The following is a 288,358-nucleotide window of genomic DNA, read 5'->3' on the forward strand; positions in this document are numbered from 1 at the left end:
ACTCGCCTTCCCTCTTCCTCCTTTTCTTTTCTAAGAACCATAAAACATTACAGCTGGAGGACAGCTAACTAACCACATTGTCCAATAATCCTCATTCCACAGGAGGAAACTGAGGCCCCAAAAGGGGAAGGATTTGCCCAAAATTACCTGGTAAATTAATGCAGGGCTAGGAAAGAACTCAGACCTTCTGACAGTAGGTCTAGTGCTCTTCCCCTGTGCTATACTTTTCCCTTTCAAGATATTCTTCCTCTGACAGGAGATGAAATGAATTCTCCTGCCAGATCTTGCTTTGCCTGCATTTGAGGCTGCTAGGTCTTCCTCCCTCCATCCCTTTCCTCCCTTCGGCCCTCCCTCCCTCTCTCCCTTCCCTCCTTCCATTCTTTTCCTGCCTTGTTGTATGTAAAATATAGCAAAAGAATGCATAAAACACAATAAATCATAAAAACAAATAACAGAAGAAAAAATAAGAGTGAGATTATAAAATGGAGATGGGAATAAGGTTTAAAATGTGTATTATATTAAGCTAAAAACTTGCTACAAGTCCCAGATCTGCCTCCATGTTTTCTAAGAGTGAAGACATAATTCACATTATTCTTTATAATAGGTCAGTTACCTAGGATGACACAATTATTAATACTGAGACAAGATAGAAATACTCTTCAGTTCCCTTATAATCAAAATCTTTGAGGCGTTTTTGTTTCTGTTTTTGTTCCTTCAGGTTATTTGCTCTGGAACAGGCTGAAAAGATAGTCTTTAGGAGTTTAGTCGGTATTCACTGTCCTAGCCCAAGTCATAGGGTAGTAAACGCCCTCCTAAAACATATGAGAGTAACCTCTCTGCATGTCCAAAGGCTCAGTCATGGGCTACTGTCCTGTCACGTGCCTCTGACAGGTGAAAGTTGGATCATGGTAGGAAAGGGACTCACTGAGACTCAGGCCTTTTTAGTTTGGACCAATATTTATCAGAGGGATAGTAGGAGAGGGTCTGAGCGTTTCTTTGTAATTCAAGGAAGTTTATTCACCATTATATATTTCCATGCATCTCCTCTTTTCCACAAAAACAGATAATAAGGAGTAAATGCAATTTCCTAACAGCCAGGTCATTAATACATATATGGAGAGAGAGAGAGGGCAGAATCTTAATAATAATGTAAAAGTAACTCTAGGTTTTCCTTAACATGCAGGGTGCCCAATTGTCCTCCAGGGGTGCTTTGATCTTAATAGCAATAATGAGAAATTGCTTTCATTATCAAATAATATTCTTTAGGTTTTCATTTATATCTCAAATACATTTTTGTGCTACCAGATAATTCTGTGTGTTGAACATGCACAGGGGAATCTTATCAGAATACATGTGAATAAAGAAAACACAAGAGAGGTAGGAGCCCATTACTTCCTTGATCTCCTTTCCCAGACATGCCCCAAAGGCCAAGAAAAACTCATTCCCTGGACCTTCATTGTCCTTTGCTACTCCAAAAGTAAAAAGTCTTGGCTCACAAACTCAGAGGGCTTCAGGCAGAAATGAACTGCAGCGGGGAAGGCACACGCTCACAGTGTTGTAAAAACCCCAGAGTTAAACTGGACTTTTGAACACCTATTACATTCCCTTATTACATATTCTTAAATCAAATTTCTTCCTCTGAACTGTTGTGCACACTGCTCATTTAATTGAACTTTTGTAGGTATGTATTCTAGAATGTGAGTTTATTTTTACATAATTATTTGTGCATCTCTTATTTACACAAAATTTCGATATCTTCTATATTTCCCTCAATCCCCTCCAAGTATAATAAGGTGTTTTGGTCACTATGATGAGATGTTTTAGGACAGGTCTACTTAGGATGGTGTTTGAAGTGGCTCAGGTCCACCTCATCAGAGAAGGTACATGAGGAAATTATGACCTCCGTCTCTAAAGGAATTAACTGAATCAGAGTTCAAGGAAAAACAGGTTTGCCTACTTGAGGTCTGTCTTCCAGCTTAGAAATCTCTAGGTTTGTTGAAACAGCTATAGAACTCTGGGGTGATGTGGTTTTTTGTAGTCATTTGTTACAGCAGCCCTATGAAACTAAGATAGTCAAGAAATCATTATCCCTGACCTTAAGATCTATAATCTCCTACAAGGCAGAGCATGGCTAAGGGCTTAACAGCCGCGGTAACAAGCACTTCAAGAGTTTAGGAGGTGGGAGAGAGAGATCTTATTTGTGAATAGGTAAAGTCTCAAATAGGGAGTAGCTTGTGAATATCCAAAGAATGGACTGAATTCGACAGGGAGAAACGGGGGGTTTGGGAGAGAAGGGTATACCAAGCAGAGGGAATGATGGCACAAAGGAGCCAAAACTTAAGATGTTAAGAGGATGTGAAATGGTTCAGCTTGGTTAGACTCACCTGTGGAATAGAGGTCTAGACGATTAGGTTAAGTGTAAGATGGGCCCAGAAACAATGAATATATTTTAACATATTTCTGTACCAGAGAAATTTTGAGCTGGTATCATCCAGCCCAGTACTGTTATTTTATATATAGAAAAGGAAATGAAAGGATCAACATACTTTCCTCAAGATCTGATAGCCAGGTCTGGAATAGAGTCAGGACCAGATCTTTTGTTTAGCAGTCATTCATCTTTGCAATAAAGTTCTGTCTTTCAAATGCTCCTTCCTCTTTTCCGTCTTTCAAATGTTCCTTACCCTCTGACCTAATTTTGAAAATTTTACTACTAAATATCAATTAACTGTTATTTTTTGAGCCTCAGTTATTTATATTCAATATTAACTACCTACCTGGTTATGGTTTAGAAATACACACAATAAATCTTGTTATAAAAATTTCTAGTGGTGTTGCTGGGCACCCTCCCAACATTCCCTTGCATCTTTCCTAAGTTTCTATAGCCCCTCTGCAGGAAAAGAAAATCTAAGCAAATAGCCAGGTCTTAGTGTATGTTTTGTAATGTAAAATCAATGTAGACAAGGACACCACTTAAAATGTTTTATTTCTAATAGAAAAATAACCCATTATTTCACTACTCAGCTAACTCAGTTGACTTTTTTTAAATGAAATACAAATACGTCATAAAATTCAAATACTGTGGAAAAATAAACAGTAGGAACTCTCTTTAGTTGGCTCCCAGGTCTTTCCGCAAATATATACCTCACCAACAAATTGTCTTTCCCGAAAAAAAAAAAAGGGTACATTTGTAAATGTTTTTCTTAATGTATTGCTATACAACATATCTTGTGCCTTGTTTTTTAACTTTCCTTTCAAATACTTCTGGAAGCTCTTTGGGTATTGCAACCTACAGAACCATTTCTTTTTTTTTTTTGGCGCATGGGCTTAGTTGCTCCGTGGCATGTGGAATCTTCCCAGAGCAGGGCTCTAACCCATGTCTCCTGCCTTGGCAGGCGGATTCTTTACCACTGCACCACCTAGGAAGTCCCAGAACCATTTCTTTTTAAAAGTCTTTATAATATTCCATTATAAGGGTTAGCCCCCTATTATTTCCAGTGTTTTCTTATTACAAACAGTGCTGAACAACATCTTATACATATAACTAAAATGTCTTGTGAGTGTACCCACAGAGTAAGTTCCTAGGAGCGGAATTACTAGGAATTATCATGCTATTCCCCCCTAAAACTCCCTTAATATTTCCCCCACCCAACTGCAGTTAGAATCAAATTCATTTATCTTATCTTGATTTACCAGTCAGCCAAGACCTGGCGCCACCCCCCCACCCCCCACCCCCCACCCCTGCCAACCTGCCTCTCCAACCTATCAGTCACTCTTTCCTTACCACCTGGAGACACATCAGCCTTTCGTCCTCAGTCCTGCAAACTCATTCCTTACTCTAGGGCCTTTGTACTTGCTCTTCTTATAACAAAAGGTGGATGACTTTTTGTCACTGTGGTTTCAACTATTGACCTAAACCAAATAGACTGGTGGTTATTACTACAACAAAGATGGGTTTATTCCGGATCAACAGAGAATTGTAATTCTGGGTGTGCAACCATGGGAAACCACAGAGGAAGGGAAAGAGAATGCTCTTATAGAGGGGACAAGGACATGGGGAGGGCGTAGTTTAGAGAGCAGACAAGGAAGTGGGGAGGGCGTAATAAAGGAAGAGTCCATGGCTTTTCATTGCCTGAGTTGTTACCAGGAAAAAAGAGGAGTCTTTCTTCTTACTGCTGGGCTCTGCCATGGTATGTGGTGGCAGGGCAGGAGAGCTCCCCCTTCTGGTCTACCAACTCTATTTAATTGAGGTTTCCGTGTATTAATTTTTTACACAACTCATATAGTCACCTTCTCAGTGAAGCCTTTGGGGTTTACATGAACACTCCCATCTCTTCAGATGATGCTATTTAATTTCAATCTTAGGACACCACATTATATGAATTATTTTGTCTTCTCTGGAATGTGAGCTCCAAAAGAGCAGGAGTCCTGTCCCTCTTCTTCCCCTGACTCCCAAGAGCTCAGAAGAGCACAGGCTCATAGAATATCTGGTAAATGAATGGTCAAAGGATAAGTGTATTTAAAATAATTAAATAGGCTGCCAAATTGCTTTCTGGGTAAAGTCACTAGTTTCCATTACCACTGACAGTGTGTGTTCTGAATACCCTAAACCACACATAGTACTATCAAGAATCTACCATTTTTTACTATCAAGAATCTACCATTTTCTTGACTTTAAAGGTCGAGAAATAGGGACTTACCTCCCATTTTAAAGTAATTTTTCTTCAGACACTGTTGTTAAGAACAAATTGGATATTTGCTTTTAACATAACCCCAACTCCATCTTCAGAAAATAAACAGGTAATAACACACATTATTTGAATAAGAAACCCAGTAAGTAAATGAGAATTTCTCTTACTAGTTTAAAATTGATATGATGCCTAGTAAGAATGGTACTCATTTTAAAAATGGAATCCTTTTAAGGCAAAAGTAGGACTTCTGCGAGCAATATACAGCAAAACATTTGCTGTATTTTCTTACACTTGATTCCTTTCTCACTTCCCTCCTTTCTTTCACTTAATCACTTAACTTTACAAATATTTATTGACTACTCACAGGCCCACACATTTGCTAAAATCCTTCTCTCCTATCAGGCCACACCCACCTACCACCTGAAGACTACCAAATCTTCTCGCCTAGGCTTTACCTTCAAATTCATTCAGACTTGTACTGCAGAAGTCTCTTATATGACAACCCTTAAAGGGAGAGATGACGAAAGTCTGTACATGGAATGTGTGTGTGTGTATATATACATAGTTGTGCTGGATTTTTAAAACTCTTTATTATATAAAACTCTTTTTATTATACCCTCCTCATTTACAGAGATATTTTTCACAGTCACCACTTTTCAGTGGTTCCAAGCACCTGACTTTAAATGAAAATATCCTCTCTTTGGACTGCCTTGGAGGTGGAGAGGTGCAGAGAGAGAGAGAGAGAATTTTCTTCCTGGTCCTAATGTCCACTTAATTTTTAAAGCATAGGCTCCTTATTATTACTATATTTTAGGCTTACAATTACACGCATAGATTATCCGATGCCTCCATGTCTCATTTCACTTTTCCTAATTTGTGGGGAATGAGAGGAGGGATGGAAAGATTAAAAAAAAAAACTTTTCCCTCTGAGAAAAGAAAGAGGGGTGTATGAGGAAGCTGAGGTTAAAACATTGCTGTGAGACTAGGGGATCAGGAGGGGTCAATATTACTTTTAGCCCTCTCCTCAAACATGATTCTGTTCCATCTACCACCCGTACAGTAAATAAAGTGAATTTCTCATGCATACAAATAGTTTTTGCATTGGACCAGTTGGTCCAGTTCTCCTATCTGCTAACTTCCTTCACCCCCTTGTCTTAGTTCATTAACTCTACCCCTTCCCATACTCAAACCCTTCACCTAACCTCCCTCCCTCTTCTGGCTACTAGTCACTCTCGACTTTCTACTACCCTCGACCTCAGCATCCCCAGCCCGCACGAGATCGGGAAGCTCTGAGGACCAGGCCCCAGGTTAACATAAGTCAAAGCCAGAGGAGGTGAGTGACCTGGAGGGTGCGGCGGGAGCCAGAAGCCAGGAGCCAGGAGGTAGGAAGTGCGTTCCTTTCACGTGGGATTTCTGCGCAAATTTGACTGGAGTTATTGCGAGAGAGCTGGCAGGTTTACTATTTACCTCCAAGCTCGCCTTGGGGCTGCATTCGGTACTCGGAAACTTCATTCAAAAGCCAGGCTAGGCGGCCCACGAGGTCGGGGTTGGGGGTTGTGGATGACCTCGAGGCCACTTCCTCCCTCTCCGAGCCCTTCCTCCACTCCCTTAGTCACCTTCACATAAACAAAATTGCCCCTCCCCACCCCCACCACCGGGCTAGATAGGTCTCGCTTTCTCTCACTCTCTCTCGCAAAGGGTTAATTTGTCAGATCGCACGAGGGGGAGGAGATTTCCCCGTAGACAAGTAAAAAGGGTGATGGACAAACGTGCGGGCACTAAGACCGCAAGGCATTCATTTCCTCCTATGGTGGATGCGGACGCCGGGAGGAGGAGAGTCCCAGAGCTAGGAGCTGGGAGCAGAGGCACAGGCAATGCTCAACCCCGACTGTAGCTGAGAGAGGCCGGGGGAGACCGATTGCCGGAGACCGAGCGGCGAGGGGAAGACCTAGGGGGGTGGGTGGGGGAAGCAGACAGGAGAGCACTCGAAATCAAGCGCTTTACAGATCATTTTATTTTGTGTAGAGAACACGTAGCGACTCCGAAGATCAGCCCCAATGAACATGTCAGTGTTGACTTTACAAGAATATGAATTCGAAAAGCAATTCAACGAGAATGAAGCCATCCAGTGGATGCAGGAAAACTGGTAGGTGATGCTTCCGCGTGATACTGTTCCCGGGAGCCCTGCTGGTCTTCCCGGTGTGCCTTAATGTCGGTACTCCCTTTCTGGGGTGTGAATGGAGCGAGGAACCGAGCGGATCGCTGAGTTCCCGGGTCTGCATGAAGCGCGTGAGCCTGTGGGTGCCCCTGGGTGAACCGTGTCTACACATGCATCTTTAACATAGATTATATAACATAGAAGATATATGTGTACATAGAGTAGATGTCTGTGAGACAGGGAAGGCGGGAGAGATGCCACAGTCTCTACCTGTGCTACTCCTGGTTTTCCTCTAGATTTGGGTTTTCTTGCTTGGCTTCTCGCTGGCAGAGTGTGAAAGGCAGTGGAGGGAGGACCCAGTCTCCTGCTCCCTTTAACCCTCTCCCGACCGCCGTCCTCGCTCTCTGGTCCTCGCCCTCTCCCCATCCCTCCTGTCCTTCCTTTCTCCTTGCAGCTCTCCTACTTCACCGTTTTCCTCCTTGCTGCTCCCCAGCCGGATTCTCCTTTCCTGGACCCCTTTCCCCACGCGGATCTCTTTCCGGTTTCATAAAGAGAGGGAGGCGGGGAGTGGGGGAGGAGGGGACAATGAAAACTAATAAAAATGAATGAACCCGAGCGAGTGGAGCCACGCCATTATTAAGTTTGTTTTACGGAAACGCCTTTTGGACACACTCAGTTTTATTTCAGTGGGAAGCTGCTGATTGGAGTTGAAATACAGATTTAAAACCCCTGGGTCCGCAGAGTCCTTGGGGGCTCTTCCCCAGGCAAACTTCTAACCCGGGAAAGCATCTTTCGTGTTCACCGTGTTCCCTCCACCAGTCCTTTTGAAAATCCCTGTGTGGGAAGCGATCCTGTGTCACCTTGCAATATTTAACAGGGGAGGGCGTGTGTGCTCATCTCGCTTCTTCCCTGTAGACAGAGCTGCTGTGGCATTCTCTTACTCCCCCCCTTAACTCCAGGTCTGGCGATCAGTAAAGAGCAAGCACCCCCAAGCTGGGCAGTGGCTGGCAGCCTCCCAGGTGTTGGATGAGGCGGTTCAGCCGAGGGGGGCCTGCGGTAGCTGGGGGGATCCCGCCCGCCGCGTGCGCGAGCGCGTGCCCCTGGCGCCCTCACGACCTGCCTTCCCTCCCCCATCTCATCAATGGGAAACCGGAGATGCTGGCGCGCCAGGGGGCCGGGGCGGGTGGGTGCAACAGGGGAACCGGGGCATGGGGTTTCAACTTCTTTTTCTCCGGCCCCCAGAAGTCGCGACTAGTCTCGGGAGATCCGGCCGCCGCTCCCGCCTCTCTCCCGGAGGGCCCGCCCGGGACCAGCTGGCCATTTGCGGCCGCAGCCGGGCCCGCCGGGCCCGCCCCCTGCGCTGTGCGCGCCGGCTGGGCCCGGCCTGTTGGGGCGGGCGCGGCCGGCCCGCCGCACTCACACTCGCTGCGGCGTGGCTGGGGGCTTCCGCGGCCGCGGGGGCCGGAGGGCCGCAGCCGGAAGCCAGGAGGGGGACGCGATCCGCTCGGCAGGCCCGGACATGCGGCAGCACATGGGGCGCGGGGCCGGGGCCGAACCCGCCGAGGGTGGCTCCGGAAGACGGTTGTGCACCGGGAGGCTCGATCCTGTAGGAGTTTAGACATTGAAGACCTCGGCGCTCTGGGGAGCCAAGCCCCCTCGGGCCCCACCAAGGGGACCTTCTCCAGATGCACTTCCTCCTCCCGCGTCGGGGGCGGCGCTGAAGGCTGGGCGCGGGGCGGTGGCCCCGGGTGGCGAGCGCCGGGAGCGTGGCGAGCGCCGGGAGCGGCACGGCCGGCCAGCCGAGGTCTTTTCTGCGGCTGGTTGTCGTGTACGCTTGCCGCACAGCTCAGTCCATCTTCCTCTCCCGGTGGCCCTGTGCGCTCTGTGTTTTCTAACGTCCGCCCTGCGTCCAACTTGCTGCACCCTTGTTGAACCTGCTTCCCCTGGCGCCGGCTGCTCGGCTACATTCCCTGTGGGCCAGCCCCCCCTTGCACCTCCGCGGTGGATACTGCCTCTTACTCACTTGTTGCCTTTTCTCTGAGGCCACTTTCTGTGCCCCCTCCACCTCCAGGTACCATTTCCCGCCTCTTTTCTCCATTCACTCAACAAGTACACACTGAACCAGACAGGGCCTAGCTCTCTGGGGACTGAAAATGGCAAAAATGCGCCACTTTTATCTTCCCTTGTTGGGCTCTTGCCACTCTTTCCTCCTAGCTCTTTATCTGTACATTTCATCTGGCAGTATCTTTCCTGGCTTTTACTCACATGCATAAATATGTAAATGTGTCTGTGCTTCCCACTAGACACATCGTCTCTTCAGGGCATGGTTCCTGTCTCATTCCACTCTTGACTACACGGACCACTTCGAAGAGTGCATTGTACGTGGCAGATGCTGGGGAAAAGGCTTGTCTAGCGAGTTAAAATGATGATGGGTGTCCATTTTATTGCCAGCACTACCTGTTTAATACCTGAAGCTTAGCATACTTGGCCTCCCCTTGCGTTTTGAATACTATGTCACAGTCACACACTAGGGTTTCCCTTTCCTGACTTTTTCTCTCTTTGACCCTAATTGTCTTGCTTTCCGATTTTATCCCAGAGTGTGTGCATTTCTCTCAATATCCTTGGGTCCCAGTTTTATAAGCCTCCCCCAAAAACCTCAACAGCCAAAAAAGTCTTGAACCAGGTATATAAGAAAATGATGATTTCCTTTTCATTTCCCTTGTTAACAGGAGTAGGAACTCCATAGCCAAGGCTTGCACCATCTTGGGGGCAGGGGAAGTTTAGGAAACACAAGGTCTTGCCTTTCCCAGACGCATTAACTTAAAATGGCTTGAATAGCTTCTGGAGGAAAAACACAATGTTGTGAAGTTTCTACTCTGTTTTTTGACAAATCATTTTCAATTGTCCTTAAAAATCCCTTAGATATAGCCTCGAATGAAACTCAATTTAGAGAATTATAACTTATCTCTCAAAAATAAGTTACACTTACTGTCTTTTGAAGAATTGTGAGGAAGGGCAGGAGTGTTGTTTGGTCAGTATGCTGTCTGCACTACCTTTTGAGTATTTAAGAAGGCCTTTATTAAACTTATCCTATAATTCATATTCATTACCTTATTACATACTAGTGTGATGGGACCCTTTTTTTGGAGTGCTGTTTTTATAAACTAAAGGGTTCAACTGAGGCAAGTTTATCAAGTTAATTGCTGCTTAAACAATGATTAACCCTGTATTCATTGTTCTAGCCGCGGGATAAATACTACAGACCATTTTATTTTCTAGCAAATAGTTTCACGTATAATAGATTAGAAAAGCTATGGAAATGCAAAGTAATAAATATTATGCCTTTGAGAATCACCCTGAACCACATCTTGAAACTATATGTCAAGTTAAAAATATCCTGGATAATATTATCTGCTAATGAGAGTGTATTGCATGAGGTAGAGGAAAAACGCCTGTTTTTAGCTCCAACAGCATTTTTGAGTTGATTTTACACTGAAAAGCCCTTGTGATTTTACAGCATTGAAAATAGAGGCATTTTGTTCTTTTATGAGGTGTCTGGCCTTTACCTGTTATTTTCACGAATGGCTGACTTAATTTATAAGGGCTGCTAGCAAGGGAGCAAAATCGCCTAGTGATCGGTAAGGTGACATAAAATTCATTGAATGAGAAGAGCAGCTGGGCCCTGCCTTCTCTTTCAGCAGTCTGTCAGGTCTGCTAGCAGTGGTGGATGCTAGTTGCTCCAGTTGTAATTGTCTGGCCAATGATGATTATCTTCTGATGTCGGCTGACACGGTGTTCACCAATAGGAAAGCAGGAGGCCTGTGCTGACTGCTGTAACATTATGTATGTGAGGTGACGTCATCACAGGGCTTGCCTGGAACCTCACGAACCCCTCCCCCGCTCCGCTCTGGCATCCTCCACATCCAGCCTTTCAGTGCATTGTATATTTTTCTGACTTTTTCCCCTCCCTCCACTCGTGGTAATGGTTATAAGGGTTTTATCGTTTTTATCTTTTGACTTCTGTATTTTGGGGTCTATAAGATATTAGAACTAAATATTGTCTGGCTAAGGAAACTTTATCCACAAATTGGTTTTTACTAAAGAAAAACAGTAAAAGAAACACTTTATCAATAAAAGGAATTGTACATCTTTATGTTATTTCTTACATGTGAGGTTAGGAAGTAACATGTACAGTTTCAGTATGAAAAAAACATGAAAAGTATTATAAGCAAGTGTTAGATTTTTAGTCAAACTATAGCATCATAATGTCTATCAAGCTTTAGAATGCAGGCTGTTGTTTTTCCTGCAGTGACAGTTGCTTTGCATTGATCTTTAAAATCCTCCTTGTGACCTGTTACATGCTTTTGTAAGAAAAGTTACTGGAAAACAGTACAATCTGTGGTCATGAGACAGAAAAGGCCACAGTGTCTCATTTAATCAGTGACACAACAGCAAATACAAATTTGATCAGCTGTCTAGGAAACTACTGTGTCCACATTGTACTCAGTGTGTTGCTTGCCACTTATTTTAGACACAGTTCATATTAGCCTTAAGATTGAAAATCCTAAGCGTGAGAAGCTTAACATTTCATTCAGTAAACTTTAGAAAGCACTGAGATGTTGCCTAATATGTACTAGGTTAAGAATTAGAGCACTGAGAAAATGTATACAGAAGAAAATTGTGATTTATGTTATGATCCTGTAAAATAATGCAATGTGTAGGAACTGTAATCTGAGCTTTTATGTAGCTTTAAACGAACAATGCATATTCGTGCAGTCTTTGGTTTTTTAGGATTTCCAGGGATAATGCAAAATTATTTTATAATTATCCATCTCTGTATTTGCATTAGTCATAAATATTATGCATATGGTGGTAAAATGTTTACATAGGCCTTTTGTTAAATTGGGAGTAAATTTTGTGGTCTAGAGAAGGCTCCTTGGTGCTTTTAATGTTAGATAATAATTCTAAAAGTGTCAGGATCACATTGGAATTTAACTCAAAAGTCAATCCACTCCAGATCTAAGAGTTGCTTTGCATATTTCCTTTTAGGGAGAATCTGTTTAGTCAGTGGGAAAGTTTTTAGAGGGATGGAGACTTTGAAATACTTAGGAGAGCATAAAATAACCATCTAGCCTGTCTTAAGCCAACAAAGTAAAATGGAGTACAGCAAATCAATAATTCATCTTTGGTTCAATGATCTGGATATTTCAGGTCCAGTATTTTCTGAAATGAGTTATCCCAAAATTGTTGCCATGATTCACTTAATTGTTCATGTCTGGATACAGGTGAGCTGAGATGGCTTGTATTAATAGGAATCAGACAACAGTCCACAAACTTTGCCTTAGCTCTCTACCTTTATTCTTAGCTTCAAATCTGTCTGCTGCACTTACTTTCCATTTACCTTTGTTAGAAGAACACAGGCATTTACCTGGAAAAGTGTACCTCTGAAAAGTTACCTATACCGCAGATACTATTCCTATTGATAACCTAAGGAAATCTGAATGAAAATATAACATGGCTTTATTCCTTTATTTGTGTTCTGATTGTGTGTGTATACAGGCAGGTCCAGATGTGTAAAGTTGGCATAGTTACTCAGAGAACTTTAAAACATCAGCATCCTTAATTATATTTAATTTACAATAATTTTATTTTAGAGGTAGATTAATCCTTTTTTAGAAAAAGATTGCCCTGGAGTCAAAAATAGATTCGTAATTTTAAGTTCATTGAGCAAAAACCATCCCAAAGCACAGATCCTGGTACGTCATCTAAGTTCAAGCTTATAATTTTATAGTGATTCATTTCTGTACTGAGCACTCATGATTTTTAGTTATTAATCTTAGTATATTGGAATGACAGGTATTTTTAGAAACCCTTTTGTTTAGTCAGTCACCAACTATGAACTTTCTAAATTGTAGCTTTAAGCCTGTCTGCCCAAAATAACATACAAATGGAAAAGATTTACACTTATCTTTGCTGAGGTAAATAATTAGACACTGATTAGAATCAATTTTGGTGGATAGAAACTCATACAGTTTTCTAATGAGTTAATTCTCTTTCCTTTGGGATTTCATATTTTAGTTTTTTTCTTTCTAAAGGTTTTTTTGAGTTCCTAATTGTAATATGATAAGGAAAATATCATTGATATAATGAATTTTGGGTAGGGGGACCCCTACTGTTTTTAACCAAGTCTGTGATTGCATATTTTAAATATAATGTATATATAATATAGCATATATATAGTATATATGTGTGTGTGTATTACATAACTTTGTTTTCTTAAAGATAAATTTCAGATGTTTTAGCTCAACCCTTAATTTTATTAACATCCATCCTGGGACTTGCTTTGTTTTGTTTTTTTTAGTAATCCTTTGAATTCTGAGGCTGAATTTTTAAATTGACTGTTAACACTTAGTGGGCAGTACACAAAATCATTCTTTGAAGACTGACAAGATCAATGAAATGCATGTTTATCATTTATCTTTGTCAGGAGAGTATAGACATTTACTTAGAAAAAAATATGTTTATATATGTAAACACAAACGTATATATACATAAACATGTTAAAGTGCCTTTTTTAAAAAATGAAAACTGATACTCCATTAAAGACCATTTTTTGGGTAATTCCTGTTATTAGAAAAGCATCTTCCTTGGGAATTCCCTGATGGTCCAGTAGGACTCAGAGCTTTCACTGCCATGGGCCTGGGTTCAATCCCTGGTTGGGGAACTAAGATCCCACAAGCCACACAGCGTAGGGGGAAGAAAAAAGCATCTTCCTAATAAGCCAAATGTACTTCTCTGAAAATAGATCCTAATTTGACTATTTTGTCAATTGTTTAAAGCTAGTTAAATAATACAATTTTAGTGTCTTAAAACTGCAAAATTTGAACATTTAGTACTTGGATTTACCCCAATTATTAATAATTTTTAAAAAATCTTCAATATGGGTAATAGTAGGTGAAACCCTCAAGTTTTCCTGTCTTTTAGGCCCAATTGCCTGGCTCCTTCTATTTATAAAGGTGGTGTTAATACAATGTAAAAGTTTTTAAGATGCTAGACCTACTCCAACTGGTGTAATTGACTTTTTCAGGTGAAGTGGGTTCAGTGAAACTGAAAGCTTTGAAGTTGAGAATTTCATGATCTTGTTTTAGGAGGCTCAATGGGTTAAAAAAAAAAAAGTCTGATGAAAAGGTTTACTCCTGAAACTTTTTATTTTAATGTGTGAGACTTCTTCTCTTGAAGTCTAAGGATGCCTTAAGCATTTAAAAGCTGGTCTAGCAGTGGTGATCATTACAATGAGAGGGTAGGAAGCTCAATAAAAGGTTATTCTAAATATCATGGTCTGTAGTTTCTTCTCAATTTTATGACTTTGACATACATTTAATTTAAAGATCTTAGAAAGGAGGGTAGATTTTCTTTTCTTCATTCTGGAGTAATGATACTAATAGTTGATACATAGTTGTTTACTGATTGCAGGCATTCTTTTAAAATGTTTTATGTATGTTAATGGTTAAATCCTCTCAACCATCCTTTGATGTATTATCTTTTTGGTTTTACACAGCAGGAAATGAGGTGTAATGCGGTTAAACAAGTTGGAATTTGTATGTAGGGACAAAAAAAAAGAGAGAAATGGGCTCCAGCCTTGACTAAAGCTTGGTCGCCCAGGCCCCAATCATCCCCCTATTTGTATAAGAATAAATATTCAATTAATAAACTTATGCACTTGGAAACTTGGCAGCACTGTAAACAATGAAGGTAGCTGTGGTTTTAATCTAGGATCTCACAGTGTCTGTCTTCCGTTTTTCACTCGGTAGTTCCTGAACACTTAAGGCAAGAATAACTACAAAAAGCACTATTAATGTTATAATAAACATTGCACTATGCAGACATAAATACTTTAATCATTAAGAGTTATTATTTTCTGAATATTACTTGTTCAAAATCTATCAATACTTTTAATATTAATTGTAGAATATTAATTGTAGAAAGCCATGTCACCTTTAGTAATACTTCTATCATAAACTATTCCAGTTTTATCTCAAACAAGCCATGACACACGGATTTGCAACGTTTCTTACAAAGCATACTTTCTGTCCGCTTCTCTATGCCATGAGCCCTGTCCACTCAGCTCTAGGAGCTTCTATTTTTACCTGGTACTGCCCGTAGCCAGGCTTTTCTTCAGGCAGGTTTTGGTAGCTACTGGTAAATAGCCAACACCTGTTGACAGGGAAAAATAAATAAATATTATATATAATATACACACACACACATGCACATGGTTTGGAGATGTCTTTATTCTTTTTTTTTAATAAATTTATTTATTTATTGGTTGTGTTGGGTCTTCGTTGCTGTACATGGGCTTTCTCTAGTTGTGGTGAGCTGGGGCTACTCTTTGCAGTGCTCGGGCTTCTCATTGCCTTGGCTTCTCTTGTTGTGGAGCACGGGCTCTAGGCACATGGGCTCAGTAGTTGTGGCTCACGGGTTCTAGAGCACAAGCTCAGTAGTTGTAGCACACAGGCTTAGCTGTTCCACGGCATGTGGGATCTTCCCGGACCAGGGATCGAACCTGTGTCCCCTGCATTGGCAGTCGGATTCTTAACCACTGCACCACCTAGGAAGCCTCAAGACACCTTCATTCTTAAAGCTTAGCTCCTACAATGTGAAGAATTAAAGAGAAATATTTTTTGTTCCGTTTATTGGTTTTAAATCCTTCTCCTGATTTTAAAGTAAATATTATGGGACGAAAAACGAAAACACTAAAAAATATTCAGGAAAGAAAACACCTTTAATTCTTATCCAGAGGCAAGCACTATTATTTTGCCACATTTCCTTCAGCCTTGTTTCCAAGATTTTTATATACTCTAGATATTCAGCGCATGTCAGTGACAGATTGAGTTCTCTGTTACGTGCCAGGGACTGCTTTGGGCATTTTCATTCACCTACTGTCTCATTACAACTTTATATGTTGTTTTGTTTCCTCTTTACATTATAAATGTTTTTTAGTCACTAAAACCTCTCCATAAGTATAATTTTCAGTGGCTATTTAATATTGCATTGTTTTGACTTTTAGATAACCATTCCCTTACATGTTGAGTTGAACATGTTGTTTCTAATATTTTGCTATTAGAAATGGTCCTCTGGACGTTGTTGGAAGAGGTCATCAAGAGGATGTGGCCCCCAGCTGACAGCCAATCAAGGCTCCTCACCCCCTCCACTGCCCTTAGAATATACGTGTTGCCCGCCATTCCCACAGCCAGAGCCATTTCAGTGATGCAGCCTTGAGAGGGTAGTGTGTTATTGAGACCATCTGGATGGTATGCGGGGCTGAACCTCATTAAGGACAGGATACAAACTCTGAGTTCTGGAGGGCTGGAGGGAGGGTGCAGGAACTTACTCATCTTGCAGCCGCGCAAGACAAGCCCTGTAAGTAAATCCCCTTGCTTATTACCTACCAATCTGGAATGGCTGCCTTTTTCTTTGATCTCTTGCTGCCTTCCAGTGTAAGGGGGCCAGTTTCAAATTTTCACCGGGAACTCCTGGGATGCAAACCAACAGCTCTCCTTCTAGGCCTGGAGTTGGCACTGCAGTAGGCAGCCTGCACCCTCTTTGTGATGAGAGCACAGGTAAAGTTTGCCATGCTATTAGAGGTGTTTCATAACTAAGCTGTTTACTGATAAATACTTAACTCATCAGTATCCTGACCCACTGGGCCCTCATCAGCTGTAGAGTGATTCCCCTTTAAGACCTAGTGGCGTAGATACTTGAAATTTGTGATTTTAACACTAGCAGTTTTGACTTGGAGAATGATCCAATGGTCCAGGAAATGAAGCAGGTGTTTTGGTTTGGTTTGAGTTTGGGTTTTTTGCTGAAGTTAAATTTGAGAAGCATTCATTTGTCAAAGTAGTTATGTTTGCTTTCTTTTATTGTCTGGTAGGTAGGAAATCTTGGAGGTAGAAACTTACGTCCTTGTAAAAAAATGGCCCCACAAAGGAGTGCAACACTGGGTACTGACTATAAAAGTAAGAGAAGATTAAGAGGTTGAGGAACACTGTGATCCTTAATCAGAAAAAATAAGTGGTTTAATGGAATTTTCTAGGTTAAAGGAGTGTTCTTCAAACTTTTTTGCTGACATCAACCTAAAAGATGTTTGAAAAACTATGTACTGCCTTACACATTTAATATTTTTCTCTTTGTAAGTTGAAGTAAATTAATTTTTAGTAAATATTTCATGACTTGATAAGTTTATCTCTTTATTGAGTGATGCACAACAAATCTGAAATAAATGACATAACATTTTTATCCATGGTTTCGTTCATTGGTAGCTCCCCAAACAGTCCACATTCCACATCGATACATTTAAAAGACTCAGCTGTACTCATCCTATATTGTTTCTGGTTGTTCTGAATTCTGGACATCTCAACATTCAGAATATAGGGTCTAATCAGCAGGAAAGAAAAATGAAGATTATCGTTCTGCCTCACATCATTGTTCATTTTTACTTTGCTTTGGGGATGAGAAGGAGAGACATGGGTAGGCCGTCAAGTGTCTTAAACTATCTTTTCTTGACTGCGGAGAAAGTCATAGCTGGTAGCATTTTAGAATGTCATCTGCAGTCCACTGGTAATCCACATGGATACTTCTAAAAAATAAAAAATTAGAACTCTTATACTTTTGAACAATTAAATGTTACCTACTAGGAAACTCCTGAGAAATGTATTACAGCTTGCTAAAATTTGGCACTTATACATTAAAATGAGCAAGTCTATATTAGAAAGTACAGTGGGGGAGGGGGAGTCCTAATTTAGTATTCTGCTAAAAAGTCTGCCACATGGTGCTTTGGAACATTAGAAAGCTCCTATTGTACACGACATTCTGGAAATTTTAAGGATTCTCTGTTAGCCCTGAACCACCAGGTTTGTCTTGAGTCGTAGTTGGTTTTCAGTTACTGTTCCTGCATTCATATTTGCAGAAATATTTTTTTGGAACCTGTATTTTGTGATGACTGATACTGTTTGTGATTATACTGCTTTGGTTGGTACTTGGTTCTTCTCTCGTTCTTTGTGATTACTGGGTTCATTTTCTACTGACAAGAGGGTAGTTTGGGGTAAAAGAAAGTTTGAGGACCATACTCTATGTCCTCGCTCCTTAATCAGGTATTTGGGCTGGACTCACGTGGAGAGTTTCTTTTTCCTGAGAATACACATGCACAGGCTTTATCTCAGAGATTCAGAATTAACAGGTCCATGGAGGGGCCCAGGTACTGGAAAGATGTTCCCAGCTGATTCTGCCTTAGCGGGAGGGCCGCTGTGGCGAAGGCTGATTGCACCTCACATTCTTTGGGGCTGTCTTCTCAGATCATTGATTTCACAAACTGGATACCTCTTCCTCTTCTAGCCTCTTCTACCGTCTTCATTGGCTACACGGGACCAGGACATCACTCTGCCCCGCACCCTTCTCTCCCTCCTTACCTCTGATTCACTACCATGTCCTTTGTGATCTGGCCCTTAATTTCCTCTCAGTTCGTTTCCTCGGCCGTGGCCTCCTTCAGGCCCCCATTATGACTTTTTGTCTCCTGCCTCACTTTGCTACCTCCATCTCTCTCTTTTTTTTAAAATTTATTTATTTATTTATTTATTTTTGGCTGCGTTGGGTCTCTGTTGCTGCACGCGGGCTTTCTCTAACTGTGGCTAGCGGGGGCTACTCTTCAATGCGGTACGCGGACTTCTCATTGGGGTGGCTTCTCTTGTTGCGGAGCACGCGCTCTAGGCACTTTACCTCCATCTCTTGCCTTGCTTTCAGCGTTATCTAAGTCACAGGTCCCATCTTGTCACTCCTGTGGTTAAAACCTTCCATGGTTTCCCATTGTCTGTAGGATAAATCTGAATTCTTTTGCTTGATTTGAAGGCCATTCAAAATCTGGCTCCAGGTTATCCTCCTGGTGTTACCTATTGAAGTAGCCCTCCTCCCAGGCCTATTCAAATACAAATCCTTTCTCTTCCCCACCCATCAAAATCTGTTGTCCTTTCGTTGTGGAGTGCTGGCCCTGGGCTCATAAACAGATTAGTATTCTCTCTTCTGTGTTTGAAATCAGTGCCCATCGCAGAATTTGGCATATAGTTGCCCTCACTGTGTGTTGACTACATGAGTGCCGATATGCGTGAATACACACGGCTGTTTATTCACTCTCAGAGGTGTCTGATTTATAATCCAGGACCTCTTTGTAGTGTCCTTAAGTGAATTACTGGAGACTGTCTAGTGCCTTCTTGAAACAATAATAAAAATAATTTTTATTCATCTAATTTTCTTTTTAAGAGGAAAGATATTCATGTAGCACGACTGGTTTTTAGTGAACCCATGTTAACTGTTGGGGTTATTAGGCCTTTTCTAGGCGTCAAACCAACTACTCCAATCAGAAAGAAGTCAAAAGCTTGCCTAAAGTTGGGGGTGGGGTAGGGTGGGGTGGGGGGGTGGCGGAGCTGGGATTGTATGCACAATGGAAAAAAAAAATCGGGAAGAAAATAATATTGATACCAAAATGGTAAAAAGTAGTTGTATAAAGCGATGGTTATTATTTCTCTTATTGCTCTTCCAGTTTTCCATGATATTTTTATATTACATTCTGGGTATGTATGCATGGTGGGATTTTGCATATGGTCATATTTTTTCATTTTTTGTATTAACTATAGTGTACTTACTGTCTTCCTAGTAAAAGATCAGCTTCATTTTGTACTGGTGTATTATCTGATATAAGGTAATAAGCATTTTTTTTTAAACCAATGCACGTTTTAATAAACATTAAGCAACATAGTTAAACATAAAGGCATTTTGTGAGGACAGGGAACTGCACATTCTTATTTCAAATGAATACGCTTTCTCAGATTAAGGTAGAGGTGAGCCATACTGTTGATGTCACAATACATTTCCCTGTTTTTCTCCAGTTCTAAATTATATAGTTTAATTATCTTTTTTAGTAGGACAGGGTCCTGCTTTTTTAAGGGAGGGTGATAGACATTCATTTGACTTGAGCACGACAACGTTTACGTCTGGGTTTCAGGATTGTATCCAATAGAGCAAAGGTTCCCCAGGGACAATAGTCATCTAATCTAATAGCAATAAAAGATTAATCATAAACCTGTCTCTAGAGAGCAAAAAATGAATAAGATAATTGGCTCAGGGACCTCGTGGCACCTGGAAGCAGATGCTGCATACGTACCTGGGATACATCATTAACAAATACTCCAGCACTGCCGAATGCCTGGGAGATTGAGGCATCGAGTGCCTGGTTTAGAGGAGCTGGAAGGATTTTGTTATTCTCTGCGATGAAGGTTATAAAGGGCCAGTCTAGTCCAGAAGCCAGGCCGTGTGGAGCCAGAGAACCTGGTGTGTCTCATCTGGAAGGAAGTCCCAGGGATCTAGTTGGGAACCCAGTGACAGCTTTTTCAACGGACTGCTCTGCAGAGATCTTATCAGTTCTGGGCATTGCTTTGAACTCTCGCTTCTTCTGGACTTCCTCTTAGAGAGAAGAGAGAGACAAGGGATTGCAATGTGAGAACATGAGAAGTAGTGTTTAGTTTTTACAGTTAGCTGTGTCTAGGAAGACTCTCATTCCTTTTCCATACTAGTCTTTGCATTGTCTCAGCCAGCAAACAAAAGGGCACAGGAGCCGGGAAAGGGAGGGTGGAGGAGAATGGTTCCAAATCACACGGGATATAGTTTTAAAAAAATCTCTGTAATTGATTTAACAATGATCTTCTGGTTTTATCCTTCCTATAAATTTAGAAAAATTTCAGCTCTTAAGCTCCAGACAACTTAAATAAGTATTCTTTCTGGATACAAGAAAATAAGCAATAGGTTAGAAATATCCTAAAGGAGCAAAAAAGAAAATATTAAACATGAGGAAAATATTAGGTATATTGGACTCAATTTTTCTAAGATCATTACAAATACTATTTCCTCAAAAATAATATTTCTTGAAGTAAATTAAAAAATTTAACCTGCTAAATATTTATGACTTTCTTCTGTAACATCAGAAGAAAAGTTACGTTTATCTCTTTTTCAGGTAACTTTTTTAAGGGAAGGTTTTTCCTATTACAGAATTTTTTTTTTAACTTGAAAACTACCCTAAAATAAAGCATAAGAAATTATACATCGTTTCATATCCTAGAACAACACGTTTATGAGCCTAATACCAAAATTACAATTTACAAAGTGTGAAACATTCTGACCAGCACAATCTCTAAATATGCATATACAGTTCTGACCGGCAGAGAGTGAGGTCCATGTGATTGTAATTGACATTTTAAAACATTAAAACAGGAATTTTCACATTATAAACTTTTGATAAGTTTTTAAACATTCAAGCAGATTTTCACACAATTTAAATGCTTGATATATATTGACACTTTATTTTGAAAATAGGCTTCCATTTCAATGCTATATAATGTGAATATTATGATAATTTTAAAAATAAATCTTTATTAATTATTGGGCTTTTAAAAAAGTTGATCAAATGTTGATGCCAATCCTTCATTTAGTTCTGCTGAGAAAAGAAGTGGTCAACATTCTGTAACTGCTGTGTAGAATTGCATTGGGGGTATTTTATATGGATAATTCAGGCAAACCAGAGAGCTGGTTTTTTGAACTTGCATTATTACATAGAGAGAATAACACACAATGGGAAACTACATAGAATAAACTGGAAAAAAAAAAAAGGACTCTACCATGTTTTTGAGAATTGTAGCATGGCTAAGGAACAAAAAGCTAGGCCTCAGAAATCTACTGCGTCATCAGACTAAACTTTCTGTGGAGATTGTTTCTTCCCCACAAAGCATTTCATGTCCAGAGGCTCTTCTTTTCCCAGCCACGCTGAAGGGACCAGGGTATAGGGACTCAAGCTGATGAATTATGCTTGTCTTGCTTTCACACAGTGGAATATAGATTCTAACAAAAATTGGTGCAATTGGATACCCCTTTCAGGATTAAATTTTACTTAGTGGAAAGAATATATAGTCTCTTTTATGTTTATAGTGTATCTCATCTAGATGTGCTCTAAGAGATTTAAACTGTTTTCCTTAGGTAGTTACAATATAACAGCTCCAATTGTCTTGTTTATATGCAAAGTCTAGGACATTTGGAATGTAGTAGTTTTCCGAAGTATTGCTAATAAATTGTGTTTTCAGTGATTTGGGGCCAGATCATCAATAGCTTGCCAGTTGTCTTCGGTAGTTGGCTTAAATTGTTTTTTTTTCATGTGAAAATGAAAAGCAATACTCTTGTTTTCACATGAGTTCAGCTGAGTTTAAATATTTAATATTTCCACCCTATTTTCTGAAATTTATGTATGTATTGTTTTTCATCAAATTGTATGCACCTGGAGGCCTAGAATTAAGAGATATACATATAATCTTTACTTTTTTCTTAAGACTTTACTTATGTAGAGAAGTATTAGGATTCATCTTGATAAAGCAAAGATGGGTACTGTCACAGAAACATTTTTTAAAAGAATAAACTATCAATTGTAGTTTCTTCATTCAGTGGATAGGTCTGGTGCCAGTAACTTTGTTACATATTGTAGAAAGTTTAAAAACACAAATAAGCAAAAATAAGAAAGCAAATGTTACCTTGAGATAAACATTAACATTTTGGTGTAAATCTTTTTAAACATCTTTCTTGCCATCTCTCCATCTCTATGTTTTTAACAGTGTCTGTAGATTTTCTGATGATGCCCATTCTAAGCAGTGTAATGTTCTAGCTGACACTGGAAAAGCTTGAGGAGACATGTCCCTTTTCAATCAACATATTTTCTATCATTTCTAGAAGGAAAAAGAAAACCAGTAGCTTTAAAAGAGCAAAAGAACACAATAATTATCACTAAAATGGTTTTACGTTTGACCAATAGAATAAAAATGCAATAAATTTCAGATTATTTTCTTCATGGATTATGTCTTCTTTGGGTAATAACTCATCAGTTCGCTGTGCAGAACAAACCTGCCAATCAAGGAACTATGTTAAGATGCTTTTAACTGCAAGTGACACTATAATTAACTGTTGCTTAAAATGTAAAACATTTAAGGGTAAGTCTGATTAGAAGCCTCTGTAGTCTTTCAGTGATTTAATAATGTTCCAGCTTCTGTCGCAGTTTCTGTCTTGCCATCCTTAACGTATTTTCTTGGTGGTTCCAAGATGGCTGCCATTTCACCAAACATCTATCCTCACTCCAGCCTCCCAAGCAGAAGGGAAGGGGCATCAGCAAAGAAGCCTCCTATTAGTTCTCTTCTTTGCCCAGAAGATACCTCCAAGCCAACTGGCTTTTTTTTTTTTTAAGGTCTTTATTGGAATATAATTGCTTTACACTCTTGTACCAGCTTTTGAGGTACACCAAAGTGAATCAGCTGTATTTATACATATATCCCCATATCCCCTCCCTCCTGCTTTCCCTGTCCTGGCCCTCTAAGGCATCACGCATCATCGAGTTGATCTCCCTTTGTTATACAGCGACTTTCCACTAGCTATCTGTTTTACAGTTGGTAGTGTATATATGTCTATGCTACTCTCTCACTTCGTCCCAGCTTTCCCTTCACCCCCCACCCCCCCAACCCCATGTCCTTCAGTCCATTCTCTGCATCTGCATCCTTATTCTTGCCCTGTCACTGGGTTCATCAGTACCCTTTTTTTTTTTTTTTTTTTTTGTAAGATTCCGTACATATGAGTTAGCATACAGTATTTGTTTTTCTCTTTCTGGCTTACTTCACTCTGTATGACAGACTCTAGGTCTATCCACCTCATTGCATATAGCTCCATTTCATTCCTTTTTATGGCTGAGTCATATTCCATTGTATATATGTGCCACATCTTCTTTATCCATTCATCTGTTGATGGGTATTTAGGTTGCTTCCATGTCCTGGCGATTGTAAATAGTGCTGCAGTGAACATTATGGTACATGTTTCTTTTTGGATTATGGTTTTCTCTGGGTACCAACTTGCTTTTAATACGTTTATAAAAGGATTTGCTTCTATTATTGCTATAAGTTCGTCTCATAGGTCAGGCCTGGGTCACTTGCTTTGAGATGCTTATACCTTGTCTTTCAGGGCTGTGTGCCTTGCCCTCCAAACAATATCAGATGATTAAGTTTCCTGGTAGCAAAGGAAGGAATTGGGTTGGCTAGCTTATCCTCCACTGTGCTCGTAGTACAAGAACACACACTCTAAGAGGACAGAAAAGATTTAAATCTGCCTTGAAATTCATTTTGGTACATTTTACGTGACTCCACAAACAGCGTGGTCTTATTAAAAAGTGGACACATTGGCTTATTCATGCTGATGTTACATGTAAATTATTGTGTGAATTACTCCTTAATCTCTAAAGATAGAGCTGGAAATACTAACCTTCTAATGGAAGTGGAAGAATAATTCCTAAACAAAGTCCCAACAAAGGATTAAGAAAGAACAGTTCTACACATTGCATGATGTGAGAGTACTAAAACTTGACCCTACATTGACAAAGTGCTGGGATCACTGATATCAGAACGTATCACTCACCTTCAGTTGCTTGGTACATAAGCTCAATACAGATCTTCCCTAACCTTCCAAAGCATGGCACTACTTTGGAATAAGTAGTCATTATTGTCTCTGTTTGATCGCATAATACGTGCTAGTAATATCATACTGAGGGATTAGATGGTGACTCTAGGGCCATATTCTGCCAGGTTTGAAGCCTCATTCAGCCATTTACTATATCTGTAAACATGGGGAGGTTACATATCTTTTTTAAACCTTAGTTTCCTTATCTGTAAAATGTGGAAAATAATACCGACTTGATAGAGTTGTTGCCTTAATTAAACGAATTAACGTGTGTGAAGTATTCACTAATGCTATATGCTATATGTTTTAGGTATGTTATTATCATTGATGTTAAGTGTGTCAGTATTGAACATTTTACCCAATACGTTCACATTGTCTCATGGTTGCCTCCTTGCAACCCCCTGAGCTGGGAATTTTCATCCCCGTTTTATGGGTGAGAACATTATATACTTTTATGTCCCAAATCATGTTGTGAGTTCAACAGTGATTCAGTTTGTGTTTTTAGTTTAATTATAAATTTTACTTATAGTGTGAGCAGAAATTATAAAGTATGTGGAATTTACACATTCCTAGATTATATAGTCCATAAGATCACATTAGAAAGTATGAAGAAGAGAAAGGAATGTTTGGTTAATAGACAAGTATCCTTGCACTCAGTAGAAATAATTATGTTCATTCATTGCATTAATTTCTTGGGATTGATTTAGATGCTTAGATGCAGCAACTCTAGGGTGAGTAGAAATACAGGTAAAGGTCGTGGTATATTACATGATGGTTTCCTGTACTTTGACTATATTCTATACTTGTGAATTTTGCATCCATGACTAGTAAGTCTAACAGAGGGAAAGCAGATCCAGTCTGCTGAATATGTATCGACGGTAGTAATATCCAGCTCAGTGCAAGAGAGAACCTAAGGTCAATAGAAAATTCTCAGTGAGTCCAATCTGATTCAGTAGGGCCCTAGGCAAAAAGAGATACCATCTGGACCTTTAATGTTTTTGTTTTGATTTATGTTCAGAAGTAACAGCATTCATCATTAAGAAATATATTTAAAATGGCTGAACGGCTTTATATCCTGATATTTGAAATGGTTTTTATTTTCAGTTTGCATTGAAAGTAGTGTCATTTCACCTTATTTTTTGCCAAAGCATCTTGCAGAAGGACTAACCAGTTAACCAAGAAATTTTTTCTAGTTTAGCAAATTGTTTTGGCGGACTGCAGCTGTGGACTATTTAATAACAGGGTAAATTACATCATGATGGCCTCCTGCAGATCTAGAAATCAGGTAATGAGTGCATTCTCATCCAGTCTTTTTTTCTCTTTTTTTCTTTTTTAAAGGGAAAATTTTTCTATAATCAAAAGATATATCCATTGCAGAACAAAATGGAATTATAGTATGAGCCATTGTCCCTCTTTGCTGAGAATATTTTTTAAAATCCCGTTTTTATCAAAGATAGTTTACTCCATCAACCAAGATGCCTACGTCTAATAAAGGTTTAGATGATGATCAAGAGTCTTTTGAAATATTTCAGATGTGGATGCTGTAGGATGAGAAAATGACTGGTTGAGGCTATCATTAGGGGCATTAATGGAACCTGGAGTAGTTATTACCTTCCTGGGAATAGTGCTCAGAGAGCAAATTGGTCTGCTGGGATCACGTACTGCCTGCTTATGTGACAGCCTGCTCCTGGGCCTTGATAGCCTGAGTTCCTGTTTCCCTGTTTGTGTTCATTCTCACTCTTGACTAAGTCACACCCGGCAATTTGTGTTTTTGAGGCGGAGAAGCAGGTCAGAGGTGCCAGCTGAATACATAGATAAGCAGATGAAATCAGTGTATGAAACAGCATACTACTGTGTGACTCAGCACAGGGCTGCTGGAAGGTATCACCTGAATGTGTGAAAAGTCAGCATGGCTCCAAAGTCTCTTTTTTCCTCTTGTACTTAGGACCTGAAGAAAAGCAGGTTTCAGAGATCTGGGAGTGTTGGTTTTCATATGTTTCCCCTGCACTATATAGCATAAAGTTCAGATGTAAAGTCCCCATATTCCAGGGGACCTAGGTGCATTGTCTCACTGTAAAGACTAAAAAGCCCTTTGCAGAGTCCACAGTTAAAAAAAAAAAAATCAGCAGTAATTTTAAGTACTTTGGGACAATGCAAGTATTTATTTTGCAGGAATTGATTTCAAACCAAGCAAAGTCTGATCACATTTCTCAAGAAGAAAGGTAATCACTCACCTAAGCAACCCATATGAAGTATGGATTGTATTCCAGAAGGCTCTTCCTTTGCAGGGATGGATTGCTACTGTCTACCTCTGATCCACATTCTTTGTAGGAGGTACAGTTGATGCTCATTATTTGACTAGTTACGTTCTATAAAGTCACTGGAAACACTAAATTAGCAAATTCTGAATCATTGCTCCTAGAGGAAATGCAGGGTTAGGTTCCTGCAAGCCCCTGGTCATATTTTTGTCAGCCAATCAATCCACAATCTTGTTTTATGTGTTTCTGTTTAAAGACACCTTGTTACTATATTGTTGATTCATTAACATTAAACTCAGAGCCAACAGCACTATAACTCAGGCCTGAGTGAATCTTATGCAACACGTGAATTTCTCTGTAAAACACAGCCCAACCTTGTACTTAGGAGCACTAGACAGCGTTGCAGCACTGGGGGCCATTTTAAACAGTGAAATCACCAACAAAAAGCACAAAAATGCAGAAAATGTGACACTAAGTAGACTGTAAAAAAGGACACTTATTTACAGTATGAGAGTTGAAACAACAAGGCAGAGCATTGCCCTGTTTGACCTCAGCCTGGAACGCAAGCATCAGGCAGCTCAAATTAAATACCTCTCTGTGGATGACCACGCATGACCATGGAAGCACTGTGTGTTTAGTTTTGGGGGTGAAAAATAAATTTTAATGAGCAGGTGGATTTGCAATAATGAGGGTCAGCTGTATTCTGCTGTAGGCAGTAACATCCAAAGTTCAAGTGTTCACACTGTCCTGGACAACCCTAATTTATGATGGCAGCACTCACCTATGCCTAGCAGTGAAAATGCTTTTTCACAGAATGCTGAGAAGGCAAGTCTCTTCATACATATGGAGAACTTGTGTTTTCAGGTTTACATCACAAAGCATGACTTTAAAGCTGGAGATTTAAAATTTCATTAAAGGAGATAATTAAGGGGGAAAAAACCCAAAACTGTCATGGTTTTCTAAGGGAGAATCCAGAGAGAACTGGGGAGAGAAGGATGGATCATTGAAAACACACCTACACACACACACACACACACACACACACACAATGAATCCTTAGCAATTGCATTTATGAATGTGGAAGGTAATTGAATTGTGTTTGCTAGAAGTTGTGAGTAATACTTATTTGAAGACTTCTGGGCATTTATTAAGGATGTTAGCTAACAGTTATTGAGAGCCTATCCTGGGCCTAAGATGGACTTTGTGAACACTGACTCACTTAACCCTCCGTTTTACAAAATACACTTTGTGACGGGGCCTGCTCTGCAGCCAAGGAACCTCAGGCACAGAGAGGGTGAGTAACTCGCAAACGGTCCTACAGCTGGTCATCAGCAGAGATGCGTTCACAGCCAGGCAGGCTGGGTCCACCCACTAGGCTGTATTCCGTCTCCCACTTTGGCCTGCAACCCCAGCACTTACTGGGAACATCGCAGAAACCATTTCCAAAGGCAATATTTTAAGAGGGTAGGGATGGGTGGCAGACTGGGCTTCACTTTGTTAAGGAAGACCCAGGTCAACGGAAATATACTGTGTGAAATAGCAGTTTCCGAAACAATTGTGATCGTATCTTTTGGATTGGACTCTTATTCCAATAATTTACAGCAATGTATTGCTCATCTAACAAGCTAAAAATTCAGACAGAAAATGCTGATGCACTCTTGAAGAGTTTAATTTTTTTTTTTTTTTTGAGGATTCTCTTCTGTGTTCACTTATATTCTGGGCTCTCATCATATAGAGTTACAAAAGCAAAATTTGTACTGAAACATTAATCTTAACTACTAAACACTCCCTAACTGGACTTTCCACTTGGAATCAAGCACCAGATTTAGAATTTTGTGCCAAAAATACAAGAAAGAACTTCCTTAATTAGCCTGGTATTTGTCAGCACCTAAAGGCCTCAAAAAGTTTTATACATACCATGAAAACAGCCTTAAACATTGAAGTAGCCATTCTGTTCTTCTGCTGCTAAGAAAATAAGAACTCTACGTATATATTTTAAAAATAATGATGTCAGCAAGCTACTTGTATATCAAGAATAGACTGATGGAAAGGTCCTCTACCTGCGCCCTCCCCACCTCCCCCCAAAAAAACCAGGAAAACCTTTAATAGACACTTATATACCCATTAAAATTACATTACTAAGGAATATATCTTGACAATGTACATCATATATTGCTACAGGGATAAAACACCTGTCTACAAAACAGGCCAATTTGTAAAACACACACATTGTACACATGTGTACATACACACATATACACAGTTGGCGCTGTTTTAACTGTGTGTGTACCAAAATGCTAATCATGTTTGTCTTTCAAAGAGGGGATTGTGTTTTTACTCCAGGGAACCAAAAGCGTGTCTCAATGCACCTAATATTTTGCTACGGTAGAGACTTCCAGATGCCTTGGTCTTCAGCAGCTGTGCGCATTCAGGCTGATCAGTCTGTTCTTGGGTCAGGCCAGCTGGTAATTAGTAAAAGATCAGAGTGTGTGTGACATGCAGGAGACAGGCCAGAAGACAGAGAAGACAATGTCCTATGAGTGTTAGACCCTCTGTAAATATCTCAATCTATTTGAATTGCAGTCCATTCAGGAAGGCAACGTCCATGCAAAATACAGGTGCCTGCCATACAGCAGAGCAAATATTCAAGTGCTGGAATATAGGAATTATGGCAAATGAGAAAAGAAAATCACTATAATGGGATGTTTAGAAAAGCTCCGTGAAGGGGCAGGCGCCTTGGGAGCTTTTATTATAGTTGGACTGACACAAAGGAGAACTGGGAGTTTACTTTTAAGGTGGTAGCAAGAGAAAACTGCATGTTCTCTGATATGGCAGCCATGACTGTGTACAGAGGGCTGAGATTAAGAGGCAGTGTTCAGCTGCTCTCTGTTAGCCAGGACAAAAGTAGAAACACAAGAATTTAAGAGAGTTCTTGTTATCTGAAAAGAAGGACGGACATCTGGGCGTCTACTTATTGCTCAAGAGAGTTGGATGATTTTTCTGGCAGTAAGGTAAGGACAAACCAAGGTCCTAGACCAAAGACCTAGAGCAATCTTTGGAAGAAAGTAAGTGATACAGTGTCAAAGAACACTCTAGCCCAGAGGCCAGATTCACAGGGCCCAGGCCACTCCCTAATCTCACCAGATAGCAGGCTAGAATTCAGTCTCCAGGGGGATGGATAATGAATGCTGACAGTAGCTTCCCTGAAGATGGGCTCTGAGCCGGGCTTGGTTGATAAGCTGTCCCGGGAGCGCTGGGGCTCTGTGTCACTGACGGGAAGTGGCAGGTGCATTGCAAACCAGATCACTGGTTGGTAATTTGTTAGGAAGGTGGAGAAGCCTAATTGGTTGTCCTGCTCAGAGAAGACCACCCCTCCTGCCCACCTGCCCTGGTGGGCCAAACGGTGCAGGAGGACCACGTAGGATTGATTGTCCTCGGGAATTTATCTTGGCTTCTCTCCAGCGCATAGGTAAATGTTTGGTTTTCTTTTTTGAAGCACGCGTTACCTGGCAACCTTGTTTCATAAATCCGCCTGGTAATCCTGACAGGAATGCATTATAATTGTTATTTTATAATTGAGGAAACTGAGTCTCAAAGAGGTGATTAGCATACCTCTGCCCCACAGCGAGTGAGTGACTGACTTGGATACCTCTGCCCCACAGCGAGTGAGTGACTGACTTGGGATTAGAATTTGAGCATGCCTGGCACCTGAGACAGGAATCCATCCTCCTTCCAACCCACCACAGCCCCACATGTTAAGGAGAATGGCTAAAGCATGGACCTTCCATGTCTCTGATCTGGTCAAGCTGAGCTCATTCCTACCTATTCTGTTTCTTGCTTTGACATTAAAATGCAGGATTTGGTAAGCATCCTTAGTTGAGAGGAGACTCAGCCCTGCCTGACTGAGGTTTACTTGAGATTGTTGTGGGGAATGAAGTTGGATATATGCAGGTAGATTGGCAGCTTGGAAACCAGCCTGAGGAACTGGAGTAGGTCCAGTAGACAGGGAAAAAAAAAAACATGCAAATCAAGTTAGGAACATAATGCCCTCTTCTTTCACAAACTCAGATAATATTTAGGATGAGCTATATGCAATTGCCAATACTTTAAATATTTTGATCTATGAAATGATAGTATCATGGTTCAGCTAAAACAGGTTCCCTGGTATCGTTTTAATCACACCCACTTTCACCTGAGAGGATGTTGGAGAGGATATTGCCATTTTGAAAAATTGTTGTTTGTAGACACCAAGCAAACAATCTGTATTGCTTGTCCAACTGGTTAAAAGCCAGTTCTCTTTTTGCAGAATGAAGGTCAAACCTGCTGCACAAGTTTATATATATGATTAAGATAAACATTATAAAAGTTAAATGCGCAGAAAGGCCACACACTGCATTACTTTTCAGAAATCCTTCCTTTCGTCAAAAAGGAACAGCCTACCTGCCTGCCTTTCATCCTGTTTTCCGTTTTTCAGCAAATATTCATGGCATCTCTAGGGCAGACTTGTGATAGTGGAATTATCTAAAAGTGTTTACCTAGTGCCTGGGTCATAATACCCATGCTATAAATGCAATTTTCCTTTTCCCTTCGTAAAACCATGGCCTCAACTTTCCTTTCTGTGAATGTGTCATTAAAGAAGCAGCATATGAAAGCCTGGTACCTCTTTCTATTATTTTATTCTAATTTCATTCCTTTGTGGTAGAGAATATACCTTCTATGATTTCAGTCATTTAAAATAGTTTGAAATTTGCTTTATGGCCTAGCATATAGTCTATTCTGGGGATGCAGGCACACTGAGTTCCAGATCCACCTTTGCCACTTCATGGTTTGCTGAACTTGGACACATTCATTAATCTCCCTGGGCCTTCATTTCTCATTGTGAAACTGGGGTAATCAAATTGAGTTCTGGCCAGAATTAAACTAGACACGGTGTAAAAATTGCTTGCAAACATTCAGTATTTTATAAGCCATCCATAAAAGGTAGCTTTTACTAGCTTGTCTGTGAGCCACTTTTATTTTTGCCTGGCTCTCCACCTAACAACAGGGTTCCTAACCCAAGAGTTCTTTTTTGTTTGTTTTTGACTACTATATTTATTAACTATTTATAATTATTTTTGAAGTGATTGAAAACATGAGAGTAACTAAAAATAAAAAAATTGTTACAAAAAATAATAGTATACTATGTAAACACAAAAATCATATTTCACATATCAATTTTTGCCCCCAAAATCAAAATTTTCAATCTTGAAAATGGCCACACACATACAAATCATGATCAAATAATGAAAAAAAGTGGAAGCTTTTGTTGATCTACCAATAGGAATGTGCATTACAAAATCATAGAGCATCAGACCAACAATTCTTTTTAACTTCCCAGTGAGCATTCAGAAACATCGTGTCGCAGCTGTGCATGAAGCCTTTTCATTGCTCCCAAGTTGCCTATCCATTGACTCAAATTTCCCAACATGATATGCAAGATTCTTTGGAGTATGACCTGAACTCACCATTCTTGTCTTATAGTTCTCCCTTTTTTCTGTGAATAGCTTATGCCCATGGTAAACTGAAGCATTTCTTATGTCCCATGTGTATCCATACCATCCTTTTCCTTTTATTTCTGTCACCTGGAATATCTATCCCCTTTCCCTGCTTTGAAAACTTACCCAGAAAGCCCCACTTGATACTACCACCTTCATAGACACTTGGAAGTTTTTTGAAATGGTTTCAATCTTTGCCTTTAAACCCCGTAACTTCCATTTGATACTTGCATTTAAAGTCCCTAAACTCCTTTTTAGCTCTGGCAGATTTTCTCATGATAAAGTTATTTGTGACTTGTATTATCATCTTTGTAGCATTTTATACTAATTGATGATAAGATTTACCTTTCAATCAAGGCTGCTACAGTATACAAAAAAATCTGAGTCATTGTCCACAATTGATTCTGAAAGTGCTTCAAGAGTTGATTTGGGGAGTAGAAATAAAATTTAGTGAGTAAGAGAATTTGCAAATACAGAATCTGCAAAAATATTCTATTATCTAATTTTAGGTACACAAATGGTAGGATACAATACATAATGTTCTGTATCTTAATTTCATTTGACACTACAATTTAAACATATTTTATACACACTTACATATATTGTTTTTATTTCAGTGGAAAAGGAACTTCTGCATTGTATATTGTTGAAGCTGCATATAGTTTCATTATATGGGCATTTGTGTTGTTTCCAATCCTTTATTAGAGATACTGTATATCTGTACAATAAACATGGATCAAACTGCGATGGAAATGTCAATAGATATTGTCAAATTGCCCTCCATGATGGTGTACGTTAGACACTGCTACCACTATTATAAGAGGGGATGGCCTTTCACATATCAGCATTCTTTGCTGGTTGTAATGACTTGAATTATATTTTAATACCAATCTCGTATGTCAGAGGAACCATCTTACTAAGTTTTCCAATAAGGCATAAGAACCCTACTGAATAGAAAAGCAAGTTAAAACCTCAAAGGAGTCAGTGTGTGAGATATTCATGTTCCTTCCCTCTCTGTGTACCTATTTCCTAACCTTTTGATTTGGTACATGACTGACTGTATTAGGTTTTTCACATGAAGCCGTTTGTTATTTTCCACTCTAGTTATACTTTCTATGGAAAATAATGTTTCAAAAATCAGCACACATTGTAGCAACATATAGGCAACATGCATAATTTTAGTATTTTATTGTTGCAACAGCCTAGAGCAGATAATTTGAATGAATTTAAAATATCTGAAGCTTCACTACCATGAAGTTGATATACATTAAAGCTAGTTAAAGGGCATAGTCATGCAAATTATTCAATAAGATAGCATTTTTTATCTTTGCCTTCATGAAGTTTATATTTTAGTAGCAAGAGATAGATAATAAATAAGTGAACCATATATATTTCTGGTTTATATCTAGCGTGCCTGATGGTGATGTGTGCTATGGAGAAAAGCAAAGCAGGAAGGCCAGGATGGGGTTGGGGACAGTTGGAAGGTCCGGTTTGGCAGGGATGTTAGGAACGATAACATTTGAGTAAAGACTATAAGGAAGGTGAGCTATGCAGTTTCTGAAATGCCGAAATGAGGAAAGGGCCCAAGAAGAGGCTCCATCTGGCAGGAAAGAAGCATATCTGTCAAGGGGCCAGGGCAGCAGAAGCAGAGTGAGGGGACGAGTAAATGGAGAAGATTTCAGGCAGAGTCGAGAAGGAGCTAGGTTTTAAAATTTGATCACTGCCAGTGTATTGAGGGTATGGGAGAATAGACAGTCATATGTACTCTTGGTGGGACAATCAGTGACTACAATCTTGGAGAACTTCAGGCAATAACTGTCAAGACTTTTCAATGTGAATACATTTTGCCCATGACTGGGATTTCGTCCCTTGCATATATGTACAAAAAGACACAGGTGCAAGAATGTTCTTTGCAGCATTGTTTTTAATAGCAAATAATTGAAGGCAATATAAGTACTTTCCAATAGAGAACTAGTATAAGGAAGCATAGCACATTGAAGCCATGGAATATCACAGAACTGCAGAAAGAATGAGGTCAAGCTCCAAGTGCTGTGATGGGAAGATCCACTAGACACATTATTAAAGTGATAAAAACAATGGCATTTAATAGTGCATGCTCTGTGTGTGTGTTGGGGGGTGGGGGTATGTTTTGTGTGTATATGTTTGTGTGTTTGTGTATTTGTATTTAATAAATGGAACAGAGTAGTAAACAAACCCTTATTGTATTGTTTAAAAAAAGGATTTACATTTTATTTCAGTGTTTGCTTTAGGTACTAATTTCTCTCATTGTAAAAGAGGTCTTACAAATCAATAAGAAAGATAAGTAATAAAGTAGATAAAAACCATGAATAGAAAGTTCACAACAAAGGAAATGTTTCTTAACCATTTCTTTCAGGAGACATGAAAAAATACTTAAATGTACTCATAACTGAGGAAGAGTAGTAGAAAACAGCAATGAGATACCATTTTCATCTTTTAGATTATGAGAGATTAAAATTTTTGCACACTCTCAATGCTAGAGAGTGTGGGAAAATTTCTTGGTAGAAGGCTAGAAATTCCTGTACTTTTTGGAATCTGGTTTTGTTTTTTTGTTTTTAAGATTTATTTATTATTTTATTTATTTTTGGCTGCATTGGGTCTTCGTTGCTGCACGTGAGCTTTCTCTAGTTGTGGTGAGCGGGGGCTACTCTTCGTTGTGGTGTGCAGGTTTCTCAGTGCAGTGGCTTTGCTTGTTGTGGAGCACAGGCTCTAGGCATGTGGGCTTCAGTAGTTGCAGCATGCAGGCTCAGTAGTTGTGGCTCGAGGGCTCTAGAGCACAGGCTCAGCAGCTGTGGCGCATGGGCTTAGTTGCTTCGTGGCATGTGGAATCTTTGCAGAGCAGGGCTCGAACCCGTGTCCCTTGCATTGGCAGATGGATTCTTAACCACTGAGCCACCTAGGAAGTCCCTGGCAGGCAGATTCTTAACCACTGCGCCACCAGGGAAGTCCCTTGGAGTCAGTTTTGAGGGTAATTTTGCATTCTCTATGAGCTGTTAAAAAGACTGAGGTAGAGACCCCTGCTGATGTGAAAAGATCTCAAAGATACATTGCTGTAAGTGGAAAACATCAAGATGCACAGTAGTATTAAAAATGTGATTTAAAAAAAAAGTATATACGCATAGGGACTTCCCTAGTGGTCCAGTGATTAAGATGCTGTGCTTCCAATGCAGGGGGTGCATGTTCAATCCCTGGTCAGGGAACTAAGATCCTACATGACATGCTGTGCAGCCGAAAAAAAGTATATATGCATATATTAATACATATAAATATGCATAAAAATCTGAGAAGTAGAATTGTGAGTCAGTGGGAAAAGGAAGGAGACTTAGCTTTCATTTTGCACCCTTCCTGTATTACTTGACTTTCTTTTTTTAAACTCTGGGCATTTCTTATTTTTATAGTAAAAATTTAAATCTCACTTCTTTAAATTGAAAAATGTATCTTTTTTATATGATTAAGCAAAATAATTTAATCAATTTTAAATTGCCTTCATATATATTATTGACTGGCAATAAATTATAAATCCTGTGTATTATAAATCCCATGACAGTAGATTTGCCTGTCTTGCTCCCCTGGGTATGCTCTGGTACCTTGGCACGTAGTAGGGACTCCATGAAAGTTTACTGACTCAATGAATAAAGGAAAATAATTTTTAAATAAAGTGTTCAGTGTTCCAATACTAACATCATTCTGGCAGGTACATTATTGCCTCCATTTTATAGACAAAGGAGAGAAAAAACTGTTCAAATCACAATGTCAGTTGGAAGTGAATAGATAAAATAAAGCAATTGTGCAAAGTAAGTTTAGCATTAGAGCTGAGGCTAGGATTTTGTGAGTCATGACTAGTTTAACTTAGTGTATTATCCAACTTCTTTGACACTAACTGGAGAATGTTTGTCACATTTTGCCCTAGTTATTTTTTTTTTTACATATAAATTTATTGACTGTGCTGGGTCTTCATTGCTACACATGGGCTTTCTCTAGTTGTGGTGGGCGGGGGCTACTCTTCCTTGTGGTGCACGGGCTTCTCATTGCGGTGGCTTCTCTTGTTGCAGAGCATAGGCTCTAGGCACGTGAGCTTCAGTAGTTGTGTCACACAGGCTCAGTAGTTGTGGTGCATGGCCTTAGTTGTTCCATGGCATGTGGGATCTTCCTGGCCCAGGGATCAAACCCATGTCCCCTGCACTGGCAGGCGGATTCTTAACCACTACACCACCAAGGAAGTCCCTGTCCTAGTTCTTGATGAATGGTATTCCAGGATCCAGAAGGATGTTGAGAGTGTTTTTCTTCATCAGAGCTGTGTTTCTATCTCAGTAAACAGATCACAGTTGGAGAAAATGTGTAGGTTGATCCCATAGGTGGCACAAAATAAATTATATCGTTTGGTTTAAAATTTTTGTGATATTCAAAATGGGGTTACTTAAATTATGGACCATCTATACATTGGTCACTGTGTAGTCCTACATCTGTGTCTGTGGAGATGGATGAATATGTACTGACATGGAAAGATGTGCCCTTATATAATATAAAGTAAAATAGCAATGTATACTATGAATTTTCTTAATATAATATATATGTTAATAAAAGCACTAAATTGTAAATAAGTACAAGAAAACAATATAATAATTTTCTTAAGCTATATAGTAAAGCATAATTAACTGACTTGGCAAACTTAGTTTTCAGTGTAGTACATCCATGAACTTTGGATTACCTTTGTTTTTATGTATAAAGAAACTGAGTAATTACTGTTTAAATGTTTTGTCTAATCCTTCCTTTTCCTAGAAAAGGACTTATGATTAGATGTCAAAATATTAAGCACTGATCTCTGGTTCACTTCTTAACTTCATGAATATTTATTTCCTTCTTCCTTTCCTTTAAAAAATCTACTTAATTTAATGAAACAAAATGTCATTTAGGCTAATTCAACATGTATAACCCCATGGGGGTATTTTTATATCTTCCACAACAGATATATAATTCCTTGAGGTAGTTGGCACTCAGCAAATGCTTATTGAATTGCTGTTGGTTTTCTTTCTAAAGAAAGATAAAATATCTTTAAGAAATATATTACAAATCATGCAATCATCCCCACCAATACTGCGTAATATTGTTTGACATCTGGCTCTTTTTGCTACACACTGAATGTTCCAAGTTACTTTCCTATTATGCTTCAGTTAGCAGTAACTTAGGGGGGGAACAAGTGAGGCTGGTGTCAGGGAAGATGAAATGTTTGAGCCTTTCTCTCACGAACCTCTAACTCCTCCTGGGCTTTGGCCTTGCTGCAAAAAAGCCAGGGAGGCATGGCCTTTTGCTCTTGGACCATCCCCCTCTCCCAATCTTCCAAAAAACAGGTCCAAATGATGATTAGCCAATTTGTATAGGTTGTTACAAATCAGTTGAGTGAAGAAAGGGCATCTTTTACCAGTTTGGCCATGGCTTCCTGTAGCCACAAATATCCAGCCACAGGCTACCATATGAAAGAATTTTTTGAGGAATAATTTTGTGCTTTCAGTGTAGATGCTGTTTCATGATAGATTTTGTTTCAAGGCAGACATTTATTAATCAAATTCGTATTTAATTAACCAAGGAAGTATAAAACTAGCTGCTTAGAGAAACTAATTCAATTCTCCTGTCCTTTCCTGAAAATGAAGTATGTAATTTATCACACATGGAGCCCTTTTATTTCTCTCCATGAACACCAGGAAGATTTTAGACAGAGCACAGTCAGGCATGCAAGTGTCTTAGAAAAGCCCTTACTTTCATTACGCCCTCTGCATGGTTCTCTCTTTCAGGGACAATCACATCCTAATTCCAGGTCACTTGTTACCTAATCCTCTTTCCTAACATACCTCCCACTCTCGAAAACATTTTAACTTCCTGAATATTTAGATTTTACCGACTGTGGCAGATTAAATAACAACTACCCATCTCTTGCATTTTCAAGGTGGCTCAGATGGAATCTTCTTTTTCCAGTAGGTTCTGGTTTTCTTTTCTCTACCTCTTCTTGTTCTATCCTTTTTTTGAATCTTATTGAATAGATATTTAAAGAAAAGACAGCAGGCATATTTGGAGATATGCCCACTAAGTCACTATTCTTAAGAGAACATTTGTTCAATGTCTTTTTTTAGTGTTTGTGTGCTGTACTATTCCTGCACTGCTTTGTAGCCATTCTCATTATTTAGCATAGTTGGTTCTTAACATGACTTGCACTTCGCACATTGTAATCACCTGGGAAGCTTTTACAGTCACCCATGCAAAATCACCTTAGCATCTCTGGATGTGGAGGTTAGGGGGTTTAAAACCTTATGCTGGGAGATGAGGTAGTGAGAACCTGTGGTTTAGGAAGATATTGGAGACATGGAGGGCGGGAGGGGGTCCTGTTTATCTGCCCAAGTGATTCTGATTATTTAAAATCTGCCTGGAAAATGTAGCCATTCTGCCGTGGCACATTGAGCAATCTCTGGGTCTAGATATGAGTACATGAACCAAGACAACATAGGTCTCTCTTACTGTCTAAAAGAATGAAATTGTGTTAGAATAAAAATAACTATTCCAACAAATGTCTATAGCATAGTTAAATCCTGATCCTTGTACACGTTTTTACATTTTGATTGTGTAAAATAGTATCCAATTTGTAATAAAATGCATTTAAATAATTTCAGTAGATTTCAGAGTTATCTTTCTTGTTTTTTTCCATTATAAACAAAACTTTTTGCTAAAGATAGGAAAGTTTCCTATATTCTCAGGCTCCAGGGCTAAGCATTTTTGGTGCCTGTATTTTTAAATAATTTTTTAAATGATATGCCATGACTAGTAATGCACTAATAAATATGTGTGCCTAAATGTAAGAGGATTTCTAAAACCATGAAGTCATTAATCGGTGTATTAGGATTATGATTTAGTTCTAAACAAGCAATTATAATAATTTATCATCTGAAAACTTTTAAGAAGTAAAAGTTTTTGTCTATGTAAACAGGGTCAATATATACTTTTAAATTATGTTTTCAAGGAATTTTAAAAATATGTTACCAGTTGTGTCCAAAATTTGCTAAAATTTATTGGGGTTTATAAAGTAAATTAAGTGCCTATCATGTGCTTAAAATGTGTTATTCATTTAATTCTCAAAACAATGCTACCAGGAAGATATTCTTCATTTTACAGGTAAGGATGCTGGGCCTCAGTCACAGAATTAGTAGCTGCCCAAAGGGTAGGATTTTGACTCCGCCCTCTCCTTCTAGGCCTGTGTTGTTTCTACTTCTACCACATTTTTGGCTTTACAGCAGCCAGAATAACATTTCTCCTCCAAGGTTATTACAAATAAGGGACAGCTTCATAGCTGGAGAGCAGCGTAGCACGGGAGTCTCTGTCTTGGTCATTACTTTGCTGCTTCCCTTTTATTTCCATGCAGCTCCAAGCCCCCTCCTCCGCCCAGTGGTTGACAGTACAAGACAGAAGTTGGCAGCTGATAAGAAATTCAGGCAGTGTTTGGGTCTGATGACAGAGATAACCTAAAAAAATAACTGGAGGGAGGCAAACCAAATGTTAAACTTGACATTAAGAAATTGACACGGACGACACAGCGCCTGGGACTTTTTACGTTTCTTAACTTTTCTACATAAAAGAGGAATCGGTATTTTGAATAGACAAAGTCTGTGCCTTGGTATAAAATCGTGGTTGAAGAAAAATTATTTCTGTTTCATTGCAAATGAGGTGAAGAATGCTGTTAGGTCACTGGAGACAGCTAAGCCCTGTAAAGCTGCTTACTGTGCATTAAGAAACTACAAAGTAAGAAACAGCCCATTATTCCTTCTCTAGAGTTATTTCAGGAATGGCACTGGAAAGTTCAGTGGATCCTATTTTAAACAAAGATCTGTTAGTTTTGTTTAAATCTGTAAAATCATTCTTAAATTTTTCAAGATTATACTACTTTTCACTTCCTTTTTTACAAAGGAGCATAACATTTAAAGGTTTAATTTTTCAAAGCATCAAAAAGAAAACTGTCTTCTTTTTAAGAAAAAGATTTGCATGGAGGATAAAATGTGTCAACAGCTTATGAATCTTAAAGAAACAGTTATTTATTTTTTAATATTTTAATTTTAATTTTTTTTTTTTTTAATTTATTGGCTGTGTTGGGTCTTCGTTGCTGCATGCGGGCTTTCTCCAGTTGTGGAGAGCTGGGGCTACTCTTCATTGCGGTGCTTGGGCTTCTCAGTGCAGTGGCTTCTCTTGTTGTGGAGCATGGGCCCTAGGTGCGCAGGCTTCAGTAGTTGTGGCACACGGGCTCAATAGCTGTGGCTCGCAGGCTCTAGAGCGCAGGCTCAGTAGTTGTGGCATACGAGCTTAGTTGCTCAGTGGCATGTGGGATCTTCCCGGACCAGGGCTCGAAACCGTGTCCCCTGCATTGGCTGGAGGATTCTTAACCACTGTGCCACCAGCGAAGTCCAAAGAAGCATTTATTACACTTTATTTCCTTTATATGGCATCATTCACCTAACCACTCTTCTGGATTTTATATCAACAAATGAGTTTCTTTAAGAATTGCCACACTTACAGAGGATATTTTCTCTTGTTCTGCTATCATTAAACTTCATCCCACTGTCTAATAACTATCTATTAAATTATCCCACTCACTCTCAAGGTTTAAAGCATTCAGGAGAGATAGTTAGGTGGTAAATGCTGTCATACTGTTTCAAAGATAAATGTTTTGTGTGAGAGATTAAGGTCTTAAATAAGGTCTCAGAATTGACACCAGCCACCTACTTTGTACAGAATGGTATCATGTCCACAAATTTACCATAATTATAGTTTACTATTATTATTATTAAATTTGAAGTCTTATCCATGGCACCAGGAAATTTTCTTAACATACATTCTGTTTGTAATTTTCTTCATATCTGTCAGTGCCCTGACCACGTAAAAGACCCAGGCTGATCATGACATAAAAATGGGTATATCAGAGAAGTAGTTTATCAACTACTGTGTCCTCCCTGCTCTCTCAGAGGCCAGTGTCTTTATTTATGGACGGGTCACATAGGTTTAAGAGCCTCATTTTGAGAGAGAAAAAACTTGTCTTTGCCAATTTGAAAAGGCAAATTTTGGAGAACCAAGTGTTCGTTTTGAAATAAGGTTTCTAGGACAGTGCAGTAAGTGCTTTCCCCTTCTGCATCTAAAAATTTCTGAAATATTTTTAGCCATCTAACACACACACACAATATAGTGACCTAGTTGTCATAATCCTCACTACTTACAAGTTTGCTCTGTGTTGACCAGCAGCATCACTGGGGAGCTTGCTGGAAATGCAGCACCTCAGGCTCCACCCCAGACCCACTGAATCAAAATCTGCTTTTTAACAAGATCTCCAGGTGTTTCATAGGTTCAAACATATGCAAAATTGAGAAGCTGATATCAGGAATCACTCACTGCCTGGAGGAAAAGCCAAACATGGCACTGGCTATATTTTCACTGAATAAATTATTTTTCTGTGCTTGAGAGAATCCTGCTCTTTTCTAGACAAGGGAGATCCTGAACTGGGTGGTTGAGAGGTGAGCTTTAGGCAGGTAAAGATTTTATAACCATAATAATGTGACAATAGCAGCTGTAAAATAATGCCAGGGAAATAATGGATGAGAATCCATTGTGACAGATGAGTTTTTTTCTCAGCAGTTTTCCTCTTTGAGGGTATCTTCAGTTAAAGATCTGCAAAGAGAAAGGTCCATAACAGGGATTGGGATGATGTAAAATGTGACCTTTCGGTAGTCTCTAAGGAAAACTGTTTCTTATCATAGTAATCCAAACAATATGAAGCTGTAAAAATATTTTTGGGGGGTGTGGTAGTGCCAAGAGCCAAAACAATAGGAGTCCACTATTTCGAATCGAATACTTCTCATGTGAATATTCATTTTACTGTAATCATGTATTAGATAAACCTCCCTTTTACCTCTAGGATTTCTCTACAGTTTAGAATTTAGAGATGTTCATATTTTCAGGTAATGACTTCTTATTGTTGACTGCTACAACTTCTCTAAGAAGATTAAAATTCATTAGCTGATGACTAAATGTGGCCAGCACAATCCATTAAGTTAATCTTCACAACACTCTTAGGCAACTAAGGGCTCATTATTTCCTTTTTGCTGATGAGGAAACTGAGAAACTAAGAGATGAAGTAATTTGCCAAAATCTGTACAGCTAGTAAGTGGCAGAAGCAAGTATTAAGTCCAGGATCTCTCATTCCAAAGTCTCTCCTCTTAATTATGACACTAGATTGCCTTCTAGACTTCATGGGCCAAGAGCACTGGCTCTTAGGGATGGGAAAGCATTTCAAATCTCGTTATTGCTCTACGTAGTAAAACCTTTTGGTAAATAATTACATATAAATCTTCGGACACACCCAAGCACCTGTCTTATCATTCACACCCAAATACTGGTCTCATGGGTGACTCATTACTATAATAATGGTATTGGAAGAACTCAAAACCTCTTTTCATGTGGAACTTTTGCAAATAAGAGGTATAGAAATTCAGCTAAGAATTTTAGTTTCATTTTAAAGATATATTTTATTTTTAAATTATCAATATATATTATTATCAAATAAGATTAAAGTGTAGAAAATGAAAGGCTCATACAGTGAATTAGTATCTAAAATCATTTAGATCATGTGAAGAATGATGTTTTAAGCATTCTGCTTTTGAAAATTTTTAAACATTTTTTTTAGCTTTTTAAAATACAAATTGGAAGACTTCTGAAAATATTTACTTAACTTTCCTTATTGTTGAGAAATCATCAGTTTTAGAAATTGGCTATTGGCGGGTGATGAGTGAGAGATTTCCTTTTGCCAGACAATACAGTGACATACAATAACATGGAAATTACCAGTATGTTTGGATATTTAGGAAGAATCATCAAAAACAAATCTAGATCAATCTATATAAGCAAAGAACACAAAACTTATGAGTTTAATTTTTGCTGCCTCTTATGTTTAAGTTTGGCAATTCAGGCAATGAGAATGTTGTATGAACTTGAGTGCATGTATTTTCAGGGTTATTTTGGAAGTGTATGGAATCAATGCAGAAAAGAAGAAACAGTTTCTACTCAGATTTTTACTTTTTAATAGCACAATTGCTCACTGGCTTCATGATGTGCTTGGTTTAAAGAAAAAAGTAAGAATTCAACTAAGAATGTGATTAGGAAGGTACTAAACTCTGGAAAATCTATAGGGAACAAATTCATTTATCAATTTTGGAGTGCTTATAACATGTTTTTCTATGTAGGTCTTTTCTAAGTGGAAATTTTTCTGTGTAGGCAGGTAAATGTCTAGTCTTAGGAAGACACTTTAATAGGGAAATAGCAGAAAGTGGTCCAGATAGAATTCAAAGCTATATCTGTTTTACTCCAAAATCTTCTGTTTCTAATAATTGTCTTTTTCTGTCTTGTCTTTGTCCTGATTTATGATCACAGATGTGGATAGACTGATCCACCTCTTTTCTAGAACCAAATCAGAAGGCTTTACTGTGGTAAACTGCTCAGCCTTGGTGACATCTTTCTCATCAGTGTCTAAGTAGGCGGCTGCCAGCCAGGATTCCCTTTGCCTGAACGTCCTGTATGTGTGGGTTTCTCACCTTACGGGATAGGTGTTGGGAATGCGTAGCTGGGAAACAGTCCTTTCTCGATGGCTTTTATTTTCCCTCTTTATCCCTCTTCATTCCCTCTTTATGTGGGGGGATGGATTATTTCTCTCCCTAGCTCGAAACCAAACTCTTTCCTTCTGAACCTTATTGGCATTTACTCTATACATACAAAACATGAAATAAGAGCGTGACATTTTTTGACCTTATCCACAGATTCAGGAGTGCCATTAAAGAATAATTGAACTAATGAAGTAATTGGGAGACTTGTATTACATCTTGTATATAAATAATATAATATAGTATAGTATAACATAGTATATATTTATAGAAAAAAATGTATTGTAGGGGACTTCCTAGGTGGCGCAGTGGTAAAGAGTCCGCCTGCCAATGCAGGGGACATGGGTTCAAGCCCTGCCCTGGGAAGATTCCACATGCCACGGAGCAACTAAGCCCGTGTGCCACAACTAAAAAAAAAAAAAAAAAAAAAAATGTATTGTAAAGATAAATGGAAAACAGCACTGGAATCTAGTTGGAACCACCTACACAGCTTCTCGCTATCTCTTCCCAGTTCCTCTGTCTGCCTGGTCTGCTGCCCAATCACACCTTTCCCCTCCACCTTGACGCCCCCCTCCCACCCACACTCCCCCTGCAGCTGGCATGGACCCTCATACATTGCAGCATGCTGGACACCAGCCTTCTAGGGGGAGGATTTTAACACACGCCTGGGAGCTGTGTTGAAAGCAACAGAGCAAGTCAGACCAAAAGGAGAGAGGGGACTGCCTAATGACAAGATAAGAAAGGTTTCAACAATTGACAGGTTCTGCCTTCTAAAATTAGTTCTTTTGAAGTGCTGGAATTTCCATCTTTACCAGTGTATTTCTTGGCAGACATCCTCTTGGTAGTGATTGCAGTTGTTCCATTTGGAATTAGTTCAGTTCTTCCTAAGCAAGGAGATGCTGTTTTAAAGACTTAGCTACAAATTGTGCTTTTGTTGGCGATGGTCACTCCTGGGCAACAACCAAGTGGGGTGACACTAACTGCATCCATCCTGGCTCACTATATGTCATTAAGATCCTTTCTGCAGATTAGGAATGGTGGAAGGTTGGAGAGAGAGCAGTGCCACAGCTGACTCTGGAGGCAGGACCTCTTGAGTCATCTGTACTCTCAGGGGTTCATCTCCCCACTGATGGTTATTCAGGTTCTCTTGGGGAAAAAAGGGTATTGATATAAAATGTTCTTGTTCATCATCCAAAAATTGGAAATGGACTAAGTATATATGATTTTAATGCCAGTATAATATTGTAGGTATATACTGTAAGCATCAAGCCAAGTTTATTGATTTACAGTGGAAGATAGTCTTTCCAGTATCTAAGATATTCATAACAACTCCCTGTGGCTCTCCATTTCTTGTAAACGTACCTACATAAGGATTATGGATTGGGGTGCAATCAAAATGCAGGGAACTATCTAATCTTGTGGATTATTTCACCTGTAATAGAAATGGACATACTGTGCATTACTAGTATTCGCAGATCATGGAGAATGCCCCTATATGACAGGTTAAGTATTTTGCTTTAAAATTGCTATGTTCAGTCTCTTGACAGTTTTTTTTCAAGACCACTCTTCTTGTGTTATGAAAGTCACTTATGTTCCTATTGTTATTGTTGTTTTCTTGATGGAAAACTAAACTTTCTGATACAGTTGTTGTTCAGACTTTAATGTGGATCCAAATCTCGCCTGAGGAATCCCGATCAAAGTGGACCCTTTTTTAGGAAGTCAGTCTGTAGAAAAACAGATTCTTAATCTTAGATGGAGCTGGTGGTGGTGGTGGTCACTACCCTTTGAGTAGCAAAGCTCTTAGTCATCCTGCGAAATGGCTGAGATTTCTTGGGGTGGGTTGTTTCTATGCAACCTAGTCCTTTTCTTCTGAGCTTGGTTTGAATTTACTCTATAAATGCAAAATATGAAATCAGAGCATTAAACTTTTTGACCTTATCCACAGATTCAGGGCTGCCATTAAAGAATAATTGAACTAATGAAGTAACTGGAAAACTCGTATTATATAACAATGTGTTATACTGCATAATATTATATTGTATTATATTTATAGAAACATTTATTGTAAAGATAAATGAAAAATGGCACTGGAGTCTAGTTTGCATGAAAATCTCACTTCTATTTATTTGAGCCTACCTGGATGAGATATGCTGTGTCTAGCAATGTCAAATGTTTTGTTTTTAATGATGTATCCTTATCAAATCCTGGGATTAGGAGTTTGATGTTCCTCACACAATACTATGGTCCAGCCTACAATAACTATTGACTTGCTAGGTACATAGTGCAGAGATAGGTTATTAATTAGCTTTTAATTGGTAGATTTAAGGGTCTAGGAAGTTGACAAAGGGATAAACCATTCTGTGTAGGCTAGGGGTGGAGGAGGGGAATATGTATGAAGGAGAATGAGCAAGTCATAATATTGATAATCTTTTTTAAAAGATTTAGCACGGGTATAATTAATAACTTTTTCAAAAGGTAAAACAACAATTTAAAGATGAGTTATGTTGAAGAATTCGTATGCGTAGTGTTGGTGATAACTGGAAAACGTGGCAACACAGCCAAAATCTCCCCGTCAAGTGATATGAAAAGGAATTAACTAGAAGTCAGCAATTATGTCTTTTACCTGTTCAGTATGAGTGAGAAACAAACCATGATCTATGTGAAGGAGGAAGGACCAGTCTGATTATAAAGAGAGCAAGCGTTCATTCTTACTGTTGGAGATTTGAACTCCCTGGTTATTAACTCATTTAACTATGTGTCCAAAAATTTCTGAGGCAGACCAAAAGAATAGACTGATTACATCAAATGGCAGTAATTCCACAGTTTAGACAGGCATAGATGGGAATGTAAGCAATGTTCATAAATTCTAGTTAGAATGGGAGCAAGATTGACCCTGTTAAATCCTGTTTAACAGGTCAGGCAAATTCCTATAACCCAAGACATTACTAACAGTTAGTGAGGGGCACGATGTCCTGGATGAAGTTCTTAGAGTGCAGAGATCCCAGAAACAAATGACATTTCTGCAGCTGGAAGATGGGCCAGCAGTCAGACATCAGACCACCCACCCATGTGTCTTATGCATTTTCAAGTGCCAGTTCTCGAGAGAGATGGAATGTCAGTCACGTGCTGCCAAATTTGTAGGAAAATTACAGCAGTCCTACCTCATCTGCAGGGGCCATGTTCCAAGACTCCCAGTGGATGCCTGAAAATGCAGATAGTACCAAACCCTATGTATACTACGTTTTTTCTTATACAAGCATTCATATGATAGAGTTTAATTTATAAATTAGGCACACTAAGGGATTTACAAGAATGACTAATAAAATCGAATAGTTATAACAATATACTGTAATAGAAGTTATGTGAATGTGGTCTCTCACACATATCTTAATGTACTATGCTCACCCTTGTGGTGATGTGAGATGATAAAATGCCTACATGATGAGATAAAGTAAAGTGAATGATGTAGACATTCTGAGGTAGCCCTGGGCTGCTACAGTATTGACCTTCTGATGATAGGTCAGAAGGAGGAGTATCTGCTTCGGGTGATCCTGAATCATGGAGCCATGACCATGATGTTGATGGTTGGGTGTTAGGAGTAGACCAAGTGGATGGCGGGGGATTCAGAGCAAGATGTGCTGGGATGGCACTGAAATGTCATCATGCTAACTCAGAATGGTGCGCACAACTTAAACTTCTGAATTGTCTATTTCTTGAATTTTCTACTTAATATTTTTGTAAAAAAACATATTTTGACCACATTTAACTGAAACTGTGGAAAGTGAAACTGCAGATAATGGGAGACTACTGTATTCGCACAGTGTGCATTACGGAGGACTTTGTTAAAAAGAAAAAACAAAAAAAAATACAGACTTTTTTACCTGGGTATAAAATTAGCAATGCAGTTAATACTCTTAAAACATAAGCATGGGGATCAGAAGCATTTTGATTTTTGGAGTCTAGTCTCAATGCTGTTAAACACAGGCCTGGGAAATAGTAAGAAGAGGGAAACTCAGCTGTGAAGCATGTGACAAGTTCCAGCGTCATCCTCTACACTTTACTTGGGTCTTGTGAGCTCCAAGCCAATTTTCTCATCTGTAAACTGATAAGATAACATCATTCAGATAGAGTGGGAGCACCCTTCACTTAGTGATGAGTTTTTAAAAAAAAAATAAAACAGCCATGCAAGAAATTTGCAGAAAATAGTTAAACTCACAGTCCAAACTATGTGCATACAACAGCTTCCTCTTTCTCTGGGGATGAAATTCTCCAGAGCAGGTAAGCTACTTCCCAGGTAAGTGAGTGTCGCCAGCTCTGTAATACTGTGTCACAACCCACTGAGAAGTTCATTCCCCACTTGCCCTAGCAGAAACAGTAATTCTGGGAATGTGATAACTTATTTTGTGATTAAAAAGTGTTTAAAAATAAAGTTGTGGAAGTATCCTTTGGAATATGAAAAATTCTTCTTTCTATTTCTATTAGAGAGAAGAGATACTCATTTCAGAATCAGTCATTTTGTGCTATCTGTATGACAAAGGAGGCTCCCACCAGTGAGGAGAGAGAAAAGTGCTTCTCTAATCTTACCAAGTTTCCATTTTGGTTGTCTGCCAACTCCACTGGACTATGGGAACACAAAGGGCACTGGCATTTGATGAAAGCTGGAAAGAGACCATAGTAGACCATAGTACCACCAGTAATAAGTGGGCAGACACGGACCGGTGACAGTCGTGGCTTACAGAGCACTTTCCCAGAGCCCTTGCCACCGCTGCTGCTGCTGCTGGTCGTTGAGTCACTGGAAAAAATGTGGGCCGTTTGGGGGCATGTTGCTAGTTCAGAAGTGGACAAAAGGAAGATGATGAGACGCGCAGGACCAACTTATGAAAAAGCTGGGACGCGTAGGTCCTGCAGCAGGGCTAAGCTATCTCTCTATATGCTAGTCATTCTCTTTCAGTGTACAGTCTCCCACACCAGCTGAATGTCTCATGTTTGTAAAGGTTTTTGCCTGAAATTCCAAAGCATCACAAAGTTCTTTTAGATTAACAAGACATGAATTAATACTATACTAGTAGAATTCAAATACTTCTGCAGGGATCAAAGTAGCTCTCCAGATAAGGACCAGTGCCCTCCACGTGGGTAATTATCAGTCATTTGTAGTGCCTCTTCACATCTTCCACGCCCTGCACTGCCCTTCTTCTGATCATCTGATAGACTCTTTTCTGAGTAGGTGGCCCCAGGGAAACACTGTTTCTGTTGTATTCTTCAGGTGCATTGTGAGTATCCTGCAGATGTGCTGGGGCTGAATATTAGAGTTACCTGGGCAGCTTTTTAAAAATACCAATGATCCTTACCCCAGACAAATCAGACTCTGTAGGAGGCAGTTCTCAAATACTGTATTTTTTAAACCTCTCTAGGGGATTCTCACATGCCCCCAGGGCTTAGAACCATGCAGCTTTCAAGAATTAGAAATGAGGGACTTCCCTGGCGGTCCAGGGGTTAAGACGCTGCACTCCCAATGTAGGGGACAGGAGTTCAATCCCTGGTCAGGGCAATAAGATCCCTCATGCCCGGAGATACAGCCAAATAAAATGAAATTATTAAAAAAAATTTTTTTAAGTAGGAATTAAAAATGACAAGTCAGTCATTCATTCATGTCTCAGGGTGAATCAGTTCCCATGGACAGAGTTTTTCCAGAACCAAGAAGTATGAGAATGAGTGAATGAGAAATTTTAATAGTGGTGAGCCTTAAAAAAAGCAAACATTTTAACAGTCTGTAAATTTTGGGACAACAGAACTTAAGTCAATATTTGTCCAGTCTAAATTGTAAGCTCTTCAACTGGTTGCAAACCACTTACAGAAAAAGAGCCTAAGGCTTTGCCTTCTTGGGACCAAGAGCGGGATATTGCTGTTATATACTCTCAGTAAGTTTTCGTTAAATGTCCCTTTACCTGTTAGTTGTTAAGATCCTAATAAAAGGTTATCTAAGAAACTTTAGAAGAACTAGTCACTCTGGAAGAGTTTACTCTGGTATTTTTATCGTGTCCCAGAGGTGACCTTTAGCACAGTATTATTTGTGTTTTTTTAAACTTTAGGTGCTTCTTGAAGACTAAGATATTCATTAAAAAATATTATCTTTGGTTGCAATTAACAAGTATTCACTGAAGGCACTTGGGCACCATGAACATGCTGAGTATCATCCAGATATTGCTAAGACTTTGAGTATCTGTTGATAACCTTAAGAATTCACACACAAAAATATTGTCTCTTGGTTGCACGTAAAAAGTGCTCAGCATTGAAGGCAAAAAAAAAAAAAATCCAAAAAAAATTAAAAAGAACTAGACCCTCAGAGTCAACGTTTGTGTTCTCTTTAGCAGAGTAAGTGGTAGAGATTGATACTTGAGTGCAGAAAAACGTAGAAGTGAGGAGCAGGAAACAGCTAATCATTGTCATTGCAGACATAAAGACAGTACAGGCTTCCTCTGGCTTTATCTTCCTGTGGAAAGAAAAAAGGGGGCGGTGTGGAGGGGAGACCCAACTTCTCCACCTTTCTGTGAAAGGCAAAGTCAAGTTTGGGGCTTATAGAACAGTGCTAGCCCTATCTCCACAGTGGCGTGGGGAATTAAGGACACAGGGAAAGCACTCACTGAGGGAAAGAGCACCTGAGTCAGCCCCACCTGTGGCAGCCAGGGACTAGGGGAGTCACAGGTAATTACCACATGCTAGGACTATAGGGATACCAAGCAAATGGGGGCGACGGAACCCTCGGAACCACCCCCGAAGGTGCTTAATATTAATTTAAGGGGCAGGTTAGGTCAGGTGTTCTGTCACAGAAGGGAAGCCCTGTCAAACACTTAGATATGACAAGACAGTTTGTAACCATTGGTAAGTTTGGAGATTCTTTGCCATGACAATGCAGCCACAGTAGAGACTGTTGCAGTTATGTCAAAGATTGTTACCTGCTGACTGACAGGTGTAGACAAAGGTGACTAGGAAAGGGGGCCAGAGTTAAAGCTGAAAAAAAATCTCAGACAAAGTTCACTTCCACTTAACATTCCTAAGTTAAAACACTGTTCATGGAGCTGGCACAGGGAGATCAGCTCGATGCTTTGTGACGACCTAAAGGGGTGGGATAGGGAGGGAGGGAGGGAGGCTCAAAAGAAGGGGGGGATGTGGGAATATATGTATACATATAGCTGATTCACTTTGCTGTACAGCAGAAACGAACATAATACTGTAAAGCAATTATACTCCAATGAAGATTTAAAACTTAAAAAAAAAAATCCTGGATTTATGTTTGGAATGAGGGCAGGAGACCAAGCATTAAAGTATGCTTTTCTTTAAAAAAAAAAAAAAAAATAGGAGTTGGGTCAACTATATAACCATTCTCTTCTTTGCTTCCAAATCACTTCCAAAAAGAGACAAAAGAGTTGACATATAAGAGGAAAAGTCCAGATCCGTCAGAGCAAAAGGAAAATTTTTATGTGCGTGGTTGTTCTCTAAAAATGTACCTGTGGGCCAAAAAGGAAAATAAAAAAGGTCATCTTTAACAAGCAAAAATACTTTGGAAAGAAGACAGATTTAAATAAGGGAAAATGTTACTGAGGTCACCATGATTATCTATACGTGTCTGCCCATCTCTGAAAAGTAAAATATTGACAGCCCAGAGCCCCAAGGGGATAAAAATGTATATTCAATTCTCATTCAAATAAAAATGCATTAGGCTTAGGTCCAGAGAACATTCTTGAATTTGATTTTTTTTTTTAGCTTCCTAAATTTAACCAGCTGAAATTCTTAAAACCAGGCTTTCATAAAAACAAAAATTTTTTTCATTTTGTTGGTTATTTTCTTAATTTAAAAAATATACACAAAAAGCAAGTCCCTATAATCTCACTTTTTTCCCCTAGAATTCATAAGTTAAGGTTTCCCTATCCTCTCACCTTGAGAGATTAATACCTTTTTTCCTTGAGAGAGAATACTTTTTTCTAGACTACTAGAGATATGTATCTGTATTTATCCATCCATGTATCTATATCAGTATCTATAATTATAATGATTTAACTTGATGCAAACCTTCATTAAAAAGATAGAAACTTGTGTCTTGGTTTAGGTAGCCTGCTAGGTCTTCGTTGTTCTTTGTAGCCTTTCTCTAGCGGCGGTGCACAGACTTCTCATTGCGGTGGCTTCTCTTGTTATGGAACATGGGCTCTAGGCTCGCAGGCTTCAGTAGTTGTAGCACGCGGGCTCAGTAGTTGTGGCTCGAGGGCTCTAGAGCACAGGCTCAGTAGCTGTGGTGCATGGGCTTAGTTACTTCGTGGCATGTGGGATCTTCACGTACAAGGGATTGAACCCGTGTCCCCTGCATCAGGTGGATTCTTAACCACTGCACCACCAGGGAAGTCCCATAGGTAGTCTATTGATATTATTATGTATTTAGCTTTATCTCCTTAATCTGTGATAGTTTCTGGATTATAAGGCAGTTAAGTGTAGTTGATTGAAGGCAGATGCTTGGGGAGCAGATGCCTTGAGGCAGTGTAAAGGACCAAAGAGCAGTTTAGGACTCCATCCTTATCTCAAAGCTTTCCCCACCCTGCCTGGTCCTGCCCACACAATGACCGTTTCTCAGCCCCTTACACAAACTAAACTCTAGTTTTCAGTCTTTCCAGTATGCAGTTCCTTCTCCCTGGAACGTCCTTCCATTATTCTCAAAGGCCAGCTCTTTCTCATTTATGTGATCCCAAATTATGTGCCAGCTCTACTGAGATATTCTCATTCTCCAACTAAAAGAACTTCCCACCCTCAAACATGGTCTCTCCCAGGATTCTTTTGTTTTCTTTCGAAACACACCATAGTGGGTTATTTTTTTTTCATCTATTGATTAGCATCTCTCTCCCCAACTCAACAGAATAAGCTCTGTGAGGCTCACAGAGGTGCCCATCTTTTTCAGTACTGTGTATCCTGCATTTCACATAGGGGCTGGCAGATAATTGGTGTCCAATAAGTATTTGTGGAATTGATGAACTGTATATATCGTTAGCACAAATCCACAAACATATAACTAGCTTGCTTTACAACCATGAGGTTGTAACGAAAGAGAAGGCTGCTGTTTGATTGCTTTTTATTAGTCATGTTTTACCAAATTAAAAGTTACTAGTAAATTTCTAGTAGTAGCTTTGTCAGTAGTAAATTACAGAGCATGCTGTGTTACTAAAATGGGTTACCACCCTTGAGAAACCCAAGCAGCAAGGGATAAGAATCTCTCCATGCATTTCTATAATGACTTGGCAGAAGCTGTGGGATGGAGGAAAGAATTGTACTCACTATAATCATAGATCTGCTACCTTTTAGTCATTTATTAGTAACTTCTTTCCTTAAGAGCCTTGAAGAGCCTCTGTTTTCTTACCTGTGAAAGGCAATCATTTTGTCTCATAGGAATAAGGTAGATGATAACGTGACATACAGTTAAAATCTGCCGTAACATAGAAATGGATCTGCCTGGTCTTGTTATTTTGAAATCAGTGAAAAGGGGAGCACAAGCAGCTGGCTGCCTAGGAATTCCAGGCATCTGTGAGCCCATTGCCAACTGCGTTAGTTCCACAAATTTGTTATTGTCTCAGAGTGGGTTGCCCAGGAATCTGTGTAATGCTAGTAAAAGTGTTTTGTGAATTGCAAAGTGCCAAATAAATTTATGGTGTCGTTACTATTATTATTATATGGTTAAAAAATAGATTCTATTAATAAATAAGAGAAATCTATGTATAGTGACTGTCAGCTTTTACCTTTTAAATTTAGATAGACTTACTAGAAGCATAAGCTTAACTGACGTGGATGTAATGAGATCTCCAGTAAGGTCCAAATCTCTTGTAAAAGCTTGGACAATGCCAATGCTTCATAATGTCAACTAGCAGGACCCTACAGGGTCTTCCCAGCCCCCACACCCTCTGCTTCAGCTCCTCTCTGAAGTACCAAGATAATAGCATCTGATACACATTTCCTGAGTTGTTTTACAGATGCTAAAACCACCACCAAGTGAAAGAAATGAACCACTTGATGACCATGAGCGCATAGCCCTCATACCTACTGGCACCTAAGGATTGCTATTGTTGACCCCTGTGACACCGCCCTGTTACCTCACCATCAGCCAATCAGAAAATTGTGCGTGAGCTGATCACTTACCCTCGAACACCCCTCCCTCATCTTCCTTTAAAAGTGCTTTGCTGAAACCCATGGGGAGCTCGGGCTTTTTGAGCGGTGGCTGCCCTGGACTCCTTGTTTGGCACCTCATAGTAAACACTGCACCTTCCTTCACAACAACCTGGGGTCAGTACATTGTTTTGACTGCACACAAGCAAGTGGACCCAAGTTTGGTTCAGTAACAAGTGTGAAAATGTCCTCCTCGCCAGGTAGTAGAGGTGAGTTTGTTTGTTCCATTTCAGATTGACTTTGCCCTCTGCTTTCCAACTTCCCCCCAAGAAATTAGTCACAGTGGTGAACTTTTTAAGAGGAAACAGCCGTGTACTGCAAAATCACTAAAGGCAACCAGCCAGTAATCCTGGTTTATAATCAACCAAGGTAGATTTAATCCAGGCTCAGAGTCAAGGAATCACTGAATTCTAGTGCTGGAAGGAACTAATATTAACCCAAAAGTTCTCTTGATTTTCAGTCTTCTAAGGAAATGAAAGATTAGTTTTATTATATTTCTTGACCTATAAATAATGCCAGACCATAAAATTTCCAAAGGTGCCGTTTTCTCTGCCAAACTTTCACCTGTGTACTTATTACTGTGGCGCCCTTGGCCTTTCAGCCAAGAAAGAAAGGGCGTAATTCTGCGTTTGTGTGAGTTCCACAGCTCTTTAAATGACAGTCCCAGAAGACTGGATATTTCTGTGACAAGGTTTTCTTTTCAGACCTTTGTTTCTTCTCCCGTCCCACCTTTTCCTTACCAACCCCACCCCACCCCCACCCACCCCTCGCTTATCTCTGCACTATTAGGGTGTAGGTGGACAGCGTGTGGTTGTTATTTAGCTCCTAATTTTGTTAATTTAGCCTTAAACAGCAGTTTTACAAATGAACTAACATTTGAGAACCTGAAACACAAAGGTGACATGAAACTCAGAAAACTACAGTTGACCTTTAGTCAACTACTTGGAGGATAAAAGAATGTTATTCAGGGAGGAAACTTGTTTAGTGTGGTTATTGGGTCCAGCTGGAATAATTAGAGTGTTACCGAGTCCAAGCTTGCTCTGCTCGCCACACAACAGGCCAGTGAATCGTAGACGAGGTGTTGAGGCAAGGAATACGGCCTCCCGGCAGACAGAGATGGCAAACTAGTGTCTCCAAAAAACCATCTTATCGGGGTCTGGATGTCAGTTTCTTTCATAGTTTCAGAGAGGGAGGGATGGGGAAGTAAAGTAAGAAGGGTAGAATAGAGAGGGAGAGGCTGTGAGGAAATAAAGTGAAAGGGTCATTAGTCTTGCAAAACTTCTCTGGTAGTTATTCTGGGTAAATAAGAAAATATTCACAAGACTTCCCTGGTGGTCCAGTGTTTAAGACTCTGCGCTTGCCCTGCAGGGCACACGGGTTCAATCCCTAGTCTCCTGGTCAGGGAACTAAGATCCTGCATACCGAGCTGCAAACTGATGGGAAGACTGCATCTTCAGTCTTTCATTCAGTTTATGAGGAAGTGCTGATGGCTCTTAATTTAGGTGAGTGTGTGTGTCTATCAATCAATGACATACATAATCAGTCCTAGCTTTGTTTATGGCAGGAAAAGCTTTCCTTATTACGACTTATGAAACCCCACAACTCAGATTGGGACTTGAACCAACGGTCTTTTATTTGAGATCACACACCTGATCTCAAGACTTAATGAAGCTCAGGTTCTTTACGTCTCCTTGCAGAAAGAATTCAGCAAGAGACAAAGTGATAAGTAAGAGTGGATTTATTTAGAGAGATACACATTCCATAGACAGAATGCGGTCCATCTCAAAAGGCGAGAATGGCCCCAGGAGAAACACACTCCACAGACAAGAGTGTGGGCCATCTCAGGAGGCGAGAGACCTTGAAATATGGGGGTGGTTAGTTTTTATGGGCTGCATAATTTGATAGGCTAATTAATGAGTGGGAGGATTAGTTCACCTATTTTGGAGAAGAGGTGCAGATTTCCAGGAACTGGGCCACCGCCTACTTTTGGCCTTTTACGGTCAACCTTGGAGCTGTCAGGGTGCCTGTGGGTGTGTCATTTAGCATATGCTAATGTATTATAATGAGTGTATAGTGAGGCTCAAGGTCTACTGGAAGTCAGATCTTCCACCATCTTGGACTTAATGCGTTCTAACCAGTTTGTCGAATCCTCAATGGCTGTGTCATTCTTTGAAAGGTTGTGCCCTGCCCTCTTCCCTCCTAGTTCACTTACACATTCCTCATGTCTTCAATAAGGCATTCAATATGAAGCAAACACTTTATTAAAAACAAACCTATTGTTGTGGGAATTCTACCCAGAACCATTAGCACAGCCTTTAACGTTACAATCAATTGAACTTAAATATAAAACTCAAGGCATTATAGTTATGTGTCTATTCCTACTGCAGGATTCCCAGCTCCAGAGAAAACATCTGAGGGCATTCATGACCTGTCAAAAAGCGAAATGGGAATCTGAGATACTTATATAGAAAATTGAGACCAAAATAACACTTGGAATTTCAAATATGAATCCTATGAGACAACATTAACAGAGAAACAAACAAGGGTTGAGCTACATTTTCTGAATGGGTACACCTCAGTCTGAATGTGCAGTCCCTGATCACTGCTTTGAGAAACCCACTATAGATATCTTTCACATTAACCCAGACTTAATCATCTGTATTATCATTAATCAATATAGTGATTAAATTAATATCCTAACAACATATCCAAGTTTAGAAGAAAAATTCATTTTTCAGCTAGACTCACTGTGTTACATCTAAATGAAGTTCTTCTTGTGGTATTAATGAAGGTAGAAATTAATTCTTTGAAAACCTCATACCAAATTATCGTCAGCTTTCCCTTTTCCCAGCTCCGCTGGATGATTCTAAGCAGATCTAATATGTTGACCCTCTGCTTATCTTTGAGGATCTTCTCGAAACATTAAATTGCCTCTGGTGCCCAGCGGGGATCAGACCTGTGCCGAGGATAGGAGGATTACTTTACTGTTCTTCCAGCTGACCTTGACTGAGGTGGATTACGAGAAGAGGAGGAAGGGAAGAGGATGTTGTTCTACTGCGGTCCCTCCACTGCTTGGCTTCTTTTCCAGTCATGCCTTTACCTGCTGCTGAGTTTATCCATTTTTAAATTTTGAATTTTTAGTGCCTTCCCTTCTTCCTTGGGCTACTACCCTGCTACCCTAAACTGTCCTTATACTGAGTTTCTTTACATGTGTTTCTGACTCCTCGGATTTGCTAATCCAGTTACAATTTTTGGCCTCCATGATGTTGACCTTGGCTTTGGAGTGAGGACAGTTTGATCCCAGAACACCACTGCTTACTAGTCGTGCAAGCTTCGGCAAGTTAGTTATTTCACCTTGCTGAGTTTCCTCATCTGTAGGTAGGGATGGTACACAAACCTATTGTAGCTGGTGCGGATATTGAAGGAGAAATCTACATCAAGTTCCTAGCACAGTGCCTGAAGAGTCCTAAGTAACCTGGACTCTGGTCACGTTCAAACATCTCATTTGTTTCACATCCCCAGATTATTTTCAGTGCTTCCTCGATAGCCTGAAGGTGATTCTCTCATCTTCACCCAGCCGTACATCCACATAATAAAGGGGTGTCCTGGGTTCTATTTTCCAGGTCTGTTCCTGGATATAAATGAAAGACCCTACATGTTTAGCCTGGAATTCAAGGCCCTGCTCAGTTCTGTCCCCAAGCTCCCTCTTCTGCCTTATCTCCCACATTGTTACCGTACGCAGGTTTGTGTGGCCCGTGTACTGCGAGGCCAAACAAACCAAAATAGAGAAAGGTTTATTGCAGGGCCAACCAAAGAGAAAAAATTCCCTCATGGTTTTGGGGGAGAAGTTTTTATAGGCAAAATTTGGGGGGAGGGCTGCAGGGTGACTTTCTAGCGATCGGTTGGTGGTGAGGTAATAGGGGTGGTCCAGGAATCTTATGCTCAGCCTGAAGTTACCATCTTTCACCTGGGGTGGGGGGGTGGAGGTGGTGAAGGGGGGCTTAATTCCTGCAGAGGAGCTCAGAGATATTATTATGCACATCCCTTGAGGAGGAACAAGGATCCTGCTTGAATAGCTGCACTGTGATTTCTTGACTGTTCCTCCTCTGTGTCTGTATTCCCTATTTCCCTTACTGGTAGCCATTTGATCTGCCTTTGGAACTCGGGGAAGGTCTAGGAGGCGGATGCCTTTATGCTGCAGATAAGAAATGGGGCACCCGGAAAGGCTTTTGTGCCCAGGAGCGCCCCACGGGGTCCTGCTCGGTTTCATCATTACTTTCAAATGTCCAACACATTTACCAAACTGGAATAGTCCTCACTCTCTGGATAAACACTGTCTAGCCCATGTTTCACACTGCTCCTTCATTCGGGAATGTCCCATTCCTGGTCTTCCCTGTTTCCTATCCTGCCGAGGTGCGAGTCCTACCAGAGGTCATGTTCTCTTTATAGCTTCGTAATCCCTCCATCAGCTGACCTAGCACAATTCCTTTTATGGCTTTCCTATGACCGACCGTGTTCTTTCATGTGTGATAGTCACTACTAACTAGTTAGTAGACTCCGAGGGCAGGAAGTGGTTTAATGCCTCTGTTGCCCACTGTGCTTAAAACGGGGCTTCGCAATTGGTAGGTCTCAGCGATGGAGTCCTGAAGGAAGGAATATATTGTGGGGAGCAGAACCAGATATCGATTGTGCAAATATATTCTGATTGTTTCAAACATTTATTTTCATATATTTCTATTCACTGTGCGAGAGGCCTTCCCTGCCCACCACAGTTGACAGAGCCCTGCCACTCCTGGCCCACTCGCTGTGCTTTAATTTTCCACATGACAATGTATCACTGTGACTGAGCTGTAGAGCCTCCAGTTAGTTTCTGTCTCCCTCTGGAATGTAGGCTTCATGAGCTCAACGGCTTCATCTTCTCGATACTTAGAATCTTCAGCAAGAACTCAGTATTTTCTGAACAAGTGAATGGATAACTGAAATAATCATAGGCTCTACTCTGCTAACGTATGGATAGCATCGGTTCTAATTTTCTAAAGGTATAAAAACAGGCTTTCTAATAACTCGTTTTTGAGGTTTAGATCTTAAGTTTTCAGAGCAATGTTAAGAAGTGGAAGCCCTTTCGGGAATGGTGTTGAGAGGCGTTCAACATGGTCGTGAGTTTGACACACCATCGTAGGCTATCCTGCGATACAGCCTCTCACAAAAATTGGCTGTCTCGAACCCCTGGTAGAATTACTTTTATACCAAGAAGGTTGAGAAAACCACCAAAATCCGTATGTGGCATGTGCTGAGGAGTTCATGCTATGAGACTGGAAAGTTCTTAGGAGGTTACCTAAACATGTCAGCAGGGCCTGTGGTGGGTCCACGTGTGATAAATAGGTCTGTGACAGGATCGAGCTCACTTTCCTTATTGAGGAGCAGAAAATCCTGGTCAAAGTGTGAAAGGCACAAGCTTAGAACCAGAAAGCGTTTTTTAAAAAAAAGCTTTTCTGCGTAATTAAAAACAACCCTAAAAGACTTGTCCTATTAAAAAAAGAAAAAAGTAACTATGCTAAATAACTGAGATGAGATTTCAAAAGTGTAGTCAGAGCCCAGAAACATTTTAGTTTAATTAAGAAGAGTTAAACTCACCAATCTTAATTTTCTTCTTTCAATACCAAAAGAGTATGTTGGGAAATAACTACTTCTCTCCAGCACAGGACTTCCCTCCCCAGGCAGATGTTGGAGTTAAGTCAAGGGTTACACGGAATAAAAGGTCAGAAGATGAAGAGGTGATGTTGCCACACCCTTTCCTCCCGTCCCCACTTTCATCTCAGGCTCCTGTGATCCTCTAAGCCCCATCTTCCTAAAGCATCTCACCCCACCTCTTTTTGCCCAAGTGTGATATCACGCAGTGCTTTGCATACAAATTCAATTCCTGTTCACAGCGTACAGAGTGTAGCATGTTGCAAGGAAATGGAAGTGCTTTTGCTATGCTTTCAAAGTAGGATGAGGCTGTCCTTGAGGTTTGAGGTTTATCTGTACTGCAGCTGGCACCCAGGGGACTTTAGTAAATATTTGAAGAAGTGAATGAACCATGCACAGAGGAGGCAGCCCAGAGGCCACTTCAGGTCAGCGTGGAACACTCTTTATCAACACTTCCCTGACTTGATAGCTCAGGACACTTGACCCTCTCTTTGCTTTGACCTTTTTTCCATGACCCTCCTTGGTTTTCCACTTATCTTTTGGCTGTCTCTTCTTATTCTTTCCTGCTTGTTTTTCACCTCCCCCTTAAATGGTGATAACACCCTCCCAGTTAGGCTCTACCCTGATCCTCAGAATATTCCCCTGGATGACCTCATCCAGGTTCGTGACTTCCACCATCACCATGCAAATGTGGGTGACTTCCAAATAGATATCTTTGGATATCAGATCAGCCCAGATATTTCTAAGTCCCACACCCTATGGGTCTCTTTCACTTTCTACCAGTAAGTCACACATTCTTATTAACTATCTATTAGTAAATACTAGAATACCACTTCTTTACCACCCACAAAACTAATACCAGCTACCAAGTCACACACACCAGAAACCTAAGAACCACCACCTACCCTCCCTTTTGCCTTTCTCCTGACATTAAATTAGTTACTAAGACCTACCTCCTCTGTTGAATTCATTTCAATTCACATAGGGAATGATTACTCTAATGGGTTACCATCTTCCAGATGATGTTCGTCTGGCTTCACCAGTTCTGGCTTCTTAATGAGAACTGCAGTTACCTGGGCTGTCCACCTCCATCAGGTTACACTACCCCAGGTGTCCGCCATGTGACCATGGCTGGGCGAACTTTCTAAAACACAATTTTTTAAAAAAGATTTATTTATTTTAATTTTGGTTGTGTTGCTTTTCCTCTGCTGTGCGCAGGCTTTCTCTAGCTGCAGAGAGCGGAGGCTGCTCTTTGTCGATGTGCGCAGGCTTCTCATTGAGGTGGCTTCTTGTTGTGGAGCTTGGGCTCTAGGTGCGTGGGCTTCAGTAGTTGCAACGTGAGAGCTCAGCAGTTGTGGCACGCGGGCTCTGGAGCACAGGCTCAATAGTTGTGGCCCACGGGCTTAGTTGCTCCGTGGCATGTGGGATCTTCCCCGACCAGGGATTGAACCTGTGTCCCCTCCATTAGCAGCTGAATTCTTACCCACTGCACCACCAGGGAAATCCCAGAGCTTTCTAAAAATTTTATTTAACTCTGCCCCTCCTGCCTCAAGCCTCAGTGGCCCCCTATGCCTTCAGGATCAAACGTTCAAACTAGTCCCATGTAGACAGAAAAGTTATTCAGGATACTACCTCCTAATTCTCCAACCTCATTTACTACTCTGGTGCCCTGGTCGGTCCAGACTCCTTGTCCAGTTTCCAACACACCTCACTGAGCACTTGTCCCCGCCGTGCTTCCTGCCTGAGCACCTTTTCTCCTGTTCTTTAGCTGTTCTACAATTTTAAAACTGATGCATTCTGCAAGAGAGTTTAGTTTCACTTCTGCCCTCCTTTTTATGCCTTCTCCTGTGCTCTTCATACCTCTCTGAATATTTGGAAGGAACTGGAAAATTGTTGTTTCCTTGTGTCTCTCACCAACCTGAGCAGTCTGAGGATTTTTATCTCCGGCATCTAGAACAGTATAGACCAGTGTTTCCCAAAGTGGGATCCCCAGGCCTTCCCATGTCAGAATCATTTAGCCATTGTCAATATTCACACCCTGGGGCCCTTCACTCCCCTGTAGGACCTAGAAAATCACAATTTCTGGGGTTTTTTTTTAAACAGAGTCCCCAGGTAATTTTTATGAGTATATGTATTCAACAAATATTTTTAACTGAACAAATCAGCAGGAGCCTTTGAGCATATTTTTTAATTCACATACACTGTAGTAACTTGGATTTGTTGCTGATAATTCTATAAAAACTCATCCTGTATATAAAAGAGCATTTAATTTCCTAGAGAAAAGTTTGCCTCTGTGTCATAAAATGAACTGGGGATTTGGAAGTCCTGTGGCCAACTCTAAACAATTTAATAAACAATTTGAACAGTTCAAATTAAATAATCCGCACAACTGGATTTAAGCAGCCCAGGTGACTCCTCTAGTTCTTTCGGTGAGCGCTTGGTCTCACCTCTCTGGAACTCAGTTTCTCTCTGTGCAAATTCAAACCACTGGGCATAGCTCCAGACGGCTTACAGGAGTTTGAAAATCATTATGGCAGATATGTTGTGTGTTTCATCATTTTCAGTTCAACGTCCAAGGTAGCCCCTATACATAATATGAAATCAGTGCTTAGGAGACTTCCTTAACTATAGAAGATTATTTATATACAAAGAGAGTAAAAAAACAGTGCAGCTGGAGCTTCTGTACATGACTGGGAGTGAGAAGTCTCCAGTGATCTTTTAAACTCACGTACTATCTCCTTGAACAGAAATATGTACTTACTGATGTTTATAGGCATTTAAGTGCCAATATAATACTCATGTACAAATCTAACTTTGCTGTCTTTGGTATTGTGCAAGGATTTATAGTCATGTGCATATAAACTAGTCTGAAAATCCTGGAGCCTGCCAGACACGTTGCACCTTTGAATAAGTATAGCTGTTGTGAACTTTAGCCCACATGTTTGCTTAAAGAGAACTATCCAATCCCTGGTGGCTGATGCTTTTGGCTGGTTTGTGCAGTGCTTATTGTGTAACTGTAATTCACCTCAAATTGCCCACAAAACATTTTGTCCTTCTGTTTTTCTGGATAGTCATTCCCTTGGGCCAAGGGAATGTCGATTCTGCTTTAGCATTCAGGACTTGGTCATTTTTAATACTTGACCAATCAAGTTCAACTAAGTGAGAGTAATTGTGGTCAAAATGCCTAGGCAGGATGTAGAGAGTTTTGGGGTTTTATCTTCCTGCTGTTTTTTGGTAACAACGCAATAGATCAGGTTGCCCAGTATTTTTTATAGAAGGAGACTTGACAAATGTCACTATATAAACATTTACATTTTGGAGGTAATGGCTTCCTGTTCCCACACATTATTAAATCACTGCAGCAGTCCATATATTTCAGTAGCAAAGAACTCTGTACATTATATTCAGAGAAGTTTGAATAGAAATTCAGGGTATTGATTAAGAGTATGTTGGGAACTAACAGAAAAATCAAAAAGAACCTTAACTAAGTATGGAGATTTCCTTGTTTCATTCAACAAAAGTCCAGAGCACGCCATCTGTTGACGAAGCAGCCCAGTGACGCCATCTGGAAACCAAGCTCATTTCATCTTTCTGTGCCTCCGACTTTCTCTCTCATGGGTATAAGATGGCTGCCACCAGGCATCCAGTCTCTGACAAGGCAGGAGAGAGAAGAGCAGGGGAGCGAAACCCCAAAACGTATGTCAGCTAAATCAAGCAAGCTTCCCTAGAAGTCCCATCTGTCCACTTCTACTTACACATCATTGCCAGAACTCTATCACATGACTACCCCTAGACCAATCACTGGAAGGGAGCCAGGGAGAAGGGTATTGCGATTGGCAGTGTAGTCATACCGCCATCCTTAGACAGCCTCCTTAAGGATCCAGTCCACTGAATCTAGGATTCCAACCAAAGGACATCTATGGAGCACATCGTTTACTATGTCCTGGTGTCGTGCCATCTCTTGAGAGACTTGGGGACTTTCCAGGAGATGACAGTGGGGACACTCTCCTGTCATCTGGTCAGAAGTGAGAACAATCCAGGATAGGTGTGCCTCACTTGAGAAAATACGTAATACAATAACAAGATTTGATCTTTACAAGTAATCATTAAATTTCTCTTCCGTAGGAAAGCTCCCTAAACTTTTTCAAAATACACTTTAGTTTATAACAATTTATACAGTTTTCTGGGAGTAAATCTGTTGCATAAAGCAAGATAAACCTGTGCTTTCAAAAGGTTTATTTTACCTTTGAGTCATGGATATACAGTTCATAACAGAATCTTGGTAATCAGTCACACACTGATTGTATTTTCACAAATGTGTTCCACATGAACTTAGCACTTTACAAGTTCTGCGTTGTTGGTCGGGAAGATGGTCGAGTGTTTTCTTAGTCTGAAACTGACATTATCGCGCACCGCTGGTTGACACAGGAGGGAGCATAACTTCACAGCTAAGATCACGATAAGCACCAAAACCAGGAGGACATACGACGCTTTGCTAGGTTCCCTATACTCACAGATGGGTAGAGTAAAAGTAATTGGCAGAAGTCGCTTGACTAACCTCATATACCCAGACATTGAACATTAGACCATATGATCAGCTCCTACGAAGTGACTCCCCAGCTGAGAATGTTCAGACTGGGGACCTCCGGTATCTGCATCGTACACTCCTGCCTTAGCCTCGGCTCCAAGCCCTGCCCTTATCTAAAACCTGTGCTACTCACTCAAGACTTACTCAAGCTCCTGCTTTGATCTTATCAGCGAGAAACCTCTGTGTATCACAAGCAAAAGCACGTTAACGTCATTCATTTAAACTCTTCAGTGGCTTCCTATTGCTCTTAGAATTAAAAAGAAATGTTTTAACACATAGTCTAGAAGAGCCCTGATAATCTTGTTTCTACATATTTCTTGGACCATCAACTCAAAACTCTCAAAACCTACTCTTAGGAGTTGACAGTCAAGCACACTATATTCCTTATAGTTGTTTGAATGTGCTTTTTCTCTTTTGCTTCAGTCTCTGCCCATGCTGCTTCCACTCACTTACTCCTCTTGTCTAAATCTGGGTGAGACTGCATCCTATAAGGAGTGTTTCCTTATTATCTATTCTTCCACTTTCCCATTCCCCTTTCTACTACCTCCCAAAGACTTTGAAGTCTCCAAGGTGCTGGGGAGTGTGTCTGTTTTGTTAACTCTCCTCAATGGCTTGCACACAGTCAGTGCTTGATAAATATTTACTGAATTGCAATATGAAAGAATGAGTGAATCAGAACTCTCCTTACTCTTAGCCCAGATAAACTCTTACGATAAGCCAAAAGGCTTTGTAAATTTTTATTAATTAGGAGGTAAATGAATATCTTTGATCTGTTATTAGACTAAACCATCGTCCTCCAAGCAATTCCCAAAAAAGTATATCTTTCAACTGAAGTAGCACATTACTTATGAAGAGAAAGTTCCTAGGTTTCAGTTATCTGTTTAAAGGGCAAAGAATTTTAGATTAATGTGTTTGTTAAATGCTCACAGAAATGAGAAACTTAGTGAGATGTAGGCTTACCTTCTCATCCTCTGAGTCCTAGAGCAGCTGCAGTGCAGTGTCCTGTCTCTGTTAACTCGGAGTACAAAAGATTGTCTGCCACTCTTCCTTTCTTTTAGTTCTCCTCTCTTGTCAAAGTCTCTGCTAGTTGCAATGCACCGATTTTTGGTTTTGTAAATGTGATATTAGCCGGAAGTTTATTTGATTGTAAGATGTAATGCACATCAAAATCAATTATATTTGTGTTATCTTTGAGGTAAGAAATCAAGGAACCCGGAGGGATGGTGGTGACTGAAGACCAGGAGCTCAATAATCACGATGATCTTGACGTAGATCAAGCTCAAGTCTGAAAGTCTCATGAGTCGTATTGAAGTGCAGACTTTCTTAGGGTTATTTTTTGTTCTTAGTCTGTTCAGGCTGCTATAACAAAATACCACAGACTGAGTTGCTTAAGTAACAAAGTTTTCTCACAATTCCGGAGGCTGGAAAGTCCCAGATCAGAACACTGGCAGATTCAGTGTCAGGAAAGGGCCTTCTCCTAGACAGTCGTCTTCTCTCTTTAACCTCACTCAGAGCTTTCTTTTATAAGGGGACTAACGTTACCTAATCCAAGCTCACTCTGCTTGCCGCATGACAGGCCAATGAATCGGAGACAAGGTGTTGAGGCAAGGAATATGACTTTATTCGGAAAGCTGGCAGACTGAGAAGATGGCAGACTAGTGTCTCCTAAAAACCATCTTATTGGGGTCTGGATGCCCGTTTCTTTTATGCAATCAGAGTGGGAGAGGTGGTGGGGAATTAAGTAAAAAGGCAGAAAGGCTGTGAGGAAGAAAAGGGCCATCGGTCTTGCAAACTATCTCAGGGAATGACCAGCCTCTGTGAAGGGATGTGTTAATTTCTTCTTTTCTGCAGCCATTCACAGGTGGGCAGGGCAGATTATCTCCCTGTGAGCTGAACAGAGGCACTTTAGTTTAATATTGAGGCAGAGGGGCAGGGTTCCCTGAGGCAGGCCATCATGTATGATTATAATAACACAAGCAGCAAAAAGCAAAGGTTAAAGTCAGAGATTAAAGAAACAGATTGAACATGGAGTCCGATTTAGCTCTTCCCTGTTACAAAAGTGCCTAGTTAGAAAATATATACCTGTATATGGATGTTAGAAGACCAGCACCTCTTAAGTCCGCATAAACTTATTCCATATTATCAGGAATCAAGTTAGAAGGTGAGAGAAAATTGGCATCTACTCTCCCACCACCTTCCATAGAAACACTTCTTTCAAAGGCCTCCCAAGCCACCAAAGGGGCTGTTACTGGAAATTCCAAGCCTCCCTCCTTTTTTTTTGGCACACGGGCTTAGTTGCTCCGTGGCATGTGGGATCTTCCTGGAGCTGGGATCGAACCCGTGACCTCTGCATTGTCAGGCGGATTCTTAACCACTGCGCCACCTAGGAAGCCCCTCTCCCTCCTTTTTTGATTCTGCCCTCCTCTCTCCCAACTCAGACTAGGATCTGACGTTTTTTGTTTAAGACTTTCACTTTGGCCAGGTTTCTCAGTCTCTATTTCTCACTCCCAGTCTCTAGCTCTCCTCTCTCACTCAAAGTAAAACTTATATTGTTTTTATTTTTTTATTATGAAAATAATAAGTATATCCTCTTTTAAAATATGTCGCATAAAAACACAAGTAGAAAATAAAACTTACCCATAAACCAACCATCTCAACATACCTTTTTAATAAGGAGTAAATAACGAAAATTAACTTTTAATCCATCCCTTTCTTTAGAGAGAACTAAATTCTATAAAGATGTGAAGATATCTTTCGTGACATTAGAAAGGATGAACTAGGGAAATACAGAGTTTTTTAAAAAGTAAGTTGTAAATTTTTGGCCTTTAAAGAAATAGCTATACCTTATATTTGAAGTGTTATGGTGACTTCCTAAAATTGGGATTAGGTTATAGTGTATATAGTGTTATTACTTGGTCGAAAATTTAAAACCTAACTGCAGCTCACTGAAGCTCTGGGATAAAAAGCCTAATTTTTTTTTTTAATGGAAATAGATAGTTGCTACAGTATATTTTAAAAGAAATTCACTTAGTTCCTTTTTTAGTTTTAAAGTCATATTTTATTCATTTTATTTGCCTCTTTTTCTAAAGTTTTGATTTCCATAGTACCATTGGGCTTTGCTTCTCATATGTAGGTTTAGAGAAATATACATTAAAAAGTCACTTGTGTCCTACATCCCCCTGCTGACTCAGGAAGAAAACTGAAAACTTATTTCCTTGTCCTTGTCAGGAATTATTATCCCTTTTTTTGTTACTTGGACCTAAAACCAGTTTGCCAGTGAAGCAGTGTGCTTGTAGAAAATCAAATTCTGTCTCTAGTTGGGGAATAATCCTGTCAGATTTTGAAGAACCAGCCTTTGATTTTGTATATCCAGGTTCGGGTTTGCAGGAGGAAATCCTGAAAGAACACTACACATCTTCTTTATGAGAAAGATTAAAGAAATTTATCTCTAGTGTCAAGCTACTTTAGATCTGTCTTAATTTAAGATTCTACCATGGTACCTCGTCATCTTTTGTCTACAGACTAATTTAATTCACAAGAGATCAGAAACTCAGAAGTTTGGGGATTTCTTAGGAACTCAGATTTACAATTATAATTACCCCCTAAGTAAAACGTTGTTTGCTTATACAAATTAATAAACTTTCTTTACGATAGTCTAGATACTTTTATGCTCATTCTTCCTGAATGATATTTATGACTATGCAAACATAGCTGTATTTATCTATAGATGAAAAGATACTGAAGGAAGCAGAATTATTGTTCAGATAAACACTTAGAGATACACACTCAAAGGATATCTCAGGGTACAGAAATTTCCAAAGGCAAAATTGGCAGAACCTGGTAAACGTAAACAAGGAAGACAGTTCTTGCCCGGGTTTTCTCTGCCTTACACAGCTTTTCTCAGAGTGGTTCACTTCCTTACTATAATATAAGTCTTTTGCTCAAATTTACCTTCTCAATGTGTCTGCCCGGATGACCTTATTTAAATTGTGGTGTGTCCCTCACTTCCTGCCGCATTTTCTCCTCATACTGCTTTACTTTCTCTTCTTTCCATCATATGTATAATTTTGTAACATACCTTATTATTTTCATTTTCTTATGTATTGTCTGTCTCCAGACGTGTAACCTCCATGAGCGCGGGCTTTTTTGTCTGTTTTGTTCACTGATGTATTCCCAGAGCCTAGAACTGTGCTTGGCACACGGTAGGTGCTTGATTAAGTACTTCTCGATTGAATAATCAGGGGTTCCAACTGGAGTTGGAAAAGAATATGGAAATTTTATTTCTCTGTGTGGCTATTTGTGCTGTCAAAATGTACAACTTTTCTTCCTTGGGGAAGCTATGAAGACCAGACATAAGTTTTCAGTATACATATGCCATATAAATTTCAGTGAATAAATTGTTGGATTTGGTCAATTTATACCCCACAGATTATCAAATTAATGAGAAAAAAAAAAAAAGGAGTCATCATCTTGACGTCCTTTAGGTAAAACCTCTGCCTGTTTGCTTTATCGTATGCAGTTATGGATAGGAATTCTTGACTTCAGTGCCCATGTACAGTCAGGCAAGCCTGCTTTTGCCCGTGGTCATATGGATGCCGTGTCTTTAATGAGAATATTATAGACTGATGGACCTCACAGTGGACCTATTCAAAGGGTTTGTAGGTGGGAGAAAGATTTAATTCTAAAAATAGAGGTTAGATTTCGGCATCACATGCTGCTCTTGAGATTAAAAATCTCATTGGAGCTACTTTGTACTGAGAACTGCTTGTCCAGTCTCTGCCGCTTGACTGTTCTGATGAGTGCAGCTCTAGCCCAGCTGCTCATTTCTCTGCCCCAAGCAGCCAGGAGGAGCCAAGTGAGGAGGAGATTGATGAGAAAAGGAGCCTCCCAAAGCCCTTTCTTAATTTCAGTCCTTTTTGACTTATGAGTAGACTCCCTTGGATGTTCCCTTTTTGCGTAAAGCTCTAAAGGACCTCATAGGCAAAAGGCAGGACTAGAGGTTGAAAACCAGTGACCTAGGATCATCAGCTGTTGTGGCCCAAAGCTCAAGGTGCACTAACGGTCAAATAGCTGATGGCTGTTTGCTCGTGATCAGTCAGGGTCACCCAAAGCCAGGTATGTAGAATTGAGGGCAGATTCTTGGTCAGTAGCTGGTTTGGAATAATCAGATTGTGCCACAGCTGTATCCTGCAGTTACCCTCTGAATGTCTGCTGACATCCAAGAAATGAGGCCAATTTTACAAATCTGGGTTAGATCTGACCTTTACCTTATGACCAAGTTTGCTTTCACCTCTCGCCACCAACGCAGAAGCAACATCACAGCACGGTTGTATCCACCCATGTGGCTGCATGGCCAATCTGATTTCAGCTCAGCCTTGCTGCAATCAACATTTTTGATTGTGAAAATGCTGTAAGTTGTGCAAAGAATGAGCATTGTACAATATTAATATCCTAACATTCCATGGGCCTTTTAACTGCAGTGTAAATCAGCCAAATGGTCAAATTCAACTCTTCCCTTTACTGGTAGCCTAGTAATTACATGACCATAAAAGGATCCGTTTTTTCCTCCCACCATAAATAGGTCAGGAGAAAAGAAGGGTATCTATCCATAACATTAAAAAATTTTTCTTTTTAGAAATACCTAATTTAGTAGCCTTATTTATAGCCATTTTTAATTGTTATTGTTTCTAAACATACTTTTAGGTGGACCAGTACTTTACAGCTCAGTTCAAGAGTGACCTCTGTGTGCCATCTAAGAAACTTATGTCCTGTGTCCTGTCTAGGACTTTTTATAAGAATAAAGGAGTCCGAATTATTGTTCCACAATGTTACCTCTCTTCATTCTCAAGCTGAGATAGCTGAATGAGGTGTTTTCATAAAAGCTCTTGTATATGACAAACTTGGACAGTGCAGTTTTGCTTGTTTATTCTTTTTAAAGTACTCACAAAAAGCTAATGTCAAATCCACAGATGTTCCCTTATCATGTGTGCCTTTAAAATGACTAAACAGGACTTGAAATACCTTTTACCACAGAGACCCAACCAGTCTGATTTTTGCCGTTTGAGTCTCTTCTTATAACGTCTATTTTTTTCCCCTGATAATAAGCAATTGCATTGGGTACCATGTATTGAGGACTTAAAATGTGGCAGATGCTGCCAGGTACAGTATTTTGATGATTTACCACACACCTGAGAAGGCGGTGTTATTTTACAGACCTATAAATTTATGTGTGAAGTATAAAGAATTAAGTGCTATAATAGGCAGGCAAAAGGTGTATAGAAAGTGCAGAGGTGATGAAGGAGGGGTTAATCCAGTTGACCTAGAAGCAGTCGGGGAATATCTTCACGAAGATATACAAAATGACAAGGATGGGTTGGAAGGGCATTCAAGGTAGTGAGAATGGCATGTGTAAAGAAAGACAAGGTGGGGCAAAGGGATGTGATGTCTTTTGCAAATCACAGTATGGCTGTAGCATAGGATGTTCCACAGGAAGGTATAGGACATGATTTCAGAGTAGACAGAGGTAAGATCATTTGAATCACATGAAAGCATTTAGACATAGTTTGGGCGACAACGTCAAGTCTATTAAAATTCCTCTAGAGCCTATAACTTATGGCATTAATGACATTCCTGTTTAAATAAATAGGGTAGTTGGAAAATATAAAGTACTTTCTTTGGATGATTTAATGTTTACATTTTCTTAGATACAGTCATGTACATGTTTCCTCAATAATTTTTCAATACTAAATTTTAGGATCTGAAAGCACAGGAATATGGCATGTCCTTTTGGACAGCTAGAACGACAGAGTAAATCAGCCCAAGTGGGAAGACACAAAGGCAGAAAATTATGTGTTATGCCAAAGATTACAAAGAAATCGCATGGAAAATTGTGTAATATGCCAAAGTACCTTCAACTATTAAGTGACCCAGGGAATGTGCCTGTTAGCATACAAAAAAAAGTAGGCAAACATCAGATTGGAAAAGGAGTCAGCTTCTAGCACGCAGTGGCTTTTTGAGATGTATTCTCTGGAGACTTTGACCTCTTAAGCAAGGGCACTATTTTTTAGTTTCTCTCCTTCAATTTAGTTCTCTCTATTAAAATCAATAGCCCTATGAATATGAGTTAAAGGAAGGAATACTTACTTGAAGAACAAGTGGATTCCAAGAGTAAGTGATTATTTATGTTTGTGAATGTCAGAAAGAATGATGGGGAGTTGGAAAAAGTGGTGGTACACCATTGTTGAAAGAACCAGCTCAGAAGTATATAACATTCTGGATAAGAACCCAATGTAGTGGTTAAGGGCACAGAACTGACACTGGCTGCCTGGGTTTAAATCTCAGCACTGTCACTTAAAGGCTCTGGATTCTTGTATAAGTTATTGTTTAACTTTGTTCCTTAGTTTCTTGGTCTGCAAAATGGATGTGCTCGTGGGTTCTCTGAAATATACAATGTCTCATTTACATAACAGGTCCCGGAAACACTAAGAACAGCGCCTAGAATGTATTAAGTGCTCAGTTAAACAGGTTATTATCACTTAGACCAAACTGAAAAACATCCTATTTTAGTGGTCTGGAGCAGTGCACAGCATTTCCAAGCCAGTGTTCAACTTTGTGTCTATTGTAGAGCAGTAAACTCATGTACTAGAGATTTACTGTAGATGCTCAGTAAATACTTTAAAATGTTATAGCATGTGGGCATCTAGAATTTCTCAGATTGGTTCAAAAATGCTTTAGACTGAAGGATGCATCTTGAATAAACACTTGCCAAATCTTATTGTTTTACTTTTTTGAGGGGGAGGGGTGCAGGACCTTTATGTCTAAACATAGCTACGTAAAAAATATTCTTCCAAATCTTGTAGCTAAGTTGGTCTTGACTAATAAGAAAAGAAAATAGTAAAAGCAAAGGCTGAGGTTTACTATCAGAGTGATGGCTATCAATACAGCTCTGCATGTCACCGTGAATAATCTCAAGGACACAGTGTCCCTCTTAATGCACATTCCCAAGGGGAATGCTCTTGGGAATATGGGAAGACACATTAACCTTCCAGCTTTCAAAGAAACCATGAGTCAGATACACACTCTTCTCCTTAAGCATTTTTACTTCCTTCTGAAACTGTCTGATTGAAGAAAAGGATGCTCTGGGCATTGCTATTTTAAGAATTTCTTTTCTCAGAACCCATGCTTGATAAATCCCAGCTGTACCTTAGTCATGTCTCAGGATTCACCTGCCATGAAAGTGAAGAAGAAATTATTCTTGTCTCACAACCTAGTAGTAAAAAGAAACTTTAGAAATGGAACAAATTCCCCTTTCAGTTTCTGGAGACATAGGAGCTGTGCTCTTGATTTCTGTGTTTGTCTGATACACCTTGAGATTTTTCTATTAAACATTTTCCCAAGAGGAATTTTTACCATAGTTCCTAGCTTTGATTCTAGTAACTAAAGGGGGTTAAAAAAAAAAAAAAAGCAAAGTGAAAGTCTCTGTGGGAACCGATGAAAACAGATATAAAGATAAAAAGCTCCTAAACCAACACTGGCCACTCTCTGGCAGGTTTCATTCTCGTTCCCCTTGCGGAAACTGATGACACACGCATAGTCGAGAGCAGCTTCCTGCCCAACTCTGTTCAGCTTGGTACACAATCACCAGAGGAGGGTCAGTGTCTCCCAACATGGCAGAAGTGCAGGGTACAAAAGGCCTGAGGGTGGCCAATAAAAATAATCAAATAATGTGCTCTAAGATTTAGAAAACAATGCAGTTGATTTTGCTCATTGCAATTGGCATCCTTGAGCCTATAACACCTACTTTTCTTGTATAGTTCTGAGATTTACGAAGCAGAGTTACTTTTAAAAAGCTTGCGTCACAGAAACCTTTCTTGTTATCAAATTGTCATACTTTGATTTATTAGAGATTGGCTAAGAACATGTAAGATCAATATTAGAGGTGTAGGTCGTGACAGTCTGGTGTATTTTTACAACGTCGCTTGCCTGGAGAGATTATAAAATGCAGTCTGAATGATCTTGGCAAGGGAAGCATCGCAACAGGTATACGGTTTGTAAGAACTGATCACTCCAGGCTTCACAGGGCAGCTGGACCATGATTCCATTGTAGGCAGAAATGAACCTAATTCTAGAATAGTGAAGGGAAATAGTCCTCCAAATTGATGGTTTTGTCTTATTTTCGATTTTAAATGAAACTGCTGATTTGAAACCAGGCGTTTACTCTGTTTACTCTGAGCTTGGAATTGGTTCGAAGCAATTCAGCCTGAGTGTATCTGAAAGCATAAATGATGTCATTTTAACCAATGGACATGTTTTTTGAAGCTGTATCACATTCAACACACACTCTCTTGTGTTTTCTGATTTCTCTTTTCTTAATCTCTTTCTTTATACTTCTCTTGTCCAGGGTTTCTCGACCTTGGCGCTGTTGACATTTGGGGTGATAATTCTTTGTTGTGAAGAGCTGTCCTGTGCAGCGTGCAGGCCCTCTACACACTTGATGTCAGTAGCCAGTCCTCCTCCAGTTGTGCGGATGTCTCCAGACATTGCCAGATATCCTCTGAGGGGCAAAATCATCACCCCCTCTGAGAACCACGGGGGTAGGTGAAAAGAAAAGAAGTCCACAGATATAGCCTTGGGAGCCCTCCAAACTGCCAAGATTTGGGAGATGAAGAAGGAGCCAGCAAAGGAGAATGAAAAAAAGAGCAGATGGTGAAGTTGGAGAAGAAATAAGAGAATATAGTGTCCCAGGAACCAAGCGAAGCTAGTGTCACAGAAAAGAGGGGGTTGCCATCTGTGTCACATGTTGCTGTTCAGTAGGCCTCTCGAGAGGAAGACTCCTTCTTTAGGGATTTAACACAAGAGTGATAAAGTATAGAACAAATGGGTTGCTGCAAACAGGAAAATGTGCTTGATGGAGCCTATAGCATATATTTTAAGATTGAAATTCAGAGGATGGCCACAAATCAAATAATCTCTGTTGTTGAAAAATAGTATAAATTGGCACTTTAGAACCTGTGACCATTGGGATAAATTGAATGCATACTAATAATTTCTAACAAACTGTATTTCAGTAGAAATCCTAAGCTTTGGTGCCGGGTCCATGCTAAGTCATATGTTACTAATACGAGTTCAAGTACTGGTATTTGTGAATTTATATATTTATGAGTGGCTTCTGGATAGTCCATAACAGTGGACTCTCAGCCCCTTGAATTCTAAAATGCTTTCTTGAGTTGGAGAGAAGAGACGCCTTTTCATCTAGTAAACCAAGATGAAAGGTGAAGGATTTGCAATCTGTCGGGGATTCCTCTCTATGTCACAATAGAAAAAGGGCTTTAGACCATCCTATTCTTCAGGGTAATTCATATGGGAAGATGAATAATAGTCCCTCCAAGCTGTCCATGCCTTCATCCCTGGAATTTGTAGCTATGTTACCTTCCAGAGCAAAAGAGACTGCAGATATGAGTAAGTTAAGGAATTTGAGATAAGGAGATTATTCTGGAATATCCGGGCAGGCCCCAAAAGGCAAGGAAACAAGATGTCCCCCAGAAGCTCCAGAAGGAATGCAGCCCTGGGAACACCTTGATTTTAACGCCACAAGACTCATTTCAGACTTCTGACCATCAGAACTATAAGATAATATATTCATGTTGTTTTAAACCACTAAATTTTGGGGAATTTGTTTCTGCAGCAGTGGAAAAGTAATACAATCCAATTCATAAGGCAGGTTTTCCTCATGACCAGCCTTCTCAAAGCTCGTGCCTATAGGCCTTATCTTAGGTCACTGAATGAGCACTCAGATTTTGAAGTAGCAGTGTGAATACCCTAATCAAAATCTTGGCATATTATTATTTTCAAGAGCAAGATGAAATAGTCTTTGCTTGGATAATTGGGTGCTATCTCATGGGTGAAAAAATGTCTGAAGCAATTTGTCATTGCTTCTTCTTCTCATTGCTAGTTTTTACTCAGGCTTCATTTCTTATGTAAATGTGATCTGGTGACCAAAAAAAAGTGTCCATGACTTACACCATGAACTAACTCATCATTGCTGAGCTGTTTTCTCCCTAATCCAGAAATAGTGTTTGGGGATATTTTCTCATTGCTTCCCCAATACCCTTTCAAAATTTACATCCAGGAGAAAATGAGTGCAATGGTATATTTAATCACCCAGTAGTTAGCATGAAAGTATGTAATTTTTTCCTTGATAGTATCTTCCATCTTCTTTAAAGTTGTCTGAAGCAATGAATGTCAACTAAAATTCTTTATAAATAAGAGGAGGTAGTTAACAGAACAGAAATGGATCATCTATCAGTTCAGTTTGCCCTTGAATATAGAGAAAGTGCTCTCAGATTTGGGTACGTTTATGCTTATTTATACAGTTATCTGTGCAGCTGTCATTTTGATTTAAATCTGGGAACATTTTATGTCTGAATTGGACTTAATCTTGTAAACCTGAAATCCGGTTTCCATTCCATTGTGAATAATCATATGCCTTTTATAGTGTTTTTTCACTTCTGGTTTTAGTCTCCAGCTCTCAGATAAATCTATTATCTACAGAACATTAGGGCTTCTGCAGGATAAAGACAAACAGCAAACAGATTTTTATATTTGACTCTGATCTTATTTTTATAATTTTAATGTTTTATATTAATTTTATATTTCTATGGTCAGCAGGCCATTGGAGTGGATGACAAGATTTTATTTTTAAGCTTGCAGTCTTGACACAAGCCCGTAATTATACATCATACAACCTCTGGTCCAAGAAAATCTCATATTCAGGGGGAAAAAATCACTAATACCTCATTTATATTACATAGTAGATTTTAAGCCTGTAGGAGGTAAAGTTTAATCTGGTGATGGGTGTCACTTAACTGCTCTTATTTAATAGGAGCCATTTCAGAATTATAGTATGCTTTCTATATTATCTTTATTATTATATTTAAAAATAATCAACAAGTGAGCATTTCTTCATTGGAAATTCAGATGAAAGCTTTCTGTTTCTTAGAACAAAGGGCATTTCTTTAAGGGCATTAGCACAATGAAACTGAATTGCTGATGAAACTTTCTGGATTCTCTTTCTGCATGTTGCCTCTCCTATTCAGAACGTACTGGTTTTTTGTTTGTTTTTTAATGGCCGCGAGAGTTTGAATGACTAGCACCAGTAGCTGATGTACTATATAAGACAGTTACCTGAAAATTGTAACTTGAAGTGACAGTCATTACCAAAGAGTCAGGATGAGAATGTTGAGAGCAGTACTCTCAAAACAAAACAGAAGCTAGAAATTATTTCGTGAATGCAGAGCTCTTTATAAGTTTGCTTTGAGATGGGAGATTTGTCTAAGACCACTGATACATTTTTAGCTAAAGTTTTATTCAGAGGTTGTGGCAAGCTTTACTCTTTTTTTTTTCTTTTCCACATTTCTTCTATTTATTTATTATTTTGGGGGGGGGGTACACCAGGTTCAATCATCTGTTTTTATACACATATCCCCGTATTCCCTCCCTTCCTTGACTCCCCCCCTCGAGTCCCCCCCACCCTCCCCGCCCCAGTCCTCTAAGGCATCTTCCATCCTCGAGTTGGACTCCCTTTGTTATACAACAACTTCCCACTGACTATCTATTTTACAGTTGGTAGTATATATAGTTTTACTCTTTTTAAGGGGATTAGAAACATCTGTCAAAGAATTCTTTCTTTCTTTGATTTATTATCCTCAGATTCTAACTTTGATGTTGATTCTTCCTGATCCGTTAGGTTCAACCATGCTTTCCAAAACAAAAATATTCTTGTATCTCTCGAGGATGCAATACTTTAGGATTGAAATTGACCTTTATTCTATGTGACAATTCAGGACACAGCCTGACTGACATAATGCCATGATTAGCCTAGCCATTTTCTAAACTTTTCTCAGAACAGGAGAATATTCATTCTTAGATAAAAATTTAAAGAAGGTCCCATCTGATAATTCCTGTGAAGAGCAGCAACTCATTGAAGAAGATCCTTCCGTTCATATGTGTGCTTCAGTAACTCCTGCAGCTACGGATGCTAACAGTGTAGGTTGTGGGGAATATGCCAGAATGTTTTGACTTGGAGCAGTTAGAATCAAACTTCAGCCACATCTGCCTTTTAGAATAGAAGTAATTAATGCCAAGTTTCTCTGTGAGCATATCTTTTTTTTGTTGTTCTGGCCCCTCCCAGCTCTAAGACTTCAGTGCTCTCCATGGTCCATCTCTCTTTCTGGAATCACTATCCGTCATTCTTCCTCCTCGCATCCAAGTTATATAATGTTATGTGCATGAGTGAATCTATTCTTTTTTTTTTTTTTTTTTTTTAAAGAGGAAAGAAAAGAAAACTAAGCCACAAATTTGAGTACTGTACTTGAATTATTAGTAGTAACAAATTATTGGCCACCTACCTTACAACCTATTGCAAACTTGAGCTATGCAGTCCTAACTCTGCTGCAGTTTTCAGAACTCTGCACACTGACTTTCCCCTACGTTTATTTCCAAACTGGCTTTCCCTGCTCCAAAGCATCTGCCTGATCTGATACACTCCTGGCCTAGCTCACGCCTAACACCACCACTTCTTCCCAGCCAAGATCACTTGCCTCCGTCTACCATCCAAAGCCTTAAGGGTCCACATGAAGGCACTAACACACATTTTTTCCTGTCTTTCTAACCAGATTAGCAGAGGCAGAATTTACTCCCATACTGCAAATGAAAAAGGTCATTAAATTTTGAAAGGATGGATGGATGGATGTCAGCATTTTTCAACAACTGAAAGTATCTAGAGAAACAAAGATAATTAATTGGTATCTGGCCAATTTAAGTATTAGAGAGGTGGCATTTTTTATGGGGTGTGTGTGTGTGTTTACACATTTTGAAAGTATTTTCTCCACAATGATCTTATTTCCAATTGTAAAAAGAACGTTAACAAGAAAACAGAAGTTTTCAAGATTTTTTAAAAGGTGGCAAGGGGGAAAAATATGTTGACAGAAAATGTACAAGCAACATACTACAACAGGTCTGTCCTAAGAGGTGTGTACTTTCCTGGAAAGGGACGTGGTAGCCATGTCATTGAATCCATTGTATTAATGTAACTCTACTTTGATGTGACCTAGTTTGACAATAGAAATACGGAATTACAAAACAATGGTTTTCTCACTTTAAACAAAGAGAACCTGTGATCTTCAAATTAGCATCTGAGGGGAAAGCAGAATGAGAAGCAGAGGTGTTTGCAACTCAAAGAAGCTCAGAAGTCACACATGATTTGCTGGGTCGAACATAACAGATTATAATAACACCCTTTTCTTTAGTCATGACTTGTCTTGCAATTATAAAGTCTCCATTCATTTGTATTAATTATGGACATATTCCATTATTATTCACAAAATTATTCTTTGTCAGAATTTCTGGGCACAGAGTTAATTCCCAGTTATAATTTACTTGTGAATAAAAACTGCCAAAAATTTTCCATTATTTTTAATATAGAAAATGCCTCTATGAAATCTTGGTGAAATTCTCAAGAAAGTGACACAGTCCAGCCCTGGCTAGAGCTCCAGGAGCATAACTTCAGGATCCCTCACCAGAAAACCTTCCTTTATACCTTATCAAATTTAAACTACCACACACATCCACTGAGTATCTTGTTGGCAAAAAGCAGTGTGTTTCCTTCAGTCTCTGGGTCTTGTTGACCTCAAACAAATAGATGACTAGATATTTCTCCAGCAAAGATGGGTTTATTGGGCATTAGCAGAGAATTGCAATTTGGGGTCTACAACCATGTTGGACCTTGTGCAAGTCACCACAGAGGAAGGGGAGGAGAAAGCACTTAGAGGGGAAAAGGAAGTGGGGAGAGCTTAGTAAATGAAGAGTCCTTGGCTTTTCATTGGCTGAGTTGTTGCCAGGAAAGAAGAGGAGTCTTTCTTCTTCTTCCTCTTGGGCTCCTCTGTGGTCATAGGGCAGGAGAGCTCCCCCTTCATGTCTCCGGACTCTCTCTAATTGAGGTTTCTGTTCATTGATTTTTACAATCTCCTATTCGTGTATGTCCTACAGTTACTTTCAGAACCTTGAAATCTGACTTGAATCAGCAACTGACCTAAAGGAGAAATTTTTTTTTTCTTTTTTCAAATTTCTCCAGTTTTATTTATACTCATTTGTGTGTGTGTACATTTACTTCAACACAGTTTATCACAAGCACAGGTTCATGTATTCACCACAACAGTTCATATAATAATACTTCTATCACCTTCATTTTCTAATTTTCAAAATAATAATTTAGTTTCTTATTATCTACCAAAGATGATTAGTTATTTTTCTTTAGTATATTTATACTCTTACCAATGTAATCATATTCATTTTTTTTCAGATCTTTATTGGAGTATAATTGCTTTACACTGTTGTGCCAGTTTCTGCTGTACAACAAAGTGAATCAGCTCTATTTATACATATATCCCCATATCCCCTCCCTCTTGAACCTCCCTCCCACCCTCCCTATGCCTCCCTATCCCTCCCCTCTAGGTCATCACCAATCATTGAGTTGATCTCCCTGTGTTAATGCAGTTGCTTCCCACTAGCCATCTATTTTACATTTGGTGGTATATAAATGTCAGTGCTACTCTCTCACTTCATCCCAGCTTCCCCTTCCCAGTAGTGGGACTGCTGGGTCATACGGTAGTTCTATTTTTAGTTTTTTAAGGAATCTCCATAGTGGATTTTCCATAGTGGCTGTATCATGTTACATTCCTACCAACAGTGCAGGAGGGTTCCCTTTGCTCCACAGCCTCACCAGCATTTATTGTTCCTAGATTTTTTGATGATGGCCATTCTGACTGGTGTGAGGTGATACCTCATTGTAGTTTTGATTTGCATTCCTCTAGTGATTAGTGATGTTGAGCATCTTTTCATATGTTTGTTGGCCATCTATATGTCTTCTTTGGAGAAATGTCTATTTCGGTCTTCCACCCATTTTTGGATGGGGTTGTTTGTTTTTTTTTTTTGATATTGAGCTGCATGAGCTGCTTGTATATTTTGGAGATTAATCCTTTGCCAGTTGCTTCATTTGCAAATATTTTCTGCCATTTGGAGGGTTGTCTTTGCTTCTTACTTATGGTTTCCTTTGCTGTGCAAAAAATTTTAAAGTTTCGTTAGGTCCCATTTGTTTATTTTTGTTTTTATTTCCATTACTGTAGGAGGTGGGTCAAAAAGAATCTTGGGGTTTCCCTGGTGGCACAGTGGTTAAGAATCTGCCTGCCAATGCAGGGGACACAGGTTCCATCCCTGCCCCAGGAAGATCCCACATGCCACGGAGCAACTAAGCCCATGTGTCACAACATTGAGCCTGCACTCTAGAGCCCGTGAGCTACACGTACTGAGCCCATGTGCCACAACTGCTTAAGCCTGCGTGCCTACAGCTCCTGCTCTGCAACAAGAGAAGCCATGGCAATGAGGAGCCAGTGCACCACAATGAAGAGTAGCCCCCACTCGCCACAACTAGAGAAAGCCCGTGTGTAGCAATGAAGACCCAATACAGCTAATAAATAGATAAATAAATAAATTTATTTAAAAAAAAAAAAAGGATCTTGCTGTCATTTACATCATAGAGTGTTCTGCCTATGTTTTCCTCTAAGAGTTTTATAGTGTCTGGCCTTACATTTAGGTCTTTGATCCATTTTGAGCTTATTTTTGTGTATGGTGCTAGGGAGTGTTCTAATTTCATTCTTTTACATGTAACTGTCCAGTTTTCCCAGCACCACTTATTGAAGAGACTGTCTTTTCTCCATTGTATATCCTTGCCTCCTTTGTCAAAGATAAGGAGACCATATGTACGTGGGTTTATCTCTGGGCTTTCTATCCTGTTTCATTGATCTACTTTCTGTTTTTGTGCCAGTACCATACTGTCTTGATGACTGTAGCTTTGTAGTATAGTCTGAAGTCAGGGAGCCTGATTCCTTAAAGGAGAAATTTTCAAAGAGATGTGGCCTTACTGAGTAACATACTTTCTCAGCTTCACACTCTTTGACTTAGAAGATGGAAACTTTCTCTTTTTTTTTTTAACCTACATGACTTTTTTTAAATAAATTTATTTATTTTTATTTTTTTATTTATTGGCTGTGTTGGGTCCTCATTGTTGCACACAGGCTTTCTGTAATTGTGGAGAGTGGGGGCTACTCTTCGTTGTGGTGTGTGGGCTTCTCATTGTGGTGGTTTCTCTTGTTACAGAGCACAGGCTCTAGGCCCATGGGCTTCAGTAGTTGCAGAGCATGGACTTATCAGTTGTGGCTCTTGGGCTTTAGAGCACAGGCTTAGTAGTTGTGGCACATGGGCTTAGGTGCTCTGCAGTACGTGGGAACTTTCCAGACCAGGGCTCGAACCTGTGTCCCCTGCATTGGCAGGCAGATTCTTTTTTCCTTTTTTTAAGAACTTTTATTGAGATACAATTGACATACAAGAAACTGCATATATTTAAAGTGTACAATTTGATATTTTTTTCTTATTAGTAATGTATATACAGCAATCCCAATCTCCCAGTTCACCCCCCCAACCCCCCCACTTTCCCCACTTGGCGTCCATATGTTTGTTCCCTACATCTGTGTGTCTATTTCTGGCAGGCAGCTTCTTAACCAGTGTGCTACCAGGAAAGCCCGAAGGTGAAACTTTCTATGTACCAGGTAGATCAGCCAAAGTAGGAGATGCTTTTAGGTCTCCTTTTCTTTTCTTCCCTTTACTTCCTCACAGCTTAAATTCCCCTTTCACAACTCCTTGTGTCTCACACATACAGAGTAGCCATTAAAACAAGGTCACTGACATAAAGGAGCTCAAGTCCTCTCCCCAAGGTGTTAATTAGTGATTATCCTATGTAAAATGCTACCCACATGAAAGTTCTACCACTCTCAAATAAACTTGTCTGACTTCCAAAGGAATACAAGTCACTTGGCAGAGATCTTGATGTCAGCGTTAGAGAGACTTGAGCTACTAAGTACTGGTTTCAGTGGTATCCCAGGAGTTCAAAAAATATATACATACCCTTTAAAAAATGTTATGTGACAGAACAATAAATACAAATCATAAGCAGCTACTCAGAATAGGTCAGAATAGAAAAAACATCTAGGAATGTTTTGGAACAAGGTATCATATTAAAGAAATCCAGCTCTCTAAGGATGAAGGATAAATCATTGTTTTGATTAATTATGGCCTAGTTATTATTCACATTCACTAATTATTTCATTATTCACATTGATATAAATAAAAGGAGAAAAGGAGGAAACACAAGCATGACAAACTCAAAGCATATCAGTATTTCGTTTGGGTGATCCTTATTTGGTTAGTTACTTCGTAATTATAGCTACAGAATCACCATCCTGAGAAGTATTTATTAAGTCCCTACAGTTAAAGCTTGTGCTATATGATTGTGCATTTAAGACTTACCAAATGAGAGTCCATACCATCTAGAAATTACTAGTTATCTGGTAATAGAACAATGTAGTGTTACCATTATACCCAGCTATGGAGACCTGTCAGAATATGAAGTATTATTGGATTACTGTTGAAGCTTAAGGGAAGTCATCTATCCACATTAAATAGTAAGTGGGCCGGCAGCAAGTTATTATTCATCTTGACTGTAATTGAACCTTTACCAAAGAGATCCTAGAATGGAAAGACAGTTTTAATCCATTTAAATCGCGCATTTGGCTAAAGAAAAATTTTCTTCCAAGTAAAATGGAAAAATCATAACACAACTATAAATGATAAATTTTGGTTACTTGAAGAGGTAAGAATTAATGCTTCCTTAGATGACTCCCTCTTTTAGAAGAAGCCTAAGCTTATTTTAAGTTAACACAAAGCATTATTTAACTTTATATTTTGTGCATTCACTTCTTTTTAATACAATTTTAAAGGTTACATTCCATTTACAGTTATTACAAAATATTGGCTCTAGTCCCCGTTTGTAAAATACAATCTTGTAGCCTATTTTATACCCAATAGTTTATTCCTCCCACACCTTTATCCTGCCCCACCCCGCCCCCCGGTAGCCACTGGTTTGTTCTTTATTCATTTAATTATTCATTCATTCATTCATTTATTCATTGGCTGCATTGGGTCTTCATTGCTGAGCGTAGGCTTTTTTCTAGTTGCGGCGAGGGGGCGCTACTCTTCCTTGTGGTGCAAGGGCTTCTCATTGTGGTGGCTTCTCTTGTTGCAGAAAATGGACTCTAGAGCACAGGCTCAGTAGTTGTGGCACACGGGCTTAGTTGCTCTGCCGCATGTGGAATCTTCCCAGCCCTGGGCTCAAACCCATGTCCTCTGCTTTGGCAGGCAGATTCTTAACTCTGTGCCACCAGGGAAGTCCCAGCTTCTTTTTTGTTATATTCATTACTTTGTTGTATCTTTTAGATTCCACATATAAGTGATATCATATAGTATTAGTCTTTCTTGTCTGACTTCTTTCACTTAGCATACTGCCTTCCAAGTCCACCCATTGTTGCCAAAGCATTATTTAAATTTCACCACTGTGGAAGATTTATATAAGATACAATAAGTAACTTATTTTTATTATAGCATTTATACTTAAACAAATATCAGGTCCTATTATTGACTGCCTGTGACCCAGATATAGCTTAGACAATTAATTTATGTTTATCCACCTGCTTGACCACAGCCATTAAAATTTTTGGTAGTTTTGACCAATATGCAGTGTGTGGCCACGTGACCCTGAGCAACCAATGTCATCAGCAGCCACCCCCTATTTCCTCTTCTGTAGAATGAGGAAATTTGTCCCTGGCAATTCTCAAATTCTGCACGTTTATATTGATTGACTTGGGTGTCCTAGCCATGGAATTGACGATTCTTAGAGAGATCTTTAGCAAACATGCAAAAAAGATAACAGTCCTTGCTGGGAAGCTAGCAGTACATTAGGACTAATTCTCATTCCAGAACTAAAGAAATTTGAGGAGGAAATACAAAGAGAAGGTTTTTATTCTTTTGTTGGTTCTTCAAGGCACATTGTTTTTCCTTTAGGCTAGAATGATAGGATCATGTATACATTCATTTAACTCGGTTCATAATTGTAAGTGATGTAATGAACTATAACCAAACTCAGAATTAGATCGAATAAGCAAAAGAAAGAATGATAAGTAATTGTAAGGAAGAGATTTCAGTGGTATATGGAGTGAGTTTGTTCTCCAGGAGGTGAAGAGGATTTGGATCAAAGTGTTCCACGCCCAGAAAATATGACGGTTGAAACAAAGGTGTAGAGATTTCTCTTCATCTTTTCACAGTTAAAGGATGTACCAAAAAGTTACATGATAGCCTTGCAATTCAGTAGGAGGGCTTAAGGAATTCTTATAACACAGCAGATACACCCTTCTTTCCTCCAAAAGTTTACCACAGGCCAGCAGGGACATCTGAGGCTACTTAACCTCTAAGCCAGGTTTCTTAGCCGTAACATGAAGATAATGTATTACCTGTATTAAGGATTATTGGGAGGAATAAGTGATAAATCTATTAGCACTATCTCTACCCACAGGACTCGCTCCCTAAATCATAATATTGTGATTATTGTCACTTATCATTACCTTTCTAATTTAGAATTTATACTTTTTTCATATTACTGTTGTCTACGTTAAGTTCATAAATTTTGTTTTTCTTAAGTCCTTGCTTATATGCATATAAATGCAGATAGTGATCCTGACTTTTAAAGTTATGCCGTACACTTGCAAACTTCAAAGTAGTAAAGTGATAAGTAAACTTATGGCCAAAAATACTCTCTTCTTAAAATGTTCCATAGTTAGTTTCCATAAAATTGTCTCACATCTCCACTTCTCTTTGAAATATAGAAATATTCTCTTTCTTTCTGGAGGAAGAGAATGGTTCATATGTCTTTTTCTGAATGTTTTATTCTTTAGTTATTAAGACATGACTGGGAAAGTACAACTGTTCATTTACTCAGTTAGTGTTTGCTCAGCCCCCATGTGCCCAGGTACATAATTATTTTCCTCTATTAGAAAATTTGATATGACAAGATCGTGATCATTCAACAAATATTTATTAAACACTTATTGTGTGTCAGGTCTTGTGTTTCCAAGAGTTTGCAACACTCAGTGGAAGTGATTTATTTGACCCTATTTACCAATTGATTTCGGGGAATCACTGCTTTATTTGGTGGTGTTCACAAAGTAGGTCACTTGCACTCACTGGAGGAGGAGTGATGTGCTTGTGTAAATAATAGGATCCCTCATGAGTCAGCAATACATGGCAGCACTTAGGGGAAAACATAAGTCTTTTACAAGTCATGCTCTTCAGATTAATGCATTTTGCTTTTTGTATTATATCTTGTAACTTATTTTTCAGCCTTTCCCTTTTAATCTAATTGAGTGAGGAATACCCATTTTATTTTGTTTTTAATTAATTAACTAATTAATTTGGTGGCACGTGGGCTTGCTTTGTTGCGGCACGCATGTGAGATCTGGTTCCCTGACCAGGGATCAAACCCGGGCACCCTGCATTGGGAGTGCAGAGTCTTAACCACTACACCACCAGGGAAGTTCCAGGAATATCCATTTTAAAGGAAACATTGCTTTATCATATCAGAAAGTATACTCAGATGTTTCACTTATGTATATGGAATGTTCATTTCTATGGAATCATAGTCTACAAAAGCTTTGTGTTTTTGTTCTTTACGGCATTATCAATGCTATTGTTCACTTCTCCTTGGTATAATAATCAACCAGCAGGACATGCAGATTCTATTTTATTTACTTAGACCTTGCTGACTAAAAGTCCCACCTAAACCTAACAAAAAGAGAAAAGGACTAATGAGCCCCTGTGTTCCATTATCTTTCTTGTTAATCTCGTGTTGTCTCTCCATTCTTAATATTGCTTGAGTTCTGTTTGTTTCCTGGAGTATTTTAAAACAAATCCAAGACATAATTTCACCCATAAATATTAACTGATAAGAGCTTTTAAGGTTATGACTGATAACGTTCGTTGCTGTGCGAGGGCTTTCTCTAGTTGTGACTACTCTTTGTTGTGGTACACAGGCTTCTCTTTGTGGCGGCTTCTCTTGTTGCAGAGCATGGGCTCTAGGCACACGGGCTTCAGTAGTTGCAGCACGTGGGCTCAGTAGTTGTGGCCCACGAGCTTAGTTGCTCCGCGGCACGTGGGATCTTCCCGGACCAGGGATCGAACCTGTGTCCCCTGCTTTGGTTTCAGGGGATTCTAACCACTGCACAACCAGGGAAGTCTGCAAATAATTCTTTTTTAAAAATTCATCTATCTAGAAAAATGGTACAGATCAACTAGTTTACAAGACAGAAATAGTGACACAGATGTAGAGAACAAACATATGGATACCAAGGGGGAAGGGGGGGAGGCGAGGGAGAGGATGAATTAGGAGGTTGCAGTATATACATTACTAATAAGAAAAAATATCAAATTGTACAATTTAAGTATATGCAGTTTATTGTATGTCAATTATATCTCAATAAAAGTTCTTAAAAAATTTTTAAAAATTCATCTATCTAAATGGTCCAACAAACTCTGAAAAATAATTCTCTCAGTGAAAATATTTCTCTTTGTACCTCAGTGCTATATTGTTGCAATATTTAGCCTTATAGAGCCCAAAAAGAAAATCTATCCTGATGTGGATTGGTTAATCCAGATGACCTCATTTGTGAGGAGAGGATTCAACAGCCACCATGTTGCCAAATGGACTAAACATTCTCTCTTCCATGAAGAGCGTACATTCCCAAGAATATGTTTTTGGTGCTTACCCAGAGGAGAGTGGTATAAAAGTTGATGAATAATGAATAAATATAAATTTCTAACGAATAAAAATAATTGCTTCAAGATCTTTGCTTCATAAGATGTTGGTTTCCTGTTTGTTCACAGGAAGAAATCTTTCCTGGTTTCTGCCTTGTATGCTGCCTTTATCTTCGGCGGTCGGCACCTAATGAACAAGCGGGCGAAGTTTGAACTGAGGAAGCCATTAGTGCTCTGGTCTCTGACCCTTGCAGTCTTCAGGTAGGTTTGTTTTTTTTTTTTTTTTTTTTCATTTTCCAAACAAAATCCATCTGTTTCATCAGAGTCAGCTGAAAAGAAGCAACAATTGAACATTTTATCCTACATCTCATATTTTTGCTTATTAAGGATGTAAAATAAACCCACAAGGAAGGCCATCTCCTTTCTTGTCCAAACTGTGCCTGCAGTAATTCAGTTTATGTCTTAGGACTAGAAGCAGGGCATCAATTCCATTATTTTTTGTTGTATAAATATAGATGAAAGGCTAAATGGAAAGCCACAGCAGTAAACTGTGGAAATGTACAGTAGAGTAGGGCTCAAATGTGGTGGGCATGCTGTCACTGCCTAGCACTTAATCAAAAATGCCTTTTGGGCATGTGACCTGTCTGTGTCAGTATCACTAGACCAGAGATTGTTTTTGTTCCACATCCTGCAAAGCATCTTCCACCCCTACTGCCTGAACTGACTCACAGACATATGCTTATGCAGCCAAATCTCCCTTTGCATCAGATAAAACTCATCATAGAGGCCTGGTCTCTCCAGGGACATCTGCCAGCCAGCATCCAGACACACTCCTGGAAGCCTGAAGGAACATTTCTAGTTTTGTAACATTTGGTGATTTGGCAGTCATAAAATGGATTAGCACACAACTGATATCCAAACAGGTGCCAGAACTTACCTGCAGTGCTAACAGAGGCACCTGTTCTATTTGTATTTTGCTTGACAAAACCAGCAAATTGATATCTAGGCTTGGGGTGTAGGGGAACAGGTATAGATACATATGCTACAGAATAAAAACCTATTCATTTTAATATTTAGGAGCATTTCTACTTTTTTCATATTACATATTAACTGCTCTACCACTAAGGAGAAATAGATGGTGTCGTTAAAAGCCTCATTAGTCACATAAGGCCCGTTAAAGATGATCATGCAGGAAGAAGATTTTCACAAACTCTGATCTGTACATTTCCATTAGGTTGACTCCCTACCTCTGAAACACTCATTTGCTTGCTACTACTGCATGCGCTCTTTATCTCAGTGCATTTTGTAAGGCACTACCTTTGAGGTATCGTGATTTGACTCCATCGTTGAAGACTCCCCTTTCAATATGTATCAGATCCTAAATCTCTAATGCAAAGCAGCATTTTCATTTTTATTTACATTGAAGGTTCACAGCATATGCCTCACCTAAAGTATTTTGATATTTGAGGAAAAAATTATTCTAATGATGCCTTTCAGCATTCTATAGATCTTTCAACATCCCCTGAACCTTTATCTTCTCTCTCTCTCTCTCTCTTTTTTTTTTAACCTTAACATATAGAAGCAGAGAAGAGAGTTCAAGGGCCCCCCATGCACCTGTTATCCTGCTTAAACAGTCATCAACACTGTTAATCTTGTTTCAGCTATATCCCTACCAACCTATCCCTTGTCCCCAAATTATTTGGAAGCAATACAGACTCAAATATTTCTGCATGAAATGATACCATTTCTAAAAGTTAAGCAGTCTTATTAAAAAATTGATCGCAATATCATTATTTCATCTAAATTAGTAATAATTCTTTGAGTGTTCCAATTTCTCCAATTGTCTCATAAATGGTTTTTTTTTCAATTTATGTTTAAGAATCCTGACCCAATTGACATATACACACTGCTATATATAAAATAGATAACTAATAAGGACCTGACAAAAAATAAACAATCCTAATCCAAATAGGCCCACACATTTCCGTTGGTTGATTTCTTTTCACATAGAGGTTTCTTGCTTCCTCTCTGTGTCCCTCCTCCCATTGCTAATCCCTCCTTTGGAGAATCCCGATCGTTTGCCTCTTAGAGTTTCCCCCAGACTAGATGTTACTGGCTGTGTTCTTCTCTCCCCTGTATTCTTTGTTAGTTGGTAGTTAGATCTAGAAATTTTATAATATGTAGGTTTAACATTTGACAGGACTTTTTATTAGAAGTTAGTGTAGCAAAGGCAGGATAAATGCTTGATTTTCTTTGGTCATATTTAGCAGTTTCAAAAAAAATAATTTGATTACTTAGCATGTGAATAATAATGGGTCTTTTCAGTATCGTTAATAATTCAGAGATTCATACTTTTTTACATGTGGGTGTTGAGATGGATTTGGATTTGTTGTATTGTGGTCCATTCTTTTTGATACTGCTATCCCATATTTGGCCAGTGGGAATGTCTTCACGTTGGCTTCTGAATCCTTTTCACGTGCACTGAGTAGTGCTCATAGCTTGATTTCATGTACGTGTGTGTATGTTTGTGTGTGCCTGTGGGGGTAGGGCAGGGATGACAAGCTGTTGCAGGCCAAGTATGTTGTGTATTCCTTGTCCAGAACTGGAATCTGTCATTTCTCAAAGGATTGCAATTTCTTTTGGGAAAGGGAGATAGTATTTAGAAATGACTAAGTACTAGGGGTGGTTGTTTTCGCTTAGTTCTTATTTCCAGGGTTTTCAGAGGGCAGAAATAGAAAATTATTTATTTTTTGAAAGAAATGTATCCAGAATTAGTCCTGATGCTTCAAATTCATATTTATGACTGGAGAGTTTTTACTTTATTAACTGATTTCTCCTTTCTCCTCTGCCAAAATCCAAGTTCCCAGTGTCAGCCAATAATTACTCATTTACCCCACAATGCATATGCAGGAGTCGTTAATACTACCATATCTTTTTTAGATTAACAAGTTCTTGTTTCATCTTCCTTTTCCTTAATTCTATTTGTTACTTTCTTCAGAGCCACGTTTTGTATAAAATTTTAAAAGCTGGAACTACACAAAAGTGTCCAAGCATGGACTGTCTAAGGTCTTGTAAAAATTGATCATAATATTCTAATCAGTTGGAAAACATTATTATGGAATTCTATGGTTGTATCAATTGAACATGGTCCCATGTTAGGAGAACTACTTTGAGGTTTATCTGTGCTTAAAGAATTCTGGTCAGCAGTGTATTGAATGAAAAAGGCTACACACAGAATGATTTTTTACGTAATGTTTATGTAAATTTTACTCCTAGACATAAATCATGGTGTTTGTTAATACATTTAAGTATTTGTAAAAGTATCTAAAAATACACTAGAAGAAAATAGACTCAATTCTTACATCTATGGAAAGGCAGAGGAGACAGGCTTTTATTGAATGCCTATTACTTATTGGAAAATAAAGCAGAAAAAATTTCAGAGCTTGTAGAGCTTGGTTCTAGTGGACTGGTAGTTTAGAAGCAAAGAGGATTTAAAATTTTTTGTGATGTGTTCTCTTATTCAAAACAAATGAAGCAAGCATAATGTTGACAACTCAGTTCTGGATATTGGGTATTTATTATTCTTTGTGCTTTTCTGCATTTAAAACATTTTCTAATATGTATACACACATGCATACACAATCTCATTCACAGCCTAGGGAATCTCAAATGATATTTGCTCTTTATTTTAAAATCCAAATAGCTTTTGAATGAAATAGACATAAAGCATCCAAAATAAGCTTTTCTCACAAACAGATGTTTTGATGGATATTAATAAAAAGTCTCCTATTTTGGTCGTGTAAGATAACTTCATTATTACAAGGATATGTTTTCATAGAAAATTTTGAATGGCTCTTACCTTACTAGAACTCACAAAGTTTTAAATCCACCTGGAAACAGTATCTAATATAGAAGTATACAAAGTCTTTACACAGGAGACATCCCTGCATTAGATGCTATGCAATTCAATAGGACACTAAGGACCAACCATCTCCACTCCCCATTCCTTACCACTAATAGGATATGATGTTATGGATTTGGAGAAAGAAGGAAAGAGAAAGAGAACCAAACTTTTCTGTTAGAGGAATTAGAAATGGGGGAGGGGTGGGGGCAGGGGTGAAGAACAGCAAGATTTTTCTCTTGGAAAATCACTGAAAAGGTTTTTTCATATATTTTACTGCTTAGAACTGATGTCTTTACCCCACCTTTTCAAGCTTGCCTATTAGCTCTTTACAGGAACTAGAGACCCAACTGTGGCTTATTTCTGGATACCCCAAACTGTGTTTACTCATGAACTGAGACAACTGGGTGGAAATTAAATCGGATATGTAGGCTCCCTAAGCAAAAAGAAAAACCCTCTCTCCTTACTGCTGTGCTTCAGAAAGAGGGGCAGGGGGTTGTAAAATTTGGTGAGCATTACCTGTAAAATGTTTCCTTTCTTTTTACATTTGGATGGTGACTGAATATGATAGCCGTCTTTATGCAGGCCAAATACAATGTAATTTACTGAAAGCTGTCATAAGTTTTGATGGAGTAGATAGAATATGGTCAAGTGAGGTCTCCCCTAGGCCTGCCATGGATTTATTTCATTGGAGAATGATCTCTCTGGGGTTTTCTTGACAATTTCTTCCCCTTACCCGCAAACCCTTCCTCCCCTTTTAGATCAGAGCCATCAGCTCCTGGTGTCCGCTTCCACCCAACCTAAGGATAAGCATTTCCTTATTTGATGAGATAATTCCAGGTGGCATTTGGCCCTAGATATTTGAATATTTCCTTAGGGTAAATTCTGAGAAAAATTCTGGTAATGTGAATTCGTAAGTGCTGTAAATGAGACTGTTGATGATGGCAAACAGCATCAAACCCGTCAAGGTGCCAACCATCCGTTCTGCCCAGACATGCTGAGTCGTTAAATCTTGTTGCTATGACATCTCAGCTGGGTTGCTTCAGTTGATTTGTAAAGGACCTTCTATGTATTGATTTAATAACTGCAAACCCTTCTAGATTGGGTGCAGACGTGCATGCTTCTGATTCAAGCAGCCTTTACCAGGTACCTGTCTGGCTGTCTTTTCTTCTCATTGGCAGCATAAGGAGCCTTCTTCTAGGTCTCTGGGCAGGTCAAAGCAGGTTGTCTAGTCAGTGCACATTAGAATAAGTTAATTACTTTGTGCTGTGTATTTATAGATGCCAGTATCACACCTGCTTCAAATTTGTTTACTCCTGTTTCCTGGTGATTCACTCTGGCCTCAATTGCTTTATGCTTTATTTGCTCAAAGCCAGATATCCTCACTTCACAGTATGACTTTTTGCCTTGTTATTAACCAGCAGTTTTCCCTGTTGAAACTCATTTTTATTTCCTGGCCATATTTTTATTCTGTCATTGAATTTCATCTTTGGCTTAAGTATAAAATATATTCAAGATGAATAGAAAATTACTCTTCGTAAGATTTTCATGAACAAAGAGCTTATATATAGCACAGGACACATTCAGAAAAGTATGTTTAATAGAGCAGAGCAGCAGATGAATGGTATGTGATCAAATCTACTGGTGGTCTTATACCCACATGCATCACTATTTAATATTGGAAGAATTATTTGCAAGTGCCTTACTTTTAAGAAACTGTTGTATAATAAAACCAACTGAAACTGTTCCGATGAGAAAAATATGACATTTTAAAAACCCATATTGAAGGAGTTAAGTATATTATTGACCTGTAAAATGACGAAACATTGAAAATGACAAATTTCAGAACTTAATTTATACTCAGGCACCTTGTATCTAGTGATTTGTTATATGGTTGCCAGAAGTGGTTCTTAATCCACAGAGAACAACATTACAGACAATAATTACAGTGATAGTAACGATATATAAAGGAAATGGATACATAAATTATAAATGACATAGGAGAAAGGCTCCTATTTTATCAATAACAGGGTTATAAATTTCACATTTTAAGATGTAGCATCAAAAGGGCAAAAAGTAACAAAGCAAAAGAAACTTCTAGAAAGCAAATGCTGAGTAGTAAAAAAGCAAGCTGACAGATAATGGTGGGAATGTGATGCTTGGTATGAAAAGTTTAATAACCCATAAAGTAACACAACATTGTACTTAGCAACACATGTGTAAAAACAAGGTTTAAAAAGTTCAGGCTACTGATTGTCTCTTTCTGGGGAGGCAGGGAGAGCGATGGGATCAGAGAGAGTCCAAAGGAGGCTTCCGCTAATTTTGCATGACTTTGTCATTACAAAAAAGTTAAATAAGAAAAAGATAGCTGTGTTTGATAAAAGTATGGATAGCAATTTTTTTAAGTTGAAAGCAAATGATGGAAATCAATTTTTTAAAAGAAAGCTAGCAATTATAATCATTTTATAAGATTCTGGCAAAATGCTGGTATACTTTACATAGAACAAGTTTATATCAAAACACAAACTTTTTGTCCTATTGATCCAAATACACACCCCAATAATGGCAGATTTATAGTTATAGTTAGAATTAAGAATGTTTTTTGTTTTCTATTTTCTGACAGTGACCTTGAGTTTAGTGTGTACGTGTAGCTGGAAGGATAATTTGGGGACCTTTCTTTTGGCGTTTAACGTGACACTAGTTGAATCACTTGACTCATTTTGAAAAACCAAGAGCAATAATAAAAGGAAATGGCAACTCTCCATCTTTTAAAGTGAGATGGAAACTATGAACTAGAATCTGTAATCCTGGTTTGCTCTGGGTAATAAAACTAGTATGCCCATTGTCTTGGTGTAATTATTAACAGCTCCCCTTTCACTCTGAAAAATGGTCCACTTTGAATGGTAAATGATGGTTAATCTGTTTATAACCCAATGGGGAATTGTGTTGCCTTAATAAAACAGAAAAAGGGAAAATTCCAACCATCATTCGTCAAATTGCCCTTAGCAAATCTTTATTTTCTAGTATTGACCTCTTCTCTGAAACTTGCTCTTCCGTCTATAACATTTCCAAACATTTGACATATCATCACTCATTTAAAATATCCACACAAGATCCCTTTTTGATAACCCTGTAAAATTTCTCAAACTTTGTCACTGTTTTCCTAGCGAACATCTTTAAGTCACTCAATATAAAAATAACTCTTACAACTGGTCACCAAGTTGTGAAATTCTTCTTAACTATCTCCAGTAGCTGTCTCATCTCTATTTCCATGCTGGACACTCCAGTTGCGGCCTTCATCACTTCACATCTTACGTATTACAAACCACCAATTCCTGTTTCCCAAATGTTTTCTCCATCCAAGCTCTACATACCCTATCATTTCCATGTTTAAACTTTAATTGAAATGCCTTTTTCTTTAGGTTGAAACTTAAACCTGTCTATAAAAAGTTGCAGTCTTTCTTTGACAGACCTTTCACCCCTGCCCTATGCAAACTTCCATTCAAGCCAACATGTCTCTGATCATTGCTCTTAAAACGAACATACTCTACCCAAGCTCATTTCTTGTCTTTGAACCCATCATCCCTCCTCTTTCTCCATTCTTCTTCCTTTTTTTTCTTTCTTTCAGTCTTATCCATCTTAACTTAGAATGGCTTCTCTATAAAGGCTTCTCTGAGGATTTCAGCTCATACCTCGTCCTTCCCCCACCTTGTCGCTCCTCACTATTTCACCGGGCTCTGCGCTGCCTTACCCGTGTACCCCCCCGGGGGGCCATGTGAGTTCCTTGGAGCCAGAATTGTGTCTGGCTGTTCCTGGAACACCTTGGCACACACACAGCTTCTGCATTAATGAATACGAATCTCACACTCAGCCACTTCTCCAGTCATAGGTAATCGATGTTTCATTCATTCCACTTGTTTTCCCTTTATATTTCTTACATCAACTACCACAGAGTGACCCCAATCCAGTCTTCATTTGTTAGCATCAGGCTTCACCTGTGCAAGTAGAGATGCGCTTCAGGAAATCTGGAATTACATCATGGAATTGGAGGAGCCCCCCAGAGGCCTGCAGAGCGCGACAGAGTGTGGGCTTTGTAACTCTCTGACCTCTCCTCTCCTCCCCTCCCCTCCCCTCTCTCAGGTCAGAGTGGCGGCTGTGCTTTTCCTCAAATATGCTAGCGAGGCTGCTGCCTCAGGGCTCTCACACTTGCCACGCCTTCTGCACAGGACATTCCTTGTGCAATATTCTAATGCCTTGTCCCTCGCCTCCTTCAGACCTTCGCTCAGATTTCTCCTTCCCACCTCCCTGTCTAAAGTCACAACAACCCACCCCCTCACTCCTCATCGTCCTTGCCTGCCTTAGTTTCCTCCTTGCCGTGCATCACCTTCCAGCCTACTATATGTATTGCTATTCTTATTCATTCTCTCTCTCCTACTCAACTCTGAACTCCACGAGGGCAGGGAATTTTGTCTGATTTTTTCTGTGTCTCTAGTGTCCAGGTAGGTGTTGAATAAATTGTTAGCTTTTCAAAATGAAAAAGGGAAATGAAGAGAAGAGGTTTGTAAACAATTGTTAGTAAGTTTCCTTGCCTTTTTTGGAAAGTCTTTCCAAAGAGGGAAATAGCATACTTTTTCTGCTTTTCCCTTGAATTCAGGGACAATGTGGATTTTCAACTATTTGCAGGAAAATAAAAATTAGATTGATTAACTAAGTGCATGATATTTTGCTTTAAAAATTTTTTTTAATGTCCATTATGAGGGAGAGTTCAGAGCGGCTGTAAGAGGAGCTTACAAAGAAAAGCCAGGAGAACTAACGTCACCCTGCTTTGCAGGTGGCACTTTGGGCTCTAGCCAGTGTGGGCAGGCTGGCCTCGCCCTCCTTCCCTGGGGATGGCACGGACCTGCAGGTCACTCTGCTGCTCCAGGTTTGCCTTCCAAATTAAGAAAAAAATCCACTCATGGTGTAATGATCTAGTCCAAATAGGAGGAGAGTGTATAGTTTGTTGTAAATGTAGTAAATTGTTAGAGGACACAGACTGTCCCCAATGTGATACATGAAGAGAGCTGCAGGTTAATATAAGTCCAGGCAGCAATGGCCTCTCCTGCTCCCAGAACTACGGTCCACTTGACAACCTTTGCTTCTTTACAGTTGGGAATGCTATCCAGTAGTCATTGTTTTATTAAATAATTTTTTCTAGTCATAACAGTGAGAATTCTCTGTTCATAAAACTGAAAACCACAGAAAAACACAATTGCAAAACCTTTCATCTCACTACCCACAGATATTTGCTATTAATATTTTGGTGCCTGCCCTTTCAATAATTTAATGTTAAGCTTGAGATTCTTTCATCATAATTTTAATCTCCATCATCCTATTAATATATTTGAGTTTAGACAAAAATAGGACTTCAGTAATATGTTTGTATCACAGGTGCTATAACAACTTAAAACAGTGACACATAAGGCATTTTTAATCATTTTACCAAAAGGAATTAGTATTTAAATAGCTGGAATAACATAGCTTTTCTGAAACTTGTGTGAGAAATAACGAGCATTCTCAGAGAGATTTCATAGTAATTTAGGATGTAATATAATAACTTCTGAAGCATTTGTTGAGGATTATTTTGAGTTAAGACTGAGTTAAGGATTACTTTGCTTATAAACTTTCGGTATTGCCTCACAAGTCCTTAAAGGATCCTTCTTATTTAGCAGGGTTTAAAAAAATATATACGATTTTGAACAAAAAAAAATTGAATCCTTAAAAGAATCTTTAGACCTAACTTTTAATAAAATTGCCTAATTGCATAATCTGGAATGCAGAAGACGATGTGACATCCATTATTAAGATGAAGTAACCACAGTAACCACAATTGTAGATTGGCTGAAGAAAACAAAATGAATAACATGGAAAAGTACTAGAAGTTTATTCTGGAGAGGCCTGTTCGCAAGCACAGAATTAACTGAAATATATGGAGAGAGAAAACTTCCTTCCTCTCATGGTCCACATATCCTCAAGGCATGGGGGTGGGTAGAGAACGATAGGAAAGACATGAGATTAGGGTTAAGTAAAGAAACATCGGTAAAACTCACCCTAGGGTTAACCACAGCTGTTAGATCAATGGAAATATAAAACAGCTATTGCAGGCCACTTCTGACCTCAGTCTTGAAAGTATCAGCAGTCCTTTCATGTGAGCTATCAATTTTTATTCTCTATTTCAACCAAGACCTACAAATAGTAACTGCTCATCTATATTTGATGATGCTCTGAAATTGACAGGCTGCCTACGTCCCACTTGATTTTGCATGTGAAAGAGGGGGGCCAGTTTTCTCCCTGGTAACCAGCAATTCTTTTCGTCTGTGCTACCAATAGATTGATTACTTTAATCGATCACTGGTCTTCCTTGGAACTTGTTTCCTACCATTTGTTTCCAAACCTTTGTGCATGGAAATTGGTGAGGGCTGTTGGATCCCTTCTTGTCATCACTTAGGACTGAATAGTCATGGGTGGTGGAGGCTGTGGTACCCAAGCAATCTTCACTGTCTTCATTGCTATCCACTGTTTTCTTTACAGAGTCCTGAGGTTTAGAAACGAAGCTGTATGATTCAAATGATTGATTTGGGGCATAATACTTTTTTTTTTTTTTAACATCTATATTTATTTATTATTTTTTTAGGGGGGTACACCAAGTTCAATCTGGGGCATAATACTTCATTGCTCTCACACTGCATTTTCCTAACATCGTAGTAAAGCAATAATTGTATTCTTTTCATTTCATTCCTAACGGTACTATGGTGGACAGAGAGGTGGCTTTTGTATTTTTTTTGTTCTGAGAAACAGATAAGCAGGGTGATTATAAAATAGCCGGGAGAGATTGTCCATTGTTCCTAGGTATTTGTGTTAACCCACAGCTGGAGCAGAAATCTTCAATACAGCTTATAGGATTGCCTATCATTTGAAGAAATTATGAATCATTAGCTATTCAGAGTTCTCTTGTGCAGAAGGCGGGATTTGGGTTCTCTGAAAAGGTTTAACTTTTGTTTATTTTTTATTTATTGGCTGCACTGAGTCTTCATTGCCGCACGTGGGCTTTCTGTAGTTGTAGAGAACGGGAGCTACTGTTCGTGACGGTGCACGGGCTTCTCATTGTGGTGGCTTCTCTTGTTGTAGAGCATGGGCTCTAGGCATGCAGGCTTCAGTAGTTGTGGTGCATGGGTTCAGTAGTTGTGGTGCTCGGGCTTAGTTGCTCCACAGCATGTGGGATCTTCCCAGATCAGAGCTCGAATCTGTGTCCCCTGCATTGGCAGGCAGATTCTTAACCACTGTGCCACCAGGGAAGCCCAAAAGGTTTAACTTTAAATTGGACTTTATACTAGCTTGGTCCCAAAAAAAAAAAAGAATCAAAAGGGTCCAGGACCAGGTTACAGAGATCAAGAAAGAAGGGCTGAGGAAGAAAAATCAGATTTCTGCCTTTAAAAAGAATATGATTAAAACTCTAGAATGTTTCCAATTTTGAACGGACAGTGTGGTCCAGGAGGTTGCATCTTAACTTCTCAAGACATTCTTGCCACCTCTTACATTTTTTGCTGAGAGCAAACACATCTTTTTTCACACCTAGCAATGAGGGAATCGCACTTGAGTGTTCTCTAATCTGCTGATTGACACCTCTTGGATGTAAACATATGAAATTTCCTGCACTCCTTAAGAATGTATCCCTAAATGCATAGAGGAGAACTAGGTTAAACTTTGAAGTCATTAAAAGTGAAAGCAAAGGCACATTTTCCTGCCTTGCATATTTCTTAAACTGGTAATATCTATTTTCTTCCATCTTTGCCTGACCTGTGAATTTTTTATTAACCTTCTTTCTGCTGTCCCTTTAGCATACATTCTATAATTCTTCCTTCACATTTACACGCACAAGCTAAGACTACAAATGGAATTGGATCTGAAGTTGGTTCTAAAGAAGAAAAGTCAGGGAATTCCATGGTGGTCCAATGGTTAGGACTCAGTGCTACCACTGCAGGGGGCCCGGGTTCAATCCCTGGCCAGGGAAGTAAGGTCCTGCAAGCCACGTGGCACGGCCAAAAATAAAAGAAGGAAAGTCAGATTTACTTCGGTGTTTCCAAAAGGCTGCCTTCTGTGGCCCCGGGAGGAAGGAACTTGTTCTCCTGCATCTCTAGCTCCAGCACAAAATGATTCACAATTATGTCTCAAGTATACATGTGGGTATGGATGGTGACTGGAAGGATAAGACATGTTATAAGCAATGAGTGGTACCCTTATGTGCGGAATGCTACTGGTGATGGGCACAAGAGGTCTGGTGGACAGAAATATGAATGGAGGGTGCTTCGCTTCTACTTCTGTTCCTACTGTCCAAAGGTTCCAATGTAGATAAACGATCAACAGTCAATCTTGCTGCTCAAAAGGAGCCCACAGCGAAAATATCACCCTGCTCCAAACACAGTCTACACCCCCCCTCCACCTCAACACACAAGATTCAGCAATGTTATGTGGAATTAAGGAAAAAAGGATAAGAGAATTTTGGTCTTTGCTCTTGTAATGCTGACCCCAATGATAGATACGTTCACTGGGTGTTCATCGGGTACCTGGCACTGTGCTAAACTCATATTGTCTCATCTAACTTGTACAGCTGCCTTGAGGTATATGCTTTCTCGTTTTACAAATGAGAAAACCAAGGCCCAGAGAGGGTTAAGTAATTTGCCCACATTTAACTCTAGTCAGTAAACCTAAAGCCTATTGTATTTTGCAAAGAACATCGTTGCAACATAGGAACCTATTGCCCCCTGGGTACCTACGTTACTGCTCCCTTCCTCCTCCTCCTTGTATTCATTACCGTGGCTGTGCTCATCATGCAGCCCAAGGCACTATACTTCTAACATCTATGACTTGCTGTCTTGATGCAACGATAACACATCAGAACAATGAGCAGCTTTTTTTTAAAGTTAATTAATTATTTTATTTATTTATGGCTGCGTTTGGGTCTTCGTTGCTGCATGTGGGTCTTCTCTACTTGCGGCGAATAGGGACTACTCTTCCTTGCAGTGCGCAGGCTTCTCATTGCGGTGGTTTCTCTTGTTGCAGAGCACAGGCGCTAGGTGCATGGGCTTCAGTAGTTGTGGCTTTCGGGCTTTAGAGTGCAGGCTCAGTAGTTGTGGCGCACGGGCTTAGTTGCTCCACAGCATGTGGGATCTTCCCGGACCAGAACTCAAACCTGTGTCCCCTGCATTGGCAGGTGGATTCTGAACCACTGCACCACCAGGGAGGTCCCATGAGCAGCTTTGAGGAGAAGAAAAGTTGGCCCAGCTGATGAAAAGTTCTCCTTGGGCAAGCATCTCATAATCCACAATGTTAGCAGCTACTGTCCTGACCTTCTGCCTGCATCTCAAAAAAAAAAAAAAAAGGCATAAGATCTATTAGGAGTGAATTCCAATTATTTAGAAATGTAGAAATGCAATATTGTTCATTTGTGAGACTGCCGGTGGAAATGGATGCCTGGTGTGTAGACAGCCTTGTGTAGTTTTATTCAGCCAGATGCATGTTTTCATATACCAACCAATGTGTCTATATTTCTTCATGAGGAGAAGACTGAACTATTCATTTTGTCTTTTTTAAGCATTTATCCTAATTAAATATATGGTTATCGCTTGAAATATTTATCAAAGTAACATCTGCTAGAAAGGGAAAAAATTGAATAACCCAAGTAAAGAAGATCTTACTGTTTTTAGAGGAAAAAGAAATCTGTTGCAAAGGTTCTGGTTATGTTAAATTGTAGAGTCTCTTCATTAAAACACCAATATACCCAAGTAAATCCTCATGCTTTCACTTGCTCTTCTGCACTCAGCATTTGGATAGAGTGTAATACTTGTTCTCATTTTGCTTCCCATAAAATATACAAGCCATGACACCCTGTTGTTGGCTTTGCTGAAAACAAACTCTGAACTTAGTTCCACTGCGCCCTTTGAGGAGGAATGTCTAAAGGGTATGGAAGCTTCGGCACCACTGCCTCTTGTTTTCTTGGAACTTCTGGCCAAAACCCTGTGAAATGTTTTATAAATCCTAAATAGACTTATAATTTAAAACACTCTTCAAAAATCAATAAAACCATGTGTTTTTAATCTTTATACAAAAAAGGAAAGACAGAACCAAAGTGACTAATTCTTAAGGACAAAATGAGCAGTCTTTCGACAAAATGAATGCAGTAGAAATCACTTTGATTAGAAGTATTTTGTACCAAAAGCCAACCAGAAAATAGGAGCTATTTTTAAAAATTAACTTCTCCTTTATCCCATCATAAGTTTTAAATTATTGGCTTTTTTTCTTTTTTTTTTTTAAGAACTTTTATTGAGATAGTTAACATACAATAAACTGCATATATTTAGAGTGTACAATTTGATTTTTTTTTCTTATTAGTAATGTATATATGGCAGTCCCAATCTCCCAGTTCATTCCCCCCCAACCCTCCCCGCTTTCCCCATTTGGTGTCCATATGTTTGTTCTCTACATCTGTGTCTCTATTTCTGCCCTGCAAACTGGTTGATTTGTACCATTTTTCTATATTCCGCATATATGTGTTAATACATGATATTTGTTTTTCTCTTTCTAACTCACTTCACTCTGTATGACAGTCTCCAGGTCCATCCATGTCTCTACAAATGTCCCAGTTTCATTGCTTTTTACAGCTGAGTAATATTCCATTGTATATATGTACCACATCTTTATCCATTCATCTGTCGGTGGACAGTTAGGTTGCTTCCATGTCCTGGCTATTGTAAATAGTGTTGCTATGAACATTGGAGTGCATGTGTCTTTTTGAATTATGGTGTTCTCTGGGTGTATGCCCAGCAGTGGGATTGCTGGGTCATATGGTAACTCTATTTTTAGTTTTGCAAGGAACCTCCATATTGTTCTCCACAGTGGCTGTATCAGTTGAGATTCCCACCAACAGTGCAAGAGGGTTCCCTTTTCTCCACACCCTCTTCCAGCATTTACTGTTTGTAGATTTTCTGATGATGCCCATTCTAACCGGTATCAGGTGATACCTCATTGTAGTTTGTTTTTTTTTTTAAGCTCTTTATTGGAATATAATTGCTTTACACTTTTTAACCAGCTTTTGAGGTACATGAAAGTGAATCAGCTGTATTTATACATATATCCCTATATCCCCTCCCTCCCTCATTGTAGTTTTGATTTGCATTTCTCTAATAGTGATGTTGAGCAGCTTTTCATGTGCCTCAGCCATCCGTATGTCTTCTTTGGAGAAATGCCTGTTTAGGTCTTCTGCCCATTTTTTGGTTGGGTTGTTTGTTTTTTTGATATGGAGCTGGATGAACTGTTTATATATTTTGGAGATGAATCCTTTGTTGATTCGTTTGCAAATATTTTCTCCCATTCTGAGGGTTGTCTTTTTGTCTTGCTTATAGTTTCCTTTGCTGTGCAGAAGCTTTGAAGTTTCATTAGGTCCCACTTATTTATTTTTGTTTTTATTTCCATTACTCTAGGGGGTGGATCAGAAAAGATCTCGCTGTGATTTATGTCGAAGAGTGTTCTTCCTACGTTTTCCTCTAGGAGTTTTATTGTGTCTGGCCTTACATTTAGGTCTTGAATCCATTTTGAGTTTATTTTTGTGTATGATGTTAGGGAGTATTCTAATTTCATTCTTTTCCATGTAGCTGTCCAGTTTTCCCAGCACCACTTATTGAAGAGGCTGCCTTTTCTCCATTGTATATCCTTGCCTCCTTTGTCGTAGATTAGTTGACCATAGTTTATCTCTGGGCTTTCTATCCTGTTCCATTGATCTACATTTCTGTTTTTGTGCCAGTACCATACTGTCTTGATCACTGTAGCCTTGTAGTATAGCCTGAAGTCAGGAAGCCTGATTCCACCAACTCCATCTTTCCTTCTCAAGATTGCTTTGGCTATTCGGGGTCTTTTGTGTTTCCATACAGATCGTAAAATTAAATTATTGTTTCTTAATGCAGTTTAAGTAACTACACAAACAAGGTAAGGGCAAGTATCTGCTGTGATGTTAATGACAGGTACACTAAGAAAGTCATTCAAGGATTACTGCAGAATTCGGGAGAGTGTCAGAGACAGCTGGGCTTGCAAACCTTCCAGAAGTCTTTTATTGTTTCCTGTATTGGATCAAGTCCAAAGCCAGAATAATTACCCTCTAGAACTGCCAAGTCTTCAGGCTGTTCAGATAACCCTGGTCTTGTAGTAGAAAAGAAATGTGAGCCAAGGTACAAGAATAGTGACTGAATTTTATAAAAAATATTTCTAAGGGAGCAGTTTTCTCAGAAGTGGTCCTTTTGCTTTGACTAATAGGATGCAAAGTAGAGAACCACCTGGACAAAAACACAGACAATAAAGAAGAGAGGAACTCAGACTCGTTATCCACTCCTAGGCTGCCCTAGTAATCCCAGAGCTAAGGAGTTCAACCAGGCTTCCTTGGCACTAATTCATGAAAGCCTTTGCTGGGGGAGGGGAACAGGAAGTTTGGGAAATGTTTATTGTTCTGAAAACTCTTTATTTTCCAAAATTTTAAAAAATTACCTTGATTTAAAGTAAACAGTTCCCCTCTGTGTAGAACAGAGAAGAAATGATAGGTTTTGCTCTAAATTTCCAAACCTAATAACCAGATCAGATGACATATGCCAGGTGCTCTATCTAAACTATCCTACTCATGCTCACAACAGAAAATACTGTCCTAGGGAGGTCACATTTTTTCAGATGGGATGAGTTCTTTGAATATTTCAATATGCTCAAATATTTCAGACCTTTCATAATTCAAAAGCATTTTCCCAGAGGAATAATTTCAAACACAACAAATAGATAGATATCTAATGGTAACATTTCATCATATCTTACTTTTGTTCCTTCATTTGAAAGTTCTTGGTTTCTGACTTGTTTCTCTGTGCTCTGCCCACCCCACCACCACTTAATGAATACTTGGATAGCATGTTCTAATTTACCAACGGTGACTGCTGAAGTAACAGCCCTGTAGTCGCCAGAATCACACTTAAGCTTCTGAGGTACCTAAACAAAAGTGGTTCAGAAGATAATAACCAAAGCTGTGAGTATTTCTGTTTCCCACTAATGTGGTGCTCCCACGGGCAACATTGTAAAAGTAGTTTAAATCAGTCGGGCCACCAGCTTTGAAATTGTGTGATTCTTGAGTGTATTTTCGATATAGGGAATTCATATTCCTTCAACTCTTACATATTAGGTACACCCTAATCAATATTGTATATACATCAGTACTTCACAGTGTCATGATCCAAATCTGTATAAAATGTAACTATGTCCCTATTTTGCAAAAGAAGGAACCGATGCTTAGAGTGATGAAGACATTTACCCGTGGACAGACAGCGTATAGGTGACAGGACCCCATTTAGTTGGTCTGACTCAAAAACCTGTGCTCTTTGCTCAATGCCATGCTGCTCACATAAACTGGGAAAATCAGAGATAAAGGTCCAAGATAGTTCAGATAGAGCACTAATTCCAGAAAGACTTTGTGAGTGGCTTATGTAAGAGGGGAATATGATTTTATGAGCCAGGGAAGGAGAAGAAACTACTGAGTTTCTCAAAATGTAACCACATGCATCAAAACATCTGGAATGTCTATTAAAAATTCCCATTTCTAGATCTTCCCCCAAAGCTATTAAATTGGAGCCTCTGGTGGTGGAGCTTAGAAATCTACATTTTTATTGACCTCCATGGTTTATGGTCATTAAAATTTCTGTGTAATTTCAGGATTATATGCCCCTGAGACATCAATCACCCTTTCCCCCACCCCCAAGTCCAGGAACACCCCCACCCACACACACACACATTAGCAGTAGAACAACTAAAGACCTTTAGGAGATGTTCTGCGGCTGAGAAGTCCAGTGCATGGTGAGCTGCTTTGCAGAGGTATCAGACTGTGACCCTGCCAACTCCATCATACTTGATCCTTACTCATGCATTTCATACTGTGCTTCTGACCTTTCTACAGACATTTCCTCCAGCACCATGGACTAGTCACTGGGTGCTTGCACCTGGGATAAAAGCAGTGTTCTGGTAACCTTTCACTCAGGGCATTACATCTCAATCGTCTTCCTGTTGAATCAGCTTCCTGGTCGGCCTAAAGGCATTTTGGCAGAGCCAGGGGAGGCAAAGCCAGCCCCACAGCCATGTCTCAGACCTCTGCGATGACTTCCCACAAGGGAAATGTCTCCATAATTCTGCCTTCTCCACCCCACCTCCCTCCACTCAACACGCACATATGATTTGCTAGATCTCGAGTTCCTGTTTCATTATCAGTCTGCATTTTTCTCTCTTGGCTGTCCCATCCCGACTCAGTGTTGTCTGAACCAGTTTTATGAAAAATGCTCATAGCCAGTCCTTTAACTCAGTAATTCCACTGCTGGGAATTTATCCCAAGCAAATAATGCCAAACGAGGAGAGGCTTCATGTATAAGGATGTTTATGGCAGCATTGTTGACACTTAAATTGGAAGCAATCTAGAGAGAAATGTAAAAAGAAGGGAGTGCAAGCATCCAGTGGAATAGTGATGCAGATATTAAATAGGGGGTTTGGGAGGACTGGGTAGCAACATGGAAAAATTGCTGATGATGAGTAAGGAATGTTCTAGGTAGGCTGCTCTACTTAGGTACTCTAAGCTCAACCATAATGGAAAGCGAGCAAGACTGGAAGGTAATAATAATTATGATCATTGTGTTATGTTGCTAGGATCATGACTAGTCTTTTCCTCTCTATTTCCTAAAGTATATATGCTGTAATTAAATTATTATTATTTTTTTTTAATAAAGCTCATCAAACTCTGCAATCAGGATGGCCTGATTACCTCCTATTCACGATGCTCAATATAGGGAATAACCTTTGACTTCAAGCTTCTCTGCTCAGGTGACATCTCTAATGGACCTCACAGCAGCCTCCTCACCCTCCCTCTGCAGCAGGGCTCAGTTGCACACCCCAGCTCTGACCACCAAAAGTCAAAATGTCCCAGGGCTCAGTTAGGGGCTCCCTTCTCTCTATTTCAGTTCTCTCCCTAAGTGATCTCATTGCATTCAGCCCATGTTTAAATATCAGAGGACTCTCAAATGAAGTGTCCAGCCCTGATCTCTTCCCTAAACCACAAACTTCCCTTCATCTAAAGGCTACTTCACCTTCACTTGGATATGCATATGATAGGCATCTCATATCTAATATATCTAAACAGAGCTCTGGATTTCCTCCTACCCACTCCCAACTATGACAGTTAATTAACTAACATGCAAATAAATTAAGTCAATTCCTCTCTGTCTCAGTACCTGACATCATTATCCACCCTTATTCACCAGGCCAGAAATCTTAGTCTTCTTCCTTGCTATTTGGCACCACCCACAGTGTTTCAGGGTGTCCTATCAGGTACACAGATTTGTCTGCTTCTTTCTGTTCATGTCTGCCGTGACCACATACCAGCCACCATCATCTTTCATTTGGAAATGAGAGATATAATAGCTGTTGAAATGTTCTCCCTGGGGGATTTCTTGTATAATGATGAATCACTGTCTTTTAATATTGTTCACAATTATACATTAGTCTTAATTACATTAACTATTAATGTTATGTTAATTAGTGTACCGTCTCTGACTGTATTATAGTCCATTCTTCACACAGCAGTCTGAGTTATCATTAAAAACATAAATCACATCATGTCACTCCCCTGCTTAAATACCACCAATGCCTACGCAGTGCGGTTAGAATAAAATAAATTTTATGGTTTTTATTATTCATTCTTAATATTACTATTACTGTAACCATATAAAATCCTCAAAGGCCCTCCAAGTGCTGGTCCCTACCCACCTGTTGAACTGCATTTCCCCCAGCCTCTGCTGCCGCCAGCCTCCCTGGCCTCATACCGCAAGCGCACTCAGCTCACTCCCACTTTGCCATCGTGTGTCCCTCTGCCTGCTGTGTTCTTCTCCAGGTCGTGGCCAGACTGCCTCCTTTTCATTAGCTCACGTCACCTCCTCTGAGAGGCCTTCTCTGAGCTCAGCAGATGGTCTTCCTGTCCCCCATCCTTAATCATTATCACCTCACCCAACTTTATTATTATAATGGCACTTGCCACTATCGGAAATCTTTCAGCTGTTTTTTATGTATTTGTTATCTGCACGCCGCCCCGCCCCCAACAGAATAGAGGCTGTGACACTAGGTTCCTTGTCTTTTTCTCTGTTTTAATCCTTTGAACCTAAAAAGAACTTGTACCTAAAAAGAATTTAGTATATAGTAGGCATAAAACAAGGTTTTGGAGTTTTTTTTGTTTTGTTTTTTGGTTTGTGGGGGTTTTTTGTTGTGTTGTTTTTTGTAAGCCTTTTTATTTGTGGTATATCATATATACAGAAAAATGTAAATGTAGAACTCAAGTTTTTTTTTTAACAACGTGAACTCACTTGTGTAATACCCACCCGGATCAAGATATAAAATACTACCAGTACCTCGGAAGCATCTCTCTGTGCCCCTTCCCAAGTATATTGCCCCAAAAGTAACTACTACTCTGATTTCTATCATCAGATTAATTTTGCCTGTATTTGAACTTCACATGAACAGAATCACGCAGTATATACCCTTGTGTGTCTGGAATCTTTCATTATCCTTGTGAAAAGCGTGTGTTTTACATGTAGCAGTACTGTATGGTACTTTATTCATTTTATTTTACTCTACTGTAGGTAGACACTTGGGTTGTTTTACCATGGAGAAATTACAAATGATGCTGCTGTGAACATTTGTATACCTGTCCTTTAGTGTGTACTATGTTGGCATTTCTGTTGCGTTTTTACCTAAAAGAGGAATTGCTTAGTCAGAAGGTTTGGCTTTAGTAAATTCTGCCAGTTTTCCAAAGAGTTTGTACCAATTTAAGTTTTCACCAAAAGCATGTGAAAATTCCAGTTGCTCCCCATCCTCACCAACCATTGATAGTGTCCATTTCTCTTAGCTTTAGCAATGCTGATGGGTAACTTAGTCATTGCTTCTTTTAAAATAAATCAGCTGCCTGGATGGATTAAATCTCTGCGAACATCTTTTTTTTTTCCTACTGCTGTTGTGTGTTTGTCAGCGAATCATAGGAACACTCACACTGTGAGGAATAAAAAGGTAGCTGTAGCTAGAATAGAAGAACTTTTTTAAATGAATAAACCCAGGTAGAAACAATCTGATAAAATTAAAATTTTCTAAAAGGATATCTGTGCTCTGCTTTTGCTCACATTGGTGCCAGATTCTTGTCTCAGAATTCAAGTAAGGTTTTCAAGTTCTACTAAAACTTTTCCAAAGTTATATTAAAACTTCTGTAAATTCTACAGCCAATGTGTGGGTGATTTTTGACTCACCCTCGTACGTGTAACAATACCAAGGGGTTCCTTAATTTGAAGTTTCTGTGGAGCAGCTAAGGGGGTTTGTGGATAATGGTTGAGTTCATTACGATTCTATATTTATACATCCTATCATATCTAGTTATATACAGTAAATTATAGAGAATCGTTCTGATTTCATCCTCATCCTCTCATGCTTCATAGCATTCGTGCCCCAAGACGTTGGTACTGATGTTTCTCTCTTTCCTTCAGCCACTCATCACTAATTCTTCATCTTCACTGATAAAGGGATTCGATTCAGAGCTTCAAGTGCTGAGTCATTATCAGGCAATTCCTTCTACTCCGTTTGGTGTTTATATTGACGGTGACCGTGTGATATTGGAGCTCAGTTTTATATTCTGCTCGTTCTAGATTACTATCTCTATGCTGTAATACTTCCATGCAGCACCACTATGCCTGTAATAATATTGATCAAGTTGGGTTTCATTCTGTCATCTCTTCATTGTTGGAAACTTTGATTTGTTTCTGGAAGTCATTTTACTGTTTTTATCAAAGTCACATGTTGCCTACGTTTGGACTTTTTTATTTGTCTTTGGTTACAGTATTTTAAATCATTAACTGGAAAATCCATCTAATTGGTGATTTGCCCAAGGTATAGGAGTTTGAACTGGGAGATGGATTTGGTACTCTTGATTTAGGTAACATTTTGGTTAGGTAACATTTTTCCCAGAATAACAAATTTTCCTGATATACTATCTGTCTCTCCACTTTAAAATGTAAGCTCCAAGAAACTTGAGACCTATCTATTGAGTTTCCTGTTGTATGCCCGGTACCTAATGTCTTCCTAAACTTCTAAACTTCTCCAGGCCCTAAAATTTCAGGACTCTCCTTCACCCAAAATAGCACCTGAAACATATATAACACTCAAGAATCTGTAGAGTTTTAAACTCAGAGTTTTGGTGGCCTGTGGGTTATGGGAAAGGAAAGGAGTCAGGACAAGGGAGAAGGCCAGAAAGGGAGGTTGGAAATGCCAAACACAAACCAACTGCCTCCCACTTGTGTTCTAGGCTCTATCTTTTCTTTTCCCTTCTCAAACATCAGATGGAAACTGGCCTCTTCTCCAGAAGAGAAAAAAGCCCTAGAACCTCAGGGCGCCATCTTCTTTGCTGGGATGGCTGGGAAGTCAGGGGCAGAGGTGGAGAGAATTACCCTTGTTCCTCAGGCTCACATTTGATAAGGAAGTGAGAAGACAGTGTCCCCTGAGGAAACAGAGGTCTGGAGAGTTCAACTGTGCATGATGAAGCCATTCAGAAAGTTCAATAGCCTGGTGATCTGTGACACAAGAGAAAGCAAAGTCCCCTAACTTTTGGAAAGCTTTGTTTTTATTACCCAATCCTACTTTTAATCATAACTACCATAGCATACAAATACCCATTGAGTTCCTATTATTCATAGGGCCCAGGGTAACTCACAGACCGAAACCACTTCCAGCCTTAGGTCCTAAAGACTTTTAAGATAATTTGTGAAAGCACACTTAATGATAGTTTAAACTTTTCCTGCCTTGAACGTTGAAAAAAAAAATTCCTCTGTGTGTGGGAAGCAAGAGGATTAGGACTGATGGAATGCCAAACCAGTCCCGGTGCAAAGTGTACCAAGTATCAGCTTCCATGTGGTATGAAACATACGAGATGGAGGTATTTCCATTCATTTGTGGTCCCAACCAAGTGCTTGCCTGGGCTTGGAATTTTTTCCAGTATTACAACAAGAAATCAGAGCTTTAATGCTGTCTGTATTTTTATGGTTGACGTTGTTGTTGTTTTCAATTGTTAATCTGTTAATAGTCAGATATGGTTTCTTATCTAAGAGACAAATACCAGGATGAGTCAAAAATGATCCACACTCCTGTTCTATTAAACCTTCTGTTGGCTGCACAGTCTTATCAGCACTTTCTGTTCAAGGCTACTGTCTCCCCAGTCACTGCTGTGCAGGTGTGAACATGTTACATCAGTGCATTTGTAACTGTGGTGCGAACAAACATGGATGTAGGATAGATTCTACAACCAGAGTGTGGATAATTTTTGACTCACTCTCGTATATACTTAGATGTCTTCTTTTTTGGAGAAGTTTTTGGAGTTTTATTTTTATTTATTTATTTTTTAAGAACTTTTATTGAGGTGTAATTGACATAGAATAAACTGCATATATTTAAAGTGTACAATTTGATATTTTTTTCTTATTAGTAATGTATATATGGTAATCCCAATCTCCCAATTCATCCCACCCCCTTCCCTCCCGCCCCAACTTTCCCCTCTTGGTGTCCATATGTTTGTTCTCTACATCTGTGTCTCTATTTCTGCCTTGCAAACCAGTTCATCTGTACCATTTTTCTAGACTCCACATATACGCATTAATATACAATATTTGTTTTTTTCTTTCTGACTTCCTTCACTCTGTATGACAGTCTCTAGGTCCATCCACGTCTCTACAAATGCCCCAATTTCGTTCCTTTTTACGGCTGAGTAGTATTCCATTGTATACATGTACCACATCCTCTTTATCCATTCATCTGTCGATGGACATTTAGGTTGCTTCCATGATCTGGCTATTGTAAATAGTGTTGCTATGAACATTGGGGTGCATGTGTCTTTTTGAATTATGGTGTTCTCTGGGTATATGGTTAGTAGTGGGATTGCTGGGTCATATGGCAATTCCATTTTTAGCTTTTTAAAGAGCATCCATACTGTTTTCCATAGTGGCTGTATCAATTTACATTCCCACCAACAATGCAAGAGGGTTCTCTCTTCTCCACACCCTCTCCAGCATTTATTGTTTGTAGATTTTCTAATGATGCCCATTCTAATCGGTGCGAGGTGACACAGATGTCTTCTTGAAAGTTAACCAGAATATTATCATTCAACTCTAACAGATTGACCTTAAAATTTTTTGTGTTTGAGGAAGAAAGAAATGCACCAAAATTAGCAGATCAGTAGGAGAGTATAAGCATGTTCCTAGCTCTTACAAATTCATAGAACATGGTTACTATGTGTTTGCCTCAACAGACCTTAGAGAGATTATAAATGAAAATGATGTATGCAGGAAGAAGAGAAGTAGGTGAGGGAGATTAAGAGGTACAAACGTCCAGCTGCAAAATAAATGAGTCAGCGGGATGAAACGTGCAGTGCAGGGAAAATGGTCAATAATTAGGTAATATCTTTGGTAACTAGACTTGTTGGGTTGATCATTTTGAAATGCAGAAATACTGAATCATTATGTTGTGTAACAAGAACTAACACAATGTTGTAGGTCAATTATACTTCAAAAATGAACTCCCAGAAAAAGAGATCAGATTTGTGGTCACCAGAGGTGGGGGTGGGAGGGGGGATTAGACGAAGGTGGTCCAAAGATACAAACTTCCAGTTATAAGATAAATAAGTACTAGGGATGTAACGTACAAAGTGATATATATAATTAACACTGCTGTGTGTTATATATGAACATTGTTAAGAGAGTAAATCCTAAGAGTGCTCCTCACAAGGAAAAAAAAAATTGTTTTCTATTTCTTTAATTTGATATCTGTATAAGATGGTGAATGTTCACGAAACTTGACTGTGGTCATCTCATGATGTAGATAAGTCAAGTCATCATGTTGTACACTTTAAACTTCAACAGTGCTGTACGCCAATTATATCTCAATAAAATTAGAAGAAAAAAATGATGTCAGGAAAAGATTTGTTGATGAGAGACTGTGGTGTTATCAATAACAATGTTTGACTGTTGGCTAGTGAGTAATTTTAATATCCATCAGCTTATGTGATCCTCATGACACCTTGTGATGTAGACAGAATATCAGACGATGCCATTTCCATTTTACAAAGGAAGTGAAAAGATTTATGGGACATTCCCTAAAGGACTCAGTACTTGGAGGACTCTGTCTGTGGGACACTAACTCTGTCAGATTTTCTTTGTCTAACACCAGGGTTACTCCCTGATAATACCGTAATACCTTAAACTTCTAGAGGATGCCTTAGTTACTAGAAATATTTTCATATATATTATCTCAATGTATATTATATTTTATTATTGATTAGCATTTTGTTAAGTCCTTCCTACACAAATAGTCTTACTGAGGGATGTGCATGTCTTGTTTAATTGGGTGAAGACAGATGAAATTTTGTATATAAAACTTTTCATAGGCATGATAATTAAAAGTAGTTGTTTTGGTCATCTCCACTTTTGCTGCTAGTAGGTAACAGACTTGTCTCCACTCAAAAATCTGAATTAATAGGAAAAATGAAAACAGACAGTAAGCAAGCCAAGGGTCTATAGAAGAGTTAAGGAACAGAGTGGATTTTTCTTCTTTCATTAGACCTGGTATACTCAAATATATCAAACTGTGCTTGTCCATGCTACGATTTTTGTTGTCAAAATTATTTTGTGATGAAATTGGGGCCACGAGTTCCTGTGGCCTCGTTGTACAGGACAATGGGAGGCTTGACTTTGGCCTTTGAGGTACAGGAGAGGGAAAACTTTCAGGCTTCCTTGGAGCCATGGGAAGTTCTTGAAATGGAAATGAGAGGATTCCCACAGCAGACTCTTTGGATAGTCACAAAGGTCAGAGTAGCCATGTCAACATATTGACATTTTTAAGAAAGGAGGTTCAGAATTGGCCACCAGTTCAGAGATTGTAAATGCTGCTTAGGATTTGTGGCTGGGGTTTCTTTTGGAGGAGCTGGTGAGCTCTGCAGTATTAGTCACTGCCAACCACTGCCAGTGTGACACTTTTGAAGAGTGACCCATCTGGGCACCATTTATAAGTACCTTACAGTTGAGGAGGTTGAGTTTCACCTGGAAGATAAATTCCCAGCAATTCCTTGGAATATCACTACAAAGAATTTTCACAGCTGTCACTTTTTAACCTGCGGGCTCAATGTTTTGAGATCACTGGTTAGCTGCTAAGATGTATGCTCTCTAGTAAGTCAGTAGCTATCATTGAAGGACTCAGTCAACATCTGTCTGTCTGTCTGTCCATCCCTCTAGTTTCATGATGGTGGCGATGAATTGATCTATGGGAGAACTACTGTATTTCTGATGCAAAAGACCCAAAGATGGGGAGGCTGGGTCTTCCGTTATCACATTATAAAGTTGCCAAAGAGCTCACCGGGTGTTTCAGGCCATGTGATCCTTTGAAAAATCTCCCAGAAATTTCCCTGGAGATTGGTATATCCCTATCTTTTAAAAAAAATATATTAACACAAGATATGATTTAGAAAGGAATATCTTTTCCTCTCCTACTATCTCTTTTCAGTGGTGTTTGATCTCTTAAACTCTTTTTAATAGGACTAAGGTATGGCACAGGGCCTATTACCTGGTAGGCACTTAAATATTTATGAAATGAGTATTGTTTAAATTTACTTTCTTTGGTATGTCTTGTGATTGTAGTTATTCAATTACGGTGAACAACGATGAAAATTTGAGAAAAAAAATAAGTCAGTAAGCTGCTTTAAAAGATTAAAAATTTATCTAATGGATTTTTAGATTAACAGCCCAAAGAAAGGAATGGGCATATAAAGAGCAGAGACTTATGACTTATGTTTCCTCCCTTTCTTATACTTATAATGTGATCTCACAGAAGTTTAGGGCTCAAATCCTAAAGGACATTCCTAGTCCCCAAATTTAAGGATGTGGAAAACTGAGGGTCATAGTGACTTTTTCTCCTCCCTCCCTCCCTTCTCTCCTTTTTTATTTTGTTTCAGTTTTGGGGTTGGGTTGGGGGAGAGACTGTTTATACAGATAATGTTATATACCATCATTCAAGTACTCTCCCAATGAAATTTTCATTAATCATCCCTCAGAAAAAAAAAAAGTTTGGTTTCCTCTTGCAGCTGTGAAACCTAGTTAAAACTGTGCAATGGAGTTAATACGTGAATGCTATTAGTCTTGGCACTGGAGTTACAGCTGTCCTAGTAATCTGGGAATATTCCAAAAGAGGCTGAGTTTTCTCAAAGGAACAAAGTTTTCTAGAAACAAGATGTTTAACCACTTTTGTGGTTCTGGTGAGTGTTTGGCTTCAACATTAATCTCTACTATGCCCACATTTATTTTCAGGTTCTTTTTAGTTCATATAAGTCTCTTACTTTAATTTTCTGCCATACTTAATTGGGGTCACTAATGGTAAGACGTTATCTCTTTGTTCCCATTGTGAAAGTCCAGAAACTAGCACATTGTTCTTTCCATATGTAGGTGACAGCCAATAAGCCTTAGTCATGGGCAAGTCTCCACTTGCTCAGGAATGAATTGGAGGGCATCCCATCAGTGGTTGAACTCAGGGAGAAGAGTTCTCATCTAGAACAGCAGTGATGCAGAGATAGGCAACTTTCTTCATCAGTTACCTGGGCAGCTTCGTCCACAGGTTCATGGAGTGGGGGGTGGAAGGCAGCCCGGAGGGTGAAGTCTCCAGGGTGTCCGTAACCCAACGCCAGGACTCATAGGTGCTTCCACATCTAAGATGCTGAGGAAGTTGGTTTGAGATGGGTTCTAGGCATTAGAATTGTTTTAGCATGCATCTTGGTGATTGTAATATCCAGTCAGGTTGAGAACCACTATCCTAAATGAAAGCCTACCAAGGAGTTCAGGGTCAGTGCTGGGTAAAGGGCAAAGCACTGGAGCTGTAGTCAGAAGATTCTGCTGCTTAGTAACTGTGTAACCTTGAGCCAGTCCCCTGCCTTCTCCATGCCTATTTCGCTTTGTCTATATAACCAGGATAGTGGTGCCCCATGAAGTTGTGAAAATCAAATTTCATATGTAGGAGCTCAATAAAGTCCTTGAAATGTGAAATAGCATGCCACCATCTAGTTAAGTACTTGTCAGCCAGCATTGAAGCTGGCAATATGTGGTCTGAGAGTCAGGACAAAATAGCAGTGGCCACCTTCCACTCTAGCCCTGATGGCGGGGGGAGGCTACTAGTCTTGCCAAGGAGGTGAAATTCCTCTATCTCAGATTAAAACATGATAACACTAGCTCAAGTAACATAAAAGAAAATCCTGCCTGTTTTATGAAACTATGTACAATCAATCAAAATTCTAAATTAAAACTAAACTGTTGTATAGAGCCAGGTGTTCGATTTCTTTGGGGGAATTCTCATTGAGATCCATTATGGTCCCCGTTGTCTTTGTTCTTGTTATTATTTTTAAGCTTGCCACTCCTCCTTACTCTCCACTCTGCCAGGCTGGTTTATATCAAGTTAGTGTTGCAAACTTGACCCAATATTTCTTTGCCTTGTCAGATACCTGGAGTAAGTGTGTTATATCCAAGTCGCACACTCCAGAAGCAGGGACTATACCCTGCAGGATTCTTTAAGCAGCAATTCAGATCCTTAAGGCTGCTGCTGCTGCCGCCGCCGCCGCCGCCGCTGCTTCTCCTCCTCCCTCCTCCTCCTCCCTCCTCCTCTTCCCCCTCCTCCTCCTCCTTTTTTCATGCTTAGGTTTACAAGTTAAGGTAATAAACAGATATATCAGAAAATTCATCAATACCAAACCACCCTACCAAACGTTTAATAAGAACATCTGTTTCAGACTGAAGTTTTCTGACTTATCGAGGGGATTTGTTGTGGGTGGAGAGAGCAGTCATCGAGTACGTGCCCGCCTTCTGTCTGTCTGTCAGGGAACCACATTATCCACTAACATAGCTTCTTTCATGAAGTCTTTAGCTCTGATAGCCGCCACATGCAACATGTAGCATTTACTTAGTCTAGGAGTTAGTGAATATCAGATACTATTTAACAGTAGATACCATTACAAGAAATGCAGTGGGAGCTACTCCATGTTTCAGGGTTTAATGATACTTCTCCAGAGGCTTTCTCTATCCTCCCATTCCTATTCTAAACTAGGTTCCGCTTTTCTATTCAGCATTTACCATGTATCTCAGTTTCAGTTATTTCTGTTCTTTTCATGGTTGTTGTTGGCCGGCTAATTCCCCTGTGGACTAAAAGCTCCATCTAACATCTGATCTCTGAGAAGCAAGGAGTTATTGTCTAAGTAACATTCAGATCTTTAAGGTATCTTTTCTTTTTTTTGCTGAAATGTAGCTGATATACAACATTGTGTTCGTTTCAGGTGTACAGCATAGTGATTCCGTTTGGGGTTGTTTCCTTTTGTTTGCTTGCAGATTATATTCCATTATAGGTTATTATAAGATATTGGATATAATTCCTTATGCTGTATAGTAACCCCCTGTTGCTTATCTATTTTAGTGTATATTAGCTTGTATCTGTTAAACCTATACTCCTAATTTATCACTCCCCACCTCCCACTCCCCTTTGGTAACCATAAATTTGTTTTCTCTGTCTGTGGGTCTGTATCTGTTTTGTATATAGATTCATTTATATTATTTTTTAGATTCCACATAGAAGTAATATTATATCCCATTTGTCTTTCTCTGACATTTCACTAAGCATAATATTCTCTAGGTCCATCCATGTTGCTGCAAATGCCAGTATTGCATTCTTTTTTATGGCTAAGGAATACTCCGGAGTGTGTGTGTGTGTGTGTGTGTGTGTGTGTACCACATCTTCTTAAGCCAGTCATCTGTTGATGGACACTTGGGTTGCTCCCATGTCTTGGCTATTGTAAATAGCACCACTGTGAACATTGCTGTGCATGTATCTTTTCAAATTAGAGTCTTCATTTTTTCCGGATATATAACCAGGAGTGGAATTGCTGGATCATGTGGTATGTTCTACGTTTTTAATTTTTTAAGGAAACTCCATACTGTTTTTAAGGTATCATTTTTTTTTTATTAACCAAAACCCCAAAGGTTATTTGACATCAGATTATAAATATTAGAAACTAGAATTTAAAGTTAGGTTTCTAGCAGCTCCTGAAAAAGAGCAATGCATGGATATTGTAAAACAAAATCGTAATAGGAATGATTGTTAAGAGTTTGAATGGTTTTCCTTCATAAATATTTTTATAAATAGCAGTCTGTGTATGCATAACCTTTTAAAAATGTATACAAATTGGATCAGACCATAAAATGTTCTGCTTCTTATATCTTTCACTTAATCATTTACCCTGGAGTTCTTCTATGTCAACATCTAAGGCAAATGTACCTGGTATATTTTATTGCTGTATTGTGTTCATTGTAATCTATTTAATCATTCTCGTGTCAATTACCTGGGTGAGACAAAAATTATCCACACTCTGGCTGTAGAGTTTACAAAAGTTTTAATATAGCCAGAGTATGGATAATTTTTGACGCATATGTTAGGACATTTACATTATGTCCTAACCATCTTTTCTATATTTTTTATTAATTTTTTTAATTGAGGTAACATTGGTTCATAACATAAGTTTCATGTGTACAATATTATATTTTCACTTCTGTATACCCTACAGCATGCTCACCACCAAAATTTTAGTGTCTGTCGCCATGGAGTTGATCCTCTATACCCATTTCACCCTCCCCCTCTGGTAACCTTTACTCTCTCTTCTGCATCTACATGATTTGGTTTGGTTTGGTTTATTCATTTATTTTTGTTGTTAGCTTTTTTATATTCTACATATGAGTGAAAGCATATGGTAGCTGTCTTTCTCAGTCTGAGTTATTTCACTTACCTTAATACCCTCAAGGTCCATCCATGTTGTCCCAAAAGATGTATGTATTTTTAATTTTGGTATATATATATAATATACAATTTTAGCCAAATGTTTCTTTTTTTTGAGAACTTTTATTGAGATACAATTGACATACAAGAAACTGCATATATTTAAAGTGTACAACTTGATTTTTTTTTCTTATAAGTAATGTATATATGGTAATCCCCATCTCCCAATTCACCCCCCCACCTTTCCCCACTTGGTGTCCATGTGTTTGCTCTCTACATCTGTGTCTCTATTTCTGCCTTGCAAACTGGTTGATTTGTACCATTTTTCTATATTCCACATATATGTATTAATATACAATATTTGTTTTTCTCTTCCTGACTCACTTCACTTTGTATGACAGTCTCTAGGTCCATCCATGTCTCTACAAATGTCCCAATTTCGTTCTTTTTACTAGCCTCCCATTTCTTGATCCACAAGAAACTTAAACTTTCAAATTGGAGATAGGCAATTAAATATACCAATCAAGATAGATGAGTCACCCCTAGAAATGATCAGTCAGTAAAAAGTCAAATTGTATAGTCTGAATTGTTGGTGAAAGAGGAGTACAGAAAGCAAATTTTTAAAAACTACGATGTATATCCCCATTTAACTGCTGATTTATTAGGCAAAAAAAAAAAACTTCACACTTTGATAGCTTGTTGTATTATTATTGGAAAATGTGTTTTTAGCAAAGACCAGATTAGACCAAACAAAAGCAGACATCTCTGCGAAGGATACCGGTCATCAAGTGTGGAAAGGTGGGCTGTCAGTAGAGACATGATACTGATATGGAGACGCCATCATGCCCTGTCACAAGCACTGCAATTTTTTGGTTGTTGTTAATTTGCTTTAACCTATTCTGGGATCATTGAGTAGTCTTCCTATTCTGGAAACTGTCAGAGTCTAGGACAGCTGTCAGAGTCTAAAACAGTCTAATGGCAGTGAAAGTTTGTTATCAGGAAAATCAGTGACCTCTCCTATGTTTATAAAGAGTTGCTACTGTTAGATCAGCCGTTCCCATGTTTTGACAACTGACAAAATCTCACACCTTTTTTTTTTTCCTTCTTTTTCTGATTATAGGATACAAGTGTAATGAAAGGTTTTTGTTTCTCAGGCCTGGAAGCAATTGCACCTTTGGTTATTGAGTTAGCAGGGAGTGGAGGGAGGGGGCTGGCACTTCATAATGAAAAGTCCTTGAGAAACCTTGTTTTATTTCCAAAATGCCTTACATTTAAGTTGAGGGTCAAGAAGGGAGCAATGCTAAAGTGGTTTTATCAACTATTAGTGTTCATGCAGAAATAATTGTATTATTGATGAATTATACCCCAGGCTCTTTCTTCACAGGGCAGAAGTTTGGAAGTCTTATAGTCATTGTTGAGATATTCCACTTTGACTTCCAGATGACACTAAAATTGGAAGGCTAGAATACAGAGTTGTTCCACTTTTTCTCAACTAAATGCATAGTCAGACCTCGTGATCAGAGCATGGGTTTGAAAGAAGATTAGCCATCTCTCTCAAGCTTTTTTAGTACTTATACTATGAATTGTTTCTGTCAGAATTTGAAATTTGTTTATATAATACATACATATTTATTTATTTACATGCTTATTGTCTCCTACAGTGAGCTGTAGAGACTCTCTCCCTGCCCCAGTGAGTACGAGTCAGTCTTTCTTCACCAGTCCCAGTGCCTGTGTGTCATCCGTGGGCTAATCAGGGATTAGTTGTATCTCAATCTCATACTAAAAAGTTACCAGCTAGTACCAATTGTGAGTATTTATTCAATGTATCCATTATAACTAGGTACCTATTTAAAAATATATTTTTTAAATTGTCAATCTAATATCTGCTTGCTTTAAAATAGTCGAACAATGCAGACGTGTGTATAGTACGAAATAGAAGTTCCCCACCCCCACCCTCCAAGGAGCACAGTAACAGTCCAGTGGGCATTCTTGGCACTTCCTTGAGTACATGCTGTGGCAAATGATTAATGATGATGAGTCAGGCTTCCTCTGGACCCGGAATCCAGAACATGTGGTTGAGAAGAAGCACCTTAGTTAATCAGGGCTGTGATCTCCTCCAGGTCTCCTTGCCATTTTGTGCCTAACATAGCTGAAGGGGGCAGAAACATCCACTTCACCCTCCACTCAGCTCTTCCATTAACTGTTATAATCAAAACCAGATTTTGGTAAGAAAAATGATGTATTGCTTTAAAAAAAAATAAAAGATGCTATTGTGACCTTAACAGCTGGAAAAGGCATGTGTTGTATTAAGTAGTCTCATCTGCCTTCATTCAACACAGTGGCCCAGACTGTTGGGCTCTTTGAGGCCCTAGATTTTGAATAACCTTTATCATCTGATCAAAAGATAAATTTCATATGAACCAGTTGCTTTTCTGTATCAACAGTCTCTCCTTCAAGATGTTCTATAGAAAATGTTCATTTCATATTCTATTGTGAACTTGCTGTCACTTCGTGAAAAGTTGGCTCATGAAATAAAGCACTTAATAACAGGAATAATCATCAGTGCAAATCAAATTCTCCATATATCAGTTTCCTTGACTTTTTAATTAACTAATTAATTGGCTGCATTGGGTTTTTGTCACTGTGCATGGGCTTTCTCCAGTTGCAGCAAGCGGGGGCTACTCTTCGTTGTGGTGCACAGACTTCTCAACGCAGTGGCGTCTCTTGTTGTGGAGCACAGGCTCTAGGTGCAAGGGCTTCAGTAGTTGCAGGGCGTGGGCTCAGTAGCTGTAGCATACGGGCTTAGTTGCTCTGCAGCATGTGGGATCTTCCCAGACCAGGATCGAACCCATGTCCCCTGCATTGGCAGGCGGATTCTTAACCACTGTGCCATTAGGGAAGTCCCTTGACTTTCGATTAGGGATAATTAGACTTAACTGCTCTTACCTGATAAAGTGAGGTGAGAGAGTTAAGTGATTTTCAACATTGAAGGACAGACCAAGAAAAGCAGCAATAATAACAACAATAAATAGTAATAAAATAATAGTAGTATAATAAAACCGTTTTATTCAGTGCCTGTATATAAAGGGTCTATGCTAACTAAATACCTTACTTATATTGTCCTACAAAATTCATAGAACTAATTTACAAGTTAGATGTTATTATTTCAGATGAATAAAGACTTAGAGAGGTTAAGTAATTTGTCCAGGCATTAAACTTCTAAGTGAGAGCACTGTGACTGGAATTTGCAACTCTAATCTATTGGTAGTGGCTTACAGTGGTTGGGAATGTTGATGCAATGTCCAGGCGTGGCCAGAAAGTGTGTCAGGATTGATTAGTAATGTCTGTCAAGGGTATGAGTAAGGACCAGGGGGGAGCAGAATATAAGCTGCAAATCTGTCTCGTGCATCGCATCAAGATGATGTAACTTAGGGAGGGAAAAGAATATTTTAAAGTATATTTTGGTGAAGTATCCCAGTCTAAGGACCCTGTACCCAGTTATAATAAAAAGCTGCATGGTTCCAAAGTGCACAATGGCTGAGATGTGCCAGGGGCAGAGCTGCTGGCTTCCCACGAATAACAATCATCCCGTTGGCCAAGCAGCTCCCCGACGGCTCCCCAGCAGTAGCATTGTCACATCACAACAAAGCGCCTTTGCCCTCAGACACACAGGCCCAATGGCTGGCACTGAGGGTTTCCCTGAAAAATGCACTGTCCTCTGTTTTGAGTCAGCCTTATTGTTCAGAGCTTAGGGAGTGAGGCTTATGTCCAGATACGGGACAATAATATGCACTACACTCTCGTTGCCAGTAATATTGCGGGTCACTGTGATACCTAAACTTTCAATTCTGCAGTGCTCTGAAATAACCTCCTCGTGCCCTAATCCTCAAAATTTGGATACCTATTTATCCCTGACTCAAATACCACCTCCTCTGAGGTCTTCCAGGACCAGCAGAAGCAGCCGGAGTTAGTGTATTAATTCTTGTCACCCCAGCATCTAGAACAGTGCCAATAAATATTTAACAAGTGAAAGAATTAATAGCTGTGCCAATACTTAAGAAATTGGATGTGGTTAAACTACAATGGGTTTTGAGACTCAGGAAGATAAAAAGGTAGTAATTATTCCAAAGTTACTTTCCTTGGATCTACTCTGATCATGTGCGAGGCACACACTCTGGCAGCAAAATATAGTAGAGGAAGGGCTCTGCTTCCTGGGTGTGGTGGGCTGGACTCAATGGGGAGAGATGTGATCTCTACACTGCGCTGATGGTTCAGAAAAGTCATAGATCTGGGGCTAAGAAGCAGAGACCAATACGTATTAAAAGTGTGTCACTTGTGTGTGTGTTTGCTTTTGTCTTGTACAAAAGTCACTAATAAATCTCCCGCTGGTCTATGAAAGGCAGATAACTGATACAGCAAGTAGTTCCCCAGCAGTATGTATGACTAGATGTATTTGATAGGCACAAAATGTTAACTAGTGTTCAAAAGTCTCCTGAAGTCTCTGGTATATTGTGTCTGCTGGGATGCTTTGGGGTGTAAATAATAAAAAGCAAAACTCCAAATGGCTTATACAGTAAGGAAGCTTTATCCCCACAACAAGAAGTCTTGTGATGGAGTCACTGAAAGATTGGTTAATTCAGCAGCTCAGTCACATCTTGAAGGAATATTTTGCCATCCTCTCTGGGTTACCTTTGTCCTCACGGTAGCTCCCTCCTGGTTGCAGGATGGCGGCAGCACTTCCAAGCAATACATGGTAATGAGTAAGGAAGCCTTTCCCAAAGAGGCCGCAGCAGCCCTCTCCTCACAACTCATTGGCTAGAACTGGGTCAGGGACCGTCTTAACAAATCACTGGTAAGGGAAATGGGATTACTAAAACTTGCTTAGGTAATTAGGATTTACTCCTAAATTGAAGATAAGGTCACCTTCCTTAGGGGAATCATGAGTTGGGAGAACCTGGACAAAATCAGGGTTCTTTTACCTGGAGAAGGAGGAAGGGACTTGGCCCTTGAATAGGCAACCAGAGTGTCTGCTCTGTATGCTCAGTGGGGATGATATATCACATTTCCACAGTACCTCCTATAGCAACAAATCAGCCCCCAGTTTGCCTATAATCTTAATTTGGTGATGGTGGCAACTTTTCATATGAAAACTTAGCCAACATCTGTTGAGGTAAAGATGAACCATAAAAAAATCAATTCAGGTAAGACCGACCGAAAAATCTCACTACCTGACGTTACCAATGAAATCCCACTCCCCGTTCCCAGATCGGGACAGCTCACTGACTGCAAAGGCTTAGGTCATTCCACCAGGAGGGGACATTTCTTTGAGATAAGAAAGTGAGAAGGAGCAGCCTTCAGGTGAACAAGGGGAAAAAGCTCCCTGAGACAAGGAGAAGGCAGAAAACTGGAAGGATCAGAAGTGCTGGCATGATTGGCTCACAGTGAGCGAGAAGAGAATGGCGGGAAGGAGGGACCATTCAGAGCCTTGAGGGTCCCCTTAGGGAGTTGGGGGTTACATTCTAAATGCAGCAGGGAGACACTGAAGGGTTAAACAGGATCTACAGCTGTAAAATCGTGCCAATAATCCTACCCAGGATCGTTTTATATGTTGGAAAGAGGCTGTTTAACGTAGGCTATATGGCATCAGAGAAGCTGCTTACAAAATCCCCAGTTAATAGGCAGTGCCCAGGAATTCAGTTTTGTTACCTTGGTTCTATGCAAAGTTGACCTTTAGTTCTTGCTGGTGGATGCATGTTTGTGGACAGGGTAGCCTTGTGGAATGACTTAGTCAGGAGCAACACTTAAGACATTTTAAATAAATGATAATACCTCTGAAAAGAATAAAACTCCTGTTTCCCTGTTGGGTGAGGTTGCTGCTAAACTAGTTGTTCACTAGTTTATCTCCTGACTGTTTTTAATTTTATTTTTTTAATTGGAGCATAGTTGAGTTACAATGTTGTGTTAGTTTCTGGTGTACAGTAAAGTGATTCAGTTATACATATATATACACATATAAAATTCTTTTTCATATTCTTTTCCGTTATGGTTTATCATAAGATACGGAATATAGTTCCCTGTACTATACAGTAGGACCTTGATTATTTTATCTATAGTAGTGTGTATCTGCTAATCCCAAACTCTTAATTTATCCCTCCCCCACCCCCTTTTCCCCTTCAGTACCCATAAGTTTGTTTTCTATGCTGACTTTTAAAACCTAAAAAAGGAATGCTCCCAGAAAAAGGATGGGTAAACACATCTCCCCCCATGGTCAGCCAGCTCTCCTTTTCATCATGCATGTGGCTTGTGAACTCTGGGACACACGCGTACAGGGTTCATTCCATGGTGGAGGCTGCGTGTTCCAGTTACCAAGTCCTTTTATACTTCACGTTATATCATTGAGCTGGACACACGCCAGAGCTCCCCTATTTCCTTAGCAGTTCCTTGAAAACAAATCTGTATGTCAGTTTACTTTTCGACAGTCTCACTTTTTCAACAATCCTTGAGCACCTATGCCTGTGTAGAGGCAAATACATTACAGGGCATTGAAGAACAGTGTTGGAGCCGTGTCAGTGCCTGGTTATGGGAGCTCAGGGGAGTGAACCTGGATGGACTTCGAGTGGTGGGGGGGTTGACAGTAGAGCCAAGCCTTCTTGCTGCGGCTTCTGTGAGAAAGATGGATTAGAGAGAGAGATTCAGGGAACAGAGCCAGGAGCTTAGGAGAATGATACAATTCCAAGAGTTTTCAGCCAAGCCCATCTCATCCCCAAGGGACAGTTCTAAGCGGAAACACAAAGGTTATCAGAGTTCTTAAGATCCTGCCCTGGATCCAGTCCCCTTTTCCATGACCTCTTTTTGGAACATTGATGAAGAATAAGTGGCATGGCCTTCAGAATAAGGCACTGAGAAGTTTTCTTACTCTTGTTTACAAAACATTTTTAAATGCTTCTGGGTAAATGCAAATGACTGGGATTCATCTCTACCTATTTCCTGCCAATGGCAGTCTTCTAAGAATGGTTAATGTCAGACGTGAAATTATTTTCCTGAATGTTGTTTCTTTTCTCTTTTCATTATGAAGTATATTCGGTGCTCTTCGAACTGGTGCTTATATGCTGTACATATTGATGACCAAAGGCCTGAAGCATTCAGTTTGTGACCAGGGTTTTTACAATGGACCTGTCACCAAATTCTGGGCTTATGCATTTGTGCTAAGCAAAGCACCCGAACTAGGTGAGTGTCTTCTCTCCTTCCATTTCCTCCTCCAACCCCCCACCCCTCTGCAGCTGCACACCCACAATATTTATTGAAAAATGAACAAAGAAATCATTTGAGTTCCTGTTTTACTGGTTGCAGGAAAGTTACAGTGAACGAATTTGCATTCTTCACTAACTTACACCGTTATTTTCTCTCCCCTCCTTCCCTCCCTTTAAATAATTGTACGTTGTGTGTATGAAGAACACAATAGTTTACATAGAACGTGCACGTATCCAAGCCTTGCTGAAAACACACTTCCAGGGGCTTATAACATCTACCCAGCCCCTTCTCTGAGGCCATTAACAGCTGAGCTAATATTAGAATATTGGGAAAAGTTAGCCACACAGCTATTTCCCAGTCCCATATCAAAGCATACTTTCAGCTCTGGAGTTTGGATGCAGACTAGGAAATTCAGCTTTCTGTTTGGATATCCTCATGTTCTCATTAACAAAATATTAAGGGTTAGTTTCTGGTGCTGTTTAATTTTAATCACTGAAGAAACAGGCCTTAGAGGAATGTTGTTCATCTTCTAGAAATGAATCCAAAATACTAGTGCTATATATGTGTGTGTGTGTGTGTGTGTGTGTGTATAGATGCCTAAGGCTTTTTCTTTCAACTCTTTAATAGTCTGGAATATGTGTGGCACAAGTTAGCAGAAACAGTGAAAAATTAAGTAGCAAGGGTTTGACACAGACACAGTTCCCCAGGAAAATATCTTTATTGCCTAAGAAAGGGATCCACCGGTGATAATAAGCTCTGAGTTCATCCATGAGCAGTGCTGACCAGCGTATCATAAACTGGTACATATCCTTAGGGGACACCTGTCTATCTTCTGGGTTTCTTAATGTTTTATCCAGAATTAAGAATTGGCTTATCTAGTTCAAAATTTTTATTTATAGATTGTATTCCGTCTCCTGTTTCTCCTAATAAGGGGGTTAGAGGTTGTCATTTCATTCTAAGCCACCTGCAGTATTACCTATCAAGTCTTTCTGAAAGGTGCCCCTTGTTTGTGTCTGTGTCTGTTCACACAGGATTTGATGTGTCTCCGATGTGAGCATCTGCCACCTACAGCCACTCTCCACAGCGGTCTCTAACCCGCTGCCTACAGAGTACTGACAATTGGTTTGAACTGTTGGTTTGACCACTGTCTTCCCAGGTCAAAGGCCAGGGAAGAATAGCAGGAAAAAACTTCTGTGCTCACACACAGAGCCTATGAAAACAGTCTTAGAGTGTAAAGCATTAGTATGGATTTATTCATTTATTCCTTTAATAAAATTTTTAAATTTATTTTTTATTGAAGTGTAGTTGATTTACAATGTTGTGTTAATTTCTGCTGTACAGCAAAGTGATTCAGTTATACATACATAAACATTCTTTTTTTTTAGTATATTCTTTTCCATTATGGTTTATCACAGGATATTGAATATAGTTCCCTGTGCTACACAGTAGGACCTTGTTGTTTATCCATTCTGTATATAATAGTTTGCATCTGCCAACCCCAAACTCGCACTCCATCCTTCCCTTGCCCCCCCTTCTCCTTGGCAACCACAAGTCTGTTCTCTATATCTCTGAGTCTGTTTCTGTTTGATAGATAAGTTCATTTGTGTTATATTTTAGATTCCACATATAAGTGATATTATATCGTATTTGTCTTTCTCTTTCTGACTTACTTCACTTAGTATGATAATCTCCAGTCATCCATGTTGCTGCAAACAGCAATATTTTGTTCTTTTTTTTATGGCTGAGTAGTATTCCATTGTATATATGTACCACATCTTCTTTATCTATTCATCTGTTGATGGACATTTAGGTTGTTTCCTTGTCTTGGCTATTGTGAATGGTATTGCTATGAACATAGAGGTGCATATATCTTTTTGAATTATAGTTTTGTCTGAATATATGCCTAGGGGTGGGATTACTAGATCATATGGAAGCTCTATTTTTAGTTTTTTAAGAAACCTGCATTCTGTTCTCCAAAGTGGCTGTACCAATTTACATTCCCACCAACAGTGTAGCAGGGTTCCCTTTTCTCCACATCCTCTCCAGCATTTGTTATTTGTAGATTTTTTAATGATGGCCATTCTGACTGCTGTGAGGTGGTATGTCATTGTGGTTTGATTTGTATTTCTCTAATAATTAGCAATGTTGAGCATCTTTTCATGAGCCTGTTGGTCATCTGTATGTCTCCTTTGGAGAAATGTCTGTTTATGTCTTCTGCCCATTTTTCAATTGGGTTTTGTTGTTGTTGTTGAGTTGTATGAGCTGTTTGTATGTTTTGGAGATTAAGCCATTGTGGTCACATCGTTTGCAAATATTTTCTCCCAGTCTATAGGTTGTCTTTTTGTTCTGTTTATGGTTTCCTTTGCTGTGCAAAAGCATATAAGTTTGATTAGGTCCCATTTGTTTATTTTTGCCTTTATTTCTATTGCCTTGGGAGAATGACCTAAGAAAACATTGGTATGATTTATGTCAGAGAATGTTTTGCCTATGTTCTCTTCTAAGAGTTTTATGGTGTCATGTCTTATATTTACATCTTTAAGCCATTTTGAGTTCATTTTTGTGTATGGTGTGAGCGTGTGTTCTCACTTCATTGCTTTACATGTGACTGTCCAACCTTCCCAACACCCCTTGCTGAAGAGACTGTCTCTTTCCCATTGTGTATTCTTGCCTTCTTTGTCAAAGATTAATTGACCATAGATGTGTGGGTCCCTTAATAAATTTATATTAAGCACCTAGCATGGGCCAGGCATTTAAAAAGGTTGAAATGGAATTGCTACTTTATCAAAAAAATAAATTTATAATATGAATTTTTTGAAGCAGGCCCCCAGGCCGCTATTTTTAATATCCGAATTAGGACCACTAGCTGCAAAGTCTTAGGCCAGAGAAGTATATGTGTTTTTTACAAATTTCAAAATTCTGTGAGGATATTTTAATTTTGTTTTCATGTCCAGATAAAAGAAAAGATTGTCTTGCCAGCTACACTTTTCACAGTGATTCTTTCTTCATTTAGAGTCATAGAGTCTCTGAGTCAGATCACTTTTCTTCAAACTGGTGTTGGTCTGAGAATGTGAGCATGTATTTTTTTCTCTTGGGGTTTTGTGATGTTTTCCTTTGAAATATTCATGCATTATTAACGTTAAAGAATTGTTCAAATTGAGAAATATCATATCCCCTTGACCTTTACTTTATTCCATATAATAAGTATCCTTATGAATCCCCCCATTTTGGTAAAGAATTGACTACAGATACATGAATACAATAAAGGCATGAAACTTGACTCCCCTTACATGCCACCCTGAACACCTTCACAATTTCCACCTCCCTTCCCTCAACAAGCGTTTTTGTTTTTTGTTTTTTTTTTAAATCAGAAAAGGTACCTCTATTCTTCTGGCCTTTAAGCCTGAAATTGCAAAGCAGCTACTTCAGTCTTTGCTTCTAGAAGTGCCTTTCCCTGCCAGGGCTGCTTGTCTGTGTTCTGAGTTTTATGCAGTTGCGTTTCAGGGGCTTGAGAATAAAAATAGTCCCTTCTACCTTCTGAAGGAATAATATATTGAAGAGCCACCCTGACCCGTGCATAGTGGTCATTTTCCTTCAAAGACATGAGTTGCCCTGTGCTGTCTGTCCTCCTAACTTCTACTCCAAATGGACACCAAAGTCAAGGTGGCGGACAAGTTGGGATTCATGGGTGAGAACTGTCAGTGCATCACTCAGAGGTACTTGTGCTATAATCCTCTGTCTTGTTGGAGTGTTGTTCATCCTGAGGCTGTTGGTGAATCACCTGTCTTGATTAATCTAGGCCCCAACATGCCACTCCCTCCTGCCCCCATGTAAACCTTGTAATCGGACACAATTCTCTTCCCTCTTGAGCCCAAAGGAGCTGTACTCTAGTCCCTTGTGCCATTGGCTTGATAGTTGTTTTCCCTGGAGAAGCCTCATTCGCCACAATAGTTTGTAGGTTGGGTATCAAACAATCCATTCCTTTACACTTCAAACATGGGATTGAAGTGTTGACAATGGGCCAAAGAGTTGAAAAAAAATTAAATCCTAAACTTGACACAGCTCTTTAACGAGGCTAGTGTGTGACACCAGTTCTTCCTGCGGTTTCAGATCCATTATACAGATATTTTCATGGTCTGAGTATCCTTTTTCAATTTTAAAATATGACTTATTCTCTCTCAGATATCCTGGAGGTCACTTGATAGCAGTCTTCCCAAGATAAACTGCTGAATCAAAACAGATCCAAAAAGCAGTTCACCTAATTTAGTGATCACGTATGTTTGGATGGTTTTTCATTCATTTGGAAAGTTAAATTCTTTCCCCATTTTTCACTCTTAGAAAACCTTGTCACTACTATTTAATTGAGAAAGCTTTATCTACTTGGATTATACAGAATTTTTCTTATTTTTAGCTTCCCAATTCTGCTTTTCAATTCTCTAAGATTCTGGACTCCCTATGTGCACTGGAAAGAAAAAAATCTTGTGAGGAAAAAAAGAACATTTCTTCCATGTTCAATAAAGAGACTGTTTCCTCCCCCCTCCCCCCAACCTGCGTGCCTGCAGTTTTCAATGAAGTGTTTTTTTATTGTGGAAAAACATACGTAAAATTTGCCATTTCTAAGTGTACAGGGCTGCAGCATTAAGGACATTTGCACTGTGGTGCAACCATCACCACCGGCCATCTCCAGCAGTTTTATCTTCCCCAACTGAAAACTCTGTGCCCGTTAAACACTAACATTCCCCCTTCACTGGACTCTTCATAGCAAGAAGGGCTTTCTGTTTCAGCAGAGAACAATGAGCTCATTTCAGTGAATTCCAGGGCTACAATCTACTAGAACAAGTGAGGGAAAGAGAGCCACCAACCTGCTTTGTGTGCCAAAATCTTGGAGCGACTACTGTTTGAATTATATTAAAACCTGCTGAGATTTTGTTTTGTTAAAACTTGGAAACATCTGCTCTGAGTCTAGGTCCTTGCTCAGTTGAGTGTGTCATTGTTTTTGAAACTCTGACTCAGCAGAGCTCCAGCTAACTCTGTGAAGAGGGGTGCATCCATCTGTAACAAGCCACACACACAGGGGCTCTCCGTCCCTCGGTGGCCATGCATGTGCTGGGGCTTCCAAATGCTCCTGAGCACGTGGGCAGAAGGCATAGTTCCGGAGGAACACTTAGGTATGTGATCACCGTGTCCTGCCTGCAGGCTGGCTCTTGACTGGAAATAGCTGAACCAAAGGTTAGAGAGACTATAGTAAAGAACGTGAACCAGAGGAAGCTAAAAAACGTGCCATGGCCGAAACATTCACGAGTCAGAAGTCTCACTGCTTATACCTGGCCAAAATTCTTTCCATGATGCTAATAGGACCTTTGGCCAAGAAACATCGGTTGGCCAACACTGCGTCCACAGTCCCTATCTTTTGTTTACATTTCTAGGTCACTCTGTAGCTTTTGACAGGCCTGGAAGTGCCATCCTCTTGGTGTGACTGGCTCATGACAAATTACTGGGTTATGAAGTGGTTTTCCCCAGAGGAAAAGTCCCTCCTAACTGCCAGAGTTGTGTGACTGTTTCATCTCAGCTGCAAATCAAAAGGATATCAAAAGAACCGTGAGAGGTCTCGGGGAGCTCTTTCTGGAACCCCACCCAAGGGAGACTGCCTTTCTCTGGGTTGGTGGCCTGCTTGGGAACAGTAATCTTGATACGGCACTGCAGCGCTACTCCTGAGAGGCTCAGGGCCATTATTGGAAGATCCTCACCTTCTTTATTTACTCCATCTGTCATCCTGCATATCTGTTCTGAGAAAAATTCTTATGTGTATCTAAATTAATTTCATTTGGAACATCTCATGACATATCCTTTGCCCCCACCTCCCTGTATTCAATGGAAACACCTAGTGTGTCTCAGATCAAGCCTGAGACCCCCACTCGGACAGGAAAAACACAAAGCTGTGTTCAATTCCAGATTTGTAGCTTTTATCTTAGCCCGTTCTAATATGGTCTGTGTTTTGTGCCCTTACCACTCTTCCCACACTGAAATCATTCTTTAGACAATAAAGTTTTAACATAAAAGTGATGATAGAGGTAAAAGTGAATCTAAAGAATCTGAAAGGATAAAATGCTCATTACTTTATGGCAAATGACTTTTATTACAATGTGTTTGAATATTGTGCAGGATTTATATTATTTTAGTTAATACTTAGAGATGCATAAAAAATCTCAATTACGAATGAATAAATTTGTTTTTAACAAACAGTTCCTTGGACTTCTACCTTCTGTCCACTGTGAACAAAGGTAGACTGGAATTACTGTGGCTACATTATAGTCTACAGAAGAGACGCCCAGAGTAGTAATTACACAGAAATAGTGGATCTTCGACAAGCACGCAAAAATAGCACAGTTTAACATATTAAGCACACCCCAGGTCTCCGAACACTAGTTGTGTCCCTTAAGCATACAAGTGAGTTACCATCACCATCAATCATTTTTAGTCTGTTTGACATTTATGGGCTTAATGTCAGGCATCTCACAATAGAGAAGAGGACTTCAAAGAAAATTTTATAAAAGGTTCAGAAATGCAGCAGCTGGAAACTTTCCTTTTCTGTTCTGAACAAATAAGAGGTAATAACGTTGGGGTATTTTTTTTTTTTCCATATTCCCTAGGTAGCAGGTAACTGACTTTATTTTTTATTGAAGAGCTGATTTACAATCTTATGTTAGTTTCAGGTACAGCAAAGTGATTCCGTTTTTTTTTAGTTTTTTTTTTTTTTTTTTTTTTTTTTTCAGATTTTTTTCCTTTATAAGTTATTGCAAGATATTGAATATAGTTCTGTGTGCTATACAGTAATCTTTGTTTATCTACTTTATATATAATAGTGTACCTGTTAATCCCATACTCCTAACTTAGCCCTCACCCTGCCCTCACTTTCCCGTTTGATAACCATAAGTTTGTTTCTATGTCTGTGAGTCTGTTTTTGTTTTGTAAATGAATTTATTTGTAGATATTTTATATTCCACTTACAAGTGATATCGTATAATATTTGACTTCACTTAGTATGGTATTCTCTAGGTCCATTCATGTTGCAAATGGCAATGTTTCATTCTTTTTTATGGTTGAGTAATAGTCCATTGTATATATATACCACATCTTTTTTATCCATTTCATCTGTTGATAGACACTTAGGTTGCTTATAGTGCTGCTATGAACACTGGGGTGCATGTATCTTTATGAATTACAGATTTTATCTTTTCAGGATATATACCCAGGAGCGAAATTGCTGGGTCATATGGTAGCTCTATTTTTACTTTTTTGAGGAACCTCCATACTGTTCTATAAAGGCTATACCAATTTACATTCCCACCAACAGTGTAGGAGAGTTCCCTTTTCTCCAAACTCTCTCCAGAATTTATTATTTATAGACTTTTTGATGATAGTCATTCTGATTGGTGTGAAGTGATACCTTATTGTTTTGTTTTGCACTGTAAGAAGTAATAATGTTTAACAATTCAGTAGGGAAATAAACTAATAGCTCCTGCTGAATGGAATAGGGCACCACCTGTATTATTCTAACCACAGCCATCAGAACCTCAGAAGTCTGCCAGCTATCTGACCTTCTTTTGTACCAGATGTTTTAGGGCATTCTTAAAGTATGAGGGTTGACATAAGAGTAAGTACTAATTCCCCTTGTGCTTAATTAAATTTCAGAATAAGAAGAGGGACCACCTAGATCTCCTTGTTATACAAAAAGAAGTCAAGTTCGAGTTCACCAAAGGTCATGAAGGATATTGTTTTTTCCCATATTTGAAAAACACAGAGATAGGAAAGAGGATGAAGCATCTGCCCACATAAATCCTGTTTCTGTCCCACATCCCAGTGTCTCTTCCCTTTTTTGTTGCTGTTGTTTGTACTTGTTAATGGAATTGGGTGTATTTGTTACTGTGCTTGCTCTTCATCCATTTTTATGTAAGTGTTCTAAAGTGTATCTTTCAGAGTCCCTAGACTTTTCAGAGAATCATTGCAGATAAATAGCATCTACCTACCTGAGCACCATTCTTGCTTCTATAATATAAATTCTCTACCTTAGAAACAGTGGTCTTTTGGATAGCCAAAATAGCTCAGATGGGGGAGCATTAGACTGAAAAAACAGTGGTCTTTTTCTTCAAGTGGATAATGTTAGTAAAATTTTCGATAGATCCTGGAAAGCTTTTTCAAAGTTAATTCCATAAAAATGTGTGTAATTCTCAGTTTTTTATCACTTGATTCATTGGTACCAAAATATTCCTATTATCCTCTTCACTAAACACAGTAGAAGATAATTTTTGTTCTCTTTTCCTGTCTTTGCCTTTAGTTTAAATTTTTAATTTTTATTTTATATTATAGTTGATTTACAATGTTGATTTTATCTTAGAGTATAGCGTGAGTTTCAGGTGTACAGCAAAGTGATTCGAATATAAATATACATATATCTATTCTTTTTCAGATTCTTTTCCCGAACTAGGTTATTACAGAGTATTGAGTAGATTTCCTGTGCTATACAGAAGGTCCTTGTTGATTATCTATTTTATATATAGTAGTGTGAATCTGTTAATCCTAAACTCCTAATTTATCCCTCTCCCTAAATTTCCCCTCTGGTAACCATAAGTTTGTTTTCAAAGTCTGTTTCTGTCTTGTAAATAAGTTCATTTGTATCATTTTTAGATTCCACATATAAGTGATACCATATGATATTTGTCTTTCTCTGTCTGACTCACTTCACTTAATATGATACTCTCTAGGTCCATCCGCGTTGCTGCAAATGGCATTATTTCATGTTTTCTTACGGCTGGGTAAAATTCCATTGTATATACATACCACATCTTTATCCATTCCTCTGTCAATGGACCGTTACATTGCTTCCATGTCTTGGCTATTGTAAATAGTGCTGCAATGAACATTGGGATGTATGTATCTTTTTGAATTATGGTTTTCTCCAGATATATGTCCAGGAGTGGGTTTGCTGAATCATATGGTAGTTCTATTTTTCATTTTTTAAGGAACCTCCATACTGTTCTCCGTAGTGGCTCTACTATTTACATTCCTACCAACAGTGTAGGAGGGTTCCCTTTTCTCCACACCCTTTCCAGCATTTATGGTTTGTAGACGTTTTTTAAAATTTTTCTTGGAGTATAGTTGATTTACAACGCAGTGTCAGTTTCAGGCGTACAGCAAAGTGAATCAGTTATACATATTCCACTTTTTTTTTTAAGATTCTTTTCCCACAGAGGCCGAGTATTGAGTAGAGTTCCCTGTGCTATAGAGCAGATCCTTATTAGTTATCTGTTTATAGTAGTGTGTATATGTCAATCCAATCTCCCAATTTATCCCCTGGTAACCATAAGTTTGTTTTCTACATCCATGAATCTACTGCTGTTTTGTAAGTAAGTTCCATACATACAATGGAATATTACTCAGCCATTAAAAAAGTACAAAATAATGCCATTTGCAGCAACACGGATGGACCTAGAGATTGTCATACTGAGTGAAGTCAGACACAGAAAGACAAATACCATATATCGCTTTTATGTAGAATCTTTTTAAAAAAAAAAAAAAGGCTATTGTTTGCAGATTTTTTGATGATGGCCATTCTGACTAGTGTGAGGTCATACCGCATTGTAGTTTTGATTTGCATTTCTCTTAATACTCAGCAATGTTGAGCATTTTTTTTCATGTGCTTTTTGGCCATCTATATGTCTTCTTTGGAGAAATGTCTGTTTAGATCTACTGCCCATTTTTCGATTGGGTTGGTTGTTATTTTGATATTGAGCTGCATGAGCTGTTTGTATATTTTGGAGATTAATCCCTGTTGATCATTTCAATTCCAAATATTTCTTCCCATTCTGTGGGTTATCTTTTCATTTTGTTTGTGGTTTCTTTGCTGTGCAAAAGCTTTTAAGTTTAATTAGGTCCTATTTGTTTATCATTGTTTTTAAATTTCCATTATTTTATTTCCATTTTATTTCTAGGAGATGGATCAAAAGAGACTTTGCTGTGATTTATATCAGAGTGTTCTGCCTATGTTTTCCTCTGAGTGTTATAGTATCCAGTCTTATATTCAGGTCTTTAATCCATTTTGAGTTTATTTTTGTATATAGTGCTAAAAAATGTTCTAGTGTCATTCTTTTACATGTAGCTGTTCAGTTTTCCCAGCACCACTTACTGAAGAGACTGTCTTTTCTTCATTGTATATTCTTGCATCCTTTGTCATAGATTAATTGACCATAGATGAATTAGTTTATTTCTGGGCTTTATATCCTGTTCCGTTGATTTTTGTGCCAGTACCATACTGTTATGATGGCTGTAGCTCTGTAGTATAGTCTGAAATCAGGGAGCCTTATTCCTCCATCTTCGTTTTTCTTTCTCAGGATTGTTTTTCCTATTCAGGGTCTTTTGTGTCTTCATACAAATTTTAAGATTTTTTGTTCTAGGTCTGTGAAAACTGCTCTTGGTAATTTAATAGGAGTAGCATTGATTCTGTAGATTGCCTTCAGTAGTATAGTCATTTTGACAATATTGATTTTTCCAATCCAAAAACATGGTATATCTTTCCAGCCGTTTGTGTCCTCTTCAGTTTCTTTCATCAGTGTCTTACAGTTTTTGGAGTACAGGTCTTTTGCCTCCTTAGGTAAGTTTATGCCTAGGTATTTTATTCTTTTTGATGCAATGGTAAATGGGGTTGTTTCTTGAATTTCTGATCTTTTGTTGTTAGTGTATAGAAATGCAAAAGATTTCTGTGTATTAATTTTGTAACCTGCAACTTTACCAAATTCATTGATGAACTCTAGTAGTTTTCTAGTAGCATCTTTAGGAGTTTTCTATGTATAGTATTATGTCACCTGCAAAAAGTGACAGTTTTACTTCTTTTCCAATTTAGATTCCTTTTATTTATTTTTTCCCTTTGTTTGCCATGGCTAGGACTTCCAAAACTATGTTGAATTAAAGTGGTGATGATGGGCATCCTTGTCTTGTTCCTGAGCTTAGAGGAAATGCTTTCAGCTTCTCACTGTTGAGTATGTTATTAGCTGTGGGTTTGTCATATACCATCTTTATTATGTTGAGGTATATTCCCTCTATACCCACTTTCTGAAGAGCTTTTATCATAAATGGGTGTTGAATTTTGTCAAAAACTTTTTCTATTGTGCTAATCATCTGGTTTTTATTCTTTTATTTGTTAATGTGGTGCATCACACTGGTTGATTTGCATGCATTGAAAAATCCTTGCACCCCTGGGGTAAATCCCACTTGATCATGGTATGTATGATCCTTTTAATATATTGTTGGATTTGGTTTACTGGTATTTTGTTTAGGATTTTTCTGTCTGTTAATCAGTGATAATAGGCCTGGAGAGAGAGAGAGAGAGTGTGTGTGTGTGTGGTATCTTTGTCTGGTTTTGATATCAGGATGATTGATGGTGGCCTCATAGAATGAATTTGGGAGTGTTCCTTCCTCTGCAACTTTTTTGGAATAATTTCAGAAGAATAAGTGTTACCTCTTCTCTAGATGTTTGATAGAAGACACCTGGGAAACCATTTGGTCCTGAACTTTTGTTTGTTGGAAGATTTTAATCACAGTTTCAATTTCAGTACTTCTGATTGGTCTGTTCTTATTTTCTATTTCTTCCTGGTTCCATCTTGGAAGTTTGTACCTTTCTAAGAATTTGTCCGTTTCTTCTAGGTTGTCCATTTTATTGGCATATAGTTGCTTGTAGTAGTCTCTTATGATCCTTTGTATTTCTGTGGTGTCATTTTTGACTTTTTTATTTCTAATTTCACTAATTTGAGCCCTCTCCCTTTTTTTTCCTGATGAGTTTGGCTAAAGGTTTATCAATTTTGTTTATCTTTCAAAGAATCAGCTTCTAGTTTCATTGATCTTTTCCATTGTTTTCTTCATCTCTATTTCATTTATTTCTGCTTTGATCTTTATGATTTCTTTCTGCTAACTTTGGGCTTTGTTTGTTCTTCTTTCTCTAATTGCTATAGGTGTAAGGTTAGGTTTATTTGAGATTTTTTTGTTTCCTGAGGTAAGATTGTATCACTATAAACTTCCCTCTTAAAACTGCTTTTGCTGCATCCCATAGGTTTTGGATCATGTGTTTTTGCTTTCAGTTGTCTCTAGGTATTTTTTTTTACTTCCTCTTTGATTTCTTCAGTGATCCATTGGTTGTTTAGTAACATTGTTTAGCCTCCACATGTTTGCTTTTTTTACATTTTTTTTTCTTGTAGTTGATTGCTAATCTCATAGTGCTGTGGTCAGAAAAGATGCTTGATATGATTCAATTTTCTTAAATTTACTGAGGCTTGCTTTGTGGCCCAGCATGTGATTATCCTGGAGGATATTCCATGTACACTTGAGAAGAATGTGTATTCTGCTGCTTTTGAATGGAATGCTCTATAAATATCAATTAAGTCCATCTGGTTTAATGTGTCATTTAAGGCCTGTGTTTCCTTATTGATTTTTGTGTCAATGAGCTGTCCATTGATGTAAGTGGGGTGTTAAAGTCCCCTGATATTATTGAGTTACTGTCAATTTCTCCCTTTATGGCTGTTAGTATTTGCCTTATATATTGAGGTGCCCCTATGTTGGGTGCATATTTACAATTTACAATTACAAATAACAAAACAATTAAATTGTATTGTAATAAAACAATTACAATAATTTACAATTATTATATCTTCTTGGCCTGATCCCTTGATCATTACGTAGTGTCCTTCCTTATCTCTTGTAACAGTCTTTAAAGTCTATCTTGTCTGATATGAGTATTGCTACTCCAGCTTTCTTTGGATTTCCATTTGCATGGAATATCTTTTTCCATCCCCTCACTTTCAGTGTGTATGTGTCCCTAAATGTGAAGTGGGTCTCTATTTATGTATATATACATCTTGTTTTATCCATTTATATATATCTTGTTTTGGTATCCATTCAGCCAGTCTATGTCTTTTGGTTGGAGCATTTAACCCATTTACATTTTAAGGTAGTTATCAATATGTATGTTCTTATTGCCATCTTGTTAATTGTTTTGGATTTGTTTTTGTAGGTCTTTTTTTCTTCCCTTCATCTTTTGTTCTCTTCTCTGTGATTTGATGACTATCATTAGAGTTCTGTTTGGATTGCTTTGTGTGTGTGTGTGTCTATTGCAGATTTTTGGTTTGCAGTTACCATGAGATTTTGACATAGCAATCTATGTATATATATAGTCTATATACATACACACACACACACACACACACACACACACACATTATATAATTTAAATTTGAGAGACCAGCAACTTAAAACAAATGCATTTCCAATATCCTGCATTTGTATTCTCTTCTTCTCATGATTACTCATTTTGACATCATATTTGTGTGTGGATATTTTCCTACCTTTACTGTATGTTTGCTTTTATCAGCGAGTTTTCCCATTCATAATTTTCCTGTTTCTGGTTGTGGCCTTTTCTTTTCCCCTAGCATTTGTTATAAAGCTGGTTTGGTGGTGCTGTATTCTCTTAACTTTTGCTTATCTGTAAAGCTTTTGATTTCTTCCTTGTATCTGAAAGAGAGCCTTGAGGGGTAGAGTATTCTTGGTTATAGTTTTTTCCCTTTCATCACTGTAAATATATCATGCCACTCCCTTCTGGCCTGCAGAGTTTCTGTTGAAAAATCGGCTGATAACCTTTGTATGTTTTTGTTGTTTTCCATTGTCACTTTTAATATTTTTTCTTTGTCTTTAATTTTTATCAGTTTGATTAGTATGTGTCTCAGTGTGTTCTTCCTCAGGTTTATCCTGTATGGGACTCTGTGCTTCCTGGACTTGAGTGAGTGTTTCTTTTTCTATGTTAGGGAAGTTTTAGGCGATAATCTCTTCAAGTAATTTCTCAGGCCCTTTCTCTCTCTCTTCTCCTCCTGGGAACCCTATAAAGTGAATGTTGGTGCATTTAATGTTGTCCAGAGATTGCTTAGACTGTCCTCATTTCTTTTCATCCTTTTTTTATTCTGTTCCACAATAGTGATTGCCACCAATCTGCCTTCCAGCCCACTTATTCATTCTTATGCCTCATTTATTCTGCTTGTGATCCCTTCTAGTGTATTTTTCATTTCAGTTATTGTATTGTTCATCCCTCTGTTCTTTAAAACTTCTAGCTCTTTATTAGACATTTTGTATCCCCTCAGTTTGTGCCTCCGTTCTTTTTCTGAGATCTTGGATCATCTTTACTATCACTAGTCTGAATTCTTTTTCAGGTAGCTTGCCTGTCTCCACTAAGTTATTGTTCTGGGTTTTATTTTGTTCCCTCATCTGGAACGTATTTCTCTGTCATCTCATTTTGTCTAATTTTTTGTGTCTGTGGTCTCTGTTCCTCAGGCTACAGAATTGTAATTCTTCTCAGTTCTGGTGTCTGCCCCCTGGTGGGTGAGGTTGATCCAGAGACTTATGTAGGCTTCCAGGTGGGAGGGGCTGGTGCATGCCCAGTGGTGGGTGGAGCCAGGTCTTGTCCCTGTTGTGGGCAGGGCCATGTCAAGGTGTGTGTTTAGAGGTGGCTATGAGCTCAGTACAACTTTAGGCACCCTGTCTGCTGATGGGTGGAGCCAGGTCTTGGTGCCAAAATGGCAACCTCTGGGAGAGCTCATGCCAATGAGTATTCCCAGGAGCATCTGCCATCAATGTCCTTGCTGCCACAGCCAACCCCTGCCTCCACAGGAGACTCTCCAAGACCAGTAGGTAAGTCTGGCCCAGGCTTTTATGGAATAAGTGCATTGCCCTGGGTCCCAGTGCACATGAAAACTTGTGTGCACCCTACAAGAATAAAGTCTCTGTTTCCCGTAGTCCTGCAGTCAACCCTTGCTGACCTTCAAAGCCAATTGCTCTGGTGGCTCCAATGCCAGACCCCCAAGATGGGGAGCCTGATGTGAGGCTCAGAGCTCTCACTTCTCTGGGAGAACCTCTGCAATATACTTTTCCAATTTGTGGGTCACCCACCCAGTGGGTATGGAATTTAATTATATCGGGAAAGCACACCTCCTACCATCTCATTGTGCCTTCTTCTTTGTCCATGGGTGTAAAATATTTTTTTTCAGTAGGTTCAAGTCTTTTTGTTGATGGTTGTTCAGCAGTTAGTTGTGATTTTGGTGTCTTCATGAGAGGAGGTGAGCTCAAGTCCTTCTCTGCCATCTTGTCTCTCATTCAGGAATAGCCTTTTGTTTAAACTTTACTTTTCTAACTTCCATATGTCAAGGCTTCACATTTTCTAGGGAGCTTACAAAGATATGTTTTTAAAGGGTACCTCTGTCATGTACCAAAGAAAAGTGGCTTTACTACTCCAGAGAGGCCTAAGAACATTTTGCTGGACATTTGAATTCTAATTCATTTCTCTTGATTAGTAAATATCACTTGAGTTTTCCAGGTGATATTTCCTAAAATGCATGGCCGAGTTGGAAATGGACAACATGGTTACTAGTGTCCCTTCCAAATAAAAAAATTAATATGATTTTGTGCAAAACACCTTTCTGAAAGTAACATTTACCAAGTGCTTACTATGTGCCAAGAGGGCATGTTGAGTATCCTATTTAATCCTCAGATAATTCCAAGCTATTATTATCCCCATCTTACAGATGAGGAAACTAGAAAATAGTGAAGATAAATACCTTGCCCAGGGTCACTGAGCTAGTTAATATCAATCCAGGATTCTAACCCAGTCCATCTCATTCTCAAGTACCAGTTCAAGACATCTACCTTCTTGCAGAGATGTAGATTATGATTATGATCAAAGGGGCTCATGTCCATTTTTCTCTTTGTCTTTCAGGAGATACAATATTCATTATTCTGAGGAAGCAGAAGCTGATCTTCCTGCACTGGTACCACCACATCACTGTGCTCCTGTACTCCTGGTACTCCTACAAGGACATGGTTGCCGGGGGTGGTTGGTTCATGACTATGAACTATGGCGTGCACTCTGTGATGTACTCTTACTATGCCTTGCGAGCAGCGGGTTTCCGAGTCTCCCGGAAGTTTGCCATGTTCATCACCTTGTCCCAGATCACTCAGATGCTGATGGGCTGTGTCATTAACTACCTGGTCTTCTACTGGATGCAGCAAGACCAGTGTCACTCTTACTTTCAGAACATCTTCTGGTCCTCACTCATGTACCTCAGCTATCTTGTGCTCTTCTGCCACTTCTTCTTTGAGGCCTACATTGGCAAGATGAGGAAAACAATGAAGGCTGACTAGTGTCGGAACTGAGGAGGAAGCCATAGCTCAGGGTCATCAAGAAAAATAACAGACAAAAGAAAATGGCACAAGGAATCACATATGGTGCAGCTAAAACAAAACAAGACATATGAGCAAACACACAACCCAAGGCAGCTTAGGGATAATTAGGTTGACTTAACCCAGTAAGTTTATGATCCTTTTTGGGTGAGGACTCACTGAGTACACCTCCATCTCAAAGGACTGCTGCTGGAAGACCCCATTCCCTCTTTATCTGTCAACTCTAGGGCAAATGAGAACAAAAGTGGGCCAGGGGCAGAGAGAAAGAGAAGGCAAACAAAAGCTATTAACAGTATATGGAAAAAAGTGTATTTACTAAGTGTTATATTTCTCTAAGGATCAAAGAAGTTTACTTAAAAAAACTGTGCGAGCACATACACACAATCCTTTCTAATCTTTTTTGACACTAAACTGGAGTCAACAGAAAAGATAAAAATGGAAGAGACACGGTGTATATCTAGAACAATAATGCTTTTGGAAAAATGAAAGCCTTTTTAAGAAAGGTTAATAGTTGTAGCCCCCATGAGAAAAGATGTCTTAATCAACTCCTGAGGAAACGGATATAAACAACTATATTTCAGCTCAGAGAAAGACTTGTCTCCCTCCATAGCACAGCCTCAGTCTAGTGAGTTTGCCAAAACCAAATGGGGCACAATATTTTTCCAGGGTTCTTCCTGGGAGGAAGGAAACAGTGCAGCCCAGTTCCTAAAGGGTCAGCTCCATCTCAGAGCATTTCTGATAGTTTAACTCAAACTTCTACCCCTAAATGAGGTAGGAAGCATTATCCTTTGTTCTGTTGCCTCAGGCTTTCAAACAGAAGAGTAATTACAGAATAGAAAAGATACACCTTAACAAAATGATTTGAAAAATGGACTCTGTATTACCTGTAAAAAGGTGCAGCCCGGTACCATTCTTAACCTGGGAAAGAGAAAAAGACAGTGGGAAAGGAGTGAGCCCGAAGATCGATATAATAGACAATAAGTACACCCCACCCTAGGTGACTTCATATTTTCTATATTTTTGTGAATTTCAAACAACCTGCAGGGCTCTTTTTGATCTTGGGTGAACACTGTGTTTCTGCATCATCTGCATTTGCTCCCTAAGGCAATGCAGAGGTGTTTAAAGTGCCCTCTGCTGGTCAAGTGGAGATACTTAGACAAACACTTCATGGCAAGTTTGGCTGAAACAGTTGACAACAAACGGCCCCTTATAGATTTATTCTTCAAATTTTAAATGATATAAATTACTCACCATACTTTTGGCCAAATCAGAAGACATTCTTCCTGCTTCAAGTCAGCTTCAGAAATTTTTTTAAAAGGGACTTTTGCTCTGGAATGCAGAAATTCAATTTATTAAGAGCCATATTCTATTAAAAAAAAAAGCTAGATAATATCTGTAATATTTCAGTCCTTTACAAGCCAAATAAATGTGTAAACGTTCCTAGTATTTCAAAGAAGCAATTATGTCAAGTTGTTCAATGTGATATAATAGTATTCTCATTGATTAAGCAGCTTAATGATTAGACAAAATAGATGAAAACATTAGGGGCTACTGCACTGCATAGATTAGACACGCAGAACCACACATATATGCACACAGATGTGGGGTCCACCGAACTTCAAAGCCCAAGTGAATAGGAACACGTTTTCTGGCTAGCAGAAAAAAAAGCTGTTGTTTCTCTTTCTTGCTTTATTTGAGAGTGTATGGAAAAGGGATTTTTCAAATTATTTTTATATTATTTTAGCTTTAATTGTGCTGTCATTTATGAAACAGAGCTGCTTTGCTTCTCTGTCAGAGATGACAAGGGCTTTCTCAGCATCTCATTTATGTGTGGAATTGAAAAGAATAAAGTTTTATTCCATTCTGTGTGAATGGTCTGAACCATGAACAAAGAATCCATGCAAACCACGTCATGACTGATGGGGTGGAGGGTGGGGGGTATGCAGGGGTGGGAAGCCCTTACATCTGTGTTAAATTATTGTGAACAGTCTGTGATGTCTTGACGTTGGTTCATAGATGATGATGGAGGAATGTATTGTTATTAGGGCGAAAACTGAAGAGCTGGAAAGGTAGGTCCTGCTATAACTAATAGATCCTTAAGACACAAATAATGTTACTTTGAGCTTTGAAACACACGATACTGTGCAATAAGCTTTTTTTCTTATAACAGAAAATGAGCAGAATAATTAAAATGAGAAGGCCAAATAACAGTTGACTTAAACTCTAACTGGTCCTTCAGTTAAACTCATCTGGTTGATGTAATTTAATTATTTAATCCATTGATTTATCAGAGATCCTTTAATGCAGGTTAGAGTAAGGACATGAGCATAGACCTTAAATAGACTCTAAATGATGCTTCCAAAGTACTTTCATCTTGATACAGGTTCATCCTTGTGTTCACTTGTGAAATAATTTAGAATTTTTGTTTACAGGTTGAATGTCTAATAGTTTTTAAATTAGCTAAATATATCTAAAGGCATTTCCGTTGTTTATCTCGGTAGGCAAAAAAACCATACCTTAAAAAAAAAATTGAAATTCTGGTATTTCAGCCTCAGTGTAATGGTTTTAACATCTCAGCTTAACTGCTTAATTACATCAAGATATGAGGCTGGACCACTAGCCCATGGAAAATCTGAAGCCTATCAGAGAACTGACTGCCACGTAGATAATCCTGCTGTCAGTTCACATTCCAGAAAAACTTGGGCAGGCAAGTTTTTGTAGCTGCCCCACTATGCTGCAGCAGATTATCTTTCTATTAAAGATTTTCCACTGCATTCCAATTGCAGTTTGGTGAAAACGTTCCTGGATTGAAAAAAAAAATTTTTTTTTTAACCGCATCTTCATACATAAATACATGCAATTTGATACACAAAGGTCTGAGCATCAACCTAAGTCTATGAGTTTGCAGTGAAAAACTTTCTAGTGAGAAACGCTCCATTCAGAGAGCAGGAGGTTTTATCTGCACCTTGTAGTTTTGCTCATGAGAAAAGAGCCATTACTATTATATATTCATATTCAACATCAGGCCAACGTGCCAAGTTAAAATCATGTATTGATTATTCCAGGGAATTTACTCCCATCCTTCTAATCATACTCTGCTATAAAAATGAGGGGGGGGGGGGGGGACAGGAACAACACATCTGTACGTGTTGCTGACCAGGAAAGAAAAGACTGATTATGTCCCTTTCACGTCTCTCTGCTAATGTAGCTCTGAGTCCAAAACTTCACTGAGTGGGGTTTTTGTAGAATTGAATGGAAGAACACTTCTGGGAAAGAGACCCACAGAATTTTTTTTTTTTCTAATCAGGTGTGCTATCTTTATCACAAGAGATAAACCTGTCACATAAGAATAACAAAGGGCTTGGAGTCACCTACACTGGAGTAGAATGTTCCAGAAGTCTGGTCTCGTTCCCAGACTTCTGGGTTACCTGGGTGAGACAAGCTCAGGTTGCTATCTTTATGATGAGAGAACAGCCTCTCCTGAGAAACAACGAAGCCAGCTCCAGCACATTCTGAGGATTTTGTTTGGTTGGTTGGTTGGTTGGTCTTTTGCTGGGTTTTTTTTTTTTCCAGTTTGGTTAATGAATGAATCTTTAACACAGTTGTTGGATTGGCCCTGTGCTGACTCAAGAGGGCTGTTAGGAGAGTAGAGAAGGTCAAACAGACCTCCTCCCGGAGTTAAGTGCTTTGAGTTGGGTGTGCATGGTCCACGTCTGTCTCATAGACACCTACTTCCCTGAAAAATGTTTCCATCCTGAGAAGTACAATTGTGTGAGAGTTTTATGATGAAAGTCTAGTGGTCCAGTCTTTTTGTTTTCGATAATAAATATTTTGCTATTGATTCGGGATGGTAGTAGAGCCTGCTTTCCTGCTGTGAGTCATTGTCTCCTATAGCTTAACTTGCTCTTCTGTCCCTTCTCTATTTATATACAAGACCCGATTCTTTGTGCCTCACACCCATCACCATCCAAAAGAAATTTCGCGAAGAATGCACTACAGGGTTTGGCCTGTGGCACGTACACATTGAAGTGAGAGCTGATAAAGCAGTGATACTCTATTTTGTGCTGACAGTCAGTATGAAGTGTTAGGTCCCAATCTTCCAATGAACCAACAGCCTCTGTATGCTGGTACCCAATACTTAAGCAAAACAAGCATCAGTGCAGTTATAGCATTTTCTTGAATGCCGGTTGTAACACACCAATTAGAAACATCCTTGAGTCATATCATAGAACCCATAGCTAAAGAGACCAGTTAGGTACACCAAAGAATATTCACAAGCCTGTTGAATCACCAAGTTACTTGCTGCATCCTCAGATACTCTGAAAATTCAGAGCTCACCGGAGGGGGAAGAATAAGCCCCAGTTTCCCTTCCTCCTGAATTACTCTTTTCTTTAAAAAAAAAAAAAAGGAGTGAAATAGAAGTTATTCTAGCACTAAAGAGATAGACATTGGGAACACACCCATGGCAGGGTTCAGGGGGGTCGGGGAGATGTTAAGAATGGCGTTTTGATTTTATGTTGGGCAGGCAAAAGTCTCGGCATCAAATACACTTCACCAGGAATCCAAACCCAAAACTACATTGCGGTAAACATCTCGTAAAACAGCTGGTTAAATTAAAGAAACTGGTCCTATAAATCAGGGTCAAGCCATATTTGCAACACATTTAAGCCAGGATTGCAAGGTCCTGATTCATGTTGGTACTGAAATGCTGTTTTTTTCTCAATGCTTGGTGGTGCTGCAGACTGTTTCTCGCAGTGGACAGAACCTACAATGCTCCAGAAGTAGCCCCGTAATGCTGCCCAAGCCCGTCCAATTCAGACAGGTCTGCTCTTGGCGTGTTCAGGCAGGAGGTTGCTTCCTGCTACCTTGAAAACCACTGGAAGATTCAGCCTCTGAGAGGCCCCAGCGCCTCTGTTCAGATAAAAGCCCGCCCATATAAGCCTCACAGAGCAAATCACAGCAATGTTGGAATTGTTATTTTCAAGTGCTTATTTCACAACATTAAAAGAAATATTTTTTTCTGGTATATTAAAATTAAAAATAAAACCATAACTTTTGATTTAAAAACCAAACTGTTTCCGGTTTCTTTTCTCTCTTGTTCTGGGCCGTTCAAAGGGGGCATCCAGGACACTAAGGGCTATTCAAAAATTTCACGAAGGCCACCCCACACTTGACTCCAATGTGCTCAAGAAACACAGGTGAGTCACTAAAACTCCCCAGTTTCCAGCACAGCCCAGGAATGACATGATCCAGATACTACTGATGAAAACCCCCCAGATGTCTGTTGCTCCCATAATGTTTCATGGGTGTAACACTTTACATGTTCTCCAGACCTAAGGGCACATCAGAGCATTCCACGTGGGGCAGATAGTCGAAGCCAGATCCCCATTTTACAGTTAAGGAAAATTTGTTCATTAGATCAAATGTAACAGAAGTAGAAGGAACTGAGATGTGAACATAATCTCCTTAACTTCAATTTCACTGTAGCCATTCAAATCTTTTGAAAAGAAGTAGAGCATAAATGAAATTCCAGTGCTCAGCACTGAACTAGGAAGCACTTGGCCATGTCACTGGACAAAGTGTTTCAGGACAAAATGTGTGTTGGGAAAAATAGAAAGCATAGCACCTCCCTCCTAGGAGGGCGCAGTACGTCACTTACACACCTGCCGGCTGCTAGCAAGGGGAATGCAGCCGGCTACTCCCCACGCCTAAAATTTCACCTTCAACTTCTAGTGTTCATGTTCTGTTGTACATGTTTTAGGTTAAATGGCTCGTGGCATCCTTCACGGTTTTCTCTACAATGTGTACAGCAGCAATGTCACTACAGCGTTTATATTTAAAACCAGGAAGCTGTTATCTGTGAAGGTTCTCCACAGCAAAATTACTATGAACATACCTCTCTTTTCACATCTCAGAATAAATTAAGACAGAACTTTCTATTTTATTTGTAAACCATTTAACGTATGTTCTTAACTCAGGGCAAAATGGGTGGGTGGGGAGAGGGAGACCTATACTGCACAGAAAGTTATCTTTATTAACTTCACCCCCCCCCCAAAAAAAAGGAAAGCAGAAGCAAACCTTAGGGGTGTTTCTCTTTTTGATAGCAGCCTCAGAACCCTAATGCAAACAGCTGCGCCATCAGGTAGCTTCTGATAGGAACACAGTCTCATCATACAAGCTTCAGAAATGAATACAGCGTACATTAAAACATACAAGCACTTTACATCACTGTCTAGCTAGCAAAAATGCTGTACTTATGTCACTTCAAGACCAAAACATATGCTATAGCAGGCTTCCTAGGAATGAAAAGAATGTGATCAGAATACAATATTTCAGCAGATGACCACTCTTGGCTGTTTTTTTCAAAATGAATGACATGAATTAGAGCCCCAGCGAGTGTCCTCAATCAATGGTCATCACAGTTAACATAACCAAAAGGGCTTCCCAACGGGTTGGTCCGTAGCTGATGAATCTCCAGCCCTGGTAGGTCAGGGGCAAGGTCTCAGTTATTGCCAAACACCCGTCCTGAGGCTAAGTGGGGAGGTCCTCCTGAGAAGCACTGGTGGGGACTTCATTGTTGGGGTAGGGGTGGGCTGCACAGAGCAACCCAACCCCCACCCCACCCCACCCCTCAAAACTGCACACCTACGCGTGCTCTCTGCCTCAGCCCATAATGCCTGCAACCGCGTGTCACCATAAGGACTCCAGGCAAGACAAGAAGTTCTGCATCAGATCGGATCAAATTCACTACCCCATTTCACCCTGTGACGTTGTACATTTTCTTTTCCTTTTCATTCTTCTTCATCTATATACTAGCTGAAAGACGTAACCATTGGTGGTTCCACGTTCCTTATATATGCGTGATAGAATACGTATTTATACAGAAAAGATAACATACACACGCTATTGCTATCGGAAAACAACTTTGCAGCCTAAGGGTTAAACACGCTGGGGCAGCCCCCTCCTGATACACCACCTGTGATCTCACTACTGGATTCTGCAATCTTTGGTATTTTCAGTCCCCCAGGGCGAAAACCCTGTGCTACAGTCTGGGCTTTCATACACAGCTTCCTTTTCTATCAACTACACTAATTCCTTTCATACTAGAGGGAAAAACTACCCCCCTGGGTGTTTCTCTGCTATGTTTTATTTATGAAAACTCCAGTGGGTGTTTCTTAAGGCGGCCAATATCTCTCTACAAAGAGAAGGCAAACAGTGTTAGCTATTCCTGCATTCCACCCTAGCTCATAGCTCTTTGGGCGTTACTATAAAATACCAGATCAGTTTTGCAAAATGAGCACTTTGTCTCCTCATTAGAAGCAGTTCTGATCTCAACCTGGTTTTAGAATAAGCAAATCAACACAACATAAACAAAACCTACTGCGCTTCCAAATTGACTTAGGCGGCCATGCCAATTCATTTCTTCATTTCCATGTAACCCGCATTTCCCCTGGACCCAACAGCCTGTAGAGGTAAATTGCTTGCTGGTTTGTAGCGTCCACTGATGCAGGATCTCTGATTTCTTGCCAAGTGCCTTGCATCTAATTCTGGAAATTGCCAAAGGGAGTGTCACAGCCTCTGTCAGGCATTTCTGTTATGTGGTCATTCCCACCCCACCTCCCAGCCATGCACACCTGGCCCAGCTGCTATTGCATCTCTCCACTGGGCCCTGAAATCTCTAGGCCTAGTCAGGTTTGGCGGTTCTCAGCAGGCAACCACCACTCCTCCGAGAGGCAGTGCGCCCTCCGCTCTGCAGCAGGGCAAGATGCCTGCTTCCCTTGGTTAGATGTGCTATGTGAGAAAATTGGCCCCCTTCTCTACTTAGGAGCCAGAAATGCATCCAGGAACCAAGGGATGGATTGGAGAAATGGCCATCACACTGCATCAGAATGTCCACTTCCCCTGCACGGGGCAAAGATTGTCCCTGGGTTGAGCTCATTGGACTTCGTTTCTCTTTTTACTTGGAAGGTCCTCAGCCCCACTGTAATTGGACTCCTATGGCCACCACATCTGCTTCCCAGACTTCCCCTGATACATCTGAGCCTAGCAGAGGACACAGGTGGAGTTTCTTTCCTAGAAGCCCGCCAGGTCTCCTCGGGGCTCCCCATTATGTCTCCAACACAGGTCCAGACATCTCTGAGACACACTTAAATTCAGCCCAGGCAGCCTGCCACATACATAAATAAATAATGAAATGCAAACATACTTGAAACAATTCCTTTCCTTTCTAGTGAAAATCAGCTTTTGAATTAGGCAAACTGCAAAAAGTCAAGATAATTTCTTAGGTTTGCTCTGTTTATTCCTGGCACATGGCCTTTCCATGTGCCCATTCATCTGCCTGGTAAGTAGAGGTTAGGGCACTTGTGTTGAGTTCTCATAGCCCTGGGCTTTCCTACCTCATGTGGCTTATCACCATGGTAAATAAATAGTTATTTGTGGACTGGTGAAAAATCTGTCTTCAATAGATTAAAAGATTTATAGAACAAAGAATCAAGTTCTCCTGTTCTCCCTGGCAACTCCACGACCTGGGAGAGGGCTAAATATTTGTTGAAAGGATGAGATACTGTTAGTATGCAGTTGTGGATGTAAACGGTGTTATTTTAGACCTCTGTGTTCTTTCTCCTCTGTGTGCTGTGTGTTCGCAAATGTTTGTGTGCTCTGGAAAAGTCCTTGCCCTTTTTCACTGTATACTTATTATAAACAGGCAGAACTGTGTTTTGAGCCATTAGATTATTTGCTTCTTCCAGTGGAAATTTTTAAGTCTCATGCAATATAGTGGTTGGATTAGCAAAATTTCTTGTCTAGGACTTCAGAAAATAAGCTCTGGAATCAAATGGCCCAGCTCTGCCATCTGCTGGGGGGTTGTTATTTGACTACCTTGTGCCTCAGTTTCCTCATCTTTGCAAAGGGTATAAGAATGGCAGCTACCACATAGAGTTATCATGAGGAATTAATGAAATAATCCATGTAAAGCCCTTAGCATAGTAACTGCTCAATAAATGTTAATTAATATTACTACTTCTACTGTTATTTCTTTCTTTCCCTCTCCTGGGTGGTAAATACATGAGCTTTTGTTTATTCTTCTCCGTGATGCTCCAGAAGTTTGCCTATAGAACTTCACTGTCTTATTATTATAACACATTCTATAAACAACAAAAGTATCTTTTCCAGGCTAAGAGAGAATGAGATGCTAGGTAAAAAAAAAATTTCAATTAGGACAAATGTAAAGTTCCTTCTGACATTTTTGTTGTGGTTTGGTTTTTGTTTGTTGCTTTTGATATTCATTCCTGAGCAGCCAAGACCCTTGAGAGGAAGAAAAAAATCTTTTACCTGAGCACCCACTATTTGGGCCCAGATATTATTCTAACTTGTCCTAAAAGATCATTTTTCTCCACAACTCACTTCTAGAATGAATGTTGTAGTAAAAAGAATTCTTGAGGAGAGAGAGGTGAATTCTTGTCCCGTATAGCTTTCATGTCAGTTCTTCAGCATAATGCAGTTGGAAGTTGCCAGGGCTCTCAGTACAACACAAATATCTGATTTTCAAACAGAATGGCCTTTCTGTATCATGGTTCTGACAGGTGAGTCTGTCAACAACAAACTGTGTTTTTTAATGACGCTTTCTAGTAAAAGAAACTTGACTCCAGAAACACAGATATCTCCCAAAGGATTATTATAGTTAAAAGACCCTAAAACTCTGGAATTTACATATAAAATTCAAAGCTAATTAAATATTGTCATTCAAAAGTAGTGAATGAAATACTGGTCACTAGAAGCATCATTAAATGTAGACCTATTCCTTTACTTTAAAACTCACAAATAAAAATTCAGTTTGTAAATGTCTGTAATGAGATCACAAAAGGAAAACTGTCCTGCTGAGAAGCCATATTTGTTTGTCTATTTGAAGTAGGTTAAATGTGTTTTGAGGTTTTAGGCTATGGATTTTGCTTTTAACTGTGGAAATTATTTAAACCTCATTTAATTTAGGTATAATGCCACTAAAAAGGGTTTTACTTGTCTAGAATTTTGGTGCACTTTACACTTCTGTATTAATCTGCATTTATGTTACAGTAACTGCATTTTAATTATAACAGCATGATGTTTCCAAAATTTCAATTCTAGTTGGTGGGTTTATCCAGTGTACAGCTCTGAAACTAGAATAAAGTCAGTATCCTGAACAAATAGGATGTTGGAGCCTGTTTACATTTCCTTTTTTGCCTGTTACATAAAAGTTGTTTATCAAGAAAAAGCCTTATTACATCTGAAAAGCTATTTTAGTTCTTATCAAAATGTCCCACATTTATATACATGTGTGTGTTATTAAAATGAATTTTCAGTTTTTTCTGTATTTTGAACTGCTCCTTAGAGCTTAATTCATAAGGAATTTTATTGAGCCTAACCACCCATTAAACCTTTTATTATGAGAACTTTTAAATGTATATAAAAGTAGAGAGAACAATATGATGAGCTCCCATAGTCTCAACACCTAGATTTTTAACATTTATAACATTCTGCCGTATCTACCATATTTATTTTAAAGCAAATCCTAGGCATTGTGACATTTCATTCTTAAATATTTCAAGAAGCATTGCTTTTTTTAAAAAAAAAAAGGCATTTTCTTACATAACCACAGTATTGATATTGTGATACTTAGCAAAATTAATAAGTTCTTATTACCATCTAATATCCCAGCCATTTTTCAAATTTCCTTGCCTACCCAAAATGTCAGTGAGCAGCTCCTTTTTTTTTTCCTATGCTGAGAAACTTATTAAAGAAACAGGGTCAATGGTCCTATGAAATCTCCCATGTTCTAGATTTTTCTAATTGTTAGCTGTGGCATCATTTAACGTATTTATCTGTCCCTTGTATTGCCCATCAATGAGAAGTCAGATCTTAAAGTTTGATTAGATTCAAGCTATTTTTTGGCAAGAACATTTTAGGTGGTACTGTGTAGGTCATATTGCTTCTCAAAGGAGGTACACAATGCCTGCATGTCTCAAATTTTTAGGGAGGCTAAGATTGACCAGGTGGCTCAAATGGCAATCTACCCATTATAATGTCCACTTTCCCCCTTACACTATAGGCTAGTACTTTGACATCTTTCAAATATCCAGTTCCCTATAAACCTTTCACCTAATCCTTTTGGCATCCATTTTGATAATAGTTGCCTGAATCATCTCTTCCATTGGGGAATTAACAAAATTGAGATTTTATAATTTTGTTATTTTTTTCCACACTTACTAAAAATTTTTTTTTGCTGAGAAAAATTACTCTCTAAAATTCAATATCCATTCATGATAAAAACTCTTACTATAGAGAGGGAACATCTCAACATAACAAAAGCTATTTATGACAAATCCACAGCCAACATAATACTCAACAGTGAAAAGCTAAAAGCTTTCCAACTAAAATCTGAAACAAGACAAGGATATCCACTCTCACCACTTCTATTCAACATAGTATTGGAAGTCCTATCCTCCTCAGCAATCAAAGAAGAAAAAGAAATAAAATATATCCAAATTGGAAGGGAAGGGAAGGGAGCAATCAAGATGGCAGAGGAGGAGAATGTAGAGTTCACCTTCTCTCAAAAATACATCTGCATGTGGAATGATTCACGTGGAACATCTACTGAACATCTTCTGCTGGCAGAAGATCTCAGACTTCCAAAAGGGCAAGTAAACCTCCACATAACCAAGTAGGACAAAAGAAAAGAAAAAAGGAAAAAAGAGAAAAAGGAATCGGGACGGGACTTGGGCCAAAGGGAGGGAGTTGTGAAGGAGGAAAGTTTCCCACACCTTGGGATGTCCACTCACTGGCAGGGAGATCAGCCTGGATGGAGAGGGCATTTTGGAGCCTTGGAGGAGAGTTCAGCAATCAGTTTGAGGAAGGCAAAACAGAGAGCAACCTGCACAGATGGTCGGTACCACCGTGCTGCACTCCCCAGCTTGAGGCACTTGTCTGCCAAGGCAGGTTGGGGCTGGGTGCTGAAGCTCAGGCTTCAGGGGTCAGACATGGGGAGAGGACCAGGGTTGGCTGCACAGAGACAGTGTGAAAGGGCCGGAGCATGGCAACTGAGGGTGTATGCAGAAGAAGCCTGGGTCCACTAGAGAGGCAAGGCACCATTGTTGGGGGGCATGCAAGGAGAGGGGTGGGACTGCCACAGGAATTCTATCCCTGCATTCATGTTCTCAGGCAACAGGACACCACCTACATGAGCTCCAGGGGTGGGCATGAGCTGCCACTGCCATCGTGGGCTCCAGAGAGGGGCTCAGGCCCCTGCCACCACTGAGAGACCTGTGAGCAGGCACCAATCGCTGCCCCCACAATCCCAGGAGTGCATCAGGCCACCACACCTGCACACCCCCTATCAAGGGGATAACAGCCAGCACACACTGAGGAAAGAGGCAGCAAGCATCCAAACTAAAAGCAACCCTCATACCAAAAATATTAAACCCACATGAGTTATGCAGGGATGCTCCTTCATATAAATAGCCTTCCAAGACTACAGTAGATAATTTTCTCCTAAACTCACAGAGTAAGAGAAATACAAGCAAAATGAAGATGCAGAGGAACCACTCCCAGTTAAAAGACCAAGAGAATTCTCCTGAAGGAATAAATAATGAAACAGACTTCTTCAGTCTAATAGACACCAAGTTCAAAAAGGAGGTAATGAAAATACTGAAAGAATTAAGGAATGCTATCAACATATGTGCAGATTACTGTAAAAAGGAACTAGAAACTATAAGGAAGAGTGCATAAAAATTAGAAAATTCATTTGCCAAGAGGAAAGCTGAGCTACAGGCAATGAATAGCAGAATGAATAATTCAGAACATCAATAAGTGATCTGGAAGATAGACTAGTGGAAATCACCCAATCAGAACAGCAGACAGAAAGCCAAATTAAAAAAAAAAAATGCAAGTATTATAAGAGACCTATGGGAGAATATAAAGCATGCCAATCTATGCATAATAGGGATTCCAGAGGAGAGGAAAGAGAAAAATGGATTGAAAATGTATTTGAAGAAATTATAGCTGAAAACTATCCAAACCTAAAAAAGGAAATAAACATCCAGACACAGGAAGCACAGAGGATCCCAAACAAGATGAACCCAAGCAGACCTACACCAAGACATATTATAATAAAAATGGCAAAAGTTAAAAATAAAGAGGATTCTAAAGGCAGCAGAGAAAAAGATTAATTACAAGGGAACCCTCACCCCCTCCCCAAGGCTATGAGCTGATTTCTCTACAGAAATGCCACAGGCCAGAAGGGAGTGGCAAGATATATTCAAAGTCTTGAAAGGGAAAAATCTGCAACCTAGAATACTCTACCCAGCAAGATTATCATTTAGAATAGAAGAAGAGAAAAAGAATTTCTCAGACAAGCAAAATCTAAAAGAATACAGCAATGTTAAACCTATCCTAAAATAAATATTGAAAGGTCTTCTCTAAATAGAAAGGAAGCAAGAAGATATAGGAAAAAGGAGATCAAAATTGGAAAGTAAATCACTTAAATAAGCCAGTACACAGATTAAAAAGAAAAAAATCTATTAGTGAAGGCAATGATAAACACAAGAAACAGCAAAAAGATAAACATGAAGATATAAAAGAGGACATCAAAATCATAAAATGTGGAGGAGGAGAGTAAGAAATATAGTTTGTTTTGGGGTGTTTTTTTTAAGAATGTGTTTGAGCCTATATGACTATCAGTCTAAAGCAAGAAGATGTAGGAAGGAGTTAATATACTTGAAAACCAGGGTAACCACAAATCAAAAACATACAATAGATTCATAAAAATGAAAGAGAAGAGAACACAAGCATTAAAATAAAAGGAAATCCTCAAAACACGAAAAGAAAAACAAAAAGAAAGGAGCAAAAATGAAACATAGAATCAACTGGAAAACAAGGTTTAAAATGGCAATGAATACATATTTATCAATAATTACCTTAAATGTCAATGGACTGGGCTTCCTAGGTGGCACAGTGGTTGAGAATCCCCCTGCCAATGCAGGGGACACTGGTTCGATCCCCGCTCCAGGAAGATCGCACATGCTGCAGAGCAACTAAGCCTGTGAGCCACAACTATTGAGCCCATGTGCTGCAACTACTGAAGCCCATGCGCCTAGATCCCATGCTCCACAACAAGAGAAGCCACGGCAATGAGGAGCCCATGCACCACAATGAAGAGTAGCCCCCACTCACCACAACTAAAAAGAAAGCCCGTGCACAGCAAAAAAAGACCCAACACAGCCAATAAAATAAATTAATTAATTAAAAAAAAAGTCAGTGGACTAAATACTCCAATCAAAAGACATAGAATGGCAGACTTGATAAAAAAAAAAAAGCTGACAATACGCCGCCTACAAGAGACCCACTTTAGGGCAAAGGACACACATAGATTGAAAATGAGGGGATGGAAAAAGATATTTCACACAAACAAAATGTCAGGAAATCAGGGAGTCACAATGTTCATGTCACACAAAATAGACTTTAAAACAAAGACCATAAAGAAAGATAAAGAAGGGCACTACATAATGATAAAAGGATCAATGCAAGAAGAGAAGCTTACACTCATCAACATATACGTACCTAATACAGGAGCACCCAAATACATAAAACAAATACTGACAGACAGAAAAAGGAGAAATTGATGGGAATACAATAATAGTAGGAGACTTTAACACCTCACTCACATCAATGGACAGATCTTCTAGACAATCAATAAGGCAACAGAGATCATAAATGACACAATAGAACACAAACTTAATTGATATTTTCAGTACATTACATGCAAAAAACAAAACAAAACAAAACAGAATACACATTCCTTTCAAGTGTACATGGAACATTCTCTAGGACTGACCACATACTAGGGCATAAAACAAACCCCAACAAATTTAAGACTATAGAAATTATTTCAAACATCTTCTCTGACCATGATAGAATGAAACTAGAAATTTACTACAGGAAAAGAAATGAGAAAAAAACAATTACATGAAGACTAAACAATATGCTACTAAAAATCCAATGAGTCAATGAGGAAATAAAAAAGGAAATTAAAAAACACCTTGAAACAAATGAAAATGAAAACACATCTGTACAAAATCTATAGGATGCAGCAAAAGCAGCTCTTAGAGGGACATTCATTGCAATACAGGTCTTCTTCAAAAAAAAAAACAAGAAAAATCTCAAACAACCTAACCTACCACCTAAGAGAATTAGAAAAAGAAGAACAAAGTCTAAAGTCAGCAGAAGGAAGGAAATAATAAAGATCAGAGAGGAAATAAATAAAATTGAGATTTTAAAAAATATATTTAAAAAATCAATAAAACCAAGTGTTGGTTCTTTGAAAGGGTAAACAAAATGGATGAACTGGACAGGCTCACCAAGAAGAAAAGAAAACAAAATAAAAAATGAAAATGGAGAAATATCAACCAATACCACAGAAATACAGAAACCATAAGAGAATACTATGAACAATGATATGCCAACAAATTTGACAACCTAGAAGAAAAGAACAACTTTCTAGAAACATACACCAACCAAACTGAATCAAGAAGAAACAGATAATTTGAACTGTATGAGCACTAGAAGTGAAATACAGTCTGTAATAAACAAACAAAACAAAAAACTCCCTACAAAGTCCAGGAGCAGGTGGCTTCACAGGCAAATTCTACAAAACATGAAAAGAAGAATTTTTATTGATCCTTCTCAAACTCTTCCAAAAGATTGAAAAGGAGGGAACACTGCCAAAGACATTCTATAAAGCCACCATCACCCTGATACCAAAACCAGACAAAGATAACACCAAAAATGAAAATTACAGACCAATATCTTTGATGAGTATAGATACAAAAATTCTCAACAAAATACTAGCAAGCTGAATCCAACAACATCACAACCAAATGAAATTCATCCCAAGTTCACAAGGATGGTTTAACATAAATTCAATGTGATACACCACATCAACAAAAGAAATGACAAAAACAACATGATCATCTCAATAGATGCAGAAAAAGCATTTGAAAAAATTCAACATTGATTCATGATAAAGTGGGTATGGAAGGAATATATCTCAAGATAATAAAAGTCATTTATGACAAACCTACTGCCAATATAATACTTAATGATGAAAAGCTGAAAGCCTTCCTGTTAAAATCTGGAACAAGACAAGGATGTCCACTCTCATCATTTCTCTTCAGCATAGTATTGGAATTCTTACCCACAGCAATCAGGCAAGAAAAAGAAATAAAAGGTATCTAAAAGGTACCCCTTGGAGGGAAAGAGGTAAAATTGTCACCATATGCTGATGAAATGATACTATATATAGAAAACCCTAAAGACTCCACACAAAAGCTACTAGAACTGATAAATGAATTCAGCAAGGTAGAAGGATACAGATTAACATACAGAAATCTGTTGAATTTCTTTATGCTAACAGTGAAATAGCAGAATGGGAATGTAAAAAAAAAAAAAAAAAACCTTTTAAAATCACACCAAAAAACTAAAACATGTAGGAATAAACCTGACCAAGGAAGTGAAAGACTTACATGTTGAGAAATATAAAACATTAATAAGGGAAATTGAAGATGATTCAAAGAAATGGAAAGATATCCTATTCTCTTGGATTGGAATAATTAATATTGTTAAAATGGCCATACTACTCAAAGAAATCTACAGATTTAATGCAATCCATATCAAATTACCCATGACATTTTTCACAGAAATAGAACAAATAATCCTAAAATGTATATGGAACCACAAAAGACCCAGAATTGCCAAAACAATCCTGAGGAAAAAGAACAAAGCAGGAGGCATAATCCTCCCAGACTTTAGACAATACTACAAAGCTAGTAATCAAAACACTGTAATATTGACAGAAAAAAGACATATAGATCAATGGAACAGAACAGAAAGCCCAGAAATAAACCCAGACACCTATAGTCAATTAATCTTCAACAAGCGAGGCAAGAATATAAAAGGGGAAAAAGTCTCTTCAGTAAGCGGTACTGGGAAAGTTGGACAGCTGCATGTAAATCAATGAAGTTAGAACACACCCTCACACGATGCACAAAAATAAACTCAAAATGGCTCAAAGACTTAAATATAAGGCAAGGCACCATAAAACTCCTAGAAGAAGTCATAGGCAAAACATTCTCTGACATAAATCATACCAATGTTTTCTTAGGTGAATCTCCCAAGGCAATATAAATAAAAACAAAAATAAACAAATAGGTACTAATCAAACTTATAAGCTTTTGCACAACAAAGGAAACCAGAAAAAGTACGAAAAGACAACTTACATATTTTTTTTCTTTTGGCCTCACCGCACAGCTTGCAGGATCTTAATTCTCTGACCAGGGACTGAACCCGGGCCCTCAGCAGTGAAAGTACAGAATCCTAACCACTGGACCACCAGGAAATTCCCTGAAAAGACAACCTATGGAATGGGAGAAAATATTTGCAGAGAATGCAACTGGCAAGGGCTTAATTTCCAAAATATACAAACAGCTCATATAACTCAACAACCAAAAACCAAAAAACACAATCAAAAAATGGGCAGAAGTTCAGCAATCAGAGAAGAAAAATAAATAAAAGGAATCCAAATTGGAAAAGAAGTAGTAAAACTGACACTGTTTGCAGATGACATACTATACATAGAAAATCCCAAAGATGTTACCAGAAAACTAGTAGAACTCATCAGTGAATTTGGTAAAGTTAAGGATACAAAATTAATAGACAGAAATCTGTTGCATTTCTATACACTAACAACAAAGATCAGAAAAAGAAATTCAAGAAACAATCCCATTTACCATCTCATCAAAAAGAATAAAATACCTAGGAATAAACTTACCTAAGGAGGCAAAAGATCTGTACACCAAAAACTATAAGATGTTGATGAAAGAAATTGAAGAGGACAAAAAAGATGAAAAGATATACCATGTTCTTGGATTGGAAGAATCAATATTGTCAAAATGAATATATTGCCCAAGGCAATCTACAGATTCAATGTAATCCTTATCAAATTACCAATGGTATTTTTTCAGAACTAGAACAAAAATCTTAAAATTCGTATAAAGACACAAAAGACCCCAAATAGCCAAAGCAACCTCAAGAAAGAAAAATGGAGCTGGAGGAATCAGGCTCCCTGGCTTCAGACTACACTACAAAGTCATCAAAACAATATGGTACTAGCACAAAAAAAGAAATATAGATCAATAAAACAGGAAGAAAGCCCAGAAATAAACCCATGCACCTATGGTCAATTATCTCTGACAAAGGAGGCAACACTATACAATGGAGAAAAGACAGTCTCTTTAATAAATGGTGCTGGAGATACAGGCTTGAGCTCAAGATGGCAGAGTAGAAGGATATGAGCTCACCCCCTTCTTAGGAAAACAAAATCACAACTAACTGCTGAATAATCATCAACAAAAAAATGCTGGAACCTACCAAAAAAGGATACCCTACATCCAAAGACAAAGATGAGGCCACAGTGAGATGGTAGGAGGGATGCAATCACAATAAACTCAAATCCCATATCCACCAGGTGGGTGACCCACAAACTGGAAAACAATTATCCACAGAAGTTATTCCACAGGCTTTCCAGCCTGGGAGTCCTCTGGCAACAAGAAGAGGAGTCCCCAGAGAATATAGCTTTGAAGGCTAGTGGGGTTTGCTCACAGGACTGCCATGGAACTGAGGGAAACAAAGACTCTATTCTTGGAGGGCACATACAAAATCTCGTGTACACCAGCACCGGAGAAAAAAGCAGTGACTCCATAAGAGATTGAGCCAGATGTACCTGCTAGTACCGAACGGTCTCCTGTGGAGGCAGGAGCAGCTGGGGCACACTGCAGGGACAAGGACACTGGCAGCAGCAGCTCTTGGAAGTACCTATTGGCATGATCCCTCTGGGAGGCCACCATTAGCCCCATCAAACAGCCTGTAGACTCCAGGGCTTGATTGCCTTAGGCCAAACAACCAACAGTGTGCAAATAGCCCCATCCATCAGCAAACAACTGGATTAAAGTTTTACTGAGCATGGCTGCCCACCAGAGGAACAAGACCCACCTCCACCCACTACCAGTCCCTCCCATCAGGAAGCTAGCACAAGCCTAATAGACAGCCTCATCCACCAGAGGGAAGACAGCAAAAGCAAGAAGAACTACAATCCTGCAGCCTGTGGAATGGAATCCACAATTACAGAAAACTAGACAAAATGAAACAGCAAAGGTATATATCTTAGATAAAGGAATAATATAAAACTCTATAAAAACAACTAAGTAAAGTGGAGATAGGCAACCTTCCAGAAAAAGAATTCAGAAAAATGATCATGAACATGATCCAGGATCTTGGAAAAAGAATGGAGGTAAGGATCAAGAAGATGCAAGAAACGTTTAACAAAGACCTAGGAGAACTAAAGAACAAACAAACAGAGATGAACAATAAAATAACTGAAAGGAAAAATACACTAGAAGGAATTAATAGCAGAATAACTGAGGCAGAAGAACAGATAAGTGACCTGGAAGACAGAATGGTGGAAATCACTGCTGCAGAACAGAATAAAGAAAAAAAGAATGAAAAGAAATGAAGACAGTCTATAAGACCTCTGGGATAACATTAAATGCACCAACATTCACATTATGGGGTCCCAGAAGGAGAAAAGAGGGAGAGAAAGGACCTGAGAAAACATTTGAAGACAAAATTGCTGAAAACTTCCCTAATATGGGAAAAGAAACTGTCACTCAAGTCCAGGAAGTGCAGAGAGTCCCAGGCAGGATAAACCCGAGGATGAACATGCCAAGACACATAGTAATCAAATTGACAAAAATTAAAGACAAAAAAAAAATACTAAAAACAACAAGGGAAAAACAACAAATAACATACAAGGGAACTCCCATAAGGTTATCAGCTGATTTCTCAGCAGAAACTCTGCAGGCCACAAGGGAATGGCATGAGATATTTAAAGTGATGAAAGGGAAGAAACTACAACCAAAAATACTCTATCCAGCAAGGCTTTCATTGAGATTTGATGGAGAAATCAAAAGCTTTACAGACAAGCAAAAGCTAAGAAAATTCAGCACCACCAGAGAGCTTTGCAAGAAATACTAAAGGAACTCCTCTAGGCAGGAAAGAGAACAGCAACTTAAAAGAACCTTGTACATATACAGACTGCTATATAAAAACTTCATGGAAACAGTAAACCCCAAAACTACAATAGATACACACACACAAAAGAAAAAGCAATCCAAACACAATACTAAAGATGGTCATCAAACCACAAGAGAAGAGAACAAAAAATGAAGGGAAGAAAAAAGTCCTTCAAAAACAAACCCAAAACAATTTAAAAAATGTCAATAGAAACAGACACATCAATAATTACCTTAAATGTAAATGGATTAAATGCTCCAACCAAAAGACATAGACCAGCTGAATGGATACAAAAAGAAGACCCATATGTATGCTGTCTACAAGAGAACCACTTCAGACCTAGGGACACATACAGACTGAAAGTTAGGGGATGGAAAAAGGTATTCCATGCAAATGGAAATCAAAAGAAAGCTGGAATAGCAATACTTATATCAGACAAAATAAACTTTAAAATAAAGACTGTTATAAGAGACAAAGAAGGACACTACATAATGATCAAGGGGTCAGTCCAAGAAGATATAACAATTGTATGAGGGTGAGTCAAAAATTATCCTCATTCTGGTTATATTAAAACTTCTGTTGGCTGCACTGTCTTATCAGCATTTCCCATTCAAGGCTACTGTCTCCTCAGTCACTGTTATGCAGGTGTGAACATGCTACATCAGTTCATTTGTAACTGTGGTGCAAGCAAAAATGGATGCCCCACTTGTGATTAGCACAAAAGAAGAACAGCATGCAGTGATTCCTTTTTTGTGGTCTGAGGGTATACCTGGTGCCATTATTTATCTAAGACTTTGTGTGCAGTATGGAGAAAGTATTTTGTCACATAGAAGTGTGTATGAATGGATAGAGAAGTTCAAGGAAGGTCTCACAAGTATTAGCCATCAAGAAGGAACCAGACGCCCCTCCACATCCATGGCTGATGACAACATTGAGTGTACATGTGAAATGATTCTGTCAAATAGATGGTGACAGTGGATTATGTGGTAAATCATTTGCAAATCAGCCGTGGCTCTGCCTATGAAATAATCCATAACAGACTTAGGTTTTGAAGTTTGTGCTAAAGCCTGAACTTCAGAATAAACACAGAGGACTGCTCTCCAATGCATTATGATCTTGCATGACAACGCATATCTGCACACTTCTGTGCACACTGTCAACACTCTGCAAAAACTTCATTTTGAGGTGTTAAAGCATCCTCCCTATAGTCCTGATATTGCTCCATTGGACTTTCACCTTTTTGTCCCTGAAAGAAGTCCTAGGAGGACAAAGATTCACTTCTGATGAAAAAGTGAAGATGGCAGTGCATTTGTGGCTCACAGCTCAGCCTAAAACATTTTTAATGAGGGAATATGAAAGCTGTTGACAGATGGACAAAGTGTATTGAAAAGCAAGGAGATTATATAAAAAAATAATGTATTGGTCATTTCTAAAAGTTAATTAAAATAAATTCTATAGCCAAGTACAGATAATTTTTAACTCACCCTCATAAATATATATGCACCCAATAGGAGCACCTCAATATATAAGGCAAATACTAATAGCCATAAAGGGAGAAATCAACAGTAACACAATAATAGTAGGAGACTTTAACATACCAATTTTATCAATGGACAGACCATCCAGACAGAAAATCAATAAGGAAACACAGACCTTAAATGACACATTAGATCAGAGGAACTTAGTCGATATTTATAGACCATGCCATCCAGAAGCAGCAGAATATGCATTCTTCTCAAGTGCACACAGAACATTCTCCAGGATTGACCATGTGCTGGGCCACAGTGAGCCTCAGTAAATTTAAGAAAATTGAAATCATATCAAACATTTTTTTCTGACCACAGTGTTATGCGATTAAAAGTCAACTACAAGAAAAAAACTATAAAAAACACAAACACATGGAGGCTAAACAATATGCTACTAAACAACCAATGGATTACTGAGGAAATCAAAAATTACCTAGAGACAAATGAAAATGAAAACACGATTCAAAACGTATGGGATGTAGCAAAAGCAGTTTTAATAGGGAAGTTTATAGCAAAATAATCTTACCTCAGGAAACAAGAAAAATCTCAAATAAGCAATGTAACCTTATACCTAAAGCAACTAGAGAAAGAGGAACAAACAAAATCTAGAATTAGTAGAAGGAAAGAAATCATAAAGACCAGAGCAGAAATAAATGAAATAGAGATGAAGAAAACAATAGAAAAGATGAAACTAGAAGCTGATTCTCTGAAAAGATAAACAAAATGATAAACCTTTAGCCAAACTCATCAATGAATTTGGTAAAGCTGCAGGTTAGAAAATTAATACATAGAAATCTTTTTGCATTTCTATACACTAACAACAAAAGATCAGAAAGAGAAATTCAAGAAATAATTCCATTTACCATCACATCAAAAAAAATAAAATAGGGAGTTCCCTGGTGGTGCAGTTGTTAAGAATCCACCTGCCAGTGTGGGGGACACAGGTTTGATCCCTGCCAGGAAGATGTCACATGCCATGGAGTAACTAAGCCCATGTGCCACAACTACTGAGCCTGTGTGCTACAACTACTGAGGCCTGCACACCTAGAGCCCGTGCTCCACAACAAGAGAAGCCACTGCAATGAGAAGACTGCACACCACAATGAAGAGTAGCTCCCTCTCACTGCAACTAGAGAAAGCCTATGTGCAGCAACAAAGACCCAATGCAGCCAATAAATAAATCAACATAAAAAAGAATAAAATACCTAGGAATAAACCTAACTAAGGAGACAAAAGACCTGTAATCAACAAACTATAAGATGTTGATAAAAGAAATAAAAGATGACACAAACAGATGGAAAGATATACCATGTTTTTGGATTGGAAGAATCAATATTGTCAAAATGAATATGTTACCCAAGGCAATCCACAGATTCAATGCAATCCCTATCAAATTACCAAAGACATTTTTCACAGAAGTAGAACAAAAAAATCTTGAAATTTGTATGGAGACACAAAAGACCCCAAATAGCCAAAGCAATTTTGAGAAAGTGAAAAGGGAGCTAGAGGAATCAGGCTCCTTGATATCAGGCTATACTACAAAGCTATAGTCATCAAAACAGTATGGTACTGGCACAAAAATAGAACATAGATCAATAAAACAGGATAGGAAGCCCAGAAATAAACTCATGCACCTACGGTCAATCTACAGGAAAGGAGGAAAGACAATCTCTTCAATAAGTGGTGTTAAGAAACTGGACAGCTACATGTAAAAAAATGAAATCAGAACATTCTTTAATACCATACACAAAAATAAGCTCAAAATGGACTAAAGAAATAAATGTGAGACCAGTCACTATAAAACTCCTGGAGGACTTGAGGATGGAAGATGCCTTAGAGGACTGGGATGGGGAGGGTGGGGGGGAGGTGAGGGAGGGAGGGAATATGGGGATATGTGTATAAAAACAGATGATTGAACTTGGTGTACTTCCCCCCAAAAAATAATAAATAAATAAATAAAATTAAAAAAAAAATAAAAAACAAACAAAAGAAATACAGATGATTGAACTTGGTGTACCCCCCCCCCCAAAAAAATAAAATAAAATAAAATAAAATAAAATAAAATAAAATAAACTCCTGGAGGAAAGCATAGACAGAACACTGACATAAATCGCAGCACTATTTTTTTTTTATCCATCTCCCAGAGTAATGGAAATAAAACCAAAAAATAAATAAATGGGACCTAATTAAACTCACAACTTTTGCACAGCAAAGGAAACCATAAACAAAATGAAAAGACAACCCACAGATTGGGAGGAAATATTTGCAAATGATGTGACCAACAAGGGATTAGTTTCCAAAATTTACAAACAGCTCATGCAACTTAATATCATCAAAACAAAAAACCCAATCAAAAAATGGGCAGAAGACCTAAACAGACATTTCTCCAAAGAAGACATACAGATGGCCAAGAGGCACTGAAAAGATGTTCAACATCACTAACTATTAAGGAAATGCAAATCAAAACTAAAATGAGATATCACTTCACACCAGTCAAAATGGCTATCATCAAAAAAACCACAAACAATAAATTCTGGACAGGGTGTGGAGAGAAGGGAACCCTCCTACACTGTTGGTGGAAATGTAAATTGGTACAGCCAGTATGGAGAACAGTATGGAGGTTCCTTAAAAAACTAGTTACCATATGATTCTGCAATTACCCAGAGAAAGATATGGTCTGAAAGGATACATGCACTCCAGTGTTCACTGCAGCACTCTTTACAATAGCCAAGACATAGAAGCAACCTAAATGTCCATTGACAGAGGAATGGATAAAGAAGATGTGGTACATATATATAACATACAATGGAATATTACTCAGCCATTAAAAAGAATGAAATAATGCCATTTGCAGCAACATGGGTGGACCTAGAGATTGTCATACTGAGTGAAGTCAGACAGAGAAAGAGAAATTTTGTATGATATCACTTACATGTGGAATCTAAAAAGAAATAATACAAATGAACTTATTTACAAAACAGAAACAGACTCACAGACTTAGAACAAACTTATGGTTACAAGGAGGGAATAGTGGAGGGAAGGGATAGTTAGGGAGTTTGGGATTGACATGTACACACTGCTATATTTAAAATGGGTAACCGACAAGGACCTACTGTATAGCACAGGGAACTCTGCTCAATATTATGTACAACCTAAACAAAAGAATTTGAAAAACATGGATATATGTACATGTATAACTGAATCACTTTGCTGTACACCTGAAACTATCACATGTTAATCAACTATAGTCCAATATAAAATAAAAAGTTTTTTTTTAAAGTCTTTGAGAGCTTCCTCTCCTTTGGGCAGAACAGTAAGTCCCAAGTTCACCTGTGCTTCTCCTGACCCAGACCCAGAATCAATCATTTCTCCAAGGAGTCATAGTTTCTTTTTGCAGGGGAAATCACCAATTTTTTTTTCTACTCTAAAACACATTTCAAAATGAAGCTGAATTTAACTACATTATCAAGTTGTAAAATCATCTTATTTCAAAGACTAAAAACCCACTTACATGCTGCTCGTGAAAGACATTTTAATTAATATAATCACCAGGCACACACAAGTAAGATTATCAAAGCACTTTGGGCATTTCCTCACTGGTTCTGCAATATTCGCATTAAGTTGGTACAAGATAGTTTTATCCCCATCTAACAAGGTGAGCTGAATAGAAAAGCAGAAACTTAATTGCACAGAATATTAGATGTATGTAAACCTTAAGGCATCAGTCATGTTCTCTATTAACAAAAAGCTAGCCAAGACTTTAAAGAAATTGTACAAAGCAGTACAAGAAGAATTATGCAAATTATACTAACTTGTAGTTATTTAATTAAATGTTAGTTAAGTAACTTAAAAGAAGTATTTTGATCATACTTTTAAAATTTTATTTCACATAAAAATAGGTAAGAATTAGCCAGGGATGTAATGTACTGGTTAGAACAAACACTCATTTATTTAGTCAATAAATATTTATGTGCCTAGAAACATGAGACACTAACATTTAGTCTTTGGGGCTGTGATGTTTTAAATTAATTTTTAGAGCTAGGATACTTTTCTTGTGACTTTAAATCAATCACAGTTAAACTATTCTACAACTGTCAAAGGTAGGATTACAGTATCATGATATCTTCAAAAGACTTAGACATATGAAGAAGAAATTGGCCTAATTTTTCAAGATATCATATCCCTTGAGGTCCTTGGCATTTGGCAGTTGGTAGGCCCTTGTTTTACATTGTGGTTTGGGTTAGTTTTCAAGCTATAAATCTGGGTTATTTTCATTTTGGTTGCCAACCAGTCATTATCACCATCCCAACCAGCTCCAGCCACCTCACTGTCAGGCATCTATTGTATCAAAGAGTAAACTTGAGCCAAACGTATTCCTCCCCAGAGGGCTCTCTCTGGCTGAAATGAATGGCCCACGAGACTTCCAAGAGGACAGTTTCACCATTGGATTCAGCCTCTTTGTCAGCAAACACCTTGTCACCAGAATGGTTACTTTTCCCTGTTACTTTTCAGCTTCTTCATTCACATGGCACCATTGTAGAAAGAGCTCTGTTCTAGAAGGCGCGCATCCTAGGCTCCCTTGAAGCCCCTCTTTGAACCAAGGCGCATGATCATGTACAAGCCTCAGTGATGCTTCGATTCCTCATCTCCAGCTCATCTTTGAGAGTCATGTTGACTCCAACTTTTTCCTAATTAAAGTTACACACGTGTCTCCAAGTTCCTTCTATAAATCTCATTGGCAAAGAGAAACACGCTCAAGGTCAGATCCAAGCTACTTCCTTTGAATCACTGCGCTTTGGATTTTTTTAGTTGGTACAAACTCAATCAATGCAATGAAGTGGAGAATTTAGGCAAACAGGCGAAAAAAGACAGCAATTGAGGACTTAGACACCGCCATTAACAACTTGACTTTTTCAAAATAGATGGGTTGCCAAATAGGATTGACTGAATTCATCCGAAAATAATCCAATTCCTCACTTAACATTTTTGCTGGGACATTGCCTTGCTTCAAAGTAACCTGAATGATGTAAGCCTGCAAATGCCCCCTCCTGGCTATAGTTTTGCCCTTGGAAACTGTGTAGCAAAATAGTAAAGAGCATGTGCTCTGGAGTTAAAGTACCTAGATTTAAATGGTATTCTATCACTAATTAGCTGTGTAACTATGAGCAAGCTACTTAACCTCTCTTCACCTCATTTTCCTTATCTATCAAACATGGGTAGTAAAAGTACCTCCCCTATAAGTAAATATTTAAGTTCTTAGGGCTTGGTACAGCCTGAGCCCTCAATAAATATTAGCTTGTATGCATCAAACCAAGCTGCCATTCCTAAGCAAAAAAAGAGAATTTTGATTTCTTTCAACATATCACCATCACCCTTCATCACCCACCGCCAAAAGCTCATGAGTCACTACATTTTTACAGATCACACAGCACCTGTGGGGACAGTTAAATTTTTAAGGCAGTCCAATCGAGAAACCATACCTTCCAAATATGTCTAGCACACTTTCCTCAAGTGAGTCCCTATGCAGTTGCAAATCAATCAGATCCCTGCTGGGCCAGTATTGCTCTCCTGAGAGTTGTTCAAAAATTCTGTCTCCTGGCAGGGGAAGCAATCCACCTCTTTGGCGTTTTTTTCCCTGAAAGGTCATATCTACTTGCGGTCTTAGACTTACACTGAAATGTGTGTCTCCCCTTTAACAAGACTCTTCAGCTGTCTCCTCCTATACCACAGACCTCAGCAGTTCTCACTTCTAATACTCACAACCAACGACTTGAACAAAGATTGAGCACTTCCTGTTCCCGTGATTGCCACAACTGTTATACTATTTTCATAAGAAAAATTTATACATGGGTTTCACTAAATGCAAAATTCCCCTAAATTCTTTCACGCATGCTGAATGTGGGAAGAAAATTAGATTTACCTTCAGAAAAGTACTTTCTTTCCTTTTCTACCGTGAGGACTAGTCCGAGTAGCTTGAAACCATAAGAACATGCCTGAGACTTATTTGCTTGTCAATTATAAATTGATTCACATTTGTAGTTCCATAGATGACTCTGGAAGTTTCCCAGCAGCTTTCAGAAAAACAATTTCTCAGGTGCTTACATGAAACGATTGAGGCAAAATGGATTTTTCTACCCAAAATGTTAATTAATTCTGGTTCACATACTGAAGTGTGTATTTTGGTAAATATATAATATACTGGTATTTGGTATTTGGTAAATGTTTTTGGTAAATATATAATGATACTGTATCCTTCTTAGCTAGCTGTAAGCTTAAGACAGTGGATTAATTCACCAACTTGGAAACCTTTGCCTGGATTACAGCTGACCAAAAAAAAAAAAAAAAAAAAAGTGTTCTTACCTCAGAAGCCCGCAGACAGACTTCCTTAGGAGAGGAGAGTGGGGGCAATGTGTTAGGAGGCCTGTGGGGAAAGAGAAGAAAAAATTACTACAATACACCCCTTAATTAACACTCTATTCAATAAATTCACTTGCTTTTCCCCTTCAAGTTAAGTCTTTTCCACTTAGACGTGGTTTAACATTAAGGAAAACATAGCCTTTAGTAGAAGGAAAAAACGAGCGCCGTTTCACATCAACCACCAAAAGGAAACTTATTCTAGTTGTAAAACTACAAACTGCTTTTCAGAATATTATCCGTCACGATAATAAGGACAGCTATGCGGGGAGGTCGCTGGCGCCCCACTCCCTCTACCACCTGGAGCATCCGTCCCCCCAGCTGCTGTTAAAAGATGGTTAAGGAAAACAATTTCGGTGACACAATGTCATCACGCAGACAGTCTCCACTATGAAGAACCGTAAAATGGGTCAGACGATGGGAAGCTTTCAGAGGATAAAAAAGAGCAAGGAAGAGACAAACAGAAAACACCTGATTGGCAGTGGCTATACAGTCAGCCTTGTTTGGGGTGAGAAAGAACAAAGAGATAAGCAGTTCCAGCTGGCTTGGCGTTAGGGGATTGGCTGGCTGGATACGCTGCGTTTCAGGTCAAGCGAAGCATCTGCAGGGACACGCAACTCATCTCAGTGTTTGCTGAGGCAGCACCCAGGCAGGAGTGGCTCCTTCTTGGGCCTAGAGATGCAGTTCACCAGCTAATAACAGTTCAACGGAGAACTGCCTGCTCTCTTTGCATGCGCCCTGGCGGTGTGGGGGTGGGGACAGACAACACAGACACCATCAGTTACTGACGGATGTTGAAACAGAAGACCGGCCCCCTCACCCCCCGTGTGTGTGGGGGGGGGTGGGGGTGGGGGGGTCATTCCTGCAGTGCAATTCCTGCCCGATCTTCCACAAGGGAAAGCTGGTCTCTAGTTCATGCCCTTGTTTAGTGTTTCCTCTCTGCCCTATCCCTGCTTCCTTTACTCCTCTTCTCCAGAAAGCGTCCTTCCAATAAATAACCTGAACGAGAATCCACACATCAAGCTCCTTCCGGGGAATCCCCCCTCAGAGGGTTAGAATTGCATTTGGGGCTAGGAAGCAGTGCGGAGGGTGAAACGCCCTGCATCCCTGCAGAGGAGGCTCACATCACGGGTGGGAGGTTGGAGGGCTGCTAGTTCCCGGCATGGCGATTGCTAAGACCTTTCCCTGTGGAGAACTGGGATGGGATTCAGGTGGAAAGCAGTGCATTAACTGGCTCGATGAGGTAGGCATTTAGGGTATGTGGGAAATCGTCACAGTAAGGCCTGGGGAATTTAAAGAAGAGAAAATGACTGGCAGATCTATTAATCAATACTGTAAAGCAAAGTATGAGAGTGAGAAAGAAGAAACCTCTGGCAGCTTTTAACAGTGACCCTCATCTCCTGCAGCTGGAAGACCCCGTTGAAAGAACGGCAGAAATTGAGAAGAGGATTCCCAGCAAAGGCCAAAGTCAGGACCTTGACGGGGAAGAAGTGGGAACCTGAGAAGTCAGATGGGGATCTCTGGGTAGATGTGCTTGAGAACATGGACAGCCCCGCTCCAGATTCCCGTGAACTCCCAGGGTTTGCAGGGATGGAGGCCCCTCCCCAGTCACACACATCCTTACCTGAAGAGGTTTCACCTTCTCAGCTGCCTCACGGCTTGCCTTTCTTGTCATCGGCCCCTGCATTCCCCCTTGGCCATCACGCCAACAACTAGGGTCAAATCTCAGCATAGCCAACGGAGGAACTGCTGGGTTTGCCAAGATAGAGGGGGTTTGTCTCCCCAGACATCACAGGGCCAGGCTAACATGAATCAGCAGTGTAAGCCCTTTTCCCCACCCACCATGGATGCTGCGGGGGTGGGTGGGTCAGGACTTACACCGTAGAAAGGATTCGTTCAGGGTTTCCACTGCTATTTTCTGTTCATTTGACAGATTTATCACTTTATTCCGGGGGGTAGCAAACTGTTTGGTCAGCATGATTTTTCCTATATATGTGGTTTTTAATTTGAATGATTTTATGCCGACCTCACAACTCTCTAGTCTGTTATATGCAGCGGCTTCCTATGGTCGTGTTCCTTCCTTGAAGATAGTTTAGTCGTCCTGCTCTTCTCTCTGCACCTTTGCTTTCAAGCATCAATTAAAATTCTCTTTATTGCTTTTTGAATCCTCTGAAAAGACTTAGTGCCTTTCTTTTCACATCTCTGTTTACCCATTTAAACTTGGCTGTTTGACTTGTATTTAAATTCTATCATAATTTGTGATTAATTCCTTCTTTTTTCATTCTTATTCAAACTTCTGATCCTTCAGATTGCCTTCCAAAACATCTATATATGATCTACCGTTTGTGTGTGAACTTGGTTTTCTGCTATTCGTCACATATTTATAAAATGGTATATATGACAACAAACATGAGTTTACACAATCTATTGTAGAGGGAAAGAAAATTTCCCACTAAAATGTTTGTGTTAATTAACGATTGAGCATATGCTATTTACCAGACACCTTGCTTAAATGCATTACATCATAATCCTCACAACAGCCCTATGAAGTAGTTAATATTGTCTCTGTTTTACAGATAAAATAAAATTTAAACAGCATATTCAATGTCACACATCTAGTGATTGAAAAAGCTGGGCTTGAACTTGATTAACCTGAGTCCAGAGCTCCTGCTCTTAATCACTGCATTGTTCTAAAATTCCAGTTACTACCTTAAAAATATCAACTTATGCTAGAATAGACTCAAATCTCAGTTACTTATAGTCTTAAAAATTTAACAAAGTTTGGAAAGACATCTATTTTGCAAAATGGTCTGACAGCTTGTTTGTTATTTTCCAAAACACGCAAATAGAAAAGAAGGAAACAAATACTTCTAAAATGGTACAATAGAACAAAGGAAATTCCCACCTCCTTTCTCTTAAGTTCTCTTTCCTTGTTGGCCTACTTTCTAATTCTTTTGCCTTTTATAAATTCCTCTGCCTCATTTTTATTTACAGGGATTAAAACTACAGAATGAAATGAAAAGAATTAAGGGCCAACCATAAGAAAACTTACAATTTCCCATTAAGCCTGCCAGCTTTTACATAAAGTCTAGCCTCCGACACAGGACCAAGAAAGACTCACCCACTCCAGCTCCAGCCCACAGCTCCAGCCACCCCTGCCTTGTTCTCCTTCCTCCAATCACTCTAGTATGTCCTCAGTTCTTCCAAGGAGCCAGCTGCTCCCCATCCCAGGGCTTCCACATTCACCTGTGCTTGTTGTCAGACGTGGTCTTTCTACCACTCGCTTCCTCCTGTCGAACCCTGCCTTCTCCTCCTTCCTGTCTCAGCTTCATGTGTCAGGTCCTCAGGGATGTCTGTCCAGACCCTGGCAGACCAGGTTAGAGTCCAGCATCTCACACTGTAACCAGGCTCTATCGCTATCATCACCATTCTAGTCCCCAGATGGTCTATACTCTGTGAGGGCGAGTCATTTCATACCCAGCATTCTGTGCAGTCCCTGCAACATAAGTAGAGTCTCAATATTTTTTGAAGAACGAATTGAACATAAAAATAAATGAGGACTTCCTATGTGGTGCAGTGGTTAAGAATCCACCTGCCAATGCAGGGGACATGGGTTCAATCCCTGCTCCAGGAAGATCCCACATGCTGAGGAGCAACTAAGCCCGTGCACCATGACTGTTGAGCCTGCACTCTAGAGCCTGTGAGCCACAGCTATTGAGCCCATGTGCCACAACTACTGAAGCCCGTGCTCCTAGAGCCCGTGCTCCACAATAATAGAAGCCACCAAAATGAGGAGCTCGTTCACCACGATTAAGAGTAGCCCCTGCTCACAGCAACTAGAGAAAGCCCATGTGCAGCAATGAAGACCCAATGCAGCCAATCAATCAATCAACCAGTAAACAAAGTGAAGAGAGGGTGGGCCAGAGCTAGAAAATTCTCGCTAATCATCCCTGGTTACTTTTACTGTTCTGTCCCCACTCTCTTGAACCCACTTACTCTTCAGCACCACTTCTCTTCATTTCCCTGAGTGGCTGGGGTTCTGGTAAGTGAGGCGTGTGTGGAGTCGTGATGGCGTGTACCATGCAAGAGCTCACGCCACGCCTCCTTCAGCTGTGCACGAGCAGGCAGTGTCAGTTTTCGGTGATTAACCCCCATGACACCTTTCAAGCACCCTCCATTCGTCACTGAATAACATGTGCAATCCTTGGAAGCTAAATTTTCTCATTATCCGTAATTACTCTTTGAGGCACATGAGATGTAAACAAGAATAAGTGCAATTATCCAGCTTTGCAATAAGAAGCCATATGTATTGATACCGTGATTAGGAAGTCACTAAATATAGATGTGGTCATCTTAGGCTGAGTGCCAGCCCAACCAAATGATTGAAAGGCACCTACCTACTCCAGATGGCTGGGCTGATTGAAATCAGATGATTACATCATGTTTTTATGCATCTTCATCCAGGAATATAAACAGGGAGTATTGTTTTTTTTTTTAGAATTTTTTTTGGGGGGGAGGGTACACCAAGTTCAATCATCTGTTTTTATGCACATATCCCCGTATTCCCTCCCTCCCTTGACTCCCCCCGCCACCCGCCCTCAAGTCCCCCCCACCCTCCCCGTCCCAGTCCTCTAAGGCATCTTCCATCCAAACAGGGAGTATTGTTATCTGAATGTTAACAAAAAGCGTTGAGGACTAGAGGCAGAGGTCTAGTAGTCTGAGTAGCAACAGTTAAGAGAGGTGAGCTGAAAAAACAGAAGGAAAGGAAAGCAGATCTCTTATCTCCCCATTCCATAGGGAGTGCCAGGGAAATCTACAGAGGATAGATTTGCCCAAGAATCCCACCCTGCTCCACCTCACACAGCCCACAGAATCCAGGTGACCCTGAGAACACATGGTCTCCTCCTGCCTCCCAGGGCTGCTGCACAGTAAGCTGATTGGCATCATTTCTCTCTGCACCTGCCTCCTGACCTGTTGGGGAATTTCATAAACCCGGTTCTGCCAGTGTCTCCACATAATCTACGCACACCACCTACAGAAGTTTCAGTGGAGAAAGATACTCACCTAAGCACAGCAGAGCCTCCCGAACTCAAAGTATCTTGCAAAAATTGCCCTTGATTATAAAAGATGTCTTCATCAGGATTCAGACAAATAATAGAAACTGAACTCAAAATGGCTTAGGCAAAAATGGTACTGATTAATCCACAAACAGTAAGGTCAGATCAATGTAGCTGGAGCCAGTTGCTAAAATGTCAGTGATCTCCCTCTGTCTTTTTCTCTGTCTCTGTCTCTCTCTCTCTTTCTTTCTCTCCCTCTCTCTCCCTCCGTCTCTCACTCTTACTCCCCAGCTGCATTTCTCTTTGTGGGATTCAGTCTCCAGCAGGCTCTCCCCAGGGGGGTGGCAAAATGACTCCCAGCTGCACCACCATTATGTCTTATCAGGTTAGCATCTCTGGCAAAAAGAAAGGGAGTAACTCTCAAAAGCCCCAGCAGAAATCCCAGGATAGAGTACTGTTATCCTGATTGAGATCAAGTGTCCATTGCTGGGACCAGTCACTGTAAACTAAGGGATGAGAAATGCTGATTGGCCAGGCCTGGATCACATGGCCAAGAAATGGGCTCAGCCTCACCTACGCTGAGAATTGGGAAAGGCTGTTGCCCAAAGAAAGAGGCAGAAGGAGAAACGAGCCCCAGGCTGACAATAAGATAGTGTCCACTCCCAAAAGCACAGGGCTTTCTGCTTTCTAGAAGTATTTACTCCCCCTCCTCACTCCTCATTTGACTACGTTGGCCTAAAGGAATCTTTCCCTTCTTTGGGCTGATTGGTTCTCCTACAGCAATAACATTAGTAGCTCACCCTTATACGATGCTTCCTATGTGCTGTTTACGTTTCTACTCATGTATTCCTCACAGCTTCATATGAAATTGTTACATTATCACCCATATGTTATAGATGAGGAAACTGAAACACAGAGAAATAAATAATTTACCAAGTTTACACAGCTAGTAAGGTGGTGGAACCAAGGGGCAAAGCCAGCAGGTGGCGCCAATGGTTACTAATATCTACCTTGATAGTTTGCCTTTGTAATACCATTTTCTTTTGTTGCCATTTTATGCAATTAGACTGCTTAATGCATGGTTTCAAAAGCATGGGGTGATGCCTGAAATCTTTTTCACCCCAGGTTTACATAGAATTCTAATCTCAGAAATCAATGACTCTGTAGTGGGTAAAGGTAATTGAAATGTCTTACAGATTTTTACATGTTGATTTTTGACTCGATCCAAAAAAAAAAAAAGCCTTGGAAATAGAGGAAGTCTGAAAAAAGATCCTCTATGACAGTATTTCTCAAGCTTTATTCGCAAAACTTCTATATGCATACACCACAACTATTATTTACTTGGTATTTTTATTGAACTTGATCTTAAATTGACTCACTGGCCCTGACTCCAGCCTCAACTACCTGAAATCATGGAGTTGGTGTTCTAATTGTCTTTTTCCTAAAACATATTTAAAATAAGCACCTGGGAAATAAAATTATAACGAGATACCACTCATGTCACCAGAAGGGCAAAATTAAAAAGACGGACAATAGGACAACCAAACCACTCATGCATTATTGGTAGAAATATAAAATGATACAATCACTTTAGAAAAAATCTGTTTCTTATAAAAAAAGGTACACCCAGCCTATGACCTGACATTTAGAATCCTACCTGAGAGAAATAAAAATATATTTACACAAAAAGACTGACATAAGAATGTTCCTAGAGGCTCTATTCATGATGGTTAAAAACTGGAAACAGACAAGAGAATGGATAAACAAACTGCAGTAAATTAACATAATAGAATATTATTCAGAAATGTAAAGGAATGAACTACCAATGTACACAGGAAAAACAGGAATGAAGAAAAAAATTAGGCTGAGTGAAAGAAGTCTTACACAAAAGAGTACATATCATATGATTCCATTTGATTGAGTTTCTAGAATAGGTAAACTTAACTAAGGTGAAAAAAATCAGACGAGTGGCTACCGGGGGATGAGATCAGAGATGAGATGAAGGAGGAACAGGCATAAGGGAGCTTTCTGGGGTGATGCTACTATTTACATTTTTACAGGAGTTTGGGTTACACAGGTATATGTATTCATTTTGTCAAACTCAGTAAATTTTACTCACATAGAAAAATAAACTAAATAGATATTCAATAAGGACCAACTGTACAGCACAAGGAACTCTGCTCAATATTCTGTAATAACCTATATGGGAAAAGAATCTGAAAAAGAAGAGATATGTGTATATGTATAACTGAATCACTTTTCTGTACCCCTGAGACTAATATAACATTGTAAATCAACTATACCCCAATATAAAGTAAAATTCTTTGAGTGCAAAAAAAAAAAAAAGAAAAGAAAAAGAAACTATAAACAAATATTGGTCTGTCATTCATAACCTGCATGCAGAAGGGTTTTAGGGGAAATGCACTGGTGTCTGCAATGCATTAAAAGTAAGATAAATTGACAGCTCCATCACAGGGTGGCTAGAAGGTTAGATATGTGATGAAGCAAGCACAGTGAAATGTTAATGGAGAATCTAGGTTGCAGGTTTATGGTTGTTCACTGTGAAATTCTTTCCAAATGGCTGCGTTTTGAAAATTTCCATAATTAAATGTTGGGTGAAGAGTAAATACCTAACTGTTAAACCGTTCACCTAGCTACCACTTGAAAGCACGTCACCTCTCTCCAGTAGTACATGTTCAAAGCCTGCAAACACTGCTGGAGCAGAAACTTGCTTTTTCTTGACATCTAGTTTTGCACAAGAATATTTTTCCAGCTCTGTTTAAGCCTATAAAGCTGAGTGAAAGAGTTACAGTTTAGGTTCATATCCATCTCTCCACTTCTCATGTCAAAATTTACACATTTCCTCTGATTTGTCTCAATTCCAAGCTTTTCTGAAACAAAGGAACAACTGACCAAGATTTTGTAAATGAGCTGTATTCTCCTTCAGGAAGGTCATTCTTTAGAAAAAGAGAGGGATTTGGCTTTTGGAAGTCTTGGCCATTGAACAAATATGTCTCTAATTTAAGAGCAAGATGGAAAAAAAGTCAAAGCTGACCACTATGGAACATTGTAGGTTTTATAAGAGCCGCCACTTAAACCATTGCCTAAGATACTGTTAAAGTTTCAGTTGTGGTATGCAGTTATCAAATATTTGAATCCAGTAACAACACATACCAATGGTGATTTGGACTAAAATATTTTTGTGTGACAAATTAATGACTGTCATTCACAAAGTTTCAACAATAGTCCTTTTTTTTTTTTTACAGACTTTTTTTAATCTTTCTTTCTTTGGCTGCACTGGGTCTTCGTTGCTGTGTGCGGGCTTTCTCTAGTGGTGAGTGGGGGCTACTCTTCTTTGCGATGTGCAGCTTCTCATTGTGGTGGTTTCTCTTGTTGCAGAGCACGGGCTCTAGGTGCGTGGGCTTCAGTAGTTGCAGCACACAGTCACAGTAGTTGTGGCGCACGGGCTTAGTTGCTCCACAGCATGTGGGATCTTCCCAGACCAGGGATCAAACCTGTGTTCCCTGCATTGGCAGGTGGATTCTTAACCACTGTGCCACCAGGGAAGTCCTCAACAATAGTTCTTAAAAGAAATTGAGAAAGCTAGAACAGCAGAGCAAGCAATATCCACCAAATTAGAACAGAAGGTTTGGAGCTAGGCAGAATAAACAAAATGATTATTTTTTTTTAAGCCATGATAATTACTGTCTTGATCAAGAAAAGAAAAGCACTAAAGACAAATATTCAGCAGTCTGAAAGAGTTGGAATAGTTATAAGCATAGATTAAATTTGTGAAGGAAAAAAATAGCACACGGGCTTGTTATTTGCCATGGTATCCAAAAGAATTCTATGCCTATAAAACGCAGACATTATTCTAATTAGGCAATTGTAATGACTGTTTATTAGACTTGTAATTCAAATGCAAACTTCCATTTTACATAATCTAGCACTAAAATACATAAATCAATTGCTGTTAGGAGAAAAAAAACACATTGCTATTTGCTTTATATCTGTGTATATGTGTGTAAACTAATAGAGGGTAGGAATCAGATCAATGTTTCTTCTTCTTATAATATCTATATGAAAGTTATACTTATTAGCCACCAAGATGAGATCTACTCTTAGACAAACTAATGATAAGTTTATCTGAAATTTTTAAAAAATGACAGTGATGCAAAAAGAAAAATCATTAAGCAAACATTGACTATAAGCCTTCAAAACTGCCTTCTAAGGAGAGAGGCCAAACCTCTGTGGCTATAGCCAAAGATAAATTACAGATAGCTAAAAAAAAAAAAAAAAGAAAGACAAGAGAGGCTTCTGCCAAGAAAACCAGAGTAAGGAAACTATGGATTCTGTCCTGATATCTCCGATTTGGTAAAAATGGGAAACTCTTGTCGAAACTGTGTGATGAACAGACGTGCCACGAATGTGGCTGGGACCATGCATAATGCAGTGGTACAGATGCTGACAGATTCACACAAAGACACTTCCATTTATTTTTCATGGGCTTGAAAATCAATCTCTACAGCGGTCCCAGGTGAGTGTCTTTTTGGCCTAACAAATCTCCCAGAATACTTTGATTTTCTTTGCATCCCAAATGAATCTATCCATTGTGGCTCTACCTCTTAATTGAAAAAATTGAAGAGATGGAAAGGAAGCCATTTTCTGATGAAATTACTGTGCCAATTCGCTGAATTATGGAAGACCTCACGCAAACCCCAAATGGATCATACAGTTTTTCTAGGATTAGTTTTTATTTTATTTATTTATTTATTTATTTTGGCACACAGGCTTAGTTGCTCCACGGCATGTGGGATCCTCCTGGAGCTGGGATCGAACCTGTGACCTCTGCATTGGCAGGCGGATTCCTAACCACTGCGCCACCTAGGAAGCCCAGGATTAGTTTTTAAAACTGAATGAATGATAGGACCGACTCTGACAAGGCAGGCTTGAAATGAATGGCTACAGGGTTTCTTCCTAGGCTCCCCAAGCTAGAATCACTTCATTACCCTCCCTAGTCTCCTACCAGAGAACTTTCTCCTTATCTTGTCTCATCTGTCCCCGTCATGCCCTCTCCATTGCACACTCAGTCAAGTACTTCAGTCTCTAGAAACTACCTATGTACTTGAAAATAAAGAAACATTGGAGCTAACTGGAGTAGGGAAGCACTATACTATCACTACCACAGAATAAGCATCTAGACTAGGGAGTAAAAGTAAAATGCAGACATGGTTCCCAGCATCCGTAGTGTCGTGGGGAATTCTGTATCCTGCATGATATGTGGTTGGGGGTTGGGGGGGGTATAGGTTTTAGTTCTGAACTACAATGTTTCCCCTCTAGACATCATTCACACAGTTTGGAAATCACACTCACAGATCCCTGGAAGGGCCATTCAGGCCCACCTGGAGAAGCTATTGAAAAGGGACATTTGACCATTGTAATTGCAAGTTTGCACTGAGTTCAGGGCTTGGTACAAAGCTAAAGAATGCAACATAAGGGGCTCCTTTAGGATATCTGACTGAGAGCAAATCTTTCTCTTCTTCTATCTCACTGAAATGACAGAAGCATAGAATCTAAAATATGAAAACCTATTTTAAGAAGATAATTCATAACTTTTTTTTCTTTTCTGGAATATTTTAACTTGACGAGCATAAGCCTCAAACATCAGAAACAAGTTTAACTTAACCGTGTGGACAGGATTTAAAGGAAATCAGAACCATGCCAATTAAGTCAGAAAATGGTAGTCTTTCCCATTGGAAAAATCGTACAAGGGCAAGATGCAAAATTTGGCTTAGTGAATCATTGGCATAAAAATGATCTGGGGATTGAGTTGACCCCTGCCATAGATGCGTTTCAGCATCTTGAAATACTCAATCTACCCACAGCTCCTGTTGAAAGGACCAACCGAGGTGGCTGCATTTGTATTATGTCCATCTATTCTCCCGTCAGTGGCTGTTTGAAGCAGTGTGAGCCAGGGTGAACAAACCAAAAATTAAACCAAGATAATCAGATTCCTTCCCCTGGGACTTGGGAAACTGAATCAGCTACATCCCTACTGACTTGCTACTCAAAGTGTGATCTGTGGGCCATGAGCATCCGTGTCAGGTGGAAACTTGTTAAAAATGTGCACTCCTTCCCCAAGACCCGCTGAACCATTCTTTGCATTTTTGACAAGATCTCTATGTGATTTTTGTGGACATGAAAGTTTGAGAGACACTGAACTGGATGCTGGGAGAAGGGTACTTCAAATGAAAGGCAGTGTAGAATTTGGGCTAGGTTGATTTCAGGGTGCACTGGAGCACAGGCAAACCAAAGTTACAAGGAAACAGAAATGGCTGGAGAAGGCCATGCTGTCAAGAGAGGAGGAAGAGCAGAGAGGAGAGAAGCAGAGACAAGAGGCCCTGGGGCAAGGGACTGAGAGAATTATACCGACTCCTTATGTTCCTGCCCCATCCTCAGACCCAGAGATATCTTACTTCACATCTCGGATGGATGCCCTGTGACCTGTGGCAACTTTACATTTAACGCTTCTTTAGGGCAAGCCTGATGCTAATCCCTGATTATTTCTATATGAGTTTTCCATGTGATACAGTTGCAATCAGAAGTAACAAGATTTGGGGGCTTCCCTGGTGGTGCAGTGGTTAAGAATCTGCCTGCCAATGCAGGGGACACAAGTGCGAGCCCTGATCAGGGAAGATCCCACACACCACAGAGCAGCTAAGCCCATGCGCCACAACTACTGAGCCTGCACTCTAGACCCCAGGAGCCACAACTATTGAGCCCGTGTGCTGCAATTTCTGAAGGCTGCACACCTAGAGCCCGTGTTCTGCAACAAGAGAAGCCACTGCACTAAGCCCGAGTACTGCTCTCTACAGCTACAGAAAGCCCACATGTAGCAACGAAGACCCAATGCAGCCAATAAATAAAAAAATAAAAATAAATGAAATTAATTAATTTAAAAAAAAGTAACAAGATTTGGGATGTTGAGTGCAAAAGTGGAAATAAATCACTTAGTTCTCCAGAGGATCTGGGCCACATCTGGAGTATGGTGCTCAGTTTGGACACCTCATGTCAAAAAGGACACTGACACCCTGGAGTCAGCCCTTCAAAGAGATGTAGTCTGAACTAGGTCCAAAAGGTCTGAAAATTTAATCAATAGAGGAACGGGCAACAAAAGCAGGGGTATTTGGCTCCTGGGAAAGAAGATTCTCAAGAGAAGTCTTGAAAAAGGAGACACTCTTTTCCAATATTTTAAGGATTAAATAAAGAATTGGTCTTTCTAGATGTCAGAGCCAGAGCAGTGGATGACTGTTAACAACTCAGTATAAGGAAGAATTTTCTTACAACTCCGATGGCATTACGAGCTGTGTTTTGAAGTACCAAGCTCCCTGTGACCACAAGTCTTAAGTTGAAAGCTGAAGCCAAAAGACCCTCTTCAGAGACTTTGGAGAGAAAATTCTACTTTGAGTATGGTACTAGAAGACCTTTAGGATATGTTGTATCTCCAAGATTGTCCTGTTGCAGGGCTGTATTATAACGGCTCTTTTCCCTCTTCTGTTCTTGAGCAGATAGTGACTGCTTCAGGGATCTGAGTGGCCTCGGAAGTCCAGATTTTTCTATTTGCCTTATTCTTTGAGAACTCTGCTGACCTTTTTTTTTTCTTTTCATAAATTTATTTATTGGATGTATTGGGTCTTTGTTGCTGCGCATGGGCTTTCTCTAGTTGCGGGGAGCAGAGACTACTCTTTATTGTGGTGCATGGGCTCCTCATTTCAGTGGCTTCTCTTGTTGCGGAGCATGGGCTTTAGGTACATGGGCTTCAGTAGTTGAGGCACATGGGCTCGATAGGTGTGGCTCCCGGGCTCTAGAGCGCAGGATCAATAGTTGTGGTGCACGGGCTTAGTTGCTCTGCGGTATGTAGGATCTTCCCAGACCAGGGATGGAACCCGTGCCCCTGCACTGGCAGGCGGATTCTTAACCACTGTGCCACCTAGGAAGTCCCGAGAACTCTGCTGAGTTTTATGACAGATTTTGAATAACAAGATGTTAACAACTGTGAGGGAATAAAAAGTCATTTGGAATCCTAAAGAGAAATCGAAAGAAAGCTATGAGTTTGGAGTGAGAAAGGAACAAGAGCTGGTTCCAAGAGTTCTAATATGGCAGAGGGTTAAAAAAGCTATTAGAGTCAGAGGACCTTGAAGCTTCTGCTTTCTTGCATTTGTGATCTTGATTTCCTCTCTAATTGCTTAAAAATTATCCCTATCATAACTCTTTCATGAATGCAGGAAGTACAGAGAGTTTCATTATCATTTCCAGCTCAGAGCAAACAGAAGCAAGCATTGCTGTACGAATCTGTTGAGTAATGCAGCAAACACAGAAAGTTGCACTAGGATTTGAAAAGCAGAATTTGAAACTGAAAGTTAAGGGGGAAACCTAAACGACAAATCGCCAAAGGTCAGATTTGTTAAAAGAAGAATGAAGCAAAGCAAATCAGCAGAATTTGAACGCCTCTTCTCATACTTATGAGCATCATTTCTCACCATCCCCAACCAGGGAATTTTTTATGAGACTCCAAATGCCATTTTTTTTATTTTTCTATATATTGTCTCCTATGTTGTACACAGCTTGCTTTCTTCATAACCTCTCTTATCTCATTGCTCCTTTTTGTCCATTTGCCAAAAGTGTTCAGTGTGTGTGGTAAGCAGCATTCTCTGCCTCCCTTCAGACTTCCAACTGTGGAGGAAAATTCCCAGCTCAGAAACGTGTTAATCCATCATCCATGCTCCATGGCTTTGGGGACCCAGAGTTCAGAACACCCAACCCAGACAAAAGCAAGGAATGTGAATAATTCTGCTTTGGAATCCATGAAGTGCTCAGGAGAATTTAGGGACAGTATCTTTTGTGTCCTTTTCACCTTTTTTCTTGGCAACTGTGAAACATTTTTTTCCAATTTTTTTGTATAATATATGGGTAGTTTACAGCGAAATAAAAATAATAGAAATACCTCTGTACCGCATGTCAATTGTATCTCAATAGAAGTTCTTAAAGAAAAAAAGAAAAAAAAAAAAGAAAAGAAAAGAAAAAAAGAAAAGAAAAGAAAAGAAAAGAAAAGAAAAAATACCTATGTGCCTACCACTAAGGCTTAGAACATTACCAGGACCTCAGAAGCCTTGAATCCCCATCACTGAAGACCTCTTCTCATAGTGCCAAAGACAACTACCCTTCAGAATTTTTTGTCAACGATTCCCTTGCTTTTCTTTATATGTTTACCCCATAATCCTACATCCACAAGCAATATATTGTTTAGCTTTACCTGCTTGTAACTTTATATAAAGGAATTATTTCATATATAAATTTTTCTTCTTTTCTGTTTAAATATTGTTTTTCAGATTAATCCACTTTTGTGTCCATAGCTGCAATTCATGTAACTCTTATATGGTATTCCATAATAAGCCTATACACAAATTTCTTATTCATGTTGCTGTTGATGGATATTTACATGGGCTCCAGTTTTTTTTTGCCATTATAAACACTTATACGTACCTTGAGATATATTATTGGTGTGAGAGTTTCTCTATGATATATACCTCAGATTAGAATTGCTAAGTTGTAAAATATGAACATGTTCAAATTTGCTTGGCAATGTTAACGTGATGATACCAATTATCACCCCACCAGCAGAGGGTACTGGTTGTTCCACACTTCTTGCCGAAACTTAGACTGGTCTGACTTTAACATTTTTGCCAGTGGCTGAGTGTAAAATGATATCTCATTGAGGTTTGATTTCCCTGATTACTAAAGTGATTAATCATTTCTTCATGTGGCTCTTGGGGGCACATTTGTGTTCCTTTTTCTACCTTTCCTTCTGTTGCATTTTGTTTCTTGTTCCCTTTAGGAAGTATTTATGTATTCTAGGTTAATATCCTTTGTCAGTTATATCTATTGCAAACTTCTTTTCAAAGTTACATCTCATATTTTTTTACCCTCTTTATGGTGTATTTTGAGGAACAGAAAAGTTCTTAATTTCCATTATAATTTATTGATATTTTCCTTTTTTGAGGTCTCAAGAAATTTTCCTTTAACCCAAGATTATTAAAATATGCTCCTATAAATGTTTCCAAAGGCATTATAGTTTTGCCTTCCACATTTAAGTTTATAGTCTACCTTAGATTGATTTTTTTGTAAATGTGTAAACTAGGGAACTGTTTCATTATTTTCTCCACAGATAATCGATTTTCTCAGATGTACTTACTGATACTCCATTCTTATCCCACCAACGTGCATTACCAGCTCTATCATTTTTTGAGTTTTTATGTATGAGTATTTTATATTCCATTTGTCCATTGTTATATTTCTACAATGAACTACACTTCTTAGGGGCTATAGGTTTGTAATAATTTCTGATATCTGCTAGATCAAGTCCTCCTATTTTATTCTTCTTGATGGGTAACTTCTGTTGTGTTTTGTAAATAAGTTTATTTGTATCATATTTTAGATTCCACATGTAAGTGACAGCATATGGTATTTGTCTTTCTCTTTCTGACTTACTTCACTTAGTATGATAATCTCCAGGTCTATCCATGTTGCTGCAAATGGCATTATTTCATTCTTTTTTTATGGCTGAATAATATTCCATTGTATGTGTATGTGTATATGTATACACCACGTCTTCTTTATCCATTCATCTGTTGATGGGCATCTAGGTTGTTCATGGGTAACTTTTGACTTTTCATAAACAGCCTGTATTCATTTAAATTTACCCACATGTTTGCCCTTTTGATTGTTCTTTTCTTGTATTTTCATGATTCAACCTGGTATCATTCTACTTCTGTCTGAAAAATTACTTGTATTTCTATTGGGGCATGTCTTCAGGTGTCCAATTTTCTGATTTGGTTATCTAAAGTTTTAATTTTGCCTTCATTTTTTAACAATATATTTTGCTGGATGTAGAAATCTAGTTATTTTCTTTCAACACTAAATATATTATTCTATTTTCTTCTGACTTTCATCATGTCTGTTATCTGTCTTTTGAAATTATGTTTCTTATTTCTGAATGCCTTAAAAGTTGTTTTTATTTTCTATGTATTTAAGCTTTTAAGTATTTATCTTGTTTAATTTTGTAGCATTTAATCTGCCTTATTATTTTTCATCTATTTTGGAATATTCTCAGACATTATATCTTCAAATATCGCTTTTACTCTCAGCCTCTTTTTTCAACACTTCAGAAATCAAATATATACATTTGGTGTGTGTGTTAGAAGTTTTTAATGTGTCTCATGTATTGTGGGTTTTTGTGGGGGGTTTTTTGCATTTTTCATTTTTTCTCTTTCTCTTCATGTTTCAGTATAGATATTTTCTATTGATCTAATTTTCTAGTTCACTAATTCTCTCTTTGGCTGTGTCTAATATGTTAAATTCATTTACTAAGTTCTTTATTTCAGTTATTGTAATTTCCACTTGATTATTTTTAATAGATTCAAATTCTTGCTGAATTCTTCTTTCTCAGCCTTTATATTCTTCAATATGTAAACCTAAGTTAACTTTAAATCCATGTCTAATGACTTCAATAATTGTTCATTTTGCCTATAACTTTTTTCCTCTTCAGTTGGTTTTTGGTCAATTGTTTCTCTCCTGGGTTACCTGGTAATTTTTTATTAAATGCCAGACATTGCATATAAAAAATTGAAGAAATAATCAGAGGTCTTGAATATATGTTATCTTCCTATAGAGAGGGTTCACTTTTTGCCTGTAGCAAAATTAAAGATGAGGTAAGATCTCTTGGATCCTATTTGGGAATGAGCTAATTTGAATCTGTGTTTCTTTGTGAGAGCTGGACTGTTTCTAGTTAGCTCTTTTGCCTAGGCTGTAGCATTCAAAGATCCTTTATGAAAGCTTGCATTGGTTATCAAGGCCACTCCTCTTTGGCAGGCCCTAAACTCTGATTTTTGTCTTCTAACCCCACAAAAATGTTGAAAGCTCTGTTCAACCTCTCTTCATTTGACTGCTATTCTCTTCTTATCCTTTTAGTCTTCTGTTTATAAATTGGCAAATGCCTCAAGAAGAAAAAGTGAAAATGTCAGGTTCATCTTTTACATTTTCCATTCCTCCTCTCCAGGATTTAACCCTTCAAATTCTCACTGCCTTAGTAGCTCTCTGATGCCTTCAAATAGATTGTTGTTTGTATCTCATCCAGTTTTCTAATCATTCACAGCAGGAAATTTCTGATATGCTAGACTTTTATAACTAGACTTTTCCATTTTAATTTTAGAATCAGTTTGTCAAGTTTTATTTTAAAAACATGAAATTTTTATTAAAATGTTACTGAAACTAAATACCTGTTTGAGGGAATATATTAAGACCTCCTAACCATGAACATGGTATGTCTTCTTTAGGGTATCTTTTGTATCTTTAATCAAGTTTTAAATTTTCTCCAAAATAGGCTTGGATCCTGTTAGATTTATTGATGGTTACTTCATATTTATACTACTATTGTAATTAATATGTATTATAACTATATTTTCTTTTTTTTACTAATATTTCAACTTTATTAGGTTTCACATATTAGGTTCAACTATCTTTTTTTTAAGGAGTTTTATTGAGATATAATTGACATACAATAAACTGCATATATTTAAAGTGTACAATTTGATTTTTTTTCGAATTAGTAATATACATATGGCAATCTCAATCTCCCAATTCATCCCACCCCAACTCCCCCCTCTTTCCCCCTGGTGTCCATATGTTTGTTCTGTACATCTGTGTTTCTATTTCTGCCTTGCAAACCAGTTGATCCGTATATATTTTCTAATTAGTGTTACTGAGGTATAATTTTGTATTACTTCTTGCAATTTAACTGTAGATCCTTTTGTGTTCTCTGTGAATAACTGTATCATATTAAAATAATGAGAGTTTAAGTTCCTTGTTTTCAATGTTACATATTTTAAAATTTTAATCTCATTATTTTCAGAATATTATGGTGTTGTCAAATTACTGTCTACAGTTTCTAGTGAAATGTTGAATGGAGGTGATGCTAGTAGGGCATTCTTGTCTTGACTCTGATCATCAGCATTTCACCATTAAACATAATGTTTGCTGTGTGGGTTTTAGTAGATTTTCCTTCACTAAGTTAAGGAATTTCACTATTCTTTGTATTTTGCTAATATTTTTGCCATGAATGGATGTTAAATTTTATTGAAAACTTTTTTTGCATTTATTATACATTTTTCTCTTTTTGTTACTGTTACACTTATTGGTTTAAATATTTAACCAAATTTTCATTTATTATATAATTGCCATTTGGTTATGATATTCTGTGTTTTTAATAAATTGCTGAATTCATTTGTTAATATTTTGTTCAGACTTTTTACATCTATACTCATAATTGAGTTTTTTAATTTATTTATTATTTATTTATTTATTTATTTCATTGGCTGTGTTGGGTCTTTGTTGCTGCACACAGGCTTTCTCTAGTTGCGACCAGCGGGGGCTACTCTTCATTGTGGTCTGCAGCCTTCTCATTGCAGTGGCCTCTCTTGTTGCAGAGCACGGGTTCTAGGCACGTGGGCTTCAGTAGTTGCAGAACATGGGCTCAATAGTTGTGGCTCACAGGCTGTAGAGTGCAGGCTCAATAGTTGTGGCACATGGGTTTAGTTGCTCTGCAGCATGTGGTTCTTCCTGGGGCAGGGATTGAACCTGTGTCCCCTGTATTGGCAGGCGAATTCTTACCCACTGAGCCACCTAGGAAGTCCCATAATTGAGTTTTGCTTGTAATCATTCTTTCTTGTGCTATACTTGTCTACTTTAGAAATAAGTGTTATATTAAACCAATAAAATGAAGTAGGGAGTGTTTTCCTCTAAAAAAAAGACTATTTTTTAGAGCAGTTTTAGGTTCACAGCAAAACCGAGAGGAAGGTACAGGGATATCCCATATGCCCCTTGCCCCACATATGCATAGCCTCCCCCATTATTGACATCGCCCACCAGAATGGTACATTTGTTACAACTGATGAAACTACATTGAGACATCATAAATAAAGTCCACAGTTTACATTAAGACTGACTCTTGGTGTATATTCTCTGAGTTTGGAAAAATGTATGACATGTATCCCTCATTATAGTATCATACAGAATATTTTAACAGCTTTAAAAATTCTGTGTGTTCCACCTAGTCATGCCTCCCCCTTAACCCCTGGCAACCACAGATCTTTTTATTGTCTCCACAGTTTTGCCTTTTCCAGAATGTTGTATAGCTGGAATCATACAGGTAGCCTTTTCTGATTGACTTCTTTAACTTAGGAATTTTTTTAAGTTTCCTCCACATCTTTTCATAGCTTTGATGGCTCATTTCCTTTCAGTGCTAAATAATATTCCATTAGCTGGATTATCACAGTTTATTCACTCACCTGCAGAAGAACGTCTTGATTGCTTCCAAGCTTTGGCAATTATGAATAAAGCTATTATAAACACCAATGTGCAAGTTTTTGTGTGGATATACGTTTTCAACTCCTTTGAGTAAATACCAAAAAGTTGATTGCTGGATCATATGCTAAGAGTATGTCTAGTTTTATAAGAAATCACCAAATTGTCTTCCAAAGTGGCTGTACCATTTTGCACTCCCATTAGCAATGAATTAGAGTTCCTGTTGTTCTAAATACTTGTCAGCATTTGGTGTTCGTGTTCCAGATTTTGGCCATTCTAATAGGTGTGTAGCAGTATCTCATTTTTGTTTTAAAATGCAAATTAAATATCATGTGGATCTTTTTATACGCTTATTTGCCATCAGTGTAGCATCTCATTTTCCTTTTTTATTCTACGGAAGTATTTGTGTAATATAAAAATTAACTATATCTTGACTATTTGGTTGAATTTGCCTTTTATGTCAGTTAAGATTAAATCAAGGAAGCAAACCACCAGGTATATGGAATAAAGAATTTATTATAGAAATTAAATCTCACCTAATTGTAGGAGGAGCTGGGAAAGTAAGATCCAGAGAGGGGATGTGGAGGGTCAGAAAAGTCGCTCTATGCAATGGAATGCATGGATAAGGTGAAGTTTACAGAGAAATCTGCAAACCAGGCACTCTTACCTTTCAAGTGGTAGCTGAAGCAGAGCTGGTGGGGAGGTCAATGGAAGACTTCTGCATCTGTGTCAAGTGGTGGGCCTGGGATCAATGGTGTGCATCAGGGTCAACAGTCAGGAAAAAGAGATTAACACCAAGTGAGGGAGAGAGAGAACAATGTGCAACTTGGCAGCAGTCGCCACAGGGAAGAGTGAGGACTCACTGGCATCTGCGCATCTGTCTTTCACTGCATCTAACCATGATGACCAACTGTATCACAAAAACATACAAGGATGAAATTCTGGGAAACAGTTCAGTTTACCAAGTTGATACAATGCAAAGCTACCAAGTATGTAAAGTTTAGTATTTTCCTTGTGGGAAGAATTTTAAATTTTTAAATTTCCTTAATGGGTTTAAAACTATTTCTTTCTCTGAAAGTTTGGTAAGCTGATTTTTTTTCCCTAGGCAATTAATTGTCCATTTGGCCTAAATTTAAAATTTTATTGTCAAAGTTATTCATACTATTTTTTTATTTTTTTAAATTGCTACCATGTCTATAGTTTTATGCTCTTTTCATCCATAACATTATATAGTTGTTCATTCTTTTTTCCCCTGACTAATTTTGTCATAAATTTGTTAAATTTTTTAAAAATTTTATTTATTTATTTATTATTTTGGGGGGGTACACCAAGTTCAATCATCTGTTTTTATACACATATCCCCATATTCCCACCCTCCTTCAATTCCCCCCCACCCTCCCCGTCCCAGTCCTCTAAGGCATCATCCATCCTCCAGTTGAACTCCCTTTGTTATACAGCAACTTCCCACAACTAACTTTTGGCTTTTTAAATTTTCTTATGTTTTTCTCTATTTCTGTAATTTCTGTTCTTTATGATATCTTTGGATTTATTCTGCCATTTAAAAATTTCCTTCTTAACTCACTTTCAGTCTTTTTTCCTATATAAGATATAAAGGTTTAAAATTTCCTCCAAATGTCAGTTTAGTTATACACCATAAATTGTGGTATACAGAATTTTCACAATTGCTTGATTCCATTATGATTATGATTTCCATTATGATTTCATCTTTCACCCATAAGTTATTTACAAGTGTTTTTGTAATTTCCAAGCACTCTCATCATCACTTATCATTTAACTCTAACTCAGTTTCATTATGGCCGGAGAATATGGTTTTTAACACCACATTCATGTTGTCTTGTGAAACCTGTTGAAGATACATTATGGACTAGCAAATACTAATGTTCATGAATTTCTATGTGTTCTATATATATGTAATTGTAAAAATTGTACTTTAAAGTCATCTATATCCTTACTAATTTGTCTCCTAAGTTTAATAATTACCAAGAGTAGTATGGTAAAATCTCCTACTGTGATAGTGTTTTCTTCAATACTTCTTGTAAGTTGTCAGTTTTTTGCTTTATATATTTGAGGCAGAGTATTAAATGTACATGATTTTAGAATTATATTTCTGGCAAATTGAACATTTTATCATTATGAAGTAATTTTTATCTCTAGCAGTATATTGTATGATTCATCTTCGCTTTCTTTCAGCTTTGGACACAATCTATCTTTAAGAATAAGTAAAATGGAAAGAGTATCTGTGCCATGAACTTTATAGTTTAGGTGTGAGAATTAATGAGGTCAACTAAGATAATGAAGACAGAGTTCTTCGTAAAATAAAAGCACAATGCTACAGCAGAAACTAACACAGCATTGTAAAGCAATTATACTCCAATAAAAAAAATAAAAAGACCTAAATCATTAAAAGAAATGAATGAATGAATGAATGAATGAATGAATAGCACAATGTGGGACTTGCCTGGTGGTCCAGTGAGTAAGACTCCGTGCTCTCAACGCAAGGGGCCCTGCTTTGATCCCTGGTCGGGGAACTAGATCCTGCATGCATGGTGCAACTAAGAAGTCTACATACTGCAACTGAGACTCAGCGCAGTCAAAATAAATATAAATTAATTAATTAAAATAAATATTTTTTAAAAAGCACAATGCAAATGTAAGATAGAACTCTGGAGAAAATTATTTTAATAACACAGATACAAAGGCTTTTTGACCCCAATGCAAAATATCATATACACCCACATCTATGGGACTAGGTAGGCTTAAATGAGATTTGGGTATAAATGGTTTAAGAGCTCAATTACAGCCCAGTCATCACCATAGTTTTTAAATGGTATCTCCTTATCATTGAGGCAACAGGTAATGATAGTGAAAAATTTGGAAAGTTGCTGTTGACAGAGATCAAGTGGTTCTAGAACTCTAATTATATATTTTCTTACTGATTATTAGAAGCTACCACCTGCATCTTTTGTGCTGCTGTCTCCAGCTCTAACAAATTAATAAGTATTTAAAGCTAATGTCCACATTCTACAGTGCATTTCTACTTGTCTTAGCAGCTGCCAACAAATATTAGAGAAATATCTCACTATACTACACAAAGTGGTTATTCTTACAACACATGGGATATTTAATTACTATCTGAGATTTTTCAGTAGAAGCCTTATGATAGTTTCTCAAGGACCTCTTCTGTTTATAAGCTTCCTGTCTATAAAAAATAGATAAAAACAAAAAAAAAAATATTTTCCCCAGTTCCATCAAGGTACAGATAAGCTGCACAGTGTTACCTCATACTAATACAGTCATGAATTAATGTTATCTTAATTTCTTTATCTAGTGCAAAAGCCTTGATGAATAAATGACCAATACATCCCAAATATACGTCTAAGGTAGTGATTTTAATGTAATGAAGTTGAATGTTTAATCTGTCTTGATATTTGTGCATAATGCCTCTTAAAGTTTTGACCCAGGGGTTTAGGGCTCTGCTCTTTGCCCCATCTTCATGTGCCAATTGCCTGAATTATAAACAGGACAAACAAGGTCACCATAATGTAAACTAATGCTATGAAAACAGTGGCCTCAGGAAAGGGCAGAATAGTAACTACAATATTACCATTTGATTTAATGGTAAACGTTATGCTAAGTACTCTGCATGTATTATTTCATGTAAAATTCACAGCAATCCTCTGACAACAGTAGTGTTATTCTCCCCATTCTACAGATGAGGAAACGGAAGTTGAGAGACCTTAAGTAGTTTGAACAAGATAACAAACCTAGTTAAGTGATGTAATGGGATTTGAATCCAGTTCTACTGACTTCAGAGACCATCTTTGTAACCACTACATTCTGTATTGTCACTAAATACATACCCACACAACCTGCCCTGTCTGGAATCGATGTATCTGCACTCAGAATGCATATGGGTAAGTAAAAAATGAAAGGATGCAACCCGTCAAAAGTTTAAGGGCTAAAACTTAAGTACTGTACACAGGAAATGTTCTTAAGCTCTCCTTCAATACTCTACATGTACTCTTACTTCATTTACAGTGCTGACTTGTTTGGTTACCTAAACACCAAGTTTACAAAACAGAAGCAACAAGGAAGATGATAAGGAGCATCTCTGAAAGGTAATTGATAGAGGCATGGGAGCTGACAGCTTGAAAGTTTATAAAAGTAATTAAAAAAAAAACAGGTTAAAGTATTTGGACTAAAGTTCTAAGGACCCTTGTATATGGCAAAGGAGCTCTGACCATCACAGAATTGCAGCATGCTACTTTGCCTGGTGTGTAATGAAGTTCTTATGTCATCAAGCAAATGTATCATTATGTGCAGCGTGTTTCATAGAGTGGTGGAAAAGCGTGCTATCCTAAATTGATTTTAAAAGAAAAAAAAGAATATTTGGTGTTTAAAGCAATAAGGCCTTGGTTACCTCAATACCTCAGCGGTAGAAATAACACCTTAGTTTGTGTTGGTGTTGCTGTTACTTTGTTTCACGCAAAGAATGCCTCATTTTAGAGCTAAAGAAACCAAGGTGCAAGCACCTGCCTCACTGTCCAAAATGACTTCCTAAAAATTCTGATTAATTCACTTTTACTATACTTCATTATTTTGGCAGGTGAGTGGTATAAGTGAAAAATAAGAACCGAAATAATTCAGGTATTTATCTGGGATTGACAACTCTTAGTTTAGAATGCACTCTGAAGGCTTAAGTGCTGAGGAGAGCATGTCATAATTTTCCATCTGGCCCATCAGAAATGGGAATTGAACCATGGCAGAATGGCCAAATATTCACTGTAGGAAATGACCACCAGCTAGGAAATTTTCCTGTTTGGTAATTTATGTGCTTCCTAAAGTCTCTGGTTCAGATATGTGTGATTAACTAAGATTCCATGTCCATCATATTAGTGTCCTACTGAGCATTATTTTCCTGTTGTAAGCGTATGGCTACGAGCTACAGGGACCCTGTCAAGTTCCAAATGGGAAAGAACTCTGCTTCAGGCATGTTTAAAGCAAAAGAGCTCAGCATGAAACAATGTGGAGAGGGCTTTTCACTTAAACACTTTAAAAAAGAAAAATGAAAAAGTCAACAACAACAACAACAAGAAAACCTTACCTGTCACAGCTGCTTAAATTACTTAGATATTTTCCATTTCTCCCAGCCTTTCTGTTGGCTTGTGTTTGTATGTTTTTTTAAAATAATTTATTTAGTGCTTTTAACACATTTTCAATTATCATACAACAGTCATTTATTCATACGAAAAGGATATCAATTGGAAATCAAGGTTAATAGGTGGAATTGGAACCATATGATTTCAAAAGCATAGGGTATGCTAAGCCTTCTCTTAGGTGCTAGAAAAGAGGGCAGAATGCTCATGTTATATGTAGTAGGTGACATTTAGTCAAACAGGACCACAATCAGGCCTTGTGCACAATGAGACAACGAGATTTAGGAAATAAAAATATTTGATTTATATTTTTTTCCAGGCTGAATATCCTAGATGAAAATGTTCTTTTGAAAAATACACTCTTGGGACTTCCTAGGTGGTGCAGTGGTTAACAATCTGCCTGCCAATGCAGGGGACACGGGTCTCATCCCTGCTCCAGGAAGATCCCACGTGCTGCAGAGCAACTAAGCCCATGTGCCACAACTATTGAGCCTGTATGCCACAACTACTGAAGCCCGAGCACCTTAGAGCCCATGCTCTGCAACAAGAGAAGCCACCACAAGGAGCCCGTGCACCACAATGAAACGTAGCCCCCGCTTGCCACAGCTAGAGAAAGCCTGTGTGCAGCAACGAAGACCCAACGCAGCCAATAAATAAATAAATTTATATAAAAAAATAGATTCTTAAAGCAGGATATTTCTGGTAGAGACATGGAGCCTCAACAAAGGAAAATAACTCTTCAGGGGGACTTACTGACTGAGGACACAAAGCATGTTTTTTCTCTGCTTCGACCAGGGAGACAGTATTAGAGCTTGAGCAAGGACACAGGGCTCAGTTTATGAGGTATCAGATTCACTGCACAGCTTGAAGATAATGGTTTGAAGATAATGGTTCAAAGATAATGCTCTGTTATGGGCTATTGTGGTCTCACATCACCTCTTTGGTTATCACTGGAATCCTAAAAGAGGTGCTAAAATACAAAAATGTAATCTAAACACTTAAAGCGTCAAAAATGCTCACTTTTGGGAGAAGAAAAAATATTCACACTTACGAATATAATTTCCCCATCATTGGGAGACTTATGGCTGTACTTTTTCTGAGGTCAGTTCACTCATTAGAAATAAAAGACAGATCTTCTGATCCTCCAGGATTTCAACTGTCAATTAAAGCAAAACTGAATACAGAAAAATCTGAATTAACTCCCCCACAAAATCTTTACCAAAACTTCTGAGAAGTATCTACTTGAGGTGTGCTTCAACTCCTTTTCAATCTGACTTCTGGTGTAACCAAAGTCCAAGGAGTTCAAGGGAAACGAAAAAAAAAGACAAGCAAAAGGACTAGTTAATGTATAAACTGAATAATCCAAAGCCCCAAACAATCCACAGTTACTGTATTAGGTTGTGTAATTTGTAGTAGCAATGTCTTGGCTGCAAGAATGATATTTAATTGGAACACCTTGTGAAATTTTACTTTATAACATTAGGGGAGAGATTTCAAATACAATTTTTTTTTGTAAAGTAACAATAGCAAGCTTAGAAAATCACTTTGCTTCAACTCTAACATCCCCTTAAACTGTAATTTATTACTTAACCAGGTGTACAATAAAATGTTGATGTTTAATGCTGATTTTATTTAAATAATTAGAAGAAATTGATTGCAGTCCAAAATGAAGATAAATCAGGAAATTTGCTTACAATCTCATATTTTGAAAATAAAAATTCTGTGCAAACTTACAAAGGGAGAATTTACCATTTTCATTAGCAAAAAAGTTTGTGGGGGAAAATACAGTAATTAAAGAAACACAGAAGTCTCTTGGGTACTTTTTCAAAAATTAAATGTTTTCATTCAAAGATTTTAAAATAGAAAAAAATAAGCCATCCAATTCTGAAGAAATCAGGTTCTAAGTTAATACATTTTTCACTAATATATCAAAATTTATTCTGCAAAATTACCAGCATGGACCACACCAATGATAAGTTAAATGCCTCCTAATGTATTATATCAATAACAATAATTTTAATATTCTAACCATTTCATAAGATTGAGTTAAATGTTCTGTCCAGATAAGAGAAATTACTTTGTAACTGACCAGACCAGTATGATTGATTGCTTTAACCCCAGATTTCTTCTGGGGCTGCAGAAAAAAAAAAATCTGTATTGATTATTGAAGGCAACACAGTTTACAAATCACTCTGTCTCCATTTTGGTTTCTAATGAATTACCTAGTGATCTTCCAGGTTACTTCTACTTGCAGATCTGCAGTGAGACCGCTTGAAGGAAGAAACAAAAGCACAATACATATCTGTCTCCGATGCTGTGTAGGTGATTAGTCGTAGAGATTGAAGAATGAAAATCTGCATTTTTTCCTCTACTTTTTGAAATGTAGTATGACTATCCATCCATACAGTTTGTTCCTCTTGATCTCACTTTTAACTCCAGTTTTCACTGACTCATCTCCACTTGGTGTGGTGGATCCCGAGCTCTCTGTTGCCATAACGGGTAAGCTGATGGGAGAGAATGGGGCTTCTCCACCCCTACAGCAATGGGCTGTGCCCCTGAGGAGGGGAGATGGAAGCTACACTTCATCCCGTGGTGACCAGAGCCTTTATCACTGGGTGGTGAAATACAGCATCCTCGTTCGGTGCCCATATACACCTGGGGCTCCTTTCTCCATGATGTTGGTTGCAATGACCCTATACAAGAGGAAAAAGACATTTCAGTATTCACATCATTCACAACGTCCAGCCAGAGACACCCTAATAGTAGCGGTTGGAGTGTGGGCCTGAAATATGAGATACAAATGAACCCATTTTCAAACCATTCTGGACCCAATTTTTAAAAAATTAAAATAGCTTTGTTTAGTTACGATGATTCAAAGGTATGTGCGGCCCGACATTGCTCTTTGGCTTTCTCTGTGTACTTCCTCTGTCCGCATTTGGCCCATACATGGCTAGAGAACAGAGCCCGGATTTTAAATGCACTTGCATTCCTATCCCCTAGCATAGTAGCCTGCACTTAACCCGCAGCCGTTGATGCTGGCTGAGGTCAATGACTATGGTTCTGTGGAGGAACCACCAGCATAGCCTGTGGTTTAATGGGTTTCCCGGGAGTAGAGAGAGAATTGGCTCAGGGCCAATCTTGATCTTTTATCTCATCTCCTGCTCTACCTCCCCACCCCCAGTCTCTACATGCACTTTCACAGCAGGCACTTATGAGATGACTGGACACAACTGGGGATGTGATCACTCATATTGGGAGACAAGTACATAAGTGGCTCGTAGAGAATGGGTCAAACTATTTACAACAGAATGAGTAAAAAGTGAGAGATTCTAATTTATTCCTGAGTACTCAGCTAACCAAGTCCTTAGTTCTTGCCGGAGGTTAAGCACACACTTTTAGTTGCGCTACTGAATATCTTGCAAAATTACATTATATGTACCTCTAAAGGAGATTACCTTCATAACAAAGAATTATTGGCTTTTAGCTCCTCGAGAAAAAGTACTATGTAAAACAAGATATTCCGTTACTTTCAAAAATGCTACTAATAACGACAAAAACCTAAGCAACTTCTGAAAATGTTAAATGTTTTCATTATCCAGGTTAACAACACTGGTAATAACATATATATATACATATACATATATATATAATAATTATTGTAGTTTTAATATTCAATTCTGAAGTGTACCTTAATATCCAGAGCCTTCCTCAAACTAGGAAAGAAATTTATACTGAATTTGGGTTGCATGACAACATATGTATGAGAGGGGGATTTGGAGTGATTTTTTCAAAACAAGAAGCCTATGTTCTCTCTACAAGGAAGTCTGAGGGGCAGAGAATGGTAATAAGCATATTTATGAAGAGCAAATATCAGCAAATACAAGTGACCTGAAGCGCCTCTCCGTAGCAGAGGAGCTGGTTTTGTTGGCTCAAAGTTTCTCTGAACCTTTCTGAAGGCTGATGACACAAACCATATTCAACCTTGTCCTCTGAACTAGGAAATATAACTATGATATCTGAGGCCCAAGCCCAAGAAATTTATCTTAATACAACTCTTGACAAAAGTATTATGTCGAATCCCACGTAACTCCAATTCTACCTCAAGCAGACTGAGTTCCAGAAGAGCCTGAAAATGGGGGTTGATTTTACTGCCCCTCTCCCAGGGGTCTGGCTCGATTTCACAGACGGCCAGGCATCTGGCTGAGGGCTAGCCCCTGATAAGACTTAAATACTCCCAAATCCCTAGGAGAACTCCCAGATCAACTTAAATTCACAAGAACCCCTCCTTCTAGAACATGGAACACATTTTCTTGGAGGCAAGTGCACTTTCACTGGAACCATACCTACAGCTGCCAATAGAGATCTTGAACTCCGAGAATGACCTCAAAACCCAATCTAAATCACAATAATGAGCTTAAAGGGATCTAGCAGACTGCTCTGTGGCCAGAGTTTTGAGTGAACGTGGTAACCTCACGTAAGACAGGAATGGAGTCTAAATATATTTCTCTAAAGCTCCATGGCATTCCAGTGCAGCCAACTGCTCACATAGCGTGTACAATTTCACTGTTGCTTCTGTGTGGAGAAGAGACTTGACACATTCAGGGAAATATTCAAGACCCAGGTAAAGATAATCATTCACCAGGCTCCAGGGAGGAAGACTGGCCAACGTCTGCTGCCAGGCCGTCCTTGTGGGCTACAGGTTGACTCCCATTCCTGAGGTTTTGATGTTGGTTTATAACCACAAACTGCAGCAAATAAAAGGAACAGAGAGGACATTGTTACAATTCATAAATTGTCTCAACGTACATTAAGTAAAAGTCTATGACTTCATGTCCACCTTATAGAATGTAAAAGCCAGGAGACAGGCCCTGTCAAACTTCTCTCTCTGGCTAATGAAGGATTCAATTTTCAGTTAGAAAACTTCTGATACGCTCTATTAAAGCAACCAGGCACTACCAACACATTTACTGAAGAACCTTTTCTAGTTCTGGCATCCCAACTTTGGGGTCATGGATCGCTGGGGGCTACTTTTTTCTACAAGCAACCCGAGAATCCACGAGTGTTCTAAGCATTGCCCACAGCCCAGAAAAATAATCTCTCATACATGTATGTGTTTCAACTTTTCAAATACGTGTGCGTGCTTAATTAGTAAAATTCACTTAAACATGTCACCAAGTCCTGAATAATCTGGGCTCATTAGTGGGCTATAAGAACTAAGAATGCAACTACTATTTTGCAGGGATCCGTGAAACGTCTTTTCATGCTTGAACAGGTTGGGAACCAGAATTCTAACAGGCAGGCCCAGAAAACAACATTATATCTCTTTGGTCAACAAAATGATTCTTTCTGTCATTGTTTGTGCTGTATGCAGTTGATTGGGCACTTGCAGTGCTGACCAGAGTTCACTGGCTCACATTCACACCAGACAGAGATTAAAGTAGGTGCAAGATAAAAGGAAAGAAAAGAACTGACCCCATGCCCCAGGATGAAGGATGCAGTTTGGTGGTCCTTCCTTGCCAATCAGTAACCCAGCAGAGAGACTGCCCCAAGGTTCTGGCTGATTATGCTCTATTGGTTCAGAAATGGGCTCTCCATGTAAGGAGCCCGTAACTCAGCAATACAATGAGGAAAAGAGAATAGAAAAACATCTCCTTGGTCATATTTCTCTTTGAGAAAAGTATAGGAAGATTAATGAGAGGAGTCAATTAGGGAGAGAAATGTTGGTGAGAGAACGATGGATCCCCTGAACACATTTTCATTTTCTTATTTTCCACAGCACTAATCACCTCTCACTACATGCTCCTCATCACTAGTCTTCTGCAGTAACACTGCAAAAGTAATACATGACCCGCTGTTTAAGGGCACATGCCCATTTTTCTGGCTCAAGATAAAATCCAGCCCCACTGCACTGCAGATTTTTCCAACCACGTGCCCCTCTGCCAGAAGAACACAGGTTCCAAGATTCTGGCCTGGGTTGGGGAAGGCAGCTGATGGAACCAAATTTGTTTCTGCTGCTTCTGCTCCTAGTTTGGGTGCTCAGTTCTCTCCTACGCCCACCGATACCCGCAGCAGCAGTTGGCGTCTGACGGCTAGGAGGCTGGGCCTCTCACCACAGCCCTGAGCCAGCACGCTGCTCAGGACAGCACCAAGTGTTTCCGATTATTTAGAAAATAAGATACACACAGATTGTGTTTCTGCTTCTCTCCTATGATTTAAATAAGATGAACTAAACTTGCTACCCAAAACCTGAAGGAAGCACTATATAGGCTGACAATGAAATCTGGATAGCTAAGGAGTCCACAAGTCACGAAGCGTCAAAGAACTGAGGACATTCTATAACTAAGTCCGCCCAGGACCACACACTTAGGGAATCTCCAGAGACAGAAGGGATCTTAGAGCTCATGCAATTCAGACACCTTGGAATCCTGATGAGGAAACAGGGGTTAAGTGACTTTGCTGAAAATTAGCCAATTGCTGGAAGCGTGAAGCCAGAATTCGCACTTATTGTATTTCCATACTCACGTTCAACCAAAAAATAAGTAAACACCAAATGCCTACAACAGGCAGAGACAGATGGTCAAAAGCATAGCCACAGGAAAGCTATTCTCTCGAATGCACACGAGGTAGAGCCACAGGAAAGCTATTCTCTCAAATGCACATGAGGTAGAGGCTGGGGAGTGGGAGAAATGACGTGGGAAGGACCCCAAATGATGCCTTGGCCCTTCCAAAACCTCTCCAAAACCCCTCCCTAATAACCTTTTCTCTACGTGCCCACAGGTTTCAGTTCCCTGTGGACCTGCCATACATTCCAGCCTCTTCCACAACATATACCATAAATGATACCAACAACACACACTGAACCCGTCAAGTTATCTCTGATGGGATTCTGGAGATGGAAATTCCAACAATTTCAAGACAGCCTGTCCCAAGGCTGCCCTCTAGCGTTCTAAGTTCAATCACTGAAGTGGATGATCTGTGAAGCATTTTGAACCTCGCAGTTACTATGCTTTCTGGAAAATACACAGGGTTGCCAGATAAAATACAGGATGCCCAGTAAAATTTGAATTTAAAATGGAACCTTCAGTATTCGTATGAATTTAACTAGGTGTCTTGTATTTTTATTTGCTAAATCTGGCAACTGTTTCGCTGCTGAAGTTTAAGGACTTAAAATATATGTGAGAAAAGAAATTTTAAGAAAATTAGGAGCTTAATCTTGGGTTTTTAAGACATCCATCTGAAAGGGATCACCTAAAACTTGGGAAAGACTGTTCACAAACACATAAAAAGCTAAGTTATAGCAAGAAAGTACATGATAGAAAAAAGATCCCCTAAATGTCTTGTGCTATTACATTGTGGCACTAGTTTAGCTTGTCTGATTACTGAACTTAGGATGCAGTTCCCCCACCCCCACTGCCCACCCAGGACCTCCCAGTTGTTGTGGTGTTGGGTAACATTGACACCAGCTGGAAGCTATAATAGATTCCAGCCCCTCTGAACTCAGTGAAGAATGAGAAAAAAAAATGAACTGGGATTAATGTAAAGCTTTATTGCTTTACATTTCTTGCTTCACATATTTCATTTCTTGCTTCATGTACTTTGGTCACATTACCCAAGGTTGGGGGCAAGAGGATATCCCGGCCTCGCCGTCTGCAGGCCTGATACTGCTCACTTCTCTGCTCGACTCTTCATGAGGATTCTTTGGATTTTTTGATAGCAGCTTCTGAGTCCTTCAATAGAGCCAAAATGTGAGACAATCTCAAAACAAAATAAAACAGAAGCCCACTCAGTGATGGTCAAGGACAATTACTTTTGCTGCTGAAATTTAGGTACTTAAAATGCATGGGAGGGAAGACGTATGAAGGAAATTAGGAGTATAACTTTGGGTTTTAAGGCATTCTTTCCTGCATTACTTTCCAGATGATGCTTCACTCTTTCTAAGGTACTGTGACAAGGGGTTCCAGGAGGGCATGGGGTGGGGGTGGGGGGGCAGGGTGAGCCATTCATTCATTCATTCACTCATGGACATCTCGATTGAGTCCTAACCATATCCCAGGCCCTGTCCTGGTACTGGAGACTATAGCAGTGAAACAACAACAGAATCTCTACCTAAATGGACATAGAATTTGCGGGGAAGGGAGCGCCTATGGAAACAGTAGCACAGCAATTGTGTGACACACAGTGTATTAGCGTCATTCGACAAGTGAAGCCAGTGGGACTGGAAGATAGTGGTGGTGCACACAAGGCACACAGCTGCCGAGGGCAGCCCAGGAGCTGCCTCACCATGATGCGCCAGCTGCGTATGGGCACGCGCCATCTGCCTCCGCAAGGATTAAATAATGGGCTGCTGCAGCTGCGGACCCTCCACACCCACTGAAAGGAGTCCAGGGGGGAGATCAGCAGTGAGGCCCTCTGTGCTCTGGCAAAAACTGGCAGGACAGGTCTTCAGAGCGTTAGATATTCTCAGGAGAAGATTTTATGAGCCCAATTCTTGCATCTCCTTGTATCTAGAGAAGCACTAAAATCCTTCATGGTGACGTCTTCTCCGCGTGACGAGTAGTAAGCATCACGAGACTAGCAGAAACCTTCTGCAAAAACGTGTGTTTGACTGCACGTACTCTCTCTTCACCCAAATCACATAGATACTGACCTTCCCCCCACCTCTTTGGAGCAGTTTCTCGGAGCTACTGAAATGCTGTCTCCCAGACGATAGTCCTCATTTTGCCCCAAATAAAACTTAACTCACAACTCTCATGTTGTGTTTTTTTTTTTTTTTTTTTTTTCAGTCGACAGAGGCAAAGCCTAGGCTCCTTCCAGGTCTGTGCAAGGCATGGTGTCATGCCCTGGGGGAGGGGGTGAAAGGGAGGGAGATCTAACATTTTTGGGGGAGGGGGTGAAAGGGAGGGAGATCTAATATTAAAGTGGGATCCCTGTCCTCAAAACATAGCTTGAGAGGGAGAGAGACAAGTACATCACATAATTGAGCGGCCATTTAAGGGAAGGCAATGAAGAAAAGGTGGTGGGGAAGACTCCAGCCAGCCTCAAGATTCCAAAACCGTGCCGCTATCTCGGGGCAGGTGCGGGTTTAATTCCCTCCAGGAGTGTAACCCTCAGTCAAACAGGCCTGCCTACCCATCTGAGGAAGGGCAATAAGGAAGGCGGGGGTGCTGTGGAAGCCCCATCCCAGGAACTGCCAATTCCATGTAACAGATGCAACCCCATCAGGAAATGGTGTGGGTTATTATTTTTAATCAAAAGTATCAGCGAAAAAAATGGAAGTGGTTAATATAAGCAGTTCCAAAGGTGCAAGTTACAGTTTGTGACATCATACTTCCTGTTGACTTTTTTTTTTTACAAAGCAGTCCTTCCAAGAAATCATTTTATTTTTCTATTTTTATTTTTAAAATTGAATTTGTAGCAACATTATTTCTGTTTTATCTTTTGGTTTTTGGCCACATGGCATGTGGGATCTTAGCTCCCCAGTCAGGGATCAAACCCACACCCTCTGCATTGGAAGTCTTAACCACTGGACTGCCAGGGACGTCCCCATCAAGTTTTATGAAGTAATAACATTACAATACTTTTAAAATTATTTCGTTCTCGCTCTTTTTTTAAAGAGATATACAAGACAAATAGTGTTGGATAGTCAATCTAGACAAGACAGGTCAGACTGATGCAAAGGGAGGAATAACTGATTTTAACTCTTTGAAGAAAATTACTTAATACACCTAACTTACAAACTCAATGCTAGAGCTGTATTTATTGGTATACATTAGTGACCTGGCAATATTTTAACTGGCAGCTTTAATTTGATCTTAGCAGAATATTACTTAATATATCATAGTCCATAGAATAAGAAAAAATACTTAATAATTACAGTATACTTGGATTTGTTTCTTCCTCCCATTTTTTTCTACATTATTTGCCAATCACCTACTTTTCTTTTGGCATTCTGTCCAATGGAATGAATCACTGATTATTCAATATTCTTCCTACAAACATCCAAGAGATTGATTGGACACCAGGCTAAAAAGTACACTAGTTACTGATGAACCACTGAATTAAAATTTCAAGTTTTTGCCTGAGAATCCTGTGTCTCAAGAGAGAAACGGGTTTGGAACATGTGACTCCTTGGGGAAGATTACAGTTCATGGAAAATCATAACAATAACAAAAAGCATTTATTAAGTCATATATGCCAGACAAACTACAATAGTGCATAAAATGCTTTTCAATATTGAGGATAGCGCAGGATGCTATCCTACTATTTAAGAAAATGTGATGCACAAAAGCAAACTATGTGATGCCCATTTCTTCACCCTAATTTAGTGCGGTTTTTTTTTAAATAAATGCGTAAATATTATCATTTCACAGTTTTAAAATTTTAACTTGAAATTACTAAAAAGATAAACTCCAAGGACCATAAACTTCCTTCCACGTTAGGGAAGATACTGATTTTCCTGAACAGAAGTTAATACCTTGTGGGAAATCAACTCAATGGACCGCACCCGTGAAACATTATAGTTATGCAGGCTGGGGATGGGGTGAAGGGAAGCACGTGATGCTAAAAGAAAAAAAGAGGAATATAAAAATTTGTGATGTTAAATCACAACCCAATAAACTGCATAGGTTTATGGACAAAGACTGGAATGGAGCAATTAAACCACGGATGTTCTAGAGCAACGAAATCCTGGACCTTTTTTTTTTTTTTTTTCTTTTCTTTTACCGTTATTCCAGTTTTTAAGTGAAATAGGTGTGTAGAAGCCGCTCATCTCAAGGAGCCCCTGGGAGGAGCTAGAAGGAGGCTGAAAGTTCCGGGGGAAGCAAAGTCACCTGTAGTAGTGAGCCCTCCACAGCCCCAGGAGCAGCAGCAGGGCCAGCACCACGCCGCAGACAGCCACCGCGGTGATGCTCCGCTGCCGCCCGTGGCCGGCGTGGCGCAGCTCCCACCACTTCAGGTCTCGGTGCTGACATCGCTCCCCGACGTAGCCAACAACACAGCTGTGACAACACACAAACAGAGGTCAGCCGTGAGCCATGGCCAAAAACACTTATGTTTTTGCACTCAATATCCAGCCATCTCTCAACCTCTGCATTTCAGCTTCAGCTCTTTGGACGTACAGAAAATCCATCAGGGGTCGGCTGAAAGCACTCTAATTTGCAAGTGAATGCAGCATGGACTTCTCCCATTGGTCTGTTGGCCCTGGGATTGCTGGGGGGTTATTGGCATACCGCCTCCATAAGGCCCTGCCGGAACATTGATGAAAGATCCATGTCTGTTTGGCTAAAATCCTGTGGAGACCCTGCCCTAAGAGCCAAGAGAGTTTTTGGACAAGTGTTTGGCCAGATGGCAATGACTACAGGTCAAAGGAAGGAAGAACTTGAAAGCAGAGTCTTTCACTGGAAACCAGGTTGTGAAAGAATGTGAGTAGTCTCTGACCAGGAAGCACAGACTAGTCTGCAGAGGAAACCATTTCTCCTTCTTTTTTAAAATCACAGACTCAAGAGGTCTCAGCGGTGACACACAAGCATTTACCTACTTCTTCAAGGGAGAAAAACTAAGTGGAGGAAAAGAGGCATTCACCAACATTCTGCTGTTTCATTAGTGAAATTGTTACTGGAAATACCAGCGACCAACACAGGCTGTGAACCTTTGGATGAAAGTAAACGAAACAATGCTGCCATCTACTGGGAATGCACGCTTCCAGAAACTCTCAGGATCTTGGGTGGAACTATAGTCTATCATTCTTTGCAAGAGCATACACTTAAAAAATATTCTATTAAACATTTTGTGATGCTCACTTGTTAGGAATTTCTTCCCCTTGGCCCTGGACCCACTATCTATATATCTATGTCCCCCCTTTATTCCAAAAGGAGGTAAAGGAATGAATACACAGAGAACTGATACCAGTCCCATGGTGGGAAGAGGCGGCAAGGGGAAAGCATTAGTTGAAGCGTGCACCCCATGCATGGGTGAAGCCCCAGAAGGTCCTAGTTCTACCTTGAGTTGGTTGTAGCAGCTTTGGTGAGTCACTTTCAGAGACAGGAGGGAAAGTAACTAGTGTTTGTTACACACCTTATGTATCTGATACTATACTAGGCACTTTTGTTCATTTTATTTTTGATGGCATGTTCCCATTTTATAGACAAGGAAAGTGAGACTCAAAGGAGTTAAGTAGTTTGTACCAGGTCACACAGCTACTGAATGGCAGGTTTGATTCAAATGGTTCTCTGATTTCAAAGTCTGTGTTCTTCCTACTACATTGGGCCACTTCCGAAAAGTTTTAAGTTCCACGCACCTCGGAAAAACTATTCTTCTAGAGTTGATCCTACAAGAGAATGCAGGCTCTGGGTGCAGGAAGCATAAAGGACCATCACGTTATTCCTGACTTTCCTGGATGCTGTTTTAGTTCTAGCTGCCCTTGGTTATAGACATTTACTGTCAACGCCTAGCAGCCACTTTTAAACTGTTGGATATTAATAGGCCTCACCTCCGATCCTCTCAGAGATCTTAGGGCCTCAAGGAATATGCCAAGCACATGGCAAGAGCCCTGGGGAGCCCACAGGCTGCAGTATCAAAACCTCTCAGCCTTATAAGGCCCAGAGCAGTCAGCCAGCATTTCCCAAGGGCAGGCCACACTCCACTAGTTCTTTAGGTTTTAATTCGTTCTTATCCTACACCAAATGCAAGATTCTCTGCCCAAATAAGTGTCCGTTTCCATGGTCAAATAATTTCAAGAAATTCTAGACTAAACAAAGGTCAACAAGACTTGTTCACATGTTGTAGTGACCGAGAATCAAGAATTGAAGGCGAGCCTGTGCGGCATTTCTCAGAATGACCTGGCCACACAGCCCTTTTCTCATGAAACATTTCACAGCACCAGTGTTGGGAGAACTTGGGCTGAAGAAGACTTGACCCAGAGGGTGTAGGCTGGTTCAAAGCCAAGCCAGAGTGAATGAGGACCTCTTCTGTACTTAGGAGGTTTGCGGTCTTCTGAGAATCCCCAGAGCGGGGGACCCATGAGGAGGACCTTGGGTGTGGAGTCTTCCAGTTCTCACATCCTCTGCATCCCCGGGGCAGCCAAGGGGCCCTGCATCCGAGGGGAGCTTCCATTGCCTCCAAGCAAGGAAGGAAGAGCCTTCCTTTATTAACCTGCTCACAGCGTTAAGAACGCACTGTGTGGAATGATGCCTGTGAAGTGTTTCTAATAAAAGTTGGACTGGGAAGCACTCCTTAGAGACATGTTATTATGGAATTAAAAAAATACAAGGTGAGGTCATTCAGGCAGGGAAGGAGGGGAGGATTGGACATCTGATTAAACCACATTTTTTTTAAATATAGAATTCAAAAACAAAGCTATGATCCAGATTAATGGGAACTCTGGTGATATTTTAAATATTGCTTTTGATTAAAGGTCCTTAAATTTAAGTGTTAGATCCAGTTTAATTGCCATTTTGTAGCAACTTGTGTTTAAAACATTATTAGGGGAATATGATATTTTCATCAGGATTTAATGACAGAAAGGAAAGCAGTGTGCTAAAGAGTTCACAAATCATTTAATGAATTGCTGCTATTGGGTCCAAATGAAATTAATGTGCTAACTTGCAATAGGTAACCCTGCAGTACCCTTCTTCTTACTATAATGCCTTTAATAACCCAAAGTTAAAGCATCAGAGAGAAACTCAAACCATTGCTAGGACACTTGTTTTCATAATTTCATAATTTGGAATAATAAGAAGCCATGAGCAGGTAAAAACAATTTTATTCTTATTATCAAAATCAAGGATGGAACTGCCCTGGTGGCGCAGTGGTTAAGAATCCGCCTGCCAATGCAGGGGACACGGGTTCGATCCCTGCCCCAGGAAGATCCCACATGCCTCGGAGCAACTAAGCCCGTGCACCACAACTACTGAGCCTGAGCTCTAGAGCCTGTGAGCCACAACTATTGAGCCCGTGTGCTGCAACTACTGAAGCCTATGCGCCTAGAGCCCGTGCTCCCCAACAAGAGAAGCCACCACAATGAGAAGCCGCACACCACATGAAGAGTAGCCCCCGCTCACCACAAGCAGTGAAAGCCCGTGTGCAGCAGCGAAGACCCAATGCAGCCAGTAAATAAATAAATAAATAAATTTATAAAAAAAAAAATCAAGCCTGATTATCTTTAAGTACTAAATTTATCTTAGGTTAGAAAATCACAGCGTGACATATGAATATGAAAGCAGATTTCTATTAGAACTGAGTCATTTCTGCCAATGTTCATGAGCATTTTTCACTATTTTTGTCAGGCTGATGTGATTTATAATGCAAGGCCATACACTTTGTCACAGAGTATAGCTTATTCTTCTAATAATTTAGACTGTTTCTGCCGATTATTATTGATAAAAATAATAAAAGCTTATAGCATCTATTCGTGAGGATCGAACTATTTTACGACTCCTTCATTAGGCACAGACAAAATTATCACAGTCAGGGGTCCAGCCATAGGAGACCTATTCATTTTTCAGTATCTATCAATTTCCTCAGATTGCCTTCAAATTAGGGAAGTAATTAAAAGTAAGATTTGACACAGAACTCGATCTTCTGGGTATGGTTTTAGTTCAGACTGAGGGGCGTGGTTTCCAAGTGAGTGCAGTGGGAGCACCTCATAGTTCCAGGGCTCCCTTGAACCCCCTCTTCAGGCTGACCTTAGCCCCCCGAAATGATCACGGGGACAAAAGCAGAGCAAAGGCAGCTGTGGTTGTGTCCAGCAGTTGTTACCAAACAACAGAAATGTAAATGCCAACTATTGGGAAGTAAAGGGGGAAAATATGTTAGTTTTGAGCATTGAAGGCAAGAAGTCCAGTGCGAATATACAGAACACTTTTTAAAATTCAGAAACATAGCATTGATGCGCTCCATCTATTTGGCAGAAAATAAATCAAGGTTTTAAGAAATTTTCTCAATTTAATCCCCAGAGTGTACCAGTAGTAACATCAAGTTATTTAAGTAAGAGGGAAAATCGCCAATTCCTTAAATTTTATATTTACCACTGACACCTGGGGGAGTGAAATATTCGGGAAGGGTGTAATACACACATACACAATTTATATATGTAAATATTGGTTTACATATATAAATTATATATCTCTTTCCCTATGGAAAAGACTAATTATAGAAAAATCTCAATATAAATTTTCTGAATCTGCTAAAAGTTATGGGCTGCAATGTCACATCTCTATGCCACCATCGGAAAAACAGCTTGACTTACTTGCAGGCGAAGCTGTCGACGGCTTCAACATACATACACACGCCACCGTGGAGGCAGTACCCCTCGTGGGATGAGGGACACTCAGGGTAACCATTTCTCACAGAAGAGCGGCCATCCTCCCTGAGATGAGAGGGTGGAGTAGAGTCTAGAAGAATCAAAGGCATTTCTTTTACTTTCTGAAGTGATTGGGGTCTTGCAGATATCAATATCAGGAACTAGTTTCTGTGAACCGTTTGTGATGTAGAACAATAGTTCCACTTTCTTAACCAGACCTTGTGTCGTTCACCATAGAGCCAGCCATTCTTTCTTTAGGTTCAGCCTTATTAGACATAAAGCATGTTGGAGGCAAGTAAGAGAATGGTCGATCCTAAGACCACATGAATCCCAAGTACAGACCTCATTATAAAAGCACAGCTGTCATCCAAAAACACAGCATGTGAAACAAAAGTTAGCTTAAGGGGGTCTCACTGAACAACAGTATCTTTATGGCTTATAAAGTACCCGCCACTACACAGTCCACTACCCCTAGTTTCCTGGGAGTCTCGAAAACTTCTCTCACGTGAGACTTTCTTCTAAAAACTATTTAACTTTCAGGGGAGCCCTCAAAGATGAGACTAGCAACTTCAACAGAAGGGAAATGTTACCATAACAGAGGGGATGCCAAAGTGGTAGAATTCCTTTTATTGAATGGTTCACTGTTCTTTAAAAGGAAAATATTAGAATGTGTAGCTGACTATATAAATATTAGGAGTCTTTCAATACCTGTAAGAAGAGCAGATCATTTGAGAAAATAATACGCTAAAAAAACAGAGACCCAAGCAAGTGCAGAACTTTCCTTTCTCAGGATGTTTTCTGCTTGCAGAGCTGAGACAGGTAAATAGCTGGCAGTGACTTAGCTGATCCTGGCTTCGAGGGTCTATAAAGCCAGCTCCCCTTCTGGGGTGTCGATGGTGAGAAGATACTGCTGTTATGAGGGAGGGTTCATGAAGCAGGAATCGACCATTATTAACATGTTTAAAAGTGCTAATTCATATCAAGAAGTACTGACTTTCTAAAGTAATATTTTAAAATCCTTGAAAGTAGTTCAAAATGCTAAGAGTTCAGACGTTCTGCTTAACCTGTCGAGCACTGCAGAGCTTTCCCAGCAGCCCCCCAAAATCAACTCTACACATCAGGACATTAGCTGCATAGTTAAAGAGAACCACCTGTGTTCCCACCTTTACTGAATTGTGAATAATAAAAAAGGATTTATTCCAGATGCTATTAAATTAAGAAAACTTGGGCCATTTCACATTCTCAACCCCAGCATCAATCTAATCAGGAAAGTAAACTCACCAGCCTGATTGAACCATGTGATCCCTAGAAGCTCTAAAGGAAATACACTTGGGTACAGATTTTTTCAGTATCAAGTCCCTCCCCTTGGACCTGGACCACCCACCAACCTACCAGGACAAATCCGTCCAGGTTCAGACAAGTTGCCAGCACACGTGCAGGTGTAGTTTCCCTCCGTATTTGTACAGGTGGCATTTTCCCCACAGGTGTGCACTCCCAGTTGGCACTCATCGATATCTGCCAGGAAAAGGGAGTAGGAAAGAGAAAAGTGGGGTGCAGAGGAGAACAGAGGGTCTTGTAATTGGAAAACCCAATACTCTGGAAAGGGGGCATCTTCAACTTCTGCCATGCTACGTGTTCTCAGAGCTCTATACATTTTTAGATTCAAAAATTCTATTATAAATGTCGGAGAGAGAGATGGACCGGGTGCCTTGGCTGCAAGCCCATGCAGGTAAACTGACATAAGGCTGTAAGTTTGCCTACTGCTTGGAACGAAAAGAAATTTCCCAGCACAAGTAGCTTAGGGGGAAAGTTGGAGATGGTAAGCTATCTCTAGTAAACATTTAGAAGTTCAGATCATATTAAATAAAACATTTTTGCCTTTTTTACATAGACATAAATGAAGTCATCACTTTCTTTCCCAACTACCCGTCTTTCCTTTTCTCAGTTATCACCACCCTAACCTTTAGGTCCTTCCTCTCTTCAACTTTCCATTGCTGTGAGAGGAGCAGCCTTACCACATCCCTGCATTCCATCTCTCCTCCATTCCTCTCCTAAACACCAGTGCCAGACTGATCTTCCGGAACAGTATCTCCCATCACTGCACCACTTGACTCAAGCGCTGCCAGTGGTTGTCTGTTGCCTAGAGCTGTACCATCACCATATGTGGGTACTGAGCACCTGAACTGCAGCTAGCCCACACTGAGATGTGCTGTGAGTGTAAAATACACACCAGATTTTGCAGACTTAGTACCAATATAGGAAAGAACATAAAATGTATCAATAATTTTTATATTGATTATATATCAAGCTGTTAACCTTTGGGATATATATTGAATTAAGTAAAATCTTACTAAAATCAATTTCACCTGCTTCTTTTTTGCTTTTTATAATATAGCTGCTAGAAAATTTAAAATTACATATATGACTGACATTATATTTCTACTGGATGGTGCTGGTCTAGTGACGTAAAACCCTGATGCCTGACTTTCAGATTCTAGTTTTCCACAAATATAACTGTTATAGACTGAACTTCACCCCTCCCCCCCAAATTCACATTGAAGCCCTAACCCCCAGTGTGACTGTATTTTGGAGACAGGGCCTACAAGGAAGCAATCAAGGTTATATGAAGTCATAAGAGTGAGGCCCTAATCCAATAGGACTGGTGTCCTTATAAGAAGAGGAAGAGACACCAGAGGTCTCTCTCTCTCACGCTCTCCCTCTCTCGCTCTCTCCACAAGCCACAGAGGAAAGGGCATGTGAGTGTGGGGCAAGAAGGTGGCCATCTACAAGCCAGGAAGAGTCCTCGCCAGGAGCCAAACCTGCTGGCACCTTCATCTGGGACTTCTGGCCTCCAGAACTCTACGAAAATAAATTTCTGTTGTTTAAGCCACCCCCGGTCTACACAGTTATATTTTATGGTAGCCAGAGCAGACTGGGACACCACCTTGCCAGGCTCAGTTTCTGTTCTCCCTCACACGCAATCTATACCTCATGCCCCAGGCTTTTCTCTACGCCCCAAAGAAGACCTGTGATACGTTCACATCTGGAATGCTCCCTAATCCTTCACACTTCTGCATAATAAAAGTGTGCTCATGCCCCCAGTTTCATCCAAAATGATACTCCCTCCATGACATCTTTCCCAACACCCCAAACAGGTATGTCCACCAGTTCTGAACTTCTGCTTAGTTTTTACTTCTCCTATGATGCATACCTTTCTTCACCAGTTATCACAGCTGCATTTCTTTTAGATCGTGTTCTCCATGTAAGCAAGGACTGCCTTCCTCATCTCGGTATTCCTCACAGATCCTAGCACTGTGTCTTTGCACTAATAGGGGCCGATTAAATATTTGCCACATTGAATTACTATCCTGAATAGCCCAAAGGGAGTCTTTTTATAAACTGACATCTTATTGTAATCTCTATGACCTATCACCTTGAGAATGAGAGAGAAGTAAAACAAAGTTGTATCTTGGCCAAGACACACGACTATGCTTAAGAATAACAACAACAGTTTTATATAGCACGTATTATGTGCCAGGCATGGTTCAAAGCACTATGTCTCTATATCTACTATATATACATGCGGGTGGGGGGCAGTGCAGAGAACAGAACCAGCTCAGTGCTTCCATGTGGCTCGAGGATGCCAGGCCAACCAGGCAGCTGGGCCATGACACTCTGCTACATGGAAGGAGGTGGGTGAGTAACAGAGTGAGAATCCAGAGTACCATGACTTTAAACATCCAGGAAAGTATACCTTCCTTTTCTTCAAAGTAAATTAAACATAAAGCCTGTTTGTCTAAATTATCTATGAGCCTGCTTAATTAGAGCAGTGACATTTTCCTGACTGACAGCCAAATATGTGCTTAAAAGAGCATTTACAGATGTCTGTGGACTCCACAAAACTCATCTGATAAAGGTCTGATTTAAACTAACCAGATCCAGAAAATTGCTAGTTATGACTGATATTTTATCTTTACCTTCAATATGTGGGAGAAAGCAGTGCCATTTTAGTTCGTTATCAGGGCATCTGCCCCTCACTGTGAAAAGATTTTTATGTTTTCAGAAGGAAAAGAAAATACTGAAAGAGACATCTTAAAGCCCCGTAAAACTTGAGCTATTTCACTGGGCCAGGATGGCTTCAGGCAGGTCTTCACTTGTACAGTGATGCTGTGCTACTGACACCTGGAATGGTACATGACATCCACTGAGTGAACTCCCAACCTAACAAGCCACACCCAGACCTTGGCAGAGGCTGGTGATTATGAAAGAGGCTTAATCATTCCTTGCTTGTATCTAAATGTCAGTGGCTTGAACTTATCAAGAGCCAGCCGGTGAGCCCCTGCACAGAACCACGTCTCCTTCCCTTTACACCCAGCAGTGACCTCCAACAAACCCACGTCAGCTCTGCAGTTCACCACATTTCAATCGCCAAATTCAGTGACAACGAAAATGCCGTCCAGTATCCCCCACGATGGCTCAAGATGTGGAGTACTGATGAGGCACTGATGTCACTCAAGCCCCAGAGAAAGAATTAGAAAGGCAGAGGGGAAAACAGCCTCTGCAGAGCACGGAAGCTGACTAGCACGGTCACGAACTTGACTATTTACCAAAAACTGAAATATGTCAGTTTGAACAGATCACACAACTCCTTTTTTAGTCTTGACATGTGTGTCACCCCAGTTACATCCTGTCTTTTCTCAGCCCGCCACACCCAGTGTTTGGTAATTCTCCAAGGCCGGCCTCCACCCTCCTCCCTCTGCACACAGCTCTCTTACCGAGACAGTGAATTCCATCTCCCTGGTAGCCTTCTGAGCACTGGCAGACATGGCCACCTTCAGTATTGACACAGTTGGAGGAGGTGGGAGGGCAAACTGAGATGCCCATCTCACATTCATCTATGTCTGTGGGCAAAATGATGAGCTAGTGAAATACGTAGGAAATCCTGGTATAAATGGAAATAGTAGGAAAGGATAGTGTAATCTCACATACAGTCATCCAGCTATTTACAGGTACTGTTTGCAAATGTGATACGAACCCTGCATCTTGGACATAAACTTCACTTCTGAATCAATTTTTACAGATTTCCCAGTGTTTGATTAGTTAAGTATGTGTGAGTAAATCACTTTGTGCCAGAGATTCGGACCATAAGAACATTTACAATAATGGCTATGAATATAAAGTAGAAACCCTTCCAGCAAAACCTATTTAATAAACTAAAACTTATGACCTAAGCCTTTGGGGGAAAGTTGTGTTTTTATTGGAATTGGAGAGTTCATAAATTTGACTTGAACTCAAATTCATGCTTCTAAAGCTAACTATAAATTCTTCTCCTTAATGTCAATTGTATATATTATGGAATTCTAATATAAACTCAATGTAATATAACAATATATGTTTCATATTTTCTATTCATACATCCATTATCTTTTTAGCTAATATCAAATAATTTATTCAATCCTGAGGATAACATAAATCCTTCATGAGATTTTGAATCAGTATGATCTGAATCTTTCTGATTCACTATTTTCCAGATATTATGTGTATTTGGATTTTGTTCTTTTTTTTTTTTTAAGTTCTTTATTGGAGTATAATTGCTTTACACTGTTGTGCCAGTTTCTGCTGCACAACAATGTGAATCAGCTGTATTTATATATATATCCCCATATCCCCTCCCTCCTGTGACTCCTTCCCACCCTCCCTATCCCACCCCTCTAAGTCATCACCCATCGTGGAGTTGATCTCCCTGTGTTATGCAGCAGCTTCCCACTAGCTATGTATTTTACATTTGGTAGTGTATAAATGTCAGTGCTGCTCTCTCACTTCATCCCAGCTTCCCCTGTGCCCTGGCTTTTATTCTTACCAGCACATAGTCTTCCATCTCCAGCAAATCCTTCCAAACACTGACACTCGATGTCCTCTCCCTCTGAAACACACCGAGCCTGTGTACTGCATCCCACAGCACCACAGTCATCATTGTCTGCAAACAGCGAGAACCCCATCAGATTATTTCCAGACCTCAGAGAAGAAAATGGACTTTAATGCTTTGCAGTCTACAGAAACTTCCAGCACTTCCTTTCTCAAGTTCTGGGACAGGTTAACCTCCAAGTAGAAACACTGTGTGGACCTGTAAGCTGTATCTGTATTAAAGGATCCACAAACCATATGTTTCTGTTTACATGCTCTCAACAAATCTTTAGTCTTAAAGAATTATGTGGTGTTCAAAGACCCCTGTGTGAACTTATAATTTTTGAAGCACTTGCAAATTTGAACTATACAATTTCTAGGAGTAAAGGGACTCAAATTTGAAAAATTGTACTGCTTTATTTGAGAATTCCTAACCATTATGACATACAAAAAGGGTCAATATATTCATATCTCCCAAAGATACGTAGACTAATATGTAGCAAGTAGATCTGTGTACCAACATGGCAAAGAGATTTAACCATAAAAAGACTTATTGTCAATTTACTAAAATTATGTTTGATGTATAATAGAATATGTATGTCAAAATGTATGTTTATTATCAAGATTTATGCCGTGACTTGCAAACCTCAAGGCACTTTTACAAAGTCATGAACCACACGAAATAAATGCTTAAATGGAACATTTCATTTCATACGCCACTGAAATGCAAATGCCCCAGGGGACAGAGTTGCCTGTTGAGCCATAAACATGAGCAAGTTGTTGCTTTTTTTTTCCCTTTAGCTACTTATGTATATGATCATTCTCCAAATGACTCCTCTCTGTTGGAGTTCGGGGTATCTGACATACCACAGTAGGATATAAACTATCTTCTGTCTTTTTGCTCGTAAATTTGCTCATCTGAGGACAGAAGAGATCAAGAAGCCCTTCAAAGTTGCCCATAAATTAAAGAAAGTTAAGTGATCTAAGTAGGATTCAGATGCCATGTGAATGCAGACATCGGGTAATTGCGTTTGATTTGCTTAGCTATTTGAGCGAGAAGATTTCTCTTGTGGGAACACATGCCTTTCACGCTTGCTTGGTCACCTCCCGTCACTCATGACTCTTCGAGATGGAGAAGTTCGGACTAAATCAATTATCCATTGGATTCAGCATTTATCTGGAAGACTAGCTCCCAAATCACAAGGCTGTTCAGAGTGTATGGTGGACAGTATCCAATTACCCAAGACATTTTAAGTCACTTGTGGAATTACCTTAAATTAGAATATGATTCAGGATTTATTTGGTAACTTGCAAACCCCAAGGCAGCTTTGCATAATGAAAAGCAAAGGATGCGCCGTTGCAGGAGGGATGGGGCACAGCCAAAGCTCTTTCTGCCACGAACCAGCTCCGGAAGGAAGAAATGCCTGTGCCTCCCGTGCCTCTTCTCTAAAACACAGAGGACAGTTTCTGTCCAGTCTACTTCATGTGGTTGTTGTAAGAGCTTGAAGAAGAAAAGTGATTTTTTTTTAAAATCTTTTGAGAATTATATTATATTTACATATCTAGATAAGGATGATACAGAAGAAGAATATTGTGACAGCCTGAATCAGAATTAGCCATATTACACTCGAAAAGACTCTGGGGTCTGTTAGTAAAACTAACATCATTCATTCATTTCAAAGTACCTACTATGTGCCGGATCCTAATGAAGGCTGAAAATACAGTGGTGGAGAATCTAGACAAGGGCTCTGCTTTCTTACATGGTTAATTACTGAGGTGTAGGTATAAATAAACACAATTAAGAAAAAACACTGGGCTCCAAGAGAACTGAAACAGCTCTCACCTCACCTGGTCAGGAGACTAAGCAAGGCTTTCTGAGAAAGCGCATATTAAGCTGAGATCTGAAGGAAACACAGGATTTGGGGGTGAGGGGGGTGGGGTTAGAAAGAGCACTGCAGGCTGAGAAAACAACACCTGCACATTACAGGCAAGGCCCGGGCAGTGGAAGCAGGCCACAGAAAGCTGGGGATAGAAGAGCACAAACTGAGGCTGGTGAGGTGGGCACAAGCTAGTTTCTCCAGGGCTCAACAGGCCACTTTAAGAATTTTACATTTTATTCATGAATGTAGAAGCATTTGTGATTTTAGTAAATTTGACAATGAAACTTTTTATGATTGAATCTCTTTGCCATGTTGTACATAGACCTACTTGCTCCATATCACTCTGCGTGTCTTTGGAGAATAAAAGGATATTGACCTAAAATCTAAAGTTTTCACATTTTTTTTTTTACTATAGATACTTGTTTGGAATGAAATTTCACAACAAAACTTAAATTAGACCCTTTAGCCTAACACAGGTAGAACTAAAATTTTACAGGCTAAGACAAAATGGAACACAATCCAGGGAGGGTAAGATGAGGTCATCTTCACCAAGACAATCAATTTCATTTATTCTGCACGAGGCAGAGTACAGTCTCCAGGTATGAAGTCAAACACAGCCAAACACATTACATATGTATTCCACACCTGTGGCCATTTCATCACTCCCCCATCCCACCCATGTGGCCTAATTTACTATCTGTCATTCACCTTGGTCTTTGAGTTGCCCAAACATTAGTCTTTCAAAATATCCTCTATGAACATCTAAGGATCTCTAGTGACTTTGAAAAGGTTCTCTATACTGCTAATATATATTATGTATATTGTTTTATTCTACCACATGGTCTGCACATCTGACTATGACCTTGGAGGCTGGGGCTATGTTTAGCTCAGCATGGTATCACCAGCACTTAGTACAGTGTACGGCAAATAAATGTCACCCAATGAATAATATTCCTAACGTGACAACGTTTCCAGTAGTTCTTTTCTAGATATGGATTAATTACTTGGTCGTAATTTTCAAAATCTTTGGCCATCACTAACTTCATATATCTTAGTCTCAGTTTTCAAATCTGTAAAATGATAGATTGTGATAAGGGTCAAATTAGAGGATATACTTAAAGGACCTGGTAAACTCTAGAGCTCTGTAAAAATTATTATTAGGAAAATATCCACCTCCTGGGACTTCCCTGGTGGTGCATTGGTTAAGAATCCGCCCGCCAATGCAGGGAACACGGGTTCGATCCCTGGTCCAGGAAGATCCCACATGCCGTGGAGCAACTAAACCCATGAGCCACAACTACTGAGCCCACGTGCTGCAACTTCTGAAGCCTGCGAACCTAGAGCCTGTGCTCTGCAGCAGAGAAGCCACCACAATGAGAAGCCCATGCACCCCAACAAAGAGGAGCCCCTGCTCGCCACAACTAGAGAAAGCCTGTGTGCAGCAACAAAGACCCAACGCGGCAAAAAATAAACAAATATCCACCTCTTTGTATTTTATTAAAAATCACACTGATAAATTCCTGTAAGGACAGGTAAGAGGTCCCAGGTCCTCGAAAACTGTAGTTTGCTGAAAACAAAAGTTGTGGTTAAGTGTATATAATGTCCTAATGTGGAGTTCTCAACCTTATTTTAGCCACATACAGTGTTAAAAATTGTCTTACTCAGAAATATAAATAAATAAAGTGTTTCAAAGCAAGAGGTGCACTGAATGAAAGGCAGAGACTTCGCGTGAAGAAGGGGTGGGGTTTGCAGATGCTGTAGGGCTGCACTAAGTCCAGTTTGAAAACCACTGGCTTTGTGAGTGGTATAAGAGAATTAGGTTACCTAAAGTTGTTACGTACTGAATAAGAGTATAAGAGAATTAGGTTCCCTAAAGTTGTTACATACTGAATAAATTATTTATCATCTTGGTGATAAATGTGTATTATAGAAGAAAAAGAATCTAACATTTGCTGTTTGTGGACTTTCTGGAGCAGCTGAAGCAACCAGCCTGTATTTGCTTATCAATTACCATCTGCTGTCACACTGACGGAAGTAAAGCTAAATGGGCCAAATACCAAAAATACTAGGCGTGGATGGGGATACACCCAAATCCATTCTGGCCTATTTTTCACTTTTGTTTCCAAGTTAGATTTTTTCAAAAACGATTCAGCCCAACAACTCTCAATGAATAAAGTTCACGTCCAGTCTCACATGCAGCCAGCCGTCTTCCTCAGAAGAGAAGGACCAAAGTTTGAGTCCAAAGTTTGGCTTCACTAGCTTTGTGTAGATTTAGTCAACATTACGTTAGAGAGATCATTCAGAATTTCTAATCGGTAGGCTGGAAATTGTTGGAAGCAAAGCTGTATTGGAGAACTCATTATTCATACCTGACACCATGATTTCAGCCACTAGCATGTGCTGAGATTCTGTCGTGCTATCTTCAAGCTCTCTGCTCTTGGATAAGATATCCAGCGGAGTGACTCCATTACTCAGATCTGCTCCACTACCTATCGAAGGCCAACAGATACAATTAATGTACCCTTTGTGATTCAGGAAATGTTTGAGTTAATTTATAGCTATGGCCGTTTGTTGGTTGTGAGCTCAGACTCATTCTTACAGTAGGAGGATTCAGAGAAACTGGCAGGGTCTTGGTGGCTTAGGAAAGCTTCCCTGCTGTACCATACTTATGATTGAGGGTGGGGAGAGCCAGTAGGGAAGAAAGACAGGACTCTTTTAGGTACCGGCAAAAACAATAAAAGTAGAATACCAAAATCCCTGTGAACATCATCAGCTCATAATCACTGCTTGCCATTACTGAGGACAAACTAGTGAGATGACCTCCCCAACCTGCCTTTCGTATATACCCCTTCTCCTTTAGGCTGCTTACAACATTTATTTTAGCCTGATTTTGCCAGTATTTAGACATGTGGAAGGGCATAAATAAGCCATAATTTAACATAGCATGGGACCTATGCAACTCCCCAAGAGAAATAGATCCCCTAAAACACTGTGTATTCTCTAAGTGTGGTCTGTGGATCCCTGGGGTCTCATTGCATGGCATCTAGAAGGTCAAAACTAGTTTCATCAAAGGCAAATAACTGTATTGTTCTTTTCACTGTGTCAACATTCATGCTGATGGGGCAAAAGCAGTGATGGGTGAAAGTGTGGTACCTTAGCATGAATCAAGTCATGCTACTAGTGGCAAGACCTCTACTGGGGTCACGTTCTTCACCATCACACACACACACACACGCACACACACACACACACACTCCAGTTTCACCTTTTAAAATCCAGGATGGAGCAGTAAAATTATTAATTTCTAAAAATCTTGACCATGGACTACCTGGCTCTTTGATATTCTGCCCAGTGAAATGCGAAGCACACATAAAACAGTGTGCACACACTGCGGTCGTGACGGCTGCCTGGAGGAAGGGCACTTGTGAACTCTCAGAGTTGCCGCTAAAACTAGCCTCTGTTTCTCACAGAACACGATTTTCACCTGAAAGAATGTCTGCTAAACTATGTCATTCACACTTGGGGGACTTGGCATTTTTTCAAAAAAGAATGAAGTGATGCTGTCACCTCAAGGAAAGTTAGCTAACAGTGCTTGTCGCCAATAATAAAATTCAAGCTTCCAAGTGAAAAGTAGCATTCTAGAAAATTTTCCACAAAAAATTTTGACAAAATCCAGACACTTAAAGACTTTTCTGATGAGTTTGGTGATAATGATTAATGAATGTTATTGTAGGTGTATTAATAGGACATTTGGAAGATCTGCGTAACTCAGTCAATCGATATTTTTAAATGACCGAAACACGATGCTACGAAATCACGCACGGCCAAAGATACATTCAAAGTACAAAGCAGACCACTGGGTTTTAATGCAGCAGAGACAAAAAATTCATTGGTATGGCTTCAGATTCAACATTGCAACTAGCTCTAAGAAACCACCACCTGTCTAGTTCTGATGTATATAATATCAAAAGAAGATATACAAAAAAGGCCTCTGAAAAGGCTATTAAGCAAGCTTCCCTTTTCCAGCTCCATGTCTATCAGGGGCCAGCTTTTCTTTATAGGCTTCAACCAAAACAATACAGCAACAGCTTTAACAGAGAGACAGATGGGAGTATCTGGCTGCCCTCTGTTAATCAGACATTAAAGACGTAAATGTAAAACAATGTCATTCTTCTCACTACATATTTTTGTTTTGAAAAATAGTTATTTCATTTATTTTCATAAAAACATGTTCACATATAATAGAATATTACTGTAACTTTAACAGAGAAATTAAATTTTTTAGTTTTAATTTCTAAGATTATACATCTTAATAGATATAACCCACAAACAAAAACTCTTTGAGTTTTTCAATCATTTTTAAGAGTGTAAAAAGTTTCTGAAACCAAAAAGATTAAGAACTGTTATCCTAAGGCAACAATTAATAGAAAGTTCTGAAAATTCAAAATATCCCATTCTGGTCTATGGATAAAATAATCTATATATAAATTTGCTGTCAATCTGTCACCTAACTTACATCATGCCTATCAGATAAATATGAACTTTATAAAACATCTAAAATAAAATTTAAGTTCTCTTTGGTAAAAGATATCAAGAGATGAGTCCAAATACACCTCACCTGTTTGGACGCACACTCAAGGGCAGTAAATCAGTACTAGTGTTTACATGTCATGTTAGATCTATTTTTCTTCAAAGTCATGCTTAGTTTTTAAAAATATGGATCACAAGCCTTGTCGGGCTGGATTCCCTACACTTGTTTTGTATCCTAAACTTATTTATTACAAAGCACTTTGCTTTTCATATTCAGACAGTCACGTGGCAGGGGTTTGTATATGACTACCTCTACAATCAAGGCCATAAAACTTCTAAACAAAATGCCTTTGAACATTCTCTGAGTTGGTAAAATACTGGCATTTATTTCCATGGATGGGCTACTCCACTATAAATGGGGGGCTAGAGCATTGGAACTTAAGACTTTGAATACTATCTCTTGTTCATTAATTTTACAGCTAGAGGAGGTCAATTGAATTTAGTTTGTAAAGAGGAACCCAAACTCATCAGAGGACAAAAAAAGTGACAGCTTGGCATTCCTAAAAGCAAGGGAGCTTTAAATAATACAAAATATTAAAAATCAGCACAAGCACAGGAGTCAATGTAGAACGATATTCCTGAGCTAAAGTGAGATAATTTAACCACACAGTTTATCATATTACCTGCCAATATCTGATGGCCATTCAGAGCCAGACACATTTTTCCATCTGGAGCTTTCACAAAACCTTTATGACACAAACACTGAGCAGTTCCAAACCTCTCTTTGCAAATATGTTCACAGCTCCTGTTTTGATGTAAGCAGGGATCTGCTCTTAGCAGGGAGAAGAGGTGCATGTACAGATGGGCTTGGAGATGGAAAGGGTGCGGTGGATACAAATCACAGTGTACAGCTTTGGGGGAGAGAAACTCCGTATCTAAATGGAGCTCATATCAAGAGCTATTTCAGAAGAGTTCCTATAAAGAGCCCCTGGTTCTTAGATAAGCTCAGAATGTTATTACCTTATGAGCATTTATTGAGTTTAGCCAGTACTTTTGCTCAAGAAGCTATTTGGGAAGGTAGGAATCCTATTTCCTGACTCATAATCAAGTCAAACTGACAAAGGGCAACTCAGAAAGAAGAGTTACTGTGGGAAACGAAGTGGCTTTTCCATTTGCCTACCTACTCCTGGCTGAAGCTCACCCCCTGGCATTCTCAGGAGGAGGGGAAAGCCCGGTGTAGGTAGAAGCTTCCACTGCAGGTTTCTAAATTACTCCCCCACCACCCATCCCTGCGCCCCTGCCCTTAGTGCCTCTAACCCAAGAGTCTTTGAAAAAGAGCAAATAAGTAAAAGCTACTCAGGAGAAGAAAAGATGAGATTGGAGGGGTAAAGCCCAAACGCATTACCAGACTGTCTTAGTTTGAACGAAGTCCACATCTCAGGAAATCTTAACATTTACCCACATTAGTGAGAACTGCAACATCGCCCCCCCCGCCACCCTTCCCCGCCATCAAACAATTAAAGTCGTTGCAGATGGCAGCCCGCGAAAGACTGTCCAGTGTACCTGGTTTTGCCAATGGATGAACTACAACCAGTGATGAGGGCTTCAGCATGCTGCCTCGGAGACGTACCCTATTTTTGCCAGTCCTCTTGTTCACCCTTATTACCGATGGCATGGTCCAATCAGAGAACCACACGTGATCCTCAAACACAGCCACAGCAAATGGGTGACCTGGAAGCAGTTCAAATCCATTACAAACATCTTGTCTTTGCCATGAATATTTTTAACAGGACAAGGCTTGAAACATATACCCAATTCCTACACTAAACCAATTCTTCAATACAGCTGCTAAGCAAGATATGAGCCGCTTCCTTGAGCCATCTACATCTAGGAGAAGCCACATGATGAGAGAATCTCTTCTTAGACTGGAGGCCTGGTGGTATGAAGTCCTAGCAAAGTCCATGGTCACCCAGCATTCAGAGAGTGGGAGACTGTGGGTGACTGACATAATACCATCAAGAAGAAGGAGACCAGGGCAGACATGTTTCCATGTTCAGTGATTCTGTCACTATTTATAGACGAAACAACTTGACTGGGTAAATTATATTAACCCTTCTTCGTCTTAGGTTCCTTGTCTTTTGAGTGAATTAACAAGTTGTAGACTAAATTGACAGGTTGCTGTAAAGATTTTTAAAAATCTAAGGTAATTGAATAACAGTCTACTCAAATTCCCACCTCCACCAACACATTTCTCTGCACTAAACCCCTACCTCCTTTCCTATCTCTCCTCTTAACTAAAATTAGTACATTAACTGTGCTCCTGCCTTCTCTAGGACCTTGTTCTGTCAATTACTCCTTTCATTTACATCCATTCGCTTCATCTTACCAGGTTCTTTCCCTTAGCAGGTTAATATCTCCAGATCTCTCCTATCTTAATTCTTTCATCCCCTTGACCCCTCTAGCTTCTTTTTGTCTCTTCCCTTCCCTTCTCAGACAAGTTTTTTGGAAGTCAGTTATTATCTGCTGCTTCCAATTTCATGGCTCCAATCAACCCCTAAGTGGGCTCTTCTGATCCTACCTCAACTAAACCCACCTCTGCATATACTGAAACTGCTCTGATAAGATATTCCAGTATTTAGTAGGCTGGGAAATGTTTTAATATACTTTCTCAAGTGGTTAGAGGCTAAGGCTAAAGACCCCTAAGTTTAGAAGCTTTTATCACATCCAGCCACATTCCCCAGGCCAGTCTTTTGGCGACTGAGCAATGGATTTGGTGTTTGAGGGTGAATGTCTCCCTCTACTGGCAGCAAACTCATACGATTTGTCCTGGTGAAATGAGTCCCCACCAATCATCAGTATTGACCAGGGCTATTAAGATTCATTTTGGTCTCTAGCCTTTGTCCCAAATTAAAGCCATAAATGCAGGAAGGGAATTTTTTCTATAGCTTTTGTTTTGTTTTGTTTTGTTTTGTTTACTGTGATAAAGAATGCACAACACAAAATTTACCACCTAAGCCTAAGACTTAACCCACAGTTTCAGTAGTGTTAATTAAATACATTCACATTGTTGTACAACCAATGAAATTTTTTTACCTTGCAAAACTGAAAATCTATATTCATTAAACAATTTCCTTTTTTCCCTCCCCCTAGTCCCTGGCAAACACTATACTACTTTCTGTTTCTGTAAGTGTGCCTATTCTAGCTACCCTAAGTAGAATCATACAACATTTGTCTTCTGCGACTGGCTTATTTCACTTAGCAAAATGTCCTCAGGGTTCTTCTGTGTTGTAGTCTGTGTCAGAATTAGCTATAGTTTTTCAACACAAACCCCACACTAGATATAATCTTCCTTATTTTTTGTTTACAGGAGAGCAACAATTGTGTTTTAAATTAAGAATGAATTCCTTCAGGGGCTTCCTAGGTGGTGCAGTGGTTAAGAATCTGCCTGCCAATGCAGGGCACACGGGTTCGATCCCAGCTCCAGGAGGATCCCACATGCCGTGGAGCAACTAAGCCCATGCTCCACAACTATTGAACCTGCACTCTAGAGCCTGTGAGCCACAGCTATTGAGCTGGTGTGCCGCAACTACTGAAGCCCATGCACCTAGAGCCCGTTCTCCTCAACAAGAGAAGCCACCGCATTGAGAAGCCCACACACCACAATGAAGAGTAGCCCCCACTCACCGCAACTAAAAGAAAGCCCACGCACAGCAAAAAAAAAAAAAAAAAAAAAAAAAAAAGACCCAAGACAGCCAATAAAATAAAAAAATAAATACATTTTTTAAAAAAAAAAAAGAATGAATTCCTTCAAATCTTTAAATGAAAAATCCTGAACGGGCAGTTGAGATGCCACCACTTACATACACCAGTAGGTGGCGCTGTAATGATGGGAATGGTTATTTAGGTATTTTCATAACAAATTATTTGTATTTGTATTTAATAGGAAGTTGCATTAGTCATAGATTGTAGCAACACAAATTATTTACAAAATATCTCCTATGCTTTTTGTAAAGAATATGTCTTTACATTCTAGTTAGGAACTTTCAAATCCCTTTTTATACCTTCATATATCAAAGCTATAATTTTACATTTATTTGGGAGATGCTTTTTTTTCTTTTTTTAGCTCTTTATTGGAATATAACTGCTTTACACTCTTGTACCAGCTTATGAGGTACACCAAAGTGAATCAGCTGTATTTACACACATATCCCCATATCCCCTCCCTCCTGCGACTCCCCTCCATGCTCCCCGACCCAGCCCTCTAAGGCATCACCCATCATCGAGTTGATCTCCCTTTGTTATAAGGAACTTCCCACTAGCTATCTGTTTTACAGTTGGTAGTGTATATATGTCTATACTACTCTCTCACTTTGTCCCAGCTTCCCCTTCGCCCCCCGCCCCCCCAACCTGGTGTCCTCCGGTCCATGGGAGATGCATTTTTTAACAATGTATGTCTCCCCTACTAGACTCCATGACTTCACAAGAACCATATTTGTTTTACTCTCCTCTGTACCTCCGCTTTCTGTAATGATTCAATTAATATCTGTTAGGCATGAATGATAAAGTCTATGATTATAAACAACTTATGATTTATTGTGAAGTATGTCTTTTTGTTTTTTTTTTTTTGGCTGCCACGGGATCTTCATTGAGGCATGTTTAGTTGCAGCATGAGGGCTTCTTACTTGCGGCATGCATGTGGGATCTAGTTCCCCGACCAGGGTCCGAACCTAGGCCTCCTGCATTGGGAACACGGAGTCTTGCCCACTGGACCACCAGGAAAGTCCCTGTGAAGTATGTCAATTTCTAAAGAAGCATGGAAGTATGTAAAATTAATTCATTACCAAAGAGAAAGGGCAAGAACTTACACAGATTACTTGTTTGTTAGCTTCTTCCTAAAAGAGAGAGACTATATTTTTTCTTCTTCCCAACCAACCAGATTCTAAATTCCCAAAGCATCTTTGACATCTCCCTGGCCTTCATTTCAACATCCAGTCTGTTATCAAATCCTCTCAGTTTTTCATTCACAGTGATTATTTTAATACTTGAATCCTTCATTCTACTTTTAAATGGCAGTGTTCTAGCTCAGGCCTTTATTAACCGTTGACTGAACAACTGTCGTAATTTCCTAACTGATTTCCTTCTCTCCAAATGCCAATCGAATCCTTATACTATTATCCAAGAGGTTATCCTGAGACACCAACCTTATCAGATACATTTCCTGCTCAAGAACATGCAGTGGTTCCCTAGTACATTCAGAATTAATTTCAGTTAACATATTCTAGCAGTGTTAACATACAAAGACCAATTTTCTCAGCCTTATCTCAAACGATAATATTTTATCACCATCTGTTTACCACATGGCCCAGTTCAAATGCTGTCTTTGCATATTCCCTGAGTCAAAATGAATCTCCTATGGCTATATAATCTCATAACCATTTGTATTTCTCTTTTAACAGTTAGCACAGACTACAGTGTTTCAAAAGTATTTATGAACATACATAACACCCCGTGCAAAATCTAAAAATATAATAGGAGGGAAAACTACATTCATTAACCTTTACACATGAATGGCTAAATGTGATACTATCACTTGTGAAAATGACATTTGATAAAACGTGAGACATGATAACAGCTGAACGAGTTCTTATTCTTAAAGAAGTTTTAAAATGTTTAATATTTTCATTCTGATTTTAAAAAATCTTGGCAGAGAGAAATGATTATGCATCACTATTTTTTATCCACTATTCCAACGTTAAAGTAATCTTCATAGCTCATAAGTCTCTGGAGAAATCTGTTAGTCTGCTGTCTCTATTCCCTTCTCACCATATGTTTAAGGGTGTGTGTGTGGGTATGGGGGTGCTGAGTGTGTGTGTGTGTGTGTGTGTAAACACATTTTGTAATTAACACTCATCAACAATCAAGTTGAAGATATCACCCATTCCAAAGCCTCACCTACATCGTTCTGGGCAAGTCTTTGGCGTTTGGAACCATCCAGATTGGACATTTCAATCACAGGCTGCTTGGCATCGCACCAATACAACTTGTCAGTTAAGTAATCAATTGTTATTCCACTGGGCCAGACCAGATCGGAGCTAGCTATGACCAGGCGGCCAATGCCTTGAAGGGAAGAACTTTCAATTCGTGGATTAATCCCCATATCAGTCCAGAATAATCTCCTTTAATCAAGAAAGCATACAAAAAATAAAATTTGCAAGGCAAAAAAATTCTTTTATTTTTTCATTATTAAAAACATCAATGTAAATCACTTTAGGATAAAGTAAAGTGGTACACCAAGGGATGCAGAAAGAGAAAGTATAGCACTGAATGCTGGACAAATAATTTTCAAAAGCAAAAAATTATCTTCTCTGTGTACAGCAGCTTGAACAGAAAAATGCTGTAAAGCTCAGATCACTGGATAAAAAATGAATTATTAGTTTAAAAAATTGTGGTATATTACTAATCAAAAATGAGCGCATTTTGTTAAATTAGTGTTTCATGCTACAAAAGGCAATGGAATCTTGATAGCCTGTCCCTCTCCTGTGTATATGAAAAACTTGCTGTGTGTGTAAAATTGCAATATAAAAGGAAGAGCACATTTATCTATTATCCAGTTTTATACGATGTACTCAGTTAACTTGGTCAGTTTTAAGTTCTGTAAATCAGTGCTGAGGTGCATTTTTTTAATTCAGTATGGTTCAGTATCTTTTCACGGGCTTGTTTAGAGATGTTACTTTCTCACTGTTTTACTCACATGGCTGGCTCCAAATTATCTATTTCTACCAGTTTATTATTTCCCATACACCAACATAAAATTTCCATTATAAATAAAATAGGATTAGTTTTTATCCTTGATGTTTAACTAGGAAAGAATTATTCTCCTTAACTTAATTCTCTAAACTTAAATCAACATTTGCCACTAATTCACAATTAACAACATAGAGACTTCTAACCTTTCATGATTTCTCTTTCCTCTTCTCTAAATCTAGGAATGACCTATCACTGGAACTCATGATGTTTCTAAATAGAATTCACAAGCCACGCAATCCCAATATCACCCTCTCTTGGGAAACAATATAGTTTTAAAGAAAGTACATAGTGTAATAGGCTTATGTCTCATTGATTAAAGAATCACAACCTACTTCTTTTCAAAAAGAAATTGAATTTGCTTAAAATGAAAGGGTATCTAAATGATAAAATTTTATACAAGAATAGCAAATCAAAAGACATTAAAAGCATGAGGAAGTTATGCTAACCATACCATTTCTGAACATTTGAACAAATCTCATGGATTTTCTTGGTCTCTGATTCCGCTGACCACTTGAGGTCTTAAGAGAAATCCTGGACACTGGTACATCAAACATGAACTGTCCTATGACCTCCGCAGAAAGGGCCTTATGTTCACAAATACTCACTTGGCCGTTGGATGGACAGCAATCCCTCGTGGCTGAGAGATGTCCTCCTTAATGATTATTTCACGATACTTCCCATTTAAATCACTCCCTTCAATGACGGATTTCCTAAAATGCATGTAATATAAAGGGGCTTGTTATATCAACTTTACTTTTTAAACAAAAATACTTGTTCTCCCTGTTGCTTACTGAAAGGCAAAATAGGCATTCTAAACTACCCTTTCACACGTGTGCACATACACACACAGATTCTCACACACATGTCAGGAGGAACGCATCCACAAAATCTACTGTTTTTTTAACACAGTGTTTTTATTAGTTTCCCAATATTTATCCCAAGCAATTAAAATACACAGTGAAAGGATAGGGTAAGAGGGAACTGTGTCAGTGGCCTGGCAGGGATAAAGCCAGGAAGTGTAAATACCACCATCCTTTTCTCTTCACAACCTCCCAGCTCCTGCTGAAATAAATAAAAGCCAGAGGAGCCTCAGCCTCGTGGCCACAGATCACAGGGGGAAGGGAGAGTAGACCTCTAAGGGGCATAGAGACAGCCAACACAAGGACAGTAGGGGGAGAGGTATACTGACTTAAATTTTCCTCCATATGATTCTATGGGAGTACTGTAATATTACTTGCTACTCTTCACATTAAAAAATAATAATAACTCTTTGGAATCTGGCAGGGGAGAAAATTCGTGTTTTCTAATTTTTCCATTTTTTTGTCAAACACATCTTTATTATCAAATAAACATTTACTAAGCACCTATTGGGTGTCAGGGATTGGCCTAAGCATTGGAGACACAATAGTAAACAAAACTCTTTGACTCTGTCCTTAAAGATCAGCTGGAGAGCAAGGAGGAGGGAGACAGAAGGGAAGGAAGGGGAGGGGAGGGGAGGGAGGGAGGGAGGAGGGAAGAGAGGAAGAGGGAATTGTAATACAGAGAATGAAAAGAATGCAACTGGCCGACTCAGGGTGGGTGGCTTGTTGGAGTGCACTGTGAGTCCCGGCAGCTTCCCTGAGCAGGCAGGACCACAAGCAGAGAAGATTAAAAAGAACCTCCCTTCCCCACCACGTATGCCTGCTCGCCGCCGTTTCCCTGTTCCGAACTAGAAAGTACAACTATCTTTCATTCATTCAACAAACATCTGGAAAGGGCTACTCCTCATTCTTGCAGGCAATGTGTGCACGCAACAGGCCCGCCCAGAAACACAGGGCAAGACCATTCCCTCCTCCCTGTACTACAAAACGCTAAGGAGAGCTTCTGCAGGTGGCTTGTTCGAGCACCCTTTCTGGAAAGGGGAAGGGGCTTGAGCTATTCTTCCTCACAGGCTATATGCTGGTAAAACTGGCTCAGGGCCTGGCCTGGGTCAAGTATACTTTGCAAACTACCAACTCAGGGCAGTGGATAATTTGAAATTATTTATACCCCAGTGTCACTTTTAAAAGATCATTTTATTCCCAGATGAAGTGGAAGGTATTTTTGAACTCAATGTGTCAAATTCACTCAGTCACAACTGTCACTGTGCCTGTTCCCTCGGTAGGAGGGAAGGAACTCTGAAGCCACTTGCTTGTGACCAGGGGAGATAAAACTGTTGGTTCTCATCTCATTGTTACATCATCTCTAAATTCTTACTGTTTTGAGCAGGAGTAGGGCGATGAGAACTGAGACTGACATAAGCTCCTGACTCTGGAGCTGTCTTAGGCAGGACCGCTGGAATTTAGCCTCAAAGCTCCCCAAGGGAGTCACCCAGTAACACACTTCTGTTGGATTCAGCCAGAAAGCACATCTTGAACTCCAGTGCTGGTTATGAGAAAGCAGAGACAAGGACGGACATTTGGGTTCACATGAGTTCAAGCATAACCCTTAGTCTAGTGAGGCATCTTACTTCTTATATTCCTTACCTAATTGGTATCAATGCCACCATTTGGGGTCCTCTAAACCCACCCTATTTCCTGGGCAAGAGGTATCCAATCAGAGCCCTAGAAGAGTGATTTTTTTAACCTCATAGTAGTTTTTGTTAAACCAAAAGGATGAGGAAACAGATAACTTATATTGTTTCCCCCTTGATTCTTTTTACTAGGCATTTGATTCTTCTTACAAGGATTCCTTAGTACTAAACAATAGCATTGCCAGTGGAATTATCCATTTGCTTCCTTCCAACAGTTAGATGTTAATTCAAATCTGTCTTTTCCTAAGCCAATATAAACTGTAGGCATCCATTCTGGTTCTTTTACTTGCTGAAGAGTTACCATACCATCTAATATCACAAGCTTGGAATCCCAGTTATTTAAATCCAATTTCTAGCTAATATCAAGGTTTTCAAACTACAAACCTCTCATTTCCAGACAAATTAAAGGTTTTCGCTTAGCAGCTGCCTTTAAAGGAAAGAGGACTTGAGAAGGGCTTATTATTTCTCAAGTCAGTGAACTGGAAAATTTGAGGTCTGATCCTCCAGGATACAGTGGTGCCTATCTCCTGAAGGCACTACCTCGCCAGTAGGTACTATGGTGCTATTAATCAAACACGTAAAATTAGAGGTGGCATGCGAATGTGGGAAATACAAGGAGACCCAACATCCTTAGAGGGGCCAAAAGTGGCTGACATCTGCTGTCCTGATCAACGTTTCTGAGAACAGCCGTGTACAAGCTCTGTTATTATGCACAGCTAACATTTTAAATGTCCTTTTAAGTAGGTTCAAAACAGAGAAGGCCATTATTATGATTTTTATCATTATTACAACTAAAGTTGATTTTCATTTGTTGTATAACTCTGGGTCGAGCACATTTAATCAACCCTGGTTGTTGGAGGCAGTACATACCTATGATTATTAAAAAACAAAGCTTTGGGGACTTCCCTGGTGGCGCAATGGTTGGGAATCTGCCTGCCAGTGCAGGGGGCACAGGTTCGAGTCCCGGTCTGGGAAGATCCCACATGCTGCGGAGCAACTGAGCCTGCGTACCACAACTGCTGAGCCTGTGCTCTGGAGCCCACCAGCCACAACTATTGAGCCCACGTGCTACAACTACTGAAGCCCACGCACCTAGAGCCTGTGCTCTGCAGCAAGAGAGGCCACTGCAATGAGAGGCCCGCACACACAGGGAAGAGTGGCCCCTATTCGCACAACTGGAGAAAGCCCACGCACAGCAAAGACGACCCAATGCAGCCAATAAATAAAATAAATTAAGAAAAAAAAAAAAAGCTTTGGAAATAGTCATCCTTGAGTTCAAATTCCAGACCCAGTACCTGCAGGTTGCTTGACTTTCGGAAAGTTATTTTACCTCTTTGATTCTCAATTTTTTAAACTTTAAATTGGGAATAAGAATACTTACCTTTTGGGGAGTCAATATAGATATAAAGCTCTTAGTGCAGTATCTGGTGCATTTCAGTTATCCAATAAATGAATACCCAAAGAATAAAGGAATGGAATAAAGGTATGGTTAAATGAATGGACGAATAAATGAATTAATTGTTTAAAATACACTCACTCTGGATGTAGAAACGCCATGTTATGACAACTGGGCACCACATCATACGTCTGGCTCATTTTAAAAAGGCATTTTTTTCCCCGTGGGTTATCCAGACCAAAAGAGATTTTCTGGGACATAGAAAGCCTACCCTCAAGCATATAAACCCACTCCCTGGGACTTCTTCCTCTATGCTGGGACCACTGATTGCAGAGGTGAAACCCTAATTAATTCTCCCTTCTTTCACATTAACATGGCTGCAGATGTACCAGAGGTTTTGAGTTGGCCACCGGGTCACTCCATGGCTTTAAGTTACTCTGAGAAAGTATTCCAGAGCAAGGAGCCTCTAACCCTCTCCTGTGAGGTAGTCTGTGGTTGGCCCTTCTCACTCAGAAGGGATGCAGCCACTTCCTTCTTCCCCTCCTCCCACCCCGTTTCTGGGACTCACAAGGCGACACACACACACACACACACACACACACACACCTCCAAGTGCAGCAGTGCTTCCTGCAGCCCCAAGAGCAGTGTGCCCAGAGGACAAACACAGCACAACTTCTCTCTGGTCCTGTCGCCGCCCATCAAAGGGGAAACAGACCATCTCTCCCACCTCATGAGGACTTTCCTCACAACTTCAGCCTGAAGCTCTTACTCCCTCCTTCAGGCTCACTTGAGAGCCAACACGTGGGTTGCGCATCCTTGCATAAATCACTTAGCCTTTCTGAGCCTTACCTTCCCCACCTGTAAAACGAAGGGGAAGTTGATCCCTAAACCCCCTTCTGGAGTTCCCCTTGGGGGTATCCACCCTCCATTTGGCAATTATCTATGCATGGCCTTATGCCATTCCTTGCACTGAGGTTTATTTACTTATACATTTTTAAATTTATTTTATTTTTTATTTATTGGCTGCATTGGGTCTTCATTGCTGCACGCAGACTTTCTGTAGTTGTGGAGAGCAGGGGCTACTCTTCACTGCAGTGTGCGGGCTTCTTATTGCAGTGGCTTCTCTTGTTGTGGAGCACAGGCTTCAGACACGTGGGGCTTCATTAGTTGCGGCACATGGGCTCAACAGTTGTGGCTTGTGGGCTTTAGAGCACAGGCTCAGCAGTCATGGCGCCCAGACTTAGTTGCTCCGTGGCACATGGGATCTTCCCAGACCAGGGCTCAAACCCGTGTCCCCTGCATTGGCAGGCAGATTCTTAACCACTGCACCACTAGGCAAGCCCTGCACTGAGATTTAGACCAAGCGTTTGTATTAGTTTTTCTGTGTATATGCACCTTACCTCCCTGGCTAAACTGTAAGCTGCCTGGAAACATGGAGCACTCCTTCTGCTGCCAGGTACCTCCCATGCTACCTAGGAGAGAGCCTGAGCCATAGCAGATGCTCAGAGAACACTTGGTGATTGGATCCAGACAGGTTTTGTGTTTCTCTGATTACAACAATCCAAAGTCCAAAAACACATGCTGCTTTCTTGGTCCTCAAAATTCACCCTTGATGAAAGATACAATCTTGATAAAAGGAGGAACGTCCTGCTTGGTGGTGGGGAGGGGGTGGAGGGACTGTGGACAGCATTGGGGGCATCTTTTCCTCTGATCCCAATCAGATGCCCAGACATATTTTCCCATGTTCAAAGTGGAGGATGAAGCCAGCTGTATTACCTATTCCAACACTCCCATCCCATGTAGCTTAAAACTGAAAGAGGAAACATACCCTCTGTCTGTCCAATAGAATTTACGGCCAATCCAGTCTACCGCCAGACCTTCCGGCACACCTACTGCTTCTTCAATGAGCCTTTCTCGCTGGGAACCATCTATATTAGCTCTCTCTATCCACTTCAGGGCTGTATGGGCAAAGTATATCTGAAAAAGAGAACACAGGCATTTCAGTCTGATTTGTTTAAAAACAATGTGGGATATATACAAATAGGATTAGTAAGTCTTTATATCACACAGTATAATCATTAAGAGCTTGGCTTTGGAGATAGACACATCTGGAACTGAACTCCACCTCTGTTGGCTTCCCAGATATCTGTAAACTTAAGCAAGTTTCTCAGTGTCTCAGAGGCTAGTTTCCTCATTGGTAAAATGGGGATAATACTACAAGGTGCATTAGTTTTATATATATAAGTCCTTAGACTTGTGCCCGGCACATACTTCTATTGCTACAGGTAATTTGCTCTTCTTTGATCATTGGTCAATAACAAAGCCGTCATACTTGAACTCTAATGGCTTGTACAGCCTGAAAGGGAGCAAAGATGAGTAGTTTAATGCTGGCTACAAGCTGAGTTTTATCTTCTACTACTGCTCAATCCACAGGACTCCATTTCAAGTCAGGAGACAAGGCTTCCTTTCCCAGTGTTGGCATTTATTTGTTTGATTGCTTCGGTTAAATCATCTTATTTATTTATTTTAAATTGAAGTATAGTTGATGTACAATATTATATGTTATAGGTATTATCATATAGTGATTCACAATTTTTAAAGTTTATGTTCCATTTATAGTTATTATAAAATGCTGGCTATATTCTCTGTGTTGTACGATATATCCTTGTAGCTTATTTTATACATACTAGTTTCTACCTCCTAATCCCCTCCCCCTACATTGCCCTCCCATTTCCCTCTCCTTACTGGTAACCACTAGTATGTTGTCCTCTATATCTCTGAGTTTACTTCTTTTTTTTGTTATATTCACTAGTTTGTTGTATTTTTTAGATTCCATATATAAGTGATAACATACAGTATCTGTCTTCCTCTGTCTGGCTTATTTCACTGAGCATAATAAGCCCGTCCATGTTGCTTCCAACTGCAAAATTTCATTCTTTTTTATGGCTGGGTGTGTGTGTGTGTGTGTGCATGCGTGCACGCACGTGTGCCACATCTTTATCCATTCATTCGTTGATAGATGCTTAGGTTGCTTCCTTATCTTGGCAATTGTAGATAATTCTGCTATGAACATTGGGGTGCATGTACCGTTTTGAATTAGTGTTTTTGTTTTTTTCTGATATATACCTAGGAGTGGAATTGCTGGGTTATATTGCTGGGTTTATTTTCAGTTTATTGAGAGCCCTCCATACTGTTTTCCACAGTGGCTGCACCAATTTACATTCCCAATAACAGTGTACATGGTTAAGTCACTTAATCTCAATTTTCTGAGCTATAAAAATGACAAAGTCAGACTAGATATTTGCTAAAGTTGTCTTCATCTCTAACCATATATAATTTCATTTTAATTAATCGATTTTGTCCAACAGAACATACCTTGCAAGTGCAAAGTTCTTTATCAGTCTAGTATGCAGACTATCTAACAGGTACAAGAATAAAACATTTAATGATAGCATATGTGGAATATTAACTGTGAGTACATAGATATACATAAACCTATCACCAATAATGAGAATATTCATAAAATGGTAATTAAATAATGGGTTGGCATCTTTCTGGATAAAATAGAAAAGGCTCTTTTCCATAATACAAAAAATGCGTACTTCTCGCCTATATGGGAAAAGAACCTAAAAAAAAAAAAAAAGAGTGGTTATATATATGTATATGTATAACTGATTCACTTTGCTGTACACCTGAAACTAACACAACGTAAATCAACTATACTCCAATAAATTTTTTTTTAAAAATGGGTACTTCTCATATTAAAAAACACTCTGCTAGTGCTCTGCTTCTCAAACCCAAATGTGTACACAAATCACCTGGGAATCTTGTTAAAATGCAGATTCTGATTCAGTAGTAGGGGTGGAGACTGAGAACCTGCAGTTCTAACAAGTTCCAGGTGATGTTGTTGCCACTGGTCCAAGGACCACAGTTTGAGAAGCAAGAAAATGAGAACATTGACCAGAGAAATGAAAAGCCATGAGTAAGTCACATGACTTAAATTTCATTTTAGGTCTCCTTGTTCACCTAGTTGTAAAAAATACTGACTGTGTGGGAAAAAATGAATTTGGTAATAAATGAATCTTGAACTGATTCTATTATCTTTTTTCCTGTTAATATAATTCTTCCATGGGGTCACATAGATTCAGTTCATGGAAAAGAAAGAAGAATAATTGGCTAGTGCTTAATTACAAAACTCCTATTTGCAAAAATAGTTATATTTGGCTATCAATCCATACCAATTAAACACAGAATCAATTTGTTTCACTCTGTCTCTTTTGGTCATTTACCAGAAGGCTTCAAATCAGGAAGAAACGAAAGCACGAAGTTTAAAATTCTAGGAATTAATGCACCATCTAGTAATAATTAAATCATTATGGAGGGAGATTAATAACATGTAACTATAATTATTGGGTGATTAATCTCCAGAAGACACTGTAACATATCTTTTTAAGCACATTCTAACCTAGCACAGAGATACCTAAAAAATCAAAAACTAAATGGTCAGCTGATTGGGTTGATAATTTAGAAATTCTGTTTATACAAAAAAACTTCATGTAAAATTATTATGTAAATAATGCTGTGTTTGATTGCCATTCACACATGAGCCATAAAACTTACGTTTCTTGATTTTCATGGCTAGGAGGTCACTGAATTCCCTCCTTTAATGACACGTATTAAATGCAGATTAGTAACCATACTTATGCTGCACACCAACCTCCTACTTCTCCCAAAACACAAATAAATAAAAAACCTATTTATGGTGTGCCTCCTGTGTGTATGCACTGTGCTAGCTTCCCACCCTCATTTCCAAAAAGAGGAAATTAAACTTCAGATTCTGTTCAAATCATCCCCAACAAAATGGCTGAGTCACAGCAAGGACCAGAGTAGGGTTATAACAGAAGCATCCTTAAAATTTTCTCAAATGATGTTTCAATGGCTTTAAATTTTTCTTTGCCTAATCGTTCTGAGCTTAGCAGAGGATTTTCAAGTAGCCCAAGTCATTGCTAGGATAAAATCCTCTACTCTGTCCTTAAAGCACAGCTACATCTGTTCGAGCGGCAAAACCATACCTTATTTTCCACAGGGTCATGATCTAGGGCAAAAACCATTCCTATTTGCTGGCTGAGCAGGATTCCATAATCTGTTCCATCAAAGTGCATGTGTCGAATATCTCGAGAATTGGCAAACAGCAAAAACGGCGGTGGTCCTGACAACCAAATTTAAATATGGCTGCATTTAAAATATGCCTTGGAACCCAAAAGGCACTTCTGACTCTTCCCATTCATTGCACTCTCTTCCTTAATTTCTGCAGTACTTGTTCTCTTAATTTCCCACCAGTATGGTGTAGGTTAAGACAGGCAAGAAGACTTCTTTTTCCCATGAGGTGACATATGGCCAGAATTGCATCACTGGATTCCTCCCTGTCTAGGTGCCTGCTTTTAAAATGCAAATTGCTTGCAGAAAGAGACAGTATTAAGTAACAAACATCTCAGCTAAATGATCCTGTAATCGCCTTGATTCACACATATTGAAACACTAATATAACCAGATTATATTAATTCGTGTTCAAATAAATACTCTTCTCTGGTCTAGACACTTTTAAAATGGAGGTATGATTATGTGAGTTAATAACGAGACCCCTGATAATTTTCAGAGCTCAGATTATGCTACATTAACTAAGGCCCTGAGAAGTTAAGAGTACTAGGGTCTAAGGCAAGTTCTGCAGGCTCATCATTATGTTATCCCAGATTACAGGCATCATGAACCTCAGGAGAGATGAAATCAGTTTGGTATAAATCTAGGATTTCCAAGGCTGTTGAAGGACACAAGAGATGTAATATTAGCAGATGAAAAAAATAGTTGAAGTATACATCTTCATATTAAATTTTGTCATGGAAAAGACAGAACTTGTCAAAGTGTTATGATTATTACATTTACTGGAGAGATGAAAATCAGATCAATCAGCAAATATTTATTAAATGCCTCAACTATAAAATAGTTTAAGACTGTTCTTATTCTGGTTATGATTTTCATGTATACTCGAATGCCATGCTTGTTGCTATAGCAAATCTTTGCTTAATGCTAATTAACTTCAAAATGTTCCTCAAACACATAATTATTATTTACATAATAATTTATGTTATTTGTACTTGCAATGTGATTTGTTTTCCATTGCCAAAAATAAAAAAAAATCCAACTTTCTATACAGAAGCCAAAAGCAATTCAACACTTTCTAAACAAAATGTTGTTTTTCACATAATCTTTTTGCAGACACACTTTCAAATGTTCACAGCACTAACCTGAAGCTGTACAGCTCTTTTTATCCAGTTGTAGGTCATACCCAGGAAAGCAGCCACATTCCCAGGATACTGGGCTGAGAGGGATGCAGAGCTGGCTACATCCACCATTATCAGGTGATGAACAGCCTATAAAACACAACTGTGTGGTAATGATGCTATGTCATTCAAAAATATATCAATTTTTCATCAAAATATTGAGGTGAACCAAATATATGTTGATTTTTAAAACCATTCCACAATCATTCATACTGCTGCAATCGTTTGTTTTTCAGAGATTAGGAGGAAAATGTCACCGTACTCTACTTCCCTATAACCTGACATCTTGAATGTTAATCCTTTACATCCCAATGACCCTTGTCTTCTTGTTCTATCACTGAGTTTGTGAACAAGTATGCTGGCATCCAGCTGGAATAAGAAATGCATTTTGATCAGTTTGGCAGCTGGTCTAACTCTTCCCAGTGATTAATATTTTTTCTCCCTCACATTTTTGGCTTCTTTACTTCTTTTGCTCTTTCTATAAAAAAAAATAGTCAACATGACTCTTCTGCTAATTTTGAGCTATAACCTTTGCTCTATATGCTTAAGTCTCTATGAAGATAAAACTAGCAAGGTATTCATAGGTGCAAAGAACAGGCTAAGCACTCCACATCCATCATTCTGTTTAACGCTGGTCACAAATTCAGGAGGCAGGTATCATTAACCTCTACAGATGAGGAAACTGAGACCAAAAGAGGGCAAGTAACTAGTCCAAAACAACACGGCTAGTAACTGGTAATGCTATCTCAGGGCTAGCTTCAAAGCTCTTGCCCATAATCACAATACTACATTATCTAAAAACAAACAAAAAGAAAACCAAAAATCTTATTTAAATCCATATATTAATCCATTATGTAAATATCTTTCAATGTGTAATGTTGGAAAATCTACTCTCTTTTGTCAGTAGATGCAATTTTGGGGGGTCAGTTAGCAAATGAATGTTTTCAAACAAATGATAGGTAAACAAACTTACCACTACATGTTTTTCCATCTGTCTCAAGCACTGAGCCTTCAGGACAGAAACATATGGGACCGTCTGATGTCAGAACACAGTCATGACTGCATTCAGACACATTGCTTGGGCAGGAAATTAATTCTAATTAATGAAAAATAAGGTTAAGATTAGTGTTAAATCAAATTTATGGAAATTTGGTAAAATCAGTTGCTAACAAAAAATGACATCCTGAAAAGAATAAATAAAGATCGAACATTTATGAATTGCTGCAGCAACAGAAATATAAAAATAAAGAAAAATTTTCAAATCTAAAATTAAAGAAAGACTGTAGTTTCCTCCAAGTTTCTTTTCTGTCAAATAATACATTTTAAGTTATTAGTCATTAAAATTCCAAAATATTTTAAAAGGAACTTGGGCAAATGATTCTCAAGTTCATCTGGAAAACAAATTATATGTGTAAGAAAGCTAAAAACATTGTGTGTCTATGGTTATATGTAGGAAGAGAATGAGAGGTGCTAAACAAGTATCAGAATGTATCATAAAGGTGCAATAATTAAAACAGTGTGTAATGAGTGCAGGAATGGACCAAGAGGATAATAGAACCAGCTAGAAAGCTCATTTTGGAAAAGACTTAAGTATACATAAGAATACAGTATGTGATAAAGGTATTTTAAATCATTGAGCATGTAGAAGATCATCCAGTAAATGGCAGAGAAATAACTGAGTAATGACTTGAGGCAAAAGTTAAATCCCTACCCTGCACTACACATCGAAATAAATTCCAAGTCAATCAAATATTAAAATGTAAAATATATATCATAGAAGTTCTAGAAGTTTTGACAATCAAGTGAGATTATATGTGTCCTGCTTGGCATGTAATGGACTCTATAACATCATGCACTTGAGTACATCTGCTCACAGGTAAACCACATGGTATTAGAAGAAAGGCAAGTTCCATAAACAGTCATAAAGGTGGTGGGTGAGGGGGGAGTCAAGGAAAGGAGGGAATACGGGGATATGTGTATAAAAACAGATGATTGAACTTGGTGTACCCCCAAAAAAATAAAAAAAAATAAAAAAAATAAAAGGTGGTGGGTGATTTCCAAGAAATTCATTACCATCCATCCATTTTATTTCATAAGCACATGTGACATCCAGACTAACCTATTCTCAGTCATGTGTGAAGCAGTACAAGACAATATACATGGTTTTCTTTCTTTCTTTCTTTCTTTTTTTTTGGCTGAGCCACGCAACTTGTGAAATCTTAGTTCCCCAACCAAAGATTGAACCCAGGCCCCCGGCAGTGAGAGCACCAAGTCCTAACCACTGGACCACCAGGGAATTCCCACATGATTTTAAACATTCATTTCTACTTAGCTATGTTGGCAGATTAATAAGAAACCTATAGGAAGGTATCAGAGTATGTAATCCTAAACTTGAATTGAGAATATCCATATAAACTCATAACGTATTTCTCTTTTTAAAAAATGTATCCTAGCTCTGATGCCCCGAAAGGCCTAGAAACAATGACTAACTTTGTAGCAGGTTATGTTATCTAAATACAATTTCTCAGGACTGCCTAGGTGGTGCAGTCGTTAAGAATCTGCCTGCCAATGCAGAGGACACGGGTTCAATCCCTACCCCAGGAAGATGCCACATGCCACAGAGCAGCTAAGCCCCTATGCCATAACTATTGAGCCTGCACTCTACAGCCTGTTAGCCCATGTGCCACAACTACTGAAGCCCATGTGCCTAGAGTCTGTGCTCCACAACAAGAGAAGCCATCACAATGAGGGGCCTGCACACCACAATGAAAAGTAGCCCCCGCTCACCACAGCTAGAGAAAGCTCATGTGCAGCAACAAAGACCCAATACTGCCAATAAAAAAAGACAAATAAATAAATACAATTTCTCATTAAAAGGAAGCAGTGGCCTTGAAAGATTGCTGATTCTAGGTCTAGAACATAGAATGTATAAGACAAGCCTGGAAAATATGTCCTACCAGGTAAGGGAAAACTATCAAAGACTGCTGGGGTCAGGGACCCATTTGAAGATTCTCCCACCAGCCAAAGAGGAGACAATTTGCTTCTTGGTAAGAATAACAACCACAATGGGTTGAAACACATTAAAAATGTTAAAAATCCAGGAGTTCATAATAATACTTACAAAACAAAACAAAAACAAACAAAACTCCCAGTCATTCTATGATGCCACCATCACCTTGATGCCAAAACAAGACAAAGACATTACCAAAAAAAGAATTATAGGCCAATATCTTTGATGAATATAGATGCAAAAATCCTCAAGAAAATATTAGCAAACCAAATCCAACAACACATAGAAAGGATCATACACCATAATCAAGTTGGATTCATTCCAGGATTACAAGGATGGTTCAACGTATGCAAATAAATGTGATATGCCACATCAACAAAAGGACAAAAACCACATGATCATCTCGATAGATGCAGACAAAACATTTGACTAAATTCAACATCCATTCCTGATGAAAAACTCTTACCAAAGTGGGTATAGAGGGAACATATCTCAATATAATAAAATCATTTATGACAAAACCACAGCCAATATAATACTCACAGGTGAAAAGCTGAAATCCTTCCTGCTAAAATCTGGAACAAGACAAGTCTGCCTATTCTCATCACTTCTCTTCAACATAGTATTGGAAGTCCTAGCTATAGCAATCAGACAAGAAAATGAAATAAAAGGTATCCAAATTGGAAGGGAAGAGGTAAAATTGTCATTACATGCAGATGGCATGATACACTCTACAGAAAACACTAAAGACTACACACAAAAACTGTTAGAACTGATAAATGAATTCAGCAAGGTAGCAGGATACAAGATTAATATACAGAAATCCCTTGCATTTATTTACATTAACAATGAAAATCAGAAAAAGTAAAAAAACAATTAAAAATTGCATCAAGAGAAAAATACTCAGGAATAAACCTAACCAAGGAGGTGAAAGACTTATACACCGAGAACTATAAAATGTTAATACAGGAGATCAAAGATGATTCAAGGAAATGGAAAGATATCCCATGCTCTTGGATTGGAAGAATTAATATTGTTAAAATGGACATATTACTGAATGTAATCTACAGATTCAATGTGATTCCTATCAAATTACCATGATGTTTTCCACAGAACTAGAACAAATAACCCTAAAATTTATATGGAACCACAAAAGACCCAAAATTGCCATAGCAATAAAGCAGGAGGCATAATCCTTCCAGACTTTAGACAATACTACAAAGCTACAGTAATCAAAACAGTGTGGTACTGGCACAAAAACAGACATATGGATCAATGGAACAGAACAGAGAGCCCAGAAATAAACCCACACACCAACAATCAATTAATTTTCAACAAAGAAGGCAAGAATATACAATGGAAAAAAAGTCTCTTCAGCAAGTGGTGCTAGGAAATTTGGACAGCTGCATGAAAATCAATTAAGTTAGAACATTCCCTCACACCAAACACAAAAATAAAAATGGTTTAAAGACAAATATAACACATGACACCATAAAAATCCTAGAAGAGAACACAGGCAAAATATTCACTGACATAACTTGTACCAATGTTTTCTTAGGTCAGTCTCCCAAGGCAAAAGAACTAAAAGCAAAAATAAAACAAACATAAGCTTTTGCACAGCAAAGGAAATCATAAACAAAAATGAAAAGACAACCTAAAGAATGGGCAAAAATATTTGCAAATGATGTGACCAAAAAGGGCTTAATTTCCAAATTATACAAACAGCTCATACAACTCAATAAAAAAAAAAAAATCAAAAAATGGGCAGAAGATCTAAATAGACAATTCTCCAGAGAAAACATATAGATATCTGACAGGCACATGAAAAGATGTTCAACATCACTAATTATTAGAGAAATGCAAATCAAACTACAAAGAGGTATAACCTCACACCTGTCAGAATGGTCATCATCAAAAAGTCTACAAATAATAAATGTTGAAAAGGGTGTGGAGAAAAGGCAACTCTCCTACACTATTGGTGGGAATGTAAATTGGTGCAGCCACTATGGAAAACAGTATGAAATTTCCTTAAAAAACTAAAAGTATAGTTACCATATGATTCAGCAATCCCTATCTTGGGCATATATCCAGAAAAAACAAAAGCTCTACTTCGAAAACATACATGTACCCCCATGTTCACAGCAGCGTTATTTACAAGAGCCAAGACAAGGAAGCAATCTAAGTTCCATCAACAGATGAATAGATAAAGAAGATGTGGTACACACATACAATAGAATATTACTCAGCCATAAAAAAGAATGAAATAATGCCTTTTGCAGCAACATGGATGGACCTAATATAGAGTGAAGTAAGTCAGACAAAGACAAATGTTATATGATATCACTTGTGTGTGAAGCCTCAAAAATAGTACAAATGATCTTATTTACAACCAGAAGCAGATTCACAGGCATAGAAAACAACTTACGTTTACCAAAGGGAGATGGTGGGGGGGGATAAATTGGTAGTGTGGGATTAACAGATGTACACTACCATATATAAAATAAACAACAAGCACAGGGAACTATACTTGATATCTGAATACCCGAAAAACTATAGTGGAAAAGAATTTTTAAAAAATAGAATATAGATATATACATATATATGTGTGTAACTGAATCACTTTGCTGTACACCTGAAACTAACACAATATTGCAAAACAACTATACTTCAATAAAGAATAAAATTTAAAAAAACCCATTGGCCACCTTTGGAAGGTGTTAAAGAACCAACCTATTATCCTAAATTTAAGTAAACAAAGAGAAAAAAATTCAACACTTACACTGCCTTAACTGTAAGAATTGTATCTTGAAATAACCAAATAGTTAACAAGAGAATGTTCTCTTTAAAAAGGTATTACAATTAATAACTAAAAGAAATATTAGAACTAGATATCACCATTCAAATCCCTTGATGGAACAACCAATCTACGAAATGAGTGTTAATGGTTAAAAGACAATTGGGCTCTTTCTTGCTCCTAGCTATCTTGGCAGCTGCCCTTGGTTGGGGGCAGTCTCACACCTAAGGCAGAAAAATGGTGGCTGAAAAGAAGACAAAAAAGTTGCTGGGGTCAATCAACTCTAGGCTCCAACTCATTATAAAAAGTGGAAAGTAAATGCTGCAGGTACAAGCAGACTTTGAAAATGTTCAGACAAGGCAAAGGGAAACTGGTCATCCTTGCCAACAAATGCCCAGCATTGTGGAAACGTGAAATAGAGTACTACACCATGTTGGCCAAAACTGGTGGAGACCACTACCATGGCAATAATATTGAATTGGGGGGCTTCCCTGGTGGTGCAGTGGTTAAGAATTCACCTGCCAATGCAGGGGACGCGGGCTGCAAAAATCCCACTTGCTGCAGAGCAACTAAGCCCATGCACCACAACTACTGAGCCCACGTGCCACAACTACTGAAGCCTGAGCGCCTAGAGCCCATGCTCTGCAACAAGAGAAGCCACCGCAATGAGAAGCCCGCACACTGCAATGAAGGGTAGCCCCCACTCACCGCAACTGGAGAAAAGCCTGTGCACAGCAGTGAAGACCCAACACAACCAATAAAAAATAAATAAATATTTTTAAAAAATATTGAATTGGGCACAGCATGTGGAAAATCCTTGAGTATGTATGTCACTGGTAAAGCCCATTGGTGTCCTCAGGAAAAATAAGATGGAATCTAGGTGATAAGGTAAGATCTAACAACTTCTTCTTTGGGTTTAGCCTCCTTTCACTTGCCTGTAGGGGGCCATGTGCAGAGGCACATGGGATTAGAGTTCCCAGTGCAGAACTGCTGTGCCTGATACTGTAGCTTGGCGGGCCGTGTGCAGAAGCACTATGCTCTACACTTCAACTCAACATGGCGGCGACAGGCCATGTGCAGAGACCCTGCACCCAGCACTGTGACCTGGAGCCTGAGCAGCATGCCTGCGTGTGCCCAGTGAGAGCTCCACCCCCTCTCAGCTGTGGAGAACCCTATAAAGCAGCCCCAACCACAGCCTGTCGGGGAGCCAGTACCGTGGAGGCGAGCTCACATCTCTCCAATCCTTGATCCAATAATAAAGCTTTCCTTTGCTTCTGAACCAAACTCGGTCTCATTCTATTGACACTAGCGATGCCAGGCAGGAGGAGCCTTGTGAGGAATGAGTGGGAAGAGTGGGTACCGTGCACACTGGCTATTACTGACCCAGGTGATTCTGATATCATTAGAAGAATGCCAGAACGGACTGGTCAAAAGAAAATCATGCATATTTTTTCTTCAGTTAAACTGTCCAAAGTTTGTTTGCTTTTTTTTTAAAAAAAAGAAGGACCATCGGGGAACTTTAGAGCAGATGACAGAGAGAAACAACCAGATGCTAAGAGTCTCCTGACAGAAGAATAAACACACCTACAAAGTATTATTGTCGAAATTTCAAAGCCTAATCTGATCAAGCCTGCAGATCAAACTACAAGTTTGCAGGACAGGGACATCTTAGAAGGGCGTTCAGTAAAATCCAGAGTTCGAGAAACTCTGCAGGAAAAAGAAAAAATAGTTTCTTTAGCAAATACTTGCAAGGAGAAAAAAAGAGGAGAGGGAATCTGTAGGATAAGAGAGAGAGGTATCAGCTAAAATCAATATAACACATGGAGCTTGTTTGGATACTTAGTCAAACAAATCAACTGTTTAAAAAAAACAAGATAATTTGAAAACTGACTAGATATTTGATGTTATTAAGAAGTTATTGTTAACTTTTTTAGTTGTGACAATGGTATTGTGGTTATACCTGAAAACTGACTGGATATTAGATATTAGGGAATTACAGCTAGTTTTTTTAGATGTAATAGTGTATCATGATTATGTTTTCTACATGCTTATCTTTCAGAGATATATGATGAACTATAATAAAATGTGGATAAATAAACACTAAGATATATAAATATATGCTTGTTGGAGGTTTTGATTTAACAAGTCTGGGGTAGAGTCTGGTCATTCATGTTTTAAAAAAGCAAACCAAAATAAAACTCCAAGGTAATTCTGATATATACTATTGATTGAGGGCCACCAACCCAGACCATCGCCACCTTAGAAACATCAGTGAAAATGGAGGAAATAATGCAATAAATACTTGCTGTGACTTACGGTGACACCGTTTCCCATCAGGCAGCAGAACAAATCCTACAGGGCATGTACAATAATAGGATCCGGGGGTGTTCTCACACCCAAGAGTACAGCCATGGTTCCAAAAGGCACACTCGTTGACATCTACACCATGACAACAGCAAAACAGTCATATGGTTATTTTTAAAAATAAATTGTAGCGTCACTAATAAGTCAGCAAAAAGTAGGGTATCTCACACCTCTGTCTGCTATAACTGACCATAAGTCAGTTCAATTATCAGGAGAGCCACAGTTTAAACTGTCACAGTTTATACGTTCAAATACAGATTTTCATATAAGAATTACTCTTGGGATAAAGTAGTACTATTTCCCCTGAAAAGATATAGCCATTTAAGACAAGGACCCTAGAAATTTCTTGACAAGGACAGGACATCCCCTGCTCTGCTCTTCAGCTTTCTCAGTGCTGACAGGAACTCTTCACCTGAACGTGGGAATACTCTCCAGCAGTTTTACGGATCACTGCTCTATGCTATGGCTCTCACTCACTAGTCCTGCTAAGCAGGAGACCACGTTAACAGGCTGATGCCAGGTTTACCTGAAGTCTCACCCCAACTAATTCCACTGAATGTGCACTGCAGCCATTGGATTCTTTTCATTGGTAACTATTTCCCAGGAGAAAGGAAACAGCATTTCTCCTTGGGTTAATTACATTGGGCCTGGAGTCTCACAATAAGGAAGAGCCCAAGATAACCAGCCCTGGTGCAATTTCTCAAGATTCCTACCAAACAGTTATGAGATGAGATGTGGAAGTCACATCCTCTTTGAGAATCTTATGAGAGCTATGGAACTGCTCCCCTAAAAAATTAGACAATAGTGACCTTTTGCACACTGTCACACAGAGCTCCACAGAGTCCACTCAGAGAATCCCTGCCTTATATCAATCCCTGAGTAGCCTCTGAAAGTATCTTACCTGGGAATACAAGATATAAAGGAGACTTGAAAGTACTACAAGGGCTTTTAAATCAGGGAAAAAATAAGATTGCTTTTCTGGGGCCAAAAGGAGGAAACTTGGAAATTGGTTTCTCATGGAAGCTCTGGATGGCCCTCTGAAGACCAGCCACTGGCTCAGGTGGGCTGTGCTTGCTCATCACTCTTTACCTTCACAGTTCTTTCCATCTTGGCTTAAAGCGTATCCCTCTGCACACGTGCACACGTGGGACTTGGGCTCTTGCCCACACATGCTGCCTCTGCAGTTACCTTTCCTCAGTTTGCAGAGTTTCTGATCTAAAAGAGAAGATGGTTAATTTGGAGTGGAGGTGTGTTTTGACACGAGCAATGCATGATCCATCATGGTGCTTAAGAACCATGTGACATCAGCAGGAGTGTCATCTCACGGAGGTGGCACTAGGACTGAACATCAGCCCAGATTACTCAGCATTCCGAAGCCCATTTATTTCTCTAATTGCATTTCTCCCACGGTAGCTCTCAGGCTAGGACATACTAATTAGCTGGAGATATCATTCCTTGGGTTACGAACACTAAGCACAATGTAATAGCTTTTTCTTTTTGACCTGCTTTTATTAAAAGTATTTATTTACTTAAAAAATAAGGTACATGAACAGAAATGCTGAAAAAGAAATATCTGTTTAAGAAGCAAAACAAGCTGCAAAACTAAGAACATCTTTTCTTAAGTATAATATTTATAGGTCAGATCTATATATTTATCTGTTTTTAGGATCATTATGTAAAGAACAACATCTTTCAGACAATATATGCTATTGACATATGTCTCATCCCCAAGTTTCTGAGTTTATTGCTGCCAGCATTCCATGTTCTACAAAATAGCCCAGGGTGAATAGTAAAATCTGCTAGGTAAGCTAGCTGCTTGGGTTAAATTAGCCAAATACATTGAATGACAAATAGCCAACTTGGTACCTTTGGTTTTCAGAGCCAGACTCAAGGGCTAAACTAGTAACACATATAACCCTGTTTGAATTTTGTTTCTTCTCATTTTTTTGCCAATTTTAACAATGACTTTGTGAAATGTTCTGGGAAATACAGAGATAAGCTTGAGTTCGAGGGCAGCTCTCAAGGTGCACATAGTTATGGAGGCCAGAGCTCTGGTGATGGCAGGGGAAGAAGACCAGGGTCAGGGACCAGGAGACCTGGCATAGCTGAGATCAGTGAGAGCCTGTGAGTAATGGGAGGAGACCACTAAAAACACAGCCTTGCTCTGAAAGGCACAGGAAACAAGCCGGTGAGAGCCTGAGCACAACAGTGCAAGAGGCTGAGACTGTCCTCCATGCAGGTTTGTTCTCTGGTCTCTGTCTACTTAGAAAGATGGCTCCTGGCTCTGACTCCACCCCTTTCCCTGTTACTAAACACTTTTCTTGACCAACAAAGCATCACACGTTAGAAACGTACTCTTGCCCCCTTGAAAATGTTTCTTACACACATCGAGACTAGCCGGAGGGCATGTCACCCTCTAGAGATTCTGATTTGATAAATCAAGGGAAAGGCTCATTTTTACCAGAATCTGGAATGGTTCTGATGCTAGAGTCTTCCCACCACACTTTAAGAAACACTGGCCTAAAGTAATAATGGAATATTCCACTTTCACCTCAGTTATGAATGCCTGCTTTTAGCTAATCTGTGGCATTTCTTTAGTTATTTTAGATTTTATTCAGATCTCTTAATAGAATTAAATGCACAATCTTGCCAATTATTTAATACTGTTGCAATATTACCTGCTAAATCAGTTAAGATTTACACTGAATAGTTTTTGGATATTGATTCCAAAAAATGTGTTTCTTGTCAGTGGTTTTTATGCCAACTATACATGTTTAGCTACATTGTTTTTCATGTTCCTACATGTTTCACATATCAAAATTTTAATTAAGAAAATTAAAAATGAAATGACCCAAATTTTTTAAGTAAATGACTAAAGTCAGAAACTCACAAATGTATTGGAAACAAAATGTACCTACTTCAAATTTCTAAAAAAGAGCATGTGATTGTTTTAACTGTACTTTTTATAACATTTACAAATGAACAACAACAAAAATCCAGAAGCGCGTGACTCAGCCTTTTAATAGCACCAAAGTGCTACTACTTTCTTGAAGTAACCAAAAACTGAGAAATTATGCTTCCTGTAAATATCCCTTATAAGAATCTTCCCAAACCCACTACGGTAGATGACCACTGCATTAAGAACTGGGAAAACTGAGTTCCCTCTTGGTTCTGCCTTTTACATAAAATCACTTTATCTCTTTGACTTCAGTTTCCATGAAATAAAAGCATTGAAGCAGATATTCTCTGAGGTCCCTCACTTAAAAAAAATTACAGTTCTATACAGAATCAAATGTCTGTTGTAAGTTCCTCTAAGTTTATACCTTTAAAGATTCTCAAACCTTAATCTCTATTTATGAGATGTTAATGGAGATTCAAACTGACTTATGAAGAAAACAATTAGTTTCTCGGGTGCAGGAAATTGCTATGTCCTTCATCTAGATCTAATGTTATTTATCTCTCTTTTTTTTTTTTTTAACTTTTCTACTGCCTCTTACCTGCTTTGCAGCGTATTCTTATCATCAACAACACCATCATCATCACAAGTATATATATATGTATATATGTGTATATTTTTTTCATTAATCAATAAGCTTTTGAGGATAAAGCATGTATTCCATCACATTTATAGTCCCAATAGCACCTAACCTGGTGCCTTTTACAACCCAGGGGTGCTACAAACACCTGGAATAGATGCACAAAAACCTGTGACCATGAAACCTACAACTTAACTCCTTTCTTTGGTTTCTCCTTGAATTTTCAGTCAATCTCAGAGTTAGAACTCAAACAGATGCTCAGTACTGTTTCCACTACACCAGGCTGCTGATGGGTTTAATCATACTTAAGAACAATATGCATTACTATTCAATGATGAACACAGGCAGGAAAGCAATCAATATTCTCCTTTGAATGGTTGTGCTGATGATGTGACCTGAATTCAGCCACTAAACACTTAAAAGGTCATTTTAGTAAGTGGCAAAGCACAGAGGATTGAGGGCTGTATTTTGTTTAATCTCCTTAATCTTCTGCGGTTCTTCAGCTTCAAATGAGGCTGAAGCTAGCACTCAGAATGCTGCTGCTGACCTCAGGTAATACCCCTCCCAGAGCCCAGCAGTGGGGCCTAATTACCTTGGAGATCAAATTAGAGCTCCTTAATCATGGAGTTTAATGTCCACCACCAACCGAGGCTTCAGTAACTGCCCAGCTCACAAGCTCTCATGAGTTTTGCTACAGTCAAGCAAACTATAGATTTTACCTTGGCCCAGTTCTGAAACCACACACGTGGGGCTCCCGAGCCTGCTTCTTCCACTGATCACACCTTTTTCTCTCCCTCAAATTCAGTGTCAGACTCACCTCATCAGCAAAGCCTTTCTAGTCTCTTCCGTTTGAACCCATTCACTTGAATCATTCTTGTAACTAAATATTTAGCGCCCCCCAATAGTTTAAAAATGTGAATAACATTTTATAAAGCATTTGCTTTATCACATGTAATTTTCATAACAAGCCCTTGAGCTATGTAGAGCAATTATTGTCTTCCATTTTACAGATTAGGAAACAGTATCTTAAGGATCACATCTAGGTAATAAAGGGTAGGAATGGGACTCAAGCTCAAGTCTTCAATGATAAACCCCATCTCTTTAATATATATAAATATATACATACATTACTTATGTGTCTATATATATAAAATCTAACTATGGGTTTTTATAGAAAAATACATATTTTTATTATTAATGTTATATATCAATATATACCATTATATATTGATATATAATAAAGTTAATATATTAACATATTAATGTTATACTATATATTTTATGTGTAATAAAATATATAAATTATGTATATATTTTTCTATAAATGTCTATGATTTTTTATTTATTTATTGTCTTTTGCATTAGTGAGTTCCCTGAATAAATGACTCTCTCACCTTTTCCAAAAAACTTCCTAAACTGCATAATGTAGACGTTTACTCTTCTTTGTTAAAAGAAAATAAGAAGGAAGAAACAAGAATGGTTTTTCTGTGCTATAATTCCTAATTATAGTAAAAAAAAAATCAGCCAGAATTTAGCTACTTAGTAACCTTATCCATCTAAACCTAAGAATCAGAAAGTAAACAAATCAGGACTTCCCTGGCCATCCAGCGGTTAAGACTGCTTTCCAGTGCAGGGGGTGCAGGTTTGATCCCTGATTAGACAGCTAAGATCTCACATGCCTTGCAGCCAAAAAACCAAAACATAAAACAGAAGCAACATTGTAACAAATTCAATAAAGACTTTAACAAAATGTGGCACACCAAAAAAAAAAAAAAAAGACAAAAAAAGAAAGGAAACAAATCAATAGTCTCTGAGCAGTTAAAAAATAAATGTCTTTCATTCTCAGAAGAGCCCCTCAGGCCCACTCAGTCTTTCCTTATTTTAGACCTATTTCTGAGGCGGTTGGCTAGTCCACAGCATGAAGATGCATTGTTACCACCTCCATACCCAATGCATTCCCCTATGGCAGCAGTGGCGACATAATCCCCATGTTCTTTCTTCCTGAGCCCAGACACAGCCTCAGCCCAGCATCCTAGACCACCAAGGGTTAGTTACTGGTGCTCTTTCCCACAACTAGAAGCCACATCTCAGGGCTCCTCCCGGAGAAAGACGGCATAATTTGAGTGTGAAAATGATAATAACTACAATGAATAAAAACGTCAAATATTTTTTACATCCTTGAATTTATAAGGATGCTTTTTTTAAAAAATAAGGTCACCTCTGGAAGATATACTAATCCTTTATTCTGAAAACAGATAAGGGAAAGATTAAATCAATCATTTAATTTACCTTGCCTATAAAAGATGCTCCTCAGGGAAATCATATAGATGATGTGGAAAAGTTCTTCAACTAATAAGCAGTGACAGAATTAGAATGTCATGACTTCAAACCGCTAATGAATAAATGCGTCTAGGCAATGATAATCAATAGCTTGTGACGCCATTATGTGAAAGGCTGATAGAGACCAGGCTGGCAACACCTGAGCCAATGATGAATCCTAACGTCACAGAAAGGATGGAGACCCAGCCACTCAAGCCCTCTGCCGTGGTCGATAGGAAGCATATGGTACTACCTGCAGTACCACCTATAAAGTTCTCTTGCAAAAAATCTGAATCTGATCAGGCTTCTAGGCCAAAGCTACCAGTTTATACAGAATCAGGTTAAATGACACCATGGGAATAGAATCTACAAAATCCAGAATGTGAGAAATTCTAAGGGACAAACGATCTGGATTCTTCAACAAACAAATGGCAGGAAAAAGTCTCAGAAAATAAACAGAGGCCACAGCCAAGCACATGGAAATCAGCAAGAAGCAAGAGACAACAGCAGGAAAGAGAGAAAAAAATGATAAAGAGCCATCCCGAGTATTTAAAAGGCATTTCAAATGGCAGCCAGTTGGTGTCAGGGCAAACCTGCCTTAAAAACCCAGCTTTGCCTCCAATCAGTCCTATTCTTGCCCCAATGGCATGTAGCTTTGTATATGTGACCCTCATCATTAAGAAAATGTCAATGACTGTCTCTAAATATGTTAGGAAGATATAGAAATCCATAATTTGGTAAGATTTCTGTAATAAATAACAGAGCTTTGGGTGTTTGAACTGATAATTTAAACTACATGAAAACAGAATATAAGTGTAGGTGAGGATATGGAGAAATTGGAATCCTTGTGCACTGTTGGTATAAATGTAAAATAGTACAGTTGCTGTGGAAAACAGTATAATGGGCCCTCAAAAAATTAAAAATAAAATTACTGTATGATCCAACAATCTACTTCTGAGTATACATTCAAAAGGATTAAAAGCAGGGTCTCAAAAAGATATTTGTACACCCATGTTTGTAGCAGCATTACTCCCAATAACTAAAACGTGGAAGCCACCCAAGTGTTTGTTCATGGATAATTAGATAAGCAAAATGTGATATATACATGCAATGGGATCTTATTTAGCCTTAAAAAGGAAATAAGTTCTGACACATGCTACAAAAGAGATGTATCTTGGGGGCATTGTGCTGAGTGACCAGTCACAAAAAGAGAAATATTGTATTTCTCTTTTGTATTACACTTATATGAGGTACTTAGAGTAGTAGTCAAAATCATGGAGACAAAGTATCAATAGAATGGTGGTTGCCAGAGGCTGAGGAGAGGCAGAAATGGGGAGCTGTTATTTAGTGGGTGTAGAGTTTCAGTTTTACAAGATGATAAGATTTATGGAGAAGAATGGTGGTGATGGTTGCACAAAAACCATGAATGAACGCGTACTTGATGCCACTTAACTGTACACTTAAAAATTGCTAAGATGATAGATTTTATGTGTATTTTACCACAATATTTACATTTTAGGAAAAAATTATGTGGAAAAAAATGCTCATCTATCTAGGATGATTCTTTTCTAGAGGTTTCAAAACAACCAAGGTTTTACAGTAGAAACCCCAGCAATGAGGTAATCAAAATGAATCAGAGTCCCACCTGGGCAGTTTTAGCTACACTAGTCACTTCCATAAGCAGGTACATTTCTAGGTGGAGGAAATTCTTCTTCAGGAACTCTCAGAATTAAAGAAATTCAGCAATATTTTTCTACATGAAATGAATGCAAAGTATTTCAAACAGTATTGATGACAGATGTGCTTCATTTTCTAAAGAATACGCTTTTGAAATTCTCTTATGAGCTTAAAACTGGAATCTACATTTTAAAGAATTACAGAAGAAAGCAATATTATCTGCACCTTCTACAAAAGAACATCTGTGAGCAGTAAAACTATAGTTGCAAATTCTCTGAATGTTGAGCTTGAAATAATGTCATTAACATTGTATACAAAGAAGTTCCCACATGGGCTCTGAGATTCATACACAGTCTGCACCTTGTATCCATGAGTTTCACACTTGCAGACTCAACCAACTGTGGATCAAAAATATTCTTTAAAAAAATCCCAAAAAGTTTCAAAAAACAAAATTTGAATTTGCCTTGCACCAGCAACTGTTTACATAGTATTTACATTGTATTTACAACTATTTACACAGTATTTACATTGTGTTAGCTATGATAAGTAATCTAGAGATGATTTAAAGTGTAAGGAAGGAAGTTCAGTAATATGCAAATACTATGCTATTTTATATGAGGGACTAGTTCATCTTTGGATTTTGGTATTGGTGAGAGTCCCGAAGCAAATCCCCATGGATACTGAGGGATGACTGTAATAGTAGAGGTGTTAGGGCAGCCAGGAGAGCACTGCCTAATAAGTTTAATCATGACAACAAAAATGTGAGATCAAGTCTGCGTCTCTTTTCAGAGAGTCAGAGTATACGTGTGTGTGTGTGTGTGTGTGAGAGAGAGAGAGAGAGAGAGAGAGAGAGATTGATTTTCTGAGTTCCTGAAATGGAAAACATTTTTAAAAGAGAAAAAAACCAGGTTTGGGCCCCCTAATCTGTGCAAAATGAAGCTTTTAACCACCAGCAGACCATGGATAGACAAGAATATGCCAAATGACAAGTTATCCCAAAACAATTAAAGCAAATCTAAGATATAAAATTATAGACAATAGTGAGAATGTAGTTGGGGAGGCAGCATGGTGTCAGTCTGCCTGGGTTCAAATCTCAGGTCTACCCCAGTGTGACCTTGAACAAGCAATTGTGACATCTCTGAACCTCAGCTTTCTAATCTATAAAATGGTACTAATATTCACACTTAATTCATAGGGTTGTTGTGAAGATTAAATGAGGTAATGTAGGAAAAGCCCAGAGCAGATCATTCTATACTCAATCAATGGTCATGACTATTACTATTATTTCTAAGAGCAATACAACCTGTGCCATTTTTCTATTTTATTTCCTATTCAGCAGCTCATGCAACTCCCAAATCTATTATTTCTAGCCCAGACCTTTTTCTTGAAACCTGGACCAATTAATTAAAAGAAACAAGAAAAAGACTGACGCATAAAAGAGTCTAAAAGACTCTCACTAGAGTTAAGCTGCAAAGATCTGCTGCAGAGAAAACTGATTTAAAACATTGGGTTTTATTCATAATATACAAAAGGGAGCAGCCTTGCTGAAGACTGTCTAACCAAGGGCAAGGGCAGGGCTTACAACATGTAAGGAAGGCAACATGTACTCAGATATTAATATCTTTAGAACCTGTTCCTTGTGGTATTATTTAGGGGAAAGGATGTCAAAGGCTGTTTTTTTTTCCAACTATGGTTTAGTAAATGTCCTCTAGGCACTGGGAGTACAGTGGAGAGTTGTATTCCCTGTCCTCATAGGACTAAGGAAGTTGAGGAAGACAGACAATTACAGCAAAACATACGTGCCCTGTGACAGGAAATCTGCTATTTTCTGGAAATAGCTATTTGAGGCTCCAAGTGAGGAGGTCAGGGAAGGTGTTCCCAAAAGAAGTGATATTGGAAAAAGGAATGAAATTGAGTTATTTGTAATGAGGTGGATAAACCCAGAGACTGTCATACAGAGTGAAGTAAGCCAGAAAGAGAAAAACAAATACCATATGCTAACTCATATATATGGAATCTAAAAAAAATGGTACTGATGAACCCAGTGACAGAGCAAGAAGAAAGATGCAGATGTAGAGAACAGACTTGAGGACACGGAGTTGGGTGGGGTGGGGGGAAGCTGGGACGAAGTGAGAGAGTCGCGTTGACATATATACACTACCAACTGTAAAATAGCTACTTAGTGGGAAGCTGCTGCATAACATAGGGAGATAAACTCGATGGGTGATGACTTAGAGGGCCAGGATAGGGAGGGTGGGAGGGAGTCGTGGGAGGGAGGGGATATGGGGATATATGCATAAATACAGCTGATTCACTTTGGTGTACCTCAAAAACTGGCATGAGTGTAAAGCAATTATATTCCAATAGCTTTAAAAAAAAAAAAAGTGATATTGGAGGTGTTTCTCAGAGGATGAAGAGTAAGCCAGTGCTGAGAATTAGAAAGAGTGCTCCCAGAGAGTTCCCTGGTGGCCTGGTGGTTAGGATTCAGGGCTTTCACTGCCACAGCCTGGGCTCTATCCCTGATCAGGGAACTGCGACCCGCAAGACACGAAGCGAAAGAAAGAAAGAAACAAACAAACAAACAAACAGTGTTCCCAAGCAACATGCCAAAAGGCTGGAGCAGAGAGCAAGCCTCACGCAGTCTGTAATGCAGAAAATGGTGAGAGAGGAAGCTGAGAAATGACTGGTTGAGGGGGAGCAGAGGGCTGTGAACCGGCTAGATTAAAAAAGACTGGGTTTTATTATTGACAATAGAGAGCTGACCACTGGTTTTAACCCAGGGATACATGACTGGGTTCTCCTTTTTGAAGGGCTACGCTCCCTGCAGCATGGAAAAGGGCAGCGGGGCACACGCATCACGTGGACCCCAGGGATGGAGGGCTGCCGAGAGGGGCACAGGGGTGGTAACAGAATTGTCAGGAGGTGGAGATTGATTTCGTGGGGTGGGAGTGAGAGAGAGGGAGGAAAGGACAACTCCTAGATTTCTGCCTGGGGAGATGGAGGCAAAACGTCACTCATGAGGTAGAGACCCTGGAGGGAGAGGAGCTGGGGAGAAGGGAGGGGGACGTGAGTGGGTCAGTTATTTCCTTTGTGCCTGAAGCACTTCTTAGAAATCCAAGTAGAAATGCTCAGAAGGCAGGTAAACATACGGGCCTTGAGAAGGAAACTTGTGCTGAGCCTGAATGTGTACATCTGACGTGCCCGCAGCAGGACCCCGAGCCTGGAGGGAGCAGACAGCAAGAGGAGGGGCCGGAGGGACTACTCTCAGGAAACAGGTCAGAATCATCAGAAAACCAGCCTGTTGCTGAAACTGTGGCTCTACTACCTCGACTTGGGCTCATCAGTCTGCTGCATGGAACTCCTCTATAACCAGCCAATCCGAATGGACAGGCCGTGGACAGACAAGGACACATTAGTTAGTCTTCCTCGTGGAGCTCTGTGGCTTTGTCTTTGTAAGTCCCACCCTTGCCCTTGGTCTTCATCAGGGCTGCTCCCTTTTGTATATTATGAATAAATTCCCAATGTCTTAAATCACTTCTTTCTGCAGATTAGCTCTCCTATGCCTCAAGTCCCCCTCCCCCCAGCCCCTCCCCCTCCACCCCCACCCCCCACCCCTCTTCATTTGTCTGTATCTCAAGAAAGAGGTCTGGACTGAAAATAACATATTTGGGGTCAAAAAGGCTGCTGTGTAGGAAATAAAATAGAAAAATGCCACAAGTTTTATGGCCATTAGAGATTAGCATTGCACATACCCATCTGAGGGGTTCTGAGAAATCACTTGAGAAAAAAAGAACTTGCTTACCTTTATTTAACCCAGGCTGTCTAAATCATTTGACCCTGAAATGTTTCTTCCTTCCAAATAACCCCTACAGAATTAGTGTTTGGAGAACATGTTTTGATAAATGATAGTTTAGGCATTTTGCATGAGGTAAGTTTATAGGTCCTCTTATTTGTATAAATACTTATATTTTATAACAAAAATAGTATCAACCAAGTTACATGATTTTTCTCAGCTATCTCCTTATTGAAGTAGTCTCACTACTAAATGCCTTGCAAACCAAAGTACTATTATTCACTTTGCCAGAAGAGCTACAATTGTAAGCCTATTCTGCAGCAGGAATTAACCAGCCTCCAGAGAAGTACATCTTTAAATGCGAAGGATATCAGGCACTTTGAGAACCTGATGGAAGTTAGGTACCATCTCCCTGGGGGAACAACTGCATATTTTCATCTAACATATACAATCAAGGGCTTCACGACCCTAAATCCCAGGTGAAGAATTTCTGCTCTACATGGCACTAAAACAATTTAAACCTATTTGATGATAGCTAAAGTAATAGTGCTCTTGAAATCTCAAGTCCTTTGCACTTGGACCACACACGAAGCCCATCCTTTGGTCAATAACTGAAGCCAGTATCTCCAATGCCCACTGCCTTCTAGATTCCAGATTTGTTTGCCTGTAGCTCTGCTGCTGGCACTGTCTTTCCAATCAAATTCTCTTATTTGTCACATTATTTAAAGCTGTTCTATAGTGAATCAGTGTAGATTTTCTTCTGAAATTCACGCTTTGAATATCCTATCTGAACTCCCTATCAAAGAGGCTGAGTAACAGTGAAGGACTCTAAAGAGCAAGCTATTTACAGTAGAAAGAACGCTTAACCGACAGAGAGGAATTTTTTCCTAAATCCATCATTAACAAGCTGTGTGATCCTGGAAAAGTCACTCTGCTTCTCTAGGCTTCCTATTTCTCAATTATGGAATGAGTACAATCATTGAGGACCTTTCTGCCTCACAATGTTGCTGTGATAAACCAACGTGAGAATGCCCAAGAAAATACTTTGGAAATTATGAGGTTACATATAAATGTAAGAGACGGCGATGGTGGTGATGACAGGATCTATAACTACTGTGAATGAGACTCAGTCACCACTTATTCATAGTAGGTGTCGGTGCTAATTTTATTGTGACATCACCACTTGGACAATAAGCTGTATTTGAGCGTGAGTCGAAAGTTCCTAGGTAAGCTAACTGGCAGGATATCAGATTCAGTGCCTTTATGTGTGGAATATGGTCACCTTCTATTTTATAGTCTTGCCACCTGGTGGTTGCTCTTCACTGTGGTGCTCAAGTCACAGCTGAATTGTTTGCCACAACTCTTGCTTTGTACATTCAAATAGGTGAATTTTGAAAAATGTAACTTGTCTGAACAAACGCTTCATCTCTAGGAAATTATCCTTGCAGTCTCTCATTTCTTGCTTTGAAAGCATAGGCATTACACAAGTTAAATTATAGTTTCTATCTCATTGTTTAAAGGAATAGGTTGAAACCATTTGTACTGTCAGTTACCTGCCTGAGGATATAAGACACAACAATGTCAATTCCCCCTAGGTTCTAACCTCCCTTTGACAATCTCACACCTGTTCTCCTGTCCAGTCTCCACGGCTCTCTTCAGGAGCTACGTCCAGGGAAGCTACGAACACATTTATACACCAAGTGTGGGAGGGATTCATGGTCCCTACCACGTCCCACATTATTACCAAATCCTAGTGGCATCCAATAGTTCAGAAGAAGAGAAAACAAACAATTCCATCTTTGCTTTGGAAACTCACAAGGCTAGTTGCAGATAAAATTAATTTTAAAGCCTTCTGGAAATAAAATTTTTACATAAAGGCAGATGTGAGTATAACATCCTTTACGTGGTATATAAGCCATATTGAGACAGCCTACCTAAAAAAAAAAATTTGTTTTCGAAGAAATTGGTATGGCTGTCAGTGTAACTGATGCCGTCTTGGGCCCTTAGTTTCTCCTGTCCTTCCGCTGACCCTACCCAGGACTGTGCTGTGCAGTGAATCAATTTTCTGTCATCGAGGGTTTCGGAGTTAATAATCATAAGGACTAGGTAGCCTCTATATTCTGTTAGTCCCCAGACAATGATGAAAACCTTCCCTGATGTCACTGCGTCTAGTGACCCATTCATAAATCCTGTTTCCAAGCACATACTCCCATACCCTAGGTTAACTATAAAATTGTCCCAGTGGCCCCTCGGCAGTACAGAGTACAGCTACAAATGCTTCCAGATCGTTGTCTGCCCAATCCTGATCCCACCCTGTAAGTTACCCTATAATAAAACAATCCATTGATTATACGGAGCTGCCTGCCTTGTTTTTCAGTCTTAAGATGCCTCCTCAGTTCAGTGGACACGTTTCGTTCCCTCTCCTCCTCCAACAGAATTTACAGAAGACTACATTTGAAAGTAGAAATTTGGGACTATGACTAGATTCAGTTAATCCACTCATTTTACTAATTCTTTACAAATAAATAACCCTGAATATAGGATGGTTTACATCAATCCATCCATTCACCCATCCATCAGACATGGTCCTTGTATGCATGGCATTTAAATATAATCAAGGGGGGAAGAAAATCAAAAAGAAAGCAGAGAGAGAAAAGATGGCGGCGAAGAAGAGAGACGTGGAGTGCATCCCTCTCCACAGATGCATTGGGAATGCACCGAAGGACGCAGTCATTCCCACAGAGAACCAGCTGAACACCAGCAGACGGCCTCGGACACCAGAAAGGGCTGCGGGGAGCCCGACATAGCCGGTAGGGAGGCATCTACGAGGGCTCAAAGAGGGTGAAGCGGCAGAGCTGTGGCAGACGGGAGGGAGTGAGAAACATACGGAGGGTCCGCAGCGCAGCTCAGCGTTCCCTGACCGAGACATCAATCCGCGGCTGAACGGAGGGTCCAGGAGTGGGAGCGTGGGAACCGGAGAGCTGGTTCAGGGTGAGAAACATTGTTGCCGGTAGGGTGACGGACCGAGAGCACAGGAGGGAGGAGGTCCGCAGAGAGGAGTGCCCGTCCCTGAGAGCTGCCTGGCCATGATGGCGGCTGGAGGCTGCAGGCTCACGGGTGGGGGGGAGGAGCCGCGCGCGTAACCTCTCCCTCTCTTTCGGTGCCTCTGCAACAGGCAGTGGAGAGACGCCCTGCGGGCCACCTAAGGCGCTCAGGGATAACAAGCACCCTCAGGCACTCGGGCGGGGCTAGATTAAAACCCCTTGCAACGCCAGCAGCAGGGAGGCTGCCGAGAGAAAAAAAAAAAAAAACAACAACAACAGCATCAAAAAGAAAAAAACCCCGAGAGAGGCCCAACTCTAAGACTTTCTGTTTACGCCTGAGCCACCAGCGCCCTCTGCAACAGGCACCTCCAAGCCCGACTGAAAAAACAGTGCGCCACTGCTCACTCACTCCCAGGAGAAGGAGCCACTATTGTACCCTCTCCCTCCCCACACACCGAGGCTTACAGACGAACAATAAAGGAACCTCTGCCGGTCACAGAATAACGCAAAAAAAAAAAACCCAAGGCAAGGAGAAGGACACTTACAGCTGAGATGCTAAGGAAACAGAAATAGTAGTATCAATACCTATTGAACTGGTCCATTCTGGGATCAGTTCTGGATTTTTTTTTTTTTTTTGCCTTTTTATATACTTCTATATCTAGCTAAGTTTTTGGTAGTACAGACAAAATATCTCTCATACTTTCTTTTCATCCCTATCTTTTATACATTTCTATTCCTTTCTTTTTATTTGCATATTTCCAACCACATTACGCTCTTCTGTTCCCCTTTCTTCCAGCCTTTTTAAGTTTATTTTATCTTAACATACTTATAAGCAACACTATCGGTCTGCTCAGACTCCTTGCTCTGTTCTCCAGATGATGCACTGCCTTGGTATTTAATATTAGGCTTTTGTCTTTATCTTAGTTCTTAGTACAGTTGTCTAATTACATTCTGAGAATCTCCATTCTCTCTGGTGGTACTCCAGCTCTTTTCTATATTTGATCCTAGCTTACAAAATCTCCCTGGATTGATGTTTGTAGGTGTAGGGTGTTATTTGTTGTTTGTTTGCTTTTGCTTTTGTCTCTGATTTGTTCTGTTTCAGTTGTCAATTTCTGCTGGGTTTCTCTTTGAATATCTGATAGCACACTGGGGTTCTGTCAGGTCTTTCTAGAGCCTTATGTCCTAACGGATTCAATAATTGTGTGTCTTATACATGTATGTGTTTCCTAGACTGAATATTCGTTTAATCAAATACTTGGACATTAGTCTGAGGCTTGGACAGTCTTCTATAAACACCTCTATCGCCAGGACAAGCAACCCCAAAAGTTTGGACAACCATGAGGAAACAAAGAAACACCATGCAGGCAAAGGAGCAGGAAAAAAACCCACAAGACCAAATAAATGAGGGGGAAATAGGAAAAATGCCTGAAAAGGAATTTAGAGTAATGATAGTAAAAATGATACAAAATCTCGATAACAAAATAGAGAAAGTACAAGAAACAGTTCATAAGAACTCAGAAAAACAAACAGCAATGGATAACAAAATAACTGAAATTAAAAATACTCTAGATGCTATAACCAGCAGAATGACTGAGGCAGAAGAACGAATAAGTGAGTTGGAAGATAGAATGGGGGAAATAACTGCCACAGAGCAGGAAAAAGAAAAAAAGAATAAAAAGACTAGAAGACAGTCTCAGAAACCTCAGTGATAACCTTAAACGTACCAACATTCGAATTATAGGCATCCCAGAAGAAGAAGAAAACAAGAAAGGGTCTGAGAAAATATTTGAAGAGGTTCTAGTGGAAAACTTCCCCAACATGGGAAAGGAAATAATTCACCAAGTCCAAGAAGCACAGAGAGTCCCATACAGAATAAACCCAAGGAGAAATACACCGAGACACATATTAATCAAACTAACGACAATTAAACACAAAGAAAAAATATTAAAAGCAGCAAGAGAAAAGCAACAAACAACATATAAGGGAAAACCCATCAGGATAACAGCTGACCTTTCTACAGAAACTCTGCAGGCCAGAAGGGAATGGCAGGATATACTGAAAGTCCTGAAAGAGAGAAACCTACAGCCAAGAATACTCTACCCAGCAAGAATCTCATTCAGATTTGAGGGAGAAATCCAAAGCTTTCCAGACAAGCAAAAGTTAAGAGAATTCAGCACCACCAAACCAGCCTTACAACAAGTGCTAAAGGAACTTCTCTAAGTAGGAAACACAAGAAAAGGAAAACACCTACAAATACAAACCCAAAACAATTCAGAAAATGGTCATTGGAACACACATGTCAATAATCACTTTAAATGTCAATGGATTAAATGCTCCAACCAAAAGACACAGACTGGCTGAATGGATACAAAAACAAGACCCTTCTATATGCTGCCTACAAGAAACCCACTTCAGACCAAGGGATACATATAGACTGAAAGTAAAGGGATGGAAAAAGATATTCCATGCAAATGGAAGTCAAAAGAAAGCTGGAGTAGCAATACTCATATCAGACACATTAGACTTGAAAGTAAAGACTATTAAAAGAGACAAGGAAGGACACTACATAATGATCAAGGGATCCATCCAAGAAGAACATATCACAATGGTAAATATCTATGCACCCAACATAGGAGCACCTCAATACATAAGGCAAATGCTAACAGCTATAAAAGGGGACATCGACAGTAACACAATAATAGGAGGAGATTGAACACCCCACTTACATCAATGGACAGATCATCCAAACAGAAAATAAAGACACACAAGCTTTAAATGACACATGAGACCATCTCGACTTAATTGATATTTATAGGACATTCCATCCAAAAACGACAGACTACACTTTCTTCTCAAGTGCACACGGAACATTTTCCAGGATAGATCACATCTTGGGTCACAAATCAAACCTCAGCAAATTCAAGAAAATTGAAATCATATCAAGCATCTTCTCAGACCACAACGCCATGAGACTAGATATCAATTACAGGAAAAAAACTGCAAAAAATACAAACACATGGAGGCTAAACAATTCACTCTTAAACAACCAAGGAATCACTACAGAAATCAAAGAGGAAATCAAAAAATATCTAGAAACAAATGACAACGAAAACACAACAACCCAAAACCTATGGGATGCAGCAAAAGCAGTTCTAAGAGGGAAGTTTATAGCAATACAGTCCTACCTTAAGAAACAAGAAAATGATCGAATAAACAACCTAACCTTACACCTCAAACAACTAGAGAAAGAAGAACAAAGAAAGCCCAAAGTGAGCAGAAGGAAAGAAATCATAAAGATCAGAGCAGAAATAAATGAAAAAGAAAGGAAAGAAACCATAAGAAAAATAAATAAAACTAAAAGCTGGTTCTTTGAGAAGATTAACAAAATGGATAAACCATTAGCCAGACTCATCAAGAAAAAAAGGGAGAAGATGCAAATCAACAGAATTAGAAATGAAAAAGGAGAAGTCACAACGGACACCTCAGAAATACAAAAGATCACGAGAGACTACTACAAGCAACTATATGCCAATCAATTGGATAACCTGGAAGAAATGGATACATTCTTAGAAAAATACAATCTTCCAAGACTGAACCAGAAAGAAATAGAAACCATGAACAGACCAATCACAAGTACGGAAATTGAGGCAGTGATTAAAAATCTCCCAACACACAAAAGCCCAGGACCAGATGGGTTCACGGGCGAATTCTTTCAAACATTTCGAGAAGAGCTAACACCTATCCTTCTCAAACTCTTCCAAAATATTGCAGAAGGTGGAGCACTCCCAAACTCATTCTACAAGGCCACCATCACCCTGATACCAAAACCAGGCAAAGATGTCACAAAAAAAGAAAACTACAGACCAATATCACTGATGAATATAGATGCAAAAATCCTCAACAAAATACTAGCTAACAGATTGCAACAGCACATTAAAAAAATCATACACCACGATCAAGTAGGGTTTATCCCTGGGATGCAAGGATTCTTTAATATACACAAATCAATCAACGTGATACATCATATCAACAAATTGAAGGATAAAAACCATATGATCATTTCAATAGATGCAGAAAAAGCTTTTGACAAAATTCAACATCCATTTATGATAAAAGCTCTCCAGAAAATGGGCATAGAAAGAAATTACCTCCACATAATAAAAGCCATATATGAAAAACCAAAAGCCAACATCGTTCTCAATGGGGAAAAACTGGAAGAATTCCCTCTAAGAACAGGAACAAGACAAGGGTGTCCACTCTCACCACTATTATTCAACATAGTTTTGGAAGTTTTAGCCACAGCAATCAGAGAAGAAAAAGAAATAAAAGCAATCCAAACTGGAAAAGAAGAAGGAAAATTGTCACTCTTTGCAGATGACATGATATTATATACAGAAAACCCTAAAGACTCTACCAGAAAACTGCTAGCACTCACTGATGAGTTTAGCAAAGTAGCAGGATACAAAATTAATGCACAGAAATCTCTTGCATTCCTATACACAAACAACGGAAGAGCAGAAAGAGAAATTAAGGAAACTCTCCCATTCACCATTGCAACAAAAAGAATAAAATACCTAGGAATAAACCTGCCTAAGGAGGCAAAAGATCTGTATGCAGAAAACTTTAAGACATTGCTGAAAGAAATCAAAGATGACACAAACAGATGGAGGGACATACCATGTTCCTGGATTGGAAGAATCAACATCGTGAAAATGACTGTACTACCCAAAGCAATTTACAGATTCAATGCAATCCCGATCAAATTACCAATGGCATTTTTCACAGAACTAGAGCAAGAAATCTTACGATTTGTATGGAAACGCAAAAGACCCCGAATAGCCAAAGCAATCTTGAGAAGGAAAAATGGAGTTGGTCGAATCAGGCTTCCTGACTTCAAACTATACTACAAGGCCATAGTGATCAAGACAGTATGGTACTGGCACAAAAATAGAAAGGACGATCAATGGAATAGAATAGAGAACTCAGAAGTAAGCCCAAACACACATGGGCACCTTATCTTTGACAAAGGAGGCACGAGTATACAATGGAAAAAAGACAGCCTCTTCAATAAGTGGTGCTGGGAAAATTGGACAGCAACATGTAAAAGAATGAAATTAGAACACTTCCTAACACCATACACAAAAATAAACTCCAAATGGATTAAAGACCTACATGTAAGGCCAGACACTATCAAACTCCTAGAGGAAAACATAGGCAGAACACTCTATGACATACATCAAAGCAACATCCTTTTTGACCCACTTCCTAGAATCAGGGAAATAAAATCAAGAATAAACAAATGGGACCTCATGAAACTTAAAAGCTTTTGCACAGCAAAAGAAACCATAAACAAGACTAAAAGGCAACCCTCAGAATGGGAAAAAATAATTGCCTATGAAACAACGGACAAAGGATTAACCTCCAAAATATACAAGCAGCTCATGCAGCTTAATACCAAAAAAGCAAATAACCCAATCCACAAATGGGCGGAAGACCTAAATAGACATTTCTCCAAAGAAGACATACAGATGGCCAACAAACACATGAAAAGATGCTCAGCATCACTCATCATCAGAGAAATGCAAGTCAAAGGCACAATGAGGTATCACCTCACACCAGACAGAATGGCCATCATCACAAAGTCTGGAAACCACAAATGTTGGAGAGGGTGTGGAGAAAAGGGAACTCTCCTGCACTGTTGGTGGGAATGTAAGTTGGTACAGCCACTATGGAAAACAATTTGGAGGTTCCTTCAAAAACTACAAATAGAACTACCATATGATCCAGTAATCCCACTCCCGGGCATATACCCAAAGAAAACCATAATCCCAAAAGAAACTTGTACCATAATGTTTATTGCAGCACTATTTACAATAGCCAGGACATGGAAGCAACCGAAATGCCCATCAACAAATGAATGGATACAGAAGATGTGGCATATATATACAATGGAATATTACTCAGCTATAAAAAGGGATGAGATGGAGCTATATGTAATGAGGTGGATAGAACTACAATCTGTCATACAGAGTGAAGTAAGTCAGAAAGAGAAGGACAAATATTGTATGCTAACTCACATATACGGAATCTAAAAATGGTACTGATGAACTCAGTGACAAGAATAAGGATGCAGATACAGAGAATAGACTGCTGAACTCGAGGGCTCAAGAAATATATAAAAGACACTGTGAAGAAAAATTTGTTAATGAAATGATTGATTTTCAAAAAGCTTGTGAAAGATTTCAAGATGTTAAAAGAAGAGCTGCAACTGTGAAAAAGACTTCAGTCTTTAAAGTTCCCGATGGAATGACAGAGTGAACTGATGTCAGATCACATTCTCTGGTCATTTTGAATTATGGCCATTATTTTTAGTTAAAGGACTTTGAAATAATACTATGAAACAAGAAGTACTCTGTATCACAAGGTGGATTTGAATATAAATCTTCTAAAAATATGAAGAATAATTAAAATGTTTCTCTTCTAGATCATAATTTAACTTAAATCAGGTTGACTTGGCACAACTAAATGTTCCTTATATATCCAGATATCCAAGGAACAATGAAAACTGATTTAATTTATCGCAGGGAATATTGCAAAGGCATTGCTTGTACTGTTTCATATCCTGAGTACAGCAATTTGTAAGCCATTTTCAGTTTCTCTGGCAACCTTAGAATAGCAATTTCGGCCCCAGCTATTGACTTTTACTAAGACACTGTGTTCTTTGATTAGGTTCATTGCCTGCTTTCATATCTTTAATTATATTTCCTGTATATTTTTTTAAAGCAATTTTTTTTCAAAATAAAATTTCACCATTGTAAAAAAAAAAAGAAAGAAAGCAAAGTGATATGTAATTACACATTTGATGAGTTCAGTGAAAGTCTACCAAGAGAAAGATAGGAGGTGAAGGGGCCTACTTTGCTTGGATGACCAGAGAATGCCTATCTAAGGACATGACAGTTAAGTTCAGAACTGAAGAGAAGTCTAGGCAGAGAGAAGTGTGACTGCAAAAAAACCAAAGGCATGAAGGAGCTTGGCATGTCTGAGGAACTACAGGAAGACTTGTGCTAGAGTCCAGGGAGGGGAGGAGGAGAGGATATTGGATCAGGTTGGTCAAATATTGATAAATCTGGTAAAATGATTAATTTCAATCTAAATGCAAAGGAAAGCTTTTGAAGGATTTTAAGCAGGGGAGTTAATAGATCAGATTTACTATTTAAAGGCAGGTGGAGAAAACTGAAAGATTAATTAAGTGGCTGCTGCAATAGGCCAGACAAGATATCTGGCTGTTTAGACAATGGTGGTGGCAGTAGAAGAGAAAAGTGGACATTTGAGATGTATTTGGGAGGTAGAATGGAAAGGATTTGGCCGTATATTGGAAATTGAGGGTGAGGCAATGGGAGAAATCAAGGATGATTCCTAAGTACCTATCTCAAGCAAGTAGGCAGGTGGGGACTATGCCAGACCCTAATTGAGATCAAAGATGACTCACCAGATGCCCAAGCATCACCCTCTGCCTTGGGCTGTACGAGTGGATGCACTACTTTCATTCCACCAGGTGGTACAAATGATGGATTGAGGTTAATTTTAACCATATCCTTCCCAGTGTGCTTGTTAGCTATCCAAATTGTCTTCTTTTTCCATGTTGAATAGAAGATACGATCACCAAAAAGGGACATTGCAAACAAATTGTGCCTAAAACAACAGGAAAAACACATAAAGAATGGCAGAACATTTCTTCCTGAGCTTACTAAAGTTGCACTTCAACTTGTCTGAATTTTAATCACCTACATTTTCTTTTTTTATATATATAAATTTATTTGTTTGTTTGTTTTTATTGATTGTGTTGGGTCTTCATTGCTAGCAGCTCACGGGCTTTCTCTAGTTGTGACAAAGCAGGGGCTACTCTTCACTGTGGTGTGCAGGCTTCTCATTGTGGTGGCTTCTCTTGTTGCAGAGCACGGGCTCTAGGCATGCAGGCTTCAGTTATTGCAGAGCGTGGGCTCATTAGTTGTGGCTCACTGGCTCTAGAGCGCAGGCTCAGTAGTTGTGGCGCACGGACTTAGTTGCTCTGCGGCATGTGGGAGCTTCCTGGACCAGGGATCAAACCCATGTCCCCTGCATTGGCAGGCGGATTCTTAACCACTGTGCTACCAGGGAAGTCCCCCACCTACGTTTTCAATTGTTTCTCATTCAGGGTTAGAAACAGACATTAAGTTTACATTTTTATTTATGTAGCCACAATCTGAATTAATAGGATATGATTTTTAGCTCCAGACCCATTGTCTCATTCATTTGTTATTCAGCATATAAGTGTGGTGAAAATAAAATAGGGAAAAAAATAATAACAGCATAAGAGTGGATTTCTGGTTTTGTCAACTTCTCACACCTAATTGCTACCTCTCACCACAGCTGGAGTCAGTTGCTGGTAAGAGAGCAAATCAAATGAAAGACAGACGCGTCACAAAACATATGATACAATAATTTCAAAAACAATAGCTATAACCAGCGTGTGAAAATGTATTATATACCAAACACTCTGTTAATTATTTTTATTTGTGTTTCTTTCCTTAATCTTCACAATAACCTCAAGAAATAGGTCCTATCATCATCCCCACTGTATGGCTGTCAGCGTAACTGATGCCACACATCCTGGGCCCATACGCTTCCCCCTGTCCTTCCACGGACCCCACCCAGGACTGTACTGTGCAGCCAATAACTTCTCTGTTGTCAAGGACTTTGTAATTAATAGATATTATTTAATAATCATTAGGATCGGGTGGCCTCTATGCTCTGAGTTCCCGTAAAATGATGAAGACCTTCACTGACACATTTCCAGCGCCCGCAAGGCTAGTCACCCCTTCATAAATCTCACTGAGGAACGCATGTCCCGTTTCCAAGCACATACCCCCATATCCTCAGTTAACTGTGCAATGGTCTCAGTGGCTCCTTGGCAGTGTAGAGTGCAGCTGCAAATGCTTCCGGAACGTTGTCTGCCCAAACCCACCCTGTGAGCAAGCTACCCTATAATATACGGATCCATTGATTCTACAGAGCTGCCTGCCTTGTTTTTCAGTCTCAAGATGCCTTCTCAGTTTGGTGAGCCCTCTTCATTCGCTCAGTCCTCCAGCACCCACATTAAAGGAAACAGAGGATGAGAGAAGTCATGTGACTTGCCCAAGTCACTCATCTAATAAATAGTAAATCTGACGTAGAGAACGGACTTGAGGACATGGGGCGGGGGGTGGGGGCAAAGGGGAAGCCGGGACAAAGTGAGAGAGCATCGTTGACATATATGCACTACCAAATGTAAAATAGATAGCTAGTGGGAAGCTGCTGCATAACACAGGGAGATCAACTCGATGATGGGTGATGACTTAGAGGGCTGGGATAGGGAAGGTAGTCGTGGGAGGGAGGGGATATGGAGATATATGTATAAATGCAGCTGATTCACTTTGTTGTACAGCAAAAACCGGCACAACAGTGTAAAGCAATTATAGTCCAATAAAGAGCTTAAAAAAAAATAGTAAATCTGAGACTTAAACTCAAGTCTTTCAAACTCCAAAATCTGTGCTTAACCACTACACCAATTTAGCTGACAAAAAAAAAATTCATTTATCACACAAACTTCAAATGGCAATTGTATTATTTTATACCAAAAGCAAAACTTACCGTGTGAGAGGTTTGCTAAAATGGACAGACCCTCCATCATAGTCACAGGAACAAATATGAGAATTGCTTCCTTCTCTATGGTACTGAATCCAAAAGAGCCGTTTATCAAGTACATCCAATGACACAGCTGCTATTTTCTCTGATGTCTCTAACAGAAGCTTCACTTCCACACCACTGAGATCTGCTCTGTGAAGGCTGCCCGCCACCTCTGAAGACCAAAACATAAACCTGAGGGCAAACACATCACGTAGACACATAATTGAATGTAAGGTCACTGAAATGGCCAACTCTCTCAGTGTTTCAGTAGTCCCCAGATGTCTGCACAGGATGAGTTTGACTATTTTGAATGAAAATTCAATTCAACAAATATTTACTGCCCTGTTATGGCAATTCCATGTGATTTCGAGTTAGAAGGAGAATTACGCTTCTCTAGCAGGAAACCACGGTAGTCAAGAGTGCTATTGGGAGAGCAAGCCGGTCTCAGTTCAAATCCAGGCATATGCCCTACTGAAAATGGTGTTTGTGCACCATAAAAGAGAGCCTTGTCTCAATCAGGAGGTCCCTTTAAGTCAGAATGTTATGATTCCATGAATTTCAGATTTTCAAATATATATCAATGTCCAAAACCAGCAGAATTTACCTTTCTACTGGATCAACTGCTATATTTGCAGGATATTTTAAGGCGCTTAAGAGAACACGGGAATTGTTTCCTTTCATATCTGTTACTGTAATGATTCCTTCCTGTTGATTTGACCAAATAAGTTCTTCATCGATCCAATTTATTGCCATTCCTGAAACATTTTTCTCTATATCGCATACTTTCTGTAAAATCAAATTTTAAAATTGTTATTAATACTTCCCCATTCACAACAAAATTGTTTTTATTGTTATGTATCGAAGTTTATTCTAAGTACTTGTCATTTTTATGCATTCCCCAAATTACTTAAAATTACAAAATTACTAGTCATAGATACTGTGCCATTGTTCAGATGCAGCAATATTCATCCTGCCGTGTGTATATTTCTGGGCATAGTATTTATATCACAGCTTTGAAATGAAAATTTATTCTATATTTATTGAAATTAGAAAATCAGCTGTAAAGCATTAAGAACTTCAACTATAGTAACAGCGGGGTTTCAATGCTACCTTAAAGTTATTCAATTTCATTTGCTGGTGGAATTTTCAAGATTCTCACCTGAACCCAATTCCAAGCATTGCTAAATTCTGGCAAGATTCCCTTGGAGTTTGTGCACAGGGGCATGAAGTAGATTAATTTCACATTAGGGCCCCCACTTTTCTTCTGGCCCCTCCTCCTCCACCAGGTCCCTCCCTTTCTGCAGGTCCTCAGTGCCTTCTGGCTATGACCCCAGGATTTGAATAGCAGGGCTTTTCTTTATGCTCTCTTGTGATAAAAAGTTAACCAAACCTCCGTTATCTCCTAATTCCAGCGTGTGCAGGTAAACTAGCTCTCTAGGTGGGTGGAGGGTGAGAGCCGGGGAGTGGGGTGGGGAGTCCCGATTTGTACCATGGCAGATTTCTGTTGTGGAAATATTCCCACAGTCACTGATTTTCAGCTACCAACGTGACATCAGCAAACACAGAGTTGGGCAGAAATCAAATAGTCTCAGGAGTTTGTGCTATTCCTATATCCTATACAAAGTAATCTAGCCCATCCATTTAACCAGTTGCTAATATCTTAATATACTAGTTCACCCAGGTAAATTGTTTGTCTTTTGATGGTTGTCCTTTATAAACAATGTTTTAACCAAAGGCAGGGACTAATACTAGTGGATTTTAGGCTTCAGGCCAATCCTTTCCTAATGACTTGCCACAAATTCACAACTATTTAATGCTTTTTCCTGTTCTCTGACAGGAAACCCTCCAGATTCTTAAATTCAAGATTTTGAAACTAGGCTACAGATGGCTGGAGAGTAATGAGTAGCCATCTTTGTTAAAAGTGAGATTAGCAAGTATTAGAGATGTGATAAAACAGATTTAGTTCCTAATTGAAGGCTTTAAGAATAATTGGAGGGAGAAAGTTTTGTTTAAAAAAACAAAAAACAAACAGTGGGCACTTTGTGTTGGGAATAAGTGCTTAAGGTTTCTCTGGCCACCTGCTCTCTGTAAATCCATCTCCCAGGAGAGAACATTCCTGCTGGGACTCATTTAAGGGTTCTAGTAATTAAGAAAAAAGATAAAAGATCTTTTGTATGTGATGGAAGCAAAATATTTTATATGTATCACATGCCTTATTATTTTTTTTTTCCCAGAGTGCAAACACCTTGAGAATACAAAGAAAAAAGATTTTCTTCCTAAATATCAGGTGCAAAAACCCATGACAGAGATTTGATCAAACAGGGTTTCTCAACCTCAGCACGACTGACGTTTGGGGCCTGACAATTCTCTGCTGTGGGGACTGTCCTACGTGTTAGAGGATGGTCAGCAGCATCCCTGGCCTCTAGATGCCAATACCACATCTTCTCTTCTTCTCAATCCAGTTGCGACAACCAAAATATTTCTCAACATTGCCAAATGTCCCCTGAGGGGCAAAACTGCTGCCAGCTGAGAACCAGTGGAGTAGAAAATAGTCATGTAAATAATCTGTTTTAACCATAAAATGGTGATCTGGCTCAATAAACTTACATCTTTTCAAAATTACATTGACATCCTCACTTTCTCCTGTTGGGGGCTTCTGAATATCAATGCCACATGCATGGGCTTGTTCAATAACAGAATACCACAGATGCAGATTAAGTAAATACCTACATATGCCAGACACGTATTTGCATTGTAATGTAATTTTCATGTACCTATATGTTACGAATTTGCTATATCATATCTGACAGCTTGTTCAAAAATCCCTCAAATGCCACGGGAAATGGTACTTTACCTCTGGCCTTGTCCCATTCAGAAAAGCTCTTTGCAAAAGTTGTCTTTCTAGATCAACCCAATAGATTCTTTCTCCATTGTAATAAAAATCCGTGATCACTGATATGCCAGCATCTGCCACCAACTGCTTATGATTAGTTCCTTCCAAGTCAATCCTAAAGATACTGTTTCCATGGGAGAAAATTAAGAAGGGTGCAGGACCTGCATGGGAAGAAAGAAACCAAACGGTATATTTTCAATGACATTTTATCTGATTTAAACAAAATACTTCCCCTTGACAAACAGCACAAGCAGAATTAACTTTTTAATTTTTTTTTTTAACCTTTTGGCTGCACCACACAGCACAACATGTGGGATCTTAGTTCTCCAACCAGGGATCAAATCCATGCCCCCTCCATTGGGAGCTGGGAGTCTTAACCACTGGACCACCAGAGAAGTCCCCAGAATTCATTTTTAAGTCCTGCTTTTGTATTTTAAATAAATACCATTGTTTAGGTAATAAAGAGTTCCTTTGGATGTTTACAATTAATTTTGTAAGTCATTTTCTCCACAAATTGATTGTCAGAAATGAACATTGCCAAATTATGAAAAAAAAGAACTATTTGAAGAGAAAGACTTTTTAGCTTAATAAAGTTATTTTATGTTCAAAAAGAAACTACCTATTGTATTCTATTGTAGAGAGGGTCTGTATGAATGCCAAGTTTCACTGTGTAAACTGGAAGTAAAATTTCAGATATTACCATTTGGGAAATGGCTCTCCCTCCTCTAGTCTTACCTTATGAACAGAGCCTCCAAGTTACTGACAAAGAACATGGTGAAACCTAGAGGTCTCAAGTGGAGGCAGGAAAAATTGAAATGTTATCCATGAACGCTCTGAAATGTTCTGTCCCTGTTAACATTGCCACATAAAATTTAGGACTCCCAATTAAATCTGAATTGCATATGTTTTGCATGGGACATCCTTTACCCTAAAAAATTATTCACTGTTTACCTGAAATTCAAAATTCAAGTAACTGAGTGCCCTATATTTTTATCTGCCAAATTTGAGTAGTGGACCTCATTGGATCTCTTGATTCCTACAAGGCCTTGCCCTGTATCCTAACCCCTATACCTGGGGTCCTGTCCTGTTCCAGGTGATGACCATCTACCCCCTGTGACTCCCAAGTACTCAGCACCTGCTTGGGGACCTGATGCCTCTCTTTGGAAATCTCAGTATGAATTACTGGCTGACTCCACGCAGAGCTTGCCTCTGATGCTCCAACACAATGTCAGGGGACCGTGTCATCCCCTGCAGCCACGGTTAGCAAGGGTTAGTTTCCTTGGTATTTCCTGACTGTAGGTGAGGAGGCTTCAGCCACTCTGCCTTTAGATAACTATACCAGTTAACGACTGAGATGAGTGAGGGATTGGAGAAGAATTCCAACATATTCTCACTGCCCTGCTGGGCTGACTCCATTCTGTTTTAATATTAAAACTTAATAACTTAATGTGACATAACAAATGTGTTTACTGTTCTAAGGATTTCAAATGATGATGATTAACATCTTCTTACTCAGGGATTATGTTCTAGAGTCAGAAAATATTAGCTCCAGTTTAGAGACTATAGTGGAATAGAGACACAAGAGGAAGGGAGAAGTGTAAGATCATGAGAGTTTGAAATAGGTACCAGCATGCATGTCTAAGAGAATGGGCTTAAATCACTTCCCCTATCTTATCCACAGCACAAGACCCCTGGCAGAGATATGTAGGAGAGCCCATTCTCCACTGCTATTCTAGTTATAGATCAGAGGTATCACAGGAGAAATGGAAAGGGCATTAAACTGAGAGCCAGGAGGCCTGCTTTCCAGTCCTGGCTCCACTAGTTTCTTTGGGCATCTCACAGGACATTCCCGGCCCATGTCAGAGGACTGTTGGGGAAATAAAATGAAACCATAGGTATGAAAGTATTTCACTGTTTGTGAAGCACTACACAAATACGATTTGCCATTGCTTATTCCCACTACATAGGGTTGTACCACTGTGCAGGTCTGAACCTGTGGACTAGAATGTCGATATAACTCATTTCTTCTATAGCAATGTATCACGGAGAAAAAGAAGGCATAGGAAAAGACACCCTAAACAGACGGCTACTAGAAAAAATATATCAAACTGTACACTTTAAATATATGCAGTTTATTGTTTGTCAATTATATCTCAATAAAATTCTTTAAAACAAAAAACAAAAATAGACAGCTACTAATGTGTGGGCCACAGATTGCTGTGGGCCTATGCATTTATTGTCAGGTGTCCTCTCTTTGAAACGTGTATCATGCATTCTATGTCAACTGAATAAATGTGTCAACGGGTATTTTTAATTCTATGATGCATTGATACATTGATGAGATTGATAAAACATTTGATTCGTCCCAAAGTACTACTAACTAGGAAGTTTCCAGGTTAAAAAAAAAAAAAAGGAGAAAGGAAAGGCACTCTAAACATTTTAGATAGAACATAGCATAATGCTTTGTACATAGTAAGTACTCAAAATTTTTTCATAAATCAATACATTAATGAAGAAATAATTGTATTTTTTTTAATTTGTCTGGGCTTTTTACCAATAGGAACAAAACCATAGACACTAGCAGATCTATCAGATTAATAAAAGCAGAATCTATCCTATGGTAGTTATTTTACTAACAACAACAATAATAATAACAAACTTTCACATCCTGATCTCATTTATCCTTAATATAACACCATGGGCTAGATAGGCCAGATGTTATAGTCAATGAATCAAAGAGAAAAAATAAATCTGAAAAACCCTTAGATCCGTAAAACACAAATCACCAGCATGAACTTCAATAGCTTTTCAAAAAACAAATATTTATGAAAAGACTAAATATGAATAACGAATAAATTTTATCTTCAGATTTTTCTCACTCACGGGTGAATCCCAGCATCCACTGTTTTATCACAGCTGTCAGAACTAGAAGACCCTAGACATTACCTTGTTCAGTGTTTCCCAAAATTGTTTATTCAATAGAACCACACAGGGTCCTGTGTGTGTGTGGGAAGACATTCGGGAACCTTTTTGAAACCTTGAAAATGTTGAAGTATGTGGGCCGAGCGATGGGATTCAGAATGTCCTGCTTGAGCAGTGGAGGAGCTGAGGGTGCGGGGCGTGGAGACTAATATCACCCTGTTTGGTCCTGAGGGATGGCTGGTTAGCCAAAGACGGGTAAGATTCCTCAGAGGAGGAACAACCTAAGACAGGCACAGCCGCAGAGGGGCCAACAGGGGTGGTGCATAGAACCTTCCTTATATCACTGTGTTTGGCCCTGGAGGATGACTGGTTAGCCAGAGACGGGTAAGATTCCTCAAGGGAGGAACAACCTAAGACAGGCACAGTCGCAGAGGGGCCAACACGGGTGGGGCACAGACCCTTAATCCTTCTGAGAGAGGTCTCCTGCCCCCAGGGCTGCTTTGCTCTCCACGCCCAGCTCAAACCCATGCCACGCCCAGCTCAAATCCACACCCTGCTCAAATCAGGACCCAGGAGGCAAACAAAGATCATTGCCCCCAGTCATGTGAGGCCTTTGATTGTTTATGGGATTAACCTGGGAGTGTCAGACCCTTAGGCTATGCCGAGAACTCAATAAAAGCAACGTGGGATCAATCAGCGAGGCTCTTGATCCTAGAGGTCTTGAGTCCCCCGGTCCCATCTTTCTCTTCAGTCTGTGTCTGTGTGTTCTTCAAGCTTGCGGCACCCGTCACTCACCTCGAGTCGCCGAGTTGATCCCGGCGTGTGTGTGTGTGTGTGTGTGTGTGTGTGTGTGTGTGTTTATCTTTTGCATATCCCTTCCCTGGAGATTCCAATTCAGTAAGGCTGGGCTGAGGACTGGGAATCTGTTTTTTGAATAGATAATCCAGGTGATTCTTATACCTTGGTGAATTTGGAAATCCTAGATCTAGTTCAGATGAGGAAATTCAATGACGCTTCCCAAAGTCCCACCAACAGTTGGTGGTGGAGTTGAAATTAGAACCTCCCAAAATAGTGCTCTTTCTTGACTTGCTCTGGGTGGTCATGTCAACACGTTACAATCTTCATTTTACTTATGTACCTGATTTTAATTCCACTTCCCTCAAAACACCACTCCTACACTGTCAGCATCACATTGTGTAAACCAGGGCCTGGACTGAGTATTTGTGAAAATGAATTGTAATATGATTTAAAAGGAAGTTAAACACTTTGAGAATTAGGCCTGGTGGAATAGTCATTAGTCTGTACTACGCTGGAAATGATAAATAAGTTAGTATTTTTCAGACCTGTCAAAGACTATAAACACGGGTGTGCGGTACAATCTGTGGATTTGTCAGCAGGTGTGCATGTTTGAACAGCTAAACTTTCCCAGGTCAAAACCTACGGCGTTTATTTTGGGTGCAGTTCAGGGAGAGGGAAGTGCATAGAAAATCAAACACCATTTCTAAGGGAGACAAACCCAAAGACAGCAAACAGGTCACAGCAAACCTCTGACTTCTCAACCTGGGGATTAGCAGGGGATCTTCAGGAATTAGAAAGGAGTCCAGATGTTTGGAGCACATTGAAGATCTGGGGCCTCTATAGCACAGAGGTCAATTACAAAAAGCAGGTTTTGATTGAAAGGAGTGGGGGTGAGGGGCGGCAGAACCAGAATATTTCACAACCATCGCCTCACCATCTGCTCTGAGTCTGAGGGAGGGGCCCCCCCCACAGGTAAATGAGAAGGGAAATTGACTGCCTTCTTGGGCCTTGACACATCAAGGATACTGGCAAGCATATTGGCAGGACACCTTAGTCTTCTCAGGCCAACACTGCCGCTCCCCAACACCACCACAGTTTTCCTGCTCCGAATCTAGGAACAGACTGAAGAAGGCTCACGGGACAAAAGAGGAAACAGAGCTCCGCCAGGATTCAAGGACACTTTGAGAAAAGAATGAAGATTTAAACTGATGGCCCTGATGTAAGAAAGCCTGACACCTCCTCACCTGCCCCTACCTAAGCTCCTAATAGGAGTCATTTAGCCCTACCTCCCAAGGGGCTGACTTGAATAATATCTGGGTTTTTATGAAGAGCAGAAAGTTTGATTTCACTCTAAAAGACTATCCTCATCTTCTTTTTTTTTTATTACAGGACTTAAAAGGACACATATTTACTTTTTGGGCAATCAGAGCTTTCTTCTCAGCTTACTCATTAGGGTCAAAATTCAGGACAGGTGAGAGAGAAGCTAGGTGACTCAGAAATAATACATTGAATATAAACAGCTCATACAACTCAATAACAAAAAAAAACAAACAACCCAATCAAAAAACGGGCAGAAGGGCACTTCCCTGGTGGTGCAGTGGATAAGAATCTGCCTGCCAATGCAGGGGACATGGGTTCGAGCCCTGATCTGGGAAGATCCCCATGCCATGGAGCAACTAAGCCTGTGAGCCACAACTATTGAGCCTGTGTGCCACAACTACTGAAGCCCACACGCCTAGAGCCCATGCTCCACAACAAGAAAAGCTACCACAATGAGAAGCCCGCATACCACAATGAAGAGTAGCCCCTGCTCACCACAACTAGAGAAAGCGTGTGTGCAGCAATGAAGACCCAACACAGCCAATAAATAAATTAATTTTTAAAAAAACAGGCAGAAGATCTAAATAGACATTTCTCCAAAAAAGACATACAGATGGCCAAAAAGCATATGAAAAGATGCTCGACATCACTAATTATTAGAGAAATGCAAACCAAAACTTCAATGAGGTATCACCTCACACCAGTCAGAATGGCCATCATTAAAAAGTCTACAACTAACAAATGCTGGAGAGGGTGTAGAGAAAAGGGAACCCTCCTACACTGTTGGTGGGAACGTAAGTTGGTGCAGCAACTGTGGAAAACAGTATGAAGCTTCCTCCAAAAACTAAAAATAGAATTACCATATGATCCAGTAATCCCATTCCTGGGCATATATCCACATGAGGCTATAATTCAAAAAGATACATGCACCCCTATGTTCATAGCAGCACTATTCACGATAGCCAAGACGTGGAAAAACCTAAATGTCCATCCACAGATGAACGGATAAAGACGTGGTACATAGATAAAATGGAATATTACTCAGCCATAAGAAAGAATGAAGTCATGCCATTTGCAGCAACATGGATGGACCTAGAGATTATCATACTAAGCAAAGTACATCAGAAAGAGAAAGACAATTACCATATGATATCACTTATATGTGGAATCTAAAATACGACACAAATGAACATATCTACGAAACAGAAACAGACTCACAGATGTAGAGAACAGACTTGTGGTTGCCAAGGGTGGGGGCGTGGGGAGGACTGGGAGTTTGGGGTTGGCAGATGCAAACTATTATATATAGGATGGATAGATAACAAGGTCCTACTGTGTAGCACAGGGAACTATATTCAATATCCTGTGATAAACCATAATGGAAAAGAACATGAAAATATATATATATGTATAATTTAATCACTTTGCTGTACAGCAGAAATTAACACAACATTGTAGATCAACTATACTTCAATATTTTTTTTTAAATAAGAAATAATACATCTAGAAAGGTGAGCCCGGAGATGTGAACTTAAATTGTTACTAAACCAAAATTGGGTCCGCTTGCCTGAGTGCAGTAAAGCCAATCTACTGACCCCAGGTTGTCGCGAAGGAAGGTGCAGCATTTATTATAAGGTGCCAGATGAGGAGCCCGGGACAGCCACCGCTCAAAAAGCCCGAGCTCCCCATGGGTTTCAGCAAAGCACTTTTAAAGGGAAGATGAGGGAGGGGCGTCCCATGGTAAGCGATCAGCTCACGCACAATTCTCTGACTGGTTGATGGAAAGGACAGGGCGGTGTCAGAGGGGTTAACAAAATCAATCCTTAGGTGCCAGTAGGTATGGGGGCTACGTGCTCATGGTCATCAAGTGGTTCATTTCTTTCACTTGGTGGTGGTTTTAGCATCTGTAAAACAACTCAGTATCAGATACTGTTATATAGGTCCTACAGAGAGGAGCTGAAGCAGAGGATGTGGGGGGAGGGGTCTGTCACGGGAAGGCCCACATAGGGTCCTGCTAGGTTACAAAATCTTAATTCTGTAAGGAAGCTGAAAAAATGTGAAGATTGCCACTCTAGTCCCTGCATGGTGGTAGAAATGCATCATTTGGAGCAAAAAGTTGGCCCTTCCTGACCCTCAACCACATTCTTATTATCAAGCTAAAGAGGATCCACGACCAGGTCATCAGGATAGTAAGTGAGGCTAGTGAGTTCTACAGAACTAAACTTGCTCTTTTCAACAGAGCTGCTCAGAGTCCTTAACGTGCTATCCTACACTTTGATTCTCCAAGAAGGTAGGGGGTGAATACCATCAGAATAGTAACAGCCAACATCTTGAGTGTTATCTATGGGGTAGCACACTAAATGCATTATTTGATTTAATTGGGTAGCATTAGGAGGTAGGTGCTCTCAGCATCTTCATTTTACAAGAAGAAGAAACTCAAGTTTAGAGCCGTTAACTTGCCACAAGTCACATGTCTAATACGTAACCAGCTGGGAATTTAAAGCCATGTCTTTCTGATCACAGATTTAGCTTTTAAACGTCTTGCTTATACCAACCTGAATTCATCAGGGACTCTTATTGTTTAGCATCTTACAGTTTAGCTCCATCAAGGAGCCCGCTTCAGGAAACACTGTTCTAGGCAGCTGACAAAAAGCCTGGATTCTCTGCATCCATCCATGTTCTAGGATCTAATTAGAAAATGAGTCTCTTCCAATGGATTCCTACAATTACATCACCTGGATATTTTTATGTCTAATTCTATAATATATTGCATCCCATATATAAGGTATTTCCTGCCTTCCTTGATTCACGGCCCCTTTCTCCATCTTCAAAGCCAGCAATATATCAGCTTCAAACGTCTCTCTTCTTCCATTGTCTTCTTTCTTCTTTGACAGTCTGGCCTCCCTCTCGTCAGGATGCTGGTGAGTATATTTAGGGTCCACCTAGATAATCCATGATAATCACCCCATCTCAAGATCACATTTATGAAGTCCCTTTTGCCATGTAAGGTCACATTCACAAGTTCCAGGAATTTAAGACAGATATATGTGGGAGCCATATGCATAAAACAGTGAACGATGGTGAACAACTTTTCATGGATTTATTTACCATCCTTATATCCCTTTGGTGAATATATTTGTTTAAATCCTTTGCCCATTTTAAACTAGGTTATTTTCTTATTATTGCATTGGAAAGGGTTTTTAAAAAATATGTGTTGGATACAAGTCCTTTGTCAGATACATGCTTTGCAAATGTTTTCTTCCAGTACACAGCGTGTGTTCTCATTCTCTTGACATTGCCTGTGGCAGAGTGAAAGTTTTAATTTTGATTTGGTACAATTTATAATTTTTTTCCTTTGTATATCATGCTTTTGGTGTCATTTCTAAGAACTCAACTCCAGGACATAAAGATTTCCATGTTTTCTTCTAAAAGCTTTAAACTTTTACATCTTGAATTTAGATCTATAATCCATTTTGAGTTAATCTTTGTATAAGGTGTGCAGTTTAGGTTGAGGTTCATAATTTTGCTTGTAGCTGTCTAATTGCTCCAACACTGTGTGTTGAAAAGACTATCCTTTCTCTATTGAATTGCTTTTGCACCTTTGTCAAAATATGACCATATTTATGTAAGTCTATTTCTGGACTTTCTAGCCTGTTGCATTAACTTATGTGTCTATCACTCAGCTAATACCACAGCTCATTATACCTTTTTTTTTTTTTGGCAGTGCTTTTTATTTTTTTTGCTCGGGAACTAAGATCCCACGCACTAACCAGGCATTGAACCCGCGCCCTTAGCAGTGAAAGCGTAGAGTCCACTGACCACCAGGGAATTCCTCACTATAACTTTTTAAAAAACTCATAATAATGCAGTTTTGCAGAACAGTGATACTGTCAGAAGGTTCCTGTGCTATAGGTACTCCATCTTAAGTAAGCATGTTTATCCCTCAGCTTGTCAGCATAAATTATGCTCAATTTTATTTAAAGATTAATGCTACCAGACTAAATGCATTCCTCAACATTAAAAAAGTCTTTCCAGATGTTATACACACATACACACACACACACACACACACACACACACGCACACACTCGGCAAGACTCAGAAATCACTATCTTGACCTGTCCTCTGAGTTTTGCCTCTATATTTTCTGCTTTCTGCTGGACATTTCCACTTGGGGCCAACAAAAGTCCCTCTGCATGTTAAAAATTGAGTTTATGCAACACCTTCTAATTCATTTGCATCTATTGAAAAGATTGAATTTAACATAGGAATTCAAAAATTTGGTTTAAAGTTCACTATGTTTTGATATTTAGTCTGATAACTGTCATAGACAAAAAAGATATTTCACAATTATATCTATATTAAATACAAGACATGCTTCATTGGCTATATTTACAAAATCATAAAATATGCTTTTTAATTACATCTATCAATTATTCACAAATTTTATTGATTTAGACTAGCAAATTTCTGCCTTCCTGTATTTTCATCAGTAAATGCAAACTAACCAAGTGTTGCATTTTATATTTTTAGCAAGTGGAATTGAAGGGACAAAAATTCTTAATTTAGAAGTTTTTAAAAACAGTTTGTAAAATTCTGTTTACAGGAATTTAAGAATGCAGACATGAGAGGTTTTTGGGGTTTTTTGCAGACATGAGAGTTTTTAATAAGTGACATATTGACATTGATTCAACAACCAAATCACATGACAACAGAAACATTTCCAACATCAGTTTTCAAATCGCTCTCTTCATAAATTTCCTACAGTCAGCAAGTCACTTTCTCACTCGTTAGACTGTCACCTTTAACTGGGAGGGATAAAGTTCTGTTGTTTTAGTTATTTTTTGAGTAGCATACCAGTGACATCAATTTATCATCACAGAAAAGGTAAAAGAAAATGGAAATACTTGTTCTTTTTAAAAAGAAAAATATGTAACATTTGATTGTTGTCATAGTGCTTTGCTTCCTGACACTCTGCAGGAAGCATGTGGGACAAATATTTTCATGGTTACTCCCCATTCAATACGAAGTATTATAAAGAATCTAGTCTTGTTTTTATAGGAGTGATGACATAGTGATGTCCCACTGTACTTTGTGCAATTCCAGGTTCAATGTCTTTGCTGCCCTGCTTCCCTGCAAAACTGTGGAGACTGTACTATAGAGTCCACTGTCATCTCATCCAAGAATCCTTTTTCCTGGTGTTCCAGTAAATGCAATGGCTCCATTGCCACTGGGTACATGCATACTATTTTTTTCATAACATATTTGTTAATATATAAAGAAGTCATTGACTACTGAGAAAATTTCTATTTTGATGCATTTTTCTTTGATTAGCTCATGAAAAAGTATCTTAGTTCATCGTGCATTTCATTGTTGAAACAAAAAGGCAAATACAAGAGTAGTTAAGATCACTGGCATTGGAGACAGAATACCTATGTTGACTCTTTACTGGCTCCACTATTAATTATAATAGCTGTGTGACTTTCAGCTCATTACTTAACCTCACTGTGCATAGGTTCCTTCATCTTGGGAATGCAAATGCTAATAGTACTTACTTCATAAAATTATCATGAAGACAATAAATTCATGCCAAGACCTTAGACTTTTTCCCCTACATAGAGTGAGTTCTCAGTAAATGTTCACTATTAGTCTCTAGAAAATACCATAAGCTAAGATATATCAGAAACACCTTTACTCTCAAACTGTATAATTTTTCTAGTAATTACTTTAAAATTTCAGTAATGCTTTCTGTGAAGTTTTCAGTAGTATTTGCTGACAAAAGAACACATTTAATCTGCTGTCCTGTGGTTTTCCATGTATCACTTTAGGCATGTTTTACCACAGCGGGAAGCAGGAGGAACAAGTATTTCACTAAGAGTGTGAGGCTTCACCATTTTTTTTTTTGGCAGTCCAGACTTGTGAGGGGAGTTTATTTTTACATTGATGATTATAACTCCCGTTTCCAAGGACCACATTAGCCCTAATGACTGAAAAACTTAGGCAACAGTCACAAAAATTTTGTTATTGTATATTTCAACATACAGAGGCTTTACCGTTTTTGCTATAATGTCAGAAACCTCAAGGAAGCCTTCTAACTTTTTATCAGTAAGCTTACTATGTGTAGTCTTACATGTCATAACTTTGAACACAATTGTGAAAATCATAAAAAGTTAATCTTCACATTATGGGTGCTCATTCTTAAATATCTTGCTTGTCCTGATGGCTTCATTAGCTAACGTTTTGAGGCAAATTTCCACTTGTTTCGAGACTTATCACTAAAAACAATAATAAGCATAAATCCATTTTCAAGCTTTCTTCTTGTCAATTTCTCTCTTTTGTCACATCTAAATGTTTTTTATCCCTTATGCAGCCAACAAAGAGCTCATCCTGGGAATAAGGGGTCAGTGCTGTTCTTTCCTCGTGTTCTTGGGCTTACGTTATTCGCCTTGTCCTCCATCTCCACTTCCTCTGCAGGAGGGTTTTTAAGTCACTTGTTAGATTCTTTAAGAGTTAGTTTTGATAAAGCCAACAAATATGGTCCATAAGTCATCAGGTAAACTGCAGCCCACCCCGCGCCCCGCCCTCTAAGCTGGGAACCTCACTGTGCCCTCAGGATACCCTGGGCATCTGGATCAGTGATGTCAGTCCAAACACCTAACGGGTGTTCAATAAATGTTTGCTGAATTGATCTGAATTAATTCATCGGTGTAATTGATGTATTTATAAAAGGAAACCTCAGTCCTACTTTCAAAGTGCTTTCAACATAGAGAGCTAGTAAGAGACTTTCCCTAAAACAGCTTAACTTTATTAATACTTTTCAATAGGTGTAATGAAATCATTACATTGGTGGGCTTTCAACAATCAGTTGTGGGAGGGAGCATGTGCTTGGTAAATTCTGTAAAATGCGTTGAGGGTCCTGAGTCCTAGTTCTCTTAGGATCCTGGTGAGTTACTTCATCCCTTTGGATTTCAACCTCTCATCTGTGACATGAGGCAGTTAGGCTAGATGATTTTGAAGGTCCTTTCTAAACTAGCATTTATCAATTCCTAACCTGCCTGTCTTACAGAATTCAATAGTTTCCTTGTTTGTAGCATTTTCAAAAGAATCCTAATTTTGTGGTAAATTCATAAATAGATGTCATTCATCTTAACTCCTGTTTTCTGTGAAATGTTTCCTTATCTCTGCTTCTCTAAACTTCAAATACCAAATCAATAATGTGTCATTATAAGCTCTGATACAGGAAATAAAACAACCTAAAACAAACAACCTCCCCCAAGTGACACCAAAAGCTCAACTCTCTGAAAGAAGTCTACAAAATTGATCAACTAAGTCTGTAAAAAATTTGTGTACAAAATTTAGTATTGGTCTTAATTATAATTAACACAATTATCTTCTTTTCCTACCTTTACAATAATGTTCCTCATATTGCGAGACTAAACAAATATTTGCCTATAGATACTGAATTCTGAGTGTTCCTAGATAAATAGAAAGAAAAGAAAAGAAAGACGTGTTGGAACTTAGATGTTTCCTGAGTCCAATTCCTTTGTTTTTATTATACCACCCTGACCAATACTAATTTCTGGGTCCCAGCTGTAGGCATTGCTATATAAATACAGAGAAAAACACTTCATATGAGTTTCTTGGAATGTTGAAGGCAAATGTGACAAACCATAAGAATAATTACTTGGAAAAAATAATTGAGGATTTTGTGCCGTACTTTATCATCAAGGATATTAAAAAATCACAGAGAATACCCTCGGAAAGATGATTTGGCTCATGCCAAGAAACCAACTTCAGATTTCTCTAAGAATTGCTGAAAATCTGAAGAAATCAGTATTAAAAAAATTACACAGAGCAAAGGTGTTTCTAATGTGTCTTAGCTTTTGGTGTTTGGTAGAGTAACAGCTAATATTTACTAAGAACTCACTGTGTGTCAGGTAAGATTCTAAGCACCTTTCACAAATTTATTTATTTAGTCTTCACAACCATCCTGTGAGGTAAGCATTAGCAGCTCATATCAGCTGCATAATTGGACCTTATCCATTTCAATAGCTAAGGCCTAACAGGACCTGCCAGGCATGGTGCACTGACGAGGCGTGAGAGGACACCTCCACGCAAAGCAAGGCAACAAGCAAGTGCGACATGAGAACTTACCACCTGTCTGAAACAGCTCCAGTTTTTCCTGGGACAAGATCAATCCACTCATGTAAAGCACCAACCACCATTCACTCTATCTAAACATATATCCTCTGTTTGAAAAATGGCATTTTATTCTGTCTATTGGAAGTAATAAAATCTGGCCATTTTATATGTGTCAACATAGTCTGCATTAAAGAGGGGTGTCCAGGCAGAGGGTGCTTCTGTTTAGCTTTCTGTTGTAGAAGATGACACATCAATGTTGAAAGATAATCTCCTATCATACTCTCATGAGCATTACTGGGTACTTTTTAAATGCATTGATGCACGATGGAAACTTTTCTTCACAGACCTTATTTTTTTTCCTCTTACATGAAATTTTTGCCATGATTCAGTAGAATAACCAAGAAAAACAAAAGTTTCAGAAATTTTTTCAAATATGTTTTATGAAACATAATAAGACCTTTGATCCACTTAGAGCTTTTAAAATTCTCAACAACATTGCCTGAATCTAAAAGGTGTACATTTCCACACACTGGGTAAATTAACATAAATGGGAACAACCCTTCCAATGTCCTTGCAAACCAAGGAAAGATTAAATTTCTGTAGTAAACAGAATAATTGTATGCTTCAGGGGGAAGGAAAAAAACACCAGAAGATCCCTGGTAGCTTCTGCCTGTAGGCATGTTTTGAAACCTTATAAGGGAAGGACCTAAAATGCAGAGGATTTGTGTCAGCAGTCATATATTATGACAGCGATATGTCTGACGAGTCTTCCATCTTTGACCTGTTTACACAACGATAGTTAATGGAAGAAGAAAGATCCTTTTTCAAGCTTCTAAAATTTTAACCTTTTTCAAGCTTCTAAAATTTTAACCAGAAAAGCATTGAAGTGAACGAAATAAAATACTATTTCTCAACTGACACACCATGTGCTGAAGAACAAGACAGCTGCCATGAAGTTGTTAGGATGGTCTGTGTATCCTAGCAACCAACTACCCACAAAAAGAACCACCTCATGAATGAAATCCACTTACTACACACAAAGCTGGTCTGTA

At 39.2% G+C, this 288,358-nt stretch overlaps 3 protein-coding genes and 1 pseudogene across 6 annotated transcripts in view; 3 read left to right on the forward strand and 1 right to left on the reverse strand.

Annotated features, from left to right (window-relative positions):
* Nucleotides 1-6,093: 6,093 nt before the first annotated feature.
* ELOVL6 (ELOVL fatty acid elongase 6) lies at nt 6,094-141,542 on the forward strand. 2 transcript variants are annotated; one of them, XM_057706027.1, is made up of 5 exons: nt 6,094-6,183; nt 6,714-6,834; nt 87,284-87,415; nt 125,101-125,252; nt 141,076-141,542. In XM_057706027.1, the coding sequence occupies exons 2-5, from the start codon at nt 6,746-6,748 to the stop codon at nt 141,498-141,500; spliced, it is 798 nt and encodes a 265-aa protein (XP_057562010.1). In that variant the 5' UTR covers nt 6,094-6,183; nt 6,714-6,745; the 3' UTR covers nt 141,501-141,542. The 2 variants fall into 2 exon arrangements, with proteins under 2 accessions (XP_057562010.1, XP_057562009.1); XM_057706026.1 differs by lacking the exon at nt 6,094-6,183 and adding an exon at nt 6,436-6,559.
* Nucleotides 59,274-60,965, forward strand: LOC130835051 (60S ribosomal protein L34-like; annotated as a pseudogene).
* Nucleotides 141,543-196,062: 54,520 nt separating the features above from the next.
* The window catches only part of EGF (epidermal growth factor), a 101,074-nt gene continuing 8,778 nt past the window's right edge, over nt 196,063-288,358 (reverse strand). The window contains exons 2-24 of one of the 3 annotated variants that reach the window (XM_057706239.1): nt 274,086-274,285; nt 271,836-272,017; nt 271,196-271,423; nt 269,016-269,218; nt 248,247-248,372; nt 247,110-247,232; nt 239,963-240,085; nt 238,954-239,079; nt 237,724-237,860; nt 234,480-234,628; nt 229,310-229,414; nt 227,850-228,073; nt 223,449-223,628; nt 222,581-222,727; nt 219,737-219,889; nt 215,444-215,560; nt 214,359-214,484; nt 210,976-211,098; nt 209,530-209,674; nt 205,115-205,282; nt 201,895-202,012; nt 198,925-199,030; nt 196,063-196,978 (exon numbers count right to left, since the gene is read on the reverse strand). In XM_057706239.1, coding sequence (XP_057562222.1) covers nt 196,728-196,978; nt 198,925-199,030; nt 201,895-202,012; nt 205,115-205,282; nt 209,530-209,674; nt 210,976-211,098; nt 214,359-214,484; nt 215,444-215,560; nt 219,737-219,889; nt 222,581-222,727; nt 223,449-223,628; nt 227,850-228,073; nt 229,310-229,414; nt 234,480-234,628; nt 237,724-237,860; nt 238,954-239,079; nt 239,963-240,085; nt 247,110-247,232; nt 248,247-248,372; nt 269,016-269,218; nt 271,196-271,423; nt 271,836-272,017; nt 274,086-274,285 — 3,560 coding nt within the window. In that variant the 3' untranslated portion in view covers nt 196,063-196,727. The remainder of the gene's footprint in view (nt 196,979-198,924; nt 199,031-201,894; nt 202,013-205,114; nt 205,283-209,529; nt 209,675-210,975; nt 211,099-214,358; nt 214,485-215,443; nt 215,561-219,736; nt 219,890-222,580; nt 222,728-223,448; nt 223,629-227,849; nt 228,074-229,309; nt 229,415-234,479; nt 234,629-237,723; nt 237,861-238,953; nt 239,080-239,962; nt 240,086-247,109; nt 247,233-248,246; nt 248,373-269,015; nt 269,219-271,195; nt 271,424-271,835; nt 272,018-274,085; nt 274,286-288,358) is intronic. The other 2 variants (XM_057706237.1, XM_057706238.1) reach the window with 2 other exon arrangements.
* LOC130835052 (60S ribosomal protein L30-like) lies at nt 245,031-246,733 on the forward strand. Its single transcript, XM_057706267.1, is given in 4 exon segments — nt 245,031-245,117; nt 245,119-245,295; nt 246,147-246,266; nt 246,728-246,733. Coding segments are annotated over 4 exon segments (390 nt in total).

This window comes from Hippopotamus amphibius, chromosome 13, assembly GCF_030028045.1.
Source record: "Hippopotamus amphibius kiboko isolate mHipAmp2 chromosome 13, mHipAmp2.hap2, whole genome shotgun sequence".
NCBI classification, from domain to species: Eukaryota; Metazoa; Chordata; class Mammalia; order Artiodactyla; family Hippopotamidae; genus Hippopotamus; species Hippopotamus amphibius.

What these genes read in the sequence shown, in the direction of transcription:
- ELOVL6 (XM_057706027.1), top strand. Translation starts at nt 6,746, where the DNA reads ATGAACATGTCAGTGTTGACTTTACAAGAATATGAATTCGAAAAGCAA. An exon ending in CAGTGGATGCAGGAAAACTG is followed by an intron (nt 6,835 to 87,283) that starts GTAGGTGATGCT and finishes GTTTGTTCACAG; the next exon opens with GAAGAAATCTTTCCTGGTTT. An exon ending in CTGACCCTTGCAGTCTTCAG is followed by an intron (nt 87,416 to 125,100) that starts GTAGGTTTGTTT and finishes TTCATTATGAAG; the next exon opens with TATATTCGGTGCTCTTCGAA.